Here is a 279535-nt window from a genome sequence, read left to right as displayed (position 1 = left end):
ACACACTAGGAAGGGGGTTCCCTGGTGGTCTAGCGGCCTGAGTTCAATCTCTGTCTAGGAGCTGAGATCCCACATCAAGCTGCTGCAGGCCATCGCCCCCCTCCCCTCCCTGAAAAAAGAGACTTGTACACAAATGCTCACGGCAGTGTGACTCACAAGGGCTAAGAAGTGAAAACAACTCAAATGTCATCAACGTGGTGAGGGGTAAATAGCATGTGGTATATCCATCCATATACTACACCGCAATTAAAAGCAATGAAAGGCTGATACATATGCCACGACAGGCATGGACCTCAGCAATATGATGCTGGCTCAGATCCTGCATTACTGCAGCTGTGGCGTAGGCCAGCAGCTGGAGCTCCAATTTGATTCCTAGCCTGGGAGCTTCCATATGACATATGCCACATGCCACAGGTGCAGCCATAAAAAGGAAAATAACAAAAACAAAAAAAAACCATGGTGCTAGGAGTTCTCTGGTGGCACAGCGGGAAAGGGTCCCACCTTGCCACAGTTATGGCTCCGGTTCAATCCCTGGCGTGGGAATGCCCACATGCTGTGGGTGTGGTCGAAAAACCAAACCAAACAAAACATGATGTTCAGTGAAAGATGTTAGATGCAAAAAGACAAAAAACACACCCTGATACAAATAAAAAAAAAAATACAAATGAAGAAAAACCCTACCTCTTGCAGGATTCTATTTATAGGTCATGTCCAAAAAAGACAAATCTATAGACACAGAAAGTAGATTCGTGGTTGCCACAGGCTGGAAGTAGGGATAGGGAGTCATTGTAAATGGGCCTGAGAGGCCTTGTGAGGGTGTTGGAAATGCTGTAAAACAGATTCTGGGAGTTCCCATCGTGGCTCAGTGGTTAACGAATCTGACTAGGAACCATAAGGTTGAGGGTTCGATCCCTGGCCTTGCTCAGTGGGTTAAGGACCCGGCGTTGCCCTGAGCTCTGGTGTAGGTTGCAGACTCAGCTCGGATCCTGCGTTGCTGTGGCTCTGGCGTAGGCAGGGGGCTACAGCTTCGATTTGACCCCTATCCTGGGAACCTCCATATGCCGTGAGAGCGGCCCAAGAAATGGCAAAAAGACAAAAACAAAAACAAAAACAAAAACCCCACCAGATTCTGGTGTCATTGCACAACTCTGCAAATTTGCCAAAAATCACTGAGTTGTATACTTAAAATCAGGGTGTTTATGGTCCGTAAATGAGACCTCCAAGAAACTGTTCAGAAAGAGGCTTTCTCCTCCACCACCCAGCTGGATGTATGCTCCATGAGGACAGGGACTGGCAAAGTGTCCCCAGGACTTTGAATAGCTATGGTACACAGTGAGCACCCTGTAAATACCAATAGAATGAATGAATGAATGAAGCCTATAAAAAGTAATAATCTTGGAGTTCCCTGGTGGCTCAGTGGATTAGGGACCCAGTACTGTCACTTCTGTGCCTCGGGTCACAGCTAGGGCACAGGTTTGATCCTCGGCCCAGGAACGGCCGCCCGGCGCAGGCACGGCCAAAATCCTCACCGTCACCATCGCCTTCAGTTGGGCGCACAATCCCCAGAGCCTCCTGCTCTCCTTCACTCCCTCACCTCCCTACTTGAAAGACCTGTCTCCACCGCGGATCCACTTCCTCCCAGACCTCCCTGCCACACTGTCAACGACTTGGCACGCCTCAGCCCCAGGTCGTGCGGTCCCAGGGCCCTCTCAGAGCCGAGCTCCCCCGAGCCCACGCAGCTCTCATCAGGCTTTCCTACCTCCTGGCTTCCGTGAGATGCTGAGCCCAGCTCCCAGCTCCCCTCCGCCTGCTCCTTCTCGCTCTTTCCTGCTGTTCCTTGTGGCCTCCACCCTCAGATGACCTCCTGGAGTATCCCTTCCCAGCTCCACGCTGATGGCCCTCGATCCTATACAGTCCAGCCGCAGACCCTCACGTGCCAGCCTGACAGCCCACTGGAGGCCCCTAAGGTTCCTCAAGCTCAACATCTCTAAAGCTAAAAATCGTCATCGTCCCCTGAGCCCTGCATGGATGGTACCTCCTTCCGGGAGCCTGGGCATCTTCCTTGAGGTGGCTCTCCCCTTCCTCACTCATCCTCCCCGCCAAATCCAGTCCAAGCTACTTCAAAACATTGTTCTTCTCTCCAGAACCTCACCATCTATCATCTGGATGATCACTCTCCCATCTGTTCTCCACACTGACCAGCGTGACCTGTTTTTTTTATTTTTTATTTTTTAGGGCTGCACCTGCGGCCTATGGAAGTTCCCAGGCCTAGGGTTGAATCAGAGCTACAGCTGCCAGCCTACACCACAACCCCAGCAATGCCAGATCCGAGCCGCGTCTGCAACCTACACCACAGCTCACAGCAACGCTGGATCCTTAACCCACTGCTCGAGGCCAGGGATCAAACCCACATCCTCATGGATACTAGCTGGGTTCTTAACCCGCTGAGCCACAACAAGAACTCCTCTGAGTGACCTTTTATAAGCTAACATTCTTTCAGCTGCAGCCAACTCTTGTTAGCTCTGGCTAAAGATAGTGGCGAAGTTACAGGAAGGAGAGGCAGTGTTCCGTGCGATCCACGGAGGAGCCGAAAGGTCAGGACCAGGGAAAGAAAGTGACAGATAGCCCCTTGACTCAGCCTCTGAAGCTCACGGTCCTTTTCTCTTCAAGGAGCCTCCACCGCAGATCAGAAATCTCTCTGCTTTGATGTTTCATCTGGACCAGCTTGGGGAGGGGCCCGGCCTGTGACCCAAGCAGGACAGACATGTTCCCAGGGTCCACTTGGGGGATCAAGCTCCTTCCAGACCAGGAGAGGTCACCTGTGCCCCACAGCCAGCGCCCCCATCTCCCGAGCAGATCAGGTCGGTCCCCTAATTCGGAGCATCTGTCTAGACACAATCCTGAGAGATGGCCTCTCTCACACCCCCACCCCACCCTGTCCTTCCAAAACCTCTACCTGGTCACGGTCAGTTCTTTCCAGTCCTTTCACCACCCCTCCTAGGGTCCCCTTGAGCAGCTACCCCCCTGGTCAAATCGCTGATGCTCCTTCAGTCCTGGGTGATTTAATGGAAAAGCAGGGAATTCTGCTTGCTGGGGAGAGATTTCCATCTGGGACAACCGCATATAAGAAGTTTGCCTAGGGAGTTCCTGTCGTGGCTCAGGGGAAAAGAATCTGACTAGCATCCATGAGGACACAGGTTCGATCCCTGGCCTCACACAGCGGGTTAAGGATCCAGTGTTGCTGTGGCTGTGGCTGGCGTAGGTCAGCAGCTACAGCTCCAATTTGATCCCTAGCCTGGGTACCTCCATATGCCACAGGGGTGGCTAGACTCCCCCCCCCCAAAAAAAAGAAGAAGAACTGTCTAAAAGTCCAGCTTTCCGGTACACTTACTTTCACTTATTTTTTTCCCTTTTTCAGCCACACCTGAGGCATACGGAAGTTCCTAGGCCAGGGATCAAATCTGAGCCACAGCTGTGACCTATGCCACGCTGCAGCAACAAGGGATCTTACCCCCCACCACCACAACGGGCCAGGGGGGAATCAAACCTTTACCACCTCAGAGACAATACCCAATCCTTAACCTGCCGTGTCACGGGAGGAACTCCCTTATTTTCATTTTCTTTTTTATCTTTTTTTGGGCCACACCCGTAGCATATGGAGGTTCCCAGGCTAAGTGTCCAATCAGAGCTGCAGCTGCCAGCTTACACCACAGCCACAGCAACTCAGGGTCCAAGCAGAGTCTGCAACCTACACCACAGCTCATGGCATCGCCGGATCCTTAACCCACTAAGCAAGGCCAGGGATCAAACCTGCATCTTCAAGGATACTAGTCAGGTTCATTAACTGCTGAGCCACCACGGAACTCCTGGGAACTCCCTTATTTTCATTCTTATTCTGAGCACAAGATTCCAGAACTGAGGCAAACCAGTGACTTTCTCGCCACACAGGCATTACATGGAAACAATATTATTTCATAACCATGAATAATAGGACCTCACTGAGCAGCCCCTGGAAAGTACTAACTTGCAAAGTTGACTTCATTCTGCTTCGAAAGCTCAAACCCCTTTTACACACACGCCCCCTACTGGTCAGCTGAGAATTGCTCCTGGCTGTGAAGATGCTCCAGGTGCACAGAGGCCACCTCCTCCACCAACCCTCCCACCCCGTGTGTCCGCCTTAGTTCACACCCTCCGCCCTTCACTGCTACGCTTCCTTCCAGCCTCTCCGTACCTCGACCATCCTCTGAACCATCCCTAGAGTCACATTTCTAAGAACACCTGCCTTGGGACTCTACTCAAAAGCATGCACTGGCTCCCTGGTACCTACAGAATGAGTTCAGATTCTTTAGCCTGGCATCCAAGACCCTTGATAATTTGGCCCTGAATCATCTTTCAGAAATTATCCCTCCACGATCTCCCTGCTTTTCATCCATTTTTCTTTTTGTTTTGTTTTTGTTTTTGTCTTTGTAGGGCCACCCCCACGGCATATGGAGGTTCCCAGGCTAGGGCTTGAATTAGGGCTGTAGCTGCCAGCCACAGCAATGCCAGACCCGAGCCACATCTGCAACCCACATCACAGCGCACAGCAATGCCAGATCCTTAACCCACTGAGTGAAGCCAGGGATCAAACCCACGTCTTCATGGATACTAGTCAGACTCGTTTCCGCTAAACCATGATGGGAGCTCATCTTTTTCATTGTTCTTACAGGAAATAGTCTGTGAGCTTCTTGAGGGCAGGCACTGGGTCTTAAAATTAAAGTTACAGCAAAAAAAAAAATGTTAACCAATACTGACTTGGCGCTTTTGCAGTCGTCTTCCCATCTTCATGATATGGTCTTGTGAGCTGGGTGAGATTATAATCTTCTCCACCAGGCAGCCGGGAAAGCAAAACTCAGAGAGGCAAAGTAATTTGCTCGCAGTCACACAGCAAACAAGCAGCAGAGCAGGGAGAGGGCCAGGGTCTTCTGATACCTGATTCTGCCTTGTTCATTTTTTTTTTCTTTTTCTTTTTATGGCCGCACCTGCAGCATATGGACGTTCCTGGGTTAGAGGTCGAATCAGAGCCACAGCTTCAGGCCTACACCACAGCCACCGAAATACCGGATTCGAGCCGCATCTGTGACCTATGCCGCAGCTTGCAGCTATGCTGGAAACCTAACCCACCGAGTGAAGCCAGGGGTCAAATCCACATCCTCACGGACCCTGTGTTGAGTTCTTAACCCACTGAGCCACAATGGGAAATTCCGTCCTTGTTCTGTTACCGCTGCTGTCTCCCTTGTACATCTTCCAGTTTCCCAAACCTTCTGAAAGGCAAGCGGCAACCGCTGTTTATTGATGTTATCATCTCCAAGTTCAAGCCCTGGATATTATCCTGTGACCAGAGTAACCAGTGTTTCCCTCTTAATACAGCCGCCATCTCTGCCTTTCTGATGGGAGCAGCACCCTGTGTTGAAAAGAGCTGGGCGGGGAGTTCCTGTGGTGGCTCAGTGGAAATGAATCTGACCAGTATCCATGAGGACGCAGGTTCAATCCCCGGCCTCACTCAGTGGGTTAAGAATCTGGCATTGCTGTGAGCTGCGTTGCTGTGAGCTGCGGTGTAGGTCACAGATGCAGCTTGGATCTGGTGTTGCTATTGTTGTGATACAGCCCGGCAGCTACAGCTCTGAGTCGACCCATAGCCTGGGAACCTCCATACGCCGCAGGTGCGGCCCTAAAAAGACAAGAAAAAAGAGAAAGAAAGAAAGAAAGAAAGAAAGAAAGAAAGAAAGAAAGAAAGGAAGGAGGAAGGAAGAAGGAAGGAAGGAAGAAGGAAGGAAGGAAGGAAGGAAGGACTTCTCATAAAGAAAGCACATCAAGAAAAACTCCCTGACATCCCAGCACCACCTCCCTCCCCTCAATCCCCGCCCTCAGCCCTCATCCCTCCCTCCTCCCTGAAAGAAGAAAGAATAGAGCTGGGTGGGAAGTCACAGGCACCAGGTCCCAGTGCAGCCTCTGTCCTTTGCTCGCTGGGTGACCTGGGGGATCTACCTCCCCTCCCCCATGAAGGACTGGACAGCATCCTGTGTCCCTCAAATTGGGTGGTGCTCAGTTTTTGTTGTTGTTTGCTTGTTTTGAATTTGGTAGGTCATTAAGGCTTTGTGGGAAGTGTTATTTGCAAAAAGTTGAGCAGCTACGCTGCTGCCCCAGCAGCACCTGGGCCAACTGGTTCTCCCCCCCCTCCCGCCCCCCCCCTGCAGTAAGGGAAGCGCCCAGGGCCCGCCTCCTTCTCCAGGCTGCTGCTGGGCTTCTACTGTTGTTTCCTGCAGCAGCCACTGAAGAGAGAAACCTGTTTACCTGTTTCTGAGACTGAACAGGGTCTTTGCCAACCTTGGGGAAGAAGCCAATCTTTCTCAAAACTCAGCCGCCACGGCAAAACTAGTGAAATTCCCCCTGTTAAAGCATTAAACATTCTTGGAAGTGCTCACTGTGGCGCAGTGGGTTAAGAATCCAAGTGCAGAGGTGCAGGTTGAATCCCTAGCCCAGCACAGTGGGTTAAAGGATCTGGCGTTGCTACAGCTGCAGCGTACGTTGCAACTATGGCTTGGATTCCGTCCCTGGCCTGAGAACTCTGTATGTCACGGGGTGGCCAGAAAAAAAAAAAAAAAAAAGGCACATTAAACATTCTCATATTCTTATGTTCTTCAGCCAAAGAGAGCCAGGAGCACCTGTGCAGGGGAATGGGGTGGGCAGATCAGTTGCTGTGAAGAGCAGAAGGTGCCCTGGGAACGGGGTTCCGGGCTGTGCTGGGTGACAGGAGGGTCTGAGGAGGCAGCTTTGCTCTGATTGGACGCTTTGAGGAAGGGCAGGTGCTTTGTGCTTTTTTTTTTTTTTTTTTTTGCTTTTTAGGGCCACACTCGCGACATATGGAAGTTCCCAGCTAGGGGTCGAATCAGAGCTGCGGCTGTCAGCCTACACCACAGCCACAGCAACACAGGATCTGAGCCACGTCTGTGACCTACACCACAGCTCATGGCAACACCAGATCCTTAACTCACTGAGCAAGGCCAGGGATGGAACCCACGTCCTCATGGATCCTAGTCGGGTTCATTAACCACTGAGCCATGAAGGGAATTCCTGTCATTGGGTATCTCAGGAAACCTTGTCTCCAGGGAGGGGAGCCCGGGGCAGGCCAGAGCAGGGTCTGGGGAAGTCAGGCCTGTGGCGGGGACAGGGTGGGGGGACTTGGTCATCCTGTGGCCGGGATGGAGTTCACACTCTTGTGCACGTCCAGACACGATGGTGGCAGGAATCTGCCGTGATTATCCCTTACACAGCGGCCTGGCCTGACGCTGATGGGCTCTGCGATGGTTTGTGCTCCACAGCATCCCAGCAGAGTGCCAGGCCAGGCCCGTCTGTGGCTGTCAGGCCTGCTTTCCTCTCCTTGGACAAGGCCAGCGGACACAGCTCAGCGCCTGTGGCCTCCAGCTGGTGGCTCTGTAGACCCCCTTCTCTTTGTCCACACCTGTGGCACTCGGAAGTTCTCGGGCCAGGAGTCACACCCACGCCACAGCAATGACCTGAGCCGCAGCAGTGACGATGCCAGATCCTTAACCACTTGGCCACTGGGGAACTCCACGTGGACCCCTTTTAAGACGTCCTTTCCTTGCCCCTCATCACAGGTTGTGGGGCCTAAGGCCTGGGACGGAAGGTGAAGGGGGAGGCCCGGCCCCTGCTCTGTGGCTGAGCAGGTGGGAGACACATTTGCAGCTCGAGACAGCCCAGCTCGCTGTTCCAGCCAGAAGGAAATCAGGCCTGGGGGTGAGTGGCCCAGAGTCGTCAGCACCAGCAGGGGAGACCCCAGCAGGGCAGCACCCTTGGCATCCCTTCTCCGAGGCCCACCCGCCCCCCAGGAGGAGTCCCAGTAGCACCTGACAGGTGGGAGGGGCAGCGCCAGGGCGGGGAGGGGAGGGGGCTGGAGGCAGCGGGGATGGCACAGGGTGGAACGCGTGGGGGGCAGTGGCGACAGAGGGCATCGAATTCAGGAGGCAAAAACAAAATACTCAGTCACCGCCCCCCGTGGGAATTAACAGGTGAGGGAGAGGGAGCGTGAAGAGGGCTCCGACTCAGACACCAGCGGCCCGGAAGCCCCAGGGGCACGTGGGCTTGTACCAGACACCACCTGGCCGACATCACTGTCCTCTAGGCAAGAGAGTCACCCACGACCCCATCAGCAATCGAGCTCGTGCGTGGCCGTCACGTTGCTAAAACCCCCAGATACCTCAGGCTTTCTCTGAAGCCTCTGACGCGGTAGGACACTTAGGAAAGAGGTTCACGAGGGAGCAGGGGACACTCGCAGCCAGGCCCGGGCAGTCGGGTGGGGAGGACGTGGAGGCCTGGGACCTGGGGAGAGACAAAGTGCACGGTGTGACACTTCTCCAAGAACACAAGTGGCCACTGCTGCCCCCAGGGACTCCGTCAGGAGGAAGCAGGGCCAAGGCCTGGGGGCCGTGGAGGCGGTCACGGTCACAGGGGCCACCTGGTCAAGGGCCGATTCCTTGGCGCCCCCTCTGCTCCTCAGCCACCGTGTTAGGGTCCTAGGGCTGCTGTAACAAATGACCACACACTTGCTGGCTGGAAACAGCAGAAACCTATTCTCCGCCAGTTCTGGAGGCAGGTGTCTAACACCAAGGCGTCAGGGGCGGTGCCTTCCAAGGAGGCCTCTGTCTCCACAAGGCCTGTGTGTCTCTGCTCTCTCCTCTTCTGATGGGGACACCTGTCGTGAGGTTTTGGGCCCACCCCAAATCCAAGGTGATTTCATTTGTGGGATCCTTAACTAATTACGTCTGCAAAATCCTGTTTCCAAAACGGCTCACATTCTGAGATTCTGGATGGACACGAGTTTTAGAGAGACACCATTCAACCCAGGATGCCCACCAAGAAGTCCAGGATCATGGGTGTCCCTCGAGGTTGATGTTCTGAAGGGGGCGCTGCTGCAGCAGTGACACAGTTCCAGGTTCAAAGCCACGGCTGGCACTGGAGGTGACTCAGTGGCCATCGAATGCTCCCAGGCAGGTGCTGCTGGCCAAGCTTCCACACCTCAACGTCCCAACATCCAACCTGGCCAAGCTTCCAACATCCCGGTGTGGCAAGCCCCTGGGAACAAGGTCAGCAGGGCCCCCCTGGCCCCTGCCACCACGGACGGCTCTGCAGGCCTGCCTGGTCCCCCTTCCCAAGCTGCTACCAGTGGCGGGCAGTGAGGCTACACCTCGGTCGGGGGCTGCACGGCCATCCCCTTCTGTGCCCTGCTCAAGCTGCAGTGTCCTCACCACCAACCCTTGGAAGACTGCTCAGAAGTTTGCTGTCATCTGGGGACCTGGGGAGAGAAACCAGACTCGGGGTGGCGGCGGGGGGGGGTACCACACAGCATCACTGTTATATAAGAAAAATCAAGGGAATTAAATTTGAAAAAGAAGGAAAAAAAAGGCAAGCGGCAGAGGAGCAGGAAAGCCTGTGCCAGGCGCCAAGCCCAGAGGCCAGCAGGCCAAGGTCCCTGTAGCAGAGGCTCACCCCCTCCCTGGACCACAGGAGGCTGGTGCCTGATGCTGGGGAGACCAGGGCGCACCTCCCTGGGCTGGCTGGAGAGGCAGCAGAGCTGGAGAAGGGGTCTTTCAGGAGTGTGGAACCTGCTGGTCTGCTGGGGGGGGATGACTCAGGCAGAGGAAAGTCACGTGAATTTGGGGCTGGGGGACACCGTGTAGAGGGGGGCTCCAGATCCTCCCAAGCACAGGAGGCTCCGTGGGGTGCACTGAAGAACCACTGTGTGCTGGGGGAAATGGCCGCACGGCAGAAACATCCTCCTTTGGGGGAGTTTCCACAATGATGCAATAGGATCAGCAGTGTCTCTGCAGCGCCAGGGTGCAGGCTCCATCTCTGGTCTGGCATAGTCGGTTAAGGATCCGGTGTGGCTGCAGCTGTGGCTTAGGTTGCAACTCCAGCAGGATCTGATCCCTGGCCTGGGAACTCCATATGCCTCAGTGGTTAACGAATCCGACTAGGAACCATGAGGTTGCGGGTTCGGTCCCTGCCCTTGCTCAGTGGGTTAACGATCCGGCGTTGCCGTGAGCTGTGTAGTAGGCCGCAGACACGGCTCGGATCCTGCATTGCTGTGGCTCTGGCGTAGGCCGGTGGCTACAGCTCCGATTCAACCCCTAGCCTGGGAACCTCCATATGCCGCGGGAGCGGCCCAAAGAAATAGCAAAAAGACCAAAACACACACACACACACACACACACACACACACACAGAAAAATCCTTCGGGTCAGAGGGTGGAGCCTGAGTGCAGGGGATGGGGCTGGGGGCCAATGGGTTCAAGCTGTGGTCCAGGTAGGCGGCCCCTTGAGGAGCCTGTCACCAGGCTTGGGGACTGATGGGCTGGGAGGAGGGGGCCATGTAGGAAGACCCCTTCATTCTGGGCTTGAGCACCCGCCAAAGAATCCTGAGGAAGCAGCCCATTCAGGAAGCAGGCAAATTACTTCACTTCGAAAAATCAAACAAATCAAACAAAAAGAATCATTGTGAGGGAGTCCCCGTTGTGGCTCAGCAGGTTACAAGCCCGACCAGTATCCACCAGAACCCAGGTTCGATCCCTGGCCTTGCTCGGTGGGTAAAGGATTCCGCTTTGGCTGTGGTGTAGGTCGGTGGCTACAGCTCTGATTTGCCCCAGGCCCAGGGAACGTCCATATGTTGCGGGTGTGGCCCTAAAAAGACCAAAAAATAAAAATAAAAAAATAAATTGTGAAATGACCAGATGCTGAAAACTTTCAGACTTCAGAAATAACCCCCTTCCTCCAAAATCAAATGGAAAAAATTAACAGGAGCTGATAAGAAAATGGAAATTGTCATCCTAGATGATTCCAAATGGGACATCAGGGCTGGGGGCCTGGGCCGAGGGATCGAGGGTCTGTTTCCAGCCTGGGAGTTTCCCATCGCCTGCTTCGGACACCGCATACTTCCCACCCGTGTGTGTTCTGGAAGCAGTGGGAGGAAACATCTGCCCAGAACAGGACATCACTAATGTAACCGTCAATATTTGACATAAATCTCTTTAGCAGACTTTTGCTCTCACCTAGCAACCTGGCCAACAGCAAGCTAATGTCTCCCCTCCGGCCTGATTCAACTGCCCCAGGGCTCAGCCTGAGGTCACTTCCCAGCCAGGGACTCCACCCTTTCCCAGACACATCCGAGACGCAACAATAAAACAACAGAACAGAGAGCCTGGGTTGTAAGCAGTGGTGGGTGGAATAGCCTGTGTGGAGGCTGCATGGATTCTGCCCCCTGCCTGGGGAGGAAGACGCAGTGGGGCTAGAGCAAAGCGAGGCAGGGTGGGCAGTGGCACTTGTTATTTCTGAGGCAAAGAGAATTAATCCTCTTTTTATATACCAGGAAGCAAAGGTCCAAAGAGCCACCATCAGCCTTGGGACCAACCAAGAAACGGCAGAGCCAGGCCTTAAGCCCAGGTCTGACTCCCAGGCTGGCGGTCACACCTGCCATCAGCACCCGGCCTCGATATCAAGGTCGCCTTACCCAGGGCCTTGGATGGCCACCCACATTGCTCTGTAAGTCACGGGCACCCTGTAAACACACCCCATCCAGAGCTCGTCCTGCTGGTGGCTGCCAACAGCGCTTACCTCTGCGTCTGCGGTAAACCCAGAGGCTGATGTCACCGAGGCCACGTGGCGGGAACGGTCTGGGCTCGCCTGACGGCAGACTCACCTACAAAACCCATCCTTCTCTGAGCACCGACACAAAGGCCTTTGGACCGATAAACACTGAGGATTATTTCTAGTTGCCTGTTTTCCTCCCAATCACAGTCAAGCAAGAAGGAATGAAACCAGAGTAGCTGTCTGATTAAATATTTTGCTTCTCGCAGCCACGTGATTCTGTAAGATCGTCAGGTTTTGGTTTTCAGTTGATACAAAATTTTAAAAATGTGACTACACAACATGCCAAAGCTGTTATTTTCTGTCAAAAGAGCTCATTTTATACATCTGCGATTCAGTTCTTTCGGCTCTATGAAATAGATTGTGATACTATTTATAATGATTTATAATCAGAAAATTATATGTGATTTATAATCAGAAGTATAGATTTGGTCTCTGTCCCCTTCCCTGGCACACAACTCCTACAACCTTTGTGATTTCCTCGTTTTTTTTTTTTTGCTTTTCAGGGCCGCATCCAAAGCACATGGAAGTTCCCAGGCTAGGGGTCGATTCAGAGCTACAGCTGCCGGCCTACACCACAGCCACAGCCACACCTGATCCGAGCCTTGTCTTCGACCTACACCACAGCTCACGACAACACTGGGCGAGGCCAGGGATCAAACCTACAACCTCATGGCTCCTAGTCAGATTTGTTTCCGCTGAGCCACGAGGGGAACTCCGTGATTTCCTTTCTAAGAGCTACGTGACATCTGTCTGTTGTTTTGCTCCCAGTTCCTCAGTGAAATGAGTGCCTTCTGTTTTTCCTAACGAGCCCCTCTCAAGCCTGTCAGAGTCTGCGCTACTGACGGGTGGCTGGGGCTCCTCCATAGATAACCTTGCTTGGGAGCTGGCTGCCATGGCAACCAACCGCGTACTCAGAGGGTTGGAACTGTCCCCAGGAAGGAAGGGGGGCTGGAGGTTGAGCCGATCCAAATGCCAGAGCATTAGCCCATCACGTCTATTCATAAATACCCTCGGGCTATGGAGTGCAAAGAGCTTCCAGGCTGCTGAAGGCCTGGAAGGGCTGGGAGGTGGTGCCCCCAAAGCTCACCTCGCCCTGAGCACCTCTTCCATCTGGCTCTTCCTGAGTCGCGTTTGTTAGCCCACCGGTAATCCAGCAAGTACACTGTTTTCCTGGATTCCGTGAGCCACGCTAGCCAATTAATTGAACCCCAGGATGGGGTCGTGGGAACCCCTGATTTATAGCCAGTTGGTCGGAAGCCCAGTTAACAGCCTGGACCTGTGACTGGCGCCTGACGCGACTGAGAGTGGGAGGCAGTCCTGCGGGGCTGAGCCCTCCCCCTGTGGCATCTGACACCATCTCCAGGCAGACAGTGTCCGAGTTGAGTTAAACTGTGGGACACCCAGAGCCAGCGGAAGAACCGCAGAATTGCCTGGTGTGGCAAAAATCCCGACACGTCTGGTGTCGGAAGTACCGTGTGTGTGAGAGAAAAGGAGAAACGGCGTTTTCCCATCAGACTCCTTGACCTTCAGAAGAAGTGCCTTTATTTATTTACAGGGTTTAGGAAAGGAAAAAAGCTCTAGAAAAAGGGAATTCCAAAATAGGTCTTGGACGGGGGGGTGCAGTGACAAGTTCTGCCTGGGTGGGTCCAGGCTGGGGTCTCACTGCGGTCACTTCCAGGTTGTGAGGGTGGCTCTCCCCGAGTCTCTCGATCGGCCCCCTCTGGGCCCCAGGGACGGGCCCGGCCGACTTCTCAGCTCCCGGTCAGCCCCGTCCCCTTGTGCCAGCTCCTCGTCGTACCTGGAAGCAGTTCCGGGATTCAGCAGCGGCGGCGGGGCTGAGGCTGCGGTGTGGCAAAGCCCACGTCACCCAGAAAGCAGCCTGGCCCGGTGCCCCACGCCTCCAGCCCGCCTGCTCACCAGGTGGCCCTGGCGGCCCCCCAGCCACCACCCCAGGCCACGGAGCAGCTGAGAGCCACCTTGTTCAGCCGCTGTTGTGGACGGTCCCCGCCCTGCAGCTGACATTTGAGACAGGCCACCAGACAGAATCCAGCAATGACCGCCAAGGAAAAGAAGAGGACACGAGCGCAGTGAGGGGAAGTGCCGTCTGGAAACACTTTCCCCGCAGCAGCTCAAGCGGCATCTGCGGGGCAGGGATGACGAACGCCATTCCAGACCGGGGATGGGTGTGAGTGACCCGCCCGCCCAGGCAGGGAGGCCAGGACCCAGAGGCTCAGGAGCTCACTCCCGGGACAGGCCAGCACCGCCACCACCAGCTGTGACCTGCCCTGCCCACTGCTGCCCCCCACGAACGTCCCTGCATCAGAAAGAACTGGTCTAGAACCTCAGCGCCCCCGACCACTAGGGCACCTGGGTGATTCCTGGCCTTTCTGGCTGGGGTGGGGCCCCGCTCTCAGGAGCCGCGTGCGAGTGGTGAAATCCACAGCCCCTCGCACCTCGCAGGCTCCAGCGGAGGGGTCTCCTACCGCCCGTGGCTTCCCATGACCCTCTGAACAGACCGGCAGGCATTAGGATGCGGGGCTCAGAGAGGTTTACTCAGTGTGTTAAGGTCACACAGCTGGTACATGGCAGAGGTAGAATTAAATAAAACCCAGGACTCCGGATTCCAATCCCTGAACTTTCTACCCTGCAGCCCAGAGCGTGAAGCTTCTGTCCACTGGGAAAGTGCATGCTGGGGGTCACTGCTGACCACGCCTGACCGAGGCCCCTCTGTTGTACGATGACATTCACCTCAAACGCAAAAAGCACAGAGACACTCGGTTACGCTGCACTAGCTCCCTTCTGCAGACTTCTGGAAAAGGGTGTGTTTCCATCACAAGCTTATTCCAGAATCACAATCTGTGGTTGAGCGTGCTGTGGGGCAGAGGCTTCTGAGGTGGAAGGGCAAGTCTTCTGTGCATTTGTGCTTCTGGCAGCAAATGGGGCTGAGAGGGATGGGTAGGGAGGGGGAAGGCCAGTGGGCTGAGTGTCATCCACGCGGCAGACGAGACAGGGTTTCCCTCTGCTGGAGGGGACATCAGGTCCCAGCATGTCAGCCCAAGGAGAGAGGATGCTGGCCAGAGGGCCCTCCAGGGACAGTGGCAGTTCTGCCCGTGGAGGGGAGACCCCTCCGCCGCACTCCGGGGACTCCTCGTTCTTTTTAGGGCCGCACCCATGGCACGTGGAAGTTCCCAGGCTGGGGGCTGAATCAGAGCTACAGGTGCTGGCCTACACCACAGCCACACCAATGCCAGATCTGAGCTGCGTCTGTGACCTACACCACAGCTCATGGCAACGCCGACTCCTTAACCTGAGTGAGGCCAAGGATTGAACCCGTGTCCTCATGGATGCTAGTCAGATTCATTTCCACTGAGCCACAATGGGAATTCCATGGGTCTGCATTCCTGACCAAAGGGCTGGAGTGACCCCCCCATCTGGTTCATGGTCAATCCCAGCGCCTCACTCATGGGCTGGGTGAGCAAGAAGAATCTGCTGAATAAATAGGAGACCCACAGGGCCACCAGTCCCATTGGTCGCTGAGCATTTGTGCAGCTTAAAAACAAAACAAACAGCAATGAGCATTTGGTGAGCAGCTGGCCTCCGGACCAGGATGGTGTGGCCACTGACAGGGCGAACGTGGAAGGGGGCAGGAAAGTCAGAGACCGATGGCTCTTCCCGGGCCCTCCTGGGCTAGGGCTTTTGACAGCAGGATCCACTCACTGTCAGGGTGCAGAGCGGTATTTGTTAAAGACTGTGGTAGCAGACCCAGCGCCTTCAGAACTGGGCCCTGGGGGGAGCCGAGGCAAAGCGTGAGGTCTTGCGGCTCGGGGCCATCGGGCTGAGCCCACAGGCCCTCCAGCACGTTCCCCATCCTCATGGCACCCTGCATCTCCAGGCCCTCCACCACCGTCTGTCATCCGGCACCCTCACGGGACCTGCACCTCCCCTGGTGCCAACCCCCGGATGCTCTGGACGCGCCCCTAGCTGGCCCCCCACCCTGGCCGAGCCTTCCCCTGCACACTCGGAGCTCCGTCCATCATCAACCCCCATGCCCTCCACCGCCTCCTGGAAGGTCCCCTCACCTTCCTGCTCGGAAACCTGGCTTCTCCCTCGGCCCCTTGAGCGGGCTTGTTTTCTCTCCCACCCATCACGCCCCGGGCATGGAGGGGACTGCCCAAAAGCCCCCTCCCCAGGTCACCCCCTTGTCCGTCCCCTCTCATCCTCTGGGTCACTGGCCCTAGTGCCTTAAGATCCAGGCTCGCAGCTCACCACTGCCGGTGATGCAAGGACCAAGTGGACGAGCCCTGATTCCCTGAGTTGCATCACCCTCTCCGACGACCCTGTCCTCCACCCCAGCTCAGCCCCACGCCCAGGGCACCCGACCTTGTCACGTTTGGTGACTGCAGCCCCTGCAAAACCTCGGCCGCCAGCTTCACCTCCGCCCCTTCTCTTCTCGACCCACCGTCCTACAGCCCCGGTCCCAACAACCCCCACTCCCACTGCCCCAAATGCTACTATTACCATTATTCTTCCTCCCAACTCTGTACAACGGGCTGTAGTAGTCCCATTTAAAAGGCGACACCAGACTGGAGTTCCCACTGTGGTGCAGTGGAAACAAATCTGACTGGTATCCATGAGGATGCAGGTTCGATCCCTTGGCCTCGCTCAGAGGGACGGGTGTCTGGCATTGCCGTGAGCTGTGGTGTAGGCCGGCAGCTGCAGCTCCCATTTGACGCCTAGCCTGGGAACCTCCATATGCTGCAGGTGTGGCTCTTAAAAAAAAAAAAAAAAAAAAGTGGCACACTGAGGCCCAAAGAGACGGAGAGCGCCTCGGTGTCACAGAGCTCTCCGGGGTGGCAGGAGTGGCCAGCCTCTGCGCCACCGTGAGTGACCAGCTCCTGCTCCAATGGCCCACATGGTGCCAGCAAGTTCTTTGTTCGTGTTTCTTACGCACAAGACTAGACAAGGCCAGTTCAGCACCAAACACTTGTCTGCTATAAGATCAATTAACATCAATAAACAAAGTGCTCCTCCAGATAAGCTGAGTCCCCGCACCCAGAAAATCCCAGCTGGGCCTTGGCGCCCCCCCCCACATCCTCCCCCATTTGAAACGCATGAGGCCACCTGCACAGACGCGCCAACTTACAGGATTTCGTAATTGCCGAGGACCTCCCTGGGGGGGGACTTGTTCCATTTACAGTCGGGGATCTCGCCATTGGGGACCGCGATGTTGAGGGTGTCGTTGATCAGGTTATACTTGAGGATTCGATCGTTGGCGGTGCTGGAGGTGAGCGATGGAGACGCGTTGACCTACGAGAGGAAAGAGAGCGCGTCCTTCACTCGCACCGCCGACGCCGCGGGACGGGAGGATCGCGGCGGCCACCGCGCAGCGCAGGCGAAGCTGTCGCCTCGTGCTGTGGACATCTGACCCCTGCTGGGAGCGCTTGGGGATCTGCTTCATTAGCTGTTGGGTGAGACACAATCGATACGGAAAGACAGGATTAGGAAGGGGATCCACGAGCCGTCATCACACAAACGAAACCCTGAGGTCAGCGGACATTACACGGTTTCCGCGTCTGCCTGTGTGATGAGCTCTGTCCTCAGAGCCAAGGGCTGCCCAGAGCTTTGATGCAACCAGTGACCCCGTGACCCTGACCACGTGGCCGTGTGGTTGAGGGACCAGCCATCGCGGGAAGGGGACCCCTCTGGGCAAGAGAGTTTAAGCACGACCTCACCAACAGGGCCGCATTCTGACCACGTGAGGGACCCACCCAGGAAATGGAAGTCCTTCCCACGAGCCCTCGGAGGGGCTCAGCAATGTCACAAAATCCCCATGTCACAAGATGGACCTTTACTCCAGGGAGAGCCCACAGGCTCTGAGAGGACACCCGCTTGTTTATTTATTTATTTGCTTTCCCCACTTTCTGGGTCAAGGCCACAGGGTTTTCTGTGATAAATTTTTCATCAGGGACTATATTGACGTCTAGGGAAAAGTTACCAAAGCAGGAGCAAGTCCCCGTATGTCACACCTCCTTCTCCTACTGCTGACATCCTTCATCGGCACAGTACATTTGTCGTAGTTAATGACCCAATATTGACGTGTGATTATTAACTAAACCCCATAGTTTACTCAGATTTCCTTCGTTCTCATCTAATATCCTTTTGTTGTTCTAGGATCCCCTCTTGGACATCATGGTACGTGTAGTTGTCTTGTCTAAAGACTCTAAAGAGTTAAGCCTCCTCTTGGCTGGAACAATTTTATAAAGTTTACAGTGATCTCGGGTGTTTTGCAGAGTGCTACGCAAGTATTTTGTGGAACGCCTCTTTATTGGGCTTTGTCTGGTGTACTTCTTGTGATCAGACTGGAGCTGCGGGTTTTGGAGGCAAGACCACAGAGCCCGTTCACTCTTACTTTAGGCACAGTTGTAATGACCTTGGTTGGCCGTCTTCTCAGGCTGCGGGAGAGACGTGGCAGCAGGACCACAAGTTGTTCAAGTTTCTGCCAAGTCGTCAGACTGGGTCCCCGCGCTGCCAGCAGGGTGGCCATGTGCACAGTGGCAGGATCGTGTGAGCCTCAGGTGCCCTGAAGTCACCCCCACATGTGTCACCTAACACTGTAATTCTTTTTTTTTTTTGTCTTTTCTAGGGCCACTCCCACGGCATATGGAGGTTCCCAGGCTAGGGGTCGAATCAGAGCTATAGCCGCCAGCCTACACCAGAACCACAGCAATGCAGAATCTGAGCCGTGTCTGCAACTTACACCACAGCTCACGGCAACGCTGGGTCCTTAACCCACTGAGCAAGGGCAGGGATCGAACCCGCAACCTCATGGTTCCTAGTCGGATTTGTTAACCACTGCGCCACGACGGGAACTCCTGTAATTCTTACTAAAAAGCGTGCTCCAGGTCAGCTCTGTCACTACTTCAGAAGTAACGTCTGTAGATCCCAGCTCATCAGGAAAGCTTGGCTTCCATTCGAGTTACGGTTTAAGATGGAGGAAGACCAAACACAACTTTTTCACAGCTCTGCAGACGGGACTGACCCATCCACCTGCACCTACACCTACACTCACCTACACACACACACACACACACACACACACACACACACACACACACACGGAGCTCGCTCTCCCATCCCCTGGCTCTCCGGCCCGCTCCCTGCAGGGGTCCCCACTGACTTTTCCTACAGGGACCACTCGCTCTGACCTGCTCTTGAGACTCAGCTTTGAAACAGGCCTGAGCTAAAGGCCTGAGCTGTGCCTCTCCACGTGGGAGCGGTGAGAAGACACGGCACTCAGTGGCCACGCGGACGAGCCGGCAGAGGACGGCCTGCCCTCTTGCAGCCCGTCCCGCCCTATGTGCTAGAGGCTTGTCCTCCTGGCTGCAGAGCAAAGCAGGACAGCCCTGGCCAGACGGGCTCTGTCTGGACCTCAGAGGGCGGCCCGCCCCCACCGTCGCTGTCGTCAGGAGAAGGGTGTGTGCGCCGGACCCTGTCTAGAACAGCCACCCCTCCCTCGTGTCCACGCCTTGAAAAGGCAGATGCACCTGCTGCCAAACAGCCTTCATCCCCAGAGGACAGCGGGCCTCATCTCCGGACGGGACGCCGCCACGTCCCGAGGGGGTCCGGTGTGTGAGCTCCTTTCCTGAACGGGAACTATGTCCGCCCAGAGGACAGGGCTGGGCCTCGGGGAGCAAAGCACCCTGCGGCGGGGGCACCCCGCTCATCTGGAAGCAGGGGGACAGGCCCGGCTCTGCGGGCTGGGAGCACGGGGGCGAGGGCTCTGGCGTGGGCACCGACGGGGGGACCCGTTACCTCGATCAGCCAGGGCTTCAGCCTGTCGTCGATGATGATGTCGTAGCCGTAGCACTCGAAGCAGTGTTTGTCGTTGTTCATCACCGGCTGCGGGGAGAGGCAGCCGGTCACGGGCCGCGCCGGGCCCGCAACGTGGAGACGCAGCAGGTTAGAGCGGCAGCACCCTCCGCACAGGGGGGACTTGTCACCGGCCGTCCTCTGCCCCCTACACCTTCTCCCCTTGTTCCTCCTACGAGGCCCCGGGACGGGGGGCTCCGCAACCCCAGGAAGGGGGTTCAAGACGTAACTGCAGTGTCTGCACGGCTCCCTCAGCAGAGGCTCGATGACCAGCAGCATGGGTCTCCGCCAGCACCGGACTCCTCAGAGCGGACACGAGTCCGGCGCCAAAGCCCGGGCGCCTGGAGTTCAGGTGTGTGCAGCCTTGCTACACGCGCACGCGCGCACACACACACAGATGCTCACACGGCCCACTGGGCTGTCAGCCCCAACCTCGTCTCTCTCTCTCTCTCACACACACACACACACACACACACACCAGGTCCATCAGGTTGTCAGTCCCTCCACAGGATGGGAGCTTATGATCCTCTGTTTTCTGTGACAAAAGTCTAATCCACTTACTTAAAATTTTTGGATTTTCTTAATTTCGGATTTTTTTTTTGGCTACACCCGCAGCATGTGGAAGTTCCCCAGGCCAGGGACTGAACACATGTCACAGCAGCAAACCCAGCCCCTACAGGGACAACGCCGGGTCCCTAACCTGCTGCGCCACCAGAGAACTCCTTCCTCTTCACTTTTAATTCCACCTCATAAACTGTCCTGCGAGTGCATTCAAACAAACAAACAAAACTACCAGCCGCTTGTGTACAACAGAATCCCAGGCTGCCTGCAGTCAATCCTCCGGGAGAAGCCCAGCAGGCAACAGGGCCACACGCTTCCCGGCGACGCTCGCGTGCCCCACGGTGACGGAGGCAGAGGGACATGGCAGTGGATGCCCGGACTCTACTTAAAACACTGGATTTAGGGAGTTCCCCTTGTGGCTCAGCAGAAAAGAATCTGACTAGCATCCAGAAGGACACAGGTTCGATCCCTGGCCTCGCTCAGTGGGTGAAGGATCCAACGTTGCAGTGGCTGTGGCGTTGATTCGACCCCTAGGCTGCGAACTTCCATGTGCCATGGGTGTGGCCCTAAAAAGACAAAAACAAAAGCCCAGTGGATTTAGAGCAGGAAAGGCCTCAGGGGAGAGAGCCCAGTGAGCTCTCACTGGAGGAAATCCAGGCCGGGCAGGCTCTTTCATCATGTAGAAATTTGGTGGAATCAAATTTCCACCGAAAGCCTGGTATCCTAACCTGGCGTGCCCACACCACTGTCCCCAAAAGCCTCTGCAGGACAGGAAGTCACCAACCCTATCATCCCCCAATGCTGGTGTCTCTGCCCTCTGAGCACACTGTCCCCAGGCTGTGGCTTCCCCCCCCCCGGCCCGTGTCCTGGCCCTGGGCCCCGCGACGCAGTCTATACCGGCACCAGTTACTGCAGCCACAGTCTCCCTGACCACCCACCCCGAAATTCCCGGAAGGCAACACACCTGGGAAAAACAGGGTGGCCAAATATTTGCTAAGTGAGTAAAAGCTGAATCAATAAATCTCTGCTCTCCAAACCCTCAGAACTTAGAAATCCAACAGCTTTTCGGCTCAGGAGGCTGAGGCCCCAGAGTTGTCGCTCAGAGGCAGCTGTCTGCCAGAGGGTCCAGCCTCAAGACAGGCAGATACAGTTTCCTCCTTTTTTTTTTTTTTCTGGCTGTGCCCGCAGCGTGCAGAAGTTCCCGGGCCAGGGATCGAACCCTCACCATAGCAGTGACCTGAGCCACGGTAGTGACGACACCAGATCCTTGACCCACTGCACCACCAGGGAACTCCAGGATGTATGTCTCAAAACTCTGCCCCTCAGGGAGACCGAGGTGAGTCAAGAAGAGGGCGGAGGGGCTGGCTGAATCAGGCACTAAGGCTCCCGCATGGCTGTGTGACAGCCGCTGGCATTTACACCCCTGGCTGGAAAGTTAACCTCTGCTGAGCGAGTTCACACAACAAGCTGGAGACATCAGAGCTATGATCCCAATTTCGCAGAGGGGACCCGCCAGGCCTACGCAGGCCAAGCGATTGGGCCAACTTGCTGGTTGAGCTCTGAGCCCAGGACTCCCCACACATTCCCCCGTGATCCCCACAAAGCCATCAAGGTTCCAGACGGGAGGTAGGAAATGTGAAACGTGGCCCCTGTGATGGATCTCTCCAACGGTTACCTAGACCAACTAGACCCTGGGTTTCTGCCCCCGCTGGTTCTCCCTGGAAGCCAGAGACGTGGCCTGGAGGCACTGCCACCTCCTTAGACTCTGTGAAACAGGAAGAGCTCAACTCGAGACACAAGGAAGCTGGAGTTCCCGACACGGCTCAGGGGTAACGAACCCGACCAGCATCCATGAGGACGCAGGTTGGATCCCTGGCCTTGCTCAGTGCGTTAAGGATCTGGCATTGCCGTGAGCTGTGGTGTAGGTCGCAGACGTGGCTTGGATCCTGAGTTGCTGTGGCTGTGGTGTAGGCCGGCAACAGCAGCTCGGATTCGACCCCTAGCCTGCCCGTGATTTTCTTGACAAGGTTGTTCTGACAAAGCTTTTCCCACACAAGAGAATCAGTGTCGGTCGGCAGTTTTCCAAGATAAAAATGGGGAGTTCCTGCTGGGGCACAGTGGGTTAAGGACCTGGTGAGTGGCAGCACAGGTTTGATCCCCAGCCTGAGAACTTCCATATGCGGCAGGTTTGGGTACTAAAAAAATAAAATAAAATAAAATAAAATAAAAATGGGAGAGAGGGCCTTACTCTTCCCCTAGGAAGGTTTCACAGAAATATTTTCACACACTCCCACCTCGCTGTCAAACGCACATCACACACTTTCTCTAGAACAGCAATGTCACAGGTTCCCAACTCTGCGAAGCGAGGCTCTTTTCACAGCCCTCAACTCCAAGTGTGTGGGCGCCCACTGCCACCTGGCCACCAGCCTCTGCACTAAAAATAGTGCTCCGGGGTTTATTCTTTTCTCTTCCTCTGAAAATAGGAGTTCCCTTGTGCTCTGAGTTACCGATCTGGCACTGTCAGGTTGTCACCGCAGCGGCTCAGGTCGCTGCTGTGGCATGGGTTTGATCCCTGGACCGGGAACTTTCACATGCCGCAGGCACAGCAAAAAACAAAACAAGACGAAACACAAAAACAGACGAGCAACTGTTTTAGAACAGTGAAATAAACCCAAAACTGCAAACAGACTTGAGGTTAAAAGAGAGAGAGGATCTCTCCAGCCCTAAGTGTCTCTGAAACAGCAGAGCAGGAAGCCTAAGAATAAGGAGGCTGCGGGCAGTCCATCTCCAAAACATCAGCTTAGGCCAAAATTTTCATCATCGGCTCAGAGGAGCAGAAGAGCTGAGCTGACAGCACCCCCTGCACGTCTGCAGAGGTTCTGGCCGAGGCTGCAGAGCAGCAGCCGGAGCCGGGCCCTCCCCTCCCGGAACCCCGTGGCCTCTGCAGATGCGTAAGAGGTGGCACTGTAAAAACAGATACTTTTAGCGAGAGAACAAGCACCCCCAAATCCCACTCCCTGGCCAGGTCTGCACTGCCTCCCCGGCGCTCTCCGCCCTGCCCACCCCCGCAGCCCCCGGGACTCACGGCCACGGCCTTCAGGGACTGCACGATGATCCAGTGGATCTCGTCGAACAGCTTGCTGGTCACCTCCTTGCCGCGGGTGCTCTCGAGGTAGAGCCGCAGGTTGCTGACCGTCCACTTGCCCCCGTGGATGTGGTTGTAGTCCTCCTGGCGACGGGAAAGGGGGCGGGCCGGGCAGTGCAGGCGAGGAAGCTGCCCCTGCTCTCGGCCTCCTCCGCCCGGGGCAGCCCCGGGGCTCTGCGCCGCCCACACCTGCGCGTCCTTAAAACGTAGCCGCCCCTCGGTATCCGCAGCGCACGGTTCCAGGACCCCCTTAGGACCCCGAAGTCCTCGGGTGCCTAAGTCGCCTACATAGAGTGGCGGAGTATCTGCTTCCACACACCCTCGGCATCTCCCCTGCACTGCAAATTATCTCTGATTATGTGCAATACCTAACATGATACAAGAGCCACGTACACAGTTGTAAATACAACATAAACGCTTTGTAAATAGTTGCCATCAAGCACTAAACTCAAGTTTTGCTTGCTGGAACTTTCCAGGATTGTCTTTGTCCCCAAATCGCGTGGATTCACAGGTGGCTGAATCCACAGATACGGCACCCTTGGATACCGAGGGCCGACTGCACTCGACTCTGGTCTTCTCAGAGTTGACTCACCCCTCACGGCTGAGGCTGTGGAGCCCCACCCCAGACCCCTTCGAGACCGAGGCTCTCACTCCTCCAGCAAAGACCCTCCTGGGAGCTGCCCTCGACTAAAGGACCTGCCCGGTCCAGGCCCTCCCCGGGCAGCCCGTGGCCAGCGATGGGCTGGTGCCAGGGTCTTGTCTCCGGCTTCCCCCCTGGGGTGGGCTGGGGCCCCTGCCTCACTGCAGCCAGACTTGAACGTCCCCCCGTCGGGTCCCACTCCCCTCCACCCTTGCTGCTGCTGCTCCTGACCTCCTACCCCAGCAAACCTCCCTCCCGAATGCTCATCTCTGCCTCTGCTTCCCCAGAAGCCCAGCTGGGCGTGAGCTGCGACACGCCTGTGGTTTAAGAGCCCCACACCACAACATCGCTCACAATGTCCCATCTCTCGGAGAAGACGAGCTCAGAAAAGCTTCATCCTGGCTGCCACAGGGCTGGACCTTAGCCAGAGTTTTCCGAAGCCAGTTCCATGCGCTATTTCTCTGCCCTCAACAGTCTAATGTTCTCCCCACACTGTCCCTTTTGGAGGCAGAAAGCTTAGAAAATACTGAAGTGTGTCAGAAAGTTATGAGACGGGGATTTCATTTTCTGAGTGTAAAGCTGAGAGCTGTCAACCAAAACAAAACCAGCCTAATAACCAACATCCGGGACCCCATCAAGGCCCCAGAGCAGACTCTGTTTACAAATAGAAACAGAGAATTAGCTACAAAAACACTCTTTCAGGGTCAGAGACAAATTCCTTTTACACATCAATTCTTATTAGATGAGGTGCCTGCCCATGCTTGTTCACCTGAAATGGGCTCTCAAATACATCACTCAGTGTTTGCATCCCCCAAAGCAGTTTCGGGACAAAACCAGGCTAAATGTCCAGCAATACTCTTCCTTATCCAGTCACAGATGCTCTGTTCTATCAAGAAAAATGCGTTTACTTAAAAAAAAAAAAAAAAAGCGCTAGAGGCATAAAGTATACACTTTATAAAAAAAAAAAACCCAGCCTTACACACGCATGCACATAGATACAAAAAGCAGGATAAACATCTCTTTTTTGGACGGGGCTTTTATCAGAATTATCTCAGAACACTTTTATCATATCAACTAGCAACACTGCCGCATTTCAGGCCCCACCCTTGCCCTTTCGTCTCCTCCTCTGCCTCATCCTCCGCTCCCGCTCGGCTCGGGCTCCGCTCCAGGGAGTCAGGGTTAACGCAGCCTCCCGCACCTGCACCCCACCCCTACTGGGGCACCCCCAAAGCAGCACCAGGTCTCCTGCTGATCTGCCCCTCACTGCAGCTGGATTCTGAGCTTCCTGGGGGCAGGGAACTGTCTTGTCATCCTGCCCCAGAGTGCGGGGTGGCCCTCTGCCCCCGGGACTCGACGGACGGGCAGAGCCACGGCTGCACACAGTCGTGTTCAGTATAACATCTATTTTCTATGCGGTGCCAAACGAGAGCCTTAAGCTTTCGTTCAAGGCTGAAACGGAGGTTTCTCAGAGGAAGCACCTTCTTAGTCAGAAAGCAAAGCATTTGCTAACAGGACGGGTATGGAAAGCGCTGCTGTCTCTGGTGCATGGCGAGATGCGGGCTAAAGCACTGCCTCTGCTCTCTTTCATTTAAAAAAAAATGGTTTCTCTTTCTTGATCACGGAAAGGGTGACCCGGCGGCTGAGGTCCTGAGAAGGCCCGTCAAAGGGGACCCTCCCAGTTTCGGTCTGGCACCCCCATGTGGAGGCGGCTCTGCAGGCCAACACACCGGGAGTGCCGTCAGGACACCAGGGGGACTTGAGGTCGGTCACTGTCGTTCCCTGGCCCCCACCCAGACTTCAGGAAACGTGCTACTTGCTCCCAAGGCTCGGATGTCACTGTCCAGCTTTCTCCAAATGGCTGGTAAGTTCTGGGCTGTGTCACCTGAAAGAGCATTTTCCCGATTTTTACAGGTAAGGACTTCGCCTCCAACTGTGAACCTTGGAATGACAACGCTCTCACGGAAACCTGATGGGCGGGGAACCAGGGTCGGCCTCACACCGAAGACAGCTGCCACCCTCAGTAAGTGGTGGCCCCTGTCATTTCACAACCAGCAAGGTAAAAACCAGGGCTCCTGCTTGAGAGGGAGGCGGGGTGACTTGCCCACGTCTCACGGAGGGTAAGTGACGGATGTGGGACTGAGCCCAGCTGGTCTGACCAAACCCTTCAGTAGGTCCCTCAAAAATATGTTCTGCAGTTCCCGTTGTGCCTCAGCGGTAACAAACCCGACTAGCATCCACAAGGACGCAGGTTCAATCTCTGGCCTCGCTCAGTGGGTTAAGGATCTGGCGTTGCCAGGAGCTGTGGCGTAGGTCACAGACACGGCTCAGATCCCACATTGCTGTGGCTGTGGTGTAGTCCAGCGGCCACAGCTCCGATTCGACCCCTAGTCTGGGAACCTCCATATGCCGCGGGTGCGGCCCTAAAAATAATATAAATTAAAAACGTCGTCCTCTCTCCAAATTTACCCTTTTTCTACTCGAATTATAAAAAAGACCAGGGTATTCAGGCTTCCATTCAAGCAAGATGCAAACAAAGAGGCTTTCTAAGGAAAAGAACCCTCAGGACCTGCGGGTTAGGAGGATTGAAGCCCCAAAGCCTGCGGAGAACCCCCCCATGTCCTGTGGCCCTCGCTGGCCCTCCAGGTCCCTCAACTCCACCGCCTTCGTCTGGGCTCCAGCTGCTCTGACTCCGTTCAGCCTCTGCAGGGCTCCTTCCCACCACGGGGCTCAGCACCCCTGCACCCTCTGCTGGAACATTCTTTCCCCACCTCCACCTGGGGAACCCCTGCTCAGACTGGAGGTCTCTGCTCAGGCCCACTTGTGCTGGGCAGCCTCCCAACACCCGGACCAGGGCTTCTTTCATTCCAGGCTCTCCTGGGTCTGCATCCTCGACCTCAGTCTGGGGCGACACGGTCACCATGGGATTACAGGGTGACTTCCCCGCGCCCACAGGCTTTAGGCTCCATGAGAGAAGAGGCCGAAGGCTCAGGACTGCAGCCCCAGCACTTGGCGCCGGACCAACCCGGATGATGCTCCGTCGAGAGTCTGGTCTACAACTCAGTGATTGGTTAAGTCCTCCCTCGTAATCCTCGCAACAGTCTCTTAAGACGATAACATTACATGTTATCCCATGTGTGTTCTATGCTATTATATGTTCCATACACGTGGATGGTGTGTATATGCATATACACACCCTCCTGTTACAGCTGGAGACACCCCAGCTCTGAGAGTCAACGAACTTGCCCAAGGTCAGAAACCTAGAAAGACAGGGCTTGAATGCGGGACTTTCTCCAAGTGCCCACCCCCACCCCAGGCTGGAATTCAGGTGTGAGGCTCAGGACGACCACACTGGATGCCTGGGGCTCCCCCTGCCCATCAGTGCCCGGGCATCGTAAACCCAAGCCCTACACCCCCTCGCCCCCGCCTGCAAGTAGAAGAGGAAAGAAACCCTCAAAGGCGGTCCGTTTCCTGAAGCCCAGATGAAAAGAAACGCTTACCCCGTGTTTCTGAATGGCAACGTTGGTGAGATGAACGAACATGTTATCCAGCTCACTGGTGCTGGGGGTGTACTTCACGGTGCAAAAGCGGCAAAACCCGAGTTTGTACCTAAGGGGGAATCCAGGTGAGCTCAAGACTCTGACAACAGACATAAAACATAACACTTTTGTTCACTGAAAAGAGCTGCTCTCTTTGTTTTAAACTTTTTTTTGCATGTCCTGGGCCAGGGATCGAACCTGCGCCACGGCAGTGATGACACCAGATCTTTAACCTGCTGCACCACCAGGGAACTCCTGTTTTACACTTTTTAAAGCACTGCTTTTTAAATTTTGTTATGGTTTTATACAGCAGCTTTATTAAGATGTAATTCATGTGCCAGGTAACACATCCATTGCTTTCCGGCATATTCAGAGTGTGCAACCACTACCACAATCAACCGGATAACATCTGCATCACCCCAAACAAGCCCTGTGACCACCAGCAGTAGCTTCCCAACGCCAGGGCTGGGCCGACCCTAATCTACTAATCTACTTCCTGTCTCTACAATGTTTTGCCTCTTCTGGGCGTGTCACATAAACAGAATTGTACAACACATGGCCGTCTGCATCTGCGTATCTGGCTTCTTTCACTGAGTACTTTTGCCAGGTTAAAAGTTTTTTTTATTTTTCTTTTGGGGCCGCACCCAGGGCGTATGGAAGTTCCCAGGCCAGGGATCGAATCCGAGCCAGAGCTGTGACCTACGCCGAAGCTGGGGCAACACTGGGCCAGGGATTGAACCTGTGCCTCCACAGAGACAAGGTGGATCCTTAACCCAGAGCACCACAGCAAGAACTCTTTTTTTTTTATTTTGTCTTTTTTTTTCTTTTTAGGGCCATACCCACTGCATATGGAGGTTCCCAGCCTAGGGGGTCTAATCGGAGCTGTAGCCAACAGCCCTACACCACAGCCACAGCAACACCAGATCCGAGCTGTGTCTGTGACCTACACCACAGCTCATAGCAACGCCGGATCCTTAACCCACGGATCGAGGCCAGGGATCGAACCTGCAACCTCAAGGTTCCTAGTCGGATTCGGTTGCGCTGCGCCATGACGGTACAGCAAGAAATCCTGAATAAGCCGCTTTTTATTTTTCGGACTCGCATTAGCATCAAAGCGACCATCGCGGTCACCAGGGAACACATGCCAGGCTTGGTGAGCGTGACCGACCCTCGCAAGGGCGCCGAGGAGCGGGGGCATCGCGTCAGGGCACCGTCTCCAGGACGGGAGGGAAAGCCCGGCTCTTACATGTAGCAGCGCAGGGGGCGGTACGTGGACACCAGGACGTACAAGCGCAGGTCGAACTTCCTGCCGCCGATGAGGAGCGGGTTGCTGATGTACAGAGAGATCACGTAGGCCTCCCTGGGCGACTGAGACACGAACCTGGGCAGAGACCAGAGGTCTCGGGTCGGCTGCTGCCAGGCTCCCTGCCTCTCATTAGGTGAGAGGCTGCCTGGGGGTGGGGGTGGGGAGAAGATGGGGGGGAGGTGGAACCCGCAGGTGCCCCTGGGGCGGGCGGGCTGGCATCATGCAGTCAGGCTTAAACGCAGGGCATGGGAGGCAGCCCTGCCACTCCTGGGAACGCCAGCGGAGCCATCACCCCACCAGGAAAGGTTGGCACGGACGTGGCCTCCGGGCATTTCCTGCAGTTAAGGGCCTCGGAGAGGCGAAGCGAGCCTTGGACTGAAGCCCCCGGCGTCCTCGGTTGCCAGAAGGCCCCAGCCCAGGGAGGGGACCAGGCTGACTGCCGCCTCATCTCCCTTGTCCTGGCCACACACACAGCTGTCCCATCCCCACCTCGGCCCTGAGGCTGCCGCGCTTCATGTCCCCAGTTCACCCCGATGAAGAACTACAGTCTACACAGCAAAATTCACCTGGAGGCGCGTGCCAAGCAGGGTTCAAGCCCGGGCACCGGGTGCTAAGATGCGCTCCGCTGCCGCGGGAAACACCAGGACTGGATGGGTTTCCCCCCAACAACCAGAACAAAGCAGCCCGCGAGGCTCCTGGGACCTCACGCTGCCTTCCGCGCCATCCCCAGGTGGGATTCCACGGCTGGCGGCGCTATCGTGGCTGCAGAGTCTTGCCCTGCCACCACGTGTACACCTGGACAAAGGCTGCACACCTGGAAAAGCAGGTGAGGGCCCCCCTGGCCGTAGGCAAAAGGCAGAGGACACGGGGCAGCTGCCAGAAACATGCGCAACGTGCCCCCCCACTTACGAAGAGGTTTTGCTGTCCCGGGACCACTTTTTGATCTGCGAGAGCTTGTTGATCAGAAAGATACCCTTGCCCTGGGCTCTGCCACAAGGTTTCATGATCCAGGTGCTGGAGGGGCTTTTCCGGAACTCCTCCACAAACAGGTTGTAGTCGGCGGGCAGCATGTAGGTGACAGGGACAAAGTCTGAGGGTAACAACGAGGGGACAACAGTGAGCCCGCCCAACAGGGGCCACGGGCCGAAAAACACCGCCACTGCCTTTTCGGGGCCTGTTTCCTTCCCCCCCGCCCCTGCCCAGCATCGCGAGGAGCAAGGGCTTCTGCCGTGGACCCCGAACAACACAGGCACCCCTCGTTTGATGTGCTCTGCAGACACTGCGCCTTTTACGAGGTGAGGTGTGTGACAACCTGCCAGAGAGCAAGTTTATCAGCACCATTTTCCCAAGACCATTTGCTCACTTTGTGTCTTTATGTCACATTTTGGTCATTCTCATAGGAGTTCAAACTTCTTCACTGTGTTTGTGAGGGTGGTCTGTGGTCAGTGATCTCTGACGTCACTATTGCAAGAAATCTATACAACTTGCTGAAGGCTCAGGTAATGGTTAGCATTCTTTTAGCAATAAAGTTTCTTTTTCTTCCTTTTTTTTTTTGGCTGCACCTGCGGCATGTGGAAGTTCCTGGGCCAGGGATCGAACCCGTGCCACAGCAGTGACAACACTGGGTCCTTAACCCGCTACGCACCACATGAGCACAACTGTATATACCTTAATTTAAAAAGGAGTTCTTGGAGTTCCCATGTGGCGCCCTGGAAACGAATCTGACTAGTAACCTTGAGGTTTTAGGTTCGATCCCTGGCCTCATGCAGTGGGTTAAGGATCTGGTGCTGCCGTGAGCCATGGTGTAGGTCACAGACAGGGCTCAGATCCTGTGTTGCTATGGCATGGTGTAGGCCAGCAGCTGTAGCTCTGATTTGACCCCTAGCCTGGGAACTTACATATGCCACAAGTGTGGCCCTAAAAAGCAAAAAAAAAAAAAAAAGTTCTCTTGTGATGCAGTGGGTTAAGGATCTGGCGTTGTCAACACAGTGGCTCAGTTGCTGCTGTGCCATGGGGTTCAGTCCCTGGCCTGAGAACTTTCACTTGACGCCGAAGCAGCAAAAAAAATTTTAAATTTAACAAAGTATATGTACTGTTTTTTTTGAAAGATATGATGCTATTGCACACCTGAGAGACTGTAGTACAGTGTAACCGTAACTTTTACACGAACTAGGAGTTCCCGTCGTGGCGCAGTGGTTAACGAATCCGACTGGGAACCATGAGGTTGCGGGCTCGATCCCTGCCCTTGCTCAGTGGGTTAAGGATCTGGCGTTGCCGTGAGCTGTGGTGTAGGTCACAGACATGGCTCAGATCCCACGTTGCTGTGGCTCTGGCGTAGGCTGGAAGCTACAGCTCTGATTAGATCCCTAGCCTGGGAATCTCCATATGCCACAGGTGCGGCCCTAGAAAAGGCAAAAAATAATAACTTTTATATGAGCTAGAAAAGCAAAATAAAATCCTGTGACTTGCTTTATTGAGGTATTCGCTTTACTTTGGTCTGGAACTGAACCTATATTATCTCAAAAGTCTTCTTGTCACGCTTTCTCTCTTTTAGCTGTGTGCTAAGTACTTTACAAACCTGGGTCATTTAATCCTCACAGCAACCTGTGCACGAGGTAGTACTGTCACCATTCCCATTTATCGGATGAGGAAACTGAGGCCTGGAGAGGTCACCTAGGTAATTTTGCCCAGGTGTACAAAGGGATTCTGAACCCCTCCAACAGCCCAGCATACTCTCCCCCAGCTCTGCTGGGCAGCAGTGACCCCTCCTGGCAGTCTGCAGCTTGGGACACGTCCCCTCCTCCTGCGCACATGCCCAGGGCACTCACACAAACTCAGATTCCAAAGCTGACCATCCCCGCCTCCCGCCCCACCGCACCCCTCTCTTTCTGGAGACACTTGGAATGAAAGGGGGCAGCGACAACTTGCACAAACACGTTCATCCATCAACACCAACAGTCGCCACCTCGTGCCCCGTGCTGCTGAAGTGAAAACAAAAACAAAAACAAAAACCCTCCGCTGTTAATTGAAAACCTAAGGCCAGTGGAAGGAGCACGAACCCAGGTAGAGGTATTTCCCACTTTCGTCCTTCTCCGCCAGGGGGCTCCCTTCCTTCTCCAGCTCCTTCCGGTATCTCTTGATGTTCTTCACCATCAGATCCTTCCGCGTCAGCTCATAGTGGTTTGGGAAGTGGTTGACGATTTGGTCGTCTGAGAGCCGATAGCCAGTTTCCACACTGAAAACATTGCGGATGGTTTGCACGCTCATCCTGGAAAAGAAGCACAGAGGGACGTGTGGGACGACAGCTCCGAGAGTGTCCGTGTGGACCCACAGCAGCCCAGGATGTGTGTCCAGTGACTGTATCGGAACCGGCCGAGGCGGGACTGGCTGACTCTGTGCCTGGATCAGCTGCACTTGCACTCTCTGGCACAGATGGCACAGAGCAGATGCTTGGTAAGTGTTTACTAGTTCATGATAACATTGATTATTGATAACAAACTAATGAAAGACAGGCTCCCTCAGACTCTGAAGTCAGGAAACTTTTTTTTTTCTCTTTTTCCGCTGCAGCCACTGCATATGGAAGTTCCCGGGCCAGGAATCGAACACAAGCCACAGGCATAACCTACACTACACTTGTGGCAATGCCAGATCCTGAACCCACTTCACCACAGAGGGAACTCCAGGAAACACTGATTCAATATGTGCACCCCAAGTCGGGAAGAACAGGGACCCCTTAAGGCCCAAATCCCAGGGGTTATTTAAGGACCCTGAGTCAGTGCTTGATATTCTTGGGGACACTGACAGGCCAGCTCAACCGTGAGGCTTCCAGTGAAATGAGAGTTGAAAGAGAAACAGTTCCTCAACCTCTAGAAAAGCCAGCCTCCCCGCCCACCTGGCATCCCCGCTAGCCCCTCGGAGCAGCAGGATGGAAGGGCTTCAGCAACAATCCGGGAGCGACCGTGTGAGTGTTCGATTCTTCCTTTCGTCGGTTTTCAACGTGCCTCCCTGCCATCCTCAGAGTGTGACGAGCTGTGCTCTGGGTTAACGACCACTGCAGAGTGATCACCCAGCGTCAGCTACCAAGTTTCCAGGCCGGGGATCAGACCCACGCCACAGCAGTGATGATGCCGGATCCTTAACCACGAGGCCATCGGGGAACTCCTCTCCGAGTCTCACTGACTCAACTCCCGCCATCCTCAACGTCCTCGCTCTCCCGCAGGACAAGCCCTTCCAAGCTCCCCTTGCGTGCTTCTTCCTGGGGCCTGGCATCAGGCCCTTCTCCGCGGAGCAGAGGACCCTTTGTAAGAGACAAATGTCCACCCACTGTGTAGGCTGCTGGCCAAACGTCCCAATTCTCTACCCCGCTCGTTTCCACATCCCATGTCACGAGGTGGCAGCTCCTACGAGGAGGTACACTAAATTTCCTCTTGAATTCGGGCTGACCCGATGAGTGCCTCTCTTCAGCCAAGAAGAATGGGGCAGACGTGAGGGTGCCATTTCTGAGACTAGCCCTTCGAGGCCCTGAGAGCTGCCCCCTCCCTGTTGGGCCCCAGATACCACGAGAACAAGGCCCGGCTGGCCGGCTGGAGGGATGTGAGGGTCTGCGGAGAGAAGCCCCTGCGCAAGGGCCTCCCAGGCCAGCCGAGGCCCGGCGGACCCGCCAGGGGCCAGCAGGTGCATGAGTGAGCCCAGGCAGGATCAGCGAAGCCCGGCCAGCGCACAAGAACCCTTCAGCCAAGCCCATAAAGCCACGGGCAATAAAAAAAGGGTGGTTGTTTTAGGCCCCTAAGTTTGGTGGTGTTTGTTACGGACCATCAGTTTGGCAACAGATGACGCGCACACCCCTCAGCACAGTCCGCTTACACGTTTCACGCCCGCTTCCACCCCCTGGCCACGGGCAAGCTGTTTCTGCAGAGCTGGTGTCCAAAAACAAGTACCACTTCACAATATGTTTTTCTTCACACTTTGGAGAGTTATGCAGTTTTCCAAACTGCGTTATAATCACCGTAATTCTTCTAATGGCTGCACCATAATCCACCTGGTTAATGTATTTACCTTCCCCAAGCGTTTAACATTTAGCTGTTTTCAATAGTTTTCCCTAACCAATGGTTGAGACCTGACAGTGCTTGAAACACGAGCTCTCAAGATATCAAATAGCCAAGGTTATCATATGCTTAGCTCTTTTCTTCTCTCTTATTCTTTTGTGTGTGTGTATGTGTGTGTGTATGTGTGTGTGTGTGTGTGTGTGTGTGTGTGAAAAATAGCTCCAAGGAGTTCCCATTATGGCACAGTGGAAACGAATCCAACTAGTAGCTATGAGGATATGGGTTCAATCCCTGGCCTCGCTCAGTGGGTTAAGGATCTGGTGTGGCTGTGGCTGTGGTGTAGGCCGGCAGCTGCAGGTGCAATTCAACCCCTAGCCTGGGAACTTCCATATGCAGTGGGTGACGGCCTTTAAAAGAAAAAAAAGAAAGAAAAAGAACAGCTCCAAAATGCTTCTTGGCATGAAGACGGGAGCACTCAGTCCCCCCCCAACCTGACCCCCCCCCACCCCCCGGAGAAGCTGAAATCACACTGAGTTCTGCTGGGCGCATGGCACGGGCAGCGGGACCCCAGACGGCAAGGACAGAACACTGTTGTGTTGGGCTTCCCTTCAGACCTCCCGTGAGACAGGGCTCTGGGTGAAGTATTTCACGTTGCCTCGGAGAAGAAAGAATGGGAACTTGCCACCAAACCCCAAGCAGGTGCCGACCCACTCCTTAAACTCCCCCACCCCCGCCACCAACTGCATCCCTTGCTCCTGGAAGGACCCTGCTGTTTAAAGGGCAGGCGACTTCGCTGCTGTCAGGAGCAAAACTAGGGCCATCCTTTCGCCACTGGAGCTGCGGGCTGGGCGCCCACTCTGGGCCCAGGCCCGGCCAGGCTCTAGGGATGCTGAGAAGCGAGGTCCTCCCTCTCCAGGGGTTCGCAGTGACACCTGAGGAGGGGACAGGCGGGGAAAGCACGAAGCACAGAACTGGGCGTTTGCTGCCAGGACACCTGGGAGGCCACGAGAGGCAGAGGTGGCTGGCGGGGCAGGTATGCTGGTGCACCCGGGACGACGACGGCAGCTGTCCCGGGGTCTGCGTGCCAGCCACTGCCCCGAGGTCTGCACTCCACTGCTACACTGAAACTCCAAACAATCGTATTTGTACAGAGAGGTCAAGTCCTTTGCCAAAGGCCACACAGCAGTGGAGGAGCCAGCGCTAAGGCCACGGAGGGCTCTGGCTCCAGGGCCGACATGAACCCCTGGATGCACCCCAAAGGGTGGGCTGAGTGGGAGCAGAAAGCACAGCATGTTCGACGGTGTAAAAGAAAGACAGTCTGGGAAGGTCAAAGGCGGAAGATGTGCAGCACTGGGCGGGGGGGGGGGGGGCGGGCAGGGGAGTGGCAGATAGAGGCCGAGGGACGTCTCTCCAGGCAGCAGCAGGGACACTGAGTCTCGGGTGGCAGCGGATGTCCAGGGTGAGAAAGGCCCTCAGAGGTTCACTGCAGTGCTCAGGCCCCGGGCGCTGCAGAGGCCGGAGGTGCACTTGGGTGAGGAGCCCCCTGGGAACCCGCAGGCTGCCCGGGCAGGGCTGACCCAGGTCAGGTAGAGGAGGACATAGGCCTCCCTGAGGAGGAGTGGGGAGCAGGGCCGGGGGTCTGGGACCCCGGGGCTCCTGGCTGAGTGGGGCACCGGCTGGGACTCAGGGCCCCCACGCCATGTGTCTGTTCCTAGGTGAACTCGCCTTTTAGGGGTTTCTCAGCCAGTCCCACCAGCACCCTCAGGACGCTGACCTCCCGGAAGCGGTGGAGGTGCTGGGCAGCGGGGCACCCCTGGGACAGCACGGCCCGGAGGCGGGGATGGGCTCTCCCTTCCACCCGGACTCCCGCAGCAGCAACCACACTCGGCTGCACTGAAACACCCCGGACTTCGTGCCCCAGGGAGATGAACAGGAGTGTGGGACACCGCAGCCCGGACCCCAACCGGGGCCTTCTCCCGTGCCCACCCTGTGCCTGGGGATGAGGATGTGCCCGAGGCAGCCCAGGGCAGGGACGACCTGTTCCCGCAGCGGCAGTCAAGGCTTCGAAGGCACAGGCTCTGGAAAACTTGGAAACTCCGGGGCTTGCACACACTCACCACTGGAGCTGCGGGCTGGGCACACACTCACCAGTAGAAATTCCAGTCCTCGCTTTCCGTCACCTGCACCCATCCTCGCTTCTCAAAGTTGTTGATCAGCACCGACTTCTCGATGTCAGTGACCCATTTCACTTTCCCCGCCATCGTCCTGGAAGAGACCCCCCCCCCAGAGCCAGGACACTTCATCCACCTCCCTCACCCCAAGGAGGCCTCACACGTGGGGAGCTGCGGTCCCCTGCGGGGCTCGGCTGGGGGGAGGCACCCCCCAAGGGACAGCTGGAGGCATTCTGACTGTCACACCTGGGAGAGGGGGATGCTTCTGGCATCTAGTGGGCAGAAGCGAGGATGCTGCTCAACCCCCTCCTACGGACAGGGCGCCCCCCAGGAGAAGTCTCCCAGCCCAAAACCTCAGCTGGGGAGTTCCCGTTGTGGCTCAACAGTAACAAACTCGACTAGAATCCATGAGGACGAGGGTTCGATCCCTGGCCTCGCTCACTGGGTTAAGGATCCGGCATGGCTGTGAGCTGTGGTGTAGGTCGCAGATGAGGCTAGGATCCCTCGTTGCTGTGCCTGTGGCATAGGCCGGCAGGTGCAGCTCCAATGTGACGCCTAGCCTGGGAACCTCCATATGCCGTAGGTGCAGCCCTAAAACCCTCAGATGTACTGACACTGAGAATCCTGGTCAAGTGGGAAATGAAGGCAACACAAGTTAGAGTCCCTGGTGGCCTAGCAGTCAAGGATTCAGCATGGTCACTGCTATGATGAGGTTCGCTCCCAGGTCTGGGGGTGCAGGCAAGCACCCTCCCCCGGCAACCCCGCCAAAAATAAGGCAGCACAGGCTGAATCACAACTGTGACAGGAGCCACAAAGGAAAGGCCCTAGGCCTGTGAGAGTCAAGCATCTGGAAAGACTACCTCCCCCCCCCCCCGCCCCGACCCAGCTGCTTCTGGTGGGTGGGTGGGACCGCCAGCCCATCTGAGCGCCCTGCCCCCAAAGCACTGCTCATCTCCCTGCTGCCTCCCCTGCTCTACTCCAATTCGCTCTTTTATAAAAATTTATTTCATTTCTATTTTTAAAAGTGGTATTGAAGTAGAGTTGATTCACAATGTTGTGATAATTTCTGCTCCATCCCATTCTCTCTCTGTGGGAGATCTTAAGTGTCTCTCTGACCATGTCACTCCATTTAATATCCAGCACGGCTCCCACTGTACTTAACACACACAGGCCCCCGGCCCTCACCTGCTTTCCCAGGGACATCGTGTACCACCTTCTCCCTCACTTGCTCGGTTCTTGCCACACTAGACTTCTCTGCCCACGTCCTCTTCTACCTCAGGGCCTTGGCACGTGCTGGGTAGCTCTGCCGGCAGTGTTCCGCCTCCCTCTCTGCCTGGCAAAGCTACCTCCCGCTCACCTGCCAGTCTACGTGAATGCCACTTCCTCCACAAAGATGCTCAAACTCTCCAGACCAGGTACACGGCCCCCAGCGTCCCCGCAGCTCTGTCTCTGCTCAAGGGCAGGAGCTAGGTTTCCTCCTCACCACTTTGTGCCCAGGGCCTGGCACCGTGCCTGGCATGGAGGGGATGCTCCATTCAGAGGGAATGAGGGACTGTGGTCCCAGGCCTGCCAGTACCGCCATGCGACCTAGAGCAAGTTATCGGGCCTTTCTGGACCTGTTTCCTCCTTTGGATTCTGGTTTTCAAACAGCTCGAGCAGCCCATGATTCCGGCGGCCTCCCACCTCAGCTCCAACCAGAGAAGGGTGCACCTGTTACACTTCTGTGTACACATTCGCAGAAGGTGAAGGGCTTTCAGGAAGAAGGGCTTCTGTGAAGAACCAGGCTTGAAAGCCAGGGGAGGGAGCTCCCTGCTGGTCTAGTGGTTAGGATGCAGCAATTCTGCCGCTGCAGCCTGGGTTCAATCCCTGATCCAGGAACTGAGTTCCCACATCAAGCTGCTGCACACCATGGTCAAAAAAAAAAAAAAAAAAAAGAGAGAGAGGAAAAAAAAGAAAAAAGAAAAAAAGCCAGGCAGGGCGCTCAAAGAGCCTTGAGGGCCCTCTATAAAGAGGCACCTCCTGCATGAACTTGTAATAGCTTCACCTCTGGGGCAACTGAACAGGGCAGAAAAGGCATGCGGTGTGGAGATGGACACAAAGGGACGTGTTGCCTTGGGAGAGGCAAGGAGAAGGCGCTTCTATGGCGGAATCCACCAGGCAGAGCTCGGGCGCTTCCACACAGCGGCGGCGGCCCACTCCCTCCTCGCGCTGCCCAGCAAGGCGGGCAGTGCCACCGAGGCGGGACTGTGGTCAAACCTAGGCTCCAGAGCTTGGGTTTGACCAGCGGTGTGACTTTGGGCAAGTTACTTAACCTCAACCTGTAAAATGGGGCTAACAGTATCTACCCATCTCATAGGTTATAATGAGGATGAAATGAGCGAATCCATGTAAAGCATCCAGAACAGTGCCTATGGCACCCAGGAGCCACTCAAAAAGCAGCTTATGACGTCATCATCGTCTCCATTTCATCCACGAGGAAGCTGAGGCTCAGAGATAAGAGTAAGAAGACACTAAACGGAGTCGTGTGGCTTGATTCAAACCTAGGGAGACCCTACTCTGAGGGGCCACCTCTCTCCACGCAGCCCGTCCCTGTCCTCTGTGAACCTGGCCGTCATCAGCATGACGACGATGCCCACAGGGTCAGGTGAGGAACACACGGAACTGCTCTCTGCAAACTAAGCGCCACATCACGGCCACGTAAGCGTGGTAACTCAGCAGTCACGTCCACGCGGAGGTCACGATCTGCCCGGACATGATGGCAGCAGCGCCGCGGGAGCGGACACCCCACGGGCTGGGAGCCCTTTTTCCAACAGCGTTTGCTCTCTTGTCACATTGTGGTTATTCTCCTAATCCTTCCAACTTTTTCATTACTACATAATTATCACGAACACGTATATTACATTGTGATCAGTGAGCGTCGATGTTACTACTGCAATTCACCAAAGGCTCAAGCGATGGATACCATTTCGCAATAAAGCTTGTTTTGTTTTGTGCCATGCCCACAGCATATATAAGTTCCCAGGCCAGGCCAGAGATCAAATCCAAGCCACAGCTTCGACCTACGTCACAGTTGTGGCAACAACAGATTCTTAACCCACTGCGCCATAAACAGAAACACCAATAAGGCTTTTTTTTTTTTTTTGTCTTTTGTCTTCCTTAGGGCCACACCGGTGGCATATAGAGGTTCCCAGGCTAGGGGTCAAATCAGAGCTATAGCTGCCGGCCTAGACCACAGCCACAGCAATGCGGGATCTGAGCTGAGTCTGCAACCTACACCACAGCTCACGGCAACGCCGGATCCTTAACCCACTGAGCGAGGCCAGGGATCGAACCTGCAACCTCATGGTTCCTAGTTGGATTTGTTGCCACTGCACCATGACGGGAACTCCACCAGTAAGGCATTTTTAAGTTAAGGCATGTACGCATTTTTAAGATAAGTTGCTAATGTACTGTACGGCCTGCAGTACAGTGTAAAATAACTTTTACACATGGCGGGAAGCTAAAAAATTCATGTGTCTTGCTTTATTGGGATATTCAGTTTCATGGATGGTCTGGACCCAAATCTCTCTGAGGTCTGCCTGTATCTGCCCGCATAGCCCTGCATCCTCAACAATTCCTGCTCCTCTTCTGCCCCCTAGAGTCCAACTGCAGACACAGGCTGTTCGGTGAGAGCCACCCCTCCAGCCAGATAACAGCCATACCACAACCACCCAGGCTGCACAGCTCACACTGGGCAATTCAGACTTGAGTCTTACTGGGAGACCTCACACCAATCACGGACTCCCACCTGGAGACGACGCAGAGGTAAAAGCAGTGACACAACATAATACAGGCAGTACTTCACACTCCTGTGCTTTAGTCATAAATGGGGATGGGGAGGGGAAATTAGGAGTTTAGGATCAACATATGCGTGCTACTTGGGAGTTCTCTTGTGGCTCAGTGGGTTAAGGATCTGGCGTTGTCACCGCAGCGGCTTGCCTTGCTGCAGTGGCTCAGGTTCAATTCCTGGCCCAGGAAATTCCATATGGGCACGGCCAAAAACAAAACCCATATAAACACTACTATATATAAAATAGATAACCAAGAAGGACCTACCATATAGCACAGGGCACTCTACACAATATTTTGTAATAACCTTCATGGGAAAAGAATCTGAAAAAGAATAAATATATGTGTATATATAACTGATTCATTTTCCTGTATACCTGAAACTAACATAACACTGGAAATCAAGTATACCCCAATAAAATTTTTAAAAATAAATAAATAAAAATATTAGGAGTTCCCGTCGTGACACAGTGGTTAACGAATCCGACTAGGAACCATGAGGTTGCGGGTTCGGTCCCTGCCCTTGCTCAGTGGGTTAACGATCCGGCGTTGCCGTGAGCTGTGGTGTAGGTTGCAGACGCGGCTTGGATCCCGCGTTGCTGTGGCTCTGGCGTAGGCCGGTGGCTACAGCTCTGATTGGACCCCTAGCCTGGGAACCTCCATATGCCGCGGGAGCGGCCCAAGAAATAGAAAAAAGACAAAAAAATAATAATAATAAATAAATAAATAATAAAAATATTAGTAAAATCCCTCCCAAAATAAAATAAAACAAGGACCTTCTGAACAGCACAGGGAAGTATAAGGGAAAAGAATCTGAAAAAGTGTGTGTGTGTGTGTGTGTGTGTGTGTGTGTGTGTGTGTGTGTGTGTGTGTGTATATAAAACTGTACCGCTTTGTGGCACTTGAGACTCACACACACTGTAAATCATCCGTACTTCATAAAAACACATCAGTCAAATACTCACAAAATGCTCCCAGGGGTACGCGCCCAAACCCAGTAAGGCAGATGGGGCGAACATTCTCATCCTTTTTCTTTCTGGCTGTGCCCGCGGCACGTGAAAATTCCCAGGCCAGGGACTGAACCTGTGCCACCGCAGTGACCCGAGACACAGCAGTGACAATGTCAGATCCTTAACTCACTGAGCCACCAGGAAACTCCACATATTCTCAGCCTCACTCTCCTGAGCAGGAAATGGAGCCTGTAAGCACGGGAGGTTTCCTCCTGGGCCCCTGCTCCCTCCACCCGGCGAACAAGCCGTCACCAAGGCAAACATCTCAGGCCAGACCTACCATAGGTACGTCTGGGGCCAACGGCAACGTCCAATCGCTCTTCAGTTTCACCCACTCTTGCCTCGGTTTCTTACCTAAAATAAAAGTAATACAGATGAAAGGTACACAGCACAAGACCACGAGATGCTGACAGTGTGTGAACCCAGCCAAATGGTGCCTAACCACGACCCTTGGTGAACGGCGTCTCTCACTTGACAAGGACCCGCTGGAGGATGCTCTGGACTCTGCTCCTGCTGTGACAAGAATCTCCGGGTTAATTACTCACTGGCTCCCGCAGAGCCTTCTGAGCTGCTGGACCCCCACTGCTGCTCCAGCCCCCGTGCAGCCCTATCCCACCAAGAACCTGTGCACGGGATGTCACCTCACCCCTTTCTCCACTGCGTCTCTCCAACTCCACCAGCCACGCCGGGCACAGCTCAAGGGTCCCTCCCGTGGGGAGCTGTCCTCAGCGCCGTCACTGCGGTCAGTATTTCCCTGCTCGGCACCGTCTAGAGGCCTCTCCTGGCCTCGCTGCTGGCCCTTGGAACCTCCCCCCTTGCACTTTAGCTCTTTATGTCCATTCTTTCCATAAAAGCACAAGGAGAGGGACCCTCCTGGTTGCCCGTCTCCCTCTCTTCCCACTGATTCCAGAGTCAAGAGTGCATATTTGCAGCAAAGCTCGCCGTCCGTCTGCCCGACCCTGTCCTCTCCAGCCCATGGCACATGCGGGCCAAAGGCTGACTCCTCACTGCGGGAGTGAGCGGACAAGTCCCCGGGGCAGACCCTTTCACCCTGCCTCGTCGCTCCCCTGGAAATGTCAAGAGTTGAACTGTGCCCCACCCCACCCCCAAAGATACGCTGAAGTCCCAACCCGGGGAGCTGTAAACATGAGCTCATTCAGAAGGAGGGTCCCTGCAGTTGCGAAGGGGTCCTTCGGGCCGGCCTTAACGCAGTGACACATACTCTTATGCGATGGAGAAGTGGACACAGACACACACAGGCAGACTGCCCTGTGACGACACAGGGACAGACAGACACAGAGGGAAGGTGGCCACGTGCCGCAGAAGGCAGAGATCGGAGTTCTGCTGCCACCAGCCAAGAGATGCCTGTGCCTACTTGCCAGAAACTGGAAAATGCAAGGCGTCATCCTGGGAAGCTGCAGAGATTCTGCCAACCCCCTGATTGCGGGGTTCAGGCCTCACGGACCCACCCGGGTTGTGGCACTTAGAGGCTACAGCCCTAGGAAGCTAAGACAAGTTATAACCACGCTACACGCCGGGATCTAAAGTTATAACCGCCCTAACACCAGCAGATAAAGTTATAACCATCCTAACACCAGGGTATAAAGTTATAACCATCCTAACACCAGGGGGAAAGAATGAGTCATTTACAGTGTGAAGCGTTTTCCTCATGTATGTGGGAACAGAGCACAGTGAAGTGTGGAGCAAAGAGACGAGAGAGTCGTTTATGGTTAAAAAAGGAAAAACCAAGTAAGGCCACCTCTCCTTCAAAAGAACCTCTTTTCAGAAATGCACCAAATCCGCGTGGAAGCTGATGAGCAGGCAGCCTGGGGGGGAGTGAGCGGAGGGCTGGTGGCTCCTTCCACAGCCGAGGCTCTGAGGCGCGGACGCGCTGGGGACAGGGATCCCGGCAAGTTCCCTTGGGGCCTGAGCCTCCCCAGTGAAAGAGCTGAGAACGACGGGCAAGAAAGCCGCAGCTCTTGGGCAGGACTGCTGGGACTACCCCACAGGCAGGCAGCAGGTTCTCCCAACAGCCAACTGGCCTGGAAACAAGTGCATCAGACAGAAAGCGCTTCCCCGGGAAGCTGCCCAAGGTTCGGCTGCAGGAGCTCCTCCCTTCCAGCCGGTGCTCAGGCGGGCCTGCTGGGCTCCAGGCGGGTCTGTGCACCTGCTTCTCTACCAGGTCCAAGGTGATGGCTCACCTGATGCCGGGGACCAGGGACCCTCCCCACTCACAGACGGAAAGTGGGGCTCAGAGAGTAAGAGGCAGAGCAGAGACTGCAACCCTGACAACCCCACAGCCTCTGTCCCACACCATGTGACAACTCTCAGGGTGCGTGTATCCCCCTTGTCGGACTCCATCGACAGCCCGCAGGGCAAGGGGTGGGTCCCCAGGGCCAGGCCCAGCGAAGGGGCTCAGAGACCACCTGTCAACAGACAGAGACACCAGCTGGCCAATCCCCACAGTACAGAAGCCAGGGCTGCCTCCTTCCCAACCCTGGGAAACACTAAGCCTTTCTCCTTGGAAAAGAAAATAGATAAATACCTGATGGCAGATTGTCTTCCTGCGACGTCCTTCTAAAATACCAAAAAAAAAAAAAAGTAGAGTTAATTGTACTGTGTAATGAACTTGACACGTTACCTCTGTGCTGGTTCACATGAACTGATGCCCCAGATTTTAAGCCACTTGGTCAACTACTTTTTTTTTCAGGGCTGCACCCGCGGCACATAGAAGTTCCCAGGCCAGGGGTCGAATCGAAGCTGCAGCTGCCGGCGCACACCACAGCCACTGCAACGCTGGATCCAACATCTATAACCTATGCCACAGCTTGTGGCAACACCTGATCCTTAACCCATCGAGTGAGGCCAGGGTTGAACCCACATTCTCACAGACTCTATGTCGGGTTCTTAACCCACTGAGTCACAATGGGAACTCCTCGGTCAACTGCTTTCAAAACTGAGCATCTGGAGTTCCCGTTGTGGCGCAGTGGTTAACGAATCCGACTAGGAACCATGAGGTGGCGGGTTCGGTCCCTGCCCTTGCTCAGTGGGTTAACGATCCGGCGTTGCCGTGAGCTGTGGTGTAGGTCGCAGACGCGGCTCGGATTCCGCGTTGCTGTGGCTCTGGCGTAGGCCGGTGGCTACAGCTCCGATTCAACCCCTAGCCTGGGAATCTCCATATGCCGCGGGAGCGGCCCAAGAAATAGCAACAACAACAACAACAAAAAAGACAAAAGACAAAAGACAAAAGACAAAAAAAACCAAAAAAAACCCTGAGCATCAGAATTCCCTGGTGGCTCAGCAGGTAAAGGATCTGGTGTTGTCACCGCTGTGGCCCATGTCTGATCCCTGGCCTTGCTCAGTGGGTTAAGGGTCTGGTGTTGCTGGGGCAGTGGTGTACACCGGACCTGCAGCTCCGATTCGACCCCTAGCCTGGAAACTTCCATATGCCACAGATGCGGCCCTAAAAAGCAAGAAGAAAAGAAAAGAGAAAGAACACAACGTGGTTCCCCGGCCTGGGGCAAGTAGACAGGACCTTGACAAGCTTGAGGAGAGGCTTCTGCAGGGACATCCCTGGGCATCTGGACCAGCAACAGTCTAGTTTCTTACCCACCCACACAGTGCTGACAGCCACTCTGTGCCAGGCGGGCGACAGGAGACATGATGCTCCCTGGGACCAGGGGCCCCTGGACAGTCCTGATCAACCAGTGGCAGCCCGGCCGGCAAAGCGATTTAACAGCCCAAGGTCTGAGGAAGAGGTGACTACTATCCAGTCCAGCAGCAAATCAGGCAAGCTCTGCCCCCAGAAGATTCCGGATCCATCTGTCTCTCTTCCAGTGTCCCCGAAATCCTGGACAACCACAGCTGGCCCCAACTGGCTTCCATGGTCCCAAGCTCACCCCACTGCGACCTATCCCCCACCCAGCAGCAGACCAGTTTTTTTTTTTTCCCTAGCCAAGCCTGATGCACGTGGGGGCATGGGCCAGGGACAGAACCCATGCTACAGCAGCAACCCGAGCCTCTGCAGGGACAATGCTGGATTCCCTGCACCACAAGGGAACTCCCAGACCAATCTTTTCACACACACGAAGCGAATCATGACACTGCTCATAAGTCTGCAGCAGCTTTCCGCCGCACTGAGAATAAAGCTAGCAGTCCACTCATGACCGGCAGGGCTGGCGCAGCAAGATCTGGCCCTCGCGCCTCTCAGGTCTTGTCTCTCAGCATCCTTCCCACTGGTCATCCCTCTCCAGGCCCCTGCCTGTCTCAGCTCCTCACACCCACCCAGTGGCATCTGGTCTTAAGGCTCTGCTCTCCCCCCACGTCTAGCCCTTTCTCAAAGGTCAGCTCCTCAGACTGGCCTTCCCAGGCTCAGTCTCAATCCTCTTCATTTACCCAGTTGTCACCACTTCTCCGTGGCGCACGAGTTATACACGGCAACTCAAAGCGTGGTCCGTGAACCTGCAGCATCAGCATCATGACCTGGGGCTTGCTGGAAATACAGATTCTCTGGGAGTTCGCATTGTGGCTCAGTGGTCACGAACCCAACTAGTACCCATGAGGAGGGAGGTTCAATCCCTGGCCTTGCTCAGTGGGTTAAGGATCCAGCATTGCTGTGAGCTGTGGTGTTGGTCACAGACACGGCTTGGATCCTGCCTTGCTGTGGCTGTGGTGTAGGCCAGCAGCTGGAGCTCTGATTCAATTCCTAGCCTAAGAACCTCCATATATCACACGTGTGGCCCTAAAAAGAAAAAAAAAAAAGAGAGAGAGAGAGAGAAAGAAAGAAATACAAATTCTCCAGCTCCCCCGCCATGCATTCACAATAATGTACACATTCAGACTCTTTGGGACAGGGGCCCAGGGGCCTGTATCTCAACAAGCTCTCGGGTGATTCTTACCCACACTCAGATTTGAAAAGGACTGGTCTAGTTCATGTACGTGGTTCCTCGGTGACAATCTGTCTTCGACACAGATATGTCACAACATGAGAGCAGGAATGCGGTTCCACCTTATCTCCTGCTGAAAGGCCAGCACCCAGAACAGTGTCTAGTAATAGCAGGCACTCAATCAACATTTGATGGATTAACAAAAATCAAGGCATGAAGGATCTAGCCTTGTCACTGCTGTGGCTCTGGTCACTGCTGTGGCATGGGTTTGATCCCTGGCCCGGAAACTTCCACATGTCGCGGGTGGACAAAAATAAATAAATAAAGACATGAATTGCCTCCATGCACCATCACGAAGTGCTGTTCCTTAGTGCCAAGCAGTAAAGCAGGCACAGCCCAGCCTGACAGGGCAGAGACACAGGGAATAGCTGCCATAAACACTTCCACAGCTTTGCTCAGGCAAGAAGCAGGAGACCAGGAGTTGAGCTGGTTTCCGCTGAGAGAGGGAACATCTCGGGGAATCCCTGGGCCTCCAACCCTGGGAGGAGAGTACTTTGCCAGGAGGCTTTTCACCTCCTAGAGTTCCGACTATTCCCACAAAAAAGCCCCCCACAACCTCTCAGGGCAGCGAGCAGGTGGAAGAACGTACACTCACGGCAGTCGCTTCACTCTTCTGGGTCCAGTCATCGGAAAACGGGGACCTCTCTGGCCCCATCTCTACTACCCCAGATATTGATCACAATCAGTTTCAACAAAAATCTATTTTAAAAAAAGATCCTGCGGAGTTCCCGTCGTGGCTCAGTGGTTAACGAATCCGACTAGGAACCATGAGGTTGTGGGTTTGATCCGGCGTTACCGTGAGCTGTGGTGTAGGTTGCAGACGCGGCTCGGATCTTGCTCAGTGGGTTAAGGATCCGGCGTTACCATGAGCTGTGGTGTAGGTCGCAGACGCGGCTCGGATCCCGGGTTGCTGTGGCTCTGGCATAGGCTGGCAGCTACAGCTCCGATTCGACCTCTAGCCTGGGAACCTCCATATGCCACAGGAGCGGCCCAAGAAATCGTAAAAAGACAAAAATAAAAATTAAAAAAAATAAAATTAAAATTAGGAAAGATCCTAGGACATCTGCCTTCTTTTCCAGCTAGTCTTTTTTGAAAGGGAAAAGGAGCCATCTTTAAATAACAGTATAAACGATGACTTTACATCACCCAGTGCATTTGGTCACAACTGTACTGCTTCTGCCCATCTCCTCACCCCCTCAGGGTGACAGTGCCATGCTCCACCTTAACTAATAACCAGTGCCTGTAATTCCCTGAGCACAGGACAGGGCCAATCTTTTTGTACTGCCACAACCCAGCACCCAAACATGCTCATTAAATGTTTCCTGAACAAAGGACCGCTCTGCAAACCACAAAGGGTTTACAACAATAAGATACTTTTATTTCAAGAATGAATTCCTTGTACTGCCCCAATCACTCCAGGGTGACTACCGCGACCGTCACCCCCCGCTAATGATGGGGAAACAGGGAGGAGAAATGCCTAGGTCCAGTTCTCCAGAGAGAGACAAGCAGGGCAGGGAACACTTGTCGCCTGTCTCCTGCCCAGAACTCAACCCACAGGTACACCGCGCTCTGCAAGATGCCAACAGAAACAATACAGATTGCAAATGAATGAAAAAAACCCAGCAACGATTAAATTCTGAGATAACGAATAAGAAGAAGAATGCAATTACAAGGATCAGGAGGAACAAGTCACAGGAACTCGGAGGAGGAAGAGAGGCACAGTAGTCAGCGCAGGCTGCTGGAGGGACGCGGGTCCAGCATCCAAACCCAACGGCAGCGGCCCCGTAGACCAGCGGCCACAATCACTCGCGCATGCGCACTCGCCCCCCCCGCCACACCCTGGGTCCCGGGAGCCGATGGCCTCGGCGGCTGTGTCTTACCTGTGGGCGTCCAGCCCGGAGGGGCGCCCAGGAGCGCGGAGCACGGCGGCCCCGCGCCGCACCCCGGCCCCGCCTCCAGCTCCACTCCGGCTCCTGCGGGAGGACGCGGCCCGCTATCAAGCGAACCCACCCTCCGCGCTCTACTTCCGGGGCGGCACCCCGGCAACCAAAGACGCGGCCTTACCGGCGCCAAGACTGCTTCCGGGGTCAGATTTTCCCCACTTGTTTCTAAGCCCCTGGCCTGGCGTCCCGCTAGGCGCCGGGGGCTGGGATCATGCGAGGAGTCTGCGGTCCACCCCCGGCGTCTCCACAAACGTCAGAGCCCAGAAATGAAGTTGAGAGGGGTCGGGGCGCAGTCTCGACCCTGATAGTGCGAGGTAGAGGGGTGTGATGGCTGGGCCCTGGGTCCAGTCCGCTCATCTCTTCTGCTCAGCTTCAACATCTGTTAAACTGGGATTGTTGGCAGCACCTGCCTCGAAGGAATTTTTGTAAGGATAACCTAACAGGTTGCGCTCAGCAAGTAGTAATCAATAAACGGCCTACTCAAAGGTCACCTCATTTGTGAAGTGTGAGTGCGGGACAGGTGCCGTTCCTCAAACTAGGATTTTTTAACTCCTTCTGTTAGGAAGAGGCAGCCTGGCCCATGAGAATTTTAAAACTGAAGCCAGACCTGGTTTGAATCCTCACCCCAAAATCCACTAGCTGGTCATGTCACTTCTCTGAGCCTCAGTTTCTTGTCTATAAATGGAGATAACAGCACCTATGTTGAAGGGTTGTTGGGAAGATTATGAAAGTAATTTTTTGAAAGGCACTTTGGTAGCGGATATATTAGTTGCTAAATTCCTGTTGAATTAATACGCAACAGAAGGGCATGTACCCCAGACATCTGTCAGTCATGAAAGTGCACTGGGAGGCAGTGTGAAAGGAGAGAAACAGAATTTACCTCCCTGCTCAGTTACAGTCTAGCTGTTGAGCATAGGAAAATCGCAGCCTCTTGTTTTAAAATTTTTATTTATTTTTTTATTTGGCTGCGGCATGCAGCAACTTCATGTGGGATTTCAGTCCCCACACCAGAGATTGAACCCAGGCCACAGCAGTGTAAGTGCCAACCAACTCCTAACCACTAGACCACCAGGGAACTCCTCCAGCCTTTTTTTTTTTTTTTTTGTCTTTTTAGGGCCACACCCTGCAGCATATGGACCTTCCCAGGCTAGGGGGTTAAATCAGAGCTGCAGCTGCTGGCCTACGTGACAGCCACGGCAGTGCCAAATCCAAGCCACATCTGTGACTACACCACAGTTTACAGCAACGCCGGATCCTTAACCCACTGATTGAGGCCAGGGATAAACCTGCATCCTCATGGATACTAGACCAATTAGTTTCTGCTGAGTCACAACAGGAACTCCCTGTCAGGGTTGTTTTGGGGTTTTTTTCCAGCCTCTCAATGACAGTTTCTTCATGGATAAACAGGAATAATTAGGAGTTCCCGTCATGGCTCATTAGTTAACTAATCCGACTAAGAACCATAAGATTGCAGGTTCGATCCCTGGCCTTGCTCAGTGGGTTAAGGATCCGGCGTTGCTGTGAGTTGCGGTGTAGGTCGCAGATCCCGTGTTGCTGTGGCTCTGGCATAAGCCGACAGCTACAGCTCCGATTGGACCCCTAGCCGGTGAACCTCCATATGCTGTGGAAGCGGCCCAAAAAAAATGGCAAAAAGACAAAAAAAACAAAAACAAAAAACGGGAATAATTATCTCCATCTCTCAAGATGGAAAAGAGTTTAAATTCCTAGGTGAATAGCGCCCAGGAAGGTGTTTAAGATGTCTTACCATGTCCTTCTGCCCTGTGCAGAGTATATGCCATTCCAAAGAGCATCACCAGCAGCCAAAACACTGGCAGGCTTGGGTACAGACAGTGGGAGGAGACCAACATCACAAGAGCAGATAGTCGGAAGAGTTCTGGCCAATGCGAAGAATTAACTGGGAGCGAGGTAGCCCCAGGAGAAGGGCAGGAAACTAAGAATCGCCATGCTAATCTAATCATGTGAATCTAGTTATAAAGTCTTCAAGGCTTTCCATTGCCAGCAAGATAACATCCAGGAGTTCCCCATCATGACTCAGCATTAAGGAACCTGACTAGTATCCATGAGGATGCAGGTTCGATCCCCGGCCTCGCTCAGTGGATTAAGGATCCCACGTTGCCATGAGCTGGAATGTAGGTCAAAGACATTGCTCAGATCCTGTTTTGCTATGGCTGTGGTGTAGGCTGGCAGCTGTAGCTCCGATTCGATCCCTAGCCTGGGAACTTCCACATGCTGGAGGCATGGCCAAAATAATAATAATAGTAGGAAAAAAAAAAAAAAAAACAACACCTGGAGTTTCCCATTGTAGCTTAGCAGGTTAAGAACCGGACTGGTATCTATGAGGATTCGGGTTTGATCCCTGGCCTTGCTCAGCAGGTTAAGGATCTGGCATTGCCACAAGCTGTGGTGTAGGTCGCAGAGGTGGCTCAGATCCAGTGTTGCTGTGGCTGTGGTGCAGGCCGGCAGCTGAAGCTCCAATTCAATGCCCACGTGGGAAATTCCATAAGTTTCAGATGCAGCCCTAAAAAGAAAAGAAAACAAACAAACAACAAAAAAATTCCCCCCCCCAAAAAAATGGAGTTCCCACTATGACCCACTGCGTTAATGACCCTGCTTATCTCTGTGGAGTCAAGGGTTTGGTCCCTGGCACAGCGCAGTGTGTTGAGGTTCCAATGTGGCCGCAGCTGTGGGGCTGGAAAAAGAAAAAAAAAAAAGTCTGAGGGAATTCCCTGTTAGCCTAATGATTAAGGATTTAGCATCGCTGCTATGATGTGGGTTTGATATTGACCCCTGGCCTAAGAACTTCTGCATGCCTTGGGTACAGCAGGAACGGAAAGAAAGGAAGGAGGGAAGGAAGGAAGGAAGGAAATGGAAAAATACAATAGAATTTTTGCACCCATGCTGTTGATTGCTAAAAGTAATAGTCTAGTCATGACGCTGAATAAGTGTGTCTTTTTTTAAAAAAAAATACAATAGAATATTAACCATCCAGGAATCGAAATTCTGAAAGCATCCAAATAAAGGAATTTCTACAAAAGATTTTGTTTTAGGATTATCTTCTTTAAATCATGTCTTTGTGGTCACTGTGGGTCCACTTGCCATAGTATGTCCGTGTTCTTAGCTCCATCAGGCAGGCAAGAGGGCTTGCTCTTATGGGGCAGTCCCATCTTCCCCACGGGGCCAGAGTGACTCAGGCACAATAGGACATATCACCCGGTGATATCACAGCACAAGTTACGGTAGATTCCAGCCCTTGTTTGGCAGGATAAGCATTGTATAAAGTACTGAATCACAATTTTGCAAGAATATGCTGGTTGTTAAATTCTTTTCAGAGACATGACTCCCTTTTGGTGTTAAGTTATCTAAACTACAGAAATACTTTTTTTTCTTTCTTTCTTTCTTTTTTTTTTTTTTTTAAGGGCTACACCTGCAGCATATGGAAGTTCCCAGGTTAAGTGTTGAATTAGAGCTGTAGCTGCCGGCCTGCACCACAGCCATAGCAATGCCAGATCTGAGCCACAACTGTGACCCACAATGCAGCTCACAGCAATGCCAGATCCTTAATCCACTGAGCGAGGCCGGGGATCAAACCTGCAACCTCATGGATACTAGTTGGGCTCATTACCACTGAGCCACAATGGGAACTCCCCAGAAATAGTCTTAATCTAGTTTCGAGATTTGGTTTGCAGCGTAAGTGATCATCTGTTAGAAATCTGTGACATAATTGGAAGACTAAGAAATACTCCCAATAGATAAAACAGTGAGGAATTTCTGGAAGATGAGATAAGTACAGATGGATGGGGCAACCCCTATGAAAGCGAGGACAAATACTCCCCACCGAGCAAAAGAAAGAAGTTCCCCCCAAATTAGTTTTCTGAACAAGACTTTGGAAATCCCCAGAGATAAGAAGCAGTGACAAGGACAGTCAGAATATTAAGGTCATTGCTCATCCGTCTCCTTAGAGACCAGACTATCCTGACATTTAGGATAAAGCCCTGTGCCTTAGTCTGGTTGGGTTACTATAGCAAAAGCACCAGAGACGGGGTGCCATCTAAACAATGTATTTCTTGCAGTTCTGGCACCAGCAGATTCCATGCTGGCAAGGGCCAGCTGCCGGATTCATCACCATCTTGCTTGAGTTCCCACATGGCAGAAGGGGTGAGGGAGCCCCTGGGGTCTCCTACAGGCACTAATCCCATTCATGAGAGCTCCACTCTCAGGACCTAATTGCCTCCCAAGGGCCCCACCCGCCAACACCACCGCTTTGGGGATTGAGATTTCAGCACAAGAGTGGGGGTGGGGCGGGGGCTGGGAGATATAAACTTTGCACCGTTGTACCTTGAGGATCGTCCACAGAGTCCAGACACTTGACAAAAACATCAAAGACCAACAACGTTCACAAAAGGCGCAACACTGAGCAAAAGGAGAACTGAAAGCCAAGGAAACAGGCAACAGTTAATACACTAGATCAGGAGTCAGCAAACCACAGGCCAAATCCAGCCCACTACCTGCTCCAGAAAGAATGGTTTGGTTTTTGTTTGTTTGTTTGTTTGTCTTTTTAAGGCTCAACCTGTGGCATATAGAGGTTCCCAGGCTAGGGGTCAAATTGGAGCTGTAGCCACCAACCTACACCACCAGCCACAACAACACCATATCTGAGCTTTGTCTGCAACCTACACCTCAGCTCACAGCAATGCTGGATCCTTAACCCACTGAGTGAGGCCAGGGATCGAACCTGCATCCTCATAGATCTTAGGTTTGTTTCCACTGAGCCATGACGGGAACTCTGAAAGAATGGTTTTTACTAGTGACCATGTGCAACTGATTTTATGGTAGGGAACAAACTTTGGACCCCAATTAATTGAAACGTATCTGCCTTCCTCCCCCCTCAAAGAAATCCATTCTTTGCACTAGTAGATCTGTATTACCAAAAAAAAATACTCAATCATTTAAAAAATTTGTTGTTGTTGTTGTTGTTGTTGCTATTTCTTGGGCCGCTCTCGCAGCATATGGAGGTTCCCAGGCTAGGGGTTGAATCGGAGCTGTAGCCACTGGCCTACGCCAGAGCCACCGCAACGTGGGATCCAAGCCGCGTCTGCAACCTACACCACAGCTCACGGCAACGCCGGATCGTCAACCCACTGAGCAAGGGCAGGGACCGAACCCGCAACCTCATGGTTCCTAATCGGATTCGTTAACCACTGCGCCACGACGGGAACTCCATTTTTAAAATTTTTATTTTCATTTTATTTCATCATTTAAAAAGTTGTGTAAGTGTGTGAAACTTGTGCGTGACAGAGCCTGGATTTGAACCTAGGAAACCTGACCCTTCACACTACTGCCTCCCTAGAAAATCAAGAGCTACCTTCTGGCAAGACCGGTGGACGTGCTAGGCGATGCTTTGAGCTCTGCTTGCAAGGATTCCTGAAACCTCCCCACAATCCTCTCCCCCTCCCCTGTACCTCTTTGCTCCAGGAGTAGTTATGTATAGCGCCATCTAGTGGAGTCAGTGCTAATCTGGAGCCCGACTGGCCAAGTTCCCATGCTGCCATCATTCCCTCCTTGGCTCTGCGCCTCAGTCTTCTGGTGCTTTTGGGGGCGCACCCACAGCATGTGGCGGTTCCTTGATCCCTGGGCCAGGGATCGAACCTGCATCACAGCAGTGACAACTGCCAGATCCTTAACCACTCAGTCTCCAAGGAACTCTGCTGGCTTCGGTCTCTTAGTAGGCAGTCAATAGACATTGTTTCCCGAAGACACCTCCTGCAATGGCTGCTGTCTCTGGCTGGTTCCTTGGGGCCGGGTTCGGCCAAGGGAGACTTGAAATACCAACTCAGGCTTGGTCCTCACCGTTTTTTTTTTTTTTTTTTTTTTTTTTTTTTTTTTTAGGGCTGCACCTGTGGCATATGGAGGTTCCCAGGCTAGGGGTCCAATCTGAGCTACAGCTGCTGGCCTATGCCACAGCCACAGAAACGTGGGATCCAAGCTGCATCTGTGACCTACACCACAGCCCATAGCAATGCTGGATCCTTAATCCACTGAGCAAGGCCAGGGATCGAACCCGCAACCTCAGAGCTCCTAGTCAGATTCGTTTCCACTGTGCCACGACGGGACTCCCAGGTGTCTTTTTTGCTAAGAACCACCAGCCTCACATTGGCTGAGGGCCAGAACCAGCTACATAATTTGTGGGGCTCATTTCAAAATGAAAATGGGGGTACCCTTGTTCAAAAATTATTAGGAGGGAGTTCCCATCATGGCTCAGTGGAAACAAATCCAAGTAGTATCCATGAGGTTGCAGGTTCGATCCCTTACCTCGTTCAGTGGGTTAAGGAACCGACATTGCCGTGAGCAGTGGTGTAGGCTGGAGGCTATAGCTCCGATTCAGCCCCTAGCCTGGGAACTTCCATATGCCACGGGTGCAGCCCTAAAGAGAAAAGAAAAAAATTATTAGGAATTTCAACAAGGCTATAGCAGCATTAATGAAGTGAGGGGCCAGTCCGAGCCTGGGGGGCCCGACATGGCTGCCCAGATTGCAGGCCCATGAAGCCCACCCTGCTGTGAGCTAGATGCCACCCTAAAATCTTAGCGGGATCTCCCCTCATTACACCTTCTCAAGAACCCAGCCTGGTGAGTGGTGGTATCTCACATTTTTTTTTAAATGTGGTGAGCTTCAAATAACATAAAATTTACTGTATTAACCATTTTTACATGTACGGTTCGGTAGTGTTAAGTATATTCACTTTGGGAGTTCCCTGGTGGCTCAGCAAGTTAAGGATCTGGCATTGTCACTGCTGTGGTTCAGATCACAGCTGTGGCGCAGGTTCAGTCCCCGGCCCGGGAACTTCTACAAGCCATAGCCACAGCCAAAAAAAAAAAAAAAACAGGAGTTCCCGTCGTGGCACAGTGGTTAACGAATCCAACTAGGAACCATGAGGTTGCGGGTTCGGTCCCTGGCCTTGCTCAGTGGGTTAACGATCCGGCGTTGCCGTGAGCTGTGGTGTAGGTTGCAGACGCGGCTCGGATCCCGCGTTGCTGTGGCTCTGGCGTAGGCCGGTGGCTACAGCTCTGATTCAACCCCTAGCCTGGGAACCTCCATATGCCGCGGGAGCGGCCCAAGAAATAGCAACAACAACAACAACAACAACAACAAAAAAGACAAAAGACAAAAAAAAAAACAGAAAGTATATTCACATTGTTGTATGACCGGTCTCCAGAACTTCATCATCTTGCAAAAACTGGAAACTCCTCCCCTTAAACACTAGCTTCCCATCCCCCTTCCACAGCCCCTGACAATCACCAATCTGCTTTCTCTCTCTAGGAATCTGACCACTGAGGTGCCTCCCGTAAGTGCAGATATTCAGAATTTATCTTTTTGTGACAGGTTTATTTCACTTAGCATCAGTCCTCAAGCTTCATCACTCTTGCATCATATATGTCAGGATGTTTTTCCTTTTTAAGGCTGAATAATATTCCATTGTATGTATTTACCATTTTGTTTATTCATTCATCAATCAGTGAACATTTATTTGGGTTGTTCTCACCTTTTGGCTACTGTGAATAATGCCACCTGAACACAGATATTCAAATATCCATTCAAGAACCTGCTTTCAATTGTTTGGTAGATTCCAGAAGAGGGATTGCTGGATCCTATGATAATTCTGTGTTTCATTTTTTTGTGGGATTGCCATACTGTTTTCTACAGTGACTACACCTTTTTATTTTTCTTTTGATTTGTGGCATTTTATTATAAAAAGCTGGTAGTCATGTACATAAATGAATAAGAATCTAAAACGTGAAGTTCCTGTCATGGCGCAGTGGTTAAGGAATCCGACTAGGAACCATGAGGTTGCGGGTTCGATCCCTGGCCTTGCTCAGTGGGTTAACGATCCGGCGTTGCCGTGAGCTGTGGTGTAGGTCGCAGACGCGGCTCAGGTCCTGTGTTGCTGTGGCTGTGGTGTAGGCCAGCAGCTACAGCTCCGATTAGCCTGGGAACCTCCACATGCTGTGGGAGTGGCCCCAGAAAAGGCAGAAAGACCAAAAAAAAAAAAATTGGACTCGAAGGCAGTAAATAACTTGCCCAAGGCCATGAAGCCCATTAATATTATTAATCCAGGTGTGACTGGCACTAAACGCCCCACCCAACTCACGCTGCCACCAAGGAGGCCTGCCATTGTCAAGGGGCCAGCCAGACCATTCAAGGATTTTTTTTTTGTCTTTTTTTGCTATTTCTTTGGGCCACTCCCGCGGCATATGGAGGTTCCCAGGCTAGGGGTCGAATCGGAGCTGTAGCCGCAGGCCTACGCCACAGCCACAGCAATGCAGGATCCGAGCCGCATCTGCAACCTACACCACAGCTCACGGCAACACCGGATCGTTAACCCACTGAGCAAGGGCAGGGACTGAACCCACAACCTCAAGGTTCCTAGTCGGATTCCTTAACCACTACGCCATGATGGGAACTCCCCATTCAAGGATTTTAATGGAGCCCCAACCTAGTTCCCCGAGGCCATGACGAACCTCCAGGGTCGCTACAGAGACAGCACCAGCCCACACCCTGCTCAGGCTCTGGCCAGCCGGCAGGGCGGGCACTGCAGGCACCCAGACCTATGCTGCTCCCGGAGGCTATCCCACCCTCAAAGCACCCAACAGCCTCAGGGCCACACTCAGCCCCTGACCTGCCAGGGTCTCTGGCACCCTCACCCCAGGCCCTGGCTGGGTGGAGGCCCGAGGGCCAGGTTTAGTGGTGAGAGAACCAGGATGCAGAACCCTACCCCTACCCCTACCCCACCCCACCCCTAACCCCTAACCCCAACCCTAACCCCAACCCTAACCCTAACCCCAACCCTAACCCTAACCCTAACCCTAAGGCCTGAGGAGGGGACTGGACATTGGAGCCCAGGTCCGGCTTTGTCACACCCATCTCTGGCCCAAGGTGGGGGGGTGGGGAGGGGGTCTGCCTGGCCTGGGACCAAAGGAGTGGAGTCCCTGTGGGCTCAGAAATGGGGGAGAATAGAGACGGGGAAGGAATCAAAAGCTGGACCCCCTCAGGAAAAGCCCTCAGGAAGCACCCCTTTCCTGATTCTGTAGAATCACAGCGCCGGAGGGCTGAGCTCTGTTTAGGGGGTCAGGACCAGCATTAGAAAGCCAAGAGTTGGGGGGTTCCTGTCATGGCTCAGTGGTTAACGAATCTGACCAGTATCCATGAGGACGTGGGTTCGATCCCTGGCATCGCTCAGTGGGTTAAAGATCTGGCGTTGCTGTCAGCAGTGGTGCAGGTCACAGACGAGGCTCGGATCCCATGTTGCTGTGGCTGTGATGTAGGCTGGTAGCTACAGCTCCGATTAAACCCCTAGGCTGGGCATCTCCATATGCCACGGGGTCTGGCCCTAAAAAGACAAAAAAATTTTTAAAAATTAAAAAATTTTAAAAAAGCAAACAGTTGGAGTCCCCTGGTGGCTCCACAGGCTAAGGACCCGTCATTGGATCCACTGAGGTGGCTCAGGTTGATACCTGTCCCGGTAACTCCCGCATGCCGAGGGTGCGGCCACACAAAACAAAACAAGATAAGCACAAAGATACATAACTATATACGTGCTAAGTGAGGACGACAGGTGCCCACAGGCCCTGTGGGGACAGGGATTTCCGACTCCCTGACCTGTTCCTGACCCCCCTCATTTCACGCCTTTGTCCCTAGGATATTCCGTCACCTCTTCTTTCCCTCCTCCCTCTTCTTCCCAATCCGGGGTGAGTCTCCTCCATCCAGGCCCCTCGCGGGGCCATCCTTCCCCACCTCCTCCACACGCTCCCCACTCGCTGACCTGGGCAGAGACCGCAACCCCCCCATCACCTTTGCTTCCACCTCGGCCAGTGTCCCAGGCCTGGCAGCGGGGGTCCCAAGCCTGAAGGTCCTGGGGTCCTGGCCAAGAGCCTGGGCCCAGCCACGGCTGGCACCAGGGAGCTGAAAGAGGGGTAAGTGCCCCAGCGGGCGCGTGGGGACACCTGGGTCCCATGGCCACTTCAACCCTGTCCCAGCCACACGCCCGGTGACTTGGGGACCCAGCAGGGGATGGAAATACTCCCCCAGGGTCCTGAGGCTTCGAAGGTTTCAGAGGTGAGAGTGCCTGTCACCTCACGGGCGTGGGTGTGCGCCCAGATGCTGGGGGACGGTCTGCAAAGTCGCCCACTCCCAGAGCCAGGGGCGGGGGCAGGTGGCTCCTCACAGTTGTTCCTCAAAGAACTGCGAGGCAGGGTGGGGGCCCTTCTGCGGCCCGGCTTGCACTCCCCTCCCCTCCTACTCCCTTTCCGCACCCACGGGCCCACCCTTTGCCTTCATGCTGGGCCCCCATCACCATCCCCCCGCCGGGGGATCTCGGGGCTTCAGACCTTCCACCAGGTAGAGCTGAATAGGTGTGCATTTAGTGGCAGGGGAGGGACAATGTCAAAAGGAGAGCCACCCCCCCCCCCCAGACGATGGCTTTGAGCACTCACCCCTCAGTGCCTGTCCCTCCTCTTTAAAATGGGCTTAATCATAGAAAATTCGGGGGGGGGGGGTTGGGGTTAGGACATGCAAACTATTATGCTTAGAATGGATAAGCAGTGAGGTCCTGCTGTGCAGCACAGGGAACTCTATCCAATCTCTTGGGGTCAAACACGACGGTGGGTGGTATGAGAAAAAGAATGTATATATGTGTGTGACTGGGTCACTATGCTGTGCAGCAGAACCTGGCACAACACTGTCAGTCAACTATATATATATATGGGGTTTTTTTTCTTTTCTTTTTAGGGCCACACCCTCCGCATATGGAAGTTCCCAGGCTAAGGATTGAATCAGAGCTGTAGCTGCCAGCCTACACCACAGCCACAGCCACGCCAGATCCAAGCCACGTCTGCAACCTACACCACAGCTCACGGCAATACCAGATCCTTAACCCACCAGATCCTTAACCCACTGACCCAGGCCAGGGATCAAACCTGCATCCTCATGGACACTAGTCAGGTTTTCAACCCACCGAGTGAGGCCAGGGATCGAACCTGCATCCTCACAGAGACAAGGTTGGGTCCGCGACCCACTGAGCCACAGCAGGAACTCCAGGCCTGCAGTTCCTCTCCTGCAGGGCTGTTGTGAGGATGAAAGAGGATGGCGAAGGTGAGAGCCACTCGTCTGCCAACCGACGTCCACCAAGGGTGCGGCGTGCGGGGCGCAGAGGGGTAAGAGCGTACGCGGCCTCCCCTTGCTGGCTTACAGACCAGGCCTTCCCAGGGGCTCCCCACCACCACCCCAGAGCTGACAGCGTGCCCAGCCCTCCAGGTTGAGTTCGGGCCGAGGCAGCTGCTGGGACTCCAGTTATTGTTTTGAGAAAAACTGCTTATCCCGCTGATAACCTCGGCTGTCAGAAGGGATGTTATTTCTGGGTGAAAGGAGATTCCGCAGGCCTGGGGCTCCTTCCTGCCGGCACCCACGTGGGTCTCGGCCCCTCCTGCCGACCTGACTTGAGCGATAACCTGGGGCCTTGCGCCTGCTGCTGGCTGGGGACATTGGTGCCATCACTGCAGGATGTCCAGAGCCTGCTGCCCGGGATGTCCACAATGCTTCAGGGGCAGACACCACCCGCTCCCTGACCTCTGATTCCTGGAATTGTCTGACCCACTGGAGGCCTGTTCTCTGTCCCCCTGACAGGTTGCATGCGATTAGGTTATTTTGGTCACACAGGCCATTTATTTTTTTGGCCCGAACGTGTGTCTATTAAATTGTCGTGGCTCTGAGCTGAGCAGGCCTGGCTGATTAAGCCTCGTAATCTGCTCTGAAACGTGCTGGTTCTGTTTTCAATTGTGATATCCTGCTTGTCACCAGCGCAGCTGGCCTCTCCCGTTCCACCACGGGCTCAGCCTGCCAAGTATGTACCCCTCAGCATCCAGAAATCTGGGCCTTGATGAAAATCCTCACTCTTGGCTGTTTTGAGTCTGCTTCTTAGGACTTTGTTTTATTTAATTTTAAGTTGTACTATCAAGTTCTAATTGACATACCACAAAGTACACAAATCTTAGGCATCCAGCGCAATGCGTACTTACGTATGTGTACCGGGGCCACCGCTGTCCATATCACCCAGAATGTTCCCTGATGCCCCTTTCCAGCCAATAGCCATCCCGCCTCGAGAGGTGGCCCCTCGCCTCTTCTCTATCACAGATTATTTTGCCTGTTCTTGAGCCTCACATCAATGGAATCATACAGCATGTTCTTTCTTGTGTCTGGCTTCTTTCACTCGTCATAATGTCTATTTAAAAAGTTACTGTTTTATGACCAGAAGCGTAATATATGTTTATGGCAAAAGTTATAAATAACCTACAAGAGAAAGACCACTTAATGATACGCACATCCGTCACCTTCTCTTGACCTTCTCGTGTGTTCCTTACAGAACATCCAAGGCAAATGAAAAATTCTCTTCTACATAAATCAACTCGGATTATACTTATTCTATAACCATTTGTATCTCATTTAACAGCACACATAGGAGTTCCCGTCATGGTGCAGCAGAAACGAATCCGACTAGGATTCATAAGGTTACGGGTTCGATCCCTGGCCTCGCTCAGTGGGTTAAAGATCCCGCGTTGCTGTGGCTGTGGCCTAGGCCGGTGGCTACAGCTCCGATTAGACCCCTAGCCTGGGAACCTCCATATCCTGCAGGTGTGGCCCTAAAATACAAAAAAAAAAAAAACACCAACAGCACACATACAGATGTCTTCATGTGTTAGCACATGTGTATACCTCAGACTTCCAACATACCTAGCAGAGCACTGTTTATCCCCTGGGGACGAATATTTAGGTTGGTTTCCGTGTTTGATTGTTCTCACGTAGACAGCATGCTTCCGAAGTAAGAATGGAAAATGTCTGTCTGCTGCTGTCTCTCCTGTACTTAGTGGGTGCGTGGGAGACTGAACAGACAAGGAGCAGGGAACACTCCTGCACACACATCCGTGCCAACGATTTTAATTAGGTTTGTGAGAAAATTCCTAAAACCAGGATTGTTGGCCCAAAAAGAATGCCTGAAGGGTCAAGTAGGAGTTTGGGATTAATACCTACACACTACTATACATAAAATAGAGGAGTTTCCTGGTGGCCTAGCAGCTAAGGATCTGACATTGTCATTGCTGAGGCTTGGGTTCAATTCCTGGCCCAGGAACTTCCACATGCTATGGGCATGGCCAAAAACAAAGTAAAATAAAGTAAAATAAAATAAAATAAAATAAAATAGATAACCAACGAGGACCTACTGCATAGGACAGGGAACTATACTCAGTATTTTGCAATAACCTATAAGCAAGGAGAATCTGAAAAACATAAGCTGAATCACGATTCAGTACACCTGAAACTAAGAAGATACTGTAAATCAACTATACTTCCATAAAATAAATAATTTTTTAAAAAAACGAAATGCACATTCCTTTTTGTTGTTGTTATTGTTGTTCTAAATTGCCAAATTACCTTCTGAATTTGGAAGGGTTCATTTATTCATATGTTTAGTCTAGCAATTTTCATTGAACACCCACTCTGTGCCAGGCACTGTCCCAGGTGCTGGGGACATAGCCGTGGTGGCAGACGGTCTGTGTCCTCCTGGAGCCCACGGCCATGCCCCGGCACAGGGAGGAGTCAAGGCTGCTTCCGCATGGCCCGCCCTCACTGTGCTACCGCGAGCAGGTAAAACGTTCCCCGCTGGGTGAGAAGGGGCGCGTGTCATCACTGTTTTCAATCCAGGTCTGTAATTACCCCTGAAGAGGAAGACCACTTAATTCACGGTCCAGCCATTTGTATTTCATTACTTTCTTCAACACGCATTTTTTTGAATGCCTGCTCTCTATCAGGCATTGTTCTAGACTCCGGAGATACAGCAGTGAAAAACAGGAAAAAAAGACAAAGATCCTGCCCTTGTGGAGCTTATTTGCCCGTTGGTGGAGACAGACAGTAAACAAAATTAAGAAGGAAACTGTAATGGGTGTGAGAGGTAAAAATTAAAAAAATTAAAAAACGCAAAACTCCAGGGAACCAAGGATTGCAGTGCTAAGTGGGACTGTAGGAAGGCCTTGCTGGGAAGATGACATTCGAGCCAAGAATTAAGGGGATGAGAGGACAAACTTGCAGGCATGGAATGGAAGAGCAATCCAGGCAGAGGAAACAGCAGGTGCAAAGGCCCTGAGGTGGCCATGAACCTGGATTTGAGGAATAGCCAGGAGGCCAGTGTGGCTGGAATGGAATAAGTAAGGAGGAGAGCAGGTAGAAAATGAGGACAAAAAGGTGAAATTGGGCTGGATGAGGTAGAGCCTTGAGGACTTTGACTCCCCCACCCCCTTTTCTTATCTTTTTTGGCCACCCCTTGGCATATGGACGTCCTGGGCCAGGAATCAGATCTAAGCCACAGCTGCCACCCACGCCACAGCTACCGGCAATGCTGGATCCTTTAACACACTGTGCCGGGCCAGGGATCGAACCTCGTCCTGGCGCTGCAGAGATACTGCCGATTCCGCTGCACCACAGTGGGAACACCAGAACTTTGGGTTTTAATCTGCATAAGACAGAGCCTGGGAGGACTTGAGCAATGCAAGAACACAGTCTGTGGAGTTCCCGTCATGCCTCAGTGGTTAACATATCCGACTAGAAACCATGAGGTTGTGGGTTCGATCCCTGGCCTTGCTCAGTGGGTTAAGGATCTGGCATTGCCGTGAGCTGTAGTGTAGGTCAAAGACGTGGCTCAGATCCCACGTTGCTGTGGCTCTGGCGTAGGCCGGGGGCTACAGCTCCAACTTGACCCCTAGCCTGGGAACCTCCATCTGCCACGGGAGCAGCCCAAGAAATGGCAAAAAGACCAAAAAAAAAAAAAAAAAAAGAACAGTCTGTTTCATCTGAACCCCATGACTCAGGCTGCTGTGTTCAGTGTAGACCATAAAGAGGCAGGAATTGAAGCAGGACAGCCAGCAAGGGTATTATTGTAATAATCCAGGCAAGAGATGGCCTGGAAGCCCTCAAACGCTGGATGTGTTTTATGGACAATGCCAACAGAACTTGCTGGTGAATCAGGTATGGGATATCTTTGTTTTCTATCCCACATAACACATTGGGCAACATCTGGTGCCTAGGGAGTTCCCTTGAGGCGGAGTGGGTTATGGATCTGGTATTCTCACTACAGCAGCTCCGGTGACTGCGGTGACACAGGTTCCATCTCCAGCTGGGGAACTTCCATGTGCCATGGATGTGGCTCCCCCCCAAAATTTAGTGGCTTAAAACAAGAAAAAAATATTTATTATCTCTCACAGTTGAAGTGAGTCAGGAGTTCAGGAGCAGCTGAGCTGGGCTTGGGATTCATGAGGATGCAGTCGAGATCCTGGCTGGGGCTGTAGTTATCTGAAGGCTTGACTGGGGCCGGAGGACCGAATACCGGGGGGGGGGGCTCACTCACCAGGTGCCGGCTGCCGGCAGGAGGCCTCCCTTCCTCCCCATCTGGGTCCGTCCACTGGCCTGCGGGAGCATCCTCAGGACACGGCACTGCCTTCCCCCAGTGTGAGCGATCCAAGAGGGCAGGAGCCAGGCAGGAGCTATGCCCTTCAGCACCGGGCTTCAGAAATCCCATAGCATCGCTCCTGCTACATTATATTCATTAGAATCGAGTCCCCAGATCTGGCCCACGTTCAAGGAGTGGAGCATGAGAGAAAGAGGAGCTGAGGACCACGCCAAGGTCTTTGGCCTGAGCACCTGGAAGGGCAGAGCTGCCGTTAGCTGAGATGGGGAGACTGTGGGAGATGTAAGTTTAGGGGAGATGAGTTTAATTTGGCTGCACTGGCTCGAGTGCCTCTTTCTCACCGACTGGGGATGAAGGAGCTTCTCTGACTCTATTGGGTGCCCGCTTCTGTTCTTCATTTGCCTTAGCCATCTGTTTCCAGACCCCTTCGTCCCAGCTCTCAGTAGTGCTCTGCCCCTGGCCTGCACTGGGGCCTCCCTCCAGGGCCAGAGGCTCTTGGTCCTGGCCCTGCATCGGGCACCCACACCAGCTCCTCACTCTCAGAGGCCCTGCTTGAACAGAGCTGGCCTATGGCCAGGAGGGGCCCAGGAGTTCTGCTGCCTGGAGAGGTGGGCAGTGCTGCCAGCCTCGGGTCCCAGCATTTCCGGAGGGTTACAGCAAATGGAAGATTCTAAGGGGCCAAGGGGGGAGTTCCTGTTGTGGCTCAGAGGTAATGAGACCGACTACTATCCATGAGAACTCTGGTTCGATCCCTGGCCTTGCTCGGTGGGTTAAGGATCCAGCATGGCCATGAGCTGAGGTGTAGGTCACAGGCGGGGCTCGGATCCTGTGTCGCTGCGGCTGTGGTGTAGGCTGGCAGCTGCAGCTCTGATTCAATCCCTAGCTTGGGAACTTCCATATGCCATGGGTGTGGCCCTAAAGGAATAAAAAGAAAAGATTAAAAAAAGGGCAGGGGACCAAGGGGACAGAAATCACCTGTGTATTGGTGGCTATGAGGAGGGCACTGCCAAAGCCTTGGGAAGCTCTGAGGGAAGTGGCAGTTGGGGTCACCCACTCATTTGGGTTTCCAAGATGTCACTCAAGCAGCAAGAACCAGCCTTGACTTTCAAAAATAATCTTACTGGAGTTCCTGCTATGGCACAACAGGACTGATGGTGTCTCTGCAACAGCAGGGACACAGGTTTGATCCCTGGCCTGGCTCAGTGGGTTAAGGATCTGACATTGCCACAGCTATGGGCGTAGGTCGCAACCCCATCTCTGATTTGATCTCTGATCTGAGAACTCCATATGCCTTGGGGTGGCCCAAAAAGGGAAGAAAAAAAAAATCTTTCAGTGACTTTTGCCCCCAAGGCCTCCCCAGGGCCTGGAGAAGCATCTGGCTCCAGGCTGGCACCCAGGGACTCTACCCCACCTCCGACTTCCTCTCCCCGCAAGCTGGAAACCCACCATATGCCAGGCTACTGCCCTTGGCCCTGACCCCAGTCACCCCTGAAGCCCCTGGAAGTCCTCAGAGAAGCCAAGGGCCCTCAGGTGTCACATAGCCTGGATTTCAGACCCTTTGGGCCGAGGGCCTCGTGGCTGCACAGGTCACACAGTCTTGCCTTGTCCTGTGTAGAGTCAGTCTAACGCCTGCCCCATAGAAAGTCCAGGCAGGGCTGGCCCGATCTGGGTCTCTGAACCCAGCGCCCAGGGGAAACTCCGCACAGCGCAAAGATTCAACTCCCCCATCTCGGGCCACGTAGGTTGCGGCTGTGGCTTGGATTTGATCCCTGGCCGGTGGACTCCACACGCTGCAGGGTGGCCAAAAATGCAAAGGAAAAGGTCTGTGTGTGTGCGAAATACAATATGGTTCGCAGAGGCTCTGCAGCAGCTCTGCCCCCAGAGGGCCTCAGTGACTGAGGAGGACCCTGAGTCAGGGCGGGACCAGCAGAAAGCAAAGTGGAGGAGGTGGCTTGTGGGGGTAGGGGCAGCCTGGGCAGGGCTGCCAGTGGGAGGGAGGCCGGGGTGTCCCCGTGCAGGAGCCCTGGGCAATCTCAGAGACTGGGGGCATCGTTCTCTTTTCCACATGGCTGCCAGATTCCAGTTTCCAAAATCGAGAACCTCTCCTGCTCTGAGGCCCTCTGTGGCTCCCAGGTGCCCATGGGACAGTGGGGCCAAACCCACCTTTCTGTTCCAGCCGAAATCCAGCCCCTTCTCCAGGGTGCTCTCAAATACCTCCTCCTCCAGGAAGGCTTTCCTGATTAATGTGCGTCCTCTCTAGGATCCCAGTTCTTGGTTTGCCCTCTCCTGAGACCTAGCACTTTCTGTCTGAGGGCCATCGTGTATCTGTCCTGGTCTTGTCTTGCTTGGAGCCAGGCATTTGCCGTTGTCTCTGGCTCAGCTCTGGCTTGGGACAGACCAAACATATATTTTCCTTTCTCTTTTGGAAAAAAAAGTGATGTCTTTCCTTTTTTTCTTTTCCTTCTTTCTTTCTTTTTTTTTTTTTTTTGCTTTTTAGGGCCATACCCATGGCCCATGGAGGTTCCCAGGCTAGGGGTCAAATCGGAGCTACGGCTGTCAGCCTACACCGCAGCCACAGCAACGTGGAATCTGAGTCTTGTCTGTGACCTACACCACAGCTCATGGCCACACCGGATCCTTAACCCACTGACCAAAGCCAGGGATCAAACCCAAAACCTTGTGGTTACTAGTCAGATTCATTTCCGCTGCACCATGAGAGGAACTCGTGATGTCTTTCTTTTTTTTCCATTTTCGGCCATGCCCTTGGTATGTGGAAGTTTCCAGGGCAGGGATCAAACCCAAGCCACAGCAATGACAGTGCCAGATCCTTAACCTACAAGGCCACCAGGGAACTCCAAAAAAGTATTTCTGATATTAACAGACATTAATACACATCTGTATAGAAAATTGGGAAAATACAGAAAAACACAAGGCAAACCATTACGTCACCTCTCATCCTTACACTCAGAGATGGCCACAATTCCCATTTTGTAGTGGTGGATTTCCTTCCAGAGTTTTCTATGTGGACTTTATAAAGACGTGGGATTGAACTGAACACACTGAGTTGTAAAGTGTGTTATTTCGTTTAGTAGATGATGCATCTCCAAGATACAGTTTCTTTTATGAACTGTCAAACTCTTCAGTAGTTCTTTTCTTTTCTTTTTTTTTTTTTTTTCTTTTTTCTTTTTTTAAGGACTGCAGATATGGCATATGGAAGTTCTAGGCTGGAGGTTGAATCCAAACTGCAGCTGTCGGCCTGCACCACAGCCACCGCAACGCGGGATCCGAGCCGCCTCTGCGACCTACACCACAGTTCACGGCAAACACAGGATCCTTGACCCACTGAGCGAGGCCAGGGATCAAACCCAGGTCCTCATGCATAATAGTTGGGTTTGTTACCACGGAGCCACGACAGGAACTCCTCACCAGTTCTTAAACTCTGTCTTCAAGAGCAGCCTATGGGTTTATCCATCACCAACAGTGCACACTGCAGGCTCCCTCTGCTTTCATCCTCACAGCAGTCCGGGGAGGTGGGAAACTTCAGAAGGTGGGAGGGAGGCTCAGAGAGGCCCAAGCACTTGCCTGAGGCCACACAGGTCACAGGTGTCAGAGTCAGGATTCTAACACAGGGCTGTGTGACCTCAGAGTCCTGGCCCTCACCCACCAGGCTGCAGGTTTGCTCCCCAGAAAACACTTGTATCCCAACTGCCATCTTGCTTCATTTTAGGAGGTTCATGGCCTTCCTGAAGCCTCACTGCAGAGCCCCAAGTCACACAGGACAGAGAGACCTGGGTTCAAGCCCCAGCCCTTCAATCTCTTGGCTGTGTGGTCTTAGACCCATTAGGACCCCTCTCCCAGGCTCAGTTTCTTCATCCGTGCAGTGGAGAGACCTACCTTGCAGGAGCCCATGTGGACATGAAATCACCCAGGCCCCATGCCCAGCCCCCCGGGCTCTCAGTGGCCTCTCACCCTGGGAAGGTACTCCCACAGGGCATCTACCAGGCGGTCTCACAGGCAGCTCCAGTTTCTGGCAAGGAGCTCAGGCCCAGCTCGGCAGAGAACATCAGAGGCCTTTGATGGGTCCCTCCTGATATTACAAAGCCTCTCTCAAAGCCAGAGGATTTTTCAGATAAGGTGTCCCAGGCTGGGACAAAAGTCTGGGAGAGCAAGTGGAAAGACAGGGCCATTTAAATCCTGCCTTGGCCCCTGGCTCCCCCACAGTGGGCCCTGGATGCTGAGGCCAGCACTTGGCAAACACGCTGGGCCAGCCCTTTCCCTGCGGCTCCCAGTGCCCTCCCCACCCGGGCCTAGAGGTAGGGTTGTTTTCATCTCCCCGGAAGGTGGCCTCACTTCTCAAGTCTTTGCAGGAAGGTGTCCCTTGACACCAGGGCTAAAAGACCCACCCCTCCCCCACTCTCCACGCACTACCTGGCCTTCCTCTCCCTCCTTGAGGGGCTTGCTGTGTGCCAGACTGCCCAGAGCTCGTTTCTCCTCCACTGTCCCCCCCACTCAGACGTGGGCCCCATATTGGTGTCACCAATGTGTCATCTCTAGATCCCCCGCCTGGCGTATGGTGGGCATCAATCAAAGTTTGTCAAATGACTGATCAAAGGCAGTCACAGGAAGGACAAAACTCAACCTTCAGTTGGCGCTGAGGGTCTGCTGGGCCATGGACCCCTAAACTGCAGAGAGACGAGGTCACGGCCTCTGCACTTGGGCTCGCCGGGGCTGGGAGGATTCGGAGGCCCTGGAGGCAGCTGCAGGAGGGAAGCCCCCATGGAAGGGGCTGTCCACGGGGTCACGGAGTTCTCTGAGAGCAGGAGGCCCGTGGAGGCCAGCGAATCGCCAAGGAGGGGAAGCTGAGGCCCAGGAGGCTTGGACAGGATGGCGAGGACACCGCAGAGGAAGTAGGGAGACCCAGGCTTAAATCCGCTGCCGCTGCTGCTTATGGGCTGGGTGGTCTCTGGCACGCAGCCTCCTTCTTGGGAGCCTCAGTTTCCTGATCTGTAAAATGGGGCCCCGAGGTCTCCCGTGCCTGTACGCGGACCCTTTGTGGGTGCACTGGTGCCTGAGGCCTGGGAGACGTGTAAGAGATTATAGGCGATGATGCAAGTACTTAGCCCTGGGGTGGAGGGGTCTGAACTGGTGAAGGCAGGTGCTATTGCTGTTATTGTCAAGACCTCCTACAGGCAAGATTTTTTATTTTTAACTTTATTTTTATTTTTACTTATTTATTTAGGCTAAGCCTGTGGCATGCAGAAGTTCCTGGGCCAGGGAGTTCCTGTTTTGGCGCGGCGGAAACAAACCCGACTAGTAACTATGAGGTTGTCGGTTTGATCCCTGGCCTCCCTTAGTGGGTTAAGGGTCCAGTGTTGCTGTGAGCTGTGGTGTAGTTCGCAGGCGCGGCTTGGATCTGGCATTGTGTAGCTGTGGTGTAGGCACTAATTAGCTGCAGCATCAATTAGACAATTAGATCCCTAGCCTGAGAACCTCCATATGTTGCAGGTGTGGCCCTAAAAAGCAAAAAAAAAAAAAAAAAAAGAATTTCCTGGGCCAGGAATCAAACCTGAGCCACAGCAGTGATAAACCTGATTCCTCACGAGTTCCCGTCGTGGTGCAGCGGTTAATGAATCTGACTAGAAACCATGAGGTTGTGGGTTCGGTCCCTGCCCTTGCTCAGTGGGTTAACGATCCGGCATTGCTGTGAGCCATAGTGTAGGTCGCAGACGCAGCTCAGATCCTGTGTTGCTGTGGCTCTGGTGTAGGCCGGCAGCTACAGCTCCGACTCGACCCCTAGCCTGGGAACCTCCATATGCCATGGGAGCGGCCCAAGAAATGGCAAAAAGACAACAACAAAAAAAAAGCTGATTCCTCAACCCACTGAGCCACCCAGGAACTCGTGCAGGCCCGGTTCTTATTCACAAGGTTTTCACCTCCCCTGGTCCATTTGTTCTGCAGATGACCTTGGGACCTTGTGAGGCAGACTTTTTTCACCTACCCCTTCCGTGGGCACTTCTGTCTCTAAACTGTTCTCCTTCCATCCATTCAGCTAGTTTACTGAATACCTACTATGTGCCTGGCACCGAGCTTCCACCTTGAGCCCCCTCTGGGAGCACTCCCACACACATCCCAGTTTTCTGGCCCAGGAGGCCACATCATTGCTTCCCCTTTCTGAGCCTCAGTTTTCTCATCTGCAGAGAAGCCCCTGTTTTTTTTTTTTTTTTTTTGCTGTTGTTTGTCGTTTTTTTCATTTTTGGCTGCCCAGATGGAACTCCTGGACCAGGGATCAGATTCAAGCTGCAGTTGCACTACGCTGCAGCTGCAGCAACACTGGATCCTTTAACCCACTGTGCTGGCCTGAGGTTTGAACCTACATCCTGGTGCTGCAGAGACACCGCTGATCCCATAGTATCACAGTGGGAACCCCGAGGCCCCTGTTTTGGATGGCTCCTCCCCCCACCTATAAAGCATCCTGCGGCCTCTTAGGCCAGGCCAATCCGGGCTTTGTGGGGCTTGGAGTTGCTACATGTGGGAGGCCCTCAAAGAGAGGATTACAAAATCAGAAGAGGCCAGAAGAGTCGGAGGTGGGTGGGTGGGGGGTGGAGGTGGGGCTTGAAGCTTCAACTCTGCTGAGAGTTTACTAAATATTTGATTATCTCCCCCGACCCTCCCTTCAGCCCTAGAGGGTGGGGGGGGGGGACATGCTGTCATCCCACTTCAGGGATGAGATCAAGGAAGGAAAAATACGCATCAGCATCCTCACTCCAGCCTGGGAAGAAGGTCCCCTCCAGGGAGCAAAGGGCAGAACTAGGGGGAGGGGAGCCCGCGGGACCCTGCTGCTCCTCTGTTCCCGGAGGCAGCGGGACTGAGGTAAACAAGCCTTGGTGGTGTGTTTCTGGCACTCCAGCTACTTTGTAACCCCCTGCGCTGCCTTCCACCGCCTCCAAAGGGCACCCGAAGCAACTTGAACCCTACCCCTCTCTGACCCACCCCAGGGCTGGGTACCTCTGGCCTGGAAACTTCTTGATTTCTCCTCCCTCCCCAGAGGCTTTGAAGGAGCTTCTCCACCCACTTTCCCCTGGCCCAGAGCGCCAGGCTGGAGCCCCGGGGCAGGGCAGGCTGCACCCACTACGGGAGGCCTGGGAATGGAGGCTGGTGTGTGGTGCAGCTGGCAGAATGAGGGGTAGGAAGGAGTGGGGCAGAAAGGTGGAGCGTTAGGGAGATATGGCGTGGTGACAGCTGTGCATTTTGAAGGTATTTAATACCACGGTGCACTTAGCAATAGTTAAGATGGTAGATTTTGTTATGTGCCTTTTACCACAATTTTAAAAACTATAGAACAACAACAAAACTCCAAACAAAACCTGACTCTTGAAGCAGCCAGCGTGAATATTTGAGCGCTGAAGTCATACTGTCGTTTAGCAGATCGTTCCGTCCTCTCCGAGCCTCTGTTTCTTCTTCAGTAAAATGGGGATGAAAAAAAGCACCAGGGCGGAGTTTCCGCCTTGGCGAAGCGGAAACGAATCCGACTAGGAACCATGAGATTGCGGGTTCGCTCCCTGGCCTCGCTCAGCGGGTTAAGGATCCGGCGTTGCCGTGAGCTGTGGTGGAGGCTGCAGACGCGGCTCGGATCTGGCGTTACTGCGGCTGTGGCGTAGGCCGGCAGCTACAGCTCCGATTCTACCCCTAGCCTGGGAACTAACATATGCCGCGGACGAGGCCCTAAAAAGACAAAAAAAAAAAAAAAAAGCACCAGGAACTTGGGCTTCTTTGAGGACGAAGAAGGGAGGTCTTGGATTGCCCGCCCAAATGCAGCCAGTGGATTCATCCATAAATATTCCCCGGAGCAAAGTGCGCACGCGACAAAACAAACTTGCAGACCGCGGGAGGCGCGCAGAGAGTAAACAAGTAAACAGACCTCTCTCGTAGCTTTTTTGTTGCCTTTCGGACCCGCCTGGGTCGTGGAGTCGGCGCTATTGGGTGGGGAGGGCCCCTGGGGGCGGGTCAGGGCGGGGCCCGGAGTTTATACCGCCGCGCGCGGGCCGCTGGCGGCAGACAATACGGCTCCCGGCTCCCGGCTCCAGCGCTCCGGGCAGACACCGCCGCCACCGCCGCCACCGCCACGAAGTAAGTCCGATCCCTGCCGCCTCTGCTGGGGACCTAACTCCGCTGCCGTCCGCCCCTCCGCCCGGCCCCAGCCCTGCAGGTAGGCGCCGGGGGCTGCCCTGGGCGCCGAGCGGCTGGCTGGAAGCTGGGGGCCATGTGCCCAGGTTTTGCTTACTCGGGTTGACTCCTTGGGGGCGACGTCTCGGGACCTCGGTTCCGGAACAATCCTTCGCTGGCGGAGGCTCCAGTTCCCCGTTGGCGGGCGTGCCAGCCGCGGCCCCCGAGGGCCTCAGTCTCCGCATCCGTACAATGGGCCATCCCTTCTGCACCGCACCCCGGGGGCCGGACGCCCCTTTGCTCGGCGCCTCCCTCCGGTGCGGCCTCTGGGGCCGGGCTCCCACGTCCTCCGGGCCCTGCGGACCCGGCCGGAGCGCGGAACCCCCAGGCCGGGGCCGCGGTGACACAGCCGCGCGGCCACCAAAAAGGGGAATATGGCGTCGGGCACTGGTCCCCGCCGGCCCCGGGGCGCCCCGGCGCCGCGCACCTGCGAAGGGCCCGAGACGAACTTGACCGGGGCCGCAGGCGGGGCGGTCCGGAACAGGAACTGCGCGCCCAGCGGGCGCCGCCGCCCTCCGCCTGCCCACTGCCTGCGCAGGTGCGCCCGGCGGGGAAGGCGCCCGGTTTGGTTTTGTAAACCCGGGACCGCCGGCCGCCGCAGCGCTGGAGTGGCCGCCGGGCGCGTTCCATCCGGTGACCGCGAGGGGTCCCGTCGCCCATCCCCGCGCGGTCCAAACCAGCCCTGGGCTGGGGACTCGAGGCTCCTTACACTTGCTCCACGCGCTCTGGTCTCCTGGGTGCGAAACGGTTTGTAAACCGTTAATTGTTATTGTAATTTTCTCTAGAAGGGGCCGCCTTGGGGGCTGGGACGTTGTTGTTCCTGCTGCTGCTGCTGCTGCTGCTGCTACCGCTGTTGTAGCATTTTGCAAGTACCTATGTGGCTGGGCCCTGGATCAGGTTAGCTCCTGCTCCCGGGAAGGGTGGGCTCTCAGCTTTATCCTCGGCGCGTTAGGGCGGAGCCGGACAACAACTCTGTGCCAGCCGCTCTCCGAGGACCGGGCCTCACTTTACAGATGGAGAAACTGAAACGTAGTCCAGGAGATAGCAGAAAGGCTGTGTAGCTAAAAGCCTAGAACCATTTTTTGGAAGCCAAGCCATTCTCACAGCCACTTTCCAGCTGTGTTGTCTGAGAAGGGCTATGCCAGCCCGGTGCCTCAGTTTGCTCATTCTGTAAAATGGGTCCATGAGGTGTCCTACTGTGTTTGGGGAAACGTCCCCACTCCCGAGTGTTGGTGGCTGTTAGTGACGTCCCTGGAGCTGGGGGGGGGGACTAACCTTATTTCTCCTTGTTTGTGGCATGCCCTTGGAATGAGTCCTGAGGAGCGGCACATCCTGGGCGTTCCTTGGTTTCATTTTGCACCTTTTCCCTAAGATGCGTGGATTCCAGTGTTAGCCCTGGGCTGCTGGTGCTGCTCTTCCCAGTCTCATCTACCCTCCCTTCTCACTGCAGAATTTGGGACTTCCCACCATCTTAACCTCAAGGTCACTGTGGCTTCTCCGGCTTTACTGCCATTAGGTTACACATGTTTATTTGTGCTTGTTTTTGGTTTAAAATGTCTAAGGTGTGGGGGTGGGGGTGGGGTGCAGGGAACTTCCAGAGTGTGGACTTTTAGCCAGGTTAGGCTGAAAGTGGTCTTTTTGGTGGAAATTCTTTCGCAGAAGATTCTGTGCGGCTTTCCATGGGGGCAGTGTCAGGCCTAAAACAAATGGAGTAATGCACTTAGCACAGTCCTTGTGGTGTCAGACTCTCCATCTACGCTGTCTCAGCTCCATTGCTGCCTCCTCCGAGAAGTCCTCCCAGACTGCCTCATCGAACCTCCTACTCTTCCCACCATCTCCTCTGGCCTAGGACCTTATATATTATGTCTTTGGGATGCTGAAGACGGTGTGGACATGATGGATGCTCACGTAGTGTGATTCACATTAGCCTGCAACCCCATGCGAACAGGATCATATCATTGGAGCATCCCCAGTGCCTGTCACAGCCTGGGCTCTCCGGGAAGAAGCTGGCTTTATGTCTCTATCTATTAGCTGTAAGTTTTATTAGGCACATGAAAGCTGAGCGGTAGCGAAAGCAGAGTGAGCAGTGTTAGTCCCTTTTTTTCACGTCCCACCTTCTAGTGAATGGAAGGGAATCCTCCATCGCCCGAGAGCCTTGACCCTGACCTTGGAGGTGTTTTCCCCTCTCCCTGGAAAGCATCCTGTTTTTAGTGAACCCATTAAGTGGGTAGACAATTAATGGCTTCTTGCTTCCCCTGCCGCAGACAGAGTGGATCTCACGAGAGTCGGTCTGTTTTTCTCTGGGCTCAGAACAATTCCAAGGGCTTTCAAGGAAGTTCCCAGCATGGGCTCGGGTTTTGTTGTTGGCAGCCACCAGGAAGCCTGCAGCGGGTCTGGCGTGGACACGTGTGGCCGCTCCCTCATGGCTTTGTCCTGCTGAGGGTTGGTTGGGGCTGGGCGCTGGGTGAAATACAGAATGTAAGCAAATAAGTCCCAGGCCCGAGTCCCTCCTCGTCCCTGAGGCGGCAGGAGCGGCCAGACCTGGTGGTCAGGGCACCGGGGCGGGCTCAGGAAGGGCAGCTTATTTTCCTAGTGTCAATATTAGGGTGTGACAACACTAAACACCCGCTGGGCCTTGCCAGACGCTGCACGGTCAACCTGTTTTTCTGGAGGTGGGAGAAGACAGGCCGAGGGGAGGCGCCAGCTCTGGGCAGCGAGGGCAGCCCACCCGGCTTCCCGGAAGGTCACCATCTGTGGCTCGGAGTTCAGAAGAGGCTCTCTGGCCTTCCCATTGTGGCTCAGCGGTAACAAGCCCGACTAGCATCCACGAGGATGCAGGTTTGATCCCTGGCCTCGCTCAGTGGGTTAAGGATCCAGTGTTGCCATGAGCTGTGGTGTAGGTCGCAGACATGGCTCAGATCCCACGTGGCTGTGGCTGTGGCGTAGGGCAGCAGCTGTAGCTCCAGTTCGATCCCTAGCCTGGGAGCCTCCGTGGGCTGTGGACGTGGCCATTAAAAAAACCAAAAAATTTAAAAGAGGCTGTCGAGGGCAGAGACCTGGATGTGCCGGATTTCCCATGTGTAGACGGTGATGCATCTGGGAATTCCCGGTGTGCCAGCTAATCAGAGCTTCCCAAGAGCGAGTGCTGAGCATACGCCTCTGCCAAAAGGTGAGGGTGTCCAGCCCCGGGGCCCCCCCAGCCAGGGCGTGTGCACGGTTCCCGCTGGGCTGTCCCTGTTCACGGGGTTCCTGCTCGGAGCTGGAGCAGACAGACAGGTAAACATTTAATGCGACCATAACGGGCTAATCCAGGCCTGTTTACCCAAGTGCTCCACGCTGCGCGTGAGGGCAGTTAATTCCGTCCCATGGAGGGTCTGGAGGAGGTGGATTCTGGGCCTGGCCTGGGAGGAAGAAGCGGGTCCCCCCACCCCCACCGCCGTGCCAATCTGGGGAAGGCATAGGGAGGGTGTGAGGTGGGGTGGAGGGTGTGAGAGGGTAGGGGGTGAGAGTCCAGAGCCGAAATGAGGCCCTGTCCCAGGGAGACTACGGGAACCCTTCATGCTGCCACCTGGAGGGGCCCTTATCAGGGTCTGGTGAGTGGTTGAGATGCGGGGTCTCCCTCAGTCCCTAGCGTCTGGGCTTGGCAGAGCACAGACCTTCACCTAAATTCATTTTAGGAACTTAAATACATGTTTTTTTCTTATGTTATTCAATTATAGCTGATCTGCAATATTGTGTTTAGTTTCAGGTGTACCCTAACCTGTGCATGAATTTTTCGGTCGTTTTCCACTATAGGTTATTACAAGATATTGAAGGTTCCCTGTGCTGCACAGTAGTTTCTCGTAATAATATCTAATCTGTCTAATCCCATACTCCTCATTTATCCTTCCCCCTCTTCCCCCTTTGGTTCTGTTTGTTTTCTGTGTCTATCATTCTGTTTTGTAAGTAAGTTCCTTTGTACTATTTTTTAGATTCCACATATTAGTAACATCATGTAATATTTGTCTAGCTCTGTCTGACTTAGTATGATCATCTCTAGGTCCATCCATGTTGCTGCAAATGGCAATATTCCATCCTTTTTTATGGCTGAGTAATATTCCATTGTATAGATGTGCCCACATCTTCAACCAGTCATCTGCTGATGAGCACATTGGTTGTCTGCATGTCTTGACTGTTTGGAATAGTGCTGCTATGAACTGTTAAGATGCATGTATCTTTTCAATTAGTTTTGTCCAGATAGATGCCCAGGAGTGGGATTGCAGGGTCATATGGTAGCTCTATTTTTAGTGTTTTGTTTGTTTTGCTTTTTTGAGGGCCGCACCCACTGCACATGGAGGTTCCCAGGCTAGGGGTCCAATCGGAGCTCCAGCTCCAGCTGCCAGCCTATGCCCCAGCCACGGTAACACAGGATCTGAGCTGCATCTGGACCTACACCACGGCTTACAGCAACGCCGGATCCTTAACCCACTGAGCAAGGTCAGGGATCGAACCCGCAACCTCATGGTTCCTAGTCGGATTCATTTCTGCTGCGCCATGACAGGAACTCCTCCGTTTTTAGTTTTTTGAGCAATCTCTGAACTTACTGTGCTCCATACAGGCCGCACCAATTTACGTTCCCACCAACAGTGGACGAGGGTCCCTTTTCTCCATGCCCTCTTCAGCATCTGGTGTTCAAAAGACGTGCTTTTGAACTTGAAAACTCCAGGCCCAGGTGGTACCCTTTCTTTCTAATAGTGGCTGCCTGGGATCCCCTCCAACCTGGCCTCACCTTGTTGCCCCAGCTGTGTTCCGTTCACTTCTTCGAAGTGTGTATTCTAACAACACCACAGCCGGGGTGGCTCAGCAGCCACAGACATTTATTTCCCACAGTCCTGGATACTGGAAGTCCAAGGTCGCAGTGCCACTGGCCTCTGTATCCTTGGTGGAGGGTGGGGAAGGGAGCTGTCCTGGGCCTCACTAACTTTTATTTTACCATATTATTATTACTTTTTTTATGGCCACACCCACAGCATATGGAAGTTCCCAGGCCAGGGATTGACTCCAACCCACAGCGGTGACAATGCCAGATCCTTAACCCACTGCGCCCCCAGGGAACTCCTCCTGGGCCTCATTTAGAAGAACCCCCATCCCATTAGTGGAGCCCTCAGGATCTAAGAGCCTCCCAAGGCCCCCTCTTTTTTCCCATCCTGGAGCATCAGGTTTTCAACAGAAGAACCTGGGGCGGTACACAGACTTTTTGGAGCGTAGTGAACCGCTTCAAAACCAGTGTTGAAATGAGTCGTCAAGAGAGTTATTAATCTGTTACACTTTGTCCAGTTTTTATGAATCCCTGAGCCCGAAAGGGCATTAGAGCCTCTGGCTCCAGTGTTTGCTTTACAAGTGAAGAATTAGGGGCCCAGAGAAGCCAAGGCATTTGTTCAGAGTAGCACAGCCAAGCTGGGTCAGCAGACTCCAGATGTGCCCTCAGCCCGGTGCCCCTTGCCTGGCACAGCCTTTCCATGGTCAACATTTGCATAAATAGCGTCGCAGCAGGCTGTCACTCACCCTTATCCATCACTTCTTGCCATGCTACACAGAGGCCCCCCTTCTTCCATTTTTTGCGGTGGCCAAGCTGCCCAGGGGAGGAGAAGGGACACTGGTTTTGTGTCATTCCTGAGCGCATCGGGCCAGACCCGAAGGAGGCTTTGGGGACCAGGAGCCCTGGCAGCCTCTGAGCAGCTCCTGCCACACTTTGACCCCTAAGCTGTGACCAAGAGTGTGTCTTGGAGTTGAGGCCAGGTTTCATGTCTCTCTTCCCTGGGGCATGTGGCAAGCCCATCACTGCTCTAACCCTCAGTCTCCTAGTCTGTAAATAGGGGATAATGTTCCTTAAACAGGGTTAAGCCTGTGGAGTGCCCAGTGCATCCCGTGTGAAGGAGACACGATGCTCCCGTGAACAGCGACTGGTTAGTTCCTGGTCCACCTTCCCACGCCTCGCACGCAGGGCCCGGCATGTTCCAGCCGCTGTTGAATTCAGTAAAGTTATTTGGTCTTTCAGCCCTCAGAGCAAGACCTTTCTTATGATGGTCAAGGCTGCCTTCTTTTCTCTCTCCCGAGTGAATCCGTCACACTGCTGGCTCAGTGTATTTGGGGACCTGGGAGTGTTGAGAACGGAGGCACCTGGCTCTGAATCTCCGTTCGCAACATTCCCAGGTCCCCCATCTGTGACATGGGCAAAAGGCCCCTCCTGAGGGGGAGGCTGGACCCAGTAGATGCGAATATAAGAGGATGTGGGGTTACTAAGCAACAGGCTGGGGCGGGGTGGGGGGGCAGCCTTTGCCTGCGGCTAGGCCAGCGGGAAGCCCGTCGGAGGCTGGGTCCATCTCTAGCTCAGCTGCTGGCCGTGTCTGCACCTGGTTCCGGGTGGATCAGGCCACCACCTGTGCTGGGGTTCGAGGTGCAGGGCTGCAGTGCCAGTCGAGGGGGGTTCATAGGACCGAGGGGTTCATTCCAAGCTGCCATTTTCCAAATTATCGAACACCTCCCGCCCACCTCCTGGGTGAATTTCCAACTCTAGGGCCGAGATGCCTTTCCCTCTCCTGCCTCCCTCTCCCTCGCCTCGCTCTCTCTCTCCTCCCCGTTATCTCTCCCTCACTTGTGGGACGTGAGCCCCACCCACCTCAGACCAGCTGCTCTGGGCACCTGCAGGTTCCTAAGTCAGGACCGCCCCTGCCAGGTGGGGAAGGAGTGGGTGGGGGGCCAGGGAGGGGCTGGGAGAGGTTGGATGCCTGATTCCTGAAATAGCAGACATCACCTTTTCAGACCACAGATGAAAGCTCTGAACTTGAAGCAATTGTTTTTGCTTTATTTTTTGAATCAGTCATTAACCAGCATGTGTTCAGGAAGACAGAAACGTAGATCATAAAATGATGTCTCCTGCCTTCTCCTTTAGGGGATGGAGCTGCCTTTTTTCTTTCTTTCCCTTTTTTTTTTTTGTCTTTTTTGTCTTTTCTAGGGCTGCACCTGTGGCATATGGAGGTTCCCAGGCTGGGGGTCTAATCAGAGATATAGCCGCCAGCCTACGTCTGAGCCACGTCTGAGACACCACAGCTCACAGCAACGCCGGATCCTTAACCCACTGAGCAAGGCCAGGGATCGAACCTGCAATCTCATGGTTCCTAGTCGGATTCGTTAACCACTGCACCACAATGGGAACTCCGTTTTTGTTTTGGTTTGGTTTTGTTTTAACTGAGTCCTTGGCTTGCGGATGTTCCCAGGCCAGGGATCGAACTCTCGCGCCACAGCAGCAACCCGAGCCGTAGCAGTGACAACGCCCTCGGATCCTTCACCTGCTAAGCCACCAGGAAGTCTCCATCTGTCTTCTTTTTATTACACATGTGGCAGCACAGTTAAGCAGTGCTCCCTGCTGTGTTCATGTGCCTTCAAGATCTTGGTACCTGCCAGGTACAGGCAGGCCTGCACGCTTTGATTCTAGAGATCAAAGGGAATGTGCGTTTGTGACTTTGGGAGATAGCGTCAAATCGACCCCCAGAGAAGTAGGGACCAGCTCTCCCCCACATCCCTTCTTCTGGGTCTGCTGATCCCTCGACCAGCTTTGGAGCCCCTGCTGGGTGGCAGAAAACGGGCCACAGTTGTATCTTTTAATCCTCTTAGCAGCCCTGGAGATTGTGCCGTTTCTGTGCAGGATCGAAACTCCTCTTGGAGTTAGGTGACCTGTCCTGGTCTCAGAGCAGTGACAGAGCTGGGACTGGAACCTGGGTCTGTCCTCCCGAGGTCAGGGCTTTTCTGCTTGATGCTTAGAGCACTGGGTGCTCTGTAAGTCTGCTCATGGGTGGGTGGATGGGAAGCCGGGAAGAAAAAAGCCTGGGAACCAGGGCTTTCCAGCTGGCTTCAACGCAGCAGCCACGGCTTGGTACCCAGGCCTCCACTTCCCAGCTGGCACTGCTGCAGCCCAAGGTGTCTTTAGCTGTTCCTGCTTTACTGCAAGGCCTGCAGGGACATGGGGAAGGCTGGGCTTGGCGTGGCTGAGGGTCTCCCCTCCAAGGAGGGGACAGCTGTTCCCATCTCTGTGTGTGGAAGAGGCCCAGCCCGTCAAACTGCAGGTCAGCTGGTCCAGAGCCTACCCTTCGAGTGTCCTCACGGCTGTGGGGGCAGAAGGTTAGATTTGCATCCCAGTCTCTGGAGGAAAATGTTTCCACTGAGTGTGTAGGAGGGTATGTGTGGGCTGCAGCCTGGGTGGGGGAGCTTGCTTTCCACCAAAGCAGGGTTTTTAACTACTCATTTGCAAATATGATGGAAAAAATAGATGTTTAAAACCAGTCCAGGCTCCTGGATCTGCAGCTGCAGTGACTTCAGTACGTGTGTTTGTTTAGTCATTCAACAAACTTTTTTTTTTTTTTTGGCTGTGCCCTCAGCAGGCAGAAGTTCCCAGGCCAGGGATCAAACCTGCTCACAGCAGGAACCCAAGCCACTGCAGCAACAACACCGGAACTTACTGCACGCGAAAGAGCTCCCCATTAGACAGTCACCTCTGTGTTGTGTGCTGTGTGCCGGGAAGCAGTGGCGCATAGTAATGGCAGCTTACTGTGTCAGGCATGTTAACGTGGAGTCTATCAATTTGTCCTACCAAGGACACCCAGTGGGGACCAACTGGGACGCCAGGGGAGAGACCGAGGATGGCCAGTGTCACTGCCCAGGCACGGGCTCTTTAAAGGGGCGGGAGGAGCTCCCTTGTGATCTGGCATTGTCACTACCGTGGCTCTGGTTGCTGCTGTGGCATGGGTTGGGTCCCTGGCCTGGGAACTTTCACAGGCCTCCAGCACAGCCAAAAAAAAAAAAAAATGATGTAGCAGGAGCAGGGTCCAGGGTTGGGGTGGCAGGACTGTTGGGGGGGACCTTGTTATGATGGAGTGCTCCCAAGGGGACCAGGAGCTGTGCAGCAGTGAAGCCATGGCAGGGTCAGAGCTGAGACTGCTCCGTGCGGGTCATTGGAGAGCCCGGCAGGAGGGGCCCAGCCATTGAGTCTCCACTGGGATGGTTGTGGGGCAGCCGGGAGGGCCTGGAGCTGGGCGCAGCTGCAGGGATCCTGCCCCCAAGGCCAGCCCAGGCCTGGCTGCTGATCCTTCTCCATTAATACCGGTCAGAGTCTTGGCACTGGCTGGGCCAAGAAGCCTAAGGACTTGGATCACTTCACTCCTCTGATTTAGATGCAGGGTTAAGGGGCGAGCGTTTTGGAGTCAATCCGTGTGCAGGGCTTCAATCAGTGCCTGACAGTAGTAGATACCCAAGCATCAGCCGGGATTATAAGACAGACAGTGCTGGTTCTTGCCTAGAAGAGGAACCCTGTTAGCTTAGGACCGTTATTCCCATTTAACAGATCAGAAAACTGAGGATCCTGCCCAAGATCTCACTGCAACTGGGTGGTTAGGTTAGGGTGTTAACCCAAGATTCCGTGCCTGTCTTGGAGCCTCCGTGCAGGGCTCAGGTGAGCGTGGGGAGAGGAGAGTCTGGTGTCTGTCCCAGGCCAGCTCAGGGGGCTCCAGAAGGGTCTGGGGACCCACACGAAGGTGCAGGTCTCGCCCCAAACTGTTTATCTGGTTGGGAAGGCACCACTCCCGCTGCTCACCCATCCCTGGAACTGGTCAGACACTGCCCAGCCTCAACCCCGACCTGACCAAGCTGCCACAGTCCCTGGTCAGACACCTGCTCCTGTGTGAACTCAGGGCCCCTCATCCCATTTGGTACCCAAGGTGCCCAAGGATTTTAGGCGTGTCTCCTGGGGACCAGGGCATGTTGGGACAGTGGGTCAAGGTGCGGCTCAGGCTGTCTGCCCAGCGAAGTCCCCTTGTGGCCCCTCACCCCCTGGGAAGGCAGGGGTTTCCGGAGGAGCGTAGCCTTCTCTTTGGTTCTGGAGGGGGGAGGGCTGGGGGGAGGGTAAGGGAGCCAGGAGACAGATGCAAATGAGGGCCAGGGCAGCTTTCCCTGGAAAATGGTCATTTGCATAGCCACCCGTGGGGCCTGGAGCCTGGGGGGCAGACAGCTTCTGGTCACAATTCCTGAAATGCCAGCCTTACACAAGGTCAAATCCACAGGGTTTAGAACCCTGGCAGTGTTAAAACCTCTATCTACATTTAGCTGGGTCTTTTAAGTATTTTAATGGAGTTTTAAATTTTTTTTTTTTTTTCTCTTTAAACGGCCACACCTGAGGCAAAGTTTCCGGACTTGGGATCCATTCCGAGCTGCAGCTACTGGTCTACACCACAGCCATGGCCACACTAGATCCGAGCCACATCTGTGAGGCAGTTTGCAGCAACCAGATACTTAACCCACTGATTGAGGCCAGGGATCCAACCTGCATCCTCACAGAGATACCATCAGGTTCTTAGCCTGCTGGGCCACAGTGGGAACTCACATGACGATTTTAAGCAAGCATCCTTAGATTCATTCCTGACGAAAACTGTATATTTCTGCAGAGGTATTTATTGTCTACTGTATTTCCTGGTTGCCTTCAGGAATGCTGTTGATTTTTAATACGTTGATCTTGCTAAGACTGGTTTATAATTTTCTCTGTAAATCTAATTTCAGCTTTTTTTTTTTTTTGGTCTTTCTGCCTTTTCTAGGCTGCTCCCACGGCATATGGAGGTTCCCACGCTAAGGGTCTAATTAGAGCTATAGCCGCCGGCCTACACCAGAGCCACAGCAATGCGGGATCCGAGCTGCGTCTGCGACCTGCACCACAGCTCACGGCAACACCGGATCCTTAACCCACTGAGCGAGGCTGGGGATCGAACCCGCAACCTCATGGTTCCTAGTTGGATTCGTTAACCACTGCGCCACGACGGGAACGCCTAATTTCAGTTAATTTGAGTCACATGGCACCCCCCCCCCACCCCAGTGTGGTGTCAGTAGCCCCAGGGGGCAGGGCGGTGGGGTGGGGGGTAGGTGCTGGGAACAAGGTTTGGTACACTGGTTCAGCATCCCCTGATTAAAAGGGGGAGGGATGAAAGTCAACCTTTAGCTACAGAGGTGGGTTTTGTTTGGTTTGGCTTGGTTTGGTTTTCATCTTTTAGGGCCGCACCCTTGGCATATGGAAGTTCCCAGGCTAGGGATCAAATCGGAGCTGTAGCTGCACAGCCACAGCAACGCGGGATCCGAGCCGCGTCTGTGCCCTGTACCACCGCTCATGGCAACGCTGGATCCTTAACCCACTTAGCGAGGCTGGGGATCGAACCAGTGTCCTCCTGAATGTAGGCAGATTTGTTTCCATTGAGCCATGATGGGAACTCCCTACAAAAGTGGCTTTAAACCGTACCAGTTTTGTCATCTAGACTTTAGAAGGAAAGAATTGTCACGTAACTTGGCTTCTTCGCAGGTGGACCTGGAGTCACCTCAGAGCTTTTAACTGATGTCCTGGAACAAATGCATGAAGACTCAGGTGCCCAGAATGGTACCGGAGCTCGGTGTCTAAGTTGCTTACAGCCTTTTAGGTCTCTTAGAAAAGTCCCCCCACCCCCCACCCCCGCCCCGCTGCTGAGTGTGGGTGTGCTGGTCTGCTGGTTTGGGGGAGTAGTAGTGCCTGCGTGCTTTTAACACTTTGCTGCAGGTGCCCTCAGCAGGTGGCAGCCCCTTCCCCCCCCCGCCCCCCTCCCTCCACCCACCAGGTCTGACCTGACAGCTCCTTTCAGCCCACGGGGGAAGAGGCTGTCCTGACAGGTGTGGGTGGCATATGTCAGGCTGGGGCTGTTTTGTGGCTGTGTTTACACGTCTGATCTCCCCAGCCCCAGCTCCTGCGCGCTGCCTTTCACACGGAGCTTTCATCTGGAACAGATGTAAAACTGCTTCCCTCCTAGGAAACCGAAACAGCCATCTCTTGATACGAACGCTGGGCGTTCATTCTCTAGAACAATGCTGTCCTTATGCGGTGTTCTCGCTCAAAGGCCAGAGGGCCCCAGACCCCCAAATGCCTGACTGCGTCCTTGATGACGTCATGTCCATCTCGGCATGCGGTTTGGATGCATTGTTGAGAATAACCTGTCTAGACGCGCCCTGAGACACCTGGAGGGCCCCGGAGACTTGCCTGTGTGCCCATGAGCCCCTGCCCTGTCTTCATCCTGTTGGTCACTCCGTGTCCCCGCCGGTGCCCGTGTAGGTCCTGCCTGTGGTCCACCTCCGGGATGAACATTGGTCCACCCTGGCCTGGGGAGCAGGAGGCTCGGGTAGAAGCCAGTTAATTATTAATACTATTCACTATCAGGAGTTCCCGCTATGGCACAGTGGGATGAGCAGCATCTCTGCAACGCTGGGGCTCAGGTGTGATCCCCAGCCTGGCCTGGTGGGTTAAGGATCCAGAGTTAGGTCACAGCTGTAGCTCAGATCTGATCCCTGGCCCTGGGAACTCCATACAGCCTGGGGCTGCCAAAAAAGAAAAAAATATTAGTGTAAGAACAGTGGATAGAAGTCCAGAGGTCATAACAGTGGGTACTCCCGCCATGTCCCAGGCTTTGCTCCGAGTACTTGAAGGCAGAGTTCCCTGGTGGCCCTGCGAGCAGTTAAGGATCCGGCATTGTCACTATACTGTAGCTCGGGTCACTGCTGTGATGTGGGCTCGATCCCTGGCCCAGGAACCTCCACAAGCTGTGGATGCGGCTAAACAATTCCTAGAAGGAGGGAGTTCAGCGGTAACAAACCCAGCTAGTATCCATGAGGACGTGGGTTCGAGCCACGGCCTCCCGCCGTGGATTGCGGATCCCTGTTGAGAATCCCGCGTTACCGTGGCTGTGGCGAAGGTCTCGGATGCAGCTCTGATTTGACCCCTAGCTTGGGAACTTCCATATGCTTTGAGTGTGGCCCTAAAAAAAAAAAAAAGAAAAATAAAAAAAACACCAAACTACTAGAAAGAAATTCCTCCATCCTAGTCGGGGGGGCTCCTGATACCTTACAGATGAGAAAACTGTGACGTCACCCAGGTGCTGAGGGGAAGAGCTGGGATTTGAACTCAGGCCCTTTGGTTCTTCGTTGTGGTCCCGACCCGAGGCTCTTTGGTACAGTGTGGGGTGAATTATGGGGAACAAGGTCACAGCCCTGACCAGCTCCCACACCAGCCTGCTGAGACCTCACTGACCAGAACTGGTTGGCACACCCACCTCCTCTACCGCAAGGCATGTTGGGAAGGTGAGAAACAGGAGTGTCAGGACCGGCTTAGACGAACCTGGCTTAGGTGAATGCAGATTCAGGGCCACCCAAAGAAAACTAGTCCCATTAGCAAGGAGCCAGGGGCGTGGAGAGGGGTCCTGCCAGACAGGCAGCTGAAGAAAGGAAGTTAAAGAGTTCCCATCTTGGCGCACTGGCGACAGTCTGACTAGTAACCATGAGGTTTCGGGTTCGATCCCTGGCCTCGCTCAGTGGGTTAAGGATCAAGCGTTGCCGTGAGCTGTGGTGTAGGTCGCAGACGTGGCTCGGATCTGGTGTTGCTGTGGCTCTGGTGTAGGCCGGCAGCTGCAGCTCAGATTTGATTCTTAGCCTGGGAACCTCTGTATGCTGTGAATGTGGCCCTAAAAAGCAAAAAAAAAAAAAAAAAAGAAAAAGAAGAAGGAGGTTATGAAGTTCTGTGTAAGGTGTGATGCCATTTTCGAAAATGTGCGTGTTTAGAAACTGGCAGTGCCCCTCTGGGAACTGTGCTTGTGGGTGACTTTTCCTTGTTTAGCTTGTGTTTGCCTTTTCTGCTTGTGGGGAGAAGCCAAAGGAAGCTGGCAGAACCCAGTATTGGCTCTTGGTCCATACACTGTGACACCAGACCCTGGAGTTTTTAGTTCGACTCCAGGCTTCTTGAGGGCTATTATTAGAGCCTACATTTCTAAGTCTGATTCTTTTTTTTTTTTTGTCTTTTTAGGTCAGGCATCCACAGCATATGGAAATTCCCAGGCTTGGGGTCAAATCGAAGCTGTAGCTACTGGCATACACCACAGCCACAGCATCACCAGATCTGAGCCGTGTCTGTGACCTACGCCACAGCTCACAGCAACGCCAGATCCTTAACCCACTGAGTGAGGCCAGGGATCAAACCTGCAACTTCATGGATACCAGTCAGGTTCATTACCACTGAGCCACAAGGGGAACTCCATAAGTCTGATTCTTTTCTCAAAGAAAAAAGGCAAGGACCCTTGTGAATTGTCTCCAGATCCTTGACTCTAGGGGATGTATGACAGAGAACAGAGAGGCTCGGTACTTGCCCAGAGGCACACAGCAGGATTCCGCCAGGGGAGCTTGGGTAGAGGTAAGGTGACTTGTGGGTGGTACCCGCATTGTGTGTCTCTGGGCATCAAGTCTACGTCTTTTTCCTCCAGAGAAGAAATGTATGAAGCAAGACCCCTCTCCAGGAGCCTCTTCTTGTACACCTTCCTGCAAAACCATGGCCCCAGCTTCCTGGATGAGCAAGTGGTAGGGGTTCCTGGCGTGACCAATATCTTGGAGTTCCACCCAGAGGTCTCCCCCCACAGGTAGGTCCCTCTGGGCCCTGCCCTCCCCTGTTCTTGGTCAGGGACTACTGCCCGGTGGTGAGAAGAGCCTCCTGGCTCTCCTGGCAGCTCTGCAGAGTGGAAATTCCCGGGTGTGGTCACGGGGGCAAAGCCCCGGGCGGGGCAGCTCTGCTCTGACACCAGCTCCCAGGGACCCGTGGGCACCCAGCAGCGTCACCATCCGGGATGGACCTGGGGCACTGGCCATCAGAGTGGCTCGAGCTTGTGGCCCTAGGACAGGGTGGGTGCCTCCAGGCCTCTTAAGAGATGTGATCAATTTTCTAAACCCGGAAGGTTGCAGGGCCTGACCCTGCTGTTCGGGCAGCAAAGAGGAGATGCTGAGACAACTAGGCATCAGCCCGGGTTCTGGGTGCTGCTGTCCTGCTTTTGGCCTCAGGGCACTCTGAGCCATTAAGTCCTAGACTTGGGATTTGGGGCTGGTCGGGGTTTTAGGACTGGAGGGACCCAAGACTCTGCCTCCTTCCTTCCGAGCTCCCACCCCCCACCCCCAGCTGGGCAGGGAGGGGCTCGGAGGCCTTGGCCCCTGGGAGGCCTGTCTTCCCTGGGAATTTCCAGCCAAGTCACCGGGCTGGAATGCAGGCAGCCCTGCAAGCAGCTCAGAGCGACCTCCCCAGGTTGGGGCGGGGAGGGGAATGTGCTAGACTTTTCCGGCGGGTGGGAGGGCGTGCACCTTCCATTTCCGTCAGGAATTCGGGCGGGGGACGGGGGGGAGGCTCGACAGGGCCCAGGTAGCGCCTCCCTTCTGAAAGGGATGGTGACATCTGAGGTGGTGTCAAGATTGGGAACAGGTCCCAGGGTCCCTCCCCACGAGGAGGCTAGGTGAGACCCCAGCCTCCCTGCCCACCTTTCCCCCCAAGCCTCCCGGGACTCTCCAGGGCGCTCAGTTATCCTTGGAGGGGAAGGAAGGCCACGTGGGGGCCAGGGGGCTGACTGCCGTCACCTGCAGTGTCTTCCTGCCCTTCCTTCTGGGCAGCCCTCTCCCCAGGATCTAGGACCTGCACTCCAGGGCGTCCAGACCTTGATGGCTAATTCTGAAGCAAATGGGAGCCGGAGGAGGGGGGGGTGTAAAGGTCCCCACCCCTACCTCGCTTGACACCCCTGTGCCGTGAGAACCTTGGGTGGGGTTGTGGGGTCACCAGCACGCCCACACCCAGTTGCCTGTGGTCTCCCAGCAGTGAGGCCCCCCATCACCTGGCCATGCAGCTGGCCTCCATTGCCGATGATCTGGAGCTGAGGTTGCTGCTGCCCCAGTTCGCCGAGCCACTCTGGATGATCGTGTACAGGTGACAAGTCCCCCCCCAGCCCAGGGGTCCCCAGCCCCCTTCCCCAAAGGGTCATGGCTTAACATGATGGGAAACACTGAGCGAGGTCAGATGGGGTTGCGCCCAGTGTGTAGGTGGGGCCTTCTCCCGGGGGTGGGGGTGGGGCAGGTGGCATCTCAGCTTCCATGCAGGTTCTCTGCCCAGGTGGGGACAGAGACAAGGCCAGGGACCTGCCCCTCTGGGCCTCTGGAGCGTTGCCCTGTGGCAGCTCTAGGACGCAAGTCCAGATCCTGGGAGACTGGCAGGCAGGTGAAGGAGGAAACAGGAAATGAGATGAACTTAGGACCAAGAGACTAGGCCGTGGGGAGAGGCCCTCACTGAAGGCTCCCAGGGGAGAGGGATAGGGTGACAGTGGGTGGGGGAGATAGAAGACCTTCCCCACCGCTGTCACCGGAAGTAAAAGCCACCTCTGCTCCTGTCCTGCAGTAATGGCCCTGCTCCCCCCCTTTTGTCTTGCAGCTCTTTCTTCCCCTTTAGCCAGATAGGCCCGAGGGATGTTCTTAGAAGTTTCGTGATTGCTTTCACTAACCTCAGGGAGAACCGAAGGCTCAGGAGCATCTTGTCCCTCAGGGACAGGGTAAGCTTTGAGGTTTTGGGGCCTTGATGTGGCGACAGCTGTGGAGCAGCTGCTCCGTGGGGCCCACTCTCTGGAGGCCGCCGTCCCCACCACTGCCTCGTCTTGCTTGGTCTCCTGTTTCTGCTGCCGCCAGGCCCCTGAGGGGACGCCTGTTTCCCCACCCACGCTGCTGTCCCTCTGCCAGGAGTGGCCCTCACCCGGCAAGCTGGCTCCTCACTGTCGCCTCTTGTCCTGAGCAGCTTTCCTAACCGCTCCCCTTCCTCCCCACCAGCACTGCAGGTTGTCCCTCGTGCCAGTTGGTTGTGTCACACCGGCCATGGCAGGCTGGCAGCCCCTTCTGCCACGGCCCAGAACCACTCTCCCGTCCCTCTTCTGCTGCTCCTTTTTCTGTCACCTCCTCCCAGTTCTGAGTGAGATGCTCCCGCCTCCCTCACCTGACCTGACTCCCCCGTCACCACCCAGCCTCCCCCCTGCCTGGCTGGTCCCCGTGTCCAGAGTGGGTGCAGGGGGTGAGGCAGACTGGAGGAGCTCATGTGTCCCCTCCTTCATCCCACAGGTGTCTCCCAGCCTGTGGCCCGAGCTGGCGCTGTCCCTGCTGCTGGTGGTGATGCTTGCCTGGAGGTGACCAGCTGCTGGCCAGTGTGGGGTGGGGCGGGCCCCTCCCCCTTGACCACCACCCTGGAGGTGGCCGTTTTGGTTTTGTTGTCTTTAACTGGTGATCCTTTTTTTTTTTTTTTTTTTTTAATATTTAAACTCCAAGTGCTGGGACACTGAGGTTCATATTCGTTTTTTTCTTTTCTTTCTTTTTTGTAAGAGAAATGAATTCATTATACTTCCAGGGTCGTTACTGGTGAACGCACCTGCTCCCCTGGCCCAGCCCACGCTGTGCCGAGAAGGTGCCTCCTTCTTGTGGGTTGGTCACAGCAGACGTCAGGGGGAGTGCTGGTCACACCCCTGTGTCTGTGATGCCTGCGGCAAAAAAGAATCTGCTGGAATAGATTTCTGCAGGGTGAGGAGAGCTCAATAAAATGTTGGTTTCCAGCCAGTCTCTGGTGCTCTCTGGGGTTTGCCGCGTGGGCTGGCTCTGCCTGCCGAGGGGAGGGCAGGGCAGGGCGTGCTCCCGGCCACCTGTGGGCTGCCCGGGTCACACAGACTCCCGGCTCCTTCCTGCACCTGCAAATGCTGTCATGCTGTTTGGCCCAACACAAGCTGTCTGCCCCCTCCTTGTCACGCCTGGGCGCCCGCAGCCTGCCATTAGGGATTATCTCCTTCGCGCTGTCAGTGCTGCTTACACGGGGCGGCCTACTCTCCCCGCCTCTGCTCCCCCGGCACCCGGCAGTGCAGTCTGGTGGGGAGCAGGGCCTGGCGGGGGCACCTCCCGCCCTGTGAGCTCAGCGCACCCCAGCCCAGACCCAGTGCTCTTTCTAGAGCCTGCTGGGCCCTCCTCCCCCTCTTGTCTCCTTCCAGCTGCCCCCTCTCCCAACCCCAGCGTCTTCTGAAGCCCCATCTTCCTGCCTTCCTGCCCCTGCCGCAGGGCCCAGGCTTGGAGAGGCTTCTCTGGCCTCTGGGGCTGAGCCAGCAGATGCCGCTGCTGGTCAGACCCTGCCCCGCTCCCAGTGCTCCTTCCAGCCCCCAGGCCTTGTGCTGCAGCTCCCCAAGGTCTGGTCCTTCACAGCTTTGAGGCCTAACTTCGCTGCCTTTTGTGTGTCAAATTGTGGCTGTGTCAGGATCTCAGGATGAGCCCAGAGTCTACCATTTTCAGGCAGCTGCTTCCTTTGGGGAGGACACACTCCAGCCCAGACAGCCCATCCCCACCAAGCCTACAGACCTGGAAGCGACCCCAGGGCTCACCCTGTGTGGATGGCCTGACTTCAAGGCCTGGGCACCCACTGTAGAATCAGTGGCTAAGGATGTGGCAAGGCCGAATCCCAAGGCACCTCTCCCAGGAAGTCCTCCCTGACTGCCCAACACCCAGCTGTCCTGAGCTCTCAGGACAAACCACCCACCCACCCACGTACCCATGTGGATGTGGTCTGGGCTGCCTGTGGCTTCTCAAGCGTGGGGCTCTTCAGAGAGGAGAGGGACTGGCAGCTGACGCTGGCTGGGCAGTGGCGTCTCCCACCATGAGTTTGGGGAAGGTCCTGGCCTGGGGTCTGCAGCGTCCTTCCACCAGGCGGCAGGAACCCTCGCTGAACCACACCAGCTCTGGTATAGGTTCTGGGGGCGTGGAGAGGACGGGTCCCTGCCTCAGATCTCACACCTTTTCCAGGGAAGAAGAAATGCACACAAAGCAGCTGAGACTATCATGGGAAGTGTCCTGGGGGCACCAGAGGACTCGGGATGTGACGGGGCCTGAGGTGAGACGGCCTCTGAAAGGTGCTGGGGTGGGAGACAGGCCTGAGCACACAGGCGGCTGCGGCCAGAGTCTGACCTGTACGTGGCGCTTCCTGCAGCCGCACCGTCGCTGCGCGTTTGAGGCTCGTGAACCAAGCCCCTGGTCTAGTCGGGATTTCTGGAGATGAGGCAGGATCTGAGTCTCTCAGGAGGTAGGAGGTGCTGCGGGGGAGCAACAAGAGGTTTGAAATGTTCTAAACCAAAGTCTTAAGAAACAGTTGGTTCTTCATTATGCTCCAGAGCATTCACACTCGGACCGTGGGGGAAGCGGGGACCTGGGGCGATACTTGCAGGGGTTCCCTCATGGAAACCTGTGGGCGTGTGGGGTCACCATGCTTGGAAGTGCTGGCCTGTAATGGCCAGGAGCCAGGGCAGCTGCCCCAAGCATGGGACAGTCCCGTAGAGTGACGACCAGTTCTGCTCAAAGGCCACAGGCCCCTGTCGAGAAGCAATTAAAAGAGAGAAACCCGGTGGACCCGGGGTTTGACACCTGCCTACAAGAGCCACATTTAAAAGACAGGCTCAGAGATTTCATTCCCAACACGGTTTTCCTCCTATCCCTGAGCAGCGACACCACCACCCCAGAAGTTGAGATTTCCTCATGTTTAATACTAACATTAGGGGCAGAGCCGGGCAGAGGGAAAGCGCTGAGGGTACACAGTAGGCGCTCAGTAATTAGTTTGAGGGAGGACTCTGGAGTGAGGAACAGCCTCCACGCCATAGCACCGCCCTTGCTAAAGGACCCTCTTCCCCACCAGGGCAGAGATATACAGCAGGCACTCACTACCCTGCTGGGTAAGGAACCTGGGCCTCCCAACTGCTGGGTGGACAGAAAGGCTGTCAAGCCCACTGGGTGCTGAAGCCCTCTGGGTTCAGTGACAAAGGAGCTGAGGTTTAGGCTGTGTGGCCAGAGGATGCTGGAGCGGCAGGGGAGCCCCGTGACCATGCCATCTGCCCATGGCACCCACACAGCAGCAGGCGAGGCTGCAGAGGCGCCACCCGAGCCCCAGGGAGGCGAGGTGGTCTGCCCGGGAGGCAGAGCTGGCAGAGGCAGAACAAGGATCCCTGGTCTTTGCATAACTGTCCTGCTGCATCTCTGCGCAGCATCCAGCTGTGCTTCAAGGGGGAGAAATGGACTGTCCTGTAAAGAAACACTCATTTCCAGTGCTTTTTATGTAGCATTCGAAGCACTTTAAACACTCCCTCCCAATCCCTGGAAGGAGGCGGCCTGACAGGAAGGCCAGGCCGGGCTCGGCCCACCGGAGCCCCCTTGGCCTCCTAAGCCACGTCCCCTCCGGCCCAAGGTCACAAGTTCTGGTCCTCGTCCTGGTCGGCCTCCAGCACCGCCACGTGACTGTAGGACTTCCAGGCCTGCAGGTTGCAGCTCTTGAGGATGGTTCCCAGCTGCCTCCCCGGTCCCACTTCAAAAGTCCTAGGGAAGTCGGTGCCTTTCCTCCTCTCGTATATGGCGTGCATCGTCTGCTCCCACTTCACTGGGGAGACCACCTGCTGGACCAGCAGCTGCCGGATGTGTTTGGGGTGCATGTATTTATTCCCAGTGACGTTGGAATGGACAGAAACCAGAGGCTTCTTGAGATCAATGTCTTTTAGAACGTGTGCCAGGGGCTCCAGGGCTGGCTCCATGAGGCGGGTGTGGAAGGCGCCGCTAACGGGCACCATCTTGGTGCGTCTGAAGTGATACTTGTAGGAATTCTTCCGGAGGTAGTGCAGAGCCTGGAAGGAAGAGAAGGAGGTTTGAGCCAAGCAGATCTTAGTGGGAGCAGAGCAGCGGACACCACCGGCTGGCATCATCACCGTCCCCCACACCTCTTGTCCCTCCTCCAACACAGACCCAAAGGCAGGGTCCGAGCCGCCACGGGAGAGTCAGCGGCGCCCGTGGGAAAAGGGGAGTCAGGGCTGCCTTTCCCCACAGAGCTGGCTGACCTGGCGCTGCACAGCCATCCCCACGCTCCGTCCACCCCACCTCACTATGGGAGGGCGCCCAGGCTGCTAGGCAGCACTTCCTGCATCAGGGCATGGTCCCTGCGTGCTTTCGTGGGCAGTGTCTGGATTCATCCCACTCAAGTCCCAGGTCACGCCCAAGGAGTCAGAGCCACAGCCTCAGGCTCCAGGGGCTCCTCCATGGCTGGCCATCAGCCCGGGCATGGGTCTGGCAGAGGCCAAGGAGTTCTCCCACCTCCACAGGTGGAAAGGCTCCCCTGTCGAGGGCACCTTGCCTGCACCTGAGCTCTTAGTGGTGGCACTTCCAACAGCACCAAAAGGCCAAACCTGGGAATCCCGAGTCGTCAACTGGACAGGATGTCCACCTGTCTGGGAGCCTGTAAGGGCTATTCCTGCCCTGACTGGGGGCCCCTCCTGGGTTTCCTTCCAAGGAAGGGCTCATCCGTTCTCCACCAGCCTTCCCTTGATGGCAGGAACCCTGGCTTGTCTGTCTGCGTCCCCTCAGTGCTTATCCCAGAGGAGCTGCCAGGGAGCTGGGCACTGGGGCAGCAGTGAGCAGGAGGAGGGACAGAGGAGGGGCACCTGGCCGGGCAGGGCAGGGTAACCCTAGGCAAGGGCTTCCCCGCTAAGGAAGCAGAGGCTCTGAGAAGCCAGTACCTAGTGCAGGGAAGGGCCTGGAGACCATGCGGTCCAGCCCTTTCGTCTCCACACCGGCTGAGGATGTGCCCGAGGTTCCCGCCTAGACAGCATCCTGGCCTCCTGCCTCCCGCTGCAGCACCCGCTTCACCCCCGCACCCTCAAGTACTTCCCAAGGCCCAGGGCACGGCGGAGCGCCTGTCACCCTCTGGGTGTGGAAGACTCCAGTCCAGGAGGGCTGCTCCCGCCACCAACCTCCAGGTGTCCTGAGATCACCCTGCAGTCGGGAAAGAGGTAGTTGGCCACCTCGCACACGGGGTTCTCTATGCCCAAAGTCTTGCAGTGCTCCCGGGCTTCCCGACAGGCGACAGTGAACTTGGACTGGGGCTGGCCAAGGACGGACAACATCCCGCTGGGGACAGCTTCCGAGGCTTCCTGCATGGCCTCCGCTCGGATTTTCACTGCATACAAGCCTATCCAGAGAGGAGCGCATTTGGAAAAATCAAGGCAGGTCGTGAAGGAGGGAGGCCCAGACCCGAAAGACAAAGCTCAAGTCCCACACTGCGCTGGAGACATTGCTGCTGGCTGTCCGTCACCAGGCCACAGCTCGACGTCCCTGCATCCACAGAACAGGGATGACACTGCCATCAGCAAAAAGCGAGGCACTGTCCTTGGCACAATGAACCCGCGGAGCTTCCTGCCTTAGAGCTGGCTTGGCGTGGACAGCAGTTCTTAACCAAGGGTGATTTTACCCCCAAAAGGGTCTGAAAACTTTTTTTGATGGTCACAACCAGAGGCAGAGGTCTGCTACCACATCTGGTGGGCACAGGCCAGGAAAGCTGCCCAAATCCTGCAATAAACAGTCTCTGCAAAACAGAGTCACGTGGTCCGAAAGGTCAACAGTGCTGCTCCTGAGAAACCCTGGCCTAGAGTGGAAGGGAACAGACTCTGAGCTACACTGCTTAGGGAAAGTCCTGACCACCTTCCAGGTCAGATGTTTAGTTAGTAAAATGAGGACAATAGCATCTTATCTGCCTGAACTGTAATGAAAACTAGGAATTATCATTATCTAAGAGAAATGGCGTTGAATGGGGAAGACAATTAAGAACTATCAGCTGGGAAGTCCCATCGTGGCTCAGCGGGAACGAATCCAACTAGGAACCATGAGGTTGTGGGTTCAACCCCTGGCCTTGCTCAGTGGGTTAAAGATCCGGCGTTGCCGGGAGCTGTGGTGTAGGTCGCAGATGCGGCTTGGATCTGGCATTGCTGTGGCTCTGGCGTAGGCTGGTGGCTACAGCTCTGTGTAGACCCCTAGCCTGGGAACCTCCAAATGCCTCGGGTGCAGCCCTAAAAAGACTGGGAAAAAAAAAAAGAACCAGGAGTTCCCGTCGTGGCACAGTGGTTAACGAATCCGACTAGGAACCATGAGGTTGCGGGTTCGGTCCCTGCCCTTGCTCAGTGGGTTAACGATCCGGCGTTGCCATGAGCTGTGGTGTAGGTTGCAGACGCGGCTCGGATACCGCGTTGCTGTGGCTCTGGCGTAGGCCGGTGGCTACAGCTCCGATTCAACCCCTGGCCTGGGAACCTCCATATGCCACGGGAGCGGCCCAAGAAATAGCAACAACAACAACAACAAAAAAAAAGACAAGACAAAAAAAAAAAGAACCACTGGCTGGAATGATGTACATACTACAAACAAGAATATGAATTTCAATTACATAATTATCATAAATCAGGCATTGCTGCCCCCACTTAGAGCTGGAGGGCCTGATACTGCCAAGGCAGAGGAGTTCAAATGCAGGGCTCCCGATTCACCATGGCTCAAGTGCAAGGGGAGAAGACAGGGCTGTGCCCAGGCCAGCAGCCCCCGCCATCGTGACGGGAGACTGGCCCACAGCTACTGGACAGCCACTGCCCTGTCCTGGGCCCGCTCCCTGGGGGGAGGGAGATGACCAGCCCAAGGAGTGGTTAAGGGACCAGTCCAGGGGACAAGAAGGTCTGAGAACAAACCCCGTGCCCTTTCTCTCTCACACTTCCTGGCTCACCCAGCACTGTACGGGTCTGTCCTAGGGTTTCTGCCCCTTACACAGGCAGAACCGTGGAGCAAACAAAGACACTAAGAGCCTATGTGAGGAGGTAGGAGAGCACACGGCAATGTGGAGACCCTCCCAGGCAGGCACTAAGCTATGCAAAATGTCATGCGGAAAAAAAAACCCACAAAATGTCAGTAATTCTCCAAACTATTGTACATATGAAAACTGTATCAAGTAGGTTGTTTTTCTTTTTTTTCTTTTTAGGGCTGCACCCACGGCATATGGAGGTTCCTAGGCTAGAGGCTGAATCGGACCTGCAGCTGCTGGCCGACGCCACAGCCACAGCCACACCGGATCTGAGCCGCATCTGTGACCTACACCACAGCTCATGGTAAAGCCGGATCCTTAACCCACTGGGAAAGGCCAGCGATCAAACCTGCATCATCCTGGATACTAGTCAGATTTGTTTCTGCTGAGCCACTATGGGGACTCCTAAGGTAGTTTTACTGGGATGTGGAAAAATGAAACTTTTTCACATCCTTGATAGCAATGTAATGATTTTTTTTAACACTGAGCTGAAATTCACAAAAAAAACCCTGTAATTCAGCGGTACTTGTTGAATTCCTAACTTTGTACAACCACCAGCTCTGGTTTCACAACCTGGCATCACCCCGTAAAACGCCCCACACCTGCTGAGAGATCCCCCCATTTCTCCTTCCCTCTGCCCCTGGTAGCCTCTCACTGGCCATCTCCGTGGATCATGCACTCTGGACATTGCGCATAAAAGGATCACACAATGTGTGAGTTTCTGGTCTGGCTTTCACTTGGCATGTTTTTGTTTTTGATGTTCGTCCACTTGGCAACCTCAGTATTTTATTTCTCTCTACGACCGAGTCATGCTTCCTTGGATGGATTTACCACCGTTTGTTCATCCACTCGCCCGCTTCGGGGCGTCTGGATCATTTCCCCCGTGGACTCTCAGGAAGAAGGCCGCGACCAACACCTTTGCGCAAGCCTTTCCGAGCAGACACATGTTTTCATCTCTTAGGTGACAGTCCGATGACTAGAACTACCGTCACAAGGTAATTCTGTGTTCCACTTTCTGAGGAACCACCAAACTGTCTTCCACGACGGCCGCACCACCTTCCACTTCGCCCACAATGTGTGAAGGTCCTATTTTACCACATCCTCACCAACACTTAATATTTTCCTTCTTTGTTTTTAAATTAAAGCCAACCTAGTGACTATGAAGTGGAACCCCACTGTGGCTTTGATTTGCATTTCCCTGACACAAGCATCCTGGCCCTTTGTGTGTCTGCTTTGGAAAACGTCTGTTCAAGTCCTTTGGGGAGTTCCTATCATGGCTCGGTGACTAAAGAACCCGACTAACATCCATGAGGACGTGGGTTCCATCTCCGGCCTCACTCAGTGGGTTAAGGATCCAGCTTTGCCGTGAGCTGTGGTGTGATGCAGCTCCGAATAGACCCCCACCACTTCCATATGCCAAGGGGGTGCCCCCCCCCCAAAAAAGTCTTTTTTTCTATATTTAACCATAAGCAAAAAAATGTTTACCTGTTTAACTATATACACAAAAATCTTTTCTTTTTCTTTTTTGGCTACACCCATGGCAAGTGGAAGTTCCTGGGCTAAGGATCAAACCCATGCCGCAGCAGTGACCCAAGCCACTGCAGAGACAACTCTGGAGGCTTAACCTGCTGTGTCACAGGAGAAGTCCCACAAAAGTCTTAAGAAGTTGGAGTTCCTGTTGTGGCCCATCGGTAATGAATCCGACGAGCATCCATGAGGTTGCAGGTTTGATCTGTGGCCTCACTCAGTGGGTTAAGGATCCGGCGTTGCTGTGGCTGTGGTGTAGGGTGGCACCTGTAGCTCCAATTTGACCCCTAGCCTGGGAAGCTCCATATGAAAAGGGTGTGGACCTAAAAAGCAAAAAAAACCCCAAAACTTAAGAAGTGAAACTGATAGGGCTCAAGATCAAACACCGATTTATTCTTTTTCTCTTAACGAGTATCCAGTGCGTGGTGTCTACCACGTAACAGGCACTAGAGGTTCGTGAGTGGTCTAAGAATGCAGAGGAATAGTGGGAGAGACAGGGAAGCAAGATGTCACAAGACTGCAAGAAGAAAGAAAACCTCTGATGAACCCTCCCGGCTTAAGAGGGAATCAAGGTGAAGTCTGGCTCTCAGGTTCCAATGTCACCCCACCCACGTGCTCCCTTCTCTGTCACCCCTGAGTAGGTCCAGAATTATTTCTGACAGTCATACCCCTTGTTCTCGGTGGGCCTAGCAACATTCCATGCATAAAACCAAAACTTCCTGGGTACCTTCACAAAATTCCATGGCTCCAGCAAACACTAGGGCTGCAAATTCTCCCACACTGAATCCAGCAGCAGCAACACAGTTCTCAATAACCTGCAGTGACAGATGCAGAATGTGAGGTTGTGTGCTCAGGGAAGCTCAGTCTGGGGCTCAGCACTTGCCAGCAGACAGGGTGTTCAGCAGGTCAGTGAGCCAGGTTCCACTGGCCTGGTGCTCCAGCTGGAAGAGGACACACAGAAGTGGCTTGACAATCCCTGATCAAAAAAAAAAAAAAATACACACACACACACACACACACACACACACACACACACACACACACGCACACACACACGCACACACACACACACAAAAAGGAATTCCCGTCATGGCACAGTGGAAATGAATCCGACTAGGGACCAAGAAGATGCAATTCAATCCCTGGCCTCGCTCAGTGGGCTAAGGATCCAGCGTTGCCGTCAGCTGTGGCGGCTCAGATCCCGAGTTGCGGTGGCTGTGGTGTAGGCTGGCAGCTATAGCTCCGATTCGACCCCTAGCCTGGGAACCTCCATATGCTGTAGGTGCGGCCCTAAAAAGAAAAAAAAAAAAAAAAAAACCCACAATCCCTGATCCAGCCCTTTACTGATAAGGAATTTCCCAAGGCAAGGTAAAGCCTGCCCGAGGACTCGGTTGGTTGAGCTGTGACACCAATTCAAGGCTCAGGATTCTGTTGCTTCTGCCTTGAGCTGCTTCTCAGGCTGATAGAGACAGAGGGCGCTAGACAGAGAAGTCAAGAGCAGGACTTGCAGAGTCACAGTGGGATTTGATCCTCAGCCTGGAGAGCTCCTTACCCTCTCTGAGCTTCAGTCATCTCAGCTGTGATAAGCAAAGAGCAGGACCTACGCCACAGGGTTGCTGAGAGAATTACACGGAGACAGATGTCTCTAAGGCGCTCAGAACAGACCTGGCCCACGATAAAGCACTGCATGAATGTTGTTATCACACCTCAACAGGACCAGTTAAACCTTTATCATCTCTTGAGCCTTCTTTCCTTATCCACAAAATAACAGTACTTACCTCACAAGGTGGTTGTGAGGATGAAATGGGGGTAAAATACTAGCTTAACATTTGTTGGTTTAAACGTTAATGGCAATCATTTCACAACTTCGAAAGAAGTAATATTGACAGATACCTTGTCCATGATCCTTTAAGGATGAAACGTAATCCTTCTAAGATCATTTAGGAATTTGGAGTTCCCGTGGTAGCTCAGCAGAAACAAATCTGACCAGCATCCATGAGGACCTAGGTTCCAATCCCTGGCCTCACTCAGTGGGCTAAGGATCCTGCCTTGCCGTGAGCTGTGGCTCAGATCTGGAGTTGCTATGGCTGTGGCCAAGGCAGGCAGCTGCAGCTCCGATTCAGCCCCTAGCCTGGGAACCTCCATATGCCGCAGGTGCAGCCCTAAAAACGAATAAATAAATAAATAAAAATAAAAGAAGATCATTTAGTAATTGATTAAGTGATTGGGGTCATTTAAAATCACCACTCGGCCCTCCACTCCCTAGCCCTTCCCTGCTCTATTTTACTTTTTGTAACACTGTAACAGTTTTTTGGCCGTGCCTGCAGCATGTAAACGTTCTTGGGTCAGAAGGCAGAGCCTGTGCAGTGACAACGCTGGATCCTTAACCCGCGGTGCCTCAAGGGAAGTCCTCGTCACACTTGTCTTTAACACACTACATAATTTACATAGCTAGTATATTTATGCTCTATTATCTGCTTCCCTGCCCTAACGTGCAAGTTCCCCAAGGGCAAGGATCCTTGTTTTGCTCACAGCTGTATTCCTTGCATCTACAAGAGTGCCTGGCACTGATGAGAACTCAGTAAGGATCTATCGAACGAGTCATATGTGAGCCTCGGCTGGACCTCGGCCTGGCTGTGAGAGCTCGAGCAGAGCCCGTCATCCCCGGCCTGCCACGGGGTCTCGGGCCTCACCGCGGGCTGCAGGTGATGCAGTTTCTCCACGGCAGCCAACGAAGCCACGAAGATGGCGGGCTGGCAGTGCACGGTGCGGTCCAGGTCCTCCTGAGGCCCATGCAGGCTCAGCTCCAGCAGGTCGTAACCCAGCACGCGGCGGGCGGCGGCATAGAGCTCGCGGACGCGCGGGTAGTGGAGCAGACCGCGGCCCATGCCCACTACCTGGCTGCCCTGGCCCGGGAAGAGCAGCACCGAGCACTGGCCCGGCAACCGCCGCGCCGCCGCCGCCACCCGGGGCCCTTCCTCCGCCGCTGCCGCATCTCGCAGCAGCTCCGCCACGTCCACCGCGCCCGGCGGAGGCAGCGGGAAGTTCGAGGTGCTGCGGCGACCTCCCGCGCGCCAGCCACAGGTCCAGGCAGCCCGCGCAACCCGGACGCTCATGGTGAGAAAATTGCCCCACGCACGTTACCGGGGCGACCGAGGCCCGACTGCGGCGGCGCGGCGCGGTCCTTGACGCATTTAGTGCCGGGCGGGTCGTGGCACCCGCGGGCGCGAAGAAACGTTCCGCCCTTACTGGTTCCGCCCGGGCTATGAGACCTTGGGCTGTTCGCTGGGGGCTGAGAATAAGCCATACGCTTCCTTAACCTCCGCAGAAAAGAGGGAAACATGACATTGCATCGCAATAAATCTTCAAACACTTGATTGAATAAATAACGCTGTGTAATATTCATGGGGAAAGTGCTTGAAATGCTTCCGCATTCTTTCTTGTATTTAATTTTCCCAGCACCTTGTTTCCTCAAACAGGCACAGTGCCAGGCACATAATAAGCAACCAATAAATATTTGTTCCATTGAACAAAACCCTGGTTATTTCTCGGACGTGAGCCTGTTTAATTCCTCACAGCAATGCTGTGTGTGAATGGATGTCATTATTACTCTTTTTTTTTTTTTCCCTGCTATTTTAGGGCCGCACCCACGGCATGTGGAGGTTCCCAGGCTAGGGGTCGAATCGGAGCTACAGCTGCCCGCCTACGCCAGAGCCACAGCAACTGCGGGATCCCGGCTGCATCTGCAACCTACACTGCAGCTCACGGCAACGCCAGATCCTTAACCTACTGAGCGAGACCAAGGATCGAACCAGCATCCTCATGGATCCTAGTCGGGTTCCTTAACCGCTGAGCCACGAAGGGAACTCCCTGGATGCTATTATTATCCTCAACTTGCACAGGAGTAGACAAAGACTCAAAGATTGAGTGTCAGATGGTTAATGACAAAAGGAGTCACAGGAAATGGGGTTTACCTGGCTTCCCAGTGGTGGTGTGAGGCTGGGTCAGGGAGAGTTTAATACTGACATTACTTCTAAGGATACCCCTGACCCCGCCCTTCACTTCCTGCTAGCCTCTCCTAAGGACCCCAGAACACACGCTTTCTCCCTCCCTCTCTCTTCTCTCCTTCTCCCCCTCTCCTCCTCTCTCTTCCGCCTCTTCCTCTGTCTCTCTCTCTCTGCATCTGTGTCTGTCTCTACTTTCCCTCTCTCTCTCTCCCTCACGTCACACCTCATAACTAACCAGAAAAATCTAGGAAGGCTCACGTCAGCAAGACTACTTGAGTGAGCTCGTCCTGAGAAAAGAATCGGATGTCCCAGCTCTCAGGACATCTGCGGCAGCCTTGATTTTGACCTGGAAAAGGTGGAAATAAGGAATCCAGCTAGAGGAGATGAGTTAAAGGAATGACGGTAAGTCTGTACAACGCTGTGGTCATAAAAGATAGGGAGATTTTTCAGGTTAAGACATGAACAGGGCACATGCCGCTGCCAGGAGCCCATAAATCCACGTAAGAGGAATCGTTTAAGGACGTAAACCACTACGACAGGGAGACTAGGACAGGGGGCCCTGGCAAGAGGATCTCCTGAAGCTGGAAAGCAGGATGACTAGTATTACCTGATATAGCCAACTCCAGACAGCCGAAAACTGAGACCCAACCCACGTTCATACAACAGAATCCCCCAAATGTTAGGAATTGGCCACACTAGATTTAACGGTTTAAAAAGGCTGAAATAAAGGGGACTATTTGAAGGTGTCTCTGAAGAACTGGCAGATGTTTAGATCACTTTCCTCTCTCTAGACACTGGGTGACGCCCCTCCCTCATTCTGGCAAATTCTTTGTTCTGGACAGGGCTGGGAGGGCCAGGGACAGCGGTGGGTGTGGTACTCTGCTGAAACAGGTGGATGCCAATGCTGAATGCAGAGATCTCCTATGGTTCTCAAAATGCAGAACCAGATCCTTATCCTCCAGGCAAGAACCGGCGGGCCTTGGCTAGTCTGACCAGTCCAAGAACAAAAGTCTGAAGATATTGACAGACCAGGAAGTTACCAAACACATGGCCACTGAGTTCCACTTACAGTGAAGCTCAATCAACAAATGCCACCCCCAGATGTATTTTCCTTCTTTCTTCTAATTATGAGCAACCAGCCAAAGATTCCCAAGCATCTGAGGAAAGCCTCTTACATACAGAAAAGTAACATAACAGTAATGCCTAGGACTCAGAGTATGATGAGAAATGAAAACAATTGTTTTCAGAAAAACCATCTTTAGAGCTCCTGTTGTGGCTCAGCAGGTTAAGAACATGCCATAGTGACTGTGAGGATTTGGGTTCGATCCTTGGCCTTGCTCAGTGGGTTAAGGATCCAGTGTTACTGCAAATTGAAGTGTATGTCGCAGATGCTGCTTGGATCTGTGGCTGTGGCAATCGTAGGCTGGTAGCTGCAGCTACAATTTGACCCCTAGCTGGGGAACTTCCATATGCCACAGGTGTGGCCCTAACAAGAAAAAAAAAAACAAAAAAACAAAACAAAACAAAAAAAACACCTATTCTTGATAGTTGAGAGGTGAGAGAAGACATTGCATCTGTAAAAAAAAGAAAAAAAAATGAACAGGAAAAAAATTTTTTTTTTTAAGAACATTCAAGAGTTCCCATTGTGGTGCAGCATAAACAAATCCAACTAGGAACCATGAGGTTGTGGCTTCAATTCCTGGCCTCACTCAGTGGGTTAAGGATCCGGCATTGTGGTGACTTGTGGTGTAGTTTGCAGATGTGGCTCGGATCCCGTGTTGCTGTGGCTGTGGTGTCAGCCAACTCATCACAAACAGAGAGGACAAGGAAGGGCAGAGACGTGCCACTCAGCGAATGAGGAGCCAGCCAGCCGAAGGGCCGAGGTCTCCCCCAGGGAGGTGGTGGAGGTGCCCTGCAGGCTGGCTCAGTGAAGGGCCTTGTTCCACCGCATGGAAGTGCCCACCCCTGTTCCTGAGATCTGGACGCAGGTTCCGTGAGCTCCGAGGCCAGAAGCCAGAGAGCTCCGGTCTCTCCCTTTTTCCTGTTGACCATCTCGGCCACAGTCCTGCTGGATATGCCCCCAGGGGAGCTGCACCCCCAGCCTTGCCCTCTGCTGCCCCAGAAGGGACTCCTGTCCGTGTTCAGGGAGGCTGAGGCAGGTCTGTGCCCCAGAGGCTCAGTTCCGTTTTACCTTCCCGGGGGTCTTCCTCTGGCCTGGACATTGTGCCCACTCTCTCCAGCCAGCTGTGTGCTGCCGCTCAGCTCTTCAAGGCAAATCAATAGAGCAAGCGCTCAGGAAGACATACATGGGGTATTTAAAAAAACCCCTAAGGGTGGAGTTCCCAGTGAGGCACAGTAGTAACGAACCTGGCTAATATCCATGAGGACTGGGTTTAATCCCGGGCCCCACTCAGTGGCTTAAGGATCTGGCGTTACCATGAGCTGCAGTGTAGGTTGCAGGACATGGTTCAGATCCTGTGTTGCTGTGGTGCAGGCTGGTGGCTGCAGCTCCAGTTCGATCCCTAGCCTGGGAACTTCCATATGCTGAGGGTGTTTTGCTAAAAAGCAAAACATCAAAAACAAAAAACCCTGAGAGGATATGTTTAATGCCAAATTCAAGATAGAGATGACTCCTGGGGCGGGGGGGGGGGCGGGGGGGGGCAGGAGCACTCACTAGAAAGAGGGCCAGGAGGCTCCCAGGGCCCTGGGAATCTTCTCATTAACCTGGGGGGTGGGCACAAGGACTTCTTCTTTTTTTTTTTTTTTTGCCTCACCAGTGGTATGTGGAAGTTACCAACCCAGGAATGGAACTTGCACCACAGCAGCAACCCAAGCCGCTGTAGTGACCATGCTGGATCCTTTACCCGCTGAGCCACCAGGGAACTCCTTATTATTATTATTTGAAAATGTACACAAGTGGTGGTTTTTTTAAAATGTACATTTCTGTTTGCATGATGCATTTCACAGTGAAGAAAAACAATGTAGGCAAAAGTTTGATCAGGTAGGAAGAGGTTTCTGATTTATTGTAAGGGGAAGGAAACAAATGACAAAACCACTTATTGCATGAAGGCATTCTTGTAAAGGAACACGTACAGATGCTGACAAGAAGGCACAGAAAGATGACAGCGTGTTGATGGTGCTTGGGTGGGGGAGAGTGGGTGAGTTTATTTATTTGTCTGTATTTTCCAATTCCTTTGCAAGAAATATGAATTACTCATGCAAGAAAGTAACCACACAAATAAAATATAAGGATGTACTGTACTTGAGTCACACTTGGAATTGAGAAGCCGAATGACACAAGGGTTAAGAGGGCAGGCCTTGGACTGCCTAGGTGTGAATCCCTGACCCCCATTGCTGACAGGCTAGGTGACATCAGAGATGCCCCTTTACCTCTCTGAGCATCCTCTGGGGACTGGGAGGGTGTTTTCCATGCCCCCTTCCTGGGTTGACTGAGGCCGGGAGCTGGTTTGCTTGCTGTACCCTCCAGGGCTCAGCCCTGAGCTGGGCACACTGCAGTGCTCAATATACATGTCCTTTGAAGTTGGCACCTGCCAAATGCCCAGGAGAGGCTCTGATGCTCAGTGCTGTGGGCTTCAGCGGTCACTGCCTGTTTACAGTGAGGGTGGCACAGAGTTGGGGGTCCAGAAGAGCTTCCTGGGGTGATACTGGAGAGCAGTCAGACTTGGACACGTGGAGCTGCCCAGGGTGAAGGACCCTCTCTGCAGGGGGAAGAGTGTGTGCAAAGGCAAGGAAGCAGGATCAGTTCAGGCAGTCAGGACCCTGAGTGCAGTTAGGAAGCTTGGACTAGGAGTTCCTGTCATGGCTCAGTGGTTAACGAATCCAACTGGGAACCATGAGGTTGTGGGTTCGATCCCTGGCCTTGTTCAGTGGGTTAAGGATCCGGCATTGCTGTGGGCTGTGGTGTAGGTCATAGACATGGCTCGGATCCCGCATTGCTATGGTCCTAGCATAGGCTGGCAGCTACAGCTCTGATTAGATCCCTAGCCTGGGAACCTCCATATGGGAGTGGCCCTAGAAAAGGCAAAAGTACAAAAGAAAAGAAAAAAGAAAGCTTGGGCTAGATCCTATGGCAGAGGAACCACAGAAGATCTGGAGCAGAGGTGTGGAAGGGACAAGAGGGGAGCTTGGGGCCAGCTAGCGGCTGGGGCTACTGCCCAGGCACAGGGGGATCTGCGGGGCTGGACAGGAGGGGGCCACTGGAAGGGGAGGGAGGCTTCCAGGCCCACTGGGAAGGGCATGCACATCTTGCCCGGATCTGCAGTGTGATGCTCCCAGGGTGGCAAGTCTCCCCTGAACTGTAATTTCTCATCTGTGAAAAGCTTGTGGGCCTAGTGAGTTGTTCTCAGCCCCTCCCCTTAGCGCTGGCCTGCAGCCAGTATTTGGGGACGGGTATCCCCACCTCCAGGATGCCCCTCTGATCCTGGAACCCTCCTGCAGCGGGGGAGGGGAGAGGGGAGGCACACTGCCTTCTCCCCACGGGTCTTCCGGGGCAGGCAAGTTTGCCACTCTGCCAAGCCACTGGGCACCTCCTTACAGGAAGAGGGTGAGGGCTGGCAGCTTGCTGGGAGGTGTGGCCAGACCGATTTCACTAGAAACAGCAGCTGCAATGCCTGGGGCCACCATACTTTGAGGGAACCTGGATAATCTTTCAATTTCTTTCTTTCTTTCTTTTCTTTTTTTTAATGGCTGCATTCACAGCATATTTAAGTTCCCAGGCTAGGGGCTGAATCTGACCTCTAGCAGCCAGCCTACGCCACAGCCACAGCCACAGCCACAGCAGATCTGAGCCGCATCTGTGACCTACTCCAGATTCTTAACCCACTGAACCCTCCTCCTCATGGATACTAGTCGAGTGTTTAACCCTCTGAGCCACAACAGGAACTCCTCGATCACTTATCGGAAGACAAAGATAGTCTTGGATTACACTCATCTTTATAGCAAGGCAGTCAAAGGCAGAAGAGGCCCATGAAAGCAAAAATGCCAGGGCCTAGGACAGTCAGACCACGGCCTAGGAGAAGCACGCACAGTTCCCCTTGGCCCCCCAGAAACCAGTTTGGGCACCTGTGGTTCCCTTATGTGGGGCGGGGGGCGGGGGGCCCTGCCTGGCCACGTTAACCAGGGGCTGCAACAGGCCCTGGGCTATAGTAATAAAGCAACACGTGCAGGGTGTTCCCAGATTTGACTAGGCATGAGGTTGGGGGTTTGATCCCTGGCCTTGCTCAGTGGGTTAAGGATCTGGCGTTGCCGTGAGCTATGGTGTAGGTTGCAGACGGCAGCTTGGATCCTGCATTGCTGTGGCTGTGGTGTAGGCCAGCTGCTGTAGTTCTAATTTGACCTCTTGCCTGGGGGAATCCATATGCCATGCGTGAGGCCCTAAAAAAGCAAAAAAAAAAAAAAAAAAGCACGTACAGATGAAGAGGTGGGGTGCTCAAGGCTGGACATGCTGTCCCATCAAGGTGACCCTGGCAAACTGGAGGCCAGCTCTGGGCTGTGAGGATCCGTGGGTGCCAGGCGTCTGTGGTATCCTCCTTAGTCCCACGATGTTGCACCCACTTTACAGATGAGGAGATGGGGGCAGAGAGCTGGCCACAAAGCGGCTAAGCCAGGACTAAGGGGAGTGCTACCTCCTGCCCGGGGGCAACAAGTAAAGCCAAAGTGTGCTTCTCCGGAGGTGGGGGGCCAGGGCTGCGGTGCCGGAGGACGTTCAGGGCTTTGCCATCAGGCCACGTCATTCCCCTCTCTGAGATCAGTCTCTGCGGTCCCAATTTACAGATGGGAAAAATGAGGCTCAAGAGAAGCGACCTGCCTGCAGCACTGGCTGGGTCCGCCCATCGCAGCGGTCATGCTGAGAGGGAGAAGACCCGACCAGGGAGCACCCAAACTTCCAGCCAGGTCGGGCGGGGCCTCGAGGACGGGGCGGGGTGTCCTGGGCGGGGCCTCGAGGGCGGGGCGGGGCGGGGCGGGCCCGGGCCGCGGCCGCCACCTCCGCCGCGCAGTACCCTTCCCGGAGCGAGTCCTTGTCGCTGGTGAGTGGAGACCGGGCGCCGAGGGCGTGGCGGACAGGGGGCTGCGCGGGAGAGACCCCCCCTCCCTCCGACAGCGCCTGCCCGCCGGCGCGGGGCACCAAGGGAAACTGCGGCGGGAGGTGGCGGGGATGGAGGGGGTGGCCGCGGGGCAGCGCTAGGGACCGAGCCATCGGGTCGGCCCCCAGGGGCGACAAAAAGTGACCCCAACCCTGGTCTCCGCGGTCGTTGCTCCTACGCAGCCGGATTCCAGCGGGATTGGGGGCGCGGAAGGGGGAAACTTGGGGAACCCCGCCCCGCCACACCCCGCGCGGGAAACAGAGCGGCGGGAGGGGCCGGACACCCCCCTTCCCGCTTATTCCGTAGCTGAGCGGCCCTGGGCGGGCCACCTCAACCGGGTACCCCAAGGATCACAAAATGCTAGGGAGACTGACATTGATCCACTCTTGATGCACTTGAGACACCCCATTTCTAGAGGAGGAAACCCAGGCCGGATAGGGGAGGTTATTTGTCCAAAGCGAGTTAATGCCCCGCGGAGACTTAGGACCGCATCCCCAGATCCCTGTCCAGTGCTCAGGCGCATCACAGCCTGCACGGAGCCCAGTGTGGGCGGAGCAGCCCCTGGGACTTGCCTGTCCCCTGCCTCTGCTGCATAGGAACTCGGAGCACGGGTGGGAGGGGTCGTGGTGTTACCTGAAAACTGGGTTCGTCTTGGGTGTCTTTGCCTAAAGACACAACCAAGCCAAAGTGCAGGAGAAAAGGAAGGATTTGCTACCTGCAAGAAATAAGGAGAACAAGGCGGGGGGAGGGGGGGGGTCCTCTCCCAAAGCAGTGTCTCCCCAGACAACAAAACCTGGGAAATTTTAAGCTAAGAGTGCATACATATTCATGAGGGGGTTTGGCTGGCGTATGTATTTTCACGGGGGCTTGAGCAGAGGAGAATTCTGCATAGAATTGGGGCAAAGGCCTACAGAGTCCAAGTTTCAGTTGACTGGAGGGTCAGCAAAGATCAACATCTTGTCCCTTAGGCGTTCCCGTCGTGGCGCAGTGGTTAACGAATCCAACTAGGAACCATGAGGTTGTGGGTTCGGTCCCTGCCCTTGCTCAGTGGGTTAAGGATCCGGTGATGCTGTGAGCTGTGGTGTGGGTCGCAGACACGGCTGGGATCCAGCGTTGCTCTGGCTCTGGCGTAGGCTGGTGGCTCCAGCTCCAATTAGACCCCTAGCCTGGGAACCTCCACATGCCGTGGGAGCAGCCCTAGAAAAGGCAAAAAGACAAAAAGACGAAAAAAAAAAAACAAAAAACCTTGTCCCTTAGTTTCCAGTTGATTTGGTGGTTGAGCACTGCAAGGAGTTTAAATTCTGCAAAACAGCTCAAACACGTGCGTGCTTCAAGCTAACCTTTGCCATTGAGACAGAACTGGGAGTCTTCATAACTGATTTATGATCTTCGCTCTTGTTCACCTCTTTTGCCTGGTAACAATCTTGCTTTCATTCCCTTAAGATCATTATTACTGATACAGATGTGACAAAAAAAAAAATCGTTATTACTGAGACCTGTTCAAGAGTGAGCAGTGTGGCCAGCCTTTGATTACAAAATGGCTTAGGCCTAAAAATGTCTTCTCTTGTGTCCAGAAAGCCATGCCTGGGTCTCTTTCTTGGGGGACCCTCTACTCTGTCTCCTAACTGTCTGCTGTGAACACACTGTTGAGTGTCAGGGTTAGCTGGGCAGATGCCTGTGGTCTGGCCTGGGTTGGGACTGGCCTGCCCACACATGACTGTACCTGGTACCAGCTACGTGCGCTGGAATGGACGGCCAGAGGGGCAGGACTTGAGCTCCCCTACGGATGTGTGACTGAGGCTGCTCCCAAAGGGTCATTACAGGGAGAGGATGCTAGAGGAGGCAGCGTACAAGGAGCACCGCCCAGGGTGCCCGGCACACAGCAGGCCCACGGCCAAAAGACTCAGCGGCCAGAATGTGGGCCAAAAGCCCAGGAGTCTGTGGGGCAGAGGGGACTCCACCCCCTCCACCTTCCACCCCCACACTGGGCAGCAGTGTTGCTCCCAGAAGCAGTAGCCCTTGTCCACTAGTCGGGAAAGAAGCTGAGAAGAAAGGAAAGGGAAACTGCCCCCCGGGTCACAGAGCAGGGCAGCTGGGGTTCAAACGCTGTGGTCTGACTCCAAAGCACTGCTTCCTCCGCAGTGCCCGGGGCCCACTTTCTCTGCCTGGGGTGCGAGCGTGTGCGTGTGTGTGTGTCCACATTTGTGTCTGGCTGTGACGGAATGGTATCCGGCTGAATCTGCCAGAAACTGTTAACAGTGACTGGCTCAGTCTGGGGAGGGGTGGGACCGATGGGGGGGGGGAAGCCCACTTTTTGGACTTTCCATTCTTTTGTTTCTGACTCTTATTTCTATTTTCTTATACTTGGCTTATGATTGTGCAAGCAGTGCCTGAGCAAGCGCTAGGGCTTCAAAATCATCGTTCTCCAGAAAGCCAATTGCCCTTTGTCACCCCCTGCCCCCCCATCCGAGACCGCCAGGATGGAGGTCCTTGCAGGCGTGTCGTCTGTTACACTGGCTACATTCATAATGAAAACGGTTAACAGAGATTTTTATGAAGAGGATTAGCTCTGAGTCTTTTAAAAAGAAAAGAAAAAAAAAAAGATCCTTAAATCAAGTCCCTGGAACCACGGTGGTGGCTTGAAGGAGATAAAGGCCCAGGATGAGCTGCGTACAGAGGGGAAGGAGGGGAGCCCTGGGCCCTGAAGGCTTCTGGGATGAGCCTGAAGTGCCTTGTGGGGTGAAAGGGGAAGCTGAGAGAGGGACGGTGACACAGCTGTCATTGTCATCATGGTGACTGGCTGTGTGGCCCAGAGGGGAGGCCAGCTGACGCCCAGATCAGGGACTGGAGGAGTGTCGTGGGTTTTGGGGTCACCCAGACCTGGAAAGTTCTGTGACTCCTTGTGCCTCAGTTTCTTCATCTGGAAAGTGGGGATGGGAGTTCCCGTCGTGGCGCAGTGGTTAACGACTGGTTCCGCGCATGGTTCCGTCTAGGAACCATGAAGTTGCAGGTTTGATCCCTGGCCTTGCTCAGTGGGTTAAGGATCCGGCATTGCCATGAGCTGTGGTGTAGGTCTCATGCAGATTGGATCCCCGCTTTGCTGTGGTTGTGGCATAGGCCGGCAGCTACAGCTCTGATTACACCCCTAGCCTAGGAACCTCCATATGCCATGGGAGCAGCCCTAGAAAAGGCAAAAAGAAAAATAAATAAATAAATAAATAAATAAAGTGGGGTTGGTGATGAGTCCACCGTGGTGGCCGAGAGGCTGTGTGACTCAGGGCCCTGCAGAGAAGCAGCGGGCCCCTCCTCTGCGGCTGCTGGGAAGAGTAAGTGAAACAGGAGTTCCTACTGTAGCTCAGCGGTAACAAACCCAACTAGTATCCATGAGGATGTGGGTTCGATCCCTGGCCTCACTGAGTGGGTTAAAAAAAATCCAGCATTGCCGAGAGCTGTGGTGTAGCTTGCAGACATGGCTCAGATCCCGAATTGCTGTGGCTGTGGTGTAGGCTGGCAGCTGCAGCTCCAGTTGACTCCTTGCCTGAGAACCTCCACATGCCGAGGGTGTGGCCCTGAAAAGACAACAACGGCAACAAAGAGTAAGTGAAGCAAAGGTGACCTGAGATGAGCCCAGTCTGGCCCTCTGCCAAGTCTCCACCCCCGTTGTTCACTTCCCAGCGGCCTAGAACCTTCTGACCCCAGGTCCTGAGCGCCCCCCCCTGCCCTGCTTGGCCTCTGTCTCAGAGGCCTCCCTGTCGGTGGCCCAGGCCGGAGGTGGCCCAGGGTGGGGCCTTTTGTGAAGCATTTTCACCCACTGAGTGTCCAGTGACCGACTGGCTGACGTTTTCCCGGCCTTGGGTCTGCGCCACGTGGCTGCTGATGCTTCTGGGGGCATGAGCGGCCCCCGTACTGACCCCCACGCCCCCTGGTCTCCATTGCGCCTCCCCAGGGTCCCATGAAGCAGGCGGGGAGGTCGTGCCCACCTGACATGGGGGGAAACTGGGGCCCAAAGAGGCGCTGTGGCCCGGGTTCACCAAGAAAATTGGAGGCAGAGCCGAGAATTGGGCTCTTAGTCACCTTCTGCCTGAAACAGAAATAAAGGGGAGTCCCCGTCATGGTGCAGCGGGAACGAATCCAACTAGTATCCATGAGAATTCAGGTTCAAGCTCTGGCCCCGCTCAGTAGGTTAAGGATCCAGCATTGCTGTGAGCCATGGTGTAGCTCACAAATGCGGCTCGGATCCTGTGTTGTTGTGGCTGTGGTGTAGGCCGGCAGCTGCAGCTCAGATTGGACCCCTAGTCTGGGAACCTCCATATGCTGCAGGTGTGGCCCTAAAAAGCAAAAAAAAAAAAAAAAAAAAAAAAAAAAGAAAGAAAGAAAGAAAGAAAGAAAAAGAAATCAAGGGCAGGTAGGCGGCTTTGCTCCTCTGTCTGAGCTCCTTTCTTGGCCTTCTGCACTCCCCGGCCCTCCCCGACCCTCCCTGGGGCCCCATCGCAGAGCGGATCTCTCTGGCCTGCCTGGGCCAGCTGCCCTGCCCAGCCCTGCCCAGCGTGACTCAGCTTGGCGGGTCCCCTAATCGAGTGATTCGGGAACCTGGCAGTCCCCACGAGGCCCCAGGAAGCTCCCTGCCTGGGCTCTCTCCCCGCAGGGCCTCTGACCCACCTGTTTTCTGACCCTCAGCCTGGGCAGACCCTCCCACCCCCTTGGCCAGGGGCACTTGAATGTGGGCCATGCAAGCAGGAAGTGCGGGCAGGAGCCGTGGGCCCTGCTCTGTCACTGTGGCCCTGGGAGGGCCACCACCCCCTGGTGGGCCTCCGTTTGTTCTGTACCGCAAGGGGCTGGGGTGCGGGACCCTGCGGATGGATCAGCGGGCACACTGAGGATTCTGCCCACAAAACCTTGGGGACAAGTATGGACACAGGCTATGATGTGGGTGACTCTTGAAAACACGCTCAGTGAAAGAAGCCAGACCCCAAAGGGCACAAATTGTATGAATGCATTTTTGTGAAATGTCCAGAAGGTAAATCCACAGAGACAGAAAGCGGGGTACTGGTGGCCAGGCACTGGGAGTGGGGGAGGCGGGAGGAGTGCCCGCTCATGGGGAGCGGGTCTTTGGGGTGATGGGAACATCTTGGAACTTGATCTAGAAGGTTGCGCGACATTAGGCATGTGTCAAATGCCACTGAGTCCTGCACCGTAAAGTGATTCATCTTGTTCTTTGACTTTCATTCCATTTAATCAAAAACAATAGGAAATAAAAAACAATAGCCACTGGGGTGGCAGAGCAGGAGGGATGTGCTGAGAGTGGAGGCTCCAAGGGGCCTTGGTGGCAGGTGGGGCGTCTGGGGCCCGGGCTGGGGGGCAGGGACCCTGCAGGGGGGAGTATGTTGAGAAAAAATACGGGCTGTGCAACGTCAGGTCCAAACCAGGATCCTTTTCTTTAATGCTTTTTTTTTTTTTTGGTCGTTTTAGGGCCACAGCCACTGCCTATGGAAGTTCCCAGGCTATGGGTCGACTCAGAGCTGTAGCCACCAGCCTATACTGCCACCGCCACAGCAACACCAGATGGGAGCCGCTTCTGCTCACGGCAACACCGGGTCCTTAACCCACTGAGCAAGGACAGGGATGAAACCTGCAACCTCATGGATACTAGTCAGGTTCTTAACCCACTGAGCCCCAGTGGGAACTCGTAAGGCTTCGTTTTGAGCTACTTTTAGACTTGCTGCAGAGGTGATGCAGTGTGCCCACCCGCACACCTTCCATCCAGCTTCCCCTCATGGAACTGGGACCCTAACTCCACGCGGGTGATCCCCATTTGTGTGCTTCGTTGTGGCATCAGTCCAGGAGGCCACACTGCGTTTAGCTGTGGTTTTTCTTCCATCGTCTGCCGTAGGTGATATGTCCCTTCATCCGTCCTTCCTTGCCTTTCATGGCCTTGACCCTTTTGAAGCGTGCAGCTCAGGTATTGACTTGTCAAGTTCGCTCCGTCTGGCGTCGTGTCATCCTCTCATGATTGGACTGGGGTTTGCCCCTGGGATGAGAACACCAGGGCGAGGAGTTCCTATGGAGGCTCAGCAGGTTAAGAACCAGACTAGTATTCATGAGGATGCGGGTTTGATCCCCGGCCTTGCTCAGTGGGTTAAGGATCCGGCATTGCTGCAAGGGGTGGCGCAGGTCGGCGATGCAGCTCAGATCCCGCATTGCTGCGGCTGTGGTGTAGGCCAGCAGCTGCAGCTCCAGTTCGACCCTTAGTCTGGGAACTTCCATGTGCGGCAGGTGCAGCTGTAAAAAGAGAGAGAAAGAGAGAGAGGAAGAGAGGAAGGAAGAAAAAGAAAATGTGGACGATGACGTCAAGGTGATGATCCTGAATCCCACGGCCAAGTGCAGCCTTAGACTCCAAACTACCCGCTTATGGAGGGGCCCTGGGCAGCACCTCCCATGGCTCTGCACCCCTGGTGGGCGGATGGGATAAGGTGGGCCCCCCCCCCCCCCAGGATGAGGATTGAGGGACAGTGTTCAGGTTGGGGCTGGGCCTGGGCCAGGCTCACAGCCACGCCCCCAGGAAATGCTAGCTTTCTGCTGGAGGCTAACATGCTCAGGCATTTGTTAGTCTTTAAATGCATATCTTGGAGTTCCTGCTGTGGCTCAGTGGTTAACGAACCTGACTAGTAACCATGGGGTTGTGGGTTCGATCCCTGGCCTTGCTCAGTGGGTTAAGGATCCGGTGTTGCCGCGAGCTGTGGTATAGCTCGCAGATGTGGCTTGGATCCCGCGTTGCTGTGGCTGTGGTGTAGGCTGACAGCTGTAGCTCCGATTGGACCCTTAGCCTGGGAACTTCCATATGCTGTGGGTGCGGCCCTAAAAAAACAAAAGACCAAAAATAAAATCAAATGCATGTCCTTGTTATCTATCTTTTGCTAAAATTGGGATCCTTCTTAGTCAATTTTATATTGTGCTTTCTCTACTTAAGGTTGTATTGAGGACAATTTTCACATTGTTAAAGAGTCTTCCGAGGAGTTCTCCTGGGGTCTTATATGAGTATCATTTCGTTTAACCAAAAACAATAGGCAATAAAAACTGCAGTGCCCTAAGGCAGTGGCTTCAGGCTCCTGTGTTGTCACTGCAGGGGCTCCCGTGGTTCCTGTGGCGCGGGTTTGATCCCTGGCCTGGGAACTTCCACATGCCACAGGCACGGCCGAAAATAAAACTACAATAAAATAAACATTTGGATTTGGGGGTTGAGGCTTCCTTAACGGTGCCCAGTGTTGGCACTGAGGTTGCTTCTGCATTTCTTGGAGCTCCGCAGAGCCCCAGGCCAGCTGCTGCCCCTTCTGCCCCTAGTAGCCTTCGCCCTTTGCTCCGAAGCCCCACAGACTCCCCACTGCCTCCAGATGGGCACTGCCTCTTCCTGGCACTGGCGGCCCCATCCACGCCCGCTGGCCTGCCTCGAGCCTCCCCCCATCCCCCACTCCGAGCACGTCCCCTCCTGGGTCCCCAGGAGGAAGGGCTCCTTGTCCTTCCAGCACCATCTTCTGTCTGATCCCGGGTCTGGGTGCCCTTGCTGAGGCCTCAGCCTCTTCTGCTGCCCAGCCCCCACCTAGCAGGCCGTGCTGCCACTTTGCTGAGCCAAGTGGCTGTGCGACTTCTTATCTCCTACAGACACCCCTGGCTTCTCCAACTAGAGTCACGGCGTGTTGGCAGGACCCTGGTCCCGTCATTTTGTGATGGGGAAACCGAGGCCCTGTGGGGGGTGCCGACAGACTGGGGGTCCCACAGCAGGTCCAGGCAGAGCTGGTTCCCGACGCCAGCCTGTAGCCCCCCTTACTGTGTGGCTGGACTCAGCGCCAATGAACCCAGCTTGCCTGGAACCTCAAACATTGCCGGGCCTTTAGTAGATCCTCAGTGGAGACTTGGGCTGCCAGGCAAGGGCCGTGGCCAACGAGCATAATGGAGAGACTGGGTGCCCTTTGCCCCTGTCCTGGGGGCTCCAGCCCTGGCAGTGCAGCACCCAAGCCTGGAACAGAGGCCTTTCTTTTTTCTTTTTCTTTTTTTTGGCCGGGATGGAACCTGCATCCTAGTGCTCCCAAGATGCCACTGGACCCGTTGCACCGCAGCGGAAACTCTGACCAGGCCTTTCTTGCCCTGAGCCCTGCCAGACTCTCAGAGCCGCTGAGGGGCCCTCACCAGCCTTAAGCACTTGACTGTCCCTTCCCGCCCACCACCTCCGTGGTCCTGGGTATCAGGGAGGGACCAGCTTTTCCCCGCCTCTCACCCTAGCCCTGTCTTCTCTTCCAGAGCTTTCCAGAACAGCAGCTGCAGCAGCAATGGCCCCACCCTGGGTGCCCGCTGTGGGCTTCACGCTGGTGCCCAGCCTGGGGGGCTTCCTGAGCTCGCGCAATGTCCTCGGAAAGGGCCTCCAGTGGTACGCCGGCCTGCAGAAGCCCTCGTGGCACCCGCCGCACTGGACACTGGCCCCCATCTGGGGCACACTCTACTCGGCCATGGGGTAGGTGGGCGTGGGACTGGCCTGTCCACCTGCAGGCGGGGAGCGGGAGGCCCAGGCCCGAGGGCAGAGCTTCTCCTCCCGACCTGGAACGGTCCGGGTCTTCCTGGGGCAGCCGGCACCGTTTCCCGGTGGGTTTGGCCAGCGAGGTAGAGAAAGCCCGTTGGTTACACAACCAGAATTTTTCCTCTGGGGCCTCGTGGGAAGGGCGGGTCACTGGCACTCTGGCTGTTTTCCCCACTGGAGGGTGAGGCCGGCTCAGTGTGTAAAGTTCAGACGTGTCCATATGGAGGCTTCCAAGATCAATAGCAGAGACAACAGCCGCAGTCATAGTAGCTGCCATTTGTTGAGCATCTACTCAGTGCCAGGCTTTGTCTCGGCTAATTTTGACAGGGGACCTCCCAAGGACACAGGTCTCCCAGGAATTGCCATTGGGGAAAAGCAGGACTGGGTAAGGGGGTGCCCCCTGGTGGCTGCATTGGGAACCACACCCAGGAGACAGGTCGGCTTCCCTCTCTCTTCTGGAAGGATCCCCGAACCCCGTAGGCTGGTTCTCTGCCAGCCCAGTGTGGGGTGGGACTGCAGGTGCCAGCACCCAGGGTGCAAGAAACAGACATCAGGCTGATGCCCCAGAGTTTCGATGGGAATATGATGGCCCTCGGAATCTGGGTGTCACCTGGACCCCACCCTCTGCCCTGCCCAGAACGGCTGCAGCTCTTCCTGCATCCTGCTTTCTCCTCTCCATCCTGGCCCAGGCACCACTGTTTGTGCCTCCTCTTGCTCCAGCCTCTGGGCCTCCCCACCGCCACCGAGATCCCGATAGAACATAAAGCCAAAGCCTCTCTTTTCAGAAGCCTGGCAGGCTCCCCCTGGCCCTGATAAGGTCAAACCCTCACAGGGTGAAGAGCCCAGGCCGTGATCTTAGACCACCTGGGTTCGAATCCTGACTCTTCTCTTGACCGCCAGCCCAGCACTTTACCCCTCTGGGCCTCAGTTTCTGCACCTGTAAGAAGGGGTATTAGCACTGGCCCCCTCAGGGCATTATCATGAGAATGAAGTTAATGCTTGGAAAGAGCTAGAGCACATGTAATTGCTGGAGGGCATTAGCTATGGTTATTGGCGGTGGCATTGTTCCCCTTGTGACCCTAAGAGCTCCCGGCGCCTCCCACCCCCCCAATGCCAGACCTCAACGGTAACACAGGCTGACTCAGGGCCTCATGCCGCCAAGCCTTTGCTGCCACCCCTGGCAAACTCATATTCAAACTTTAAGGCCCAGTCCAAATGTCCCATCCGGTTCACTTAGCATACCTTAAGTGCTTCCCCCTCTAAGGCACTGATGATGATAATGACGTCTGATATTTATTGAGTGTCCAGGTCCTACCCTAGGCACTGCCAATGTTTTTGTTTGTTTTGTTTTGCTTTTTAGGGCCGCACCCGTGGCATACGGAGCTTCCCAGGCTAGGGGTTGAATTGGAGCTGCAGCTGCCAGCCTACACCCCAGCCATAGCAATGCAGGATCCGAGCTGGGTCTGCGACCTACACCACAGCTCACGTCAACACCAGATCCTTAACCCTCTGAGCAAGGCCAGGGATTGAACCTGCAACCTCATGAATGCCAGTCATATCTGTTAACCGTTGAGCCACGACGAGAACTCCCATTGTATTTTTTTATTTTTTTGTTTTTTTTTTGTTTTTTGCTTTTTTAGGGCTGTACCTGTGGCATATGGAAGTCCCAGGCTAGGGGTCGAATCAGAGCTACAGCTGCTGGCCTACACCACAGCCACAGCCACACCAGATCCGAGCTCGAGTGCGACCTATACCACAGCTCACGGCAACGCCAGATCCTTAACCCACTGAGCAGGGCCAGGGATCCAACACGCATCCTCATGGATATTAGTCGGGTTTGTTCCTGCTGAGATACAAAGGAAGTCCTGCCAATCTGTTAACTAGAATCCTTATAGCAAACCCTGTGAGAAACAAAGGCCCAGACAGGTTAAGCAACTTTCCTGAGGTCACACAGCAGTCAGAGGCAGGGCATGCCTGGGCCGTCACTGTGTCGTCCCTTTGCTGCGGGGAGGCTCCTGGCCTCTTCTGTGGGTGCCCTGACCAGCAGCCTCTGTTTCAGGTATGGCTCCTACATGATCTGGAAAGAGCTGGGGGGCTTCTCGGAGGAGGCTGTGGTTCCTCTGGGCCTCTACGCTGGGCAGCTGGCTCTGAACTGGGCATGGCCTCCCCTCTTCTTTGGCGCCCGACAAATGGGTTGGGTAAGTGTGGCCTTGCCTTATCTCCCTGGTCCCTGGAGGTGGCCCCTCCCTTGGGGACATGGGACATCCCAGCCCAGACAGGGTCAGGTTGAAGCTGGATGGGGTTGCCAGCTTGGGCTTAGGGACCCCCCAATACACCTGGTGCTGTGCACCCCCGCACACAGCGTGTCAGACAGGGTGATTCTTCCCATTTTACAGACGAGGAAACTGAGGCAGAGGAGGGGGAGGGGCTTGGCCGGGCCACTTAGGGCGGGATGCAGTGTTCCCTCAGGCCCAGTGGCGGTGGGCCCTGTGGGTACCCAGAGCCTCAGGCCTCCCTGTCCTCCCTCCTCTGTGTCCCCGCAGGCCCTGGTGGACCTCGTGCTGACGGGTGGAGTGGCAGCAGCCACGGCGGTGGCCTGGTATCAGGTGAGCCCTCTGGCCGCCCGCCTGCTGTACCCCTACCTGGCCTGGCTGGCCTTCGCGGCCACGCTCAACTACTGCGTGTGGCGGGACAACCAGGGCCGCCGTGGTGGCCGCCGGCCCTCGGAGTGAGAGTGCCCCGGCCTCCAAGGACCGCAGCCGCTGCATGTCCAGTGTTGCCGGTGACGGTGGCCCCTGGGCTGCCTGTCTGTCTGGTCTCAGCCCAGGGGGTCACCAGCCGATTCAGAGGTGCTCCAGGCTGAGCTCCTGCCCCAGAAACAGCGTCCCGCGCTTTCTGCACTGCTTGCTCTCAGAATGTGGAATTTTATAAGCCAAATAAAGTTTTTAACCTCCTGGCAGTGGCCTTTTCGCTTGGGTGGGACCCCTGGCCGTGGGTGGGTGAGGGGCTCGTCCTCTTGCTGGGTCTGTCTGGGCTGTGACGGCCAGACGAGGCTGGATCAGCCAGAGCCTCCCTACACATCTCGGGACCTTCCAAGACCCCGTCGAGGGGAGGTGGCCTGCACGGGGTGGAGCAGGTGACACTGGCCAGCCGAGCGCAGGCGGCAGGTGTGGGCTTCAGCTGAGGGAGAAGGCGCTGTCCACTGCCTACATATCCTCAAAACTCAGCCCAGGTGCAGTCAGCCTGGTCCAATGGCCCCAGGCTCTGCTCGGGCCCCAAGTGTGGTCCTCCACTGGCCTCAGCCAGGGTGGGGCTGTGCCCGGAGCAGGCAACACTGACCAGCCTGTCCCTTGGGTGTGCGGATGCATGGCAGCCTGGCTCCAGCAGGGGCAGATGCCCCATCTGGGAGGGGACATCAGAGGCAGTACTGGCCGGGCCCCTCCCCCGCCCACAGTTCCTGCCTCCCAGGCACCCTTGACGGCTCGGACCCCTAGGACCAGCCTGGTCCAGGCTGCTGGGCTTTTTGGCGCCTGTCTGTTTTGGTGGTTGAACAAGTGATTTCAAATTAAGCACATGTCCACATTTAAAGCGCACACTCATCTTAGCAGGCCAGGGGTTTCGCAGCTTCTCCCTCTCACCCCGCCTCCCCGTCCTCGTGTTCAGACACCACTTAACAGTGTGAAATGCTCGGGGAGATGGACAGACAGCTTGCCTCATTCTTCTGAGAATGGAATTCATTTTTTGTTTTTGTCTTTGTTTATTTCTGGCTGCAGCGTGGCATATGGAAGTTCCCAGGCCCGAGATTGAGTCCAAGCCACAGGTCTGACCTACACAACGCTGGATCTCTGACCCACTGTGCCAGGCTGGGGATCCAACCCACAACTCCACCGCAACAGTCAGATTCTTAACCCACTGCACCATGGCAGGAACTCCAGATTTCTGTCTTTTTTTTCTTTTTTTCTTCTTTCAACTGCACCTGGAAGTTCTTGGGCCAGGGATTGAATCTGAGCCGGAGCTGCCAACCAATGGCACAGCCACAGCAATGCCAGATTCTTAACCCACGGTGCCAGGCCAGGGATCAAACCGGCGCCTCCACGGAGACAAGCTGGATCATTAACACAATTGGCTGCAGTAGGATCTCCGCATTCTTCTGAGAGAAGGGGCAACTCTTTCTGTGGCTGTCACTTCGCCCACACTCGACTCGGGGGGCATGTCACGTCCCACACAGAGTATCCAGCAGCTATACAGCCACAAGTCCTCAGCTGAGCCTCCGGCCAGCATCCTGTCTTCCTGATGCTTGTCAGCGCAGAAGGGTCACACGGAGAACTCTGCACATCCTTTTAATTTAATTAATTTATTTAGGCTGCGCCTGCAGCATGCGGAAGTCCTCAGGCCAGGGATTGAACCTGTGCCACAGCAGCGACAATGCTGGATCCTTAACCTACTGGGCCAGGTTAATTTATTTGTAAAGTTCTCCAAGATGGCCAAGGGTACCCCTCCAAGTGTCACAGGCACCCGTGTGCCTGCTAGACGTAGCACCGAGCCTTCCGGAATCTTCTCGGTGGTGCTTATACAGACCGCTTGGAGTCCATCCCATACCTTTGTGGCTTTGTTCCTTTCTAGCCACATCCCACCTCCTTCCTACCGGCCACCAAAAACATGCACGGCCATAGAAACACCTGGCGAACGGGCCTTTAGATCTTGTGGCTGCCCCTCCGGACCCTGCAAGATGAAACCCTGCCTCTCCTGTGCCAGGAGATGCTGCCATGTCCGTGCCTCGCCACGGAAGAGCTGCCACACTAGGGCGGGTTTACGCGGCTGTAGAGCATCCGTGGGGTCATCGTCTTTCACTGTCAGCCTCTCGAGCTCTACCTTCCGGATTTCTTCAGTGTCACCCCACAGACCGATGAAGCAATTACTGCTGCTACTGGGACCCCTCCCATCAACTCCAAATGTCTGATGCTCTCAGATTCTGGCTTTCGATAAGTTATTTCTTAATGCAGAGCAAGACGGGGACCGGAACGACCTTCTATTTGGAAGAACAGGAACCCTCTCCCTTGCACGGAGTGGCCTCATCTTCCCCAGTGGTGGAGGCCCCCCCTGATGGCCCTCCTGGGAGTAGGGGGGGTGCCCCATTTTCACTGATCAAGGGTTCAAGGACATGTAGAATTGGGGAACAGCACGTTTATCACGAAGGAAAGCCCGGATCACGTGGTGCTCTGAGCCCGGCGACTGTGCGGAGTCCACTAGGTTGCTCTGGGCAACCAGGTTCCAAGTGAAGCAGGAACAAGCAGGATCAAGCGTGGCTCCTGAGCGGCACCTGGATGAACAACCCCTCCTGATGAGCGTGGCGAGGACGCCGGCCCGGGTGTCTGGGGCCCTTGCTTTTTTTTCTTTTTTGGTCTTTTTAGGGCCGCACCTGCAGCATATGGAATTTCCCAGGCTAGGGGTCCAATTGGAGCTGCAGCTGTGGGCCTACACCACTGCCACAGCCAACAACGGATCCAAGCTGTGTCTGTGACTTACAGCACAGCTGTGGCAACGCCAGATCCTTAACCCACTGAGTGAAGCCAGGGATCAAACCTGCATCCTCATGGATACTCTGCTTCTTAACCTGCTGGGTCACAACAGCAGCTTTGCCTTCCTCATGTTTTAACCTCCAAAAACCACCAGGGGGCGTCACTGTGCTCCATGCACCATCAATTCTGCCCTGTGGGCTTAGGGTCTGGAGTGTGCCCCCCCCCCCCCCATGAAGAAACAGGCTTGGAGGGAGTTCCCTCCCCCAGGCCCCCAGGTGTCAGGGCCAGAAACCAGACTTCAGGGCTCACGGATGCTGGTTATGATGCTGCAATGAGCCTCTCAGCTCCACATTTGGCCCCACCGTGCCCTGCTCTGAAATGGAACGAGCGCTAGGAAATCAAGCTTTGGGCTAGAGAACCGCTACCGTCTGAGAATTTGCATCCTCAGGTTCGTGCCCCGAAATCCTCACCCCGTGTGATGGTTACTGGTGGGGCCCCTATGAGGCGATTAGGTCAAAAGGGCGGGGCCCCACGAACAGGACTAGTGCCCAGAAGGCTCCAGAAAGCCCCCTTGCCCCTTCCACCACGTGAGGGCACAGCGAGGCCGGCCGACCACGAGCCAAGAAGAGGCCCTCACTGCCCACCTCAGGCACCAGACCTACTGGCCCCTTGACCCTGGGACATCCCAGCCTCCCAACAGCGAGGGAGATTTCTGCCGTTTAAATCACTGTATTTTGCTCAGCAGCCCAGACTGACTACGACAGGGAGGACTAAACACCGTCTCATTTCTTCTGCTTTTCACAGCGGGTCTTTTTTTTTTTTCCTTCTTTTTGGCCACCCCATGGCAGGTGGATTCCTGGACCAGAGCTCAGATCCAAGCCGCACTTGTAACCTACACGGCAGTGGCAGCAACACTAGATCCTTAACCCACTGTGCTGCAGAGAGGCCACCAAGTCTGCTGTGCCACAGGGGAAACTCCTCAAAGCAGATTTTTTTTTTTTTTTTGGTCTTTTTGCCATTGCTTGGGCCGCTCCCGCGGCATATGGAGGTTCCCAGGCTAGGGGTCGAATCGGAGCTGTAGCTATCAGCCTACACCAGAGCCACAGCAACGCTGGATTGTTACCCCACTGAGCAAGGGTAGGGATCAAACCTGCAACCTCATGGTTCCTAGTCGGATTCGTTAATCACTGCACCACGACGGGAACTCCAGCAGACATCTTAATATTGTGGTTTTCTTTCTTTTCTCTTTTTTTTAGGCCCGCACCTGCATCACATGGAGGTTCCCAGGCGAGGGGTCCAATTGGAGCTGTACCGCTGGACACACACAGCCACAACAACAGAGGATGTGTTTGTGACCTCCACCACAGCCCAAGGCAACCCCGGATCCCAGTGAGGGAGGCCAGGGAGCGAACCCACAACCTCATGGTTCCTAGTCGGATTCGTTTCTGCTGCGCCACGAGGGGAACTGCTATCTTGGTTTTCTCTGACAACAGCAAGGACGACAGCTGACACACCACACAGGCCCGCGGCTCCAGGGCCTCCAAAGAGAACGGGAGGCTGAAGTACAGAAGGCCTACTTTATTGCAGCACAAATCAAGTCAAGCAGGGGACGGGACGCAGCTGCTCTCCCGTGGAGAGAACCGGGGACGAGGTGCCCCGCGCTCTGTGCACCTCCGCTGGAGGCAAGGGACGGTTCCCCAGGACACGGGCTGAGCTGGTTAACAGAGGACAGACACAGAGACGGGCAGCACAGTCTAGTCCAGTTTTTGCGAGAGCCTTGGCTTCGGGATGAAACAGACACCCCCAACACACGCACACACACCCACAAAAGCTCTGCAGGCAGCTCCCCCCAAATTAGACCTGCCTGCTGCCCAGTTAGCTGGGCCTGGGTGCACTGTGGCAACACAAAATACGCTGGAAATAGACTCAAAATTTCAGAAACAAAATTAAAAATGAGAATTTTATATTTTCTTCCTGTAAGTGAAAAAGTAACAAAAATCCACCATCTTGACACCAGACTGGTGGCTGATGGCATCTGATTGTAACATAAGGTTCTCCCTGGAATTGTCCTGCTCAGCTGTCCAGGCCTGGCACTCTGCTGTCCACACCTGTCCCTGAGCCCCCTCGCCGGGGCGTCCCAGCCAACCTTAGACGAGGTAGGCACCACTGCAGTGCCTGGCGGGCAGGGAGGCACGGGCACTGCACTCGGCCCTTCCATGGGGCCAGCTGGAAAGGCAACGTGGCCGCCCTGCCCTGGCGCCTCAGAGAGATTTGCTGGTGAAGGTCTGACCCTGGGCCTGAGCAGCAGGCTCCCAGGGGACCTGGAGACGCCTGTCATGCAGGCCCGGGGTGGAACGTGGGGAGCAGATGCGCCACAGAAGCAGCCGTCTGGGCTCCCGCAGGCGCTCCTGGGGCCTCATTTCCGAGGATACCTCGCCACGCCCCCTAGAACCCCGCTTTCACTAACACCCCCTGGAAGCACAGCACCCCAGCAACCAAACTCTCTGGAAGAAAGCCCTTGGCAGAGCTGAGACTCATCACCGCACCGACGGTGGAGAGAGGGTGAACAGACGCCTGGCACTCGGCCCCGGGGACACGGTGAGTGGCACCGCTCCTGACTGATGGGGGGAGGGGGCCCGAGCCCCTGAGGGCGTGAGGCCAGGACGAGGGCTCACAGGGCGGCTGAGGGGCCGGGGGGACAGCGCAGGAGCAGCTCGAGGCCGAGGCCGGAATGCACCCTCAAGGACCGGCAGGCGCCTAGATGAGGCGGGTGACGGGGCAGCCGTCGTACTCGTCCAGGTACAGGGTGCTGAAGACGTCGTTGAAGAATGCCGGGTGGTACCTGCAGGCTCGCTCACAGTCCGGGTTGAAGTTCACCTCGAGGATCTGCGGCTGCATCACGTGCCTCCCTGACGGCACAGGAGCACAGGCATCTCACTCCGGGGGGGAGGGGGCCGGGGGCCCCCGCCTGGAGCCCGCTCTTCCAGGGCAAAGACTGGAGCCGCCTCCAGCTCCAGGAGTAACAAGCGCCACCACACCCAACTCAGAGACCCTGTCCCATCGGCCCCTGGGCACCCCGAAGTGTGTGCCCAGCCAGGGCCCTGCCCCTCACCTTTCTCGCGGGGCTCCCTTCCTCCTGAGACCCCCCCTGACCCCACGGCCACCCACCCTTCCTGCTGCGCTCTGCCCCCAGGCCTCCTGGCTAATTTGAGGCAAGGATCACCTAGGCAGCGTTGACCAGGGCAAGGAGGTGGTGACGCCCCCTCTCTGTCCCCTAGGGGCTGGATGACCCGCTTTAGATAACTTGTCGGGGGCAGTTTGGATCATGGGGCGGGGGACCCCTCACCATCCGGACGGCTGTCCCATTTCAGCATGAGATCAACGGCATACACGGCCCGGGACGAGGGGTAGTCGCAGAGGCCCAGTGGGGGTGGCTTGGCACATGCTGCCTGGAACAGCTCCCTGAAGGCCTGGAAGATTTCAGCCTGGGGACCGGGAGAGGCAGGGTCAGGGGGCCTGCGCACCTGCCATTGGGACCAGCCCCTCAGGGGGCAGTCCACAGCCCCTTCCTGAATCCTAGTCTCCAAATGGCCAAGTCACCTCTTCCTACATCCGTAATGACTCCAGATGTGGCCGCAGCCTGACCCCTGCTGCCCCGGCTCCTGGCATCCACCTACCGCAGACCCTGCTGCATCCCTGCCCCGGAACTGCTCCCTCCAGGACGTGCATGCCACCCCCATCTCTAAGCGTGTCCTGTGCTCTTTACCACCTGGCTGTACCCAGGGTGCTTTGGATACCCTGCCAGGCGGCCCCCAGGCACCCCCAAGACACCTGGGCCAGAGGGGACGAGGGGTCACAGCCCCCACGTCTCCCGCACCTGCCTCGATGGGAGGAGCAGGACCACTCAGAGGAAGTGGGGCCCCCCGCCCCGCCGCAGCTTTGCCAGGACTCACCTGGACGCTCTTCCAGGGAAATTCGGGGTACTGCTTCTCAAACTCAGGGATGAACTCGTTGTAGTGCACCTGTGACACACACAGGCCCGTCACGCTCTGCCCCGGGGCCGCCTCTGAGCAGGGACGGGACACTTGCTGGGGCCCCCAGTCAGTGCTGGCAGCCCCTCAGCTCCACACCCCCCGGGCACAAATGGGAGGCCGGATACGGGGTCTGCGTCTCCTTCCAAAATGCTCCCCGCCCAGCAAACTGACGTGCACAGCCGCTGTGAGGCTCAGTGAGGCACCGAGCCAACACGTCACCATGGCCTGAGAGCAGAGCGCCGGAGGCAGAGCTCAGACCCGAGTCTGCAGGGCCCAGGCCTGCGCCCACCCCGCGGCACCAGCTCCAGGGGACAGCCAGGGCTGCTCAGTTCCGGACTTCACCCCAAACCCAGCTGTCAGCTCAGGTGTCTCCCAGAAGGACCAGGCTGGCTCCCTATGGAAGCCCAGTGTTTACACCCACTGACAGGCGTCCCCACCCCTGGCAGCTTCAGAGGAAACGTGACCCTCGGGAGGACACCTGCTATGGGGAGGGAAGGCACTTGGGTCCCTCCGAGACAACTCCAGCCGCAGCCCAGGGCCTGGGGACCGGCCTTCAACGCAGCCCAGGACAAGAGGAGGCCCAGCCACGTGGACGGTGCAGCAGCCCCCGGCGGGCTTCTCAGCCCCGTCCAGTGCGGCCTCGTGTGTTAACACCACCACGTGCCACACTTAGGGGTAGCTGCTTCGTGGGAGGGAGGTGGGGACGAGAAGGCCACCCGCAGGCCTTGCACAGAGCAGGAAGGAGAGCGGGTGTGCCCTTTGTCTGCCTGCAACAGCCTCTGACCAAGCTGCAGGCCAGAGAGGACTCGGGGACAACACGCTGGAGCCTGTTGCTGCTTTTCTTCCCTCCTCCTCCCATTGGGGGCCTCTGCCTCTACCTGCGCCCTGCCTTCCCTGCCTGGCTGAACGGGGAGCACCCACGGTGCAGGGTTGTCTCAGGAGTACCCGTGGCACCTGCCTGAACTGGGAGCACCCATGCTGCCTGCCTGCCTCAGGGGCACCACGAGCCAGTGGGGGTTGGACACCCTCACCTCGAAAGGGGCTTTGCCCTGATGCCCTTCGCTCGAGGTGCCCTGGCAGCACGGGAAGATGGAGGATCCGAGGTCGGGGCAGGGTCACAGGCCGGCAGCAGCCCCTGCCCTGGGGGCCCCGTGACACGAACACTGGTGCCTCCCCACCCCCCAGTGTCGGTGCTCAGCAGGTGCTGAATGGAAGACAGCCCGTGCTTCGCAGCAGAAAGCCTGCTCTGCTCGGACCTGCCACGGGACCAGGAAGCCTCAGGGGTCCCCGTTATCTCGACCAGAGCGGGCGCCCCTCTGAGCAGCAGGGCAGCTGTTGGAGGTGGTGCGGGTACCAGAGGCAGCTCCTCGCACCATCTGTGAGGCCTGCCTGGGGGAGAAGCTGATGGGCGAGGGGTCCGGTCTGTGCCAGCCTCCACATGGACCCACTCTTCAGGCCCCGCCAAGCCCCTACCTGCTTGAGCACCACTTCCGGGTCGTAGTTCATGACAGTGAAATGCTTCTCGTAGTCGTCCAGGTCGTTGAGTGCAAAGGGCCTGCAGGGTGAGCAGAGGGACGCTCCAGGTCCGAGCGTGGACCGTCTGAGCAGGGGAGGTGCTCAGCGCCCCCACGGCCCCACTAGGCCGGCAAACGCGGCCGTGGATGGGGGGCGGGCGCCTGTCCCACGAGGGGCGCTCGCGTCCCCCGGGTCGGCCGAGGTGAGAGCCGATGCCTTTTACAGAAGCGGGCTCCCGGGGTCCCCGCCGGCTGCTCGGCAGGCGCGCTCATCCCCAGCGGAGGAGGGGCCCCGGCGCCCAGCCGCCCCCGGAGCCCAGCCCGTCTCCTGAGTTACCGGTTGGAGAACCGCAGCCAGAACACGTCGTAGACGAACAGCTTCAGGGGCCTCACGGACCGCAGGAGCACCACGTAGCGGATGTCGAACTTGACCCCGCCCACGTCTTCTCGGAGGAACAAGACGGGACTCTCAATGTATTTGGATACAACCTGCTGGACACAGACGCAGGCTCGCGGGCGCTCAGCTCAGCTGGGCCGGGGGAGCGCTCGACCTCATGGGGGGTGGCTCAAGTGCTGCCACCACGTCTGGAGGAGGCGACTCGCTCCTGAGCCCCCTCCCGCCGGGGCCGGGGGGGGGTTCTGCCCGTCTTGGTGCCACGAGGGGACCCGCTCCCTGCTCCGCCTCTTCCTGTCTTTCCAGACCTGTGTCCAGGCTGCAACAATTCCTTCATCTTCGCCCCTACTTTATTTTTTTTAATTTTATTTTTTGGCCGCACCCACAGCACGTGGAAGTTCTCAGGCCAGGAATCAAACCCGATCGACAGTTGCACCAACACTGGATCCTTAACTCGCTGAGCCACAAGGGAGCTTCCTCTACCTCTACTTTATTTTGCTTTATTTTATTTTTCTTCTCAGTGCCGCACCTGCGGCATATGGAAGTTTCCAGGCTAGGGGTCGACTCGGAGCAGCAGCTGTTGGCCTACGCCACAGCCACAGCAACGCCAGATCCGAGTGGGGTGTGCGACCTGCACCACAGCTCACGGCAACACCAGCTCCTTAAGCCACTGAGCGAGGCCAGGGATCAAACCTGGATCCTCATGGAGACCAGTCGGGCTTAACCTGCTAAACCACAACGGGAACTCCTCACCTCCACTTTGACTGAAGGGAAAGACCCCACCAGTTGTCAGCCTTTGGAAACAATACAAATTGTCAGCTGTAACTCCACTGCTTCCCCAGCGCCCTGCCGGAAGCCTCCGCAGGGGTCAGTCCGAGGGGGTGTGCCCTCGGGCCTCTGTGCAGGTGCAGGATCTGTGCCTTTTACCGCCCGCACTGATGGCCCCAGACACTCTGGCACCTTCGCCCAGGCTCTGAGGGGCTCCCTGGCTTGGCCACCTCCCTCCCGCCAGGTGGTCACGTGAGGTGCCCTGTGTGTGGGGAAGCAGGTCAGGTTCACCCAGGATGGCCCCCTCCTCTACCTGTCACAGCCCCTCCCTGCTGGCAAGGGCAGTGGAAGGGGTGGGGGTGGGCCTTCGGAGATTCCTGTGAGCCAGGGACCCCATCAACCAGGACCCACCCGCCCAGGTCCTGGGCACAGCGTCCCCTCCGCCCCATCCTCGGCGCACTGGGGGCCCCACCTTGGGGGAGCTCTCGCGGTGCCGGATGACGCTGTGCAGGCTCTTGGTGATGTGGGTGTCCAGGCTGCGGGCCAGGTTCCAGGGCTTGCAGATCCAGTGGTTGTCCTCGCCCCTGGGAGCAGAGAGGGACAGCTAGGCTGTGCCCTGGACCCCCCCTGCCCCTGGCAGTGTGTCCCCGGGACCCTGGCAGCAGAGGAGGGGGCGGAGGGAGCCGCGGTCCCAGTGGAATGGCCACCTGAGCAGCGGCCTAGAGGGCGTCTATGGCGCACGGCTTGGTGCCTGCACATAGCCAGTGCCCGGCCACGGGGCAGCGGGGGCACTCACCGCCTCTCCCGCTGCTGGAAGTAGCTGACAAACTGGGGCAGCTCCGTGCGCAGGTTGAAGGTGCGGGGCAGCCAGGCCGGGCCCTCGGGGCCCCCCACGCGGCGGGCGATGGAGGCCAGGCAGTCCTTGACCGTCAGCAGGTTCTCGCAGGGGAACTGGTTCAGCAGCACTGTGGGCCTCTCCTGGCTTAGCCTCCTGCAGGGCAGACGCCGGTCAGGGGAGGCGGGCCAGGCGCTGGGGGCCGGGTGGGTGGGTGCCTCACCTGTAGTCCTTGAAGTGAGAGAAGTTGTAGAGGATGTCGGCGTCCGCCTCGCTCTGGGTGAAGGAGAAGCGTGGGTGGGTGAGGTGGCTGAGCACCTGCTGGACGTCCGTGTAGACCCTGCAGGGAAGGGCCGGGCCGAGGTCAGCCCGCCGGGCTCAGACCCCACGCCCGCTGCTGGTCCGCTGAGTGATGGGGCCACTCGGCCCCTCAAAACCCCAGGTCCCTCATCCGTAAGGCGGGAGCACAGGGCCCGGCTCATGCTTGTCTTAGGATGGAACAGAGGCGCTGAGTGTCTGACAAACACGGGCTCTGGCCTCCAGCTGGACACAGGACGGGCTGACACACCGAGAACCCTGCCCTTGGAGAAGAGGCCGGTGCCCCGGGTGCCCTGGACAAGGCCTCGCTCCACACCTGTGCCCACCCCGCCGCAGCAGGGCCGGAAGCCTGTCTGGGGCAGTGGAGGCAGCAGCACCTTCCAAGCAATGGGGCCGAGATGGAGACAGAAGGGAGGGCAGGCCGGAGAGCCCTCCAGGGGAGGGACAGGGACCTGGAGCTGGACGGCTCGGGCGGGGCCAGGCATGGAGCTCAGCTGTGGGCAGGAGGGCACAGCCAGTGGCCTCTGACTGAGGAGGCGGGGGGGATGCCAGGCGGGAGGCTGTGGGGAAGGGGAGGAGGAACCCCCAGGATTGGGGTTGGGGCAGAGCATGTCGCCTGTTTCTGGCTGGACCGGGTTTGGCAGCCAGAGGGAGGGGGTCCCTCTGGAACCAGAGGCCTGTCACTCGGCGCCTCTGCTTCCTCACCTGTAAAATGGAGCGTCTGCCTCCACCTGGGGCGCAGCCTGGGCTTGCTGGCCTGACGTAACCTGCCAGCCTACGCCTGCAGATGCCCGGCAGGGGCCCCCCTGGCGGCTGGGGTGCCTTTCTGGGTCCCCGTCGGCACTGGCTCCCTGCTCTGAGGGGCTGCTGAGGGCAGCTGGGCAGTGCTCCCCTCCCTCCTCTGAGCGCTCTGTGGCCCTGTGACACCCCCTGGCGTTCCTGTCACTGCCCTGGTGCCGGGAGGCAGAGGATTCACTGAGCGCCTCCCGCCCCCAGCGCGGCTCCAGGGGCCAGGGGCCACGGGGGGCGAGTGAGGGAAGGTCTCATCGCAGGCTGGGGGACGCACTTGAAGACGTGGTCACGGGGGTACACGGCCGGGCTGATGGCAAGCGGCAGCTTCTCCTTGTTTTCCTCCAAGATGGCCTAAAAGAACACGGGAGGTCGAGACAGACGTTCCAGAAAGGGAGCAGGTGAACACGTGCCTCCCCTCCTGGTACCTGAGGGTTCCGGGAGCCCAGGGCACACCTGGACCTCAGGCAGCGCCCAGAGCCCTCGGACCACCCTGCCCCAGACTCGGGGCTCCAGGCCCCTCAGGGGCGGCCTGGCGGGTTTTGTGTCCAAAGGACAACATAAACACGGTTCTAAATCTCGCTGTTCTACATGCTTCCTCCAGATCACATGCAGCCCAGAGGGTGCCCAGCCCGTCCTGGGAGGGGGTGGCCTGGGCCTTGGGGAGCCTGCACAGGCTGTTTTGAGCTTAAGCAGCGTGGTGGTTTAAAACACATCCAGGAGTTCCCGCTGCGGCATGACAGGATCAGCGGTGTCTCTGCAGCGCCAGGACAGGTTCGATCCCCAGCCTGGTTCAGTGGGTTAAGGATCCCAAGTTGCCCCAGCGGCAGTGTAGGTCGCACCTGCAGCTCAGATCTGATCCTTGGCCCAGGAACTCTATATGCTATGGGGCAGCCATAAGAAAGATGAGAAAATTAAAAAATAAAACCTGTCCACAAACCGACATTCTTTTTGTTTTGGTTACGTTTGGGCTGCACTGCAGTAGGTAGAAGTTCCTGAGCCAGGGAACGAAACTGCGCCATAGCAGTGATACCAAATCCCTAACCCACTAGGCCAGCAGGGAACTCCTAGTTCACTCACTTCTATGATCCTCTGGGGCCTTTGGTGAGCATCTGATGTGCTGGTGGAGGCAGCAAAACTTCAACATGGTGGGCGGCAAGGCTGGAGCCTCTGCCCACAGGATACCAGGTGTCCCCTCCACCGCCCCGTTTTGGACTCCAGCTCTTCTACCAGCTGTGTGATCTCTGGCAAGTTACTCAACCTCTCTGTGCCTCAGTTTCCTCATCCTCAGTAAAGTGAAGGTAAAAATAGGACCGGATGACGCACTGTAAGGATCATAGCCCAGTACGCCTGTAAAGTGCTCAGAAGCAGAGGCTCGTGCGTCACTTTGTTTCGCTGGGACAGGTGAAGGGAGCCAGTGGCAGGAGATCAGAGGGCGGGGTGGAGCAGAGAGGGGGGCCAGGGTTAAGTCCAGCTCCACCCTGCCTGGGCTGGCAGTGCCCGTGTTCCTACGGTCTCCCCTTCCTGCCCGGCCCTGCACTAACTCACCACCAGCCCGGCACTCGGGAGTCCTGGCTCCTGGTGGGGCCCTGATGGGGGCTGTCCGTGATCTGAAGCACCACTGTCACCCTCAGCAATGACAGGTCTGACAAACACTTGATGAGGGCCTACTGTGCGCCAGAAAACACACCAGTGTTTGAACAGCGTCCTTGGTGAGGCAGGTGGCAGGAGATGAGGCAACGGCAGAGCTGGGATTCAGCTGCCCAGCCCCAGCAATGAGTGCCCTGAACGAGGAGGAGCAGCCCTGGCCCCCAGTCCACAGCTCTACCCAGGCCTCTGAAAGGATGGCGCCCAGCACCGGGCACCCTGGGGTCTGCACTCAGGGGAGCTCACATTCGCTCCCTGGGCTGAGCCTTTGTCTCTGGCACCCTCGGCTCTCCTCCACCTCTCTCGGCAGCCAGCTGGCGCTCAGCCACATCTGGTGGCCGGGCAGAGAATGTTCCAGAGGCCCCCAGGCGAGCAGGCCCCGGGGCGGGGGTGGAGGCCACACCTGGTAGTGCTCGGCGGGCGGCTCGGGCGTGGAGGAGCTGAGGTCCAGCAGGTCGGCGGGGGCCCAGGGCAGCAGCCTGCACCTCCGGATCAGGGGGTCGGCCTCTCCGTAGGCGAAGTCCCGGGTCACCTCCTCTGCAGCAAGACACGCGGCCGTCAGGGGGCGGCGGGGGAGGGGTGGCCCTTCCTCAGGGCGGGCGTGTTTGACTCACCACCCGTGTCCAGGTCCCTCAGGGGCCACAGCAGCGTGTAGGCCACCCGCTGCGGCATGTAGAAGAAGGGCGCGGTGGCGAAGCTGGGCGCGTCCGCGTGCTGGATGCGAGAACCGAACTCGTCCATGATGTACCACACGGGCACCTTCTCCTCGGCTGTCTGCGGGCAGAGCACATGCCAGCCTCGCCCGCTGTGCCACCTCCCGGCCGTGCGCCCAGACACCTGCCCCCCGCCCGTCTGCACCCAGCTCCCCAAGCCTGGGGCACCTAGCACATGTGCTCCGGTCCCTTTAACCTGCGGCCTCTGAGCCAGTGGCCCTGCCCTGGCAGACGAGGACACCGGCCAGCAGGCTGCAAGTGTGGTCACTTATATGGCAAAGGCATAAGGAGGGAAAGGACCCAGCCTGGTAGCTCCATGGACATGTTTGGTTTTGTGCACGTGGCATGGGGTAGGGGGGGCTCTGCGTTCAGGGAGGGCTCCTTGGAGGAGGCGACAGCCAGGCTGAGATCATGAGAAACACCTGTCTTTTCCCAAACTGGAAGTGGTGAGGGGATGACGTCTAAGGCGAGTCTGGGGCGGCCAGGCACGGGGTGGGGGTGTGATGGAAGCCGAGGGCCACGTGCTAAAGGGACTCAACCCTCCTCCTCAGGCGTAGAAGTCAAATGGGAGCTGCAGCTGCCGGCCTGCGCCACAGCCACAGCCACACCGGATCCTTAACCTAGTGATCAAGGCCAGGGATCGAACCCACGTCCTCATGGATCCCGCAGCTAGGTTTGTAACCTGCTGAGACACAACAGGAACTCCCCCATGAGGGCTTTTAAGAGGGTGATGGAACCAGAAGGCACCAGGAAAGAGGCACTGAGCCCACGTCCAGGGGTCTGGGAGAGGAGGAGGCCCCGAGCTCGAAGGCCACGCGGATGCAGTCCACCAGCAGTGGCGGCCCCAGGGAAAGAGGAACAGACCCACGACGGAGCCCCAGGGAACAAGGGCAGCTCCAATTGCTCCGGAAGAGGATGTGACGGCTCCCTTGGGTAAACGACCGCCTCCCGCTAGCCCTGATGGCCTGGGCACTGGCAGCCTCGCCTGGCCCCGCGGCCCGCTCACCCCGTGGGCCAGCTGGTAGGTCTGGTTGAACTTCCACATCTCCTCCAGCACCAGGGCCACGGCCTCGGCGCTGGGCAGCTCTCCGTGGAACTCGACGCCCATCAGGTTGGCCATGCGGTGCAGCAGCCCGGGCACCTGCTGCAGCTGCTGGCGGGCGTGCTCCACGCGGCAGGTCCAGGCGTGGTCGATGAGGAAGATGCTGTGGGCACAGGCACGGGTGCGTGTGAGAGGCCCGCGGGGGGAATATGGGGCTTCGGCCTGGACCCCGCATCTAACCCAAGATTTGGTCTCCCCAGCACCAGCGGGCCTGGGTGGGGAGCCCTGTGTGGCCCCGGGAAAGTTCCTCTCCCTTTTCCAGTTTCTAGAATACGACAACAGGCTGCCACCTCCTATCACGGGGCTGATGCATGGACTTGACACAACAGCATGCTAACTGTACAGTGTGCAGGGTCGTGTGTGTTGTGCGTGATTATTGACCACAGGGAGCAGCAGTGAGAGTCCTGGATCTTGAGCTGCTAGAGGGCAGGCCCATGCCCCTGGCTTGTGACCCGCAGCCCCGGCACACAGTAGGTGCTCAGCCAAAAGAAAGGCGGCACATGCTGGGAGGTCAGCTGCAGGCAGATGCACAAAGAAGCCCCACTCAGAGCTCCCACATGCTCGCCTGGGACTCCCGGACACTTCGTGGGAAGCGCCAAGGCCTGGGGGGAGGCTGCAGTTCTCACACGCATGGACCCCCACAGCCCACAGTCCTGTCTCCCTAGAGGGGCCTGGTGGTGGGCCGGAGGCACGGCTCCCAGACAACTGCAGTGGAGGGCGAAGTGGTCCCACCGCAGGCCCGAGGCCAAGCCTGCCCCCCAGGCCACAGGCCAGGCTGCTCAGGATGCCGCCCAAGCCCTGCTGGACTCAGCGCGAGCCTTCTGCCTGCTGGGCGAAGCAGCCTAGCCCGCCCCCTGCTTAATGGAAGGAGCAGCAAAGGCTCCAATTCTTAGGCTGGGTGGCCAGCTCAGCAGTATTTATTTTACTGCGCTTAGATGACCTCTTGTTTGCTTTTGAGGGCCGCGTCCGCAACAAATGAAGATTTAGTCTTGCCCTCACGACCATAAAAAGCCAGGCCTTCAAAGTGGAGCGCACCCCGGGGGGGGACCCTGGGCAGACGCACAGGAGACCACTGTACCCAGCAGGTGTGCGAAAGGATGAGGCCTGGCCACTGCAGGGTTGGGGACAGGCACTCCCAAAGGTCCATAGGAAGGAAAGGCCCAGGAGCAGGGGGGCAGTGGAGCCCGGCTCCGACCCCGCCCCCTCCCCAGCCGGGCTGGTGGTGTGTGCGGTGGAGGGTGCAGGCAGGCGGGGAGCCCCCTGAGGGGGCCACTGGGCCTGGCCCGGAGCTGGCACAGGTGGGGATGGCGCGGGCACACACGGTTTACTGTACTGAACTTGGTGAGGAAGGTGAGCCTGCAAGTCTCTGAGTCAGAGACTTGTGGGTGGAGGTGCTGGGCGGCTGTAATCACCACGGGGCCACACCCACCCCGCCAAGGGCTGGCTGAGGAGCCACAAATTCTGCAAGGGGTGGCCAGCCCTCCAGGAGCAGCTATGGACACAGGTGCCCGGTGACCCTCAGAGGCTGGCAAGTTGCTCCCTCAGGGTTCCAGCAAAGTTGGGCAGCGTGGCCTGCAGGCCCGTCCTGGCTGAGGACCGGCCCGCTTGGCCCCCGGGGCGGGGGCAGGAAGCCCTGGGTCCAGTCTTGGACCTGGCCTTTCCACCCTGTGGCTGGGGGGCAGGCCCAGGGCTCCGCCCAGAGACTGATTCAGCAGGATGGGGGAGAGGCCCGGGGTCCACGGAAAAGCGGGGGCTCAAAAGTGAGACTTCCCTGGCTTCGACACCCACAGTCCTAACCGGCTGTGTGACCCCGGGCAAGCCCTTGCCCACTGTTTCCTCATCAGCAAAGTGGGACCCCGTCACACCTCTTGATGGGACCGTTGAGACCGTTAAGAGACACCTGGGGAGGGGCTCTCAGGACCTAAAACACGACGAACACAAGCGTCACACTGGGGCCAACAGGACCCTGACGTCCAGCTAGAAACACGGGGGCCACAAGGGCACCTGGTCTCAAGGCCGAAGGCTGGCGAAGTGACGGTGCCTGGCTCCCAGGAGCACGAGTGCTTGCAACGATGGCTTGTCCCCAACGGCAACAGCCTCAGGGACACCCTTCTCCAAGAGAGCCCAGCCCCGAAAGCCGCCGGGCCCACGGCCCCTACCTGTTGGGGTCGGCCGCCCGGAGCCCGTTCTCGTTGGTGACAATGACCTTGTAGCAGAGCTCACCGCCGGGGTTGGGCTTCTTGCGCGCTTCCCGGGCCACCTCCTCCTCGCTCTCAGCCTCCTCCACTTCCTCCACCTGCATTATCCCAAACATCTCCCCGGCGTCGAAAACCTGGGGGGGGGCCACAGAAAGGGGTGTCAGCAGGACACCCCATTCCCGACCTGCTTCTGCTGCCACGCCCTGGCCTCGAGGACAAATGCAACCCCTAGGAGAAGCAGGACCCATTTACTGCCCGACGGCCCAGCTTTCGGGTGGGTGACAGCAGTCGAGGACCTAACCCACCCTCTATCACTAGCACTGTTGTCCAGGGCCCCTCAGCCCATGGGACCCATGCTTGGAGGTGGGACTGCCCGTGTACCGGGAAAATGAGGCCCCAAAGGCAGAGGGGGTGGTTCCCGTCACACTGGAAGTGAATGGAAGAGTTAGGCTCCTGGGGGCCAAGGATTTCACCCCAATTCGGTTCTCACCAGAAGAGCCAATTTGACACCAGGGCAGCAGAGGTAGACCCAGAAGGACACAAGTGCCTGAGCCTCCTGCAGCCACCACCCCAGCCCAGGTTGGCACTAAGCCCGGCCTGGGGCCAGTGTCCTGAGGCCCCCAGGCCGGGATGGAGCAGAAGGTAAGGACCTGGGGCCTCGAGTTTCCCTGGAAAGGGGGAGACTGGCAGCCACGTGCACCTGGCGTAGATAAGCCAGTCGGTTCCCATTCAGCCAGATGTACCCTGTGTCTGCTACAAGCTCACACGGGGCTTTAGGGCAGATCCTGGTGCCAGGCTGTGTGACCTAGAACAAGTCACTGAGCCTCTCTGTGCCTGTCTCCCCATCCCCAGAAGGGGAACACCAGAACGCACCTGAGAGACGGGTTGCAGGGATTAAATGATTCACATACATGATGAGCTCAGAAGCAGCTCAGGTCTGTAAGCACCTGCTACCGTCGAGGCACTTCTGAGACGAGGCTCTCCCCTGGGAAGGGGTGTCATCCACCTTGCAGGAGAGCCCAGAGCGACAATAAAATCCTGCGCTGGCACAGAGCAGGTGCTTGAGAAAGGCCAGTTGCCCTAATACCTATTTCTCATGACTATTAAAAAGAAAAATTCAGCCCATCTGAATAGCTGGCAATCAGTCCTCTATTCAGGCTACGGACCGTCTGTGTGCTGGGCAGGACAGGGACTCTGGGGGCTGCGAGGATGCATCAGCCATAACCTTGCCCCGGGACAGCCGGGTGGCACAGAGAAGTAAGGCTGGGCCATGGCGAGGCCCAGGGAAGTGTGCTGGGACCCGGGGGGCCAGGGAAGACGGACACTTAGCAAGGGGAAGATTTACGCGTGTGGCAACAGGAGGTGGTGCAAAGGCTCCGGGCAGGGAAGTGGGGGGCAGGAGGGCTGTGAACCAGCTTCATCCGGAGGGCACTTTCTGGGGTGGAGCCCTGAGTTTAATCCTCCCAGAGCCCAGGGGGAGCTGCTACCTTCCCTCCGGTTTAGAGGTGAGGAGAGAACAGCTCAGAGGCGGGGATCCCCGCCTTGTGCTTCAGCCCGTCACCCCCAAACCTGACAGCAGCGAGGAGGCTGGGGGGCCCGCCAAGGGCCTGGGGATAGAGGGCCTGCCTCACCACAGCTGTGAGATGGGGGAGACCACAACCCTTTACAGCGGGACCGGAGGAGGCCCTAAAGAGACAAGGAAGGGAGTGGTTTGCAGCCAGGAAGTTCTTGTGGACAGCGGGAAAGATGGAAATTTATTTCAAAACACTTGCCTCCTTTCCAAGGCACCAGGGTCACCGGCTTGGGGGTGCCGAAGGGGCCCCACTCCCCTGTCAGCAGTTGCCCTCCCCCACACCTGGGCCCACAGCAGCAGGTTTGTCAGAACAATGGCTGCAGGTTTGCGTCTGGCAAAGTGGTGACTCACAGCTCTGCTCGTAACTCAAGAGCAAGGAAACCTCACGGAAAAGTACTGGCTGCCCCTCGGCAGAGCAACAGTGGCCAGGCGGCCTGCAGATCTGGCAGCCAGGATGGAGGGGACACTACATGCCGGGGACGGCGTGCTGGCCACTGGCTGAAACTTACCTGATGCCTCTCCACCCCATCCCCACCAAGGCCGTGGGGGCCAGGGCTGGGTATCCTGGGTGGAGGCCTGGGTTCAGACGGGCAAAGGACTCGCCCAAGTGAGACGTCACTGCCCACAGAGGCTGGCCAGGGTGTTCCCACATTGTGCTTTCACCCAGCACACGAGGACCCTTGCAGCCTAACGAACTGCTGGGGTCCCCTCCTGTCCCAGCACAGGCCTGGGACCAGGGCGAGTGCTCAGGAAAGGCTGCTGAGTGGAGGGCAATAGGGGGTAAGGAGATTCACTGTTACCAACAGGAGATGCCAGTGACACTGCATCTTCTGTGGAGCCACACCCTGTGTTTTGAGCAGGAAGGCAAATGGTCCATCCCTGACTGTAGAGGCAGAGAAGCTGGCTGAGGGGCTGGGGTCTGCCCAGCAGCCAGACTTGGGGGGCAGCCTCTTCCTGGCTCTAGGGTTCCACCTCGGTCAGGCCGTCTCAGGCCCAGAAGAGGAGCCGAGTTCTGGCTAAGAAGGCCCCAGCAGTTGGCCTGGAGCCGGACTATGCCCTGGCTTCGGTACCTGGGCAAACCACCAAAACCCAGGATCAGGTATACCCCTCAGCCAGGACCCGAGGGGAAACGCTTTGGAGGCGGAGGCTAGAGCAGGCCTGCAAGCAGAATGGAGCGATCCTCACAAACACACAGACTTTGGAAGCACCTCAACTCTTGCCATTTTTGTTTAGATTCTGTTTCCACCTCCCATACGCAGCCTCTGTTTTCTTTCTGTCCTTTGACTCTTTAGGGCCACACTCACGGCATGTGGAGGTGCCCAGGCTAGGCGTCTAATTGGAGCTGTAGCCACTGGCCTACGCCACAGCCACACCAGATCTGAGCCGCATCTGCGACCTACATCAGCGCTCACGGCAACGCCGGATCCTTGACCCGCTGAGCAAGGCCAGGGATTGAACCCGCAACCTCATGGTTCCTAGTCGGATTCGTTTCCACTGCACCACGACGGGAACTCCAGCCTCTGTTTTCTTTAGTCTCAAACTGAGGGTGACCCGGGGCTCACGTCAAATAAAGAAACACGAAGGAATTCTATGATTGGAACAGGTAAAGCCAGACACGTTCACCGGACATCTATTCTCCCCGAGGGAGGCAGGGAAAGCGCCTAGACCTGAAGTCAGACAGGCCTTGGGAGTGTCACTTCCTCTTCCTGAGCCTCAGTTTTCACCACTGTATAAAGAGGACAGTGACTCTTACTCCTCATAGGACTGTCCCAGGGCATGGACGTGTGCAGGACGCTGCACAGGGCCTGGCCCACAATGGAAGCCAAAGTTCATTTTTCTGCCAGTTCACACGGCAGCCCTGGCCCAGCCCCAGGGGCTGCCAGGCTCAGGGCCACAGGTACAGGCTCTGGCCGCCACTCTTAGGCCCCAAACTCTAGACGGCTCCTCAACTGCCTGGGACCTAAAGTCGGTCACCAAGGCATTCATGGCTCTTCATCCTTCCAACTCCGCCTGCTTCTCCTGCATCGTCCATCCACACCGCCCCCAACTCTCCCCGGCGCGTTTCACGAGGCCTGCCCCCTCGGGCACAGGCTCCTCCACGCCGCGAACTGCCCCCAACGCATCTGCACGTGTCCGCCAGGAGGCCCCCTGCCGCCGCTCCAGCCCAGCGGTCCTCGGCCAAGAGAGACCACACCCTTCCTGGTAGAAGGGTCCAGAGCGATCCACCCCCAGCGCGCCCCGAGCCCGCGCTGACCCGGGCTGGGGGGTGCGCGCTTTGAAAACCGGCATCCCAGCCTCCCAGGCCCCTCTCAAAGGGAACCCGGGGCGCCCCAGGGGAGAGATCGCTCTGGAGCCTTCTACCAGGTCTGCACCTGGCTTCTCCCCGCACCGCGCCTTCCCCGCGTCGCCCCGACCCGCACCTCGTGCTCCAGCTTGTGCAGGAGGCGGCCCCAGTAGCGCTCGGGGACCCCCGACGCGCGCAGCGCCGGGCCATGCAGCGCCTCGAACTCGGCCCGGGCCCGCGCGTCCTCCTCCGGGTCCGGGTCCGGCTCCGAGCTCGGCGCCGACTCCGGCGTCAGGACCGGACTGCCGTGCTCCGACCCCGCGTCGGCCTCCATGGCGCCTCCACCAGCGCCAGCGCCAAGACCAGCGCCACCGCAGCCCGCGGGCCCGGCCCCCGCGACTCGGCCCGCCCGCCACGGCCACCGCCCCGCCCCGCCCCGCCCTCCTCTGGGCTCCCTGCGGCCCCCGCCCACACGCCTGGCCGCAGGCTGGCGGAAGGCCGCCGGGGCGCGAAGCCGGGGAACGGGACCCGGGAACCCGGGCCGCCCGAGGGCGCGCGTGCGTGAGCGCGGGGCTGAGTAGCGAGCGGCGCCTTTACGGCTTCGAGCCGTCGGCGTGTGCGCACGCGCACCTGGGGGGGGGCGGTGCCCGCTCTTCCAGCCCCAGGCTGCCCCGGGGGATGCCGGGAAGTGAGGCCTGGCGGCGTCCACGCGGTGGGAACCGGAAGGGACTCCAGGGGGTGCCCGGGAGGGGAAACTGAGGCTGGGAGGCGGCGGTCGGGCGGAACTCCGGCACCAAGCACCCCTGGGCGGCTGGCAGACCCTTGGAAGTGCGGGGCCGGGATCTCTGATTGTTTTGGCTGCTTCAAGAATTCAGGTGCAGCAAAGGAGTGGCCGCTCTCACTTTCCTTACATTTGGGTTGAGCATGTAAATTTGTTCAGTGAAAACTAGGAGTTTTTTCTTACAAGTCGTGGTTTTGCAAAGGTTTTTCAGAGGGCAGTTGTAGAATTTCAGACCTAATTCTTTGAGCGTTCTAATTGTTCAAGTTCTAACGCTTCCATAGGGATTTTCCCGTTTGCAACTTTTCAATAATTGTCATTTGCTGAAAAGCTCAAAGGCTGAAGTGTGTCTTGGTGTGTGTGTGCTTCATTTGCTGAATATTTTGATGAAAGGTTTTAAGCTGAATTTGGACAGAATGCACCAGTGAAGAGGACTTGTTCCATGTGACCAGGACACTTAAGAGCCACAGGCTCAAACCCCAAACTCCAGGTGGTGATGATGAAGTAAAATTCACATTTTACGGTAAGATGAGAAAAAATTTTAAAAGGTATAGTTGACTTACAGTGTTGTGCTGATTTCTGCTGTACCGCAGAGTGACCCAGTCATACACATAGGTACATTCTTTTTCAAGATGAGAAAAATTTAAATGTAAATTTCTTCCTTTTCCCCGTTTGGGCCTCCTCCCTCCTCTTTAGTGTGTATTGCGCTTCTGCATTAACTGAGTTCCTTGGGAGGAAGCATTCCTTTTTAATCTCTTCAAGGGTCACTACTCTTAGGAGATAACCGTTTTTTAATCTCTTCCGAGGCCAGGGTGATCCATGACCCACTACTTGTTTTGTACACGTTAGATCTGGGTTGTGTAAACTGTCAATAAAAGGTAACTTAATGTATAGCCTTCTGTCTCAAAACTGCTTTGACCTCTAATGGGGAGAACAGTCCTCAGAGCTTTCTGAAAGATTGTTTCCCAGGCTGTAGTCCTCAACTTGGCTCAAATTTTCCAATTCTTTTTTCTTTCTTTCTCTTTCTTTCTTTCTTTCTTTCTTTCTTTCTTTCTTTCTTTCTTTCTTTCTTTCTTTCTTTTTCTTTCTTTCTTTCTCTTTCTTTCTTTCCTTCCTTCCTTCCTTCCTTCCTTCCTTCCTTCCTTCCTTCCTTCCTTCCTTCTTTCTTTCTTTCTTTCTTTTCTCTTTTCTTTTTGTATTTTGTCTTTTTAGGGCCTCACCTGCAGTACGTGGAGGTTTCCAGGCTGGGGGTCTAATTGGAACTGTTGTTGTCTGCCCATACCAGAGCCACAGCCACGCCAGATCTGAGCCGCATCTGTGACCTACATCACAGCTCACAGCAACACCGGATCCTCAACCCACTGAGTGAGGCCAGAGATGGAACCCACAACCTCATGATTCTTAGTTGGATTCGTTTCCGCTGTGCCACGACGGGAACTCCAAATTTTCCATGTCTTAGTTTGAGTGATTAACTTTTTTCATAGACATAGTGAAGAAACATTATAGAGCAAAATGTTGCTGCCATACTGACGTACTTTTTTCTTTTTTTTTTTTGTCTTTTTGCCATTTCTTGGGCCGCTCCCTCGGCATATGGAGGTTCCCAGGCTAGGGGTCTAATCAGAGCTGCAGCCACCAGCCCACGCCAGAGCCACAGCAACGCGGGATCCGAGCTGCATCTGCGACCTACACCACAGCTTACGGCAATGCCGGATCGTTAACCCACTGAGCAAGGGCAGGGACCGAACCCGCAACCTCATGGTTCCTAGTCAGATTCGTTAACCACTGCGCCACGACGGGAACTCCTGACCTACTTTTTTCTAACATCAGCTTTGTTGCAAAAAGTTTGCAATTCAAACACTAAAAAAAATTTGTAAAATTTTGGTGATTGCTGATTCAATTGTTAGCATTTTATAGCTTGCTTAGATGAAAGTATTAACTGCATCCAATTCCAAGTGTGCTTCTGCTTCATGGGGTTTTTAATTTAGTAAGGATGTTAGTTCTCCTAGGCTGTGCTCATTGAACCAAAAATGCCTTCCGCGTTTAACTTTTAAACTGAATGTAGCTGGGTAGCATTCACCGTAATGTTTTGCACTTTGGAGAGAATAAACTTGCAAAAGCTTAATTGTGATTCCATGAATGGATAAAAGAAATGGAAACATATAATAATTTTTATACAGTCTTGCATCCACAATGGAACAATTCCTCAGCCAGTAGAGCCGATGCATTAATAGTGAAATGAGCACAGGAAAACTTGGAATTAGAAGGATGAGTGAAACTAATGTAGAAAAAGTCCTTCAATTTAAATGAAGAATCATGTTTTACAGAATGATATGTCAACCCTCTTCTATAGCTTCACATGTTTATTCATTTGGGGATGTGTCCTTCTCAAAATAATTACTAACTTTTGCGGTCAGTGTGATATTTCCAAATGAGAATTGTGTCATCTGGTTTAGTCTGCGGTTAATGATATCTCTTTGGCCCCTAGAGTGAGAGGTAAACCGACAGATATTTTGTGGAAGGTTCAATTTCATAATCACTCTGAGAGGAGTTCCTTTGTGGTGCAGTGGGTTAAGGATCTGGCATTGTCAGATGCCCACTGCAGTGGCTCAAGTTGCTGCTGTGGTGCAGGTTCGATCCCAGACCCGGGAACTTCCATCTGCTGTGGGCACGGCCCCAAAAAACCCCCAAACACCTCTGAGAAGTGGAAATGAGGAACTGAATTGTAAAGGAAACGTGGACCTAAAAAAAAGTTTATTGCATGATAAGAAAAAAATGTTACTAAAAGAAAATAAACAGAAAGCTGTGTATTTATACCATACCAGAGGGGACAAAACCCTCTGAATAGCAAAAATGTTTAGTGAGTGGGACCAGTGAGCCTCTATCTCTCACACTGACTCTGCAATTTCCCAGAGCCTTCATGCATCTTATAGGCCACAGGTGGAGGCAGGTAGGCCAGGGCAGCTGGACCTCACTGTGAACAGTTGGCACATAATAGTATTTACTCAGGGAGTTCCCACTGTGGCTCAGTGTGTTAAGAGTCCGACATTGTCTCCATGAGGACGCAGGTTTAATCCCTGGCCTCGCTTAGTGGGTTAAGGATCTGGTGTTGCCACAAGCTGCGTGTGGATCACAGATGTTGGATTCAGTGTCGCTATGGCTGTGGCATAGGCCACAGCTGGCACAGGCTGGCAACTGCAGCCTGGATTCAACCCCTAACCTGGGAACTTCCATGTCCCGCAGGTGGGGCTGTAAATAGATATATAATTAGGTAAGGGGAGATGCCGTCATGGCTCAGTGGTTAACGAGCCCGATTAGCATCCATGAGGACGCAGGTTTGATCCCTGGCCTTGCTCAGTGGGTTAAGGATCTGGTGTTGCTGTGAGCCGTAGGTTGCAGACGGCTCGGATCCTGCATTTCTGTGGCTGTGGTGTAGGATGGGAGCTACAGCTCCGATTGGCACCCTAGCCTGGGAATCTCCATATGTCGCAGGGGCAGCCCTGAAAAAGCAAAAAAAAAAAAAAAAAAAAAAAAAAACCAAAACAAACCCCTGAAAACCCCCAAAACCAATAATAATAATTAGGTAGAATGTCTATTTCACAATAGACACTGGTCACTAATAACAACTGCGCTATGTGGTTTATCATGCCTTAGAGCCTATGCCTGTATAGATGTGTATCATACTATTTTGTTATGAGCAACCGTATGTTGCACTAGCTGAAAACCTAGCTGTCGTCGTGTCACCTGCATCTTCTTCCCCATCCGTCGGTCTGAGGTTATCCACTCCATGGGACAGTAAACCCAACTTGAGCTGGCTTCAGGGAAAAGCGTATTTCTTGGCTCACCCAGTGTCATGGACTGGACGTTCCTTTTTCCCTAAAAGTCACATGATGTTGAAGCCCTAACCCCCCATGGGGCCAAATTTGGCAAAAGGACCTGTTCTGAAGTGATAAAAGGCCATGAGGGTGGGGTCCTGATCCGACTGGGCTGGTGTCCTTAGGAGCAGAGGGGTAGATACAGAGCATTCTCTTTGTCTGGCGAGGGCAAAGCAAGAGGGGGCCGTCTGCCAGCCAGGAAGAGAACGCCCACCTGCCCCTTTGAAACAGAAAACACCTCTGATGTGAACCCAGCCGGAACCCAGGTTGGGACTTGAACACACAGTTTTTTAAAATTAGAATCACTCGCCTGGTATCTGGACTTACGGAGCCTCAGGTTCTCTAGCCTCAGTGCGGAAGGAATTCAGCTAGAGGCAAAGTGATAGGCAAGAAATAGATTTATTAAGATAGGACCCTTGGGAGGGATACGAGTGGGCAGTTAAGGAGGATTAGGTGGGGCCGCATTTTAATAATCCAAGGAAAGCGGGGAGGGGAAAGGCCACCTCTTCCTCCTTCTTCGAGTAGCTGTCAGGCTGACATCATTAGCTCCGCCTCCGTGTCGGGTAAGAGTGTGTGACCCCATGAGGTCAGACTGGGACTGTCCTGGTGCTTATTCAGATCAGAAGGGAGGTTGCAGATGCTAAAATATGTTGACTCATCTCGCATTTCCCTTAAACGCCTCTCCTTGGTCCCAAGGATCATTATCTCGCTGAACTTGAACGCAGCCTTTTATCTTTCAGTTAATGACCTGAGACATAGCTCGTGCTTTTATTTATGGTTTTATAGTTAAGCAAGGCTGCTTCGTTCCCTCATATTCTGATGGCTTTCTTGGGTGATTATTAACTTTCAGTGGTCTCCCAAAGTTCCCTCGGTTTCCCTCTCTATCTGTGGTCCCCTAGTGGGACTTCTACAGCTACCTGTGTAACTAAGCTACTATATCCCTATCACCTTGATCTTGGATTTCCCAGGCTCCAGAAAATAAATTTCTGTTGTTTAAGCTACCCAGTCTGTGGTATTTTGGTATGATAACCGGAACTATCACATAGCACATAACAAAGGCATTCATGTGGACTTCAGGTCCAGCTTGATCAAGGAGCACAAACATCACCAGGATCCACTTTTTCTGTCCTTGTCTCTCAATTCTGCTCTTCTGTGCATTGGCTTCAGTCTGTTGGAATGATAAAGTAGCTGCAACAGCTCCAGCCTATGTCCTACTGGGGAAGCAAGTCTCAGTCTCTTAGGTTCTCTCCCACAGAGGTCGGGTCCTGTGAATGTCCCTGACCCATCCCTCTGTTCCTGACAGGCAGGCCTGTTTCCCATTCTCCTCCCCAAATGCAGACCCAATTGAATCAGATCCCTACTTGAAATCTTCTTGTGATTACCCAGTGCCCAGGAACACAAACTCAGCCCTTCACGTGCCCTCCAAAGCCCTGTGTGGTCCAGCTCTGCTGACCTTTCCAGCCTCCTTTCAGGACCCTCTGCCCTCATTCTTGAGCCCCACCTCCTGGAGTGCATCATCTCAGCTCTGCATCTGGGGTTCTCATGTGCTGTTCCTTGCGCCTCTCACCTAGTTAATTCCAATTCATTCTTCAGGTCTCAGCTGAAATGTTATCTCTGCAAGGAGCCTCAGGATATGCAATTTAAGCAGCTAAAATCATGTCTCCGCTTCCCCATGCGCCCCTCCCCCCCAACCCAGGGAAAAGAAGAGTGCAGTGGGGGTAGGGGAACCACTGAAAAAGGAAACTTTCATCCCGAAAACTGGAAATGGCAAAGCCCAGTGTGAGCTTTGCTCTCTGAAAGCCTCTCCTGCTAGGAGCTGGGAGGAGGGTCCTCACAGAACACGTGTTTTTCCTACATCACAGAGCCTGTTCTCAGCCAAAGAGGCGGTGATCTGCTTCCACGCGAGGGGAGCCAGGTGGCCAGTTGGGCTGGCTGCTGACTGGGAGACTGTGGGTTGGTCTCCCAATGGCATCTTCCTAAGGAAATGTGCTAAAACCATGTTCTCCCTTTGTTTCCCTTTTAAATATTTAAGGCACGTACAAAATTATAGGTGAGGGAGTTCCCGCTGAGTTCCCCATGAGGTTGCGGGTTCGATCCCTGGCCTCACTCAGTGGGTTAAAGATCCGGTGTGGTCGTGAGCTGTGGTGTAGGTTGAAGACGCGGCTTGGATCCTGTGTTGCTGTGGCTGTGGTGTAGACCGGCAGCTGCAGCTCCCATTCGACCCCCAGCCTGAGAACCTCCACATGCCGCGGGTGCGGGCCTGAAATAAAGAAAGAAAATTACAGGTGAAAGCCTACAGAGGCAACAACACTGCTGTGCCTTCCTCCGCTGGCTTCCCTTTCCCCCGGCAAGGGAAACCATTGGATGTTTATTGTTTCCTTGCTGGAAAACATGCTTTCATTACATATGCTTGTATGCTTAATTAAACATATATTGTTGGAGTTCCCTCGTGGCATCGTGGGTTAAGGATCCAGTGTGGTCACTGCTGTGGCTTTGGTTGCTACAGCGCATGGGTTAGATCCCTGGCCTGGGAACTTTTGCACACTGCGGTTGTGGCCAAAAACAAACAAAACAAACCAAAACCCCAATACGTGGTTGAGTGTGTTTGTTTTTGGCTGTGCCTGTGCCGACTGGGCTGGGGATGGAACCTGGGCTGGGGATGGAACCTGCACCACAGCAGAGACCACGCCGCGTTCACCCTGCATTTCTCTCACATTCCTGAGCTGGGCTGCCCTGTTTCTTAGCTCATTTTCCCTCCAAAGGGGCGTAATCTGTGGATCCCATCTTCGTGGGAGCTTTGACAGAAATTTGGTGGAAATATCCAGTGTGTTGTGTGCTCAGAGAATACTATGGTGGTTTTTGCCTTAGACTTGAAAAAACGGTGGTACCGGAGACATAATACAATGTTTACTATTTAAACCATTAAGCCATTGAAAAAGATCATTAAGCAGCACTAACTACGTTTGCATCCTTATGTAACCACCACCACCTCCGTCTCCAGAACTTTTTCATCTTCCCCAACTGAGATGCTGTCCCCATTAGACCTCAGCTCCCAGTTCCCCCTTCTCCCAGCCCCCAACCTCCTTTCTGCTGCTTCTCCATGGCTTTGACTCCTCCAGGGTCTCATATAAATGGAATCGTATGGTATCTGTCCTTTGGTGACTGACATATTTCACGAAGCCTAATTTCTTTAAAGTTCAGCCGTGTTGCAGCCTGTGCCAGAACTTCATTCCTTTTTCCTTTTCTTTTCTTTTCTTTTTCTTTTTTTGTCTTTTTAGGGCCACACCTGCGGCATCAGGAAGTTCCTAGGCTAGGGGTCGAATTGGAGTTGCAGTTGCCGGCCACAGCCACAGCAACTCGGGATCCAAGCCGTGTCTGTGACCCATACCACAGCTCAGGGCAACGCTGGATCCCTGACCCACTGAGCGAGGCCAAGGATCGAACCCACACCCTCATGGATGCTAGTTGCGCCACAGTGGGAACTCCCTCATTCCTTCTTAAGGCTGACTCATACTCTGTTGTTTGGATGGACCAGGTTTTATCTGTTCATCCATCGACGGACACTTGGGTTGTTTCCACTCATTGACTATTAAGGAAAATGCTACTATGGTTGTGACTCTGCTTTCTTTTTTTTTTCTTCTTCTTTTGTCTTTTTAGGGCTGCACCTGCAGCATATGGAGGTTCCCAGGCTAGGGGTACAATTGGAGCTGCAGCTGCCGGCCTGCACCACAGCCACAACAGCCCGGTTCTTGGCAATGCTGGATCCTTATCCCACTGAGTGAGGCCAGGGACTGAACCAGCATCCTTGTGAATACTAGTCGGGTTCTTAACTAGCTGAGCCACAATGGGAACTCCTGCTTTCAATTTTTTGGAGTTTCCAGAAATTTCCTTAGACTTTTTTTTTTGGCTGTGCCTGTGGCATGTAGAAGTTCCCAGGCCAGGGATGGTATCCAGGCAACACAGCAACCTGAGCCACAGCAGTGACAACACAGGATCCTTAACCTGTTGAGCTACCAGGGAGCTCATCCTTAGACTTTTAAATCCCTATGTGAAACTAAGAAAGGTGTTTATTGTGCACTTTGGGATATTACTGTTATTTGTAAAATTGTTTTTTCTCCTGTCAAGTGCGTGACGACAGAGGGTGCTCCACAGTCCTGAGGGGGACAGTGGTTATCAGCTTTTTGCGGTTCTAGATTTTCTTTGAGAATCTGATGAAAGCCATGGGCCATATTCCCAGAGAAATGCATGCATGTGGCTGCCACCTGTGCATGGGGGCGTGTGCACACACGCATTGATTATGCTTCTCATTTCTCATTCTTTCTTTTTTTTTGGCCACACCCTTAGCACTTGGAGGTTCCCAGGTCAGGAATCAAACCCATGCCACAGAAGTGACAACACTGGGTCCTTAACCCACTGCACCACGAGGGAACTCCCGTGCATCGAATTTCAAGGGGTTCCAGAACCTCTGAGGCTCATGACAGTGACTCCCGGTGGAGGCACATCTCTCGTTTCTTGATGCCAGCGTGAGGAGAAACGGGGCTTGAAACACGGAAGTTTTCCTTTCTGGAAGCTCCTTTAGGGCTGCGTGGGTGTCCTCCGCCTGCAGATCTCAAGCTCGCTGCTTTGCCTTCCAGAAGCTTTCTGCAGCTCCTTTACCTTCAGCCGGAATACAGCCAGGGAATGGCTGAAAAAAACCTTCTGATTCCAGTTACCCTTCCCCGCTTCATAACCACAGATGAAGGAGAGAAAGAGGTGGTATTTCAGCTCATTTCTTGTTTATTATTAAAAAGATTTCCACGAATATTTAAGTACATGCATATGTATGAACATGATGGAGAAAACGCAAGTTTGAATATTCGAGGCAACTAAAAGGAAAACGTGGTTACACAGATAGGGTCACCCTCGCGGGCAGAGTGACGGCCGAGGCGCCTGGACAGCACAGTGCCTTCACAGGAGCCCAGGACAAAGGCTGCGAGCACGGGGCTTCAGCGTGCCAGTCCCCCCACATGCCCAGCGGTGCTAAGATATCTTGTATCAAGCGCAGCAGGGGCTAGGTCTGCTCAGACTTTTTAAAGTTTTGATCTCAGTGGAATAAGAAGGTTCCCTGCAAATCTACGTGGCCTCTGGACTGAAAAAATACTCGGTGTCCATCAGTATCCTCTTTCTTCCCCTGCTTCCACCAGGCTCGCTGTCCGCTGAGGGCCACGGGCGACTCTAGCTGGAAGGGGGCAGGGAAGGGAGGGGCCCTCGACGTCTTCCAGGGCTGGGCACAGGGCTCGGCCGAAGCTTTCTAGTCCGGCTCAGTGCGAATGGAAGGGAAGTGACCCGTCCACCTGGGCAGGAGGCGGAAGCCCATCTTTCTCTGGATAAGCTTTTGGCACTCGTTCCAGAGGATGGGGGTCACTACGTAACGCCCCCCCCCCCCCTTCTGGTCCCTACCCCTGGGCCTCCATTGCCAAGCTGACCGGCTGGGTTTCCCAATCTGTAGAGTTCAGCGATCAACATTGCACAGAGAGGCACTGATTTCCGACTTTGGGATTAGACGGGCTTGGATTTGATTCTCAGTTCCCTGCCTTACTAACTATTCAGACTCGCCCACCTGACTGGGCCCTGAGCGTTGTCTGTGCTTCTGCTACAGCCCTGGGCCCAGGGCTTGGCGGCAGAGGAGGCGGGGCGACTCTGGCGCTTCATTGCTTCCTGTTGAGCCCTGGGGTGCAGACAATTCCAGAGAGTCCCTCCAGGGGCTGGGGATGCCTCATGGAAGCAAAGGGGCCTGTTCTTTGGGGGCCGCCCATGCAGGATGCTGGGCGGGGAGCGTGTGGCCGCATCCATGTCACCTGGGCGTGGGCACAACCGGCCCCTCCTGGCGTCCTCTCCCAGAAGTGAGCCGGCTGGACAAGGCGGGCTCCAGCTCCAGGCCACCGTGCCTCTGGCACACAGTGAGGGCTCAGGACTTACCCCTGCGGGGGGGGGGGGGGGCTGCAGGATGGGATGGGACAGGCAGGGTCTCTCAAACATCATGGTGCTGCCTCCGTCCTGAATGGCGGCCGCTCCAAAGGGCTGAGCCATCACCACGTGGACCTCTGGTGAAGCCCAGGGTCCTGAGCGTGTCAGCCGGGCTCCCGGGCCAGCAGGCTTGGCCTGTGTGCTCTCTCTCGGCTGGCGGAGAAGGGGCTGCCCTGTGAGGCTGGGTTGGCTGTGGCTTTGCCCTTTTTTTTTTTTTTTTTTTTCGCTTTTTAGGGCCCCACCTATGGCATATGGAGGTTCCCAGGCTAGGGGTCGAATCCGAGCTACAGCTGCCGGTCTACGCCAGAGCTACAGCAAGGTGGGATCTGAGCCGCGTCTGCCACCTACACCATAGCTCTCAGCAACACTGGATCCTTAACCCACTGAGCGGGGCCAGTGATCGAACCCACGGCCTCATGGATACTAGTCGGGTTTGCTGCAACGGGAACTGAGCCACAACGGGAACTGCACAATGTCCTTCTCGACATGTAGAGCGGTGAGCCTGGCCGGGTCTGCTTTGTCCCTCCTGTCCATGCCTTTCATCCCCACCTAGGGCCTGGGAGGTGTGGGAGGGCCGGCCTTCTCCTGACAGGAGCGCTGGGCTCTGCCAGCCCAGGCCTCCATCACCTTTCTCTCTGCCACCAGGGGGCTTTCCAGGGAGTCCCACCTGTCCCTGGGCTGTGGTCCCTCTGCCTTTTGGGGAGCCGAGCACACAGTAGGTGCTCAGCAAAGGTTTGCCAAATGACCCAACTTAGTTCAGTATCTTATTTTTCAGTGGGGGTGGTGGAGGTGCTGGAAGGATTATTGAACCCCTGAAATGTCCCTCGGGCACCTGCTACAGCTCTGGCAGACCAGGGGCCTCTTGTCGTGGATAACCTGACCTTGTCTGCGCCTCTGGGAGAAGGAGCGTATAGGCAGGAAAGGTGGGTTTGTAAGGGGTGCAGGGAACAGGGGGTGGCTTCAGGCCTTCTAGGTTGGCTTCTGCGGGCCATGGCTCTCTGGAAGCTTTTTGGCCCAGTCTTGATTCTAATTTTTCTGCTCGTCCCAAACCAAAGGAGGGAAAACTGCCTGAGGCCACGACCTTGGCCCCCGTGGGCCCCCTTGAGCCTGTCCCCACAGAGCCGAGGAGGAGCTGGGAGCGACTTAGGAAGGAGGCAGGGCGACCTGGGGGGGCTGTGGTCTGAGACGCAGCGGAGCCCAGGGCCGAGGGGGGCCAGCCCCACAGCAGCTGCGAGGCTCTGCCACGGGTAAGAGAGCAATCGAGAAAAACAAGCTTAATTCGGGGAAGCAGATGAGGTGACCTCGAGACTCACTCACTGAGGGCTCGGCCACTGAACCTGAGAAGATTCTGCCCCTTTCCTGGGGGCGTCTCCACCGGAGCAGAGCCTGCCCGGTGGCGTCAGGCCCCAAGACGTGGTCCCTCCGTTTCCATGGCCATCTTCGGAGAGCTCCTCCGGCTGCCCCAGCGTGATGCTCCACGGGCCCAGAACCAAGCCCATCAGAACCTCCAGGCCTCGATGCCCGCTTCCAGTCCTGGGCAAGTGGGCAAGCTTTGTGCTTCCAGGAATTTGCTGCTTTGCTCCTTTCCTTGGAGTTTGTCTTCCGGCCAGCCACTGAGGGTCGGGGCCAGGAGAAGGGCAGGCCGGGGCCGGGATAGGTCTGTGACTGCTCAAGGCCAACGTTCCCGTCCGGGAGTGGGAGGGGCTTCTTGCGGCGCAGCCCCTGGGTAGCCAGGAACCCCTGCACCTGTCCAGGGTATCTGTTCCTTGGGACCCCCGTGGGGCCTGCCCAGCTGGGCCGGTCCTTGTTCTCCTTCCCTTTTCTCTCCACGTCCACCTGGAACCAGGTGGAACGGTCGCCTCGTGTCAGCCAATCTACCACGCGCATCCGTGACGGAAACCAGACATGTGCTTTGTCGTCACAGGAGGGGCCCCAGGACCACGAGGCCCGAGGAGTGGAGACGGCTCTGGGTTTAACAGGTGGACCCTACAGGTTCCCCGGCGTGGGGCTGAGGGCCAGAATGGAGATTCAGGACAGACCCCATCCTGGCCTTCCTGATGGTGCCGCAAGTTTTACTGGGTAGGGGAAGGGCTGGACGGTGACTTGGGGGCAGCTGGTGAGTCTGGATTGTTGGGTGCTGGGTACTGGAGAAGGGGGAGGGCCCCCGTCTGAACTGCCCCCGTCCTGCTCTGCCTGGGGGACACGGGGCAGGGTCTGACCCCAGGGGTGGTGACAGCCACCCAGTGGGGGAGGGGCTCCCACCCAAAGGGCAGGTCGATTCATGGGTATGGGGGTGGCAACTGGCTGAAGCCACCCAAAGGAACCGCAAAAGAGAGGTGAGGGCTCTTTCTGGTCCTCTCTGGATCAACACAGCCTTTCAGAGAGGGTCAAGGACACCAACCCTGTTCCCGGCGCCCTCCCCGGGAGCTCCGTCGCAGGACCGAGGGCTTGACACGGGAAGGGAGGCCTCTTTCTGGAAACTAAGGCTGGCTTTCAAGGACTCGGCCCAGGGGAGGGGCAGTGGGGCCTGGACAGGGCTCACCAGCTGACACTGACCTCCAACCCAGGGCGGGCCCTCCCAGCTGGAGGTGGATTTGGGCAGAGGAGGCGCTGATGACAGCATCAGTCAAGTTGGGGACCCGCCACTGCTGACGCAGGCGAAGGCAGTGATTCCTGAGCTCCTAGTGCTATGCTGGACCACAAAATCCGTCACGTCTGCCTTGTCACCCGGCCCTGAACCTCCAGAGACCTCATGTGCCCGCCCTCAGGGGTAGCATGCTCCGCGCCTCGGCTGTTCTCAAACCTGCTGTCTCTCTGGTCTGGGCGAGGAAGAAACAGCCTAGAAGCAACTGGGGTGGGCGATGGGAGTTGGTGTGAGGACTGGCCCACGCTCCCCGGGGTTCTGAATTCTCGGTGGCCCTCGAGTCACCGAGCGCCGCGTCTGCGAGTCCTGCGGCCTGTCGGTGTCCTCACTGGCTGCATCCCAGGTGCTGGCGCTGGGCCGAGCCGGACACCGTGCAACCTGGTCCCACTCCAGGCTTTCCTGTTTCAGAGAGACTCTGGAGGGAGGCTGGGCGGTGCGGCAGGAAGAAGACAACTGGAAGCCTCTGCCTGGGGGCGGCCCACCCCTCCCGGTGTCCAGCCTGTGCTCCTAGGAAAAGCCTTGCCTCCCAGGGGCCAGCGGGCACAGCACGAGCTCCAAGATCACGGCCTCAGGGTTGGACACGGGCCCTTTCCAAAGTTTACTGGTGGGCCCCGCACCCCCAGGAAGGGGCCCGAGTGGACACTGCTTTCCACCACGTTCCAGCGGAGGGCAGCGCTTGGCAAAGCAGTGGAGGCCAGTTCCCCAAGCACCTGTGTTCCAGGGTGTGTCCGGGCCGGCCCACCTTGTCCCCCGGCCCGCAGGCTCCTGGCCTCATGTCACAGAGGCGGTAAGTGCCTGGAGACGCAGTGGAGGCAGTCTGGGGCGCCGGCAGCCGCTGGGCTCGCGCTGGCTTGTGGGAGAAGCCGGGGCTGCGATGACTATTTACAGTCACTGCAGAGACTTTTCCTAAAGTGCCCGCGAAGAGAAGTATATATAGATTTCTATTTACATTTCCACACACGGCACCGAATTAGATGCTCTGCCACGGGAAGGCAGGAATCCACGGCTTCCTCTCCCAGCTCCTCTGTCCTATCCCATCCCAGAATCCTGAGAGCCCAGCCACACTCGCCACGTCCCAGCGGAGCCAGTGGGTGCGGACGGCCTGCAGCCATTGCCACCGGCTTGTCGAGGGCCCCAGACGAGCCTTCACGCAGGCCTCCTTCCACGACTTGGCCTCCTGTCTCGGCCTGTGCCTCTGAGAGCCTCCCTGAGACATGGCAGCCACGCTCCTCCCCTCTCCTGAAGTGCCAGGTGGAGGGCACGTGCCACCTCCAGATGCCAGTGCTGCCCAGGACCCGCCCATGTGCGGGCAGAGCGTCCTGGCCCAGGCGGGCATCTGCTGGTGCCGGCTCAGGAGAGGGCACGGGAACAGCAAGCGGGGAGAGGGAGGGAGGAAGAGAGGCTGCGAGGTCTTCCCCGGGGGGGGGGGGGGGGATCAGAGAAGGGCAGTCCCGCGGGGGTCTCTGCCTGGACGCGGTCTGGGCCTCCACGGGCTGGTCAGCAATTCCTGCAGAGCAGATGCCACGGTGGTTTCCAAGGCAACGCGGAGGCCCGTGAGCCCCTCTCGCTTCTCCTGCGCGGGGCAGGAGCACCCTCCCCCGGGCCGGCCGGCCATCCCCAAGCAGGCAGCTCCGCCGGGTTATTTGTAGGGCCGCAGGAACCGGGACACCTTGGAACGCAGCAGTTTGATGAAGGACCGCGGGAACATCTCCTTGGACTCCTGGGCCGTGTACTTGAAGTAGTTCTGCGGATGCGCCAACACGTCGAAGAGGGCCTTGATCAGCTTCTTGTCCTGCAAGACAGGCGAGGCTGGCGGTGAGGGGCTGGGGCCGGGTTGGGACCCTGGTCTCCTGCCTCTGCCAGGCCCGGGGCCCTCAAGGGGCCCTCATGTGTCTGCAAGGATGCGGGGGGGCGGGGGGGAAGAGGCTGGGCTGGCTGGTGGTTTCAGGACACCACCCTTTGTCAAAAACAGGTTTTGGTTTTTTTTTTTTTTGTCTTTTGTTGTTGTTGTTATTGTTGTTGTTGTTGCTATTTCTTGGGCCGCTCCCAAGGCATATGGAGGTTCCCAGGCTAGGGGTTGAATCAGAGCTGTAGCCACCGGCCTACGCCAGAGCCACAGCAACGCAGGATCCGAGCCGCGTCTGCAACCTACACCACAGCTCACGGCAACGCCGGATCGCCAACCCACTGAGCAAGGGCAGGGACCGAACCCGCAACCTCATGGTTCCTAGTCGGATTCGTTAACCACTGCGCCACGACGGGAACTCCAGGTTTTTGGTTTTAATAGTCGTCAATGTGTTCTTAATCGTCTATTGGTTTAACTCTTGGGGCTCCCACCACATTCTATTTTAAGACAGTTTGCTGCAAAAACAAAACAAGACGACACACCATGTTGAAAACCAGAGGACACGGCCAGAGAGGGAGGATTTGGAGGCCAACGGGTTGGACTGAAAATCGCAGCTCCACCCTCTACCCCCAGCTCCTTAGTCTGGGGACTAGGACACTGCTAGCAGCTCTGATGGGGTGAAGACCCCTCCTCTTGGGGCTGCGAGGAGAGGACGCGCAGGGCTGGGAGCGGAGGGTCTGCCCGCGTGGTCTCAGCACAGGTGCAGTGAGGGTCCGGGTGGCAGACTCCCTGGTGTCCTCACCCAGCGGCCCTCGATCTGGTGCCACTTACCAGCTGGGCCCCCTCTCCCAGTCCAGGGTTTCTAATCCCCAAAGTGGGGCTGTGTCACGCGGGAGGGGAACCTGCCTGGCCGGGGAGGGGTAGGCAAGAGGCCCAGTGACAGCAGCCACAGCACTCGCACTTCCTGCCTCACATGCTCCCCGTCTTACTGGGACTTTGGCTGCACTGCTGTCTTGGGGTTAGACTTGTCTCAGTGCACGTGCACACATGTGCTTGTGCGCGCGCACACACACACACACACACACACACACACACACACACGCACGCCCTTGGAAACATGCTGGAGTTCCTCCCACGTGCTGGGCGCAGCGTGCTGAGTGGGAGCCCCTGCGGCTCCTTCCCCACGAGGGGCTGGGGACGAATGAACACAGAACACACCTAAACTGCAGGGCTGATGGCCCGGAAGGAGGGCCACGTAGGACCCTCAGAGGGCCACCTGTCCAGAGGCTGGGACACCTGAGCTGCGACCCGCAGGACAGGTGGACGTTCACTGGGGAGAGAACGGGGAAGAAGGTTCCTGAAAGACCTTGGCCAGTGCGTGTGGGGAGTGGGGGCCTCTGCAGAGAAAAAGGCGGCGGCCACGCCAGGCTGGGCCTCGCTGGCCAAGGCTTAGTCCTGAGACGCGCGAACACGTCTAGTTCTGAAAAGATGCTCTCGGCCGTAGAGGGGGACTGAGGGCAGAGGTCCAGGCCAAGAAGGAGTCAGGGGCTGTCTGAAGGACAGGGTCGGAGAGGCCAGGATGACGCTCTGGTTCCCACTCAACAGACAGGTGCCCAAGGAGGCAGAACGGGGCCTTCACGAGGCCACCAAGTCTCATTCAGGTGCGGGACTGTGAGCCACCCCTGGTTCTCAGGCACAGAGGTGGGCCCAGAGGGCTTGCCTGGGGCCACTGAGCTGGGAAGTGACAGCTAGGAGTCAGCGCAGGGGCTGGCCCAGCCCCGATCTTGCCTGCTATGCCACCCTTGGCTGCCAGGCTGGGGCTGCGGCCCGCCTAGGGGCTAAGCAGGGCCAGATGCCCAGAGACAGGAGATCCTCGAGTCTGGCATCTCACGGTGAGAAGCCAGGCCCTGACCTGGCCAGTACCCGCCGTGTGGCGGCCAAGGTCCCCCTGGAAGACCAGGTGGCTCTGCCTTCCAGTCCCAAAGGCGTCGGATGATGAGTTTAAGACAAACTCTCCCCATCTCATGGGTGAGGAAGGTGAGGCCGGGAGCAAGGAACCTGGTCCCTGTCATGTCACCAGGGCCAGACACGGTCTATCTCAGATCTGGTCTAGAAGGATAGACGTGCTGGCCCAGCCCCTGCTCCCAAGACCCCAGACTGCAGCACCTCCCCTCCAGTCACCCCCCATCCCTTCTCAGTGAGGCTGGGGGTGGGGCGGGTCTGGGTGCCCCCAGGCCACTATCCCGGGATGACACGCTCCTTCCCGTTCGGAAGCGCGCTCACCTTCAGGATTTCCTGGTGATTCTCAGAGGCGTAGAGCCGGCCGTCGCGAACAATGTCTTCTATCAGCTGCTGGTAGTCCTCTGCGAAACCCGGCAGCGGGGAGGAAGGAAGCTGAGGGCAGAGGGGTAGGCCGAGACGCCCCTGCCTCCAGCCCACCTTCAGCCTCTGCCCTCCCCTAGGCCTTCAGACTGTATCCTCCATCCCAGTGGGTCCTCCAGGCTTGGCTAGCTAGAAAACCCCTATGCAACCCTCAAAACCCTACTTGGGCAGCACCTCCCACTGAGGCCCACAGACACTGTGAACCGCTCCCTCTTCTGCACGCCCCACACCCCTCAGGGCCGTCTGTACCCCACCTTCAGGCAAGGCTGGAGCTCCCGGGGAACGGGTCCCCAGGGCCACACTTACCGTCGTAGGTGACATACGGCACTTGGAACCCTTTGCCGCTGTTGGCTTCGTTGGATTTGAACTGGATCCAGAGCTTCCGGGAGCGGGAGGTGAAGGCAATGGGCCTCTCGTAGGTCTGGCAGGTCTCGTAGGTGGTGATGGACGTGGGGGAGGCTGGGGCGGGGCAGGGGCCGAGCCAGGTCACTGCTGAGCTGTCCCAGCGCCACACCCACCTCAGGCCTCTTGCCTCAATGCCCGGTCCACCAGCCAGCACCCACAGCACCCCGTCCCCCAAACACGCCAGCTCTCCATCCATGTTCCCTCTGCCTCAGATGCCCTTCCCCAGCCTCAACCCCCGAGCCAACGTGTCCCTCTGAGACCAGTTTCCGTGCCCTCTCCTCCAGGAAGCCTCCCTGATGGCTCCATTCCCACCCTCCATGTTTCCTCTGCCTGGTGAACACCTTGGCAGCCTCCTGCCAGCCGCTCAAGGACAGGGCCCGTGCCGCACCCGGCAGAGTGGGGCTGGGGTGAAGCCCCCTCTCCCCGTGAGCGGATGAACAAGGGTGAGCCTGCTGCCCTCGGGGGTGCCCGGGGCTGGGCGCCCACCTCCTCACCGCTCCCCGGGGGAGCTTTCCTGAGGTGCCTGCAAGATGGGAGCTCAGCCCTGCTGGTGGACAGTGTGGGGAGAAGGGGCTGCAGGCTGTGTGTGGACGCTCCCTGGCCTCAGGTCTCCCATTTGTATGTCGGAGGCCACTACCCGCTACACGGGGTGGGCACGTGGGACCACGGGCCCCCGGCGGACAGGCCCTGCCCCTAGCCTCCTGTTCCTCCCCCGTCTCTGCGTACAGACCGCCGAGGCCTGGGCGGGCAGGCCCGTCTGTGCGACTGCCTGTGTCCCTCCTCCCCTGACCTTCTGACTTGGCACTTGCTCCCCATGGGCACCGTGGCCCTACACCACAGTCAGGTCCCCGGCCCAGGCACATGCTGCAAGGGATTCTCCTGGGTCCTGGGGACTCAGGGTTCCCGCCTTTCTCGCTGCCGCAGCCACCCGGACACGCGGTCGGGCCCACCCGCCGTGGAGGGCCTGGCCCACCGCCCCTCGTCTGAAGTCTCACGCCGAGCCCCTGACTGGGGTGTGAGCCGGGAGGCTGCAGGAGCGGACCCCGGGGCGCCTGGGGCACAGGCTGGCCCTTCACCGCCTCCTCCGAGCACAGAGGGAGGAGGAGGCCCTGCAGAGCAGGGGTGCCCCTGGGGGCTCCGCTGGGGAGGTGCGGCAGGACGTGCGGGGACCGCCGGGTCAGGAGACTGGCTTGTGGTCAGTGTCGGGACCACGCTCGGGACACACCGGAGCCCTGCGGACCTTCCCTCCGGCTCCAGAAGCTCAGAGGCAGACACAAGTGCCCCGGGGAGCCGCGCCGAGGGGGCGAGGGGGCGAGGGGGCGAGGGGGCGGGCACGTACCGCTCTTCCTCATGACCAGGACGTCGCCGCACTCGTCCTCGATGGGCAGGAAGATCTCGGGGACCACGATGAGGATCCTGCGCTTTGGGGGCGGCGAGATCTGCCACACGCACTCGGCGTTGGCGGGGTAGTCGCCAGGGTAGTTGGGGGACTCGATGTAGCCTGTGTAGTCGCCAAGCTCGCCGCCGCAGTGCTGGTCTGTGGGCACCATGGCCTCGGTCAGTCAGGCCCGGCTGGACCTGGGCCCTGACCTGCTGGCCCTCAGTGGACTCGGGCCCTCCCTGCCAGCCAGCCAGCCAGGCCCCGGGCAAGTCTTCCCTTGGGGATCCGACCAGGCTGCCCCTCCGAGGAAGGGCAGGTCCCCGTTCCTGTCGGTTCCCTGAGGCCCAGCCTGAGCGCCTCCTTCCGGGGCACCCCGGCCTGCCTCACTCGAGTCTCAGCATCTGGGCCTTGGCCGGGCCTCCCGCCTGGAGTCGCTCGCCCCCTGGCAGGCGTGCTTGGGACCCCTGCAGGCTGCCGGCGCCCAGCAGCCCCTGCTCTCCTCCGGGGTCTGAGCGAAGGCCACGCGTGCCCCAACTTCCCCTTCCTCTCCACTCACTTGCTTCCATCTCTTTGCTCAAGACGCCCTGAGCGCCCCCAGGTGCCAGGCATGGTGGCCCTCCCCGGGAGTGGGCGGGCTCAGGGACACGTGGGCAGCCCAGCGGGGAACACGAGACATATTTCCCTTTGTTTTTCGTTGTTTTGTTTTTTTTTTTGGTCTTTTGTTGTTGTTGTTATTGTTGTTGCTATTTCTTGGGCCGCTCCCACGGCATATGGAGGTTCCCAGGCTAGGGGTTGAATCGGAGCTGTAGCCGCCGGCCTACGCCAGAGCCACAGCAACGCGGGATCCGAGTCGCGTCTGCAACCTACACCACAGCTCACGGCAACGCCGGATCGTTAACCCACTGAGCAAGGGCAGGGACCGAACCCGCAACCTCATGGTTCCTAGTCGGATTCATTAACCACTGCGCCACCACGGGAACTCCTTCCTTTGTTCTTCTTCTGAGCTAAGCCAGGCATCCTTGAAGAGGCTGCAGTGTGACTTTTTAAGGAACCAAATGGTTCCTAATTTTAACGTTATAAAGGAAGTCACGCCCAGGAAATTGAGTGTAAATAGTAAACAGACACAATTTCCCCCAAACTTTCACTGAAAAATTTTCTCCTCGCATCAAAAGTCCTGGGGGAAAAAGAAGTTCTGGGAACATTTTCACCGAACCATTCCAGATCCCACTTGGTTCTCCCGCTTTTTCTCAACAGGACGTCTGTATGCTTAACACCCCGCCCCCCCTCCCTGCTCCGCTGAGCCCCACGGGGAGCCAGGAGCCCCGCTGGGGACAGTCCTGGGCAGAGGGGCACATCCACCCCCAGGGTTAAATCCCCTACACGGCTTTTAGGCTGTTCCAAACCTGCCCAGCAGCCCGGGGAGAAGACAACTGGCTGCAGACTGACTAGGGAAGGCGTGGAACACCTGGAAATATGCCCTAAAGGACTCTGAGAAGTGGGTGTGCAGATGCAGCACAGCAGGAAGGAAATGCCAGCTCAGGGCTCCCCCCGCCCCCGCACCCCCCCAGCGCCCCCAGCTCCTGCCCTGGGAAGGGCAGCACCTACTTTTGCAGTGCGTGACGTTGGTGGAGCCGTCGAAGTCGGTGCTGGTGTTGCCCGGGCAGGTGATGCAGTGGTTCTGGCCGAACTCGGGCTGGTAGGTGCCCACGGGGCAGCGGATGCACCGGTGGGTGGTGGTGTTGTAGTGGTGGCCAGGCGAGCAGTGCACTGCGGTGGGGGGGCCGGAAGGAGAGGGCGCTGGGGCCATCTCCCGGGGGGCTCCCTGCCCTCCCCCCGCCCAGTGGCCTCCCACCACCCGCGCCCAGTCCCTGGTGGGGCCCATGCCCGGCCTCGTCCACAGACCCAGCCCCGCCCGTGGCTGACATCCTGTGCGGGACTCCGCGTCTGCCCCTCCGCGGGCGCTGGCGGTCAAAACCGGACAGTGAGATGTTGTAAGAGTGGGGTTGCGGGAGGCCTGGGCGGCGGCACCGAGGGGACTGGCGTGGGGCCCGGAGTGGCGGCCCCCGGGTGGGGTGTGTCTGTGCCAGCATGGCGGCGTGTGGCCGGAGTGGACGTCAGGCCCGCAGCGAGCACGGGGCTCTCCTCTGAGCGAGGAGAGCCACCTGGAGCTGCCAGACAGCACATGTCAGGGCCATCGGAGTGGTGGTGGGGGCCTGGGTCAAGGCCAGCCTGGGTGTGTTTGGAAGCCAGAGCTGCGGGGCCGCGGACAGGCTGGGTGTGAGGGTAGGAGGGCCTGGGGTGACGCCAAGGTTTCCTTGAGCCACGGGCAGGAGGAGTTGCCGGGCACTTGTGGGGGAAGCCTCAGCGGGGGCGGGGGGGGGGTTTGGCTCCTGTGGAATCTGAAGAGCTTGTTAGATGCGGACGGACGTGGAGCTGAGGAAGGCAGAGCTGAGCTCTCAAGGGGAGGCTGCACTGAGACAGAAATGGGGGTCACCCAGGCGGAGATGCTGCTTAAAGCGAGCAGATGAGATGAATCTATCCAGACTCAAGAGCAGAACGCAGGAGGCCTGGGACAGCCCAGCACGACTGGGGCAGGGGGATGCGGGAGGCTGAGCCAGGCCGAGGAAGAGCAGGAAGAGCTCCGAGGGCCACATCTGGTGTTGGGAGATGCAGGCTGAGAACCGTCTTGGGGAGCTCCCGTCGTGGCGCAGCAGAAACGAATCTGACCATGAGGTTGCGGGTTCCATCCCTGGCCTCGCTCAATGGGTTAAGGATCTGGCATTGCCGTGAGCTATGGTGTAGGTCGCAGATCCGGCTCGGATCTGGTGCTGCTGTGGCTGTGGTGTAGGCTGGCAGCTGCAGGTCCTATTTGACCCCTAACCTAGGAACTCCATATGCTGCAGGTGCGGTTAGAGAAAAAAAAAAAAGAACCGCCTTGGGCTCCAGCCATGCAGGGATGCTGAGAGTCACCTCGGGGAGCAGCGGGGTGACAGTGTGCTGGACTGGTGGGTGTGCGGAGCATGAGAGGAGAGAAAGTGGAGTCCAGATGCTCCTTCTGGGAGGCTAAGAGTCAAGGGAGGAAGCTGGCAGGCGCTGGGGGAGGAGGGCAGAGAGTCTGCGTGCTGGGCAGGCGGGGAGGGCTGGCCGGCAGCAGAGAGCCGCCCTGGGTGACCTGGAGGGAAGGAGCCCGCGGCCGCTCCAGGGGGTGAGACCTCTGACCTCGTCCCGCTGCCCCTCGGCCTCTGGCACTTCCTCACCTTCCTCCCCTCCAAGCTTCCCCCCCAGTGCAGCTCAAAGCCTTCTCAGGGCCTTGAGGAGCTGGCAGCTTGGGGGCTCAAAGCTCCAGCCTGGAGCTACCAGGCCTGCCTGGTCCCCTCATCTGAGGCCCTCGGCAGGCTTGTGTTGGGCCCCTGCTGTCCCCGTCCCAGGGTAGCACAGTGCTGGTCACCAATGCCTGCTGCCTGGCGACCTCAGGCTCCTCGTGTGACTTTGGAGGTTTGCCACGCCAGGGAGTGAGAGGCGTCAAGGGAAACCGGCCCTGAGCGGAGGGACGGTGGGGCAGCCTCACCTTTGGCCTCACAGTCCTGGAAGGAGGCTGTGCCCTCATGCTTGGTGAGCAGCCCCCCTCCGCAGGAGAAGCAGCCTGTGCGCCCAGGCTCGGGCTGGTAGGTGCCCACGGGGCAGGCCTGGCAGGGCCTGAAGCCGTCGGAGGAGAAGAAGCCTGGAGAGCACTGGCCTGGAAGTCAGAGGTCACAGCTCAGGCTGGGGCGGGGCCAGGCCCTGTGCTCAGCCCTCACCCACCCCACCCCGGGAAAGGCCACCAGCTAGTAGGGCTGTGGGCTGAAGAGAGGGGCCTTGCTCCTGAGCTGAGGCGTGTGCACCCCACATGCGGAGGTGGGAGGTGGCCGAGGCTCCCTGGGGGGCTCTGCCTAGGGGACGGGCCACACTGTGTCCTCACAGGAGGGCCTGTGGCTGTTACGCTCCAGGCTACTGCTGCCGGCTGGGCCTCAGCAGAGTGTGGGGTCTGTGAGGTCCCCAGGGCACAGCTGGGACAAAGGGGAGGGACAGCATATTCCGGCAAAAAAGTCAGGACGTAGAGGGTGTGTGGGCGTTGCGTGGGTGTGGGCTGAGGGCCCTCTCAGCCCAGACCCCGGAATTCTCTGCTCCTCCAGCAGCCACGCCGTGCTCTCTGACAGTACCCCCTCCAACCCCCGGGGGCAGAGGCCACACTCCTGGAGGAGGCGGGGGCCAGAGGGCGGCCAGTTAGCCTGCAGGGACTTGGGCCTGGGCTCTGATCTCTTCCGTCCCCCAAAGAAGGCTGGAGGGCTCCACCCGCAAGGGTCCCACTCGCCAGCACAACGTTCCCGCCCACTCCTCGCAGCAGCCTGGGGAGGGAGGCCGAGGAGGGGAAGGCCGTGAGCCGGTGATGGGTGAGGTTAAGTGTGGGCAGCAAATGGAAAGAAAAGGTCTTTGCAAAGCAACTGCGCTTGGGGAGTCGGAAAAGGGCTCTCCCAGCCGTCTGCAGGGCAAACTAAAATTGCTGGTGCAGAGCACAGCATCCGGCCACACCTCACGAAGCGTTTTGACGATGGGGCCTCCACGAGGGGTGACACGTCTGGCCAACCAGAAAGTACCCTGCCTAGAAGCTGGCCTGCAAAGGACATGTGGTGAGCGGTAAAGCCTTTCTGACTCGCAGGAAGCCAGTGCCAAGGGCCCTGGGTGTGGCCCGGCGCCTGCTCACCGCCCAGTGCTCTGGCACACGCCCTCTGTCGGCAGGTGCAGCTGCATGACAGGCTCTGCAGATGGCAAAGAGCTTTACGGAAAGATCACGAGGCACCCGTGCCTTTACTCTGGGGTCCGCAGCAGAGGCAGGTGGTGCCCCGTCCCCCCTCCTTCCATGGTGGGCCCCGACTCACCTCCACATTCGGATACGTTGCGGGCACCAGCCAGGCCGAGCCCATCACTGCTGGGGCATCGCATGCAGCTGAGCTGGCCGTCCCTGTCCTGGTAGGTCCCCGGCGCGCACGGCACACACTGGCCGGGCTCTCCGCTGAAGTAGGTGCCAGGCTCGCAGGCCACTGCAGAGGCAAAGTGGAGAGGCTGCTGGGGGCGGAGGAGGGGAGCAGCGGCCAGGCGGGGCCTGCGTGCTGGGGCCTCAAGGCCCGGCTCTGTCCTTCCAGAGAGGGCACAGCTCTTGTCTCTGCAGCTCAAAGGGCATGGGGCGGGGGGGGCGGGGTGGATCCAGACCCATCCCAGAAGAACTGGGGGTAGAGGCCCAGGGCGGCCGTCCGAGAGGACCCTGGAGGCCTGTGCTGCCCTCACACCCCTGCTGGCGGCTCTTGCTCAGAGGCCTCTGCACCCCGCCCCGAGATGCCTGTGTCCCTGGCTCCGCAGGGCTCTTTGCCTTCTCTCTGCTCCACATGCGCCCTCCAGGCCCGACCCCTTGGCCTGTGTCCCAACTGCCTCCTGGGCGTCCACCTCAACCAAACCAAGCCCCCCACCCGCCCCTTTCCTCCCCCACGTGGCGGAGCTGGCACTGAGGATGGGGTGGTGCAGAGGGGCTGGGGGGTGGGGAACAGGCCTGGGCAGGAAGGCCTGGGGCTGAGGCTGGCGCAGAGCTGGAGGGCCAGTGTGGCTGGCTGCGTGGACCCCACAAGCAGCCTGATGAGTAAACAAGGAAGCTGACCGGGAAGATAAGCTCAGGGGAAAGGGAGCCAAACGTCTCACTGGACGCAGCATCCAGAAACGTGTGAGGTGACACGGGGAAAGGATGAGGAAGGGCTGCAAGACACTGAACTGGAGGTACTGGTATGAACTTAGGGTTTTATTTCATTTTTCCTCCCTTCTTTGGCCAACCCATGGCATATGGAGGTCCCCAGCCAGGGATCAGATCCGAGCCCCAGCCACGACCCATGCTGCAGCTGCGGCAATGCCAGATCCTTTACCCCACTGTGCCGGGCTGGGATCGAACCTGCATCCTGGTGCTACAGAGATGCGGCCTGAGCAACGCAGATTTCTAACACAGCAGGAAGTCCTGAACTTCCTGTGTCTGTTTTATCACAGACACAGACACAGACACACACACACACACAGAAATGGTATAGATGCACAGGTGTGCGTGCGTGTGGGAACTCCTGAACCCATGGTTTTATAGCACACACACACAGAGCTATAGAAACGGGATAGGCACACAGGTGTGTGTGTGTGTGTGTGTGCGCGCGCGCATGCACACTTATACTGTCTAGTTCTGGCCAATGAGAGGGCTTGGGAGATGACACTCCAGGAGCAGTGAGTACCTCAGAGTCCCTTTGGTTCCTCTGAAAGGAACCAAGCGTCCTTGGAGAAGCGGCAGGGAAAGTACAAGTTGAGTCTGAACATCTGCGAGTGACGGCGGCAGATGAAGTGGACGGATGGGGGGCCTCTGGCTAAAACGGGGACGATCCGGGCTTTGGACTAAGTAGTGTTAGGAATGGATGACGGCCCGGTAAGGAACCTGTGAGTCCACACGGACGCAAATGCACACACACCTACACGCACACCTACACGCGGGACAAGGGAACCGCTTTCTTATGCTGGGATGCCCCTAGTGCAGAAGTGCTGACAGAGATACAACCCACTGGGCAACAACAGCGAATGTGGCTGCTTTGGCGGCTGTCGGTGGGTGGACGTTTGATGAGTAGCAGGATGTGGGTGTGAATTCAAACACCTGCGCATCAAATCCTACTGGGTCGCAGAGGGAAAAGGGTGAAGGGAGGTGAGGAGCCAGGGGTGGGCCGGGTCAATACCCCGTGCCTCCTGCGGGGGCGCTGGAGGGCAGAGTGGGGCGCGGGCAGGCCTGCGTGGGGTCCCCAGGAAACAGCAGACTCAGCAAGCCAGGGTCATTCTACAGAACGTAGGGACGGCCAAGGGTGGAGAGGCAGGAAAGGGTGAGGAACTGCTCCGGAGGGAGGATCTGCGGAGACACGACCACTAGACGTAACACGCGTGCTGGGGAGGAAAGGGAGGCTGTCGGAAGAGTTGGTGAAACCTGATGGGGCGTGCGGACGGCGTGGTGACGTCAGCGCCGCGCCAGCACGCCCCACACACGCACGCACGCGGGAAAGCACGACGGAGCGAGGCTGTGAAGGGTCCACACCGGGGGCGTCTGGAGGAAGGACACATGGGCGTTCTCTGCTCTGCCTGGCAATGTTTTCGCAAGTTTGAAACGGTTTCCAAAGAAGTCATCAAAAAGAACAGAGCGGCAGCGCCCAGTCCGGCGCCTTCCCCGCCCCTCCCCACACTCCCAACCCGCCCCTCTCCAGCGGCTCCCGGGCTGGGTCTCTGGCCCCGGCTCTGCTCTGCGCTGCGGGTTGGCGGCCCCTTAGTCGACACCTTCACGTAGACGACTCACGGGTGTCTTAAACTAACAAGGACAAGTCGAAGCCCTCGCCTGCGCCAACCCCTGTCCCCCAAGTTTTTCTCAGGTCAGAAAATGATGCCACCTCTGCCGAAGTGGCCCTAACTCCGGGAGCTGTCCTCGAGCCCCCTCTCCAGGGTGTGGCTCCATCTCCTCCTGGACTGCCTCTCTCACTGCCACCTGGTCTAGGCCCCGCCATCTCTGGCTTGGCCCCCCTCCACTGGGCCCAGTAGGGAGGGCAGGTGGGGCTGCCCCGCCTTAGTGTGGTCCAGAGGTTCCCACCACTCCAAGGAGCACTGCAGTAGCCAGGGCCTTCTCCTGCCCCTTGGCGCGTCACTTGCTGGCGGTCTGTCTTCTTTCCATGTTACTGTCAACCCCCTGAGGACAAGGACCCTGACAGCATCAACATCTGGCCTGTCTCTAAACTGATCCCCTCCCAAAGGGCCAGGCTCGGGGCGCTGGTCAGGTCCCTGCCTTGTTCACTAGGGCCCATGGTCCCTGCTGTGGCCTCACCTGCTGCCCTGCAGTGACACTGCATCCCTGGGTGCTCCCTGCCTCACATGACCTTCGCTCTGCTCTCAGCTCCCATGTGCCTCCTCTGGGAAGCCTTCTCTACCACGCAGACTGGCCCCCACGCCCTTCATGCCCTTGGCTGTGGCCTTGCTGGCCTGGGCCCTCCCTCGCCCACCCCTTCTCAGGACTGTGGAGTGTCACGTGTCTGATGAATGAGAGCCTGGCCCAGGGCTGGCGGCAGCGGAGTGCTCTTTAAGTGACAGTCATCTGAGTGTGACAGCTTCTCCGCAGGCCCCCAGCTCTCCCCGCCCCTACCCCCATGTCCATCTCCCGTAGTGGGCTGTTTACCTGGGTCACATGCAGAAACAAGGACAGAGCATGTCAGCAGAGCGACCCTGAGTGGCTGTGGGCAGGGACTCACCGCATTTGCCGTCCTGCAGCACCTGGCCGGTGCCACACGTCCCCGGGCTCTCGAGGGCCCTGGCTGGCCGCTGGGCCACCTCGTACTCGGTGCCTGCGACCTGGACGGAGAACTGCTGCCGGCCGATGGACTTGCGGAGAGTCTTGATGGCAGCCTGCAGGCTCTGCTCCGCCCGCTTCCGCACACAGTCAGCCTCGCAGGTGTCTGCAGGGGTGGCGAGACCGTATCGCGTATGCCCCAGGGGCAGCCTCTCCACCCGGGCTCCCTTGGCCAGGCGCTGTGCCAGCTGGGCCTCCCGCGGCCTCCCAGGCTGAGGCACGTGGCTGCAGACATCTGACAGAGGAGGAGGCTGAGGGTCCGAGAGCTATGAGCTGCTGGATGCCACACAGCAGATCTAGGTAGAAAGCAGGCCTCTGCCACTGCAACATAGCCCTCCCCAGGGCACAACTCCCTGATGGGTGCCCTTCCTGCCACTCAAAAACCCTCGAGGCCGCAGTGTCTCCAAGATAACGTCTAGCTCTCTGGCCTTGGGTCCAAGGCCCCTTGTGGTCCAGCCCTGCCTGCCGTGCCAGCCGTAACCCCCAGCAACCTGACACTCACTGTGAACTCGGCTTTCTTGCCATCCTGCCCTCCCCCCCTTTTTTTTAAGGGCTGCACCTGCAGCATGTGGAAGTTCCTACCAGGGGTTGAATCAGAGCTGCAGCTGCCTGTCTATGCCACAGCCACAGCAACACCAGAACCAAGCCGCATCTGTGACCTACACCACAGCTCACGGCAACAGGGATCCTTAAGCCACTGAGCGAACCGAGGGATCAAACCTGCATCCTCGGGTTCCAAACCTGCTGAGCCACAGCGGGAACTCCTCCTCGTTGCTTCCTGCATCCTGCTCCCTCTGACCTCTGTGTCTTTGCCTATTCTGTTCCCTCTGCCAGGATGCCATCCCTCCCCTGGTTCCACTTGGTGGACTTTGATTTCAAGCCTGGTCCCAATGGGCCTCTTCGGGGAAGATTCCTGGGCCCCGCTCATGGGGAGAGCCCCAGCGCTGTGCCCTGTTGGTTCTCATGTGCCCTCCATCCAGCACCTACCTCGGCCCTGGGGACTTTGTGTGGCAGCTGCCTCCCCGTGGCTGGGAGTGCTGCCAGGGCCGGGACCAGGGCCTGTCCCCTCTTTCCAGAGTCCGGGGCCACAGTGCACACTTTGCTGCTATATATCCATTCCTCTGTAACAACTCAACCCTCGCTCACAGCCCGGAGGGGAACGCTGGTACGAGACACAGGCCAGGAGTTCCCGTCGTGGCTCAGCGGAAACGAATCTGACTAGCATTCGTGAGGACACAGGTTCGATCCCTGGCCTCCATCAGTGGGTTAAGGATCTGGCGTTGCCGTGAGCTGTGGTGTAGGTTGCAGACGCGGCTCAGATCCTGTGTTGCTCTGGCTGTGGTGTAGGCCGGCAGCTACAGCTCCGATTGGACCCCTAGCCTGGGAACCTCCATATGCCTCAAGTGCCGCCCTAAAAAGACAAAAAAAAAAAAAAAACAATCACAGGTCAACATTCCATGAGGCCCTCCTGGAGCCTGAGAAAGACAGGTCTCTGGCTCAGCTGCCCTGGGGAGGCTGCAGGCATGAGCCCTTCCCAGGCCCAGTGAGGGCGTGCAGGGGTAGGGAGAAGTGTTGTAGCTGTCACTGCGGGCCCTGGCCCTGCTCCTCTTGTGGCCCCTGGGCCTCCTCTTCCACCCTGGGTTGGGCAGCTGGGGTTTATTTTTTTGTTTTTAATTTTTAGGCCACGGCTTGACGTTCAGTTCACAGACCAGGGCTTAAACCTGGGCCGCAGCAGGGAAAGCGCTGATTCCTAACCACTAGACCACCAGGGAACTCCCTGGGCAGCTGTGTTATGGCTTCAGCACTGACGCCTGCCAGTTCCTCTGCTTGCCTGGCTGGCCTCCACCCCCAGCAGCTGTGGCCCAGCAGACCCCTGCCAGCCCTCCCAGCCCGCTGTCCCCTCGGCACCTCAAGAGGGGACGGACCCCCCACCCACCTGAGGCCTCCTCCATCTTTGCCTCAACCTCAAACTCTGCTGTGATGTGGGTCACTTCCTTGGATGGGGACTTCCGGCCACGGCGCCTCTTCTTGGAGGAGTCACACTTGACGGTCACAAAAGTCACGTGGCAGTTTTCTGGACAAGGAAGGGACGACTGTGGCATAAGCGGTGCGGGGCAGGGAGCGGGGTCCCACCTTGCCCTGCACACAGACCCCCATCGGCCAGCGCCCACCTGGCCTAGGAGCCCGCGGGTGGAGGGGGAAGCAGGCTGCAGAAGGCCAGGGTCTCGCGAGGGGCTGGCGGCTGAGCAGGGCCTGTGCCAGCCCTGCTGAGCCCATCACGCCACTGTGGCCGAGGCATCGGCGCACCTTCCTCAGCGAGGCTGTGTGGCTCCAGCTCTGGGTGACTCGGCCCAGGTCAGGCCTGCCTAGTGCCCACGTCTCAGATTTGAGGAGGACCCTCTAAGGGGTTCGGGACTCCTCATGGATGCAGAGCCCAGATGCTCTCCTCCCGGTCCCGCTCGCCTAGCCCTCCTGTTCGCCCAGCCTGGAACAAGCTCCTTGGCCACCCTCACTCAAAAGAGCCGCTGAGGGAGCCCTGTGAGCCGTCCACGGACACGGCCAGGGTGAGGCGGGGACAATGGCCCCCTGGCTGCTGGGGGATTCGTCTTCCACTCAAAGGCTGGCTGCTTCCCCAGGGACCCCACCGTGTCTACGGTGCGCCAGGCGTGACTCCTGGGGCTCAGAGACCACGGAGGTGGGGACGAAGAGAGGCCCTCACCCTCGGAAACCCAGTCCCACTGGACCCAGAGCTCCCAGCCTTCAGGCACGGGGACCTCCCACCGCCCCTGTCTGGGTGGCACCAGGGTGGCCCACTCACCCAGCAGCAGCTGCCTCGGGGTCTCCTTCGCTGGCTCCCGGGGTCGGGGCCGGAGGTGGCACTTGGCGTCTCGGATCTTGAAGCGGGCCTTCTGCCGGATGAGGGTGGCGGGGGCACCTGGGGAAAGCCCAACCCCTCCAGGTGGTGGCCTCTCCTGTGGGCAGGTAGGTGGGGGGCCGGGGGCTGGGGAGGGTGTGCCTGAGGGTGAGGGGCTGCGGGGGGACCAGGTCACCGGGAGCTGGGGTATGCGGACCTCTGCTTCCTTTTCTCTCGCTGAGAAGGCGAGAGTGTGGACAGTGGGGTCAAGGTCAAGCCTGGGGCCGTCCAGCCAGAGGTCCTCTGTGGAGGCGGAAAGGCAAGCCTCCCGCTCCTCCTGCACCACCTAAGCCAGTTCACGTGGCTCGTGCTTTCAGGGAAGGGGGCAGAGCTGGAGAGAGAGGGGCGCAAGGAAGGAAAAGGGGCTTCGAATAACATGACGCTCAGAGCTGCGGATTCCTTCAAAGAGCAAATAACAACCTTGCAGGAAAGAATCACAGCCGCTTAGTGATCAGTGAACAGATCGCTAACTCCAGCATCCTCGTAGGAAAAGTTCTGGCAGGGGAGTGGGCTGTGCCCTGCTGACCAGGACTGGCCCTGGGCGGTCCCAAAGGGCACGGGGCTGTCAGGCCACCAGTGCTCCCGGGCCAGGGCCCTCCAGGGCAGCTCTGACTGTGGGCGCCGCTACAACCTCACGGCCACAGCAGGCGTGACCCACTTCACTGAAACTGAACCTGACTCCAAAGATTCACGGCACGTTAGGGTCACTAAATGACTCTGGAGCCGCGGCCCAGAGCCTTGGAGCTGGAAGGGCCCTTCCGTGGTCCTCTGCCCCTGGGCGGGGACTCAGCCTGCAGCCTGCTGGCTCTAGATCCTGGCCCTGCTCTTGGCTCCCCAGTACCCCACACCATAACAGGCAGGCCCTGGGCCGGGGGCTCTTCCCTGGGCCACGCCCTCCCTCCACCCTGGACTTGGTGCTGGACGCAAAGTCAAGGGGGCATGGGGTGCGGGTGGCGTGGACTGGCCAGGGACTGACTACCTGAGCAGCTGGGCCCAGTGCTGGAGCTGGTGCCGTTGCGCTTCTGTGGAGACTTGCCCTGGAGGCCTGGGACCCCGCAGCTCAGGCTGTAGCCGTTGTCCGAGTCTGCGGAGAGGCTGTGGTGAGAGGGGCCCGGTGCTTCTCCCTCCCAACACCCCTGGATCCTGGAGCCTCAGAGGGGCCCCTGAGTAGGAGGAAAGTCAGGACGTTTCTGCACGACTACGGGCTGAGAGGCTGGGCGGGAATGGGTCTGCTGAACTTTTGAGAGTGACCAGGGCCGGGGGTGGGCTCCTTTCCTGGAGAGCAGGGACTGGATCCCAGGGAGGGGGTCTCTCCCCCTGAGCCATTGGGGTCCAGCCTCGGGGTACCTGGCACGAAGAGCGTGTGGGTGGTGCAGGAGAGGGAGCAGACCTCCACTCCGGCCGCCTTGCTGCACGCCAGCTGGGCCTGGGGTGAGGCCTGGGCCCGGGAGAGGCACTTGCCCGTCTCTGAGGAGAAGGAAGACACAAGAGAGGCTGCAGGGACCTGGGGGGCTTTCTGGAGCCAGCAGGGCTCCTGATCGGGGACCAACAGGATCTCCCACCACACCTCCGTCCTCTGGCCAGACCGTCTTGGTGGCAGGGGGCTGGCAGATGGCGGGGTCCACCTTCATTTGGATATGGGGGGACGCTGGTTCTAGAGGGCCGGCTTGTCCCCTCCTTCCCCCGACACCTATTCAGGCTATCTGTGAGTAGGTTCACACCCCAGGCCCAGACTGAGCGCAGGGCTGGGTCCTCCAGAACAGGTGTCCACAGCCATCTGGGGACAGGCAGGGCTGAAAATGGACATAGGCTCTTGGCAGTGACCAAGCTCTAAGCATGGGAGGGGCACTGCGAAACCCTCTCTGGGGCAGACCAGGCACATCATTAGGTGTCGAAGAGATCCAGAACCGAGTCTCAGTGTCTCGTGTGTTTATTTATCTTTTGAGCATTAGAAAATTCCCCAGACTCCTAGGAAAAGACTGACGGTTCTAAAGTCGAGGCAGACATCAGAACTGATCTTATAGAACCATCTAACTGATCAATGACGCCTGCCTCTGAAGCATCGTGCTCTGAGCCTGTCGGCAACGGTGGAGTCACCCCACGGAACAGGCTGGAATGGGGGCCTCAGCTGGGACAGTAAGCCCGGTGGATGATGGTCAGCACGTGGCTGGGCAGGGAGTCTCAGAAAGTAAATAATGGAAATAGAAACAAACTCATGGCCCTCCAGATGAAACATCTGGCCCCCAAGTAAACACACGACCAGAAGTCCGTTGTTGCCAAAGAATCAAGAAACTAGGACCGACAACACCTGCCGATAATACAAGACAAAAGGGCCTCTGTAAGAACCCATGTTCTCACTGGTTAGGAAACAGAAGGATTTAAAAAAAAAAAAGGAGTTTCCTGGTGGCTCAATGGGTTATGGACCTGGCTGTGATGCAGGTTCAATCCCTGGCGGGGAACCTGTGCGTGCTGGGCTCAGAAAAGAGAGGGGAGGAAGGAAGGAGGGCAGGAAAGGAGGCGGGCAACGCCCACGACGACCAAGGGAGACGTTGGCTCTCAACAGGTCCCTGTACTTGCTCTTAACTTTCTCGGAAGGACTGTCGACAACTGTGGACAGGCTGCACGGCTTTCCTGTGCACAGGGCGGCCCCGACGGGAGGGGCAGAGCGCCCTGGGCCTCCGCAGGCCCGCATGTCCTCGTGCGGACTCACAGGGTGCGAAGCGCGGATGGATCCTTTCCCGGGGCCATTTCTCGGGCCGTGTTGGCAGCGAGCAACTTCTAGCGATGGGGAAGCATCTCCCCCCAGACAAGCTCAGGTTGGCGCCCGTCCACCGCAGAGGCGGTGCTTCCCAGGCTGGGTGCTGCTGGGATGCAGACTCCCTCCCTGCCTGCGCAGCAGCCGCCAGGTCGACGGGACCTGCACTGAGCCTGCGCTGTGAGTTCGGAGCGCCCGTGACTCGGACCCGGTCCGGTGGGCGGGAGCGGGCTACGGGGGGAAATCGCCGACTCTACCACGGATACTGGCGCTCCCACCACCACAGAACATCGGAGCCCTTGAGAAAAGTTTAAAGTCACCTGAAAAGCAAGCAGGAGGGCGAACCAACTGACTGGCAATAAAAAAAAAAAAAAAAAGGAAAAATGCACCTGTGCCTTACATTAGGAGTTTGGTTGGGAGAGAACATGAAAGAAGGTAAGAAGAGGCGCATTTGAAAACGGACAGGGAAGAAGGGCTTGAGGGGATATGACCTCGATGCGCTTTTTTTTTTTTTTGTCTTTTTGCCATTTCTTGGGCCGCTCCCGTGGCATATGGAGGTTCCCAGGCTAGGGGTTGAATCGGAGCTGTAGCCACCGGCCTACGCCAGAGCCACAGCAACGTGGGATCCGAGCCACGTCTGCGACCTATACCACAGCTCACGGCAACGCCGGATCCTTAACCCACTGAACAAGGCCAGGGATCGAACCCGAAACCGCATGGTTCTTAGTCGGATTCGTTAACCACTGCGCCACGACGGGAACTCCTCGATGCGCTTGCTTTATGGAAACCCCTGGCGAAGGGGACTCGCTAACACGGCTCACTCTTCGCCAGGTCCCCGGCTGGGATCTTTATCGGGAGACAGGCCTGCTTCTCCAGGTTAAGGCCCCTGCGTGTAGAGTGGGGTGGGCTCCGCTCTGCAAATGGGACTGCCAGCTAAAATATACCTAAGAAGGTATTTTTATTCTTGTTTTTCGGCCGGGCCCACAGCATGTAGAAGTCCTGGCCAGGGGTGGAACCTGTGCCACAGAAGTGACCCTTGCCACGGCTGTGACAATGCTGGATCCTTAACATACCGAGCCACTGGGGAATTCCAAGACATTATTTTAATTTAAAAAAAATTTTAAGTTAAAAGGTTTTTTTTTTTTTTTTCTCTCTTTAGGGTCACACCTATGGCACATGGAAGTTCTGGGGCTAGGGGTCGAATGGGAGCTACAACTGCTGGCCTACGCCACAGCAGTGCTGGATCCTTAACCCACTGAGTGGGGCCAGGGATCGAACCTGCATCCTCATGGACACTATGTCGGGTTCTCAACCTGCTGAGCCACAAGGGACCTCCGAGGTTATTTTTAGAAGTCTGAAAACATTCTCCCACACAGGATTTAAATTATAGCTGTTGAGAGCCTAAACATACTTCTTTTATGTGTGATGGAAAAACAGAATCCCTGGGGCAAAGCTTCTAGAACATCAGAAAAGCAACTGGAGCAGAGCCCAGGAGGCGTTCAGATTGAGTCTTCCCAGACTGCCATAAACTTGGTGGTGTGTGTGTATGTGTGTGTGTTTGTATCAAGATGCAGAGGTTAGGCCAGGCTCTCAGAGGACAAACTCAACAACGCAGGGAGCATCTGTGACCGAGGCCTGTCCTCCTTGCCTCAGAGCAATCACAGCCTTGGCTCAGTAGCTGAAACACCCTCAGATCATGTACTAGAAACACCTGCAGTCTGAGGGCGCCACACGCAGTGCTTGTCAGTGAAGTGACAATGAGCGTGGGTCCTTCCTCCAATTCTCCTCCTCTTCCTGACGGACAGGCCCGTCTCGGTGTGTCTGTACTTGCGAGGCATTCACGTCCAGGCCAGATCTTTTGGATACTCCACACCAATGCCCGACTTCATACTGCTTGTGAATGAGACTTATCTTAAAAATGAAGAGATTTTTAAATTCATATGGAAATTCAAAGGCAGTTCAAGGATGGCCAGATCAATCTTGAACATGAAAAGCAAAGTAGGATAACTCACACTTTATGATTTAAAAACTTACTGTCAAGCTACAGTAATCAAGACAGTGGGGTGCACACAAGAGGACAAACAGATCAATGGGACAGAACTGAGTCTGGAAACAGACCCATGCACTGATTGCAAGAGGACGCCAAGATAAGCCTAGGGAAACAAAGAATGGTCCTTTCAGCAAATGATGCTGTAACACCTGCAGAGCCACAGGCAAAAGAATGAAGTTGGACCTCTATTTCATGCCCTATTAAAATTATAAAATTAATTCAAAATGAATCAAGAGCCTAAATGTAAGAGCTAAGATCATAAATCTCAGGAGAAAACAGGTGTAATTGCTGTGAACTTGGAAGAGGCAATAAACAGTATCTTAGAAATGACACAGAAAACACAGGCAACCCAAGGGAAAAAAGATAAACTGAACTTTATGAAAATTACAAACTTTTGTGCTGTAAAAGACACCATCAAGAAACCGAAAAGACATCTCCCAGAATGAGAGAAAATCTTTGCAAATCCTGTATCTAATAAAGGACTTGTATCTAGAACATACAAAGAACTCTTACACCTGAATGATGAAGACAAATAACCCAATTAAAAACGGGCAAAGGGGAGTTCCTGTCGTGGCACAGTGGTTAATGAATCCAACTGGGAACCATGAAGTTGCGGGTTCAATCTCTGGCCTTGCTCAGTGGGTTAAGGATCCGGTGTTGCCGTGAGCTGTGGTGTGGGTCGTAGGCGCGGCTCGGATCCCGAGTTGCTGTGGCTGTGGTGTAGGCCAGTGGCTGCAGCTCCGATTAGACCCCTAGCCTGGGAACCTCCATGTGCTGCGGGTGTGGCCCTAGAAAAGACAAAAAAAAGGGGGGGGGGGACAAAGGACCTGAACAGACATTTCTCCAAAGAAGAGAAGCAAATGGACAACAGACACATCGGAAGACAGTCAACATCATCAGCTGCCAGGGAAAAACAAACAAAACCACAACGGGACCATCGGATACCCACTCAGATGAGCTATAATCAAAAAGTCAGATGATCACTAACGTTGGTGAGGAGGTAGAAAACCCAGAATCCTTACACCCTCCTGGAGGAAACGTAAACTGATGTAGCAGCCATTTAGAAAATAGTCTGGCGGTTCCTCTACACTGAAACACAGAGTTACCATGAGACCCAGAAATATGCCCAAGAGAAATGAAAGCAAGTCTGCACAGAACTTGTACACGCATGTTCGCACACCGTTGTTCCTAAGAGCCAAAAGCAGGCACGCGCAGAGGTCCACGGACAGACCAATGGGCAGACAAAATCTTACGGTGGACTCTAACTCGGCAATAAAGAGGAACGAAGCACTGACACGCCGCGGTTCGGATGAACCTTGAAAACATTAAGCTACAAGAAATAAGCCAGTCACAAAGGCCATTTAAATCAACCATACTTGAACGTTTTGAAAAGAGGGGAAAACAGAGTCTACACATGTGACTATTAAAACCCCCACAAACCCCCCAAAACAAAAGGCCACATACTGCATCCCACGGGTGAAAGGTCCAGAAGAGGTGAATTCATAAAAGGCAAAAGTAGGTTACGGTTGCCCGGGGGCTGGGGGCTGGAGGGAAAATGCGGAGTGAGGGCTGCGGCCGGGGAGGTATCTCTGGGGAGTCCTGAACATGCTCTAAAATAGATTTGTGGTCGCACAACCCTGGGATGATATGAAACCCTGTTAACTGTACCCTAAATGGGTGATGTACCTGGTATGTAAATTCTATCTGAAAAAAAAAAAAGCTGTTAATAAAATAAAAAAACAAAAGGAAGAGCGATAGAACCAAACTGGGCCTGCAGGAACCACCCAGGCTAGAATCAAGTCCTCAGGGGCTCACTAGGGCCGAACCCTCGGCCGTCTGGAGCGTACAATAGCTGACGGGTAAAGGGGTACTGCGCATGCGCGCGGAAGCATTCGCCTTCGGACGCCTTCGGACACCTTTGGACGGTTTCGGATACAGGTTTACTGCGCGTAACTGGAGCGCAGAGGCCCACCGTGGGGGAGGTGGAAAGAGAGGACGTGCCTCGCAGGTCGCCCCGCTCAGGAGGCTGTGCTGACCCAAGTCCTCGGGCAAGGATTTCCCAGGACAGAGGGGCCCGGGGCTCATCGCGCACGCGCGCTGTTGCGCTCCCTCCCTCGTCTGTAACGGAGCAGGGGATGCTCAGTTGTAACACGGTGAGGCTGATCCCTGGGGGAGCCGGACGGCCTCCTGGAACCGCCAGACCACCTCGCTCGTCGCTCGGATGTCTGCTAACATCCTCCCTGAGACAACCCATCCCGTGGGGACAAACTGGCTGTGACAGCAGACATCGTTGGTCAGAAGCTTTTCTAGGGTGGCAGAGGACGTGTCCCATTCACGGTGTGGCTGTGACCTTCAGCATCCCGGGGAAAGCTTGAAGATGGGACATGGACCCGAGCCAAGCCCCAGGCGACGTCTTCATGGGTTACAAATATGCAAAAGTAATAGGATGTCTACTTTCTGGATGAATGGAAACAGTGTTTCACTGAAAAAAATCACAGCCCTCACAGGAGGTAAAATACCATTAGATTTTGTGTTCTCTATTTGGGACAGTCCAACTTATTTATTTAGTAACATGCAGACACATTTTACTGGGTGAGTTATTTGTCGATTATGTAGAGATTTTACTGTCTTTATTACCCCTAATTTTTTTTGAAAAATAGAAATAAAAATTTTGGAATTTACTGGCACGTCACCATTCAGAGGTCTTACACTGAGGTTCTTCAGAGACCCTCCGCAAGCAGCGCTCACAGAAATCGACTGTGACTCAAGGTTCTCAGAACCGGCCGAGGACCACAGAGGTGGAGAGGCTGTGTCTGCAACCACTGGGACACATCTTCCTAGAGGTTTGCGACCACCGGTCTCCATACCCTCCCAGCACACCTGTGATCTTCATCCCCCCCCCCCCCCCCCGCCCTGTGCGCTTCAGGTTGTGCACTTCCGATTTCTCCCAGCAGGTTCCCCTACAGATACTAATGCACCCAGACCCGGGCTCTGCTAGTGATGCGCCCCATCCCAACTCTTTGCTTCGGGCCTCCCAAGGGCGTGGCACGAGCCTCATGACGATTCTCTTTGCAGACAGTCCCTAAAAGGAGGAAGAGGTCCTGGGAGAGGTGGATTCGGCTGTCTGGCTTTCGGCTGTTTGTCACAACCACACCCACAGACAGCACCACCCGCGTGCGCCCCACCCCGGGCCCTCCAGCTACTGCTGCCTGGGGGCTCTGGGATGGTTCCGAGTGAACGACTCCCCAGGACCCTCCGTGAACCTTGCAAAGCAGAGGAAGTCCACCACCTCCCAGGGGATATAATAATACCTGGTGAAGCAGAGGGCGGGAGCTTCTGATTCCAGCCAAGGGGATGGGACAGCGCCGGGGGTCATCAAAAATGCGCCCCTCACTCTGGCTGACACAGTGAACAGCACAGTGAATAGGGTGGGGTCTGGGGGCAGGACAGAGCAGTCTGACTGCCCAGGGCACAGCCACGGGCGACGGTATGATTGTGGGTTTTCTCCATGGGGAGTCTGTGCCTCTGCCGGCACTTCCTTCTGAACCTGGATCCACAGCGGAGGTGAGGCAGAACCGTCTACACTGAGGCTACGTGAGAGGGCCACTGCGTTCTGTGCACAAGAGGGGCTGGTGGGCTGGTTCTTCTGGTCAGCCCTGGGAACTCTTAAATCGTGGCTCTAGAGGGGCTTCCAGTGCCTTCTAGTGGTACCGTTGGCCACCCTTGGTTGTCGCATCTGCTGTCCTAAGTATCAGCCAGCTGCTTGTGTGTGGTCACAGTCCTGGCACATGGCTTAGAGACAAAAATGGGATAAAACCGCCCTGACCGACAGCGACTCAAGGGGCAGCCCTCCACCAGGAACTCTTCTCAGAGCTGGTGTGGGGGCAGCGGGGAGACCTGGCCAAGCCCTGGTGGCTTCTTCTGCAGCTCTGACAGAGGAGGGACCAAAAAGGAGACGGAGACTTAAAAACAAACCACGTCCCCAAATCCCTAGAGAGAGCCTGCACCCCACAGCTCTGGTCATGAGGAAACACCAGACCCCACACGACCCTAACAACCCGTGGACACACCTCAGGAAGCCACTCGACCGAGGATGGCCCTGGGCTTGGAAAGTCGGCCAGCTGGTGGCCGGTTCGCTCAGTGATCAGGTTACTAAGATGGGCGTCCAGCCGGTTTCCCTCGGTGCCCTGCAAAGCGTGCTCCTAAACTGACCGCAGCCCATGCTGCCCCCCCACCGACACAACCCTGGACATGCTCCTCCCAAACTCCAGACAAGACCAGTGGTTTGCTCTGCTCAGCAAGACTCTGCCTGAACAGAGTAATAAATCATAATAAAAGTATCACACAGCAATAAACTCAGCGGTTTGGTTTCAGGTACTAAGTGACAGTATCCATTCTTCAATACTCTCGTTCATTCATTCAACAAATACCGTCTGCCTATGAGTGCTCAGCTCTGTTCTTCCTGCTGGGGGTGCAGCAGGAAATAAGACCGGCAAAAACACCTGCTCGGGTGTGCAGAGTGTGTGTTCAGGGAGGACAGAGCAACAACCCCTACAGGAGTCTGTGACACACGTAGTGTGTTAGGTGGTGTGAGGAGCCATGGGGGGCGCTGAGCGGGGAGGTGGGGGGGCGGCTGAGCGGCAGGAGGGAGTGCAGAGGGGGCTGGCTGCTGCTTTGGGTATGTGGTCAGCGAGGTGGGTCCTCCAGGCTAAGAGAGGACTATGCATGGCTCTTGTTGAGCCCTGGGGACCGCACCTGCAAGGTCAGGGAGGCTGGCGCGGGGTCTCTTGGGGGGAAGGGCTATCAGGTCAGGGGGAGCAGCCTCTGGGCCATTCCAGGCACTCTGGCTTTGCTTCTGCATGAAGAGGAATCTCTGGGGGGCTCTGAGCCAAGAGGGATGAAGTCCTGGATTTAAAAGGCTCACCTCCGGTGGCCCTGGGGACGTTAGAGCACGGCAGGACAAGGGCCTGAGAGCCGTTCTGGGGACACAGCCCTAGCACACATATAGGCCCGGCACATGGCGGGTAGTCCATGTGTGTTTATGGAACTGACCAGTGCGGGGACTGCAGGTGCTCAGCCTAGAGGTGCCCCAAGTACCAGAGATCACCAGCAGAGGGCGCACGAACCCCGCGCTCTCCAGGAGGCTCCCCCAGCTGGACACTGGGGAGACTCAGCGCTTCCCAGGCCAGGCTCTGTGCTGCTACACCCGTGTACCCACCTTCCGTCTCCCACCAGTGTCCTTGGCAGGACAAGGGCAGCTGGGGCAACTGAGGCCTCCACACTCCACCCCGCGTGCCAGCTCCTCCTGTGCCCGCAGCTCTGGCTGCGCACACTGACCCCCAGACTCCACCTCCTGGCTCCCACCCCCACAAGTCTGTTTCTGTGTTGACACCAAGCGAGCCCTCCTGTGTTCCTCTCCTTCCTAAGCCTTCATTCCCACCAGTATCCGGCTAGGCACCAGGGGGAAGGGGAGGAGCTGGTGCCTAGGCCCTTCTTGCGGGGTCCCCTCGCCCCAGGGCACTCACCCACGCAGTCCTTCTGGTTCCAGTGCAGGCGCCTCCCCGGGGGACAGATGCATTCGTAACTGCCCTTGGTGTTGACACAGCCCTGGTCGCAGCTCCCATTGTTCATGCTGCATTCATCCACATCTGGAAGCAGAGGCGAGAGTGAGGGCAGGAGGGGGGCTGGACGGGCCAGCCGAGGCCACACCCTCGGGGCTGGCAGGGCAGGACCCACCCAGGATGGGGGCAGGGAATCCCCTGGCCCTGACCCCAGCCTGACACTGTCACTGGATGCAGACACGAGACATACCCGTGAGCTGGCGCACACACAGGGCTCTCACAGACACTGACACACATCCCTTCCCCAGGAACCTCAGGGGTTTGCTGAACTTGGCCAGCTGTGCCCAGATGTGCGGGAGGGCAGAGAAGTGGCACAAAGTAAAGCTGCAGTCAGGTCTTGTGGGCAGGGGATGAGGCGCAGGGGCCCTGGGACCCGAGGCCTCATCTCCCTGCAGGACTTCAGCTGTGCCCTTACGGAAGCGAACCCCCGCTGAGGACCTGCCTTCTTTTGGGCCAAAGACCTGCAGGTGGAGAGCAGCAGGCCCAGGGAAGCCAGTGCCAGGTTTTGGGGAGCCCCTCCAGAAGCTCTGCCCGGGAGCCACCCCCTCCCTCCAGCACCAGCTGTGTCTGAGCCCACCCAACCTTCACAGCTGCCCAGCAGCCGAAGTGTGGCTCCCCCAGGTCACAGGAAAGGAAGAGACATGGACCCTAGGGCCATTCTTGACTCCCCTACCTTCGCCCCGTCATCTGTGGCTCCTAAATACCTCTGGAACCTTCCATCTCTTCCCATCCGTGGCTCCTAAATACCTCTGGAACCTTCCATCTCTTCCCATCCCTCCCCACACTGCCTGAACTCCAACAGCTCTCAAGACTGGGGCTGTGTCCCCACCGGTGCCCTGGTTCCACTCTCCTAAACATGGAGCAGCCACGGGGATCTCCTCACATGAACTTGACTGTGTCACATCCTGGCTCAAACCCTCCAATGGTTCCTCATCACACTGGGAATAAAAGCACAACGCCCCCAGCGGCTCACGAGGCCCTGTGCCCCTCTGTCTGCGTCTCCCACCAGGCACCAGTTCCCCACAGGGCTCCCTCTGCCTCAGTGCCTTTGCACTTGCTGACCCCTCTGGCACGCTTCCCCTCGCCGTGACCCGAACACTCCTCCTTTTAGGATGCCCCATTCTCCCCATACTCCACCCTTCTCTGCTGTCAGCCCCTCCCACTGGAACCAGCTGTTTGGGGGAGACTGTCCCCCCTTCTGGCCTGGGGTTCCCCGAACCTGCTGTTTCTGGGCCTGTCCCCGCAGCTGGCTGAGGCCTGGTGCCCAGGGGATGCTTGCTGGGTATCCCCCCCTCCCCCGCCTGCCTTGCCCTTGGCTGAGCCCCTCTGCCCGCCAGTCCCTCCTGGGCCCGTGAGAGTCAAGGTCAGGGTTGGGTGTGGGGTGCAGTGTAGGTGGCCGTGCGGCCGGGCGCGTGCCTCTGGGGGGAGGTGGCCCTGGCGGGCGAGCTGCAGACCTCCGCAGTGGGTTGTCCCGTAGAGCGTGTAGCCGCGGTGGCACAGGCATTGGAAGCTGCCCGGGGAGTTGATGCAGACATGGTCGCAGGTCCGCTCAAAGGAGCACTCGTCGATGTCTGTGAGGCCACAGGGAGACAAGTTGGGGAGGAGTTTCAGGCGTGGGGGACGGCACAGCCTGTCACTCAGCTGCTCAACAACACGTGTGCGTGGACAGTCCCGCGTCCCGAGCCTCAGCACACAGCTGACCCACAGTGAATGCCAGGCTTCTTGTCACTGCCCGATTTTCTATCTTGCCTCCATCCCCCCATGCTTCCTCGTATCTTCCCTGGAGGCGGCAAGGCTGCACTATGTTGTGTAGACGGGATTACGATGAAGCGCGGCCATCCTGACACCTACATTCCGGGTGTGGCTGGGCAGGTATTTACTCCACACCTGTAGGGAAGAGAGGGCTGGCCTGCAGAAGTGGCTGAACGGGGACATGAAAACAGACCTCTCGGATGCTGCCTGAAGCATGTTCTCTCGTCACCCCAAGTGTCCCTTAGAAGATAAGGAAAACAGCACAGATGGAAGGGGGTGGGGTGGGGGGGGGTGGATGCTACTTGTAAGGAATAACAAAGCAGCCTTGAGCGTTTGTGGAATTTGACTCTGACCACCCTGGCAGCCAGGGTGAAAAGGGAAAGAGGGACGGTCACACAGTGCTTGTTCCTGGAAAGGAGAAACCGAACCACGTGTTCACAGGAGACAAGTCTGACCTGGCCATAATTTCTGGGGAAAATGGGCCCATGCGGCGGTTGATGGGGGTCCTGAGGGCAAGGCAGACGTTGCCCTGTCTCTCTGTGGGCACGGCATTTGGAACTGTCTTTGAATACACTTGTTCCTGTGACTACAGATGTGTACAAACAACGCCGGCACGAGGAAGGACTCACACTGTGGGTGCTCAAAGGAGGATGCGACTGCCCCACGGGGGACCTGGGAAGATGCCTGGTGCTTTGGCACCTGGGTGAGACTGTGAAGGATGAGCCTGAGACCTCGTATCGGGAATGAAGGTGTGAGTGTGGGGGAAGGGCACTCCAGGCAAAGGCTTACCGGGGATAGTGTGGTGCTCAGGAGTCCAGGGGTGGCCTGGGGGCCCCATTCCTAGGGCCCTGAGGGCCAAGCAGTGAAGCTTAGATCCCTCCCTGCTGGAGCTGGGGACCCAGGGGCTGTGCTGGAGCAGTGGCGGGGCCAGAGCCCCAGGGCCTGGGAGAGAGGTGTCAGGGAGAGGATGGAAGCAGCTCAGCCGGAGCCTGGAGCCCGGAGCCCGGAGCCAGAAGCCCGGAGCCCAGAGCCCTGCCACTACCTCCTCCTTGGACGACAGCCACCTCTCCCACAGGGCAGCTTGGGAGGCAAAGTCAAGGGCCCTCCCTCGGCCCTTCACAGAGTGCACAGGCAGACAGAGAAACAAGAGTCAAGTGAGAGGAGCCTTGATCGGGGCCTGAACAGCTGCCGTGCTCCCAAGGGGCCCTGGTGCCCTGACAGGAAGACAGACCAGGTTGCCCGACCACGGATGCGTGGATGCAGAGGCTGAGCCCAGGGAGGGGAGTGACTGGCTCAGGTCACGTGATTGCCCCAGGGTGGGCTGGCCAGGGGTGAGGCCACCTTCCCAGGGGTGAGGCCACCTTGGGGGAGCACCTCCCTGCCCCCTCAGGGCCTCGTGGTGACCCAGGCCAGCCTCCAAGTGGCTGTGAGCCCCATGCCAAGATTCCGCCACGTGCAGCCTGGGACTCCTGGGACCACGTGGAGAGGAAACGAGTGAACTGCACTGAGCCCCTCCCCACCCCCAGCACACCGCGGCCTCTCCGGCCCAATGGCCTCATCAGGCCCCACGGGGATCCTTGCGGTCCCTCAAACCGCCTCAGCCCCTCAAACGGCGCCCCTTCCTGGATGGGTTTACCTCTGCTGCTTCTGGAAGACGTGTATTCATCCTTCAAGCATTTCACTCACGTTCCCTGCCCCACAGCGCCTTCCCTGACCGCTCTCTCCACTGCCCCTCCCCTGGGCTCTCTCTCTGCATCCAGGACGTCTTCGCGACTTGTCCTGGGCTGTGATTCTTGGTTTCTGCCCAGATCGCTCCTCCCACTCCCCCTGCTCCTTGCGGCGCCCAGAGACCCTAGGGAAGGGCTGTTGGAAAGCGCCCGCCATGCGCCACGCCTTCCACCAGGTGGCAGCACCTCTGGAGCCACCGAAGGCGGCCAGGGGGCCACCGCGAGGGGCGGGGCAGGACCAGCGATGGGACACTGGCTGTGCCACCTGGGATACATGCTTATCCCTTCCTGGGCCTCAGTTTCCCACCTGTAACAGAGAGAGGGTGGGCTGGGCGGCTTCTGATGGCTCCTGGAATCACTAAGGACGGGGAAGGCAAGGAGGGCGAGGGCACAGGCGGACGGAAAAACCACGCCCATCCCCTCGGGCCCCGCCCAGTCGGTGGACAAGCCCCACCTCACGCTCGCCTCCTCTCCCAGGAGCGTGGGTGAGCCCGGGACGCTGGGGGCCCACGAGGAGGAGGGCTGAGCGCCGGGGCTCGCGGGGCTCACCTTGGCACGTCCGCTCGTCCGTCAGCAGCTTGTAGCCCTTCCGGCAGCCACACTCGAAGCTGCCCACGGTGTTGCGGCAGAAGTGGTCGCAGCCTCCGTTGTTGACCAGGCACTCGTTGATGTCTGCGGAGCCCGGCGGGAGGAGGCAAAGAGAGTGGGCTCGACCCCAGGGGCAGGACCGACGGCCCAGCACCCCTCCCCCACAACTGTCCTGCTGCCCGCTGCCCAGGGCTGCCTCGGGTCCCCCAGCTGAGCACAGCCGCCCCCTTAGACTGGGGGACCCTGGCATTTGCGAATACAAGGGCGGGGAACCCATGCCTGCAGTGCCAGGCAAGACAGCAGGGACAATGACGTCCCCCGTGCCCTCTCCTTCCGCAGGTGGCTGGAGGGCAAGGAGGGCTGGAACGGGCAGGCTGCTTCCCCACCCGGGGCTCTGGACAAACTACCGGGGCTCTGGGCAAGCCACCTGGCCCCTGGAGTTAGCTCCCTGTCTGCAAAGTAAGGGTCAGAAGCGCCCCTGCGTGGAGGAACACCAGGAGGATGACATGAAATAATGTCCTTAAGGTGCTGGAGCTTAGTCAGTGCCCAGCCAAAAATAATGTCCCTAAGGTGCTGGAGCTTTGTCAGTGCCCAGTCAACTCTTAAGTCTTTAGTGCTCCAGTTTTACTGCTGGGGAGGCAGGTGTCTGGCTGCCTCACTTCCCAGCCTGGTTCCTCCTGCTCCTCCTCCCAGTGCCTGCAGGTGGGGTTGAGCTGTTTCTTCTCTCAGCATTTCATGAGCTGTGACTGCGCCCTGAATGTCACCTGGCACCACCCCTCCTGAGCATCCCTGCCAGTCGGCCTCTGCTTGCACACCTCTAGTGATGGGAGCTTCTTCCTCACAGCCTGGTCTGTTGGCTGGTGCCTCACCTCCCAGTGAGTTCCCTCCCCTCCTCGCCTGCTCATCTGGGCTTTGCCCCCGTTGGCCTGGCAGACCAAGCTGTCAGAGACCCTGTCCCTGAGGTGTCTCGTCTTACTCCAAGTTCCTCTTGGGCCCAGCCCTGCGACCCCCAGGCTGGTCACCGCCCTACCCGACCCAGCAATTGGAAACAGAAGCAGGAGATGACTTTCAGGATGGTGTTCTCACCCGGCTTTGGAGGGGCCGAAAGGAAGCCATTTAGGCGGGCAGGACTTTTTTTTTTTTTTTTTTTTTTTTAGGGCCGCACCTGCAGCATGTGGAGGTTCCCAGGCTAGGGGTCTAATTGGAGCTACAGCTGCTGGCCTACACCACAGCCACAGTAACGCAGGATCCGAGCCACATCTTTGACCTACACCACAGCTCAGGGCAACACTGGATCCTTAACCCACTGAGCAAGGCCAGGGATCGAACCTGCAACCTCATGGTTCCTATGCGGATTTGTTTCCGCCGCACCACGAGGGGAACTCTGGGACAGGACTTTTCTGTGTTGGCTACTGGCCACATCTTAGCAGAGATGCTGACTCAGATCCCAGCACCCGCTGAGCCTGGCCTGAGTGGGAGCAAGGTCAGTCTGTCCCCGTTTCACTGAGCCCTGCAGAGGAGACCTGGTCCTATTCCAATGACCCCAGTCTCGGGCTCAGCTTCTCACCACGCTGCTCTCACCCAATTCTTTTCTTTAAAGCAAACAGGCTGCACTTGACACTTGCTGGAAAGCCCCAAGGCTGCGTTCCCACAGAATGCCCCCCAGCCTAAAATAAAACCCACGAAACACTAGGAAAACAGGGATTTAAAGAGAACAAGGCTGAAATCCCCAGGCAGGCAATTTTCAAGAGACTTTGGGAGGGGAACAGGCACAGCCAGTCTGGCAGGGGCAGGTCCTAGAGCCCCTTTCCCGTGGAGGCTGGGGTGGGACTGGGCTCCGGGGAACGTGGACACCCAGCAGACGTGCCCACCATCCGCTCGCCCTTGGCCGGCCTCCCTGTGGCATCTTCACTGCAAAGACCCACTCTGTTTGTGTGTTCTGGTGATTCTGGAGCCAGGAAGATGGGAAGGGGGGACCCGAGGTGGCTCCCCTATGGCAGGCAGCTGGGGTGTGGGCTCGCTGGCCCGGCTCTGACACTGGCTGCTGCGCATCGGCTGGGGCCTGCGCCTCTCCCAGCGCTGGAGGTGCTCTACGTGTCTGCGCCAAAATGACTGCCCAAGACAGACGCTGCTGGGCTGAGAACTCTGCACGGGCTCCGAAGCCCATGTTTCAGGAACAAAGCTGCCTAAGCTCATGCTCCGGAGGAAGCAGCAGGACCCTCTGGTGGTCACTGCACCCACTGGGCACCACCTGGCATGGCGACCAGGCCAAGCACTTTCTGGCGAGGTCTCAGGGAATGGCCGGAACAACTGAGGCCAGGTCACCCACTTGACAGCGCGGGAGCCAGATTCAAGCCCAGCTCAGCCGTCTCCAAATTCGGGCCCCTCCAGTGCAGCACGCTGGCCTGGCAGCCCCCAGAGAAAGCAGACGTCGAGTTCCGCGAGGGCCGCTCCAAGACAGCGGCTTGGGCATCTCTGCTGCTCCGCTCTTGGGACTACAGGAAGACGGGGAGATGCTAGCTAGATGCCTCTGGCGGGAGAACAGAGGCCCCTCACAGCTCTGCACAGCCGCTCTGTGGTCCCAGGCAGGGAAAGGCACCTCTCTGAGCCTCAGGTTCCCTGTCTGCAAATGGGGCTGCTGAAGGCACCTCTCCAGCATCACCCATTAAGACTGAGGGTGCAGAAGGGGCTCGCCTCCTTAGGAATGCCTCCGGCCTTCTGGAACCCCCGAATCCCATCCTCTTCCTCATCTGGGCACGTCGGCTAAGGGGCTGTCAGGGCAACCAGACAGGCGGTGGGATGCATGTTTGCTTGAGGCCCAGGCCAGTGAAGTGGGCTGCCCCAGGGGTCAGAGTGTGGGACGCGCCCCTACCCCAGCTCCAGCCCCAAGGCCGGAGGAACGATGCCTCATACAGGCCCCAGCCTTCGTTGTTTTTTTTTGTTTGTTTTTTGTTTTTTTGCTTTTTAGGGCTGTACTAGCAGCATATGAAGTTCCCAGGCTAGAGATCCAAGCCACATCTGGGACCTACACCACAGCTCACAGCAGTGCTGGATCCTTAACCCACTGCGCGAGGCCAAGGATCAAACCCGAGTCTTCACGGACACTATGTTGGGTTCTTAACCTGCTGAGTTACCAAGGGAACTCCTCAGCCTTCGTTCTGAAGAGCCTCTGCTCCCCTCTCCACCTCCCGCCCCTCCGAGACGCCCCTCCTTCTCCACTGCGCTCCCACCCACCCCGGCCAGGTGGCCAGCAGCCCCCCCCATGGTCCCAGGAGCCTTTTGCAGGGGCTCCGGCCCTCCCCTCCGTGGCCTCTGCAGGCCTGGCTCCCGCCTTGGCAGCCCCACCCGACCCTGCCCAGGAGCAGCCGCCCTCTGGGGAAACCTTCCTTGACCTTCTCTCCAGAGTGAGCTGCTTCAGGTCCCAGGACCTGCCCTCAGGGGGATGAGAGGGCAGGTGAGGGGGCCGAGCCCCAGGGCCCAGCACGTGGCCTGCACAGAGGGACTGCCAGGAGGGGCACTGAACGAGTGGATGAGTGAACGAGTGAGTGGGAGGGTCAGGGTGGCTTAGAGAAGGGGGGTCTTAGACCACCCGGTAGAACATTCGCTGCAGCCCCCGACGCCTGTACATCAGTGCGGTTGTGGGAAGGGCGAGGCTGAACCCGGGGACACACGGAATGACTGTTTCTGTCCTCCTCTGCCCGGCCCATGAGGGGCACAGCCTGGTGCATAGGGGCCGTGTGGGTGAAGGTTTTGGGTGGCAGCAGAGGGAGGGCGCTGCCATCAGCCTAGGGCAGCCTAGGGGGCAGGGCCCGTGGGCAGAGGCAGGTGGGGGAGGGAAGCAAACAGGCAGGGGCTGGGGCTTCTCCCAGACTGTTCTGGCAGGTGCTGGAGGAGGGCTGGTGTCCCTGAGGAAATCCAGGGTCCAGCTCAGGGAGCTGAGGCCCCAGACCTCCCTCCTCTGAGAAAGGCCACTTAGCATGGTGCCCGCTGCCCAGTATCACGCGGGGGCAGCACCAAACAGGAAGCCCTGACACTGGGCCCTGCACTGTCCACACTCTTCAGGCGAAGCAAGGGCCTGGGGCAGATCCTGAGGACGCCCCTGCCCCTGATGTCTGCCCACGCCTGCCCCTACCTGCCCCCGTGATCCGTGTCTGTCCAGGCTCTGGATTTCTCGAGACCTTCAGCCATGTCTTGCTTGACAACAACTTTCTGGCATTCAGGAAACACTGACCCTTTGATAGCCTCCTGTGGGTCCCTGCCAAGATTGGGGTGTGCACGCCGACCGAGGTGCTAGAACCCAGGGCCAGGGCCTCGGTTGGCCCTCGCCCCCTGTCCAGCACCCCTCCAACCAGGCCCTGGGAAATGCAGGCTGTCAGCCCAAGGCTCTAAGACAGCAAACTCTGGGGTCTGGAGGTCAACACTTGGTTTCTAGGGGTCCCTGATTTAAAGCTGTTCTGACAGTCAGAGTACGCAGTTCTCCACCAGTCCCATAACCCCTGAATTCCTTTTCTTTTCTCTCGTCTTTTTAGGGCCGCACCCGGTTCCCAGGCTAGGGGTGGAATCGGAGCTGTAGCTGCCGGCCTACACCACAGCCACAGCAATGTGGGATCTGAGCCGTGTCTGCGACCTACACCACAGCTCACTGCAATGCCGCCGGATCCTTAACCTACTGAGCGAGGTCAGGGATCGAGCCCGTGTCCTCATGGACACTAGTTAGGTTTGTTACCGCTGAGCCATGGTGGGAGCTCCACGTAATCCTCGAAGTCTAATATCCATGACAATCTCCAAACTGCCCTTCCCCACCTCCAATGTCACCCCATGGCCCAAGCCACTGTCACCTCAAGCCCAGGTGATACACTGCTCTTCCAGACCCTGCCTAGAACCCCCGGGCAAACAGTGGCAGGGACTGTCTCAAAATGAAAGCCTGGCTGTGCCGCCTCTGCCCATGGTGGCTGGGGCCTCCCCGGGGCTCACAGGATGCAGGGCCAGCGCCTTCCCTGGCCAGCCTCGCCCAGTCCTGCCCAGATCTGCTCGGACTAGAGCCTCTGCCTGCGTCCTCCCTGAGCCCCCAGCCCAGCCCGGGCTGGCCTCGCTCCCCGCCTCGCTGAACTTCTCCAACTCAGCACCAGGCGGCCTGGCAGACACGCTTATCTCTGTGACGTCTAAAAATGAAAATCGGTTGCCTTTGCTCAGGAGAAGATCCCGGGGACAAGGAATTACTGTTTCATTCACGGCCTCTCCTGCTCCTCACCCACGAGGAGCCCAGAAAACCCACCTGGGCGGGGCACAAGTGCCCAAGCAGACTTCCTGGCTCCAGGGCAGGGGAGCAAGGTCTGCCTAAGGCAAAGGGGCCGCCCTGGTCAGAGGGCGCAGGAAGCACGGAGGGGGCCTGGGGCTGTGCGGCCCGCTCCCCTTGACACCTCTTCCCATCCCAGGTGCCCCTTGGGCCACCAAGGCACGGGCGGGGGGCAGCAGTCAGAGCCCCCCCTGGTGCCCCTCCTGGGCCACGTGACTGCCGTGGCCCCTTTCCAGCCCAGACGGTCGGCTCTCAGGGGCGTGCTCCTGGCCCCACGTCAGGAATTAAGCGGGGGCCGGCCCCTCCTGTCCTGGGCCAGCACTGTGCCCTGGAATGGGGGCAGAGAGGCCCGATCCTACCTCCTTCTGTCCTGGCTTCAAGGGCAACTGGCCGGCCTGCTGTGACACTGCTGGCTGGGTCAGCAATGGACCTTGGCCAGGCCTCCCGGCACTGGCCCCGCCTGCCCACCTGCCCGCCAGGAGCACATCTCGCGCTGAGTGGGCCGACTGGGGCTACAGAAGGGCTTTGCTTTCCAGCAAGTGGGTGGAAGGACTATTATTTCTGTCAATAATCAGCAGGTTCTTCCTGGCAAAGGGGACGGGAGAGGCAGTCATACGCTGTCTGTTTTTACAGACTTAAAAAAGCCCCTCTTGGACTATTTAAAATCCCCCTAAGCCTCTGCTGTAAATATTTTCAACCACTGGGCTTTGGAAGTTGGAGCTCCTCTCCCCTTCCACGCGGCCTCCAGCCCTGGCCACTTCCTGGTGGGGTGGCAGGAACAGGGTAGTGGCCTTGGCAGGACGGGAGTTGGAGCCTTGGGGGTGCTGAGGGTGGCACCTCGCTGCTTTGCAGGAGCTGACTCGCCGCCCCAGGCCCGCCGCTTGGGCTCCTCGATGCCCCCTTGTTGCAGGACTGGCCCCTTCTGTCCCAGGGCTCAGCCAGCCCTGGCTCCCCAGCCCCCTTGCTTCCCCTCCCCTAAGGGGTCCCCACAGGACTGAGTGCCCTGGGGCCCCTCAGCAACTGTAGGGTGAGTTGGGGAGCGCGGGGAGAGAAAGCTCACTCTTCTCTGGCTTCCAGCAGCCAGCAGATCGACCCGTCCCTGGTCCCCCGTGCCTGTCCCTAACTGCAATCAGAGGTCTTCATGCAGCCTCAGGCCCCAGTTGAGATCCCCTTCCCCAGAGGTGAGCTGCGCAGTGTCCACGTTCCCATCCCAGTCAGAGCCCTGCCCTCGCTGGCTCCCAGCTCCAAAACACGCACCACAGCTAAGGTGAGTGCGTGGCGGCAACGGCCCTGCCCACCCCGGGGAGGCCACCAGGAGGCTCTGCCGGCCTTGGAAGCCCAGAGTAGAGGCACCCTGTTCGTTTAACCCGGGGTGCGGCCTCATTGTTGGATGGCAGGACCCTGCTTAAACTGATGGCGATATGGCGGAACCAGGGTTCCCTTGAGCCCGGCTGGGAGGTGCTGGCGCTGACCCACCTCTTCCGGCTTCTCCAACAGAAGTGCACGTGGCAGCTGACTGTCCTGAGCCCTACAGCTACACGTGGTCACATGCCCAGCCCAACCATGCAGCCCACCCCCACCCCACCCCCCGCATCCGGGCAGGGTGGGGAGGGGAGTAGCAGGTGCGGGACCTGCTTTGCACTGACCTTTGCATGTCTTTCCATCTGGCTGCAGCGTGAAGCCCACCGGGCAGCTGCATCGCACACCGGTGGCTGTGTCCTTGCACGTCCGGTCGCAGCCTCCGTTGTTTACTGCACACGTCTCTGAGAAGGCAAAGAGACAGATGCTCAGTCTCCTTGGAGGACAGAAGCCACCACCATTCCCCAGTTGTGGGGGGCTCTCCCAAGGCAGGAGACCTGAGTTCAAGTTCTGGCTCTGATACACTCTAGCTGTGGGGCCTCTCTGAACCTCAGGCTTCCCATCTAAAACACGGGAGACCACCACCATTCCCCCCAAGATGATGACAGACAGAAAAACTGCAAACCACAGCGGGCTGTGCCAGGGGCGGGATCAGCCCTACTGCCTGGACCAGGGTGCCGAGATCGGCCTGGCTGTATCTAAGTGCCAGGGAGAGATCCCTACACCCTTGCCCTACCTGGATTTGAACTCCAAACCCAGACTGGTGGTTCCTGGGGCTCCCTGATTCATCGGCTAGTGGCCCTGGCCGTGGAGCTGCAAGGAGAGGTTCCCTGAGCTCACACACCATCCATCACCTTGATGAGGCTCTCAGCCCAACATCTGTTCTCACTGAAGGATAAGCCGAAGGCGTCTGCTTTTTGTCCGCTCGAAGCTAGTCTAGTGCTTTTTTTCTTTTGCGAATTCAAAGGGGCTAGAGTGGCTGGGGCATCACTGAGGTCACTGAGCCGTCGTGCGGCGAGAGTGATCCTCCCCAGGCCCAGAGAAGGGGCTGGCACGGCTGGTCACCGGGGCTCGTGGGGCGCCTAGTTCCCGGGTCTCTAAGCCTTTCCACCTGGGTTTCTTCCCGAGCATCTGGCCTGCTTTGACCTTGTGGGGACGGTGCCCGAGTGGGCTTCCTTCTCCTACTGGCTGCTAGCATGTGAAGAGCCAAACCTCCTACAACCTGGAATCCCCTGCCCACTGAGGCTTCCTGGGCGCCTTGCCCTGCTGGCCTTTTCCCTGCAGTTTCTCCCTAATTGGTTTATTCTGTCTGTCCTTCTGCAGCGTCTGCCTTCCTGCAAGCTGCCTTCAGTTCTCTCTAGGAGGAGTTGGGAGCTGAACGTAGGCGTGATAACTAAAAGAATACATAGCCCCAGGTGCCAGGAGTCCCTGCTGCTAGTGCCTTTCCTTTGAACTTCAACTTGGGGCGGGGGGGCAGGTGGAGCAGGGAGAGGAGGAAACCCGGCTTTCCCTCTGCTCGAGTGTGTGTGTGTGTGTGTGTTCTCATGGTGGGTGTTGTCCTGAGTGTGCTGGGCACAGGGCTGCCTGCTGCAGAGGGCCACCGGCCCTTCTCCTTGATGCCAAAGTCGTCACTATGATGGGACCGGCTGTAAGGACCACTGAAAGGCCAGGCTCCTTGCCTCAGGCTCTCCCCAGGCTTTAAGTGGGTCTGTCTCCACACATCCTAGCCCGGCAGCCAGGTGCGGGCAGCTTCCGCCTCCCTGCCTCGGGGTGCGCTGCTCAGCGGCTTGGCGGCCTTGCGCCCACTCATGGTTCAAGGCCGGCTCCAAGACCACCTCCAAGCGCCAAACACGGGAGGAAGGCCAGCCCCGCTCCCTGTGCTCCTGCAGGCCAAACTCTGACCTGCACACACCTGACCAGGCCCTCTCGTCTCCCCATGGGCTGTCTGCGGGGCAGTGGGGCTAGGACCCTGGCTCTGTCACTCACTGAGTGACCTAGGTAGGCCACCCCTTGGGACTCAACCTCAGCATGCACCCCTGGCAGGTGAGGATGGCAAGCCTGCCTCCCAGGGCTGAGGTGAGGATCAGAGAAACCCCAGGCTTCACAGCGCCTGGCCCGGGGCTCAGCACGTGTCAGCTTCCTCCCCTGGGGTTACAGCCAGACAGGGAACCCCCCTCCTGTCGTCACATCAAGCGCCTGTTTAGCCTTCCCCATGGGAGAGCCCCTCTCAGCTGCAAGCAACTGAAGCTCAGGCCTTGGAGAGGTGCGGGGATGGGGATGCTGGGCAGCAGCAGGTGCCAAGGGCTCGGGCTGGGGCACCACTGGGTGGTCTTACTTGGTGACAGTGGGAGGACCAATGGCCCCTCCCTAGCAGTAGAGGTGGGTACATCGTGACCACTGGGGCCATGTCCCTGAGAAAGGGACCTGGCCAAACAGGCTCCAAGGGGTTTTGCAGGCCCTTCCTGTCCCTGGAGGCCCTGATGGAAGTGAATCCTGGGCCTCCAGAGTGGCAGGGGCCTTGGAGACCTGGGCCCTACCCGTCCACTGGGCAGATGGAGACTGAGAGGGGGCTGGGGTCAAGGCTGGACGGCCACCCCCGTGCAGGCCTCTCCCCTGAGCCGTGCCCTTTCAGTCTCCTGTGCTGCCCTGGACTCCGTTTGTACAAGAGGATATGCTTCCCAGGAGGGGCGCTCTGGGTGCCGACTGCCCCGTCCCACAGGCACCACCTGCTCCAGGCCCGGCGCCCAGAGCTTTCCCAGCCTCAAGCTCCCCGCGCTCACAGCAGCTCCGTGAGCTGGCGCCTGCCCCCTGTGCCTCCGGGGCGCGGAGCTGGTGCTGAACACTGGGAATCTGCCCAGAGCGGCGTGGCGGGTAAGTGGGACCCACTGGGCCTGATTCCACCGCACCTGACAGCCTCAGATCTCCACCGCAGCCCCCCACCCCAGGCCCCGCCCCGGCTGAGTGGCCGGGTGAGTGGTGACTCCCCAGCTCCTTCCCCAGCACTTCTTCTCCGAGAACCTACCTCTCTGCCCCCAGGACTAACCTCCCCTACCTGGCCTGGGGCCTGGTTCTTACTGCTGCAGTTCTGGGCCTGGCCACCAGTGTCCTCTGAGGTGACCTGCAGAGACCCCCGCAGGGCTCCCTCTCCTCCAGACTACTGCCTCTCCCTGGGGAGCTGGGACCTTCGGGCTCACCTAGTAATGCTAAGAGCCAGCATTCGCCCGGGGCCTTCTCGGCCAGGCTCTGTGCTGGGGGTGGGGGTGGGGGAGGGGGCGAGCACACGCGCACAGAGCCACCAGCCTGTCCTCTACGCCGCCCTCGCAGGGGCCATGGGCAGCTCCTGCACCCGCTCCCAGGCCCCGTCTACAGCACGGGTGGGCCGTTTCTGCTGCGCCCACCTGGGCTGCACTGCTCTGAGGTCAGCACAGATGCGTTGTCAAGTGCAATACACCTGGAAGAGGTGACAGCGAGGTCTAGCCAGTCCTTTGGGCTAAAGTGGGGTCAGGGACTAAAGTCTACAATGCGAAGCAGCGGCCTGGGGGGTACTGAGAGCTTTGTCCCCAGGCGTTTCCCAGCAGCGGCTACTGGGTGCTGCTGAGGGGGCTCCTTGACTGCAACGGCAGGCAGCCTGGGTCATACCCCCTGGGCTCCTGGCCCCAGGGCCTCCGAGAGCAGCTTCACTTCTCTGTTCCCTAAGACCAGAGGTCACCCAGGCTTCTATTCTGCCACCGGGGTCTCAGATTCAGACACCATATGGGCCTGTCCTCTCCTGATGACAGGATCAGCCGAGTTGGGGTGGCAGCAGCGTCTCGGCCCTGGGAGAGGTGTGGGGAGTGCTCTGGGGCCCACAGCACAGGGGGTCTCTTTCAAGTCACCTGAGTCTCGAAGGAGCTGGGGTCTGTGCCACTGTGGTTCTGCAGGCCTGCCCTGTGAAGCACCTGCTGCCAAGGGAGGCTGGCATCTTGGTGCCAGACCTCGGACTGGGAAGGGGAAGAGGGCAAAACTGAACCCAGAGTTGGGCCCGGGCTCTGAAGACTTTCCTGTCGGATCCTTGAGCCTCCGTCTCGCCCTGCGTCTGCCTCTCCCAGACAGCTGCCAGGTCTTTCTAAAGGCCTCTCCGCTCCCCTGGAGAAACAGGGGGATGAAACCTCACAGGCACAGCCCTGCACAGTGGACAGAGCACTTCTCAGCCTCTAACCTCCGCAGGCCTCACGGCAGCCCTAGAAGAGGGGCCCTTTTGTAGGTAGAGAAACTGAGGCTCAGAGAAGTTTAGGAACTTATCTAGGCAAAATTAGCTACACAGTTTGTGAGATCAACAGCGAAACAAATATGAGGGCTTTGTTCACAAATTAATAACGTTTTTTCGGCCTTTTTAGGGCGGCACCCACAGCATATGGACGTTCCCAGGCCAGGGGTCCAATCAGAACTATAGCCGCTGGCCTACACCACAGCCACAGCAGCACAGGATCTGAGCTGTGTCTGCAATTACACCACAGCTCATGGCAATGCCGGATCCCCAACCCACTGAGCGAGGCCAGGGACAGAACCCGCATCCTCATGGATGCTAGTTGGGATTGTTACCACTGCGCCGCAACAGGACCTCCCCAAAATTTGTCTAGAATTTTAAGGCAGACAACAGAGCCCTCAGCCAGTTGTGGGTCCTTCTAAGGGCAGCGCCCTGGGTGAGTGCACGCGTCACATACAGTGAAACTGGCCCTGTGTCCGGGTCACACAGCTATTGGGAGGAGCTGGTATTTGAACCCAAGACGGTGAGACTCCAGGCTGATGAGTGAGCCAGACCAGGCCAGAGAGCCAGGCCTCCAAGGGGACCCTCAGGGGCGGTCTGCCGTGGGCAGCAGAGCTGGTGGCCTGAGGCGATGGCCATGAGCGCCCATGGTGCCCGGCCTCCTCACCCAGTGAGTGGGGCGAATTCTCACCCCACAGGGCTGGGCATGGCGGTAGGGAAGTGGCCTGAGCGTCAACCCCTTTTCGGCAAGCAGAAAACCCTGGATGTGTTGAAAGGTCACTCTTTGGTCCTGCCCTGGGGGAGTCTTGCTTTGGGCCAAACCCTGAGAGTCAGGGATGAAGACAGAGGCAGAGCAGATCTGAGCAGACAGGGGGCAGCGGCTCACTGGGCCCGCTCTGTGGCCCGGCCAGGCTCCATCAGAGGGACTGGGCTCGGCCTGCACGGCATCTGCTGAGTTGGCGCTGCCTGCTGGTCCCACCCTAGCCTGGGGCAAGGTCTGGCCTGAAGGACAGTCACTGTCACAGGGCAGTAGATTAGACGTGAACTACGAGGCAGAAAACACCATTCTAGATGTCGGTCCTGTGAGCGCCAGCAAGTCCCTTCCCTTCCCAGAGCCTGAGTCTCTGGATGCGCCCCATGGAGACGACAACATCTACCACCTGGCTCTTGCAAGGCCCAGACTAGAGGTGGACGTGACGGGCTTTGTAAGCTGTCACGACCGTGCCCACCTGCTCACTCTCGGGGCCATTCCGCAGGACCTCTGCGTGTGGGGCCTCCGTACCCAGTTTCTGGCCATCTAACAACTCTTTTCTGAAGCCCTGCTCTGCGCTGGGCAGACGGGCCGTAGACACGCCCTGGTCTCTCGGCGGCCTCAGCAGGGCAGCAGGTGGCTCTCTCCTCTGTCCGACCCATAGCTGGGGAACGATCCCTTGGGTGCTGGGTGGCCGCGAGAGAGGCGCTGGAGGGGAGCCTGACGCTGACCCAGGCCTCGGGTTCCTGGCTTCTCAGGGGAGACAGAAGAGGGCCCTAGCCCTGCGTCTCTCACAGACCCTGGGCTCACCTCCGGCCCTCAGCCCGTCCACTGAGCACGGGCTCCACGGGTTCTGCAGGGTGGCCCTCAGGAGCCGAGGTGCGCCGCCTGCACGGGGAGCTGCACGCGGGTCCAGAGCCCAAGCACCACACTCGGCCTTTGCACAGCGGCCCTGCTCTCCCTTGCCACCCGTCTCTACACGCTGACTCCCTGACCTCTGGGCCGCCCTGTGGTCATCATCACTGTCGCAGGCTTGTGCTCCTCACAGGGTCCCTTGGAAAGTGAGGAGAGCCAGGCCAGGACAGGAGCAGGGTTGCCCAGCCGCCCCGCAGGGATGGAGGCAGGAGGAGGCAGGATCACACACCCCTTCTACAGAAGGTTCAGGAGCTTGGAGGGTGGAAGCTGCCTGAGAAAGGTCACCTGGCTGGTGACCCTTCCTTGGCACTAGGCTGGCCCTCCAGCTGTGTGTGACCCAGGAGGTTGAGTGCTAGGCCCTTCTCCCCAGAACACCTGCCAACAGAGCACTTACCCTCCAGGCTCTGTGCGAAGCCTGGCAGGGAGGCAGGCCTGTCCCCAGCCCTAGCCCCTGGAGGGAGCGTGGTGCGGGCTGGTGGGCAGAGCAGGCTGGTGGGAAGCTGCGCCAGCCACTCACCTCTCTGAGCCTCGGTTTCCTTGTGGGAATGCTGAATGGCATTCTTGCGGGTGGCCGGGAACATTAAACACATCTAGGTCCACAAGGGCTGCTCAAAGGAGGGGATGCCTGCGGCTGGCCTGATGCCCTGGGGACTTGGAATGGGGATGGACAGGTCGGCTGACAGCCTGGGGCGGAAGGAGGCAGGGCCCTGCATCGCTGTGCGCCCCCCCGCCCCTCCGGCCCTGTGACTTCTTGGGGCCAGGCCGGGGGCAGGGCAGAGCCTGAGTCCACCCTCTCTCTCTCCTTCCCCCGAGTTCCAGCCTGTGAGCTGGGTGGGCCTCCTGGAAGGGAAAGGTCGTGGGTGCCTGACTGGCCTCTGAAGGGTGCTCATTTACCCTGCTGGTTCTCAGGTCCCTCTTCTTACTGCATCAGCCCCCTTCCGACCCGACCAAGGTCAGGCAGGGCCCGCTTCCTGCCTCACCTCCTGGGACTCACCATCAAGACTGCTTTCCTCACTGGCACTCTGAGTGCGTGAGTAAAATGCGAATGGCCAGGGGAAGAAGAAAAGGGGAGGAACAGAATGTGACTGAGCCCCAGGCACGTGCCACACACATGGTCGAGTGCTGCACGTGAAGCGTCTTGCCCAGGTTGCTTCAGGGGAGAGTAAATCCTCTTTTTGCAAAAGAGAAAGCTGAGGCTCAGGGATATGAGGTGACTCTAGGGTGGTGATGCAGGCAGGGAACCCAGTCTGGCTCCTGAGCCTGGGCCAAGACAGCAAACTGGAAAGAATTACTGTTAGTGAAATTCCCATCAAGAGTCCCTGCTCTGAGCACAAACGTTCTTAAAACGAGGATCCAGCCTGGCCGAGCAGCCCCAACCTCCCTGGGACACACCAGGCAATCTCACCCAGGAAGCCCTACACTCTGGCTGCTCGCCGCTCAACAGCCAGCTGCTGGCACCTGATCTGCAGCCACCACCTGGCCTGCCCTCAGGTGGAGCCAGCTAGAGGGAGCCCCAGGGAGGCCAGGTGGGCTGGAAGGCGGAGCTACCCAGGTGGGTGGGGCAGGGGGCCCAGGCCCTTGATCAGTTTCATGTTTCTATCTCTCCGGCTCCTCGCAAGGTTGTACTAAGAAGGAAAAGGTGCCTTGGGCTCCTTGAGGTGCCTTCCATTTGGGGCTCCAGCGGAAAATCAGCATTACCGTCCCAGGCCCTCCTGAGTGTGGCAGGGCAAAGGGGCCACACTGACCAGCAAAAACATCATGAAGTGGGCCAGGGGGAGGGGCGATTAGGCACCCAGGGACACTGCAATCACATCCCCGAAGGGGTTGCTGACCCACGTGGACCAAGTTCTGAAGCAAAGAGTTAAAACAGGACAGGGAGGGGGCTGGTGGACAGGGAGGGGGCTGGGGACAGGGAGGGGACTGGGGACAGGGAGGGGACTGGGGACAGGGAGGGGACTGGGGACAGGGAGGGGGCAGGGGACAGGGAGGGGACTGGGGACAGGGAGGGGGCTGGGGAACACAGTCTCTTAGATGACGGTTCAGGCCCAGAAGGCGCATGTGCGGGTCAGGTGTGCCCAGCCCCCAGTGGGATGGGGCTGAGTGGGGGGAGCAGTGGGGAGCAGGGCCACCTGTTATCTGGGGGGGCTCACTTTCACTCTCAGTCCCCACAGCGGGCGGCTGGGTTTTAGCCTCGCCCCATCTGGATGGGAAGCTGGCGCCTGCCTCGGGGCAGGGCGGGGGCTGGCTGTGTGAAGCCCGGTGCAGGCTTGGGGGTGTGAGTCACGGAGATGGTTGGGAGGGGCCCTGCCGCAGATCAGGTGGCATTTTACACAAAGCCTGAGAACCGGGCAGACCACTAAGAACCACCCCTTGATGCTTCTACCAGCTGCTCTGATTGATGAAGTGCAGGCCCAGGCATCACTCATCCAGTGGGTCCCTGTCCCTGAGGCCACAGGACCAGGAATTGCTTTTCTACTTTTTTTTTTTTTTTTGGCTGTGCTCGAGGCATACAGAAGGTCCCAGGCCAGGGACTGAACCAGAGCCACAGCAATGACAATGCCAAATCCTTAACCGCTAGGCCACCAGGGAACTCCTGCTTTTCTACTTCACAGCAGAGAGGGGAAGAGAGTGGCTGAGGCCACGAGGGGGAACATGGCAGGGCAGACTTCCCACGCCCAGCCCTTTGAATGGGGAAGAGCCATGTGGCTCTGGCTAACCCCCTCGCCTCCCTGGGCTGGGCCACCTCTGCCTGAGGGAGACAGTGCTACCTCCCTCAAGGTCATCCCTGACCCCGGCCACATCACCCTCTCTGTTCCTCCATCCCATACTCCCCCCCACCCCACGCTTCCAGCCCTCTGGCCTCCAGCTGGCATCTGTCACCCTCCCGCTGGCGCCACGCTCACAGGCCAGCCTCACCCCTGTGGATTTTCCACTGGACGCGGGGCCTCCTAAACCCCATCTGCTCATGGTCTCTGCACCCGACTGCTAGACTGCAGCCCGTGTCTCCTGGCCGGTGCTCTCTGACCCCACGGCCCACACAGCAGCAGCAACATCCCCCCACCCACCCCCGGCGCCTGAGGTCCTACCTCACAGAACCCACTCTCAGAGTCCTGGGGAGGGGGTGCCCACCTGGCCACTCCTGGGATCTTGCCCTTACCCCACTCTCATTTCTGGCGGCTGTGACAGTGGCGCTCAGAAGCACATGGAGGTGAAGTCTCCGTGGCTTTCAGGCTTTGCACAGACTCAGATTTCATGGGAGGCCCAGAGAGAGGGGAAATCTAGCCAGCCTCAGGCTCCAGGGAAGCCGAGGGACGTAGGGGCGAGCGCCGGAGGTCAGTGTGCTTGGGTCAGTGCAGTGACGGGGTGAAGTCTGACCACCCTGGTCCTTCCGCAACACGAGCTCAGGGCCTGGAGCGCAGCCCTATGAGTGGTGAGGCCATGGCTGGAGGAGAGGGTGCCTGCCGGGCCCCCAGGTCTACCACCATCTCCCTTCAGCTGAGCCTTCCCTGGCAACTTCCCTATGTCATTAGTCCCCTGCCTCCGACCTGCCTGAGCCCCCTCCCACCGCCAGGCTCCTCCAGGCCGGGTCCTCCCCTCACTCTCCTAGCCAGACACCTGCCTACGTGAATAGGGAGCAGCAAGGCCCTCCTCGTCCCTGGGTACCTCCTCCAGGAAGCCTTCGTTCATGCTCCGAGCCAACCAGCCTCCCCCACGTTCCTGCTTTGAGCAAGGCTCTGTGCTGTGCCTCTAGGGGTCATCAGGGCTGGCACCAACTTGACCTCTGCCCCCAGTTAGGGGGTCTCAGCCTTGTGACAAAACAGAGTGCTGGTCAAAGAGGGGTGAACAGTTGGGATGGGGGTGGCAAGGAAGGTTTGGACCAGCCTTTGCCAGGGTAGGACTGAGCAAGATGGCAGCTGGGTGAAAAGTGGCAGGTGACATGACCCACTGATGCAGGAAGCTGGGACAGCCTGTGTGCAGGGCCTGAGGGACAGTGGCTTCCAGAATGTGTGGGTCTGGAATTAGGGTAGAAGGAGGTGGCCTGGGACACAGGCTGGTGAAATTAGGGGAGACCCAGGGGCCCTAGAGACGGCGGCTGTAGAAGAGGTGGCAGGGGGGCGGTCCCTGCGTGGAGAGAGGAGCGGGAAGCTGCAGGGGAGTGTGGTGCTGAGGGAAGTGACATCGGCCAGACGTCTCGGGGTGGCTGTGTGGTTATGTGAGGCTGGGACCGCGTGAGCATGGGGTTCAGCCGTGACTTCCAGCATCGCCCGCTCTGCCTGCTCTCCCCCGTGGCCTCCCACCCCTCTCTCCCCATCCCGGAACTCTCACCGAAGCACCTCTTGCTGGTGCCTCCTGTGGGGGCCGGGCCCAGGGACACAGGTCACGGCCTGTCCCACCGTCTCTCTCATGTCCTTGTCCTCTGGCTGGGCTGGGGAATACATGACAGCCTCATGCCCACTCAGTGGAAGGGAAGCCTGGCTCCCTTTCTCAGAGGAGCAGAGGGGCAGGGGGGCGGGGAGGCAGGGAAATGGGCAGGGCCAGCTGTGGGGCGGGAGGCGGGGGGGGGGGCCCAGTTCCTAGCTACCTTTCTGTGCCTCGACTTCCTCACCAGTAAAATGGGAATGACTTTAGTGCCAACTCTCAGAGTGGCCGGGAGGGAAGTGGGCCTGAGGACAGGGCAAGGCCCAGAGGAAACTGGGCTAAAGGTCAACTATTGCTGCTGTCGCTGGGCCTTGAGCACAGGCATCTCTGCTGAAACAGGCTGGCTGCACATCTGCCATCAGGAGGCAAGAGTCCACCTGCCGAGCCTACAATCCACTGTGTCCCGAGCCTCAGGCCTGCTGGGCTCCTGACTTAGGGTCCTGGACTTGGGGGTGAGTCTGCAGGCCTCCAAGTTGGCCCGGGCTACTGCTCACTGATCGCGTGGACTGGGCTGGGGCCCTCCCCTCGTCAGGGCCTCACGTCCTCTGTCAAGTGGGTTCAGCTGCCTCTCAGGGCTGCCTCCTTGGAGGGCACCCAGGTGCGCGCTGCCCACTACAAAGTGGCCTGACTGTACAGACGAGGCGGCACAGTCAGCCAGAGGGAGCGCCCAAGTGCCCCGAGACCGCCTGGGGAGCCTGCAGAGGGGGTGGGGCCGGGGCTCCCCACACTGCCAGCCCCTGCCCTGTGCTGGGGGACTGGCGGTCCTGGGCCTAAGCCAGGGGAAATGGCAGGCATGGGTTCTGCCTCACGGAGCTCACAGCAGCCAGGTGACCTGAAAGGTTCTTCCCAGCCCAAGTCTGAACCATTTGCGGTCAGCAGACAAACAGCCCCTAAAATCTCCTGTGACTCTATGTGGCAAAAAAGCCTTCGCACACGCATTAAATTCAGGAGCTCAACATGGGAGAGGATCCTGGGTGATCTGGGTGGGCCCCACGTGGTCACAGGGACCCTTAGACGTGGAAGTGGGAGGCGGCGAGGGAGGCAGGGTCAGAGACGCAGGGCTGCCGGCTTTGAAGACAGAGGAAGCGGCCACCAGGGGGAGGAGGGGGGTGGCCTGCGGAAGCCGGCAAAGGCGAGGAAGCGGATTCACTCCTAGGGCTTCCGGACAGGATGCAGCCCACCCTCGCTGACCCCTGGGCTGAAGCCCGGTGAGCCCCACGTGAAATTTCTGACCCACTGGGACAATACGCTTGTGCAGTCTGAAGGCACTAAGCCTGCGGTAGCTCCTTAACTGCATCCGTCCCAGGTAGACTTGTGGGCAAGGAGTCGACAGGAGACCGGGAGTTGACAAGCATGACTCCTCCGGTCTCATCCGTCTTGCTGTAAGCGCGGTGCCCGGGCTGGTGGGAAACTTAGCTGGTACTCACACAGGCCAGCTGGCCAGATGATTGAACTCTATCACCCACCTCCAAACCCACTCATTTTAACTGATTTCAATGGGAATCTAAAACCGGTACCTATTTTGAGGCCTCTTTAAAGAAAACACAGCAGTGTCTGTTCCTAGCCTGTGCTCAGTGGCCAGAGAGGGTACTGTAACTAGCACTTTCTGGGAGCAGCTGAGACCCCAGGGCTGGGGCAGAGCCACCACCTGGCCTGAATGGCCCCAGGCCTCTGTCTGCAGAGCCCAGAACCCTCCGTGGGGCCTCTGAGAGCCCAGGCCAGCAGCCGGGGCTGTAATTAGCAGGGCGCTGCTGCAGGGTTTCAGTCGGCGCTTGTGTTAGTGTCTCCAAACTTGAGAACCTCGTGGCCAGGTTCTGCAAGGTTCTACAAGGGAACAGTGGCCCTGGGGAAACAAAGAGCAGGCAGGTTCCCAGAGGGGAACTGAGAGGCTCCAACGCGGGTAAAGGGCCCGGGGTTTGGCTCATCATTTCGTGTCCTCTGACTGTCGCCGGCTCTCGGCTGTGTTAGGAGGTGAGACTGCGAATGAAACGACTTGCAAACACCTAAGGGACCTGTGACCTCTGCGGTCTGGGCACATGTTTCTGAAATATTCTGAGTCAAACAGCCGATAAACGCATCTAGAACCTAACTTCTCCATCTCCATCTGGGAAAGGGAAATTGGGGCAGGCGGCCTGCAGTGAGCAGGTCACTTACCCTCTGTGACACGGAGGAGGGGTCACCCTGGGCCTATGATCACCACAGGGAGCGGTGAGGATGGGCATGTGCTCACGGAGCCTCGGGGGCTGGCAAGAGCCGCCCTGCACCCACTTACTTGCGGAAGGTCCTTACCAACTGGCCCTGGAAACCGCCACCTCCCCCGCCCCCTCCCACCACCAGCCACAGAGCGGAGAGCTGGCACCTCAGGGTGGAAGACACCTGCCAGGCCATCTCAGCCACCAGGTGACTGCCCCACACATGCCCTGTGCTGATGGAGCCACGGACCCTGACCGCAGAGGGTTCTGCTCACGGCAGACCATTCCGGGGCACTGTGGCCCCCTGCCCTCTCTCACGACAGTCCCCGGTCTCTGTTCTCTCATGGGGCCCTGCTGGCCGTGCAGCGGTCGGGAGCACAGACTTGGGAGCAGGGCTGCCAGGGTCTGGCCTTCCAAGGAATTTCTGTGTCTCACTCTATCGGCACCTGGGCCACAGAACAGCCTCTTCCTCTGCCTTTTCGACCCCCATCCCCTCCCAGGCTCCCAAAGAGGGCTTGAGCAGCCCGCCAGCCCCAGGACGCACCGGGGTAAACCGCTTGTGCTCCTTCCCACAGGCCAACGATGCCGACCTTGCCCCCGCCGCTCTCTCCACACAGGGGTGTGCTCTGGCCAGCAGGGCAGAGCGGGGATGGTCATCTCCCCCATTCTCCCGTCCTTGCCTCTGTTGATATAGCCCGGGAGCAGCCAGGCTGCACTGGGATTACCAGTTAGGCGGGAAGTCCAGCAGGACCCTAACTCTGCACCGCGTGGGCTGACCTAGAGGCGACAGGTGCAGGAGGTGATGGGCTCCTGACAGGTGCTCACTCACGCTCCAGGCAGCGCCTTTCACGGACGCTTCTGTCACCTAGTTCCAGACGTGGGGCCGTGGCCCTTGGCCTTTGAGCCCCATTGTTAAGTGTTGTAGGGAGACCAGAGGAGGGAGAGGTCTCTTCAGTCTGTGGGGCAGGTCAGGCTCTAATGGGGCGGCGGCGGGCAGAAGTTCCACACTCAGAGAGGTGGGAACCCAAGGGCAGCCAATCATCACCCACTTCCCCGGCCCCTCCGGCGCCTGGCAGAGGCCCCATCTGCTCCCAGCTCCGCCTCCCGGGGGCAGGGCACCTGTATCCTCAATGCCTCCCCCACTCCCAGACCCTGCTCCCCGGCGGCTGGCCCCGGGCCACCCTCTACCACCTCTAATCAGAAAATGTAAGTACAGAGGCGCTTCTCTCCACCTACCCACCCACCTGCCACCCTCCTGCTTGATGCCGTCTTGTCTCAGCCCTCTTCTGCCAACATCCTCTTGCTGGGAAGGGTGCAAGCCACCTGGGGGCCCAGTCCCTGGGCCTGCCCTGCAGCTCCGGCCCTGGGCAGCAGTGCCCGGCTCTCCGATAAGGGGCTGGGCCCTCGTGGGCCTCAGAGCACCAGCAGCCACCTTTGCAGAGAGTCCGCAGAGCTGACTCACACCATCGTGCAGGGCAGAGGACATGCCTGATTGCTGGCGCCTCAAAGCCCACCCCTGGCCATTTCCAGCCCTGCCGGGGCTGACCCACATGCCCCATCAACAAGACAGTCCTGTCCAGAGAACTCGCAGAGAGCGGCCCTCTAGCCTGAGCCTGGCCCTGTGTAACTGGGGGTTCATCCCCAGGCTGCTCTGGCCTGCAGTGCTCCCACCTGGAAGTGCCTGTCCTGTCGAGTGTGGACTTGGGGGTTCACAGAGCTCTGCCCCTCAGAGCTTCACGGGCGGAGACCTCAAGCCTCCTCCCCGGCACACAGGTCACCTTGACCTCCCCGCCCCCAGCTGCCTGGGCTCCTCGGCAGTCCCTACAAGGACCATAGAACTAAGTGACCTCTCGTGACCTTTGGCTCGGACCTCCATGGTTCTGCGACCCTGACACTTAAGATGGCCCACATGGCCATGACCTCTGGGCTGAGCTCAGCTCTGCAGGGTAGTGTGGGACTTTAGGCAAGCCAGGCACCCCATCGAGCCCCAGCTTCCCCCTCCGAGACATGAGAAATGCACCCCTGGGCTCACAGCTCCCAAGGCAGGTGTGACTTACCAGGAGTGCCACAAAGAAGGCTGTGGCAATCCCAGGTGACCCTATCGCTGTGCTCAGAGGCCTGGGCAGCTGGTGGCACCTGGGGCCAGCAACCACAGAGCTGTGGCGGGGCCGAGGGCCAGAGGAGGGAAGCATCAGGGAGACGGACTCTTCGGCTCTGCAGACTGAGCTCGGCTGAAGAGCGGTTCTTCTCGCCTCCTTCCCTCGTTCCTCCCCCTGATCTGCCCGGGATCAGTTACGGGCGGGCCTCCAGCCACCCCAGGTGGCCGCAGGCATTTCTGGGCAAGCCTCCCTAGCGTCTGGATCCAGCCCAGGGGCAGCACTCAGAATGCAGCTGACATCGCACGGAATTACCGCCCCCCCCCCCCCCAAGGCAAGAGGGGGCTGAGTGCAGACCATGGAAAAGTGGGCCGAGACGGCCGGCCCGGCGGGCTTGGGCTGGGCTCACTGTGGATGTGGGGAGCCCTGGGGCCAGGAGGGCGGAGGGAGTCCTGCTTCCACCTGTCTGCTAGGTGCTCCTGTCCGGGCCTCCCCTCTCTGGGCAGCAGACCTCCCAACTATAAAGCGAGCAGGGTGGGCTGGCTGCTCCCGAGAGCCCGCGGCCCAGAACCTAGATGTGGCTTTTCCCCCAGACGTGGCTCCTCTCCCAGGCGAGAGGGACGAGGACTGTGCAGCCTGAATCCCTGCTCTACCCTAACGCCTGCCTTCGCCTCTGTCTCGGCGAAGCTTTGCTGAGCCTGAAATCCTAACGGCAAAGTGTGGGCGCTACTGCGAGGCGTGGGGCGGGGGGGGGGGGTTACAGCACACATCTCCTTACACACAGAGGCCACTAGACACCGGCTTGGCTTCTTTGCTACAAACACACAAAGAAATACACGTGTTTGATGAAGGGTAAAAACTTTAAAAAGGAAAAAGTGAGTCCACATCTGGAGCGGAGCCCCCCACACTCACGCACGGCACTCAGGACCAGGACCACACGGTGGGCACGGCACACGGACACTCGGCCCCCACACATGCACTCTCACACCCTACTTGCCAGCACAGCACTCCCAGCCTGACACGCCAGCACGCACACACACACACACACACAAACACACACACACAAACATGCCGGCACACGCGCACGCACACCCACACGCACAAAGATGCAAGTACAACAAAGGAAGTGGAAGAAAAGTGTTACCCATGAGTAGCCGCCGTTTCACCCGCTTGTCCACATCAGCTACTGACGTGGCATTGAACTGAGAGCGCTCAATTGCAGCCTCATCCTTTTCTAAAACACAAGTAAGGGACAAACACGGAGCCGGTGGTTAATGCGAGCCCACTTCCCGCGGCCCAAGACAGTCAGCCTCGCGGCGTGGCGCACACAAAGCCAATACAGCGGGCCGGGCTGGCGTGGCGTCCTCGCCAAGGGGCTAATCCCGGGAACCTCCAGGGTGGCGTGTTCAGGGCAGAGCGAAGAGGCAGCAGGGCTGGGGGCAGGGGGTGGGGTGGGGGGTGGGCAGAAAAGGGGATGACCACAAAAGGACACGGATGGGACACAGGGCCCATCTGCAAACAAACACGGCAGGAGGCTGAGGTCAGGGCAGACAGGACCCGTGCGCGGAGGGCCCGAGAGGCAGACAGCGCCACCCGCGGAGCATGACAGGCACGCCGGCTCAGGCTGGAGAGGCAGGCACAGGACAAGGGGACAGGGCTGCGAGGTCCGGTGATGGATGCGCCTGGACAGCAGATGCCCTGTCTCAAGGGCGTGAAAGGGTGTCAAACACTCATGCAAAACGAAGAACAAAACACAGGGAGGAACAAACACACCTGCACACAACAGTGGGTCCAACCAAACAGACACAGAAAAACCAGGGGGTCGATTTGGGCAGCGCTGGTTGCCTGCTTGTCTATGGAGGACTGGAGCGAGACATTCAATGCTCAACGGGGCTGCAAAGGGGGGCCGGCTGTTTCAGGAGCGTGCAGAGAGAGCCGGCCCCCGGGAGCTGCCAGATGCTTCTGGGGGGAGAAGCACGTGCGGTTAGCTGGCTTGCGCTTCTTTGCTCGGGGTGGGGGGGGTGTGTGGAGACGGTGGCTCCCAGGGGGGCCTGAGGAGCAGTGGGCACGGGCAGAAGAAAGCTTCTCTGGGCCAGGTGGGAGCAACGGCCCAGGAGCTGGGTCTGGAAAAGGATGTCTACGGAGAGGGGAGAGCAAGGGCGGGTGAGGGAGGTTACGTGAGAGGGTAGATCCAAGCAGGGACCTTCGCATGCAGCAGACACTAAAAGATAAAAAAATCAGGAAGGATGAGCCAGGTGGACCGAGACGAGATGTGTTAGACGAGGCTGGGTGCGTGTCTGGCCGGCAGCTCTGGCGCTGGTCCGGGGCCGGCAGAGGCGGCTCGGCTGCACAGCGCACGCCGTGGGAGACCCCAGCAGACGAGACAGGAGGGGCCGGGGGCTGGGTGAGCCCCCGGAGGACAGTGGAGACAGGGACAGGCGGGACAGGAGGTTCTAGATGGGATCAGGCTGCAATAGAGACACTGGTCTGAGACCGGGTTTTGCTTTGCATTTTTTTTCTCTTGTTTTGGTTGTTTGGTTTGGTTTGGCTTTATTTGGCTCTGAAAATAATTCAGGAACGTCAGTTATCAGACAAGACAGGCAATCAGGGACCATCACCAGAGAAGCAGGAGGAATGAGATAAAATGAAACCAAAAACGGCTGTCTGAGAGGAGAGACCACACAGAGGAAGGGAGAACCACGCAGGCAGCAGCCCCAGGACGCCGGCGGGACAGGGACCAGGACGAGGACGGACCGCTGTGCCCCGCCCCCACTGGCCCCAGCAGAGTCACAGGGGACAGAATGCGACAGCAAACTCTGGGCTTCTTGGCCTTGCTTGCTTGCCAACAACCCCTCTTCTATTCCTTGAAGATCCCTCAAGAAGTATCTTCTGAGTCCATAAGAAGTGGGGCTTAAAAAAGGGATGTGGTAACTGAGGTCGGGGTTTCTGAAGGTTGCCGACGTTGAGCGGGGAAGAGGGTGAACTCTGGCCATTGGCTTGGAAATTCCTCTTTTTCTCAGTTAAAGGATGTGCCGTTATTTTAGAGCAGGGAGTGAACGTACTAGAGATTAGGACTTGAGAGACTCACACGTACTCAAGCTTCCCCTTGGAAACAAGGACCCAGGGAGGAGGGACCGTGGAGATGGCCTGGACGGGGGAGGGGACGGGGGGACCCGAGGGGCGGGGACCCGAGGCGAGAGGAGGTCCGGCAAGAGGCCCCGTTAGCTCGGGAGTGGAAAGCAGTTAATTCACCCAGACCCACCAGGATTCAGCCCAGCCATCGGCCCTGGGCTCCCAGACCACAGAGACTCAAAGCAGGTGTCTGAGAAAACTCTTGGTTTTCCAGACCGCTGTGGGCGGCTCGCGCCACGAAGGGGCTGTTAGGCAGGTTAGGTGAGGCTCCGCTGTGTTTCTGCATTAGGGGAGGGACCCCCGAGCTGAGGAGCAGGAGCTGCCCTCCAAAGGTGCGCCCCCGCTCCCCGCAGGCCGCCCACTTGGGACCGCCGCCCACACCCAGGACGAGGACCCTCGGAAAGCCCGCAGGGACGCAGAGCAGAGGCGCTTGGTCCTGGGTGGCTGAATGGCCCTGGGTAAGTGTCCCTCAGGGACTCCCGCCCGCCCGCCCCTCAGTACCGTGGGGTGCTCCTGTTCCTGCTTCTCCTGAGCTTCCTTCCTGGAAGCCAGGACGTGGTGGGGTGCAGCCGCCTCCGGGCCCCGCGCGCCCTGCGAGGCAGGGGGGCACAGGGTGCGAGTGCTGGGCAAAGGCGCCTACTCACCGATGCACGTCCGACCGTCTGAGTGGAGGGCATACTTCTGGTGGCAGCCACACGTAGGGCCTGTGTCCGTGTCCTCACAGCTGTGCTGGCAGCCTCCGTTTCCATAGTTACAGGTTACTAGGTAGGCCCAAAGGGTACACACGTGTGTATAAACAGAATGACAACAAAAACCATTAGTTTTCAGGACTGGGGGAGGAGAGGGACGGCGTGAAACAATGAGTGTGTAGCACACGCGTCCCTGAGGTCAGCCCCCCAGGGTCTCCATGGAACTGCTCACTCCCTAGAGGCTAGCTGGCATGGGACAGAGAAAGGACTCTGGGCCGTCTGGGCTTTGAACTCAGATGGCGTCCGTCGAAGAAAAGGGTACGTTAGACAATTCTGTCTTTCCTAGCTTGCAAAATACACTTTATTTATTTTTATTGTTTTTGTTTTTGTCTTTTTGCCTTTTCTAGGGCTGCTCCCGCGGCACATGGAGGTTCCCAGGCTAGGGGTCTAAATGGAGCTGGAGCCGCTGGCCTGCGCCAGAGCCACAGCAATGCCAGATCTGAGCTGCATCTGCAACCTACGCCACAGCTCACGGCAATGCTGGATCCTTAACCCACTGAGCAAGGCCAGGGATCAAACCTGCAACCTCATGGCTCCTAGTCGGATTCATTAACCACTGAGCCACGAGGAGAACTCCCAAAAGACACTTTAAAGTGCCTCTCTTGGTGGGGCAATGCCTTTTGACAGCAGGCACACTCTTCGAGGTGGTGGGGAGGTGGCAGCTGCCCCGAGGGGCGGTCATTTCCTCAGTGCGTGCAGACTTTTCCTCCCTTTGCCTGTGACTCGGGCCATGGGGCAGGAGGTCCCCACGGACGCCTGTTCTCTCCAAGTGCAGCAGTCACCTCAGTCTCTTTGCACTCGAAGCCCTCATCCACCAAAGACACGTCCAACAGGCAACACAGGCAAATTCGTGTCACCTCCGACACAGTTCTGCAAATAACCTTCTATCTGAACCTGTTACATGGTGTGCAGAGCTGGGGCCTGGAGCAGCTGGGGGCCCTCAGCCCAGAACCTTGAAACGTTTCACAGCATCAGCAACCCGGGTCAGTACAGGGGGCTGAACCAACAGGAGCCAGCCCGAGGGAGGGAAAGTGACAGCTTCCAGTCTATTGAAAAGAAAGCACGTTCTCTTTCCAGGGTGAGGACTGTTGCCACAGGGGGGCCAAGATTTCCACGGCAGGCTTCTTGTCCCTGCTTTCCTGGCTGCATGAGGACCGAGTGCCTGTCCTCTGTGCACAGACGGTGCACCGGGGGCGCCGAGGACCAGGTGTCTTCTCGGAGACTGTAACCACCTGTCTCCAGTTCTATGCACACTCGGAATTTATGCGACAAAACCCTAGTGATGGTCAGGTATGCGAACACAACCCTCAGACCAGCCATGATCAGAGGGTGGAAAACTCCAGCTCGGCAGAGTCTGAACGGCCATCAGGTTGACCCACGAGCAGGGCGGCTGCCGCGGCAGGGGCATGTGTGTGGCATTTGGTGGCAACTGCCCAGTGAAGGGTTCTGAGCACGTCAGGACTGAGACGTGCAGCTGCCTCTCCCAGGCACGCCTTTCACCAAGAGGACAGCGCGGGGGCTCCGGCGCTTCCATCCTGAGCGACACTGGCCTTGTCGACGTGACGCGTGGGGTCTCCCGGCTAGGTGAGGATGACGTAAGGAGCAGGCTGCTGCTCAGTGTCCCAGACACTGTCCTCAGTGACCAGAGGCTCTGGTGGGCTGCTTCTTCCACAGGGAGCTTAGACCATCTGCAGGAGGCCCCCCAACTTGGAGGGTGTCACTTCAAGGCCCACAGAACTGCTTCAGGAAGCAGAACTGGGGCTCTGACACCAAGCCTTCCGGCTGCTTCTCCACGGGGGCATTGCTCAGCACTCCCAGGTGCCTGGTGGCATGGAGTCTGATGCTCTCACGTCTCTGCCCAGGAAGAGCCTTGGGGAAGCCAAGGGGCCAGGGGCTGTCGCCTGGCATGGATCTCAGGTGAGGGGGCGCCCAGGCGGAGTCCCACTGTGGGCTGGAGGTCAAGTGCCTTCCAGAGGGAGGAAGCCCCGCCTCGGGTAGGGGGGAGGGGGCAGGGCCGGGTCAGTGGGGAGACAGATCTCCCCCAGCTGAGCGCTCCTGAGACAGCCCGCCACTTCCTCTTGCTCCCTCTACATGAACCCGCACGCATCTCACAGCCCACGTGGACGGTGCTGTTAGCACCAGGAGAGCCTCTAGCCTGTACACGGAAACAAATGCCGGAGCCCCCCCGCTCTAGGAGACCAAGAGAAGGATGGAGAAAACTTCTGGCCCTTGAGTGAGTCCTGGGCTCTGGAGGGATGAAAATTTGGGCAGAGCCCCTGTGGTCCTGCTCCGTCATAGAGGCTGGCTAGGCCAGGCCTCGGCCCCCAGCCCAATTCCAGATCTAGAATGTCCTGGGCCTCAAGTGACCTCAAGGGCTAGAGGGAACATCTCAGGCTAACTTTACAGAGAAGAGACCCAAGCTGACGGGGTGCAGGCCAGGGGTACATCCCACTGCAGAAGGGCTGTGGGTCAGCTCCCACGCTTGGCTCTGGGTGGGTCCAGACTCTCCGTACCCCTTGCAAACCCAGCCACGGAGCGGGGCAGCAGCGGGGGAGCTGCCATTTCTTTCACCAGCTAAAGTCTGGAGCAAGGGCCTCAGCTCCTCTCTGTCCGGGTCAGGTAGGGGTGTCTCAGCCCTCCTCGTCCCTGGCCCCTCAGGAGATGCTCTCTGAGCAAACGCATCCCGCATGGAATCCCAGAATTCCGTAGCCAGTCGGCCAGTCCAGCTGCTTCCCGTGGCCTGTAGCTCGCTCCCCAGCACCCAGCTTGGGGCTGGGCCAGGGCGGGCGCTTTCCTCCTGGCCGAGCCTGTCAACAGGCCTGTCCTCTCCACACACACTGGTCCTTGGCGGGTGTCCTGAGGAAGCTTGCTTGACCCAGCGGGGAGGCCTGGGAAAGCCGGGCTTATTCATCCTCTGTTCTGAGGGCTGCCAGGTGGCGGGGGTTTTCTGCAGCTAAAGGAATCCATCTGGTGTCGAGGACAGGAGGGCCTGGCTGGGGTCCCAGGGCTGGAGCCGGGCCTTTCCCTGTCCACAGTGTCCCTGATTGGTCCCGCCCTTGGTGACAGCATGTGTGTCTATCATTGCCACGCCGCAGGAGAGACCAGGAGAACAGGAAGGCTGGTCCACACCTGGGACCAAACCTGGGCAGGGGGAAGGGGCTTCACTGTGCGGAACGGATGAATCGCCAGGGAGAGGGAGCGTGAGACGGCGATTGTGTCCCCAAGATCTTGGTGACCGTCTGAGGAGAGCAGGAGTTGGGAAAGGTGGGGCAGGCACCCAGAGGAGACCTGAGGACAACTTAGAGCATCACAGTGACCAAGGATGATGGGCCCGCAAGGGCCAGCAGTCTTCTCCATGGAAAGAAGATGGAAAGAGGCCATTTTCTTTCTTGTTTTTTGGCTGCACCTGCTACATGTGGAAGTTTCCGGGACAGGGATTGAACCCTCGTGACAGCAGTGATCTAAGCTGCTGCAGTGACAATGCAGTATCCCTAACCTGTTGCATTACTAAAGAACTCCAAGAGGCCGTTTCTTTTTTTTTTTTTTTGGCTTTTTAGGGCTGCACCAGTGGCATATGGAAGTTCCCAGGCTAGGGGTCCAATCCGAGCTATAGCCATCCGCTTACACCACAGCCACAGCAATGCCAGCTCCAAGCCACGTCTGCGACCTACACCACAGCTAATAGCAACGCCAGATCCTTAACCCACTGTGCAGGGCCAAGGACCGAACCCTTGTGCTCATGGGTACTAGTTGGGTTCATTAACCACTGAGCCATGACGGGAACTCCCAAGAAGCCGGCTTTAGGAGAGCCAGTCGCCTCCGTCTCCTGGTTCAGAGGCAGGATGGGACCACTCCCTCTCCTGGGAGTTGGACTCAGACTCCTCGAGACCATCTTTCTTCAAGAGAAAGTGGTCCTGGTGTGAAGTGTTTGACTCTGGCCAGAGATGGGCAGTGCCCACACCAACCCCCCGCACCTCTTTGCAGACCCAGGGCAAGCGTTACATCCGTCTGGGCACCCTGGCTGCCTGGCGAGCAGAGGCCACATCCCAGTCCCCACGCAGCGCTGGGGGCTGCATTTCGTGGGAAGCTTCTGAGGACTAGCTGAGGGTGTCCGGCCACCGCCCCACTTGGTCTGCTGGCTCCCCCTCCTCCTGGGGAGCTGGGTGACCACATGAAGAGACTGGATTAAACTTGAGTCCTGCGGGCTGACCTCCAAGCCGGTCCTGAAATGGCACCCCTGACCAGAGGCCTCATTCGACCCAGATTTCCCAGGCTGCCACCGTTTCCAGTGCGCCTTGCAGGCGGAGGCTATGAGTTCTGGTCTCTGATCCTGGAAACAAGCTCAGCACAGCCTGTGCTCCATGACCCCCTGCCCCCCTGCCCCCCTGCCCTGGAGCCAAGCTCCTTGCTTCCCTCATACCATCCTGCTACCCAGAGCTGCCCTGGCCCACTGGGAACCCTTGGTCCCCGACTCCTGCTGGCAAGGGTTAGGGTTAGAGGGTTAGGGTTAGGGGTAGGGTGGTCTCTGGGGCTGGGGGGGGGAAGGGTCACAGCGGGCACTGGCAGGGTTATCACACTGCACGAGATCCAGCCCAGCTCTGGGGCTGGGTCAGTGCTATTAAGCCAGGGGGGGACACCCCAAGCCTGGGGTTTACAGCCCTGGTCCCTCTGGTTCCCCCGGCCCTTCAGGGGCCCTGCCCTTCTCTCCACCCCAAGGGCCTGAGAGGCCTCCTTGAGCAACGTCCAGCAGACTGGACAGACCGCACACGCTCCCAGCCCACACCCCACAGCAACAGCAGGAGACGCGTGGGGATGTCTGGCCCCTTTGCCTCCATCTACCTACGTGTGCAGTCCTTCTGGTTTTGGGCAAGGTCAAAGCCGGGCCTGCAGTCGCAGGCTACCCCACCTTTGGGCGTCTCCCGACAGATGTGGGCACAGCCATGGTCTTTGTTCATGCAGTTCATACCCTCTGGGAAGAGAGAGATAAGACAGGGGGTGGGGGCCGGGGAGAGAGAAAAGGTCAGGCTTAAAAGAGGTGGCGAGGGAAACGTCCCCATCCCACTGTGTCCTCAGGCGCCCGGCCGTCCGGAAGGAGACCCGCTGGGGAGAAAGGACGGGGTGCCCAGTCTCAAGCCAGCCTTGCTCTACGAGCTGCAAATGGACTGGAGGGACGCCTGGAGGAAACGCTCCTGACCCGCCTTAGATTACAGGGCAGGCCAGAACGGCCCTTCAGGTCAGGGCTGTGGATGGTGTCCCTGCTAAAGCCAGCATTGGTGGCCTTTAAAGTGACGGCGGTGCCCAGCACTTTTCAGTCTGTACGGGGAAGCCACAGGGCCCCGTGAGGCACAGGTGGAGACTTTCGCTTCAGGCAGAGTCCAGAGAGGGGGGCTGGTGGGGCGACGACACGCCCTGGCTGGCCTCCGAGGGTTGCACCCAGAGACGCCAGCCCCCTCTCACTGAGCTCCTGCAACGTCAGACGCTGCCACGGGGGCACAGCTTAGCCCTGAGCTAATACCCCCATGCCACCCCCAGCTGCCAGATGGGTCTCTCTGCATACCTGGCCACTAGAGGGCTCCCCAGGGCCCATGAAGCCCCAGCCTCAGTGCAGAGCCCTGCACGCCTGGGTGTCCTGAGCAGGGGCCCCTCTGCCCTCCGAGGTTATGCCGGGTCCAGACCACACACACCGCTGCATTCCTAATCGCAACCCCAGAGTCCTGCTGGTTGGCAGATGCTACCTTTTTTTTTTTTTTTTGGCCATACCAACGGCATGTGGAAGTTCCTGAATTAGGGACGGAACCTACACCACAGTGGTGATGCCAGATCCTTAATCCAATGAGCCCCAGGGAACTCTCTGATGCTACGTTTTAAAGCAAATATGTGTGCAAACTTCGGGCACCTTTCTCTCGGGAGGCCTCAACTTAAAGGGGCCGTCAGTGACCGACTTCCCTCTCTGTCTGGGAAACTTGGGAAATGGGATACTGCCCCCTGGGGCCACGGCTGGCCACCCCACTGCCCGCTTCAGCGCCCCCACCCTCTAGTTGCAGCAGACTTTTTTTTTTTTTGGAGCAGTGGGCTTTTTCATTGTCCAGGTCCGTCCTGCCTGGCAGGCCCTTCCAGCGTGTCCTCCCTGCCGATGGGGAAGCCCTGTCCCTCGCAAGGCCAGCCGGCTTCCCTGCCTCCTCCCTTCCTGGGCTCCCAGGGTCTTCACTGAGAGGCGCCACGAGGACCTGAACCGGGCCCCTGTCCCCTCCCCTCCCAGTGGCCTCGCTGAGTGCAAAGCTGAGCTGCCACGGGCCTTGAGAGCATCTGTGGACGGTCGGCTTCCTGGGGCCTGGCCTCCACACCCTGCCCAGCAGCGCGTGCCAAGAGTTTCACCAAAACCCCCTCGGGGCACAGATGTGATCAGGATGAAGCAGGGTCCCAGGAGGGCCGGGTGGCCCCTCTTTGCCTGGCCCCAGGTTCCTGGGACATCCCTTCCACCCCAGGAGACCTGCTCTCCCCTTCCTGTCTGCCTGGGGCTGCTGGGAACCCCTTTAGTTGACCCCAGTTGATGTTTATCTTCCTGGTGATTTGTGAGGTGTTTCCAGAATTTATGAGGTCAGGGGTCAAGTGAGAGGTCAGCGGTCACAAGTCCATCAGGAGGCTAAAGGCAGATGAAAGGAAGAGCTGCTGTCTGCCCACACGGCCCAGAGACCTCCTTCCCCAGGAGACTCTCTGGCCTCCTGCTCCACGTGAGCACTCGCTCCATCCCGACCTCGTCCCCTTTAAGCCCGGGCACGGGGCACAGGGCAGCTGAGAAGGAACAGATATTTATCAGCACAAGCACCCTGTCAGCTACAATAAAGATGAAAACATTTATCGAGGCTCGGGGACGACTGAATCTGATGAGCATCCATGAGGACGCAGGTTCGATCCCTGGCCTTGCTCAGTGGGTTAAGGATCCGGTGTTGCCATGAGCTGTGGTGTCGGTCGCAGTTGCGGCTCGGATCTGGCGTTGCTGTGGCTCTGGCGTGGGCCGGTGGTTACAGCTGATTGGACCCCTAACCTGGGAACCTCCATGTGCTATGGGTGTGGCCCTAAAAAGCAAAAAAATAAAAACAATTTTGAAGCCGAACAAAACAAAAAAATCAAAATGATTGAAGCCTGTGTTTTGCTCAGCGCGCTGACTTCTGGTTTCACCTGATTTTTTTTTTTTTTTTGTCGTCTTCTGTCTTTTTAGGGCTGTACCGGCAGCATATGGAGGTTCTAATCAGAGCTGTAGCCGCCAGCCCACGCCACAGCCACAGCAACGCCAGATCTGAGGTGTGTCTGTGACCTACACCACGGCTCATGGCAAGGCCAGATCCTTAACCCACTGAGCAAGGCCAGGGATCGAACCTACAACCTCATGATTCCTAGTCGGATTTGTTTCTGCTGCACCATGACGGGAACTCCTGGCTTCGCCTGATTTTATTCCTCTTATTCCTTCATTTGGATTTTCTCGCTTTTGCAAAGCAAACCACTGAATTGGAGCTCCAAGAGCTTGTGTTTATGTATTTACGTATTATGGCTATTAACATTTATTCATACTAGAAATTAAATGGGGAAGTTCATATTTATTAATTTACTTAAAAATAGAAATTTCGAATTTATTACATGTTAACATTAATACATTTTTTGGCAAAGACTATATCTTCCCAAACAAGGGGAGAGGCGGCCAAGAGGTGTCCTCACTGAGGGGCACGGGCAGTGGGTACCGCATCTTGGCCACACTGTCTGAACCCCTGCAGCTGGGCCCAGAACCACAGCCCCTGGCACTTGTCACTCTTGCTTCCGCTAGGTGTGAGGATGTCACTGTTGGCTGGGCTTGGCACAGACTGGATGCTACAGTGGCCGGCCAGCTGCTGGTGACCGCCCAGGAGGCGCTGGCTCCGCAGGGCCGAATGCGTCTATGTGCCTCCTCCAGGAAGCCATCCTCCCGGAGGAGGCACAGGTTCCCCTCACTCACAGCACGGATGTGGTGTGGTTGCTCATCTCTGCTCTCCCTGTGACTCTGGCTGAGCTCTGAGCCTTCTCGGTGACCTCACTGTCCAGGGCCTGCCGAGCCCAGGAGGAGACAATCTGAGTTCCCACAGTGCGGGGACTGGAATTGGAATAGCCTTGCCCCTCCGCCACGGGGGTCTGGGACAGTGGTCTGCGTCTCACACCTGAGCGGCCACCACCCTGAACAACAGGCTGATGCAGGGCAAGCTCTGGGAACAGCTGCCCCACAGCCAGGCCCGCGTGAGGCTGCATCTGCTCAGCCTGGGTGCATCTGGAGGCTGAGCAGATGCAGCCTCCCAAGGAGGCCACAACCACCTCGCTGTGGGGCGGGGTACGGCTTCCCCTGTGCTGGCAATTCGGCTCCTGGCCCAGCGGCAGGCAGAGAACCGCGTCCCCTGCCCTCCACTCTGGGGCAGCACTGGCATCCGCAGCCAGGAGAAGATGGGCCGCCCGGCTGGCAGGACCAAAGACGTTCAGGGCTGGAGGATCCCCGCCACCCATCTTACAAATGGGGGCAAAGAGACCCTGAGCCGGGGTGACTGTCCCAGGTCATACGCAGGACCAGGACCCAGGCCGCTGGGCTCCCAGCCGTGGCTCTCCTGTCCCGGGGTCACTGCGCTACACCTGTGGGACCCAGAAGGCTGACAGGCAGCACACGTTTTCTGGGGTGAACAGCACTAGGGACCCGGCACAGAGCTGCTCTAGTAAGTGGTGCTAGTAAGTGCCTGAAAATTCAGAGCCTAAGAAAACCGAAGTCCGAGTCAGACTCTGAAGCTCCCTGGGCAGCTCCCCGACGAGCACCTAACCCTCTGCTCTACTTGACTTTCACCAGCTGCCACTGAGCGTGAGGGCAGAGCCTCAGCTCACCTGCGGAACCATCGAGTTTGCACAAAGCCTCGTCTCTTGTGCAGGTGTCACCTCTCTAGCCTTGCCAATGGCATGAGGTCCCTGGCGCAGCCGTGCTTTACGACAGCCGGGGTCCCCGACCCCTCGGCCGCTCGTCCTCTGAGCACCCAGTCTCCCTTTGCAGCTTGGGGCAGGCCTGGCCCATGCCTTCTGCAGCTGCTCCATGAAAGGTCACGGGCTCTCAGCCGGGCAGGGTCACCCTGGCTGCCTCTAAAGGCTGGGCCATGAGATCCATGCCTCGGGGCAGCTCTGAGCTGAGCCTCTGCAAACCCGCTTTCTCGGGGATCGGCCTGGAAGCAGCTCTCCTCACCCGCTAGCTGACCCGCAGGCTGTGCCTCCTGGCTCTCGTCTCTTCTTCCAGCTGGCACAACCCTGGAGGCGGGTGGCAGGGCCGGCCCTTCCATGAGCCAGGGAGCTCCATGAGGCAGTGTCTGGTCCCTGCTGTGTCCCTGGCTGAGCCCTGGCTGCACACAGCAGATGCTCAGGAACGCTTACTGAGGAGCAAACGTGAAGGCACCAGAGGGAGAGGCCAGCTCCCAAGCCATCAGGACAGCCACTGTGTGCTCCCACCATCAGGACGCCCCGAGGAAGACCGAGCCTCACACAGGAAGGGCTGGGGCCAGAACCTGCCTGCTCAACCCTGAGCCTCTGGTCAGATGCCTTCCTCCGTGTCCTTACCTGGGAAATGGGTTGTCATAACCTTTACTCCGAGGACTGCTATGAGGCTCAAGTGAGGTGACTGCGTAACGTGTGTGACACAGAGCGGGTCCTAAGAAAGCAGGCTGGTCCTCAAGCTTTTCCGCTCGCTTCTGCTTCACTCTGCCTTGTGTTTAAGGCAGACAGTTGCAATGTCGCTCTCTCCTGCCAACCATGGGCCATTGCAGGGGAGACACGAGCTTTATTCTCTCCCGTATCCCAAGTCCCTGGCACAGGGCCTGGCACGGCGTTAGGATCGGCAAACAGTAATGGAAAGAAAACAACGAAGAAGGGGGCAAAAGGAGAGCGTGGAGGAGGAGAGGAAGAGGGAAGGAGAAAGGGGCGGGAGAGATGAAGGCGCTCTTATCTCAGAGTAGATTAAACCCACTGCCTATTAATTAGGGGCCCAGGCAGGAGGCACAGAGAATATGGAAAGCATTATTGCGGCATTTCCTGCCATGTGTTCTGTGAAACCAGCACCTCAGGATGCCTGATGGAGGAAATTCATGGCACACATCAAAGGCCCTGAGAAGTCCTGCAGGCGTTTGTGGGGTAGCCCCGTGCCTCCTCACTAAGCACAGTATCCTGGGGACTCTGCCCCAGCCCCTCCGGGACACTCTGAGTTACAGGCTTGGAGACCCCAGGATGGGCCATTCCAGTTCCTCACCTTACAGATGAGACCACAGTGGCAAAGGGACGGAGGAGGCACAGGTCCGGGCAGGGAACAGGCACCTGCTCCATCACCTGGAGCCTGGCATGGCTTCCTCTGTGTAGAGCGGAGGGCACCCCCTTCCTGTCCTCCCAGGAGAGCCATCCCGAGGGCCGTGAGCGAACAGGCGGCACCAGCGGGAGGACGACTGCTGGCGGCTGAGCGGTCGTGTGGAGGTTTGAATGGGAAAGGTGAGCCCTAGGGCAACGTGCAAGGTGCGTGGTACCAAGCACTTCTGCTCCAGGCCAAGAGTCCTGGGCTCCACATCGGAAGGGACATCAGGTCCCCCATCCTGCTGCGGCCCCACCCCAGCTCCTCTGAGGCAGCCATGCCCAGTGCCACCAGCTCCAGGGGCACACAGTCTGCACTGATGCCAGCCAGCCTGCAGGCTCCTCCAGAGCAAGGGCCGAGCCCAGCTCTGGGCCCGGAGCAAGCCTCTGTGAGCCTGCAGAACGGAGGGGCCCTCCCGTGGCCCCTGCTTGGCACCATGTCTGGCCTGGGGACTGGGCAACAAGAGAGTTGCCCCTGCGCCGGGCATGCCCACTCCCTCCACCTGGCGCCCCATATTGATACCACGCGGTACCGAGTCCAGCAGGAAGCCCTGTTTATCTCTCCCCCCTCGAGGGGAAGCGAGAGATCATTTCAGAGTCGTTCCCAGAAACCCTGGTCTTCTGGGACCTGGTGCCAGTCAGGCCAGGCTGCCCGCCAGGTCGAAGTTAATTCGATCCAACTCATCCAAATCCAATTATGTTCTGCAAACTCGGGCCGAGTGTCTCCTTGGTGCCCAGGCTGGAGCGGGAAACAATGAGGACACAGAACCTCTGCTGCCACCTTGGCGGGTCCATCTGCAGACTCTACACTTGCAGCGTGACCCTGGGCAATCACTACAGCTCCCTGGGTCTTAGCCTGCACCGGTGAAAAGTGGGCAGTCATGGGCCCTGCCTCCCAGGCACCGCCTCCACGTGCAGCCCCCTTCTCTGGGCCCGTGAGGCTGGCTGGGGGAGCAGGGAAGGACTCAAGGACTTCACACACAAAGGTGGTCAACTGGGCAGCAGTGGGCGCCGTGTAAGAAAGACCTCTGGACGCTGCCTGGGGGCACCCTGCTGGGGCAAGAGTGCAGGCCAGAAGCAGGCGGGAGGCTACTGTTGTCGTCCCGAAGGGGACAGGGACGAAGGGGCCTGGAGGGATGGCAGTGGCTATGGGGACAGGGAGGAAGGCTGGATTTGGGACACATTCCAGGGCCCCTTTCCCTGAGTTCTCCAGAAGACAAGACGTAGGGAGTCGGGCTCTGACTATGCTTTTCATGAATTTAACCTTCACCGTGCGCCTGCGAGGTGGGTATGGCCGTGACCGCTTTACACACGAGCCCGTGAGGATGGACCCCTCCCCAGCTCCTGGCCTTCTCTAGGCGCTGTGACAGTCCCCGCGGCCCTTTCCCACCAGGGCCTATTTTCCCAAAGCCGTCTATCGTTTTTGGATGCTCCACAAAGGCATGCGCTGAGGGAAACGACAGCAGAATCTGCCTGCCCCAAACCAGTGGGCACCTCGCTAGTCTCCAAAGCAAAGTTCACGGATGCATCTAAAGCAGGCAGTGGCGGGGGAGGGGTGGGTGGGGCGGGCCCAGTCTGTTTGTACTTAGGAGCCCGCCTTTCTCCTAGCCCCCGGCCCGAATAACAAAGCTGGAATGTGTGCCTCCCAGGGGTCGTTGCTATGGCGACTTCATCAATAACATCATTTTCAGCATCCCTGTCCCTTAAACAGACTTGAAGGGAAGGCAAGCTGGGAACGGCAGAGCAGGGAGAAGAGAACAATTACCTCGCTCCACCCTCCCCCGACTTGGGAGGAAGGATTTTCCTCCCCTTCCATCTCATCAGTCGGAAATTACAGAGCCCAGAAAGAGGCCGCAGCCTTGGGGGGTGGCAGTGAGAGGCGCTGCCTCCCCTGCCTAGACACGGGCTCCCACGTGCACCCCCCCACCTCCCTCTCGCTGAAGGAAAGGCGAGAAAGGGCCCAAGGCACCGGAGCGGCCAGGTCGGGGCTGGGGAGAGCTGCTGGCGACCCCAGCTGCCCAGTACGTTACCTCTGGAACTCACCTGCCAACCCCGGCAGGGCGGCTCTGTCACGGTCCTGGACCCACTTAACAGACAAAACCACTGAGGTTAATAACTGAGGTGAGGCGACCGGGTCTAGGCACAGCCCTGAAGCAAGACAGAATGGTGCCAGGGGACACAGATGGGACAGGCTTTCTGCGTTTCACTTTAGAACCCGTGCTCCCGGTGGACTTCCAGGAGTTCCAGAGAACGGACCTGACTGTGTCTTCCCATTGCTCAAACCTACAGTGCCTCCACCCTGGCCAGAGTGTCCGGCCTGAGGCCGGAGCTCTCAGCATGGCGCTCTAGGTCCTCCTAACCCCCCGCCGCCTGCCGCGGGCCCAGGGAACTGGGAGCCTCTGCTGTCACCTGCTCAGCCTGCCTTCCTGCCCCCCTGGCGCCTCTGGCGATGCAGTTCCTTCTGCTTGGGACAAACTCTCTCCCTGCTTCGAATGGCAGCTCCCGACAGTTATCTGAGCTTCTGCCTGGATGTCACCTCTTCCCCGGTTCTGCCCTCCCTCAGGTCCCCAGGCTGGGTTGGGGCCCGGCCGGGACCTCATGGCCCCCTGGGCTCCCCTCCCTCACAGTACCCACCAGCCACACTCATTGCACCTTCTGGGTCTGCTGGGTCTCCCCCCACCAGACTGGCGACTCCTCAGGGAGGCAGGGCCCAAGCCCGAGTCCCCTCTTCGCCCCCGGGCTCTGTGCAGTGCCCACCCCTGTGAAGGCCTGAGAAATATTTGCTGAACTCAGCTGTCCTGGCAAGGGGCCTGGCTCGGTCTCTCTGGGCTCCAGACTCTGTATCAGAACAGTGGCCAACACTCAGGCAACAGGGTGCATCTGTTTGCAGGCCCAGGCCCAGCTGCTGCCTGTAGCACAGAGCTGGCCCCGAGCCTGTGCCAGCTTGACCGCCGGTCCGGCTCCACTCCGATCCCCTAATTACACTCCAACAGCATCCGCGAGCCTCTCATTAGGAGGCCTGGGCGTAGCAGACATGCAGGGCTCTGTCTCCCACCCTGGGCCCCCCAGTCACATCCTCCCAGGCAGCTCCAGGCCTGGCCGGGGCGCCATCCGCCCCAGACCACACCCCCGGTTGACCAGGAGCCCAGCCCGCCCCTGGCAAATGGACGTAAGAAGGTGGGCTTCCGCTTACACAGTGCCAGGCCCCATGCTGGGCTCTTTGCAAATGTCTCTAACCGACCGTCTCCACGACACTGAGTGCCAGGTACCATCAGCAGGCCTACCTGAGAGGTGACGATGCTGAGGCTCGGAGAGAGGACGCCCAGTTTGTGTGGTGGAGCAGGGAGCTGAGCCAGCTGTGGCCGTTCCCTGTACAAACTGGGCTGGCCTGACTTCTCGGAAAGCAGGAGTGGGCAGCAGCCTCCCTTCAGCCCCTCGCCTCATGTGCCCTGACCAGTCCTGGCACTGGGAGCCCCCGGAAAGCTGCCCCTGTGGGATGGGAGGGTGCCTGGCAGTGAGGACCACGTGGCAATGCATGTGACACCTGTGGACAAACGCCTGCAGAGCTGCAGGTGCCACAGGAAGGTCACGGGGTGGGGGCGGGGGCAGGTTTTACCAGCTCCACTTCCCACACCTACCCCTGCGGGTTCTAAGATGCATGGCCTGGAGCTTGCTCCGTGCCCTCCTCTGTGTGGTGGAGGAGGAAGATGACTAAACGGCACTGAAGAGGGGACAGCTCCTGCTCAGGGTCCCCGACACCCCCTTCGAGAAGGAGGTAATGTCAGCAAAGGCTGGCCTTCCCCCTCCCTCCCCGCTTTGGCCAGCTCTGCAGTGACTGTCCCTTCAGAGCCGCTCCTCACCCTGGACCCCCGGCTCCGCTGTCCCCTCTCAGGGCTAACGGTCCTTCTTCTCCTGTGCCCTGAACTTCCCCGGCTGGTCACTAGGCGTCCCCCCAAGCACGTCCAAGCCTGCGGAGGCCCGGCTGCCTGGGACCGCAGGCCTGTGAGGCTTTCCTGCATCCTGAGTTCCCACTCCCTCAGGCTCCAGAGGCTGGACATGCCCCCTTCCTTGCCCAGTGCTGCCAGACCCAGCAAATGAAAACACAGGAGGCTGGTTATTCTGGACTCCAGATAAACAACAAGTGCTTCCTGAGTATAAGTATGTCCCACGTGTTGCTAGGTCATATTTATACCAAAAAAGTATCCACTGTTTATGTGAAATCCAAATTTAAACCGGTGTCCTGTATTTTATCTGGCACCCCTATCCTTCCTCCACAGGGACCCCAGAGGGGCCACACAGGGCACGTCAGCTCACACAGGCCCCAGGCCATGGCCTGGCGGCGACCAGGGAACAAGTCTCTTTCTCCCTCCTGACAGGTGCCCAGATGGAGGGAGCCCAGGTGCGGGAAGGGCCCCTCGAGGCGCGCGGCTTCCCAGCACCACTGCCCATGCCTCTCCCAACTGCCCGTCACAGGCCGTGCAAGGGAGCATGGGCTTCGGAGCCGCAAATGCGGCTCGCTCCGGGCTGGCCCCGTCCCAGGCCAGCTGTGCCTGACGTCCCTGCCCGCACCGCCCATTCCTCCTTTGCACAGGGGGTGGCAGCTGTTCCTTCCCAGGGTCCTGTGAGGACTAAAGGGCACCCAGGGCTTAGTGCACAGTGGGGACTCAGGAAACGGTGAATACGCTTTCCTCTGGGAAGGGCTCCTACCAGGGCAGGAGAAGCGCCTTGGGGATCCTACGCTGATGCCCATAATTTAGTCTACCTTGAATATGCTGCCAAGTGGTCGCCTCATTCGGTAAACAAACACATGAGTGCGGGGGTCGGTTGCTGGAGGGGGTCTGGGGGATGACAGGTCAGGCTTGGGGACAGCAGGGGGACGGTGTTCCAGGAAGGGATCCGCTCATGCGGGTGTGTGGAGGGCTGAGCGGGGGTGAGGGGGGTCCCTGACCTCGGGCTCTCCTGTGGGAGGGGCTGGATGCGGCTGCAGGAGCGAGCCCCGTGGCAGCCGGGGCCCAGTGCCCAGGGTGCTGCTGGCGCTTTCAGGAAATCCAGACACAATCTCCCTCATGAGATGAATCCAGGCCCCTTCTCGCTTCCACAAGGCACAACTCCTCTGCTCTCTGCCCCACGATGGACATAAGAAACGCATCCGTGCCCCTCTCAGGGGCTGGCCTGCCGTCCCCAAGGAGAGCTTAGCCCTTCCGAGCCACACGGTGTGTGTCTGGAGGACGCCATGCTTGCCTCGGAGCCAGAGGCGGCTTCCCCGAGGAGACGGAAGTCGGGTGGGTGCTGCAGGATGATGAAGAGTCCTCCAGGAATCGAGGGCAGGGGAACGGCCCCCGAGGCAGAGGCACACAGCCAGGTCCTTAGCTGGGAAAGGGCGCTCTGGTCACAAGGAGGACAGAGGCAGGCGGGGCACTGGCTGTGGAAGGAGGCCTGGGACGGCGGGAAGGGGGACATCGCGGCTCAGGAGAGACAAGGGGCTGTCAGGGCTGCTTCACGACTCTCGCCGCACGGAGGGGAGCCCGGGGACAGCCCTGAGTGGCTCCCGCTGCGTCGGCGGCGAGTGGGACAGGGAGACCCCGGAGACAGCTGCTGCACCAAGTCAGCGGAGGAGAAGCCGCGCCCCAGGCGGAGGCTGGAGAGGCGGGGCCCTGGGCCCCCCCTGCTCCCGCCCGCCACCCACTTGTTCCTTTAGGATCTTTGGTCCCAGGACTTGGTAAGATGTGGGTTTCAATCCCGACTGTGCCGTTTGTTCACCACGGACCTGCCTCTTGGCGTCTCGCTCTCCATTCTCTCCCCAGCAGAGGGGACAGGGGCAGCTACCAGCCCACGACTGCTCTCGGGATCGATTACTCATGTCACGGCCCAGGCACAGAGCTAGGCACGTGGTGACGCCCCGTGGCAGCTGTCAGTTTTATGCGTCTCAGGTCAGGCACGCCACGAGGTGACAGTGTACACACATATCATCTCATTTTGGTCCTTATAACCATTTCTGTAACGAACACTGTTTGTCCCACTTTATAGATAAGACACTGAGGCCCCGGGACTTGTAGCTGCGAAGGGAGCCAGGGCCAGGGCTGGCTACCCCTGCACCGTCCACTCTAGGAGGCCGAGGCCCTGCAGCAAGGGGGAACCCCACTGCCAACCCCACGAAGTACCGGGGTCCCTGCAGGGCCGCCTGGCTGGGGCTGGCTGGAGGCCAGGCCAGGAGAAGGGCGTGAAGCTGGGCTCAGCAGCCAAAGGAGTTGTTTATGGGGTGGGAGGCTCGTAAAAAATAATGGGCTGGATTTATCGTCCCCGCCTCGAGGGCTGCTCTGGACTGCAAAGGGCCGGGACAGGCCTTCTCTGCGCAGCACCGTAAATCTTCCCGCTAAATGCGAGAGCTGCTTATTCTCCCGCCCACCTGGTCTGTGGGCGAGGCAGCAAGCAGAACCTGCCCCGTGCTCCAGCCCGGCTGGTCCGCCCGAGGAGCAGCCAGAGGGGCAGCCCTGGGGCTGAGGGCGGGGGATTCTCTGGCAGGGCCACTGAGCCCCCTCAGTTACAACAGAAAGTTCCCAGACACACCCACCCATGCGGAAGCCAGCACCCCGCAGCAGACAAAGTCCAGAGGAGGGTCAAGGACCAGCCTGGAGGAGCGTGGCAGGGAGGGCCCAGCACCAGGGCTGGAGGGGCAGAAAGGCAGCAGCCTCTGTGAAAGCCGCCAGTCCTCTGCCCTGCCTGACTCCAGAGACTGGCACCCAAATACCGTCCGAGGCCTTTGCTGAGGACAGCCAGCCAGTCCTGGGGCGGTGAGGGCCTTGGCTAGTGGGCTCAGGGTCCGAGGCTTCTGCTGCGGCCGACCCAGGTGGCTGTGGGTGCAGCTAGAAGGAGCCCAGTCCCCTTCCCTGGCCTGGTCACGTGGTGGCTGAAGCACAGTACAGCCAGCAGGGCACTGCAGTCCCCATGCCCCTGGACACCTGCAGCCCCCTGTCCACCAACCAAGCCTGGTTCCTGAGCTTGTCCTCACAGCTGCCAGCATGGTGCCCTGGGTAGCGGGCCTCTCTGCAGAAGGGCTTGCCTGCCCTGCTTCTCGCCTTCCCCTCTGCCACCCTCCTCTCCACCCACACTGCCCCCTCGTGTGTTCCAGTCCCCAATGGCCATGGGTGCCACCTCCCAGCAAACTGCCTCATCCGCCCCAAAAGGGAATCACCCCCTGCCCCAGGGGCTGATAGGGGCCCAATCACTTTCACAGCGAAGTCCAAACTTCTGCCAAACACAGTCTCCTGACCCCCTCACTTCCAGCAGCTTGGGGTCTGGCTTCAGGCTCTGGCAGAGTACTTAGCTGTTCAATTGTTATTAAAATGCTAATTCTTGACTGCTAAGCTGGTTACACGAATCCACTCCACGTGTAATAAAGTAGCATAAACACACGCGTACCCACACGAACGCCAGCTTCCTGGAGCCGATGCTGTTCCCTAGTGACGTGAGATGTGACCATTGGTGGAAACTGTGGGCTCTCTCCTTACTATTTTTTTTTTGTCTTTTGTCTTTTCAGGGCCACATCCACGGCATATTTCCATGGAGGTTCCCGGGCTAGGGACTGAATTGGAGCTGTAACTGCCAGCCTAAACCACAGTCACAGCAACGCAGGATCAGAGCCATGTCTATGACTTACACCACAGCTCACGGCAACGCTGGATCCTTAACCCATTGAGAGAGGCCAGGGATTGAACCCGCAACCTCAAGGATACTAGTTGGGTTTGTCAACCACTGAGCCACAACAGGAAGTCCATCTCTTTACTATTTTTGCATTTCTTTATGACTCTACCATTGTTTCCAAATGAAAAGTTAAAAAAACCCGTTTTTTTAAAATCTCTAGTCACACTTGGGTACAAGTCTACCGATAAAATGACCAGATCTCAAGAACACCTCAGGCAGGGGTCTCAAAAGCAGAACGATGACCTCCACACTGATGGAGGTCACGTGCAGTCGCCCAGGGCACACCTGCCCACTAGGAGACAATGACAAACGACTCCCGAGAGCAAACAGCTGTCGCAGGGCCTGGGGGCCTCAGCCTCTGTGTGTGTGCCTGCAGCCCTGGCTGCCTGACTTTGCGGCCAGACCCTCTACAGGCAGGGGTTCAGGACGGCGGACCACGGCAACAGAAAGAGCTGCTTCCAGCCCAGAAGTCTGGGACAGTCAGCACGGAGACAGACACGACAAGCTCTCTCTGGCCCCAAGAGGAGCGGCTGCGCAGGCAGTGAGTTCCAAACAAAAATTGTGAATCGTAGGGAAAAGTGGCCAGGCCAACTCAGGCTGTCCTCCTGAAGAGTGAACCATTTCAGGAAATTTCCACCACAAAATGTTTTTTGAACTCCTGGTGCTTAATTTAAAGAGGCGTATGGAGTTCCCACTGTGGCACAGTGCATTATGACTCCAACTGCAGCATCTTGGGCTGCTGCGGAGGTGCGGGTTCCACGCCTGGCGCAGTGGGTTAAAGAGTCTGGCACTGCCAGAGCTGCAGCTTGGATTCAATTCCTGAACTGGGAACTTCCACATGCTGCAAGTGGGGACATTAAAAAAAAAAAAAAAAAGAGAGAGAGACAAGTAAACTTAATACCTGGAACGCTCACACCCATGGAACTGCAGGTCGTGTGCCAGCTAAAGAGGCATCTCTGCTTTTCCCAGGTCCCACCCTCTTGGGCCTGGGGTGAGGGGTGTGTGCAAGCCTCGTTGGAACCCTCTGTGCAGTCTTCCCAGGCTCAGAGGCCAGCCCACCAGAGCGTGGGTTCTGCCGTGCCACGGGCTGCAACCTTGGGCAAGTGTCCCAACCTCTCCATGCCTTGGTTTCTTAATCTGTAAAGTCAAGTTCCTGTAAGGATGCAAGATGCTAGTGCTTATCCCAGGGCCTGGCCCGCAGTGCACCCGCAGGATGGGAGCTCTCCCCATCACCGTTAGCATTTCATGCATAAGAAGCCAAGCTTTCCTGTTCCTGGCTCCCACCTCAGATTTTGGCTGGAGCCAGTGCTACCTTGGATGCCAAATCTTGAGCTCTGTGAAAACACGGCTCTGAGTGCCACAAGGAATGCTGGCGGTGGGAGGGCGAGGCCGTTTCCCACCCACATTTTTACGTGCATTTAAACAGACTCAGAAGGACATCAAAGGGACCTTTAAAGGCGCGCATGTAAACCCGACGTCCTGCTGGGAGAATGCCAGTCTGGCATCCGCTCTGCACGGGCCTCCGCCTTGCAGGGACACAGATGCTCAAGGCCCTGTGGCCTGTTCCAGAGCATCCAACGCGGGAGGGGAGGCAGCATGGCAGGCTTCGGTGTGCGGTGAAACGTACACGCCTCTGGGCTCCATCACCTGGCCCAGCGTCTGGACGGACTGCGGCGTCCACTGGTCCATGCTGAGCAGGAGCTGGTCTGCACAAGCCGAGGACGGGGAGCACCAGCCCCTCCCCCACGCCAGTCCTTTGCAAAGGACCCCACATCAGCACAGGGGGGACAGAGTCCCTGCCCACGGGGAGCCAAGCTGCAGGGACGCAGGCAGCAGGGGGAAAACTGCCTTCTGCAGGGGGTTGGGGGACAAAGGCAGCCTTCTGAGCCCAGAGGAGGCGAAGCCTGACAGCCCTCCACAGGCCGGCTCACCGCGGGCTGAGCGGGGCCCTGGTCCGTACACGGGGTCGGGTGGGGCGCCCAGAGCCTGGGGAGCAGCAGGAGCAGACAGAGGCCTGATGTCCTCCTCAAGTCTCAGTTCCCCACGGCCCGTGCCCAGCAGGGGCCCGGCACACCGCTCAAACCTCCCCTGCGAGCGGGGGGCCTGAGCTCCGCAGCCCTAGGTGGGACTCGTGGTGGGTGCTGGCGAGCTGCGACTGGGTGACGGCTGAGGGTGAGGCTAGGTGTCTCCATGCCATGTGCTGCCCTGAGCACGGATAAGCCCGGGTGCCAGGGCCATCAGCTCACCGCTTGGAAGAGCATTCGTTCCCTGAGGAGGCCTGACTGCCGATCGCCTGAGCATCCTCAGCGGAAGCTCAGGCTCCGGGCAGCCCCCGCACACAGCAGCAGAGCCTTGCCCTGAATGCTCCAGGCCCTGACTCTGCTGACGGCTCTGGAAATAGGCCCGGGTGTATGTGTGAGGGGGGGGCCCTGCCCTCTTGGGCCTCCTTCCTCACCTCTGATAAATCACAATCCTAAGACGCCGCATTTATTGAAATCATCTTTCCACCTCTATGAAGCAGGTACTGCGACGACCCCCAGTCTACAACAGGCCAGAGATGTGACTTGCTCAAGGTCGCACAGATGATGAGCTGGGGGGCTGGCATTCCAGCCAAAGCTGCCAGGCCCCAGAACCTGTGCTCGTAATGGTGGCAGGTGTCTGTGCCAAAGGGCCCTCAGGGCTGGGCTTTGACACATACAGCCTCCCAAGCCCCCTTGCCAGTCGGTCCCGCATCTCTCCACCGTGGAGACGACACATTGCCTCTCACGCGGGTGCCTTCCAGCACTGCCAGAGACGGGACCACAGTGGGCATCAGGCGAGGCCTGAGAGCGGGCAGCCTCCTGCGCGGGGGAGGGGCTCAAACATCTCAAACCCACGGCTGTGGGCAGCTGCGGTGGCCCAGGATCAGTGCCAGCGAGAACGGCAATCCTTCACCAGGCCCTCCTGGAGACCGCTCTCACTGCGTCTCTGCTGTGCAGATGGGAACACTAGAGGCCCCGGAAGGCCCAGTGCCCTCCCTCCAGAGCGCCCTCCTCAGCTCCTCAAGAGAAGGTAACTGCTAGCATCCTCGTTAGCATCGGACCCCTGTCTAGGCGGAAAGCTTGGCAGGACTGTATCTGCTTTTACCGACACTGGGATCCCAGGGACCAGCCGGGCGCCTGGCACACGAATGAATGAACTAGTGACCTAATCACACAGCTCGTCAGACCTTTCAGAGCGCCTTCCCGCTAAATCAGCTTCGCTCAGACTGACGGGAAGAAGTCCTCTCGGGAAGGAAAGGGGAAAGTTCATCCAGGAGTCAACACCTTCTTGGAGCGTGGACACGACGTACATTTAAGAGAAAAGAGCAGGCCTGGGAGAGGGAGAGAGCCGGAGGTGCCAGCTGCCTGGTGGCCTGTCCACACCGGGACTGGGAGGCCCTGGGCGGCTGGCCATGATGGGGCAGCAGAAGCTGGCACTGGCCTGGCCCGGCTGTGCCTCAGCCGTGGGGTGGAAGAGGGACTTAGAGCTTGCTGGGCCAGAGGCTGAATGAGGGGGTGAGTGTGGGCTGTGCTGCTGCCAGAAGTGCTGAGTGGAGAGAGCCGGGCCACAGATCTCAGCGGCTCTGGGTCCCCTCCCACCCAAGCTGGGAACCAGGGAACAGCCTGTGTCCCCAAATCCAGCATGCGTTCTAAAGGCCTGAGGAAGCTGCCTATGTGAGTGGCCACCCCTAGGGCAGGCAATGAACTTGACCCCTTCAAAGCATTTCCCCTACTGGAGCCCTCGTTTGTCTGGGAGGGATTACTGGTCCCGGTTTATAGACAAGGAGACCCAGAGAGGTAGGAGTAATGGCAGAGGCCACGTGACCAGTGCAGATGGAGAACAGCCGAGAACCTAAAACTCCCAGCCCCCACCTGGCCAGATCCACACGCCTCAGGCCAGGGTCTGTGCTGGCGCCTATGAGGTGCAGCCACTCAGAAGGGCTGAGTCCGTGGCCTTGTCCCTTGGCCAGGAGCCTGGACTGGCCCTGGCTGACCCTGCTCATGCGTCGTGTCGCCTCTAATCAAGCCGGCCTCCTTGCTTTCCCCGGCTCAGGGGAGGCTCCAGAGGGCTGCGAGCCATTAGGAACCTAGAGTCAGGTGACATAGGAACCTGACTGGGTCAGAGGTCACTTGGGGGCAGAACAAGCCGGTCTCAGCTCGCTGGACACGTTCTGATTTTGAGCTCTAACAACCAGCACTGTAGCTAACACACGGTCAAGGCGGCAACTGCCACGACAACCCACGGAGCCTCGGGAGGGAGCAGCCCGTCCGGTGGCCCAGGCCCATGCCCCCACAGGCACAGAGGACCGGGGGTCCAGGTCCCATGCACTTGTCCTGTCCTGTCCTCCTCAGTCCCTCCACGCAGCCTTCGGGGACCCCGGAAATGCCTCCCTTGTCCTTAGGCAGGTAGCCAAGAAGTTTTCTAGTTTTCAGATTGATTCACTGCCTGGATTTCAACATTGGGAGAATGACACAAAAATCCTAACGAGAGCAGGGACTTCTTTAACCAACAGCTGGTTGACATAGATTGGGGCTGAGTCCCCCAAATCTGTATTCTGGTTGAATCTAGACTCCTGGCCCCCGGAGAGTCTGAGTCTCCCCTGACATGCCCCGCCCTGCCCTCTGGCATCGCTCTCCCACCACTGCCTCACCAGCTCCGCTCAGCTGCTGATGCCTGAAATCCCAGCTCCGGCCACGTCCCACCAGCCTCACGGTGGCCCCTGGCATGCACCCCTCGTGCCAGCTTGCTGTGCTCCGCCACCCCGCCCTTGTTCAGTTTCACAGGAGCCTGGTCCCTTCCCCGTGGGCCTTGACACAAACCCTGCCTGCACCCCCACCCCAGACCCCTCCCGCAGCCCCTCCCATCCGTTGATCTGTTCTAGCTCGTGTGCAGCTTCCTCAGAGAGGCCGTCAGCACCTGTCTGTTTCTGCTCCTCCGCCCGATTTCTTTCCTTACCAGCCTCATCGCATCCCAGCTGGTGACCAGAGCTGGCATCCTGCCTGCCTGGAACCTATGGTATGACCTCGGGCAGGTCTCCCAACTTGACTGGGCTTAAGCATCTTCACCAGTCACAGGGTCACGATAACCCAGCTCGGCAGGCTGCTGCGAGGGCCCAGCTTGGAGGAAGCGTGGAGCCCACAGCAGCCACAGTTGCTGCCCCACGTCATCGTGTCCCCCGACCCCACTGCTCTGCTCTGGGACATCCTTGGCACAGCAAATCCTTACAGGCAGAGCAGCCCCGGTTGCAAACAGAACCCAGCTGCCACCTGGTGTCGTGCTGTCCCCTCCGGTTCATCTGCCTTCCAACGAGGCCACGGCCTTCCCGAGCGCCCACCCTGCTCGTGGGAAAGCTGGTCTACAGGAGCGGAGCGCACACAGCCTCGGGCGCTTTCCGCTTGCTCCGAGCCTCGTCTCCCTGCAAACCCCTCTCCTCGATGAAAGCACGACTCCCTTCCCACCACCACTCGCCCTCTCTTCCTCACAAGTGTGCTTTTTATAAAACTCGATTTGGGCCCAGGGCCCTTGTCCGGGACAGCAGGACCCCACAGCCCCACAGCCACGAGACCTCCTAAGGTGCCTCGTCAGCCCAGACAGTGCGCCTGGAGCAGCGCCCAGGGACAGTGGCGCTCGGCCTTTCTGTCCTCCTGGGGACACGGCAGGGCTGAGAATTATCGGGCTGCCCTGTCCTTGAGGAAGCTGCCTAAACAAACACTAAGACTTCCAAGGAGCCAGGAAAGCCGTTCTGCCTAATTACCCCAGGTTTTGTATTTCTTAAGTGTGTCTTTCTTTTCTATCTCAGCAACTGTTTTCAAATAAAAATCATGACCAGGGCCCCCGGTCTCCCCCAGAGCTTAGTGTTAGTGTGTGGGGTCCCATCCTCCCAAGACCCTGCTGGCTCCACACCGTGGCCCCTCTTTGCAGATGAGGAAGCTGAGGTTCGGAGCAGCAGAGCTGCTTGAGGGAAGCGCTCCCCGCTAGGGAGGGCAGAGCTGGGGCCTGGCGCCTGCCCCACCTCACTGCCACAGAAAACACCAGAAACACCAACAGCCCTGCTGCAGGGGGTGGAGGGAGGAGCTGGGAGGAGTTCCGTGCAGAACCAACATTGGAAGCACAAAACCACCATTCAGGCCACCCCAACGTTCTCTGCCTCGACCCTGAGGCCCCCAAAATGAGGGTGTGGAGAGGGGCTGTCCGGGGCCTCGGGCTTCCCGGGGGTGGGGGCGTGAGTGGGCAGCGCTCACCATTGGAGCGGTGGATGCAGGTGTGCTGGTTGTCGCTGAGGAAAAAGCCGCTGTGGCACTGACACTCGTAGCTGCCCATGGCATTGACACAGATTTGCTGGCAGCCACCATTGTTGTCCTGACACTCGTCCACATCTGCGGGAAAAGAGAGAGAAGGAGACAAAAAGAAATCACACCTGGAACTGGACGTGCGGCGTGGCCACCTGGGGGGGCCCGGATGCAGTCAGTTGCCCGGGCTCAGCGAAGGGGCTCAAGGGGCACACTCAGGGCCGTGCTCCAGTGGTCCTCCCTGGTGATCCTCCCCAGTGGTCCTCCCCAGACCAGTCACCACGGCTGGAATGCCAGCTGGATCTGGTTTTCCCATGGGTCTGGCACCACTCCGAGCTCTTAACTGCATTAAATCTTTTAATTCTCACAGCAACCTCTATGTCAGATCTAGGTACTGGCCTATTTTATAGATGTATAAACTGAGTTTCAGCGAGTCAGAGTCAACTGTCCAAGGTCCCACAGAGGCAGGTCACACCTGGTGGTCTGCCTCTCAAACCTGAGCTCTCGCTGATGTCACATACCACCCCCCCCAGGAGGACCTGCAGCCTACACCGGCTCCCCCCCGCCTCCCAGAGCCTTGCCGACCAAACCTCACCCTCCCTGTTCTTCAATCACACCTCAGATTTACAACCAGCTGCACGAGACTCTGCATCACAGAGAGGCTGAGGCCAGGGCAGCCTGCCTTCTGCCTCGCAAATTGGTTTCAAAAGCCCAGAGAAGGGGAGGTTTTTAAAAGGCCCTGACCTCTGGCTGCCAAGCCTGCCACGGAAGGCTGCCAAGCGGTCTTTCCCACTCTCTGGGAGAGACAGACCTCAGGGCCGACACTCAGTTTTGACCAGAGGCTGCTGGCACAAAGGGGGCTGTTGGCTGAAAAGCGTCTTTATGGAGTTCTGGTCTTGAACAGAACAGCGTGTTTCAATTACTGAAGTCATAACCCCCATACTGTCAGTTTGTTTAATGAAAGAAGGGCTTCTTAAACCTTAATGTGCCATGTCTGTATTGTCATTTTAATGGGCAAATATATGAAACCACAAAGGCAACGTGAGCTACTGGCTGCTTTGAGCCAGTCCCAAGACCCCCGGCACACACGGGTGCACGCACGCGCACACACGCTGGCACGCGCACACACACGCACGCACACACTTTGGCACTGAGCTTTTTAAACAGTTCTTTTTAACACACCATCTTTTAGTGGATGTGAGCGGGTAAAGAATCGGGCAGACTGACCTGCCCTGAACCGGGGGAGGACTCGGCTCTGGCGCTGTGTCAGCTGGGTCCTACTCAGGCGTAGGGACGACAGACCCTTCGCCCCCGGGGGGTGGGGGGGGGCACACTGCTGCCTTTGAGGCCAACGGCGAGGCAGGTCATTACTCTGCCGCGAGCTCAAATGTCAGCCGTGTGGCAGCCAGGAGGGAGGCAGGGCTCTGAACTCTAAAAGCCACCCACAGTCACGGCTAAAATGGTAAAGGCAGCTCTTGCCGAGAGGAGACGGAGAGGGGGTCCCGGCGGAAGCTGGGAAGGACAGAGGGATTTTTCTGAAAACGCTTCTCTACTCAGCGCGTCTTACGGATGGCTCCCTAAAGGCCCAGTGCTGGGGGCACCTTTGCTGGGGGCGCTTCCCCTCCACAGCCTAGCGGTGTCTGCCTCTGGGGCTCGGCCCTCGCCTGCCCTGGACCACGGACGGCTCTCAGCCAGGGACCGAGCCCTGGCCATCCTGCTAACACCAACAGAAAGCCTGTATGCCGCGCATGTTCACCGCGTGTCAGGCCCGGGGCCTCCCCCCACCTACGTACCATACCCTTGCAGCCAGCCTGAGTGATGGGTTGTGTGACCAACCCCGCTTTCCAGGTCGGGACGGTGAGGCACAGAGAGCGGAAGTAACATGGACCAAGTTGCAGAGCCACTCAGAGCAAAGGCAGGACTCAAACTTGCCGTCCTGTTCCTGAGCATGTGCCTCTGGCCCCTGCCGAGCTGGCCACGCGGGGAGTGCATTCAGACGAAGGTGAGGAAGAACGTGCTACTTTTTTCTTTCTCTTTTTCTTTTTTCTTCTTCTTCTTTTTTTTTTTTAAGGGCTGCACCCCTGGCATATGGAAGTTCCTAGACTAGGGGTCGAATTGGAGCTGCAGCTGCTGGCCTACACCACAGCCACAGCAACACCACATCCGAGCAGCATCTGTGGCCTACACCACAGCTCACAGCAATGCCCGATCCTTAACCCACTGAGTGAGGCCAGGGATCAGACCCACATCCTCACGGATGCTAGTCAAGTTCTTAACTCACTGAGCCACAATGGGAACTCCAGGAACCCACTACTCTTGAAACGAGCTCAGGCTGGGTGTCACCTTGGATGCGTCTGTGCAGCCCATGTGTAAATGCAAAGCCAGAGGCAGCCTGCCCTGAGAAATTACAGGAGGTTCCCGTATACCGGGGCCAGTCCCGTCTCTGTCCCAGGAACACGCCCACCTGCCGGCGCCCACGAGATCGCCTTCCAGTCACATTCTTTGCTGTTCTGCCCGTGCTTCAGACTCTTTGCTCTGCACCTCAGCTTCCCCAGCCCTAGTAGTAAAGGTTCAACTGGTAAAACAAACAAATTGGATATAGACCCTCGAAGGCTGAAACGATAGCGTGGAAACACCTTCGACCCTCTCGTCGTGAACTCCTCGGGGGCCCCCCTCTGGCCTGGACACCTCCTCACCTCACTAGAAGCTGGGAAGCGACGGGCACCGACATAGCACATCCACAAAGCCTCGGTGAGCTGGCAGAGTGGCCGGGCCTTGGGACGGGGCTGTTTATACTCGCGGGTAACAATGACTCTCCAACACTGATGAATAATTTGAAACAAATGCGAGGCCATGTAAACACTCTTTTTCTCCCCGCTCTCAAGTGATAAAGCCCCAAGATTAAGCAGGAGGGAAGAGGGGGCTGCCCCCACTGTGCCCTTTCCCATTGCCAACCAAACACAGGCTCTCCGCAGCCTTCCCCCACCTCTGGTGGCCCCACGGCCTCTTGCTGTTCTCTGACCGACCCCCCCAGTCACACGTGCCTTCCCGCGTGCACTGTGCCACCTCCTGGGACACCCTCTGCCTCCCATCCAGGCAGGATCTCTTCTTGCCTTTGAAACCTACCTGAAACACTTCTGTTCACTCCCGCTGCAAACACTGGCATCTGCTCTGTGCCTCCCTCCCTGCGAGCTGCCAGGGCCCCCTCGGTGAGTACCGCTGGTTAGGAGGCACGCTGGGAGCTGAGCCGAGGAGGGTGGGGAGACCTGTGGCCTGAGGCTGGAGGACGAGGTCTGGGAGCAAAGTCCGGTGGAAGGTGCCGAGCAGGGCATGAGTGGGGAAGGGCCTGTGCTACGTGGGCAGGAGAGGAGTTCTGGAAGCTTTGTGGCCTTGCACGTTCCCTCCTCGAGAGGATTCCACCAGGGCTCTCACAAATCCGGCCCTCTCTGCGTCTTCCGGGCCCCTATTCCTGCCAGCCCTACCGGTAGAGGGCACAGTCCTTGGGGAAGACAACGGTACAGCCGGATAAGCCAGAGGGTCACCGACTACCAAGGCCTGGGGTGGAGGCTGAGCCTGTGCGTGGCGGGCCCTGAGCAAGCCTATTTCCAATCCGTGAGCTGTGGGCTCTGAGTGGGCTCTGGGTGGGATGGGGGGTCCGCCTCTGAATCCTGCTGGCAGCACATGGTCCTCCATCATTATTTATGACCAGAGCTGAATGTTCCCAGAGGCAGGGAGCTCTCGGCACAGGGACTTGGCTACAAGGCCGAGAGGAGGCCTTGTGAGTTCCGGGGAAGACTGGAGGAGGCTCCTCTTAGGAAACCCTTTTAGGTGGCAACGGAAGGACTGACAGTGTGGAGGAAGGACCCCAAAGGTGGCAGCTCCGTGTGGGCCACCTGGACCGGCCAGGTCGCTCTTGGCAAGGCCCCAGGCCTCCCCAGGAGCACACACTCCCTCCCCTGAGTCAACTGTGTCCCCAGGACGGCTGGAGCCCCAGCTCTTCTGGGCAGGGGTGGGGGTGCAGGCCAGGGTGCAGGGAAGGGAGAGGAAGCTGGACTGCAGCTAGTCCCTGCCCTGGGGGCCTCGGCCCGTGGCTCCATCCAGGGTGGCCTGGCCCATGAGACATGTGGCCTATGCTCCTCAGAGGCTGCGCCCCAGTCCGAGGCCCCGCATCTGGTGTGCAGTGAGGACAGAAGGTGGGAGAGAAGGAGATGGGTGCCAAGGAGGGCCAGAAAGGGGCCTCACTCTGGTGCTGCCCTCCCTGACCCAGCCCCCCCCCCCCACCGGCCTGGGAGGCCCCTCCCTCCATGTCTCCCACACCCAGCAGTCACCAAGCCAGGTGACTTTCTTGCAGCCATGCCTGTCTCTCCGGCCTCTGCTCCCACGGCACAGCCCTGGCTCGGGCCTCAGCCTCTCCCTACAGGAGGCTCTTCCCCCATCTCCGGGCCTCCGGCCTCTCCCCCCCAGTCCCAGGGGCCACTGTAATGACTCTAGTCAGAACAGGACACAGCCCCCTGCACCAAAGATCAAGTCCAAACGCCGTCGCAGGGGTCAGGAGCCCCCACCTCACTCTGCAGTGCCCTGCGTGAGCACAGGTCTGGGTGCTGGGGTCAGGAGAGACACCTGGGCTGTGACTTCTGCCTACTTCTGCTCAGGGTGCCCCCCCCCACTCACGGCGCAGGCCGCCCCCACCTGCACCAGCCACTGAAGGGTCATGTCTGGGATGGGCCCGTGAGTGGTCACAGACGTGGCTGTCTGGACCGCCAACAAGAACGCGGTCCAGAGCCTACACCAGCAGGCTGTATGTAGATGGATCTGCTTCTGAAAGGCCTGCGCAGGCAGGACTGTGGTTTGCCCATGAGGTTTGCTTTTTGGCCCAAGGTGCTGGTGTTTGTTTTTATTAATAGCTGGCTGTTTGTCCTCCTTTGGACCAAGAACCTAGGTTTGCAGTTATTTATAATAACTAAAAATTACTTTTGGATCCAGCTTTGGTTGCTTTGTGTTTCCCAGAGACGCTGCATGATTTAAAACAGAGACTCTGTGTTCTGCTGGACCCCACCCATTCTCTCCTGGCTGCCAAGAGCCTACTGTGCGTTAGGCCGTGCGCCCGGCTCCTGCATCCAGCTCCCAATAAGGGTCCGGGAATGGAGGCAGAGGCGCTGGCCCATCTCAGGAACCAAACTCAACCTCCAACCCCGAGAACTCCCTCCTGGTCCCTGAGGGCTGAGGCCTGGCCCTCCCCACACTGCTCCTTTCAGAAAGGAGGCTTAGGCAGAAAGGCCTCTTGGCTATTGAGCGGCTCTTGCAAAATTGCATTTGATGAGTTAAGTGTAAATAAATGAGAACCAGATGGATTCGATTTCGGGTAAAATACACATGGGTCTTAGAGCTTTGGGGCCTGAGTTCTGCCAGATCCAGGACACTCCCCGAGCTGTCAGAGGTGCTGGCACACAGGCAGGAGGTGTGGCTGGAGTCCCCCAGGACCCGTCTGTCCCTGGGCTGGGCATCAGCTGGGGCCCTCTCTTGGGCTCTGGACTCCCCAGCAGGTCGGCTATGTGTGGAAGACACAGGGTCTCCGGCTGCAGTCCTGCTCGGACACCCAGCCTCTCGGGCTGGGCTCAAGTCCAAGCTCAGTGCTGGAAGATGAGGCACATGGCTGGTGGGGTCAGCTTTCCAAACCAGCAAGCCCCACTGCTCACACCCAGATTCAAGGAGCCAGCCCAGGGGTGGGCCCGAGCTCGGCTGAGGCTGCTGGTCTTCAGGGTCTGGTCACTGCATCCCACATCTGGGCCCCACCTTCAATCCCAGCTGCTGCCTTGGGGTCCCCCAGTGATGGCCGAGCAGCACGGAACATCTAAGGGCCAGGGGCTGCTAACCGCTCCTCCTCGTACTAAAATCTACACGGTAGCTCCTGCGGCGAGGACGGGGGGTCTTGGTTCTTGTCCCACGAGTCGCACCAGCTGGGTGTAAGATTCAGTGAGTGACCTGCTGTGTGACCTCTGGTACGGTGCTTAACCTTCTCTATAAAACAGGGCTAATGGTACCCAAAGTTGTTCGGGGAATTAAAGAGAACGATGGAAATAAAGCACTCAGCCCAGTGCCTGCACCACCAGCCACCAGTACCTGTCGGGGACTGTTGAACAAAGCCCCCGCCGAGTGTTCCGGGGATCAAAGGTGTGAACACCCTCTGGGGGAAGGCAAAGGCCTGCCAAGTGGAGAAACCAACAGCAAATGGCCTTCGGTCCTGCCTCGGCCCCGGCCCTCCACGCACAGCAGCTTCGGCTCCCAGAATGGCGCCCTCCTGACGCAAGCGCTGGCCTGCTCCCCACCTAGGCCCGCTTCGCAGGGACCAGGCCCATCAGCTGCTTCCCGCGGGAGAAACGCCTGTTCATACGCTTTGTCCATTTTTCAGTTGGGTTCCTTGTCTTTCCACTGTTGAGCTGGAAGCATTCTCACATATCCTAGCTGCTGGGCCCTTGCCAGATAGACGGCTGGTGGACACTGTCCCCTGCTCCGTGGACGGTCTCTCTTTTAAAGCAGCCTTGGGCAGTCCCGGGCCCCGGGAGGTCCATGCCCCTGTGGGGACCAGGGCCATGAGGCCTGGGCTCCTCTTGGGCTCCTTTCCTGGGAGATGTCACCCTGTCCCACGGCTTTTCCAGCCACCTATTTGCCAAAGCTGCCCAGACCTCCAGGCCTGCCTGCCCAACCACCCTCCAGGCTCAGACACTCAGACATCCAGCAGGCGCGACAAGCCTACCACGGCCCACGCTGAACTCCTAGCTCCAGCTGCCACGACAAAAGCAGAAGAGCCCAAAGGGAAGCCTGGTGCCCCCTCAGCCTTCATCGCAGCAGACGGTAGCATGACCTACCACTGTTGCTGCGGCCACAACACCTGGAAGCCGTCACCTGCTTCTCTTTACAGGAGTCCTCTCCGTGCTGGGTCCTCTGCCTCCCCAGAGAATACCCAGGCCTTGCGAACAGGGGCATCTTGAGCGGGGCTGTGTCTCAGGGTTTGGAACAGTGCACGGGGCCGCGTGACCCCCGTCTGTGGACTGAGGGTCTGACAGAGGACCTGCCGGGGGGAGGCTGCTCTGGCCTGGAGGCCCTGGAGCAGGCCGGTCCCAGGGCGAGTGGGTTGCCCAGTGAGGCAGTTCTAGGTTGGTGAAGGGAGGGAGCACGGGCCCGTGGCTGCCTGGGGGCGTGGAGTGAGGGCTGGTCGGAGAGGAGCTGTGCCCGGTTATCCGCTGGCCTCAGCCTTGCCTGGAAGGGAGCCCCAGGGTGGGGGTGAGCGCAGCCCCTGTGGGCAGCCTGCAGAGAGGCCGGGATGGAGGAGGAGGGGCCCTCAAACACGCCGGCCTGTGAGTCTGGGCTCAGGGAACGCACAGAGCCGCATGGGCAGGGCTTCTGGGGAGTGGGCGCCGCCCAGGGTCCTCCCGCTTTGTCGGTGCTTTTGCTGGTACCCGGACCAGACCTCAGGCGAAGAAAAGCCGTTCAAACAGGATGTGCTTCGGGAAGCAGGTGGAGAGGGTGGGGCCTGGACCCAGCGGGCTGCCCTCCTCACGACACTCCGTGCCCACGACACTCCATGCCCACGTCTCCGCCAGCCCTGCAGGACCAGCTCTTCCTCTCATCTCTCCAGCGGGGCAGGCAAAGAGGCTGCAGGAGCGGAAGGCTCGGCCGCTCCTGGAGCCCGGCCGGCACTCTCTTTAGCCCCACGAGGCCTGGGCGCCGGGCAGCAGTGGTGTTAGAACCAGGAGCTGCAAGCAGTGAGCCGCCTGCCCCAGGTCGCCTGTGTGCGGGGACAGAGCCGGATGGGAAGTGGGCAGTGTGGCTGTGGGAGGCACTGGCATTTTTAAACATTTCTGTTAATGGGGAGAAGAATGGAGGACTGGAAAGAGAGAAGGGGGGGAAAAACCGAACAAACCAACCCTGGAACCAAGGCCAGGAGCTGTAAGAGAAAAGGGGAGACGCCCTGACAGGCTTCTTAACCACCATCCTCAGAAGGAAAACGGGCCCTGCTGGCCGGGATCACCCCGTGGGCCTGCCACTGCCTGGGAAAAACGCCGCCCAACTGAGACGGGCCCAGGAGCGCCCCCCACCGCCCTGGCTGTCACCTTCGGCTGGTCCTTGGCACCGACCCAGGCCAGGCCAAACGCCTTACTCCCAGCACAAACTCCCCACCTTTGGTACTGCCTGGAATTCTGAGCCTCCGAGCATCAAATCTCCCTACTTAAACTCAGCATCTTCTTCCACCTTCCAGAACCGCAGAGCATAAAATCTGGCCCTTTCCCCTCATCAGGCGAGCGTGGGCGCTTCGTGGTGGTCCGTTCTCTTCCTCCTCCTCCCAGTCGCCAGCGGGAGCTCTCGGTGAGTGTGCGGGCTCCCCGTGGCCTCCAGCCGCAGCCTGCCAGGGCTCCTTCACCGGGCTGGCTGTGAACTGGCCTGCTCCTTCCCACGCTCAGCGGTCCCTCAGTGCCAGGCCCTGGGTGGGTCCTGCGGCCACAGGAGGACTGAGAGAGGTGATTTTGTGCCAGCAGAGTGGACACATTTAAGAAAAGAGCAGGCAGAAGGGTGGGGAGTGGGCAGAAGTAGAGGGCGGACGCAGGCACCAGGGAGCTTCTTGGGAAAGGCAGCCCTGATCTTGGCCTTTCCAGCCCAGGCTGTGGCATGACCTCTCTGTGGCATTCCTGCCTTCAGGAACTTAGCACGGCTCCCTATCGCTTGTTCGCGATTTAAAAATTTGAACTAACAAGGAATTCTGAAAACAGTTAAAAAAAAAAAAAGGGATCAACAAACTTAGACTCTTGCTACAACCACAATCATGAGCATCTATTTCACTTCGGTCCTTCTTCGTGTGCTGGTTTCCCGCTAGTGGTAAATGACCTTCCCACCCTTCCTCCCCAAGAGCTGAGTCAGCACCTCAGTCCCGGCCACGCTTCTCACCTGCCGAGGTCAAGGCCACCACCAGGAACCCCCCCCCACCCCCCCACCCCTTGGTGCTCTGACTCTTCCACCCTGTGGGGGACACGTCTGGGGAGCTGCAGCCCTTTTCATTTTAGGGATTTTTTTTTTTTTTCCTTTAGATGGATTCCCAGAGGTGGGATTCCTGGGTCCACGACTGCAAGCTTTTTTCATTCTCATCATTCCCCGCTGGACCCCGTGAATCGGCACACAGTTTGCTCATTTTCCGCCCTAGAGCAGGTGTGCACGAGCGGCAGTCTCGTCTGAAGTCAGCTTTCTGACGCCTGCGTCTTCCCCCACAGGAGTGTGATTAGCCCCATGCTTGCCCATTGGCTCATTAGCTAAACAAGGCCCGGCACTTGGTGCAGGGAATAGGCAGTGAGCCTGAGGTCAAGGCCCGCCCTCAGGGAGCTGGTCGGCCAGGGGGAGAGAAGTGCTAAGACCAGGTAAGAGCAGGGATTGCGGGCAGGGCAGCCTCTCTCCAAACTGTGCCAGCACCAGCACAGGCGGAGGTGTGTTGGGGGGTGGGATGCTGCCAGGTGTGTGTGTGTGTGTGTGTGTGTGTGTGTGTTTGGGGAGGCTGGAGCAGCGGGGAGGGCCCTAGCAACTGTCCAAGGAGGGGCTCAGAATCAGGCTTGCGTCTGATGTGCCCAAGATGCAGCCAAAGGTGATCCCCTGTAGTTCCTGTGTGTGCAGGTCTAAATCACCCGGTCTCAGTCGACTGGCACGGGTGGCTCTGCTGATGGACCGTCTCTGTTCACACCACCGTCTACTCTGCGGCCCACTCTCCCACCTGGCTGACCCTTTTTGCCTCTCGGCTTTGCGCCTGCTGCTCCCTCCTCTCCTTGCCCATCTCCACCCATACCTGGTGACCTTCTAGCTGGGAGTGTTTCTGCACAGAGCCTAGAGCTCCCTGAGGGTGAGGTCATTGCTAGCTAATCTCCAGACTCTGGGACCTGGCAGACATGGGCACTCGGGGGGCAGTTGCTGACCCAGGGGTTACATGCCATTTCTCCCAACCAGAGAGCCACAGCAGCAGCAGCAGCTGTCAGTCAGGACCCACAGGCTGCCAGGCTCCCACATGCTGGGCTCTGACTCCAGCCCCGCATCCTGGCTGCGGAGTGCACACCAACACTGAGAAAAGTTCTGATAGAATCTGGTGGCGGAGGAGCAGATACCACATCAAGGCACGATCACAACCACATAAAGTCATCTCCACACAGAGATGACATCAGACAAGAACGTTAGGCCATGCAAGCTGTTGACCTGTTGGGGTGGCGAGCTAATGGGGGTTATTTTCCGTCTTTTCTATTGATTTCTCTGGGTGTTACTGTATAATTAGCACACGTGTGGAAGAGACCTTTCCACTCGGCGTGATGAGCCCTGGGACTCCGGTGGGTCCAGGGTGGGGAGCGAGCATCCTGCCGGGGAAGGGTGGCAGAAGGGCTGACTGCAGCACCCGGATCAGGCAGGAGGGAGCACAGAGGGCAGGCGGGCAGGCTTCATGTTCACATGGAGAGAAGGCAAGGCTGCAGGGCAGACAGAGCCCAGAGCGCGAGGGGCCAGCTGCCAGGCTGAGGACCCCGGCGCGCTCCACCAGCAAGGGGGCCCCAGAAGGATCCCATCGGAGGCCCTCCACCAGGGTGCATCCAAACGTCTCCACTGGCATCTGACGTCCTGGCGGCCAGCACATGAGCCACACCAGGGCAAGCAGGCCTGTGGTAACAGCTGAGGGGTTACTGAGGACCCCAGATCAGGCAGCTGGGTGGCTGCCATGGCTGCCTACTTCCCACACACAAGGAGCGCCAGCCGGGCGCAAGCCGACGCTGCCAACCAGTCTATTTCCAGCTGCACGAGGTTCGGATGAGGCCAGTGACAGGGATGGGTGCTGGGGCCGGCAGGGCCGGGGCTGGCTACCGGCCACTATAAACAGCACGTTGGTGCTCGGAAAGGCTGGTGGCTGCAGTGTCTGCCCAGATGCAGCCAGGCCCGGCCAACGTCCAGGGTGACCCTGAGCACCACCCAGAGCACCACCCAGGTGGCCCCAGAGTAAGCGAGCTGACTGGCACAGGAAGGGCTGCACAGGAGACTCGGGGGCACCCTTATTTGTTGGTAATGCCCATTTTAGGCACACCGGTCAGTTCTGGCTTGGGGCGTGTTTGGTGGCAGGGTATTTTTAAAGAGCCTTCCCAAGACACTTATTTGTTGTTGATTTCTCTGAGTTCTGACCAAGCCCTTGGCACATGGACTGCAAACAAGAAAGATGAAGGAACGTGTCTGCTTGCCCGTCCTGTCCTCTGCAGCGGGGTGTTTTTCTTTGCTGTTCATGGACTTGGCACTCTCCCCCTTGGGACAGAGCAGGACTTCTTCCGCAAGCCACCAAATGGAGACCTAGTCAAAGGTGAGGCTGACAACAGATTTCAAGCCAGTCCTACCATCGGGAAGGGCCACCTCCTGTTGCGATGTGGTCTCTGACCTGAACGTGCAACCAAAGGGGGCACAGGAAGGAGGCAGCAAACGCTCCTGATGCCCGGGGCGCCTCCACGCTGCCGCACACGCCACCTTGCTCGATGCCCAGCGGCACGCCTCTTTGCAGGGTAAGGCCAGCGAGAGTGGAGAGCTGGCCTCAAACCACTGCTAGGAACGGAGCTGGGAGCCAAGGCTTGGCGTGTCCGATTCCCACACCCCTGCTCCCCTCACCTAGAGCAGAGACTAGAAGGAGCCAGGGATGAAGCTGCAGAAGGGAGGGGACGGGGGAGTCCCGAGCTCGGCTGGCTGCTGGGGACACTGGTCACGCGGGCTGCTGGGAGATCTCAGAAGTTTTAAGAGCCCTGAAGCTCTGCCCCAGCACCAGACTTGTGCATCAGCACTGTCAAATCCTGCTCCCTGGACGGTCAGGCTCAAACCTTCTGCCCCCGTCACAGGCCACCTGCTCACCCCTCCATCACACACACGAGTCTGTGCTGGAGCTGGGAACACAGAGCTAAGCCACTCTGGAGCTGGGCCCTCCAGGTCCTCTCGGGGCAGGAGGGACCCACCCCTGACATCCAGGGACAAGCCTGGGAGCTCAGGGCTGAGGCAGAGGGCAGCCTGCAGGGCTGCGGGCATGCAGGGGAAGGGAGCGCAATTCAGGGAGAACTTCCTAGAGGGCTGATGCCGAAGCTGAGTCCTAAGGGACAGGTAGGGTCCATCCAAGAAAGCACACTGATGCCGAGCATGGGGAAGGGTGACCTGGGCAGAAGGAAAGCAGGGCACAGCCACTCCCGAGCAGGAAGGGGGCACTATTAGGGACACGGAAGCTGATCAACATGCTGAGATTACAGTTCTGAGAAATGAGGAGAGAGAGGTGGACGGGGACTGCATCTGGCAGGGACCAGGAGGACAGGGCAAGGAGCCTGAGGACCCTCCACGACGCCAAGTCACCCAATCACAAGACGTCAGAGGGAGAAGGGCTCTGACACAGCAGCCAGGCCAGGGTTCCAAAAAGTGCTCCCGGACCCCAGAACCTTGTGTGTGTGTGTGTGGGGGGGTAGGCAGGCCCACAGAAAGCAGGGTTCTCAGCCCTGCCAGCTGTGTCTCCCGTTTCAGTCAGAGCAGCGTGCCCACTGTAAGGGTCCACCTGAAATAGAGGCTTCTGCTGCCAGAAACAAAGCCCACGACATCTGAAAACCACTGGCAGAATCCTATCCCTTAGTCCACATTTGATGGGGAAACTGAGGCACAGAGAGGTAGAGAGTTTCCCAGGGTCCCCCAGCAAGTCCCTGGCCTCAAGAGTCTGAGGGCTGGCCCACTGCCCTTCTACCCTAGCACTCGCCTGGCCTCTTCTGTAAGAAGCATCTGTAAGGAGCATCCTGAAGCACCGCCCACAGCTCTCCCCCGGGCCCTTATCCTGAGTCGGCCATAGGCACAGGGCTGCAGGAGGCCACGCCACCCCCAAACACACCTGGGTCTCCCTCAGTCCCCCTCGCCCCCGTCCTGGATCTCCCTGGTTCTGCAGTGATTTGGGGGAAGAAGGAAGCCCATTTATAAAGATGCATTCGGGGAGTTCCCGTCATGACTCAGTGGTTAACAAATCCAACTAGGAACCGTGAGGTTGCGGGTTCGATCCCTGGCCTCGATCAGTGAGTTAAGGATCTGGCATTGCTGTGAGCTGTGGTGTAGGTCACAGACATGGCTTGGATCCCACATTTCTGTGGCCCTGGCATAGGGTCAGAGGCCACAGCTCCGATTAGACCCCTAGCCTGGGAACCTCCATATGCCACAGGTCCAGCCCTAGAAAAGACAAAAAACAAAACAAAACAAAAAACCCAAAAAACAAAACAAATCCATTAGGAGTTCCCGTTGTGGCTCAGTGGCTAAAGAATCTGACTAGGAACCATGAGGTTTCAGCTTTGATCCCTGGCCTCGCTCAGTGGGTTAAGGATCCGGTGTTGCTGTGAGCTGTGGTGTAGGTCACAGACGTGGCTCGGATCCCATGTTGCTGTGGCTCTGGTGTAGGCTGGCGGCTGCAGCTCTGATTCAACCCCTAGCCTGGGACCCTCCATATGCTGCGGGAGCGGCCCAAGAAATGGCAAAAAGACAAAAAAAAAAAAAAAGATGCACTCGGTGTCCAGTGTGTTTCTTTTTCTCAGGCCAAAGAATTTCCATCAGATGAACAGTTGTAAAAAGCTGGGAGGAGAAGCGAGTCTGAATCCAGCTTGTCCTTTGACAGCAAATTCCCTCAACCGAGCATGCTGAGATCACCTGAACGTGGGCCAAGAAGAGGGGCGGGGGGGGGGGGGACCCAAGTAGAGAGATCAGGAAGAAACCGCTCCGGTCTACCTTGAAAAGTACTGGTGTTTATGGAGGAAGTCTATGGCTGTCCGAAGCTGTTTAGTTTTACATTAAAATGGTCAGCATTTTTTTCCCCAGCAAGAAATGCACTTGAGCTGTTGAAGTACAAAGACAAATAAACGGAGGCAGCTTGGGCCTTCGCTATGAGTTCAAGGGAGCAACACGTTGTCTCCAGCTGTCTTCCAGGATGAGAGGGGGCGCCTTCAAAAGGGCCGAGGCGCGGCCCTTTCATCCTGCTGGGGACCAGCCCGGCGCAGGGAGAGCTGCGACCGCGCGCCGACCGCGCCTCTGGGCGTCCAGGGCGCCTTCCTCCCACACGTGCAGCTGGGCTCCCGGGCCGGCGGGGTCTCCCGAGTGCCTGGCTCCTCCTCTTCTCCCTCTGCCTGGCGGCCTCTGGGGTCGCCTGCACATCTGATCCTAACAGACAGGAATCATGCTCATTGTGCAGAGAAGAAAACCGAGACTGAGGAAGAGGCAACGTGTGTCCAAGGTCACGAATGAGGATGTGGCAGAGCTGGGGCTGCACGCCCTGACGCCGCAGGACCCACGTCCGTGGACAAGGACAGGGACCGGTGCTAGAGGACGGAGGGGTTTCGGAGCCGGGGGGTGGGGGGCAGTGGCTCACTTGGCAGGAGCACCGTCCGGAACACGAGGAACAGCCCCCAAAGGGCTTCACGTGCAGCTCAGGGACAGACTTGTCCCCTGCACCTTCGCCAGCTTCGACAAGACATCCATTTTCTTTAAAAAGGACTCTGACTTTGCACACTAGGAGTAAGTGACAATTACGGAGTTCACGTCTGCTGAGCCCGCATCATTCTCTGCATCCTCTGCGCCAAATAAGCACTGCTGTCAGCCCCGCTGTACAGATGAGCGTGCAGAGGCCCAGAGAAGGGCAGCTGCTTGCCCAAGGCCACACAGTTAAGTGATGGATCCAGGACTCAAAGCTAGGCAGCCGATTCCCTCTGCTTCTCAAGGGCTTGGGAATACGTCCATCAGCTCCTAAAGGCAGCTCCCAGCCCAGGACACGGCACAGGCCGGCCCTCAGGAAATCTGACCTAATGGATGAACATTAAGAGCTCCGGGTTTTGATGCCATCTAGAAGCTTCGGGCTGTCGTGTTGACCCCTGAACCCCAGACCTGACTACCCCACGGGCTTCGGAACTTGTTTATCACTTCCATTCAGATGGCTACTGATGATCTCAAACTGAAGGTGGCCCGACAGACTCTTAGTCCCCCCATTCTGAAATCTGCCCACCCCCATCCTCCCATCTCAGCCCCAGCAACACAGCCACGTGGCAACTCTGGACAAAACATGAAGTCAGTCTTGGTTCTTCTTTGCCCTCACGTCTTACATCCGATCCATCAGCAATTCATCTGGGCTCTGTTTCCAAAACATCTCCTGAATTCAGCCACTTCTCACCACTTCCACCGCTGTCACCCTGGACAGAGCCACCAGCAGCTCTGACCCAGACCACCTAGTGGTCTCTGCTGCTTCTTCCTCGTAACACATTCTCTATTTAGCAGCCAGAAAGCAAATTCCTTTTGATTAAAATGTCCATCCCGGGTTAAAATGTTCCATGGTCTCCCAGCCAATTCAGAATAAAACCCCAACTCCCTCCTAGGGCTTATGAGGCCCCGCGTGACCCAGCCCTGCCCACTCCTGACCTCATCTCCAGGCCCTCTCCCTCCCTCCAGATCCTCCAGGCACACTGGCCTGTTCCCAAACTCGCCCAGCTTGTCCCCGTCATGGGCCACTGCGCCTGTCCTCCCTCTTCTGCCTGGAAGCTTCCTCCTCCTCCCCGAGGCCTTTTCTTTTTCTTTTTTTTTTTAAGGGCCGTATCCAGGGCATATGGAGGTTCCCAGGCTAGGGGTCTAATCGGAGCTGCAGCCGCCAGCCTACACCACAGCCACAGCAATGCCAGATCCGAGCTGTGTCTGTGACCTACACCACAGCTCATGGCAACGCCGGATCCTTGACCCACTGAGCGAGGCCAGGGATCTAAGCCGCAACCTCATGGTTCCTAGTCGGATTCGTCTCGCTGCGCCCCAAGGGGAACTCCCTTGAGGGCTTTTCATGGAGAGACCTTTGTGATGGCCTTGACACGCAGAGCAGGGTGGGAGTGACTTCTTTTTTTGTTTGTTTTTTTGGTGCACCTGCGGCAGGCAGAAGTTCCTAAGCCAGGGATGGAACCTGCACCACAGCAGTCACCCAAGCCACTGTAGTGACAATGCCAGATCCTTAACCCACTGCGCCACAGGAGAACTCCGGAAGCGACTTCTGAGGCTAGACGGTACAACTTCCGTGCCCTTGCACCTTGATCTCTCAGGACCCAGCCACCGTGCTGTGAGGAAGCCGGCACCAGCCCATGTGGAAGGACCACGCGGAGAGGCTGTCCCTAAGTGCGCTGGCCCACGACCCACATCAACCATTAGACGTCTGCAGAGAAGCCTCCAGAGGATCCCAGCCCCCACCAAGGCATCTCCAGGCTCCACGTCTTCCCAGCTGAGCCCCAGACACTGTGCAGCAGAGACGGCTGTCCCCCCTTGTGCCCTGTCTGAATTCTTGACCCAGAGAATCTGTAAGCCGAGTTCAAGGGTCTTTTAGCCCCGTGAGCATAGGGTGGTTTAATGCAGCAGTAGGAATAGGCACACGTCCATCTCCGACCCCATCACTTTCTAGCACACTGTTTTGTTTTGTTATTTCTCACTGGAGTGGACCTTAGCTGAACTTACACTGCTGAGTTCTGGGTTCCCTCGTGCACTGGTGCTTGGCTGCTCCGTTCACCACTCACTGTATTTCCAGCACTTAAAACCAGGTCTGGCACACGGCAGGTGCTCAGAACAATTTTCTTGAAGGAACAAAGGGGTGAGTGCTGGGTGGGAGGCCGTGTCACTGCTAATACAGTCCCTTCTGCCTGTCGTTGGAGGCGTGAACATCTCTGTCTTTCTCATGGACCTCGGAGCCCCGGCACACAGGCTCCATCTAACTCACCTGGTCTCTGCCATGTGCCCAGCCTGGAGGTTTGCCGAGCTTGCACACCCAGGTTACCAGGCACGTCTTCAGTTGCTCTCATACACTCACTCCACAAATATTTATTATATGCCCCTAAAATGCCAGACACTGCACTAGACTCTAAGGAGGAAGAAGAGGGAAGGAGAGAGGCCCCAGCACAGGGTCATAGTGGAGGGGTACAGCATGGTCACAGAAGGCTCTGGAGCGAAGGGAGATGTGGGTTGAGTCTGGAAGGACAAGTAGGACCTCACCCGGCCAGGCTGGGAGAGGGGCCATGGGAGTAGCTCTGAAGAGCAGGGCTGCAGGGAAGGACCGTGAGGGTTTAAGGGAGGCTGGGCCAGAGGGCACAGGTGGGCAAAGATGCAAGGTGAGGAGAGGAGGCTGGCAGTGCCCTGGCCCAAGGGGCCTTATAAGCCAGCGGGCAGGTGAACTGGGTGCTGTTGCGAAAGCGACGGGAGCCATGCAAAAGGATTCGGCAATGACAGGGCTCTGCACAGCCACACAGGGTGAGACCACGTCCCAAAGAAGCTCAAGGGTGACACCAGCTCCTGCACAGCAGCAAGCCTCCCTTGGCCTGGGAGGCACTAAAGGCTTTGGGGCAGTGCGCTGCCTGGAGCAAGGGCCACCCTTGTGCCCTTTGGCCTGCCACCCACCAGCCTGGCTTGGCAAATGCTAGGATTTCTCAGTGACTCCCAACCTCCTGGGGGCATATATCTAAGCCCCGGTGAAGAAAGCCCCTCCTTGAACTGGCCCAGCCTCTCAGAGCTGGCTCTGCTCCGGGTGCCATGGGGCAAGTGGGGGAGAGGGCAATGGCATGCAGACTTGAACTGGCATATGTACGGCCCTGGGCTCTGGTCCCAGCTCGGCCACTAACTGGCTCTGTGACCTTACATAGGTCACCTTCCCTCTCGGAGCCTCAGTTTCCTCACGTGTAAAGAGGGGACCCTAATGGCGTCTGCCCCCCGGATGCTGTGAGGACTAAGGGAGAGCATGCGAGCACAGCAGCCCGGCTGGCTCCAGATGCACGGCGGAGACTCAGCCAAAGTCCCCTCGCCTCGCCTAAGCGGCCCTGACTACCCGGCACGAGGCTGGGCACACAGTAGGTGCTCGAATAAGTGTTAACAGGAATGTGGTGATCTGGTTAACAAAACCACGTTTCTGCTGAACCTGGCGACAGATGACTTCTCTTCATCGGGGGAAGAAGTGCTGAGAAGCATGTCCAGAATTCAAACCGTGAGCAACCTGAGAAACGTATTTTTCAATAAGTCACGATGAAGACGGGGTCGCAGAGAACATCTGGCTCAGTGAACTGATGGCTTCGGGGGAAAAGGAGCCTTGCTTTGTGGAGTCGGGAAGAGAGGATCCACTGCTGGTTTTAATTTAAGACGAAAAAAATCTTATTCTATTAGCCTAAATATTGCTCTTACGTCCAATTGCATGGAGTTTGGAATAATATTTTTCAAACAGAACTACTGCTATTTCGAGCAATTGCAATGCTAAAAGCAGTCATTTGGGGTTGAGCAAGGACCTCATCGTGGTTTCAATCCCCTCTGGTGTCATTTTCTGTTACATTTGAGAAATTCCTCAATAAAGATGTCAAACAGAACGCGAGGTTGACTCCCCAGGGGATGCGCTTGGCCACCCTCCAGGACAGAGTCCCAGGCAAGCCATCGCCGTGGAAAATAACCTCGTTTGCTCAAAGGAAAAGAAAAGGTTCAACTGCGAAAACTCAGGCAAGAAAATAACCCTTCAGCCGTCAGCCTCATTCCTCCTAGTGAACTCAGAATGCATTTCACACTGTGCTGACCGGGCTCCACTCCAGCCATCATCCTGAAGGAATCCAGCAGTGGCCGAGGGAGGAATGTCACAACTGGACAAGACTTCTGACCCAGCCTTCTGCAGACAAAACAACAGGAGATGCAAACAGGCCCAACTGTCCCCGATGGGTGATGGCTTGTGGGGTGGGGCTTGGGGTGACTGCCCAGAGATGGTCAGGACTGCACAGGGCAGCGAGAAATCAGGACACAGAACCTTCCAACAACTCGCTCAGCTTCTCACAGCCACCCAACACCCAGGGGGCAGGCCCTGTGCTGGAGGCGTCATCAGGCAGCATGAACACAACACCACTGAGATCAAGCAGGTGGTTACATGACCAAAGCCGACCAGTTGTGAGTAATAATAGGGAGTGGTGGGGATTGTGGCCTCAGGAGAGTACACAAACCCTCCGAAGGGGGCAGCCCCAGAGCGGGTCCTGCCAGCTGCTGCCGGTACCACACTGAGACATGGGCAATGTGGGCAAGAGGTGCCCCTGCTCTTGGTGCCTTGAGGGTCCCTGCTCTGCCCCCGCCCCCCCCTCCCCCCCCCCCGTGGCTGTGGCCCTCCCCATGGAGTAAGGAGTCGGGGGGGAGGGGTCAGGTGCGTCTGGAACACACATTTGCACTTTTAGACCACATTCAGGGCATTTGAGACCCTAAAATTCTCTGTCCAAGTGGCTCCCAGCCATCTGTTCTCAGAGGGACAGATGATAGGACCAAGCAAAAGGGAAGGTGGGTTGGGGGCCACTGGCAGAGCTTAAACACTCAGGTTAGGGTGTCCTCCGCCTCTCTGTGTGGAGGATGGAGGCAGGGGTGAGAAGAAAGGGACGGGGAGCAGGCAGTGCCCATGCTACCACTCGCTGGCACAAGGCGTCCTAGGATTCTAAATTCCAGGTAGCTTTCCAAGGCATTAGGAAGGAATACTCGCCAAGGTAGAAACTGCATATATTCTAGTTTTGGAGCTTCGTAATGACTTTTACATATTTAGCCATGTGGGCTATCGGCCTCCATCTGCATTCCTGTCCAAGTCCCACAAAGTCAGGGGCCAGGGGACCATGGCCAAGCAGGGACAACGCTGGAAATACCGATTATTATGATTACGTTTTAAATTATGGCTGCATTCACACCAGATGGAAGTGCCTGGGCCAGGGATTGAGTCTGAGCCACAACTGTGACCTACGCCTGAGCTGCAGCAACGCTGGCTCCTTTGACTAGCGGGCCAGGGATTGAATCCACGACTCTGTAGCAACTGGAGCCACTGCAGTTGGATTCTTAACCCACTGCGCCATGGCGGGAACTCCTAGAAGTATCGCGGGCAGCAGGCTTGAAACGTCTGCGACCGTACGATGACAGCTTCCACAGCTGGGCAGCACTGCACATCCCTGTGCTCAGCTCCGACCTGCTTCCTTGTCTAGTTGTCACAGTGACCCCAAGGCCGTTATCACTGACCCACTCTCACAGTCACGCGAACGGGCGCTCGGGGAGTGAGCGACTGGTCTCAAACCATAAAACGCGTAAGTGGTGGTGACAGAACTTGGGCTACAGCTTCAAACCCCAAGTCGCGCTTCCCCTGACAGCGTTACTTATTTCAGCCAATGTTTACAAGCCTCCACGATCCCGACTCTGCTGGGCACTTTTTCTCTTCCAGCGTTTCGTGGAGGCCATGGAGGCTTGGAGAGGGCACGTGGGCTGGAGCCGGATGGAACTAAGGTCTGACTTCTCCCGAGCTGGAGTTTTGTCTTGGGAAGGAAAAAGCCCAAACAAAAAGAAGTCTGTTGGGAAGGGTCTGCCCTCGGCTGGAAGCAGAGGAGCAACAGAGAGAGCCTTTTCTCGGTCGCCATATGCGTGAGTTAGAGCCGCACAAAGTTGCAATCTGTGCGCCGGGGTGGGGTGGGAGGAGTCTGACCCAGTTCTTTAGTCGGTGCAAAAAAAATCCGTTGTGAAAATAAGGCTGTGGAAACAAAGACCTGCACAGACTCCATCAGTCTGGAGGCGCTGGGTACTCCTGCCATTGCCAAGAGCAAGGTGTTTACAGACAGGTGACGTGCTCAGTAAGAGTCCTGGGACCAGGAGGGGAGCCCCGTGTGTCCGACCCACCCAGGGAGGGCCGACAGCCGGCTCCGGCCCCCGCGAGGCCTCAGGGCGGGAAACCAGCCCCCGTCGATGCATCTGGCGGGAAGGTCAATGACGGACTGATGCCCGTTACGCCTGCGCGCTCAGAGCCGGCACTCTACGTGCTGGACATCCCCTGCGGTCCCCACTCGAGCCTCACGAGAGCCCCACAAGACGGAGACGGCGCGTTGCCTTTTACCCGTGAGGGACCTGGGGCCCGGAGGCGAAGGGGCCAAAGGTCACACAGCAGATCAGTGGCAGGACTGGAACCCAGAACTGGCTGTTGCCACGCTCTGTCCTCCTGACCACTGAGGATATCACCTGTTGTCCCCCAGGGACTGTCAGCTCTGCCTTCAGGGACGGATCAAGTTCAGAAATGCACTCTACCAGCCGACAAAGGGGGCAAACCGCCGGTCAGGTTAAACGCTTGTGCTCTTGGGGGGAGTAAATGAGAGAAGCCTTGAATAGAACTTGGCGTCTGGGCAGCCTCGGTTCTCTGCATCTCATCCAAGCCCCGCCCTCTGCTGCGCCCCACCCCTGCCTTCCTGCCACCCACCCTGAGCCCGGCCGAGCAGCCACCCACCGCCCTCCACGCAGGCTCTGCCCGCCGCCTGTCGGCTGCCCCCACCTTTGGAGACCCTGCTCAATGAGACCTCCTCTTGGGAGCCCCCCTGAGGCGTCAGCCCCACTTCTACCCCACCCCCCACCCCCTGCAGGGGTAACTCTTTCACAGACGTCTCTGGACTTCAACAGCCTGCTGTCCAGACCTCCCTTTCAGCACTCACTTGGGTTGTAATTACATGTTTACAGGGCTGTTTCCCATAACAAGCTAATCTGAGATCCAATATGCATTAAACAAAGACAGGCAGAGGAACGGAAGACTCACACCACTAATTCTGGAAAACTTTTGGCACACTTGGGATGTCAAGCTTCCTATGCCGTGCACCAAAAGCCAGCTGGCACAATGGAAGCTTTTCTGTGCCCTTCCAGGAAGCGTTGCATCAAAAGCCATAAAAAAATCCAAATAATCCTCTTGACCCAGGAGTTTCACTTCCGGGAAGAACTGCTAAAGAAACAGTTGGGAAAATAAGAAAGAAAAGTTTTATACCCAGAATCCCCTCTGGATTCTGACAGTAAAAACAAACAAACAAACAAACAAAAATGAACAAACAATTTAAATGTCCAACCACAAGGGCGGCCAGGTCGCCCAGAGCAACACTGCCGCCTGTCTGGTGACTGTTTATACCCACGTGGGGCCAGCCCCTTCACTGCGCCACTTCATCCTCACACACGACCTGGTGCAGCAGGCAGCATACCCTCCTCGTTGCAGTCATGCTGACGGTAACAGCCACCAGGACTGGGAGCCCCGGGACAGACACTCGCCTCCGCGTCTGCACGTGATCACAGTTACTGCTCGCAGCCGAGTGTGAGACGGCTGCCCTGCACACCCTCCCTCCACCAACGAGTGACTGAGGTTCACAGACACGAAGAACGGAACGCGTCCAGGGCCACGGCACACTCCTGCCAAGCCCATGATCTCACTCCCTGGGCTCCAGCCACCGTTCCCCAGGTCACTCAGCAGCCAGGGGCAGAAGAGGGCTCGGGGGACAGGCCCACCCGCTCTGAGACCACCTGCTTTCTATACTGGCAGGGGTTCCCCCTGCTGTAGGCCGCAGAGCACCTCGGTCATGGGTTGAATTACACCACCGCAAAGATGCTGAAGTCCAGACCCCCAGGGCTGGTGAAGGATACCCTTTTCTGGAGATGATCAAGTTCAGACGAGTGCGCCCTAATCCAATATGCCGCTGTCCTTAGAAAAGGGGACATCTGGACACAGAGGCAGACATGCAGAGAGCAGAGACAACGTGAGTGACAACAGGGAAAACAGGCAGGACGTGCTCTACAAGCAAAAGGACACCCGAGGCTTCGGGCACTGAGTGAGAGGCAGGAACCAGCTCCTCCCTCAAAGCTCTCGGAAGGAACCAGCCCTGCCCACACTGTGACTTTGGCCTTTCAGCCTCTAGGACGTAGCAAGAATGAAATTCTCCTAGAAAGAATGAATGTTTGTAGTTTATAGCCACTCAGTTGATTACTTTGTCACAGCAGCCCGGTTGTGAGTCATTTATCAGACTATGAGGCAACTAGGAAAACGGCACTAATAGGGGCCAGGTAAAAACGCCCGAGGTACCCACGATATTCAAGGAAAATCGAGGGAGAAAACCACGTTGACCACCTGATCAGTGGACAGTGGAATCACACCTGGGTGCACAGAGAAGCCTGAAAGCAAACGCCCCGGTGCAAATGAGATGCATTTTCTCCTTGTTCAACTACGTTCCCAGTTTTATCCAGAAAACTCGCATCGCTCTTATAAATTTTATACAACTAGCTAAAAATATATGCATTTGCAAAAAAGAAAAAATCAAAACAAAACAAAAATATATGCATTTGGACCGTGAGAACCTGGAGGTATCTATGCATCCTTATTATGGATGGAATTATGTTTCCCCTAAATTCATGTGTTGAAGGCCTAACCCTCAGTCCCTCACACTGTGACTGTATTTAAAATAGGACCTTTCAAGAGGTAATGACATTAAAAATGAGTTTTTAGGATGGGTTCTACTCCGACAGACTGGTGTCCTTGGAAGCAGATGTCAGGACACACAGAGAGAGAGACACCTGACACGGGCAAGTGGAGAGACGCGCGTGTGAACACATGGCAAGAAGGTGACCATCTGCAAGCCGAGGAGAGACCCCTCGGAAAAACAAACCAGACCAAAGCCATCGACACCTTGACCTCGGATTTCTCGCCTCCAGAGCCAAGAGAAATAAGTTCTTGGAGTTTGGGCCCCTCAAGTCATGTTATTTGGTTACAGCAGCCCTAGCAACCTAATGCAAGGAACCCAAAGAAGACAAGCCTTCCCACTGGCCCCAACACTGCCACCTGGGGCTGAGAAACAGGCAGGGTGTGCCTAGATGGCAGGGCACAGCCGCATCACTCACCCAGGCAGTTGTGTCCATCATGTGCCAGCATGAAGCCATCAAAGCAGGTGCACCTGTAGTTCCCCGGGATATTGATGCACTCGTGGACACAGCCCCCGTTGTAGTAGTCATTCTCACACTCGTCGATGTCTGCAAAATGAGGCGCATGAGAGGTGTCAGAGGAAGAGCCTGGATGCCCCTCTCCCCCCGCCGCCGAAGTCACCAGGACAGGAGTGGTTAAAGGATGACTCCATAGGTGTTCACTAAAGTCCTTGCTGGGGCTTGGGGACCCAAAGGTTACACAGATGAAGATTCTGGCTCTGCAGCAAGGTTGGCCACCATCTTGCAGAGCAGGGCCATGCACCAGGCAGGTTCAAGGTGCCTTCCCAGCTCCCCACCACCACCAACAGTGAAAAGGGCAAGGTTTACACCCACCCAGTTCCACCCACCCACCCACCCCCTTTCAACACTAACAGCATGCAGGGACCCTGTCTAAAATCCGCCCCCCAAAACTGGCTCTTTTCAGGTTATGTGAAAGCCTCCCAGAGATGGAGAGCTCATTACTCGCAAAGCAGGAGGTACGAGACAAATGAACTTTGCAGACCACTAAAAAGTGGAACCTTTGGAATGAGAAAAGTCCATATACTCCCCCTTTCTGATCTGGGAGAAAAGTTCCCTCCCAGAACAGTGCCTGAAGTCCGAATTTCTATTGCTCCAGTTTCCTTGTTATACAAAGACTTCTGTCTCAAAAACAATGACCAATAGCCTTGTAAAGGTCACCCTTTTTTGCTGTTTTAAGTCTTTTTCAAGAGTTCCCATCAAAGGTCAAAGAGCTATCAGTTCTGGAGTTCCAGAGAGATTTGAGGATGGCTCAGGGGGTTAGGGAGCTGGCCTTATCACTGCCATGGTGAGGGTTCAATCCCTGGCTCCAGAACTTCCGCAGGCTGTGGGTGCGGCCAAAACAAACAAAAACACAGAGAGACTTAAGAGACCCCAGAAAGCAACAGGAGGGAGTCTAGTTAACAAAGAGCTGCTCCTATGCCTAAGTCCCCAGGGGTGACACCACGGGTCATTATCGCCTCAACCCCCATGCCAGCTAGAGCCACAAGCCCCACCTGGCGTTGTTATTCCAATTTCACAAGGCAACGAAGATGCTAAGGCACAGGAAGGCCAAAACCTTGCCAAAAGTCACACACCTAGAAGTGGTACCTAGTGGGACTGGAACCAGGGCAGTCTGCCCGGGAGCCCAGGGGGCCCGACCCCAGGCGGCACCTCTAGGAGGAGCAAGCAGGGTGGTGCTGGTGCACAGGCTCTGGCTGGACGCTCCCTGGGCTCTATCAGCATCAACCCACAGCTGCCCAGACCTCCACAGGCCCCGTGAAGCAGCAAAAAAGGGAGCAGCCGCAGGCGTCCTGCAGCAAAACCGGAAGTGCCCACATGGCCCCGGAAGTGTTCTCATAGACGAACCGGAAGAGCCCCGACGAAGTAGTGCCGGAAGTGCTCTGCAAGAGGCTACACCGCGGAAAGTGTAGTATCTTCTCTGGTCAAAGAGGGCGTTTTGAGGACAGGTTCTAGCTATGAAAGCCAAGAAAGGGCCAGCCTGAAGAAGAGAGGGAACTGCAGGCAAGCCTGGCTGCTCGCGCTAATGCCGGAGGAGCTGTCACAGGGAGCCCTGCAGGTCCATGCTCTTGCCACCCGGTCCGGAGGACAGAGCTGCACAAGCCATGGGGGCCAATTAATGTTCATGGGTAGGAATGTTCATCTGGAAGACAGAGCCAGATGTCTCAGGAGGTAGTGAGCTTCCTAACTCTGTAGGTGACCAAGCACTGTCTGGATGCCGGCTGTCAGGGACACTGCTAGCACAGGGAATTACTTCAGTGAAAACCGCAGCACTAAAAGTGCTAGAATACAGGGCCTCCTCCTGTGCCGCCCCATGATGAGGGAAGAACAAAGTAGCCTGGATCTCCAAAGAGGCAACAAACAGGAAGCAGGCTCAATCTGTTAATCATTTAAATTGTTTTTGATCATTATACTTAATGTGCTTAGAAATTTTAAATGTTAATGGAGGATATAAAATTTTATATTTGAAAGGGCATATGGATTTATAAAGACTGAGATATTGACCACTTCCCAGTCTCTGTAGCTCCGGCCTCTTGCCAGAGCCCCAGACACACCAAACCAACCACCTCTCACCTGGATCTTCCATGTTCACTCCAAAGGCAACATGGCCCAATTCTTTTTTTTTTTTTTCCTGGCCGCATCAGTGGCATGTGAAAAATCTCTGGGCCAGGGATTAAACCTGTGCCATAGCAGTGAGAACACAGGATCCTTAACCCACTGAGCCACCACGGAATTCCCACATGACCCAACTTTAACGCATTAATCTCCACTTCCCTGGATTCCACATCCCAGTGAATATTGTTATCCTTCCACCTCTCACTGATATGTAATCAGCTACCAACACATGATTTTCCCACACTCAACATGGTAGAGTCTGCCAACTGGCCACCCATTTCCACCACCTGTAAGCATGCGTGTCATCACTCCTCTGATCTGAACCAGCAGCTCCCAAACTGCTGTCTACCTCCCTTCCTTCCTTCAAGCTGGTGACTTGGAAGAAGGTGGTTTGTTCCCAACTCTGGGGGTGGAGCCTAATCAGTAACCCACACAGTACATGGCATTAGTAACCGCTCTTGGTCCCAGGGTGGGCATGTGATTTTGGCAAGCCTGGGGGGAATGACTTTTATTCTACGCTTGGGTAAAAGAATTCTGTCTCACGTTGTACCTCACTATGCAGGTATCCACTCCTGAAACATACACCAGCCTATTTAACTTTCATGGAAACCCTCAAGAGTAGGTATTTTAACTCCAATTTATGGCTGGGCAAACTAAAGCGTAGAAAGGTAATTGCTCAAGGTCACACAGTAAGTGGTAGGGCAAGGATCACAACCGAGGTCTTTCAGCCTTTAAAGCCCATGTCCTTTCTAATAAGTTAGAACGTCCATGACAGGCGAGGCATTGACTGGCAAGGTACTTTGTGTCTGTTATTTCGGTCTTGGTGTGTATATACTGTGTTCCAGGAAGGTATCGTCTAATCATCCAAACACTCATTCATACATTCATCCTTCCGTTGACTCCACATCCACGCAGACACATTTGTGTGTGCGCCTGTCCATCCACCCAAATAGCAAGTCAGCCAGCCATGCATCTGTTCACCCAAACATCCATCCATCCACCTTGTCACTCCCATAAGCTGTTCATTCAGATACTACCCAGCCATCCTTCCATTTGTCTATCATGCTAAAATCTATCCATCTAAATATTCAGTCAGCTGACCATCCTTCCATTCATCCAATCACCTGCTCCCCCATCCATTTATCCAGCCCAAACATCCGCGCATACAAACATGCATCCATCCATCTAAATATTCAGCCAGACACCCATCCTTTCATTCCTCTAAATATCTATTCACCTAAGTATCATCCATCAAATATGCATCCACTCATCTGATCAGCCAAATGCCTAACCACCTATCTGTCTACTCATTGATTCAAACACTCACCCACCTATCAAAACTCTCTCTCTCTTTCTCACACACACAAACACCTACTTGTTCATCTATCAAAATATTTACCCATCCACCCATCCAAACATCCATTCATCCACCTATCAATTCCTTCATCTAAACAGCTTACAGGAGTTCCTGTCGTGACGCAGTGCTTAACGAATCTGACTAGGAACCATGAGGTTGCGGGTCTGATCCCTGGCCTTGCTCAGTGAGTTAAGGAGCTGACGCTGCTGTGGCTGGGGTGTAGGCCGGCGGCTACAGCTCTGATTGGACCCCTAGCCTGGGAACCTCCATATGCCGCGGGAAGCGGCCCTAGAAAAAGGCAAAAAAAGATTAAAATAAATAAATAGCTTACAAAATATATATAATAAGATTTTCAAAAAGAATAGATGTTAGGATGAAAGAGAAGCAATGAGGGTTGAAGAATGAGAGAAAACTGGTGAATGTATGCAGAAACAGATTAGGTAATTCCAGCACAATTACAAAAGGAAGGCCACAAATATGGCTCTGAGCTTCCTAGAAGCCAAGGCAAGGAAGGAAACACACTCAATTACAGAGTCACTGCATCCGTAAAGTTCAGTGAACCAACTGTTGTGAAGGTAAGTAAGGTCTGGGACAAAATGTCTTTTCCCTGATTAGGATAATCACACACCCAAATTTGCCTAGCATCATTTCGGTTTATGCCTGTTGTCTGGGTATCACTATTAACTTTTTCACTATGAAAATGAAAAACTACTTGATCACCATACATGTAAGGCATTATAGTTGTCATTCTGTTTGACTTACTTCACTTAGTATGATAATCTCTATGTCTATCCACGTTGCTACAAATGGCACTATTTCATTCTTTTTATGGCTGAGTAATATTCCACTTCACACACACACACACACACACACACACACACACACACACATCTTTTTTTTTTTCTTTTCTTTGTCTTTTTAGGGTTGCACCCATGGCATATGGAAGTTCCCAGGCTAGGCGTCCAATCAGAGCTGTAGCTGCCAGCCTACACCACAGCCACAGCAACGCCAGATCTGAGCTGCATGTGTGACCTGCACCACAGAGCACAGCAATGCCGGATCCCCACTGAGCGAGGCCAGGGATCGAATCCACGTCCTCATGGATACTAGTCGGGTTCATTACCACTGAGCCACAACAGGAACTTCCAACACCACATCTTCTTAAACCAGGTCTCCGTTGTTGGGCACGAGGGTTGTCTCTATGTCTTTGCTGTCGTAAACAGTGCCACTATCAACACTGGGGTGCATGTATCTTTTCGAGAGTTTTCATCTTTTCCCAATATGTGTCCAAGACTGGGTTGCTGGATGACATGGTAGCTCTATTTTTAGTTTTTTAAGTGATCTTCACACAGTTCCATAGTGGCTGCACCAATTTACGTTCCCACCAACCTCTCTCCATGCCCTCTCCAGCATTTGTTACTTGTAGACTTTGCGACGATGGGCATCCTGTCAGTGTGAGATGAGATCGCACTATAGTTTTTTCATTCCTCTGATCATTAGCGGTGCTGAACATCTTCTCACGTGCCTACTGGCCATCTGTATGTCTTTTTTGGAGAAATGTCTCTTTAGATCTTCTGCCCATTTTTTAATTGGGTTCTTTGGGTGGGGGGTTTGTTTGTTTGTTTTGTTTTTTGATAATGAATTGTATGAGCTGTTTGTCTATTTTGGAAATTAAGCCCTTGTCAGTCGCACTGTTTGCAAATATCTTCTCCCATTCTAGAGGGTGTCTTTTCATTTTGTGTATGGTTTCTTTTACTGTGCAAAAGCTTTTATGTTTAATTTGGTCCCTTTTTGTTTTGCTTTGTTTTTGTCTTTTATCCTTTTAGGGCCGCACCTGTGGTATGTGGAGGTTCCCAGGCCAGGAGTCGCATCGGAGCTGTAGCTGCCGGCCTAAGCCAGAGCCACAGCAACGCCGATCTGAGCCAAGTCTGTGACCCAAACACCACAGCGCACGGCAATGCCAGATCCTTAAACCACTGAGCGAGGCTAGGAATCAAACCCTCAACCTCATGGTTCCTAGTTGGATTCATTTCCACTGCGCCATGATGAGAACCCCTGGTCTCATTTGTTTACTTTTGTTTTTAATTTCTTTTGCTGGGAGACTGATCTAGATATTTGGGACTGTCGTGAGCTGAACTGTGTCCTCCTCAAAAACGTGTTGATATCGTCACGCTCAGTGCTTGGGAACGTGACCTGGTTTGGAAACAGCAGGTCTGCTGATGTAATCAGGATTTAGATACAGTTATAGTGGAGTAGCATGGGCTCTAATCCAGCGACTGGTGTGTCTACACAGAGACACACACAGAGGATGTAAGGACAGAAAGGAGAAAGCCCTGCGAAGAGACAGACACAGAGGGGAGATGGCCGTGTGACCACAGAAGCCGAGAGGGAGGGATAAGCTGTGTGTGAAGCAGGTGTGACTGCTGTTTCCATTTTACTGATGCAGAGGCCGAGGTACAGCTTAGCAGAGGATTTTAGGGCCCCAGCCAGGGTCTGCATTCCAGGGCAGGCTCTATATTCCTGCCGGAGCCACATCCTCAGGGGTACATGAGATGAATACTTTTCAAACGGGCTTCCTGCTCCAAAAGAGTTACTAAGGAGAAAGGTGGGGAGGAGATGCCACGTGCATCCTTGTTTTTATCTCCGAGGTCTGTGCCTACTCTCGAGGCGGAGGGGTGGGGACGGAGGGGGTTCATACCGGTGGAGAAGGTGGACGTGACAAAAGCTCTGACTCGAGTGTCGAGGACGAGAGTCCAACAGGTCGCCCTAGACATCCCTGCTCCTCCTCCAGCTTGGATTTTTTCTTTCCTTCTTTTTTTTTTTTTTTTTTTAATGAGAACTCAATTCCCAACAGCAAACAGCTCCCAAGATCCAACAGAGCAGAGAAAAACAGCATGCAGGGCCGCTCATTATGGGATTTTTAAAAGGTCACGCAGTTCCACTTTTCCTATATTAAAATAGCAGCGTGCATACACAATCCCACAGCTGTGGTTATGTGCCAACAACACCGGTTTGGACTCAAATAGGATGAGTTTGGGTTTTTTCATTTAATTCAAAATCAATTCTTGATGCCCCATAAAAATATATATGTATTCTGTAGTGCCTAGGTTCTGAGGGATTCTACTACAATAAGCCAGAGTTGCTTCTCATTTTATTTTAATACTATTTAGGGCATTTTCTTAAAAATTAGGACGGACTAGAAAGGTTCTCAGAATGAGGATTTTTAAAACATGCTACTCTCTACTCTCAGAGACCACTACTGAAAATACCTTCTCGTTTCCCCCTGAAATTGGCATTTTTCTCGACATTCTTTGCAGACAGTGGAGACCAAATGCTCTAACAAAGAAACCTTCCCGGGCTGGGCGCTAACACGTCTTCTCCTTTGTCTGGGGCTTTAGGAAAAACCATGCCCTCCTTAGATCAGGCAACCGTTCTGGGAGAGATGTATGGCTTAGGAAGTTGAGTCCTTATTGGTGAATAAATCTTAATCCGGTTTGTTGGCTAATTACATTCGCGGGAAGGTAGTTTCGCAGGGCCGCCTAGCAGGAGGGATTAAGCCTCCTGCCTCCGGTGGCGCAGGGTTAAGCTCTGGGTTTGTAATGACTGAGTAATGAGACCCGCTCTCGGCGGACCCCTGGCATCCATCGATCAGGTTTCCCTGCTGCCGAGACAATGCCAGAAGTGGGCCCAGCAGTTAATTATGGGAAAGGTCAAAGGTCACGCAAAACCAACACAAATCCATATACTTTTTCATTCCTAACAGCGCACAATGACCATGGCTCCGCCAGAGGGTGGGAAGGTCCTCCCCCGACCCAACCCATGATCCAAGGTAACCATGGGCTTTGAGCTGCCTGCTGGCCTCTCCCAGCAGCCTGCACACCTTCAGGCCTCCACGCTTTCCGCCTGCTGTTCCCTCCGCCTGGAGCACTGTCCCCTGCACAGTCCGAGCCCCAGCATCACCTCCTCTTCGAAGTTCTCCCCGATCCTCTAGCAGCCGGGGCTCCTCCCACCCCCGGGGCCCCACAGCTCCCTGACCAGGTACTATCATGACTCTCGCTGGCAGGGTACACCTCCCTTGAGGCGGGGAGTTTCCATGGGGCAAGAACTGTGTCCTGTTCGGCTGTGGGCTCAGTAGTAGGGAACTGTGCTCCTTGGAAGTCTGCTCGGCACTGAACGGGCGCACAGCCCTCTTGACAGGAGCCTCTGCGGACACGCCAGGCCGTATGCAGGCCCTCGGCTGTGCCCCCGCTGGGAAATGGGGCCCAACGTCTTTATTTGATAGCAAGGGAAACACTAAGGCTCAGAGGTGTTACCTGCCCGGCCCAAGATCACACAGCTAATGCCAGGAAGTGAGCCAGGCCCCCTGACCTCAGAGCTGATACTGTCTCCGTCACAAAGGCCGCATTTTGGGGGCCTCCTTTCATATGAAGTCTCCAGAAAAGGCAAAGCTATGGAGATAGAAGGGAAATCAGTGTTTTGGGGGACTGGGAGGCTGGGGAGTGACGGCTAAGGGGCACAGGGTCTCTTTTCAGAGGAATGGCAAGTTCTAACATTGATCGCTGTGATGGGGAACACACGAGAGGCTCTGAACTGCGCACTCTAAGTGCTGAGCGTGGACCACATCTCAGTAACGCGGTTCTTTGCGTTAATGCTGTGGGTGCTGTCAGCCGCTGTGCCGGCGAGTCTCTGGGCTCTGTCTGGGCACAAGAAACCACAGGGAAGCTCACTTGGAACCGACCTTGAATACCACCTGCCCAGGGTGGGCTCATGGTGGGCTCAGTCGCTCCCAGGTACCAGCTGGGACTGCCCTCCGCATCCAAAGGACCAGTCAAAACGCCTTGGACCCTTCGCTGGACGCTGTTCCCAGGCTCGCACATCAGACCTACTGGATACCAGAGCGGCCTGGTTGACAGAGAGCCAACCCATCAGAGTGTTCGAGGAGGAAGTGAGGAGGGGCCCCAGGGGGCTGCCAGCCCCGAGCTGAGGCTCCTGCCGCCCCCTGCCAATTACAGGCATGGTCATTCTCCCACCTCGTTGGCAAAAGCCTGGGGAAGAGCCTAGACCCCCAAACTGCAAGCTCTGAGGGGCTGCTCCATAGGCCCAACCCCCGTGAACTCAAACTCAACAGGAGGATAATCAGAACCACAGGTGCCTGAAAGCCTGACCTGCCACTTGGAGTGCTGGGGTCTGAGAGCTCCCCCCACGTGCCCTGATTTGATAAAGGGGCAACCAAGCCCAAAGAGGGGAGCCAAGGAGCTAAGAGTATCAGCAGGTTGGGGCCGACAGCAACTTGAACCCAAGCCTCGCAGCTCAGGCTTCTTCCCCTAACCTCCCAGGCTGCCCTCTGGCTCCGGCCGCAGCAGGGGCTTGGCGGGCCTGGTGCGGTTTGATTCTATTTTCTTTCCCTCCGGCTCCCCAGTGGAGCATCTCTCTGACAGTAACAACAGGAGCAGCAGGGGCTGGGGTTCCCCTGTGGCTCAGTGGTAAAGCACCCAACTAGTATTCATGAGGACTTGGGTTTGATCCCTGGCCTTGCTCAGTGGGTTGAAGGATCCGGCGTTGCCGTGAGCTGCGGTGTAGGTCAAGGACATGGCTCAGATCTGGCGTTGCTGTGGCTGTGGTGCAGGCCAGCGGCTGTAGCTCCGACTTGACCCCTAGCCTGGGAACCTCCATATGCTACAGATGAGGCCCTAAAAAGACACACACACACACAAAAAAAGGAGCAGCAGGGGCAACTCCCCGCCACCCTCTAACGGTAGGTGACTCAACCCTTACCAAGGCCCGGCAGAGAGCTTAACTTCCTTCATCACAGGAAGAGAAACCAAGGCTCCGAGAGCCTAAGTGACGTGAGCGAGAGGACAAGTGGCAAAGCCAAAGCTGGAAGCCGGGCAGGCTGGTTCCAGACTCCGCCATCCTAACCTTGACACAGTCATCTGGAACTGGGTCACATCTCAGCGCACGAGGGAGCCGGGCCCAGGGTCCTCACTGAGGTCCGAGCCGCCTCGATGACTTTCTGCTGCACCCGCAGCTTCCCTGTGCGGGCCCCTGGCCCTCAGCCCAGGCGCTGGCCGCAGGAGCTGCCAGCCCGGAAGGGGAAAGGACCCAGACCAGAGGAACACACCGGCCAGGCCCAGGTCTGCCCATGGCTATCCCTGGGAAGGGACAGGGGGCGGACAGTCCAGCTGGAGCCCATCTGGAACCCCCACAGCCTAACCAGCATCGGGCGCCACCGTGGCAAGGCGTACCCTGAAGAAAGCGCTGCCTGCTATGGGGTCTGAAGGGGACCGGGTCTCCTGGCTCTGGCCCTGCACTTGCAGTCAGCACGTTAAGGCCCAAGAAGTCCACAGACCTGCCCAAGGTCACACAGGCTGGGCACCCCGGTCTCCATGGACCTACACCCAGCTCCACTCCCCTCCAGTGGAGGAGCAGGAGGCGAGGACAGAAGGCGGGGTGGCTCCAGGGGAGAGGCGTGCATGGCTGAGCCCCAGAGGGCAGAGCCCCAGCAGCAGCCGTTACTAACCAGGCCAGAGTCCAGGCTGGCCAGCTGGGGTTTTAAACTTTCTTCCCAGGGGCTGCAGCCCTGGCCCATCTGGAGGATTCGCCCCCCGCCCCCCAGACCCCCTCCGAGACCCCTGACCTTGCCCGCACACACAAGCCCTCCGGCCCTCTTTGTCTCAAGGCCTTTGGGGAAGGCCGCCATCCACTTCAGTAGCATTCAAAGGCCAACAGGGCCGTGGTTTATTTTCTTAGAAATAATGGTTTTTTCTGGTGAGCATTCCTCCGATGGAAAAACAAATACAGCCACTGGAATAAGAAGCGGCCAAGAGGAGGCTAGAGGGCCTGCTGCCTGGGGGGCTTGGTGATACGGGGGTGGGGGCGGGGCAGAGGCCCCTCCAACCCCAGGAGACCTGGGGTTCAGAAAGGAAAGCTAGACGTGCAGGCACTGGGGCTGCGTCCAGCACGCTCTCTCCCTGCCCCAGCCGCCGCTCAAATGCACGCTCTGTGAGGCAGGTGCCATGCCGAGGCTCCCACCGGAGGATCTGGAGTCAGCCCTCAAGAAGGTGAAGCCACTCACTGGACTCAGTGAGTCTGCAAAGACCACGGCAGGCCTCTGCATCCTCGCGACAGACACACCCACGGACCTTCAGAGGTGGAGGGAGCATCAGAGACACGCTCTGCTCTCCTGACTCAGCTCAGATGACGCCTCTCCAGGGAGCCCACCCAGGCTTCTCCCTCCCCGGGCAGAGACTGCACTCTCTTCCTCCCCCCACGGAGCTGGTCTTTCCACTGCGGTACTGGCACCCCCCCCTGTTTTTGTTTTGTTTTGTCTTTTTAGGGCTGCACCCATGGCATGTGGAATTTCCCAGGCTAGGGGTCAGACTGGAGCTGCAGCTGCCAGTCTACACCACAGCCACAGCCACGCCAGATCTGAGCCACATCTGCAACCTACACCGCAGCACACGGCAATGCCAGATCCTTAACCCACTGGGCAAGGCCAGGGATCGAACCCGTGTCCTTAGGGGTGCTAGTTGAGTTCCTCACCACTGAGCCATGACGGGAACTTCGCACACCCTGTTATGATCACGTCTTTCCCAGCCTGTCTCTCCTCTAACCAGTGAGGTCAGGAAAACACGCCTTGGGCCCGGCACCAAGCCTGGCACAGAGTAGGTGCTCAGTGAACATTCTTGATACTAAACTGAATCTAGTCCAGCGGACGCATTTTGCACATGGGTGAACTGAGGCTCCCGGAGGCAAACGCCTCCAAGGCGTAAATGCCAACGGGATGAGCTTTTAATTTTTTCCTTCCCAAAACAGCCAGGGGCGCCAAGAAACTCTGGCAGATCTGGGACCCGCTGTAAGCAACGCTGCCTAATTGCTAGCTGACAGCAACTTGGAATTCTAAGTCACATCCAGTTTCTTCCTGCCCGCTGGTCTGCTGGACTTGAGCGCTTTCATCTTCGGCAGGGCACATGTTAGCATGCATAATTGCACGTTTTAAGACTCGAAGAAGAATTTCCCCTCCTCCCCCCTCCCAGCCCACCTCCTACTGCCTTTCCAGGCCTCCCAAAAAGCCAAAGTGTATCTGGAGTTTCAATAAACTGTACAATAATGATGATGAAAATGATTTACTAAGGTCAGAGACCTTCCCTCAGAAGGCCAATTGGTCTTCAGACTTTTTTTTTTTTTTTTTTTTTTGGTCATGTGAAACCAAATGGATCTCTGGGTGTGTTATTAAGAGTTTTGTTAAAATACTTAATAGCAGGCCCTGAAATCTACCCAACTTCAGTGACTGACAAGCAGACCCTGGGGACATAAAATTCAGGAAGTGACTATTTACATTCATTACAGCCATGCTAATTTTGTGATCTCTGATGCCCGCAAGGTTGTCATTTTTCTCCTTTTCACAAAAAACGGGAAAATAGTAACATATTTGATATACTGTGGCCAAAACAAAAAGTTATTTCCCCCATGAGTTTTAATTATAACATTTTGGGAAAGGCCCGAGTTGGAACTTGCAAGTGGAATAAGCCATTTGAATAAATGGTCTAAAAAATTAAGCGCACCTAGAAGGGGTGATGTGTGCTGCTGGTTCAGACTAAACAGTGACTACCTAGAGGGTCTTAGTTATTTAAACAAGCCATTTGAGGGTGGTTGGCTCCTCGTTTGGGGCCTGGTCCTGATTATAAACGAGAGCTTTTAATTAAGATTAGTAAGACCCAATTCAAGCTATAATTTGGTCCTTTTCCTTAGCAAATGTCTATGAAAACAAAGCAATTAAGGTCAAATGAGTTGAAGCATTTAAAGGGGATGAAATGCCCCCCTCCTCGCCCTCGGCCTGCCCCCTTGGAGAAGGAGTACAAACAGCCCGGACTAATTCAGACCAGGAGGCCAGCGCAGGGCTGGCCCCAGCAGCTCCCGAAAGGCTCAGACACAAGGCGCCTGGTGAGGGGGGATGCAGCAGCTTTGCTAAATGAAGAGGTATGGGGAAACAGAATGTGCAAAGGCCCCGGGGCAGGAAGGAGCCGGCAAGTTTGAGAAACTAAAAAAGGACAGTGATGCTGGGGTGAGGCTGGGGAGGAAAGGACAGAGAATAACAGTTCAGAGGGATGAGCTACATGGGTGGGTGACATACCTCGGACCCCTTGTGCTCACCGGGGCGGTCACCCATCAGCTGATGGCAGCAAGGGGAGGTGTGAAGGGTCTGCGCAGCCCCCTCCAGCCCGCCACAGCTAGGGAACTCCTCCCACTGCGTTCAGACAGGCTGATAGGGGCCTGGCCCACTGCTGCGACCCCATGGCTGAGTGGGGCTGGAACTCAGGCCCTGCTGCCTCTCAGCCAGGTGACCTGGCTACAGACTGACTTCCCTGGGCCCGGTTTCCTCAACCTAATTCTGCCACTGGCCCATGCCAGGTAGACCAGTCCCTTCCCCTCTCAAGCCTCAGCTTCCTCATCGATAAATCCTTCAAAGTTTGGGAGGCTCTAGGAGGCCTTTCCTGATGGCCCAGTGGTCATTCACTGTCCACCGACACCAGCTCTGGGCCGAGCCCTGAGTGACGTCACGCAGGACGTCGCAACCCAGTGTGACAGGAGCTCTGAAGCGGGGATGCTCACAAGTGACAGCTCATCTGTCTGGGGCAGCAGGGAAGGCTTCCTGGAGGAGGTGACCACGGGGCCTCATCCATCCACCCTTTCATCCAACAGATGCCTTCGAAGCCCTGTGCCAGGCCCGGTGCTGGGTCCTAGGGTCCGAGCTGAAGAGGCCACAGACTTTGCCCTTGAGGAGCCCACATTCCAGGAGGAGCCCTGGGCTGAACGGAGGTTGTATGGGTCTGGGGAGGGCGACAGAGAGGGCGGTCATGGGTAAAACGGGGCTGCCCCGGAGGCCTTTGAAGTTCATTCCAACTCTGCAGAGCCACGGGCATCCATCGCGTGACCTCAGACACTGCCCGGATGCGAATCACGGAGAAGGCACGGCTCGGTCTTTCCCCGCTGTCTGAGCCACCCCAGTCTGGCTCCGGCAAGCCCCTGCCAGCAGTAAGCTGACCACACATGGCCCCAGGCTGCTCCTGGACTTAGAGTGGCTGCACTTGTGGAAGCCCAGTCATGGTCACACGTACACTGGCCAAGTGGCAAGATGGCCTTAAGGGGGGGCTGAGAACCCAGCCCCTAATGGGAGTCCAGTTGTTTGAGGTGCTGGCTTTGCTAAAGCGTTTTCTTCAAGCAGCGGGAGTTTCGAGGCCACACAGTGAAGGATGCGAGGGGCCCAGTCAGCCCCACGTGGGTGGTGGTGGGGGAGTCCCGGGCTGACGTCTTCCTGCGGAGAACTGGGGCGCTGTGGAAGCCGCGTTCTCCGGACATGCTTTGCTGAGACTCTAACCTCTGTGTTTACCACAGTAAACAGCAAAGCCTAATCAGCTTTCTCGGACAAGGTAACTCCTTTCCGTGCAGACTCCAAGCCCAGCCTCTGCAAAACCCCACACCAGCACAGGGCCAGCAGATGAGGGGCCCCCGGGAGGGAAAACAGGTTCCATCCAGAGCAAAAACGGCTGGGAAGTTTCCGCTGTGGCTCAGCAGTAACTAACCCAACTAGTATCCATGAGGACGTGGGTTCGATCCCTGGTCCCGCTCAGTGGGTTAAGGATCCATCACTGCCGTGAGTTGTGGTGTAGGTCACAGATGCGGCTCGGATCCCGTGTTGCTGTGGCTCTGGTGTAGGCCGGCAGCTGCAGCTCTGATTTGACCCCTAGCCTGGGAACTTCCATATGCCATGCGTGTGGCCCTAAAAAGCAAAAAAATAAAAATATAAAGTAAAAATGGCTGTCTGTATGGCGACTGATTATTGCTGTCCACCGTGGAAGAAGGTGGCAGCGTGCTACCTGCCATCCCCAGAGTAGGTTTGCTGCAACAACAGAGAGCCTTCTATCACTTGCATCTTTTTTTTTTTTTTTTGGCTGTGTCTCTGTGGCATACAGAAATTCCAGGGCCAGGGATCAAACCTGTACTGTAACTGCAGAGCCACAGCAGTGACAATGCCAGATCCTTAACCTGCTGAGCCATGAGGGAACTCCATCTGTATCTTTTGTTGTGCCTTCTTGGTAAACGGTCAGCTGTGAATGGCACACATGTCTGTAGGTCCCTATGGGGCTATGGATACCTGCATGTGGCTTCTCCGAGTAGTCATGGATCAGAGCTCCCATTTCCCAGCTGCTTTAGTTCCTGGCAGCTGTTGGAAAGACAGCGCTGTGCCCCTTTCATGTTCTGCAATCGCTGGGATCATCACGGGCACCCTCCTCTCCATTGGCACCACCACCACCACCATCAGCGTCTGCCCCAATAACGTCACCACTGCCACTGGCACCCGACGCCCCGTCAGCATCGCTGGAACAATGGCTACTGCTTACACAGCATTCTAGGTGCCAGGCTACGTTCGGAGGCTTTACTGACAGGCATTCACTTAATTCTCACCCTATCTCCACCGGCAGGGCTGTCATTATCTCTCTTTTACAGATAAACAAACAGAGGTCAAGTAACTTGTTCCGGCTACACAGGCAGGATTTAAACCCCAGCAGTCTGGCTCCAAAGTCCAAGCCTGAACCACTGTGCTCACCTGAAGAGTGACCATTCCCGCTTCTCAGAACAGAGCCACGGAGACACCCAATCACCACGGGCAGAAACGCAGCACGGAAAAGGGGGTGTGCCCGACTCCGGCTCCAGTGCCAGCCCAGGCAGGATCTCTGCCTTCTCAGGCCTCCACCTCCCCACCTGCCAGTGTGAACTCGGAAGTGGACATCGGGATGCCCTCCCCGGTCGCTTAGGCCACCACTGCACGGGGTTTCAAATCTTCCTCTCGGGGCCCCGCAGTCACCCCCCTACTGTTCCTAGGGCAGCTCCACGGGTGCCGAGCCTCACCCGCTCATTAAGAATGTCCGCTGATGGGACAGTTCCGCTCCTGCAGCCCAGCGGGACGTCAAGCCCCTTTAGGGGAGGGACCAGGCTGCACCATCGCGACCACCTCCAAGGTGAGCAGCAGTGAGTGGCATTCAAAGGTCTTTGCCATTCATGATGCCCTTTGAGCCTAAAAGCACTGTGAGAGGTGGTGAGAGCAAGGGACAATGACACCGACGGCAATGGGAGTAATGGTACCAGCCCCAAGACTGAGCACATACTGTACACACTGAGGGCCTACTGTGAGCCAGGCACCGAGGCTGGCAGGCCCCGGGACACGACCCTGCATCTCATTCAGTCCTGAGGACGACCTGCAGTGGGAGGCACCTGGGGCCCATAGAATGAAAAGAGAAACTGAGGCTCAGGAGGGCAAATGACCACCTAAACTTTCACCCTGAGGTGGGCTGACACCCAGGGGTCCCAGGCAGAGGCCAGGCGGGGCCCTGCTTTCCTCTCTCATGGGACAGGGTGGCAATGACACTGTGGCAAGAACAAGCCCCGCCACGGACCCAGCACCCCACGCCTCCCACGCTGCCCACACATCCTCTCTGAGGGTGTCTTCCGCTGAACGTGAACCCCAGTCTGGGCGAAAGAGAGCCAGCCCAGACTCCATGGTTTCTGCAAACCCATGTTGAGTGCCAGGCTCTGCCCCACGAGTGGGAGCTCAGGGACAAACACGAGAGGCTCTTTGCAGTAGAGGACCTCACCGCGGCAGAGGCCGAGTTGGACAACTTCGGCGTGGTGACCCCAACGCCGAGCCCACGGCAGCCCCTCCATAAATGAGCTCACAGGTCATGATTATAATCCCGGGTCAGAAGTGCTCTCAAGGAAGGCAGCCCAGGGGCTTCTGGGAGCAATGTGTGCATGTGCGTGAGCGTGCGTGCGTGCGTGTGTGTGTGTGTGTGTGTGTGAGAGAGAGAGACTGTGTGGAAGTGGAGGTGTCAGGGAAGGCTTCCTGGAGGAGGCAAATCTAAAGCATGTTCACCAGGACACGAAGGAAGGAAAAGAGCTCTGGGCAGGGGGACAACCTGAGCCCGGTCTCAAAGACATGTTGTTGCCTCGTGGGTATATGTGTGGCCAGGGCACGGGGGCTTCAGTGCTTCAGGAGGTGCGGGGCAGGGGCCCCTGGCGGTTCCTGCAGCGCATTCGAGAGGTTCATCCTCTTATAGCTACACACTGAGGAGTCAGGTCCCAGAGTCAGTGAGCGTGAACCCCAGTCTGGACAAAGGCAGGGCGGAAAAGCTAAAGCTGGGCGCTGAAGGACTTCAGGGCAACAGGTAGGTGCCAAAGCGTGGGCTTCCTGGGTAGGGGACAGCAGGAGGGGACCTCAGGAGCTGGGCCAGAGGAGGAACAGACTGCGTCAGTGGCTTAAACTGGCAGACATGGGGTCGCCTCAGGCCCTCCCCTGCCAGAGCACTGGTCAGAAAGGTCAGAAAATGGTAGCACAGAGCCTGGCATGTGCCGTCCGGAACCCCAAGCTAGTATCCAGGCCCTGCCAGAGGCCCGCCCAGCCTGTGCCACCAGACTTCTTGCTCCTGGGCTGCTCTGTCTGTCTCCAGCCTGGCCTCCTTCCAGAGGTCTGTGGGTAGGCGCCAGCTCCCCCCTCAGCTCCTGGGCCCCCAGCAAGGCCAGGGACGTGCCAAGCCAGGCACAATCCAGGACAACATCCTCTGTCCAGCACTCAGCCTGTGGGAGACGCCCAACAAGGGACATGGGTACGCAAAGCCAGCATCTCAAGGAAGCTGCATTTCCTACCAAACCCAGCACCTGTAAAGTCTACTCAGAAGGAACAGGCACCCACCTTGTTCTCATGTGTCGCTTTCCTAACACAAACCTCCCACCTTGAGAAAGTAAGCTGGCAGGGCTCAGGAAGAAGATACCAAGATGCCAGAGAGCCGCAGGTGGAATTAAGAGACCGGGTCTGAGTACCGGTCATGCCACCGTGAAACACGGGCACCTCGGAAGAGGCTTCTCCAACCGGAGCCAGTTTTCCCCATCTGTGCAGTGGGGACAGATGGTGGATCTGCATCCTGGTTCTCATCCAGGGGGCACGTGAGTCATGGAGAGAGCTGTTTCCAGCCCCTGGTCCCGGGCCCTGCCCGGACCCACAGAGGCAGAACAACCACAACGACCCTCCTGGTCAAATGCTCCCAAAGGCTCATCTGACTTGGAAAGTTCTGGCTCCACAGACAGCCGAGGCTGCTCTTCCCTCTGACTTTTGCCCTTCCAGGAGGCGGTTTTTAGGGCTACACGGTCAAACCAGCACCCCAGGCGCAGGGAAGGAAGGCTGGACAGACAAACAAACAGCACAAATCCAGTCTCCGCCCAAACTCTCATCCTCAAGACAGAAGGCGTGAGCCGCCCACAGTCGCTGTGGCGGCTACTGAGCAGCGCCTTTGGGGGTACACGGTGGTGGGGGGGCAGATTTGAAACTAGAGGCTTTTACACCCCACGTCTAGTCGGGGACGGATGCGCATATATAGCATTCAGCAATTCATCTCAATTTCTTTGGGGGGGAAAAAAAAAAACCCAGAGTTTCAAACACGGGGAGAATCAGACACCCCATGACTCCAAATACCACCCTCCAAGGAGGCAGCCCGGGTTCCAGGAGGCCCACAGCCTCCCTCCCAAGGCCAGGAGAGGCCCATACAGTGGGCCCTCATGGGGGCAAGCGCTGAGGACAGCCCCCGCCACATCCCATGGGCAGGCAGCGGCCACCTGCTCCAGCCGTGGTGGCCGCAGGCTCTGGCAGGACGGCTGGGCTGCACTCACCTTCACACTGCCTGCCTTCCCCCTTGTAGCCTGGCTTGCAGAGGCATTTGTAGGACTTGGGCGTGTTCTGGCAGATGGCATCGATGTGGCAGTCGTCCGTGCCCTCTGAGCACTCGTCTATGTCGACCGCCCCTGGTGGAGGGAACAACTGGTGAGCAGTGGCCTGGGAAGCAGGCAGCACTAGCGCGGGGCTGGGAGCGCCTTCCTCCTCCCACCCTCCCTTGACCACTGGGGTAGTTAACAGTAACAGCCTTCAGGTGACAACCTGGTGTGATAAGAGGTGGCGGGCAGCATCTTTGGGGCAGCTACCCTGTGTCAGGCACAGCGCCACCAAAGCACTGAGTCTTAGTTATTCTCCCAACAGTTCCGTTAAGCAGAGCCACCACTCCCATGAAAAAGGTGAGAAAACGGCCGCCTAGGGACACAGTGGGGAGAAGGCTCTCTCTGGGTGTCTGGCTTGCCCTGCAAGCATTGCTCGAACCCTCCTCCACACTCGTTATCCTAGAACCCGGAGCCAGAAGGGGCCTCAGAAGAATTAAAATCCATCCCCTTGGGAGTTCCCGTCGTGGCTCAGTGGAAACGAATCTGATTAGGATCCATGAGGACACAGGTTTGATCCCTGGTTGGGGATCCAGCGTTGCTGTGAGCTGTGATGTAATTTCGCAGACGTGGCTCGGATCCCGTGTTGCTGTGGCTGTGGTGTAGGCCGGCGGCTGTAGCTCCGATTGGACCCCTAGCCTGGGAACCTCCATATGCAGTGGGTGAGGCCCTAAAAAAAAAAGACAGACAGAAGGGCCCAGATGGAAGCATGAAGAACTCCCAGCGGCCACTCAGAGGGCAGTCACCCAGGGGCAGCCTGGGAAAGCCCTAGAATATTCTCTCTTCATGCCTCCGACCTCCCTAGCCTGTGTGGCCCTCAAAAATCTCCACTCTGAATCACTCCCTCAGCTGACACTGGGTCCTAAATCTGCTTCGGCGGGGTGGGGGTGGGGCTCTCTAAGAGAACCACTCCCCCCGTCTGAGGCCTCCTCCTTGCCCTTGTCCCCAAGGCTCCAGCCTGCCCCCAAAGGAAAAGAGGCATCAAAAGAAACACAGGAAGTTCCTGTGCGGTGCAGAGGGTTAAGGACCTGGCATTGCTACAGCTGTGGAGTGGGGTTTGATCCCTGACATGGAGTTCCCTGGTGGCTAGTGGTTAAGGGCTTGGCATTGTCATTGAGTAGGCTCAGGCTACTGCTGTGGCTAGGGTTTGATCCTCGGCCCAGGAATTTCTTCATGCCGTGGGTGGGGCCAAAAAAAAGAGAGAAACACAACAGAATCACCTCCGGGGCATGTGCGCGCGCGCGCACACACACACACACACACACACACACACACACACACACACACACACACATAGAACAGGTGGCATACCTTCTCAGGGTGGGTGTATCTGCCCGGTCAGCAACCCATCCTTTGCAGCTGCCCAGAGAAAGATGGAGCAGCAGCCAGGAGGTAGTCATTATAGGAGACCAGAGCCAGCCGTCAGACGGCCAGGGCCCAGCAGTACACTCCCTTCTGGAGAAGTGACCACAGAGGGACCCCCTGAGAGGGGTGGCACAGTCTCAAGGGCAGGAAGCCAGAGACCAGAGGGGAGCAGTCTGCATCTTCCAGGGGAGAGGACTGGGGCCACCTCTGAGACAGGACCAGCAGGGGCAATGGGCTCCAGATACAGCCCTGCAATTGCCCAAGGGGCTGTGCAGCACAGGAATGGGGCGGGGGGGGAATGCCCAGGGCTCTTCGCCCTTGCACCCCTAATCTCCCACCTAGGTGCTATCTTCATGGGATGGAAATGGATGGATGTTAGCCAAGGGGAGGGGCACCTCCCGACACACCTTTTAAACATGCCTTTAGGTGGGGGCTGAGGAGAGGGAGAGACACACAGGCCATAGGTTCCTGCAGGTTCTCTGGCCCCAGTCCTGGCCTGGGCTGGGGACTCCCTCAGCAGGGCACCCCCGCCCAGCCCTCCCATCACAGGTGCTTGACATTAGTTGTTTCACAGCATAAGGCTTCCATGGGGTGAGGATGCGGAAGGGAAGTGCAGACAGACACACAGGAGAGAGGGAGGGAGAGGGAGAGAGAGGGAGGAGGCGACAGGCACACACAGGAACAATCAAACGGGGGTGAAGGACCTCAAAGCCCAGGAGAGACACGCGGGGCGTGGCAGTAGGGTTCAGTTTTCCTGGGGAGCCACAGGAAAAACAGCTCATCTCCCACTGTGGCAGTTTAAATGGCCCAGCATCCTCACTCAGGGCGTGACTTACAGGAACAGACTGCCTGCCGCCAAACCCAGACCTCTGGGAGCCCCGCGCAGCCCCAGGGGAGCTCAGAGACGCCAGGCAGGGCGCAGCAGCATCTCTCCCACCAAGAAGAGGACGGGAGGAAGCTTCTCCGGGGGACAGAGAAGAGACTGTGTCTTCAGCTTTTTGTGGGACAGCCCCTTCCAGACGGCGAAGAGAACAGGAGGGGAAGGGGCGGGTCCCCAGGTCCCTGTGAAATCCATGGGGCGCCCGCCTCTTCTCGCCTAACCCCAAGTGTGCAGGTTTCGGACGCTGGGTGTCTGCTCCCTCCTTCAGTGTCCCCCGCCTCCCTCTCCCGGGCCCCCTCCCCATGTCCCTTGTTTGGTCTCCCTCACTCTGGTTCCCACCCATCGCCTTTGGTCTGTGTCTGTCCATCCCTACACGGCTTTCCAGCCACCTCCATCCTTCTCTTCCCCCTCTGCCTCCCTCTCTCCTCCCTCCCGGAGTCCTCCGTCTCTTTCTCTGGGGTCCCTCTAACGGCACCTCTCCTCTTCTCTTCCCAGCCCTTAGTCCTGTTCGCACGTCCCCCTCTTTCGATCTTTCTCCGTCCTGCTGCTCGTCTGCCTCCTCCTCACTCCGCCGGGTCTCCTCCTTTCTCTCCTGGCCTTTCTCATCTCTACTCTTCCAGTCTTTCTCTTTTTTTCCCTGTGTCCTTTTGTGTGCCTCCTTTTCTGTCCGTCTGTCTCTCCATCTATCACCTCCCTCTTCTCTTTCTCTCGGGGTCTGTCCTTTCTCCTTCGCCCACCGCCTCCGGGTCTCCCCTCTGGGCCTCCTTCCGCCCGCGCTCCCATCTCTCCTGGGGGAGCGCCCGTCAGGCTGCGGGGTCCCTAACTCCCTCTCGCCCTCGGGCGGTGCGCGGCGGAGGTGGGGGGTTGCCCGCGGCCGGCCGTCGCGCTTTCTCTCTTCCTCCCTCCCTCACATTTCCCCTCCCCCGGGGCCACAGCCCACTCCGCCCCCGCTGCGGCCCCGCCGGGCTCCCGGAGCGCGGGGCTGCCGGGGCTGCGGGGAGGGGGCGCCCGGCGCCGGCCCCAGAAGTTACTTTGCAAAGAGGCGGGGCGGGCCGCGGGGCCGTGCGGGCTGCGGCCCTCTCGACGGCACGGAGCTGGGGGCCCACCCGGGACCCCGCCGCCGCCACCGCCGCCGCCGCCGCCTCGCGCCCGCCGCCCACCGGGTGGGGGCTTACCTGGGAGCCCGCTGCCCCCCGCCAGCCGCCCGGGCGCGCCCAGGGCGAGCAGCACACACAAGTGCCAACGCACGGCCGCCGCGCCCATGCTCGCTGCGGGCCGGGCCGGGCCGGGCGGGGCGTGCGGGCGTGCGGGGTGCGAGGACCCCACCGACCGGCCGCTCGCCGAGCGCTCCTAGCTGCTGGCTCCACCGCCACCGCTTGGGCTCCCAGCCTCCGAGCCGGCGCGGCTGACGAGCTGACAGCCACACGCTGATTGGCTCGTTGCCGCCGAGGGCGGGGCTCCCCGCGCGACCAGCCAATGGACGCGGGCCGCCAGCCTGCGGGGGGAGGGGCGGGCGCGGGCGTCCGGGGGCGCCCCCTCCCCTCCGGGTGGGCGGCAGGTGGGGGGTAGGGGCCGGCTCGCGCTGCC

At 57.1% G+C, this 279535-nt stretch overlaps 5 protein-coding genes across 11 annotated transcripts; 1 reads left to right on the top strand and 4 right to left on the bottom strand.

The window, feature by feature from the left end:
* Positions 1 to 13218: 13218 nt before the first annotated feature.
* Positions 13219 to 47806, bottom strand: TTLL1 (TTL family tubulin polyglutamylase complex subunit L1). Of its 5 annotated transcripts, XM_047786057.1 has the most exons (13): positions 47640 to 47806; positions 43359 to 43390; positions 41094 to 41167; positions 40071 to 40127; positions 35953 to 36069; positions 31819 to 32027; positions 29669 to 29849; positions 28700 to 28834; positions 27415 to 27523; positions 23218 to 23361; positions 19515 to 19601; positions 16846 to 17009; positions 13219 to 13500 (listed from the first exon to the last, which is right to left on the bottom strand). In XM_047786057.1, the coding sequence occupies exons 5-13, from the start codon at positions 36063 to 36065 to the stop codon at positions 13371 to 13373; spliced, it is 1272 nt and encodes a 423-aa protein (XP_047642013.1). In that variant the 5' UTR covers positions 36066 to 36069; positions 40071 to 40127; positions 41094 to 41167; positions 43359 to 43390; positions 47640 to 47806; the 3' UTR covers positions 13219 to 13370. The 5 variants fall into 5 exon arrangements, with proteins under 5 accessions (XP_047642013.1, XP_047642014.1, XP_047642012.1 ...); XM_047786058.1 differs by lacking the exon at positions 40071 to 40127 and having other exon boundaries at positions 13219 to 13543; positions 47640 to 47787; XM_047786056.1 differs by lacking the exon at positions 40071 to 40127 and having other exon boundaries at positions 47640 to 47787.
* Positions 47807 to 91431: 43625 nt separating this feature from the next.
* On the bottom strand, positions 91432 to 99709 carry MCAT (malonyl-CoA-acyl carrier protein transacylase). Its single transcript, XM_047786055.1, has 4 exons — positions 99215 to 99709; positions 97249 to 97336; positions 93130 to 93347; positions 91432 to 92010 (listed from the first exon to the last, which is right to left on the bottom strand). Exons 1-4 carry the CDS (start codon positions 99635 to 99637, stop codon positions 91582 to 91584), a joined length of 1158 nt encoding a protein of 385 aa, XP_047642011.1. The 5' UTR covers positions 99638 to 99709; the 3' UTR covers positions 91432 to 91581.
* A 6795-nt stretch (positions 99710 to 106504) lies between these two features.
* On the top strand, positions 106505 to 118152 carry TSPO (translocator protein). Its single transcript, XM_047786053.1, has 4 exons — positions 106505 to 106575; positions 114925 to 115135; positions 117258 to 117396; positions 117742 to 118152. The coding sequence occupies exons 2-4, from the start codon at positions 114954 to 114956 to the stop codon at positions 117928 to 117930; spliced, it is 510 nt and encodes a 169-aa protein (XP_047642009.1). The 5' UTR covers positions 106505 to 106575; positions 114925 to 114953; the 3' UTR covers positions 117931 to 118152.
* Positions 118153 to 122280: 4128 nt separating this feature from the next.
* TTLL12 (tubulin tyrosine ligase like 12) lies at positions 122281 to 139287 on the bottom strand. Of its 2 annotated transcripts, none has more exons than XM_047786051.1 (14): positions 139023 to 139287; positions 134991 to 135163; positions 132736 to 132934; positions 131631 to 131790; positions 131420 to 131553; positions 129647 to 129723; positions 128486 to 128602; positions 128224 to 128418; positions 127900 to 128011; positions 126603 to 126757; positions 126225 to 126306; positions 124671 to 124739; positions 124064 to 124202; positions 122281 to 123626 (listed from the first exon to the last, which is right to left on the bottom strand). In XM_047786051.1, the coding sequence occupies exons 1-14, from the start codon at positions 139218 to 139220 to the stop codon at positions 123475 to 123477; spliced, it is 1962 nt and encodes a 653-aa protein (XP_047642007.1). In that variant the 5' UTR covers positions 139221 to 139287; the 3' UTR covers positions 122281 to 123474. The 2 variants fall into 2 exon arrangements, with proteins under 2 accessions (XP_047642007.1, XP_047642008.1); XM_047786052.1 differs by having other exon boundaries at positions 126603 to 126754.
* Positions 139288 to 148294: 9007 nt separating this feature from the next.
* On the bottom strand, positions 148295 to 279293 carry SCUBE1 (signal peptide, CUB domain and EGF like domain containing 1). 2 transcript variants are annotated; one of them, XM_047786049.1, is made up of 23 exons: positions 279124 to 279293; positions 275605 to 275736; positions 257316 to 257444; positions 233538 to 233672; positions 214034 to 214159; positions 209086 to 209202; positions 206454 to 206543; positions 190978 to 191094; positions 183997 to 184119; positions 181423 to 181539; positions 179873 to 179995; positions 170890 to 171009; positions 170522 to 170626; positions 169447 to 169563; positions 168565 to 168702; positions 166531 to 166734; positions 163117 to 163278; positions 161769 to 161936; positions 159806 to 159967; positions 158159 to 158356; positions 156721 to 156873; positions 156316 to 156395; positions 148295 to 153978 (listed from the first exon to the last, which is right to left on the bottom strand). In XM_047786049.1, exons 1-23 carry the CDS (start codon positions 279209 to 279211, stop codon positions 153826 to 153828), a joined length of 3057 nt encoding a protein of 1018 aa, XP_047642005.1. In that variant the 5' UTR covers positions 279212 to 279293; the 3' UTR covers positions 148295 to 153825. The 2 variants fall into 2 exon arrangements, with proteins under 2 accessions (XP_047642005.1, XP_047642006.1); XM_047786050.1 differs by lacking the exon at positions 206454 to 206543 and having other exon boundaries at positions 279124 to 279292.
* Between the last annotated feature and the right edge of the window lie 242 nt (positions 279294 to 279535).

The sequence above is a fragment of the Phacochoerus africanus genome, chromosome 7, assembly GCF_016906955.1.
Source record: "Phacochoerus africanus isolate WHEZ1 chromosome 7, ROS_Pafr_v1, whole genome shotgun sequence".
NCBI lineage: Eukaryota > Metazoa > Chordata > Mammalia > Artiodactyla > Suidae > Phacochoerus > Phacochoerus africanus.
This window is presented reverse-complemented; position numbering and strand designations above follow the sequence as displayed.

Excerpts from the sequence above, each read along its gene's own strand:
- TSPO (XM_047786053.1), top strand. The coding sequence starts at position 114,954 with ATGGCCCCACCCTGGGTGCCCGCTGTGGGCTTCACGCTGGTGCCCAGC. Across the intron at positions 115,136-117,257 it reads ACACTCTACTCGGCCATGGG|GTATGGCTCCTACATGATCT; the intron begins GTAGGTGGGCGT and ends CCTCTGTTTCAG. Across the intron at positions 117,397-117,741 it reads GCGCCCGACAAATGGGTTGG|GCCCTGGTGGACCTCGTGCT; the intron begins GTAAGTGTGGCC and ends GTGTCCCCGCAG.
- MCAT (XM_047786055.1), bottom strand. The coding sequence starts at position 99,637 with ATGAGCGTCCGGGTTGCGCGGGCTGCCTGGACCTGTGGCTGGCGCGCG. Across the intron at positions 97,337-99,214 it reads TGCATCACCTGCAGCCCGCG|GTTATTGAGAACTGTGTTGC; the intron begins GTGAGGCCCGAG and ends CTGTCACTGCAG. Across the intron at positions 92,011-93,129 it reads TGATCTCAGGACACCTGGAG|GCTCTGCACTACCTCCGGAA; the intron begins GTTGGTGGCGGG and ends TCTTCCTTCCAG.
- TTLL12 (XM_047786051.1), bottom strand. The coding sequence starts at position 139,220 with ATGGAGGCCGACGCGGGGTCGGAGCACGGCAGTCCGGTCCTGACGCCG. Across the intron at positions 135,164-139,022 it reads TGCACAAGCTGGAGCACGAG|GTTTTCGACGCCGGGGAGAT; the intron begins GTGCGGGTCGGG and ends GCCCCCCCCCAG. Across the intron at positions 126,307-126,602 it reads TGGCTGCGGTTCTCCAACCG|GCCCTTTGCACTCAACGACC; the intron begins GTAACTCAGGAG and ends CTCACCCTGCAG.
- TTLL1 (XM_047786057.1), bottom strand. The coding sequence starts at position 36,065 with ATGGCGGGGAAAGTGAAATGGGTCACTGACATCGAGAAGTCGGTGCTG. Across the intron at positions 32,028-35,952 it reads GAGGACTGGAATTTCTACTG|GATGAGCGTGCAAACCATCC; the intron begins GTGAGTGTGTGC and ends CTTCTTTTCCAG. Across the intron at positions 19,602-23,217 it reads AGTCCCTGAAGGCCGTGGCC|CCGGTGATGAACAACGACAA; the intron begins GTGAGTCCCGGG and ends CTCTCCCCGCAG.
- SCUBE1 (XM_047786049.1), bottom strand. The coding sequence starts at position 279,211 with ATGGGCGCGGCGGCCGTGCGTTGGCACTTGTGTGTGCTGCTCGCCCTG. Across the intron at positions 169,564-170,521 it reads CACTGGGCCCAGCTGCTCAG|GTGCCCCCGCCACCCTCATC; the intron begins GTAGTCAGTCCC and ends GGCTTTCCCCAG. Across the intron at positions 153,979-156,315 it reads ATCACCAGGAAATCCTGAAG|GACAAGAAGCTGATCAAGGC; the intron begins GTGAGCGCGCTT and ends CCTGTCTTGCAG.